Here is a 243793-nt window from a genome sequence, read left to right as displayed (position 1 = left end):
GCCTTTCATTTCCTGCTGACTAACCAATCAATGAATCCATTGATCAGTTGAATTCAAGTACTGGGTGGTGTCTGGATGCTGGTAGTAGTGTATAAATGAACAACAAACATTTACTTTACTGTAACATTACTGCAGACATATCCCATCAGACATGTGTAAGCAGTTGCAGTGCAAACACTATCATGACTTGCTTTTCTATGCAGCTTAGCCTGAAAGAAAAAAAAAAACAGCTTGATGCAATGCACCACCACCCACTGTAACATGATTCGTGGTCTACGTAGCCAGACTGACTTCACAGTTTTACAGATAAAGCACATCAATGAATCAAACAGATCGGGTAAATGTGATTTTTAAAAGACTGAGCACAGTTATTACATGGTCCTTGTTGTGTTTGTTCAATATATAACCCCAGATTTTTACAAATAAGGCCCCACATGCCCAGACATCTCTGCTCTCTGTCTTCGCTGTAGGGCGACTTCCAGTAAAGCGACTCGTTTAAAATAGCTGATTAGGAATTGTCATCTGATATATACGACAAAAAAATGTAATACATCTTCTTGGGTGTTTCTGGACACCAGCTGGTAAAATTCTGGTCAATCTCTGTATCTAATTTCCCCTCCCTGGTCTGCAGCAGCGCCCCTCCTCCTCCCGGATCCCCGTGAACCCCCTCAGCCAATCCCCGTCTGCAGCAGCTGGATCTGGGGTCTGACCACGCCCGTTCCCTGGTCTCATCCTCGAGCTGGAAACCCTCCAACATTATAAATCCATTGTCCGGCATAAAAGTCTGCGGTCGGCTCCTCGTGTTAACAAAGTAACGTTTCAGCTCGTCGTTGGAAAACTTTCGCATCCACAATGAGGGAAATCGTGCACATCCAGGCCGGCCAGTGCGGTAACCAGATTGGTGCCAAGGTAAGAAAAGGACATTTGTATTATTTGTGTTTGTTCATTCCCAAAATAATACGGTTTCTGTGACACATTATGGAGAACATACTCATTATTATTTAAAAAAAGGATGCATGTAGGTGGAGATGTTTAATATGTGTGGAGACAAAGGACTCCCTTTGTTTAATTGTGCATAAATAAAAAACACCCCTTTCATGCATAATATACCCTTTGTGCATTTGAACAGACCATCAATCTGAAAATATCATTGATAAATAGTAAAAACCAACTGTTGGTGTTTGTTTTTTTGTGCTTTTCTGTCTGAGTCCATTGCACTGCGGTAACTGGTGGGTGTGGAGCAGCGGACCGTGCTCGCACTGAAATAACGGTTTAACGGGGCTCTTTTTGTGAACACAACACCGGGCGTGTCTGCGTCTCGACACTGTGGATCCAGCTGACCTCAAGACATTGTCTGGAGCAAAGAAAGGAGAGAAAAAATCAGCCTATTCTTCTCTTGTCAGAGCCCTTCAGTCAGTGTATTCCGCACTCCTCTGGTTTCTTTGTCTCGCACAGGCAGATATGACTGGTATTTTAGACAATGAGTGGGGATAGGAGGCCTAGGTTTTTCCCCTCAAATGACTGATGAATCAATATCCCATATTGATTATATTTTTTTCCTGTGGGGAATAGATGCAGACTGCTGTTTCAGCTGGTGAGAGAGCAGGGGAGGTGTAGTAAGGGTGTGGCCTGACTGTCTAGTAAAGAAAGGAAGCCTCTTCTGAGAGACACTATTTCTGCATTTAGCAAGAATGCAGTGATTTTCTCTCTTTTGTCAATTCATACATTGACTACTTTAGATGCATTTGACACTAAAGTCTTCACAATAGGACCCCACAGTCTGCCTCACTAGTACAATGCATCAGTACATCATCAGCCCAGTAACAGCAACAGCAGTCTGCAACAGTTCATGTCTCCTTGGCCCATTATTATCCCTGTCTTATTATCTCCCTTTGTTTCACAACGGATATTTTGCTACAGGCAGCATATGTTTAACTAGGACTTTTTAAATGCAGTTAGGAGTCTTGCCCTGATATTCAAATATAGTCCAGAGACCACATTAACAATGGCCCATATTTTACAGCATACCTCATTAGCATGATGATGCTGTGATGATGGAGATTTTAATGTCCTAGCAGGGCCTGTCTTTGTAATCAATGTCTTTCCTCCCCTAACCAAATTAGGAGTAGGGTGGGGGAGGAATGGAGGAAACAGCTGATGCACAGTGGGTGAAGTCACTGGGCTCTCAATTGACTTAATGTGCAAATGCTGGCAATGGCATGTATAAATGTCTATAGGAAATAAACCCCACATATAGCATTAAATAAATACTTATTGACACATTTGTTGAATTTAAATCAGACCACAGAATGGCAATTGCAGTAAATATGTATACATAAAATGGTGTAATTTAATCTATCAATTCATATCAATCTCGCCTTTTTAAAACACGGAGGATCATTTTAACATTATAGCGTTAAAATCACGATTGGCTCGAAGGACGACCATTTATTTCCACTCCCCCAGGACCCATTGACTTAGATGTCCAGTGGATATGATTGACAGAACTGCTGAAGGGTTGCATTGTGGTGAATTAGGTCAGGGTGTGGCAGTGCTTTTCCTGCCTATTGTCCTCATTCTTTTACCATTATTATTTTCAGGCTTTTCTGATAGCTTTTATCACCTCGCTGTCAATTGTCAAAATCATTTTCTCAGTCTTTTAGCTGCTCCCTCTCAGCTCTTTGTTCTTCTCTTTGTCCAGCTGCGCTGTGGTCACCCACATATTAAGGTCACTTGGTCATTTACACGGTCTTACTTAAATGTCAGTCCACAGCTGACTCCCGGTCTCTTAAGTACTGAGCTGCAATACAGCCTGCTTATGCAGATTATTCTAAATCCTCCTATTGCTGCTGTTAGCAGAAAATCATAGGCTGTATGAGAAAAAAAATGCTAGAGTTGGACGATATCAGAAAAATATGTGCATGCAAATGGTTGCCTGCGTGTGCAACAGCTGCACCCGCTTATGGGATTTAACGCTTACACACAAATCTGAGTGTGGTCTTTAAAGAGTGAACAAGACATGAATACAGATTTGAAGACAATCAGTGTCTTCAGTGAACTGTGACTGCCTGCAAATGAAGTTTATTTTCGCCTGTGGAGTTAACTGTAGCCCCTCTGTGCTCCCTCCTTTGCATTTTGCATCTCAAATAATTGCTTTCTGCCAAGTCATCAGTCGACAACTGTGGAAATATTAACAGCTGGGTTTGATGAAATCAGTTCAGATACGGTTTGGTGAAAGGAGGAAAAATCCTGTCACTTCTGAAAAATGTGAACCCACTGCTGTTTTTGTCATTTAAAGCCCCTGTTCTCATAAACCACATTACTAATGGATAGATGTGTACTCTCTTTGCAATAACTGTCATGTGATATCTTCCATTTTGTGTCCACAGTTCTGGGAAGTGATCAGCGATGAGCATGGCATTGATCCTACAGGGACTTACCACGGAGACAGCGACCTGCAGCTGGACAGGATCAGTGTTTATTATAATGAGGCCACAGGTTAGTTTCCATTCTAATAGCTAATATGTATATACACACATTATTTTCTCATATCTCCTGCTTATTATATGTCCTATGTAACAAGACTGTTCCTTCCATGCATTAAGAGTTGGTATGATTTCTCTCCCATACTCTCTCTGTCCTGTGGAGGAGGTAAATACGTACCTCGTGCCATCCTCGTGGACTTGGAGCCTGGCACCATGGATTCTGTGAGGTCTGGACCCTTTGGGCAAATCTTCAGACCTGACAATTTTGTATTTGGTGGGTATAATAGAGGCATTTCTTATGTTACTAAATGAGTGATGCCTTTTATGAAAAGGAGAAAACAATAGTTCACCTATATGTCACTTCTATCCCTCCAGGTCAGAGCGGTGCTGGAAACAACTGGGCCAAGGGTCACTACACAGAGGGAGCTGAGCTGGTGGACTCAGTCCTGGATGTGGTCCGCAAAGAGTCAGAGAGCTGCGACTGCCTGCAGGGCTTCCAGCTCACCCACTCTCTTGGTGGTGGAACTGGATCTGGTATGGGAACCCTGCTCATCAGCAAGATCCGTGAGGAGTACCCTGACCGTATCATGAACACCTTCAGTGTGGTGCCTTCCCCCAAGGTAACATATCCTTGTGATGCAGCATGAAATGTTTTAGTTTTTAATTTTAGTTTCTTTTGCCTTAGGTTTTCTCCTTAGATCATGAGATTTAAGAGATGTGTGTTTCTGTCCTCAGGTGTCAGATACAGTGGTTGAGCCTTACAATGCCACTCTGTCAGTGCACCAGCTTGTAGAGAACACAGACGAGACCTACTGCATTGACAACGAGGCCCTGTATGACATCTGCTTCCGCACTCTTAAACTGACCACACCCACCTACGGAGACCTTAACCACCTCGTGTCAGCCACCATGAGTGGTGTCACCACTTGCCTGCGCTTCCCTGGTCAGCTCAATGCTGATCTCCGCAAACTGGCTGTCAACATGGTGCCTTTCCCTCGTTTGCACTTCTTCATGCCAGGCTTTGCCCCCCTGACCAGCAGGGGCAGCCAGCAGTATCGTGCGCTCACAGTTCCCGAGCTCACTCAGCAGGTGTTTGATGCCAAGAACATGATGGCTGCTTGCGACCCACGTCACGGCCGCTACCTGACCGTGGCCGCTGTGTTCCGTGGCCGCATGTCCATGAAGGAGGTCGACGAGCAGATGCTCAACGTGCAGAACAAAAACAGCAGTTACTTTGTCGAATGGATCCCCAACAATGTGAAGACCGCAGTCTGTGACATTCCACCTCGTGGCCTCAAGATGGCCGTCACTTTCATTGGCAACAGCACAGCCATCCAGGAGCTGTTCAAGCGCATCTCTGAGCAGTTCACAGCTATGTTCCGTCGTAAGGCCTTCTTGCACTGGTACACAGGTGAAGGTATGGATGAGATGGAGTTCACCGAAGCAGAGAGCAACATGAATGATCTGGTGTCTGAGTACCAGCAGTACCAGGATGCCACTGCTGAGGAAGAAGGTGAATTTGAGGAGGAGGCTGAAGAAGATGCTTGAAGATAAAGATGTGAAGGTCATGATGTGAAGTTCTACCAATCAATTCCAAAATGAAAAATAATGAACAAGGATCAACCACAACAGTAACCGAGAAACTAACCTAGTGTCGAGCTCTGCTAGTATCAAACTTTAGTGTACGTTAGATATCCTGTCATTTACTTCAAATAAAGTTGTCAAATCAAAACTTGTCTTCTTCTCATTAATGCATGCATGCAAGTATTCGTTATTTTCAGTAGTTGTTGGCTGATAAATCATTAACTACAAGTGAGCCATTATATTTCAAGCACATTCCAAAACTGTGATCGTCAAGGATCGGATATCAAGGGGGATTTCCAGCGGTGGCTGAAATGATACATGAATCTGTTGTCCTGCATAAAGATAGCTGTGCCATTTAATTTTGAGAGCAGACATGCAGTAAGATACATATGATTACCAGACATTGCACTAACTAATAATAAATAACAACTGCTCCACAAGCTTTATTATAATAGTTATGACCACATGACCAGTTGCAACATGATATACTCTTAGTTTTTTTTCTTATAAGAACATATGCATTGCCCCTTGGCAGCAATCTGATGAGCTAAATATACTGTACAACTTGAAAAAGTAGGAGGGTATTTGTGGGTTGAGTAAATTACCATTGCACATTGTCTAGCTACCTTGCAATACTTACTTTGGAATTCTTCATTTTAAGAACTCAACAATTTCCTGCCTTCACATGATAGTTTCCTACACGATAGAGTTTTAATATATGAGCTAGCACTAACTGGATGGCATAAACAGAATGAGAAGCTCATTAGTGAATACATACATATATAATTGCTCTGCAGATTGTATCTAGTGCCCAAATCAAGACTGGCTTAACCCAACCGGTAAGATTGTGGTAATTAAACTTCCAGCTACTGTTTTAAAGAAGGACCCTCAAGACCACAATGGCTGATTGTTGCATGAAAGTCTGGATCAAGGTCAGGTAAGGTAGGCAGCTTCCATGTAAAGACTCTTGTTTATCCTATTAGAGGATAAATGAGCAAAAACCTGTGCTTGTGGGTCCCTGGGGTTTTGTAGGAGAGATACATACAACAAGAAAAAGGGAATTCATAAATTAGGCAAAAACAGGGAAAAGGGACTGCACCAGAAATCCCAAGGACACATGATCACAACACAAATACACAAAAATATAAAATGAAATATATTGAAAGCACTGTCTTTGTCCAAGTGTAGATACATCACTAATCAGTAGCCGTGTTGATGATGATGTAATGCCTGGCGTTGAGGATACTAATTGTTAAGCTTTTACTAACTACAGTGTCATTCGGTGTATAACCGTATGGACGGTATTGAAACAGCTGAACCAGTTTAGAGAACGGTTTAATCCAGGGTGTAAAAATATGAATAAAATCATTAATCATTTATATTAACATCCACGATAGTGATCCATTCATAGTAGTATGTGTCTCACTGGGTGTGCACGGCGCGAACATGAATGTCTGAACAGGGACGGGTCGGGGATTTTTTGGTCCAATCAGACGCATTTTAAGTAAGATTGACGTTTAATTGTCCAATGATAAAAGACTTTCACATGAGTCCGGTTATTTTGTCCAATCGTTTGCGGCTGAACCGCCTCTTGTGGGCGTTGTCTATTCTTTCCAGGATGTGCATGAACATTTCTGTTTATCTCTTCTGAGGACCACTCGGTGTGTGAAGGTTTGTATTAAAGTACAACCCTTTACTTAATATTGGATTTTAAAATACGCGAAGACAACATATAATGCGTCTCTATTGCACATATTTTATGCGTTCATTCGAGCAGTGCTGCCAACCAGCTGGTGAATAGCAGTTAAGCTAGTTAGCGTTAACGCTACTACTTAATGTAATCGCTTAAAGTTCTTTCATAGTTTTCAAGGTAATTGCCCACATAGTTATTTAGGTTTGTCGTTTTCTTAAGTATTAATTAAGTAATGTTTAATATTAGAAGATATGCTTCATAAATAAAGATTTTGTTTAAGGTTTGTTATGACATGAAATTGTGATATTGATGTTTGAATGTCCAAAATCAGAAGTTCAGCGTCTTTAAGTTTTGTGGTTTTATACTGACCGGAGGTGTGTTTGCTCTAAAAACACATGCTTTAGACATAAATGCTTAAATTATTAAAATAGCAGTTAAGTTATGTCAGCGGTACTGAGATTATCGTTGCAGACTTAGGTTAGGTTAGCAAAACCTACCAGGTAAATTTGCAGCTGAAAGTCGTGGGTGAACTTACATTTCAACCTCGCTAGAGATCATCATTTAGCTGGTTGTTTAAGCTAACGTTAGCTTCATGGAGTTGTCTGGCAATAATTTCACAGCTCGCTGTAAAGCTAACGCTGAGTTGTTATAAGTTAGCATTATATCCCAATGGCAATTAACGGTGTATGTATGCATAGTTGTTATACAGTTTTTCTCCTGTCTGAAGAATGGATGCTACTCAGATGATCAGTGACTCAATCTTAGAGTCGGATGAGGAAGGATATGAAGAGAAGAATGACAATAATAGGGGGGATCCACTGGCTAAACTTTGCATCTTAAAAAATGAACACATCCCAGAGACAGGTGAGTGGCTTACTGCTGCTGTTATTTTCGTATGGTTGGTTAATTTAGGCCACAGTATGCCTGACTTTTGTGAACAGGCCTTGTCCATGCATTTCTTTAAATGGATGCTCTCTGTCACCCAGAGTTGCCCCTCTTTTTGGGAGATAATGTGTTGGGCCGCGACCCCAACACCTGCACCCTGCCCTTATCAGCACCCTCAATATCCAAGCAGCACGCTACCATCTACATCTCTGTCTACCGAAAAAGAGATTCTCACCGTGAAATGGACATAGAAGCTTTGGTTTGGGACCTAGGGAGCATGAATGGGACCCGAAAAGGCCGCTTAAAGCTGACTCCTGAAGTACGGTACGCTCTAAGTGACGGTGACAGTTTGGTGGTGGCGGACATCCCATGCCAGTATGTGAGCTGTGCTGTAAACACGGTCTCTTCTCAAGGGAACATGAGGACTCCTGTGAGCAGAAAGTCATCAGTAAAGGCCAGGTTGCCAGATACCTCAGAACAAAAGGGAAGTGACACAGGGAGCAAAAAATGTGTCAATGGAGGTACAAAGGCTAGGCTATCACAAACCAAGACTCCTCTCAAAACCAGTTGCCTATCTTTTGAGCAAACTCCAACCCAGCCACAAGGGACCTTGGTCCCAGAATCTGACTCTGAGTCAGAAGATGAAAGACAGGGAGGAGGACCCAGAATGCGCAAAACTCTAGGTATGTACATTTTGTAAATAATTCCTGATTTTCTTTGCATTTGATTTCTTACAAACTCATCTTTATCATCCTTTACAGTATCTGACTCTGACTCACACAAATCCAGTCCAACGTGCTCAACATTTTTGAGTCCCATAAACAAAATTGTCCCTGAAAGGTATACTAGCAATATCTAATTTTGGACATAAATAATCTAATAATAAATTTTAAACAAATTATTATTAGTCTATTCCTAAATTATAATGCCATGTTTTTTTGCTGTTTAACAGTGAGGATGAAAGCCCCATCACACCGTCGTCCTCCACTAAAAATAGACCCTATAGAGATGTCAGTTTAAGTAAGGAGGAGACAGAAGTAGATATGGGGCGACAGGAGCTGATGCAAAAACAGGCACTTGCAATCTTGGACAACAGTGAAGAAGAGCAAGGCACGGAGGAAGAAAGATTAAAATCTGATGGGATAGAGTCTGTCGAAAATGGTCAACATGTACCAACAAAATACGCACCTGTAATACCTACATTTAACATGGACAGTGACACTGATGTAGATGGAGATGAGGAAGGAGTGGCATCTGCTGGTCCTGTGACCTTAAACACAAACCAAGTCAAGGAGCCACCACACACAGGCCAGTTTCACGTGGACAGTGACACTGATGTGGAGGAAGATGAGGAAGGAGTGGCATCTGCTGGTCCTGTGACCTTAAACACAAACCAAGTCAAGGAGCCACCACACACAGGCCAGTTTCACATGGACAGTGACACTGATGTGGAGGAAGATGAGGAAGGAGTGGCATCTGCAGGTCCTGTGACCCTAAACACAAACCAAGTTAAGGAGCCACCAAACACAGGCCGGTTTCACATGGACAGTGATACCGATGTTGATGAAGATGCTCCTAAAACTGTGCCTTCCTCTGATGACATCATAAAACCTTCTCATGTTATTTCAGTTATTCAGCCTGAGGCAATGAATGTAGACAGTGACACTTATGTGGAGAACGATGCTGCTGGGTCAGATGCTGCCAAAAGTGCCTACACTGCTGACTCTGTTCATTTAGTGCAACCAAATGATTTCTGCCTAGACAGTGATACAGATGCTGATGATGAAGAAGAGATGGAATGTGTAAAAACTAAATCAAGCTCTAAAATGGATGCATCACATGCTGGATTAGATGTAAAGTCAATTGGGCCTGATTCAACCCCTGCTGCTTCACATAGCCTGCACAGAGACAGTGACACAGATGATGAAGCAATACCTCCCCCTGCCCTCAGTGAACCCATGGTGATGTTTGCTGCCACAGAATCATGCACTACTGCAGACAAAGACGCTAATTTGGATATTCTGCCTGACAGTGACACAGATGAGGAAGACGATTCTCCCCTGGTTATACCGATTGCTCTCTCAACCTTGTCAGTCTCTCCTACTAACATGCCAGAAACTCTTCAATCAGATTCGGATGCCGACACCGATATGGATGAATTCAGTGTGCCCCCTGCTGGGGGCATTAGCAATCCTGCTAGCCTTAGAGTGGACAGTGGTACAGATCTGGCAAATAAAGAGTCAGACATACAGGATGTGGGTGCGGATCAAATCCCTGACCTATGTAGAGAACAAACACCTGGGTTGCTGCTTCCTTTACTGCAGAACTGCTCCACTCCTGTACAAGTTTCAGGTAATTAGTCAGTCCATTTTTAAATGACAACCTAATGGAATGAATGTAGGATATTACTAATGGCTATTTTCATTACCTATGAACCTGGCAAACAAAAGAGAAGCATAGTCAGCTTATAAATAACTAGCTCTAAATATATGTTTCAGATTCTTCAGATAACCACTGAAAAGAAACCAGATGGTTTTAGAATTCAATTTTTAACACATTTCTAACTGCTCTTTTTACTTTGGGAATGTTTTAGAGGGAGAAGTGGAAAATATGGAAACACAGGCTTTCCTGAGTCCTTCTGTTCCTGTTAGACGTGAGTAAATTACTATAATAAGTTTCACAACTATTTATAATATTTATTTTAATCCTGCACAGACTGCTTTGTTTTGTCCACTAACCATGCAGGTCTAGCAGCCCCTGCTATAGCATTGTCCTCCTGCTCAGAGGAGGAGGACTTTGTTGTGGCAGAGACACAGTCTTTTGTTCTTCAGACCAGAGACTGTCCGGGTAACCCTGCAGGTGACCACATCATGGACCACAATGCCTTTGGCCTTGAACCTTCTGATGATGAAAAGGATGAACAGTCTAGCAACGGAAGGTCCTTCCAGTTGGGATTGTCTGACAGCAGCCACCTGCAGTGTCAGGCCCAAGCTCTGGCCTTTGAGAGTACCCAGGCTTTTGACCTTGTGGATAGGAATGTGAAACTGGAAGATACCCAAGCATATGCAGACAGTGCCACTGGAGAAAATGCTCCAATTCTGGAGGCGACACAGGCCTATGGAGTGAACGAGGAGCCTGCTGGATGTTCAGTAATGTCAGAAAAAGAAGGCCAGGTGGATTTGGCTCTAGAAGCAACACAGGCATATTTGTCAGAGACCTACAGTGACTCAGAGAATGAAACGGATATAAAAAACTCTAGTGCTGAGGCCCAGCCTTTATACTTTCCCACTTCATCTACTCTTGCCATGGCTGAAACTCAACCAGTGTCTGTCTTTAAGGAAGAGGAAAGTTTGGCAACAGACAAGCCTAGCTCGTCTTCACAACAAGTTAAGTCCAGAAATCAGAATGAAAAAGAAGAAGGGGGAAAAGATGAGGAAGTAGCTCAACTTCAGGAGAGATTATCTAGTGAAGCTTTATCCATAGCTGAAACTCAGCCTTTGCAAACATGTCAAGATGAAGAAAGTAATAATGAGCACTCAGTTCCACAAATGATCACAAATGCAGAACTCTCTGCTGTTGAAACTCAGCCAATGGTTGCAGTAGAAGATGGAGAAAGTGATGAGGACTTAATTCCAGATAAACGAAAAAGAAAAGCAAAGCCACTGCAACTTGAAGAGGAGCAGACTCAGGCCCTTACTGATTCTGAGTTATCAGTTATGGAAACCCAGCCAGTGCATATTGGTGTTCCTGAAATTCTGCTGAGTGGAAAAGAGGAAAGTGGAAAAAAGGAAAGTGATTTTGAACCTGATGAGGAGAAGACACCAACGATCATAAACTCTGACCTCTCTATTGTTGAAACTCAGCCAATGAATAATGTTGAAGAAAGTGAGGAGGAAGTCACAATTGCAGTTTCCCGAAAAAGAAGAGCAAAGCCACTGCTGCTTGAAGAAACACAACCCCTCAGTAATTCTGAGAGAATGTCTTCTCTTGAAACTCAGCCGATGGGTGCATATGAAGATGAGGAAAGTAGTGATGAGGACTTATTTCCAGGTCCCCGTAAAACAAAAGCAAAACCTCTGAAATCTGAGGATGAGCAAACGCAACCCCTCACTAATTCTGTTGTGGAAACCCAGCCTACAGTCATGTGTGAAGACAAGGAAATTAGTAATGAGGAGTTAATTCCAGGTTCTCATAAAAGAAAAGCAAATGCACTGCAAATGAAAGAAGAGGAGACTCGGTCGTTCACAAATCCTGAGGTCTCTAATGTTGAAGCTAGTGTACAGCCTGAGAAAGTAACGGAGGGACAATCTGAACCTGGACCCAGTGGGGACACTGTTAGAGTTAAAAGGGGAACACAGAAAAAAATAAAAGAAGAGGATAAGCAAGCAAAGTGTTCTGGGCCTCTAAAGATACAGATAAGAGGGAAGGGTAAAGCTTTGTCAAATAGCAGAGGAAGGAGGGGAAAATCCAGGCTTGATGAGGATGAGAGTGAAGTAGCGAAGGAGGTAGAGCAGTCTAAAAGGACTACAGGGAAAAAATATGTAAACCAACAGAAAGATAAGGAACAGGAAGAAAGAAATGAACATTTTGAAAGTAAAAGCCTAATAAGGGAAAAACATGAAGGGAGAGTGGCTGAGGAGAACAATGTTGCCGCTCTCAGACAAGAAGAGAGTGAAAAAATGGAGAAGGAGCAAAGGGAAGCTATGGAAGAACAAGAGAGATTGCGTGCTGAAAATGCAGAGAAGATTAGACTTGAAGAGGAGAAAGCAGAGAAAGAAAGAAAAGAACAGGAAGAAAAGTCGAGATATGAGCAGATAAAGAAGGAAAAAGAAGAGCAACTGGAGAGAGAAAGAAGGGAGAATGAAGAAAAAGAAAAGAGAGGACATGAGAAGGCAGAAAGAGAAGAGAAGGAGAAAATGATGAGAAAGGAACAGGAAGAAAAGGAAAGACTGGACACAGAGAAGAGGGAACTAGAAAAGCGTCTTGAGAGGGAGAGGGAGGAACAGGAACACAAAGAAAAACTGGAGAGGGAAGAAAGAGAAAGACTGGAGAAAGAAACTGATGCCAAAGAAAAACAAGTAGAAGAGAAACAAGAAAACAAAGAAGAAGGAAATATGCTCAAAGTGCCTACAAGAGCTCAACGAGCAGCCAGGAGAACAGTTGCCACACAGCCTGAACAATTCTCAACCATATCAACCAGTGATGATGTCCCAGCAAGGAGAACCAGATCTCGTTCCAATTCTTCTAACTCTGTCAGCTCTGAGAGATCTGCTTCAAGCATAAATACCCAGGAGAGCAGGGGGAGAGGTCGAGGTCGAGGTCGAGGAGTAAAGAGAACTAGTGAGCCACAGACAGCCAGTGCCAGAAGCAGGAGGAGGACAGTGGCTGCAGAGACATCACAACAGGACTGTAATGATAATTCTCCTCAGGAACGCCGCTCAAGGTCTAACTCCTCCAGTTCCCTCAACACTGATATTTCCAGCTGCAGTGCAGTGTCTCAGACCAGAGGAAGAGGAGGCAGGCAGCGAGGAAGGGGGAAGAAAACCGAACCAGACTCCATCTCTCCTGTCAATAGTAAGAGTGATCAGAATTCAGCTTCCAAACCTTCAGCCAGAGGCCGAAAGAGCAGAAAAGCAGAGGAATTATCTAATGAAGACTGTCAGCAGGCTACTACCACAAGGGAGCGTCAGCGAGCCAGCGCCCATGGCTCTAAGTCTGCAGCTCCAGATGAGGAAGAGCAGTCAAATCAGGAGGGATGTTATGCTAGTGAGGAATCACCCCTAATTAAAAGAAACGTCAGGGGCAGGGGCCAAATCGCAGCAGAGAGTGGCACTTTAGAGACACCAGGAGTTCCTGTAGTCAGTGAAGAAACTGAGGCTAAAGACAAAAGAATCGGAAGAAAGAGAGAGTTGGTGCAAAATACAACAAGCAGTAGCTCCAAAATTTCCGGAGGGAAAGAGAAAGCCCAAACAACAAAAGATGAAACAAAAGATGAAAATCCTGTCCAAGCTAAGAGAAGAGCTAGAGTATCCAGTGCCCAAGCAAAGAAGAACACAAAGGAGTCTCCCCCTAAAGTGGAGGTTAAAGAGGAGAGTGAGAACATGGAGTTGCAGACTGTTGGGAAGAGAGCAAGAGGCCGACCATCGGCAGCCCAGAAAAAGCAAAAGGTGGAGCAGGAAGACAGCAGTGGAACATCTGTCAGCTCTATGAGCCAGGATGCAGGATCACAGGTAACTTAAACATATTTTAAAATATGCATTTGAAAACATTCAATGGTGTTACAAGGATCAGAAAAAATGGAAATCAGAGTAGTGGGTAATTAGTGTCCAGGAAGTTGTCCTTGTGATCTAAAGGCTTTTACCTTCACCAAAGGCCCAAGGTGAATTTCTGCCTGAGTCAGCTTTTCTCACCATCATAATTTACTGCAAACAACATTAGACTACCTAGGTCTCTCTCTCGGTCTCTAGCAGCGAGAGTAGCCTGACCATTATTACATTAATATAATAAGTGGTTTCGTGGTCGAACAATTACATCCTACTATAATGTTGTAATGTTCTTCCTTTCTTTACAAACACTTTTTAGTTATAAGTAAGTATTTCATGTTTTACCCTTGTCTGTCTTTGTACTTTCACTCTTTTGGTTCTTCTAATTACTTCTTCCCTCTTCTCTCCTCTCTCTTTATTTAACAGCCTCACACTCCAACCAGTAGTGTATCCCGGAAGAGACAGACCTCTGTGGACTCCTGTCCTGTGGCAAAGACTCCTCGCTCCTCCTCTGCCTCCCCTGCAGGCAGTGGTCGACTACGAATGGCCAGCCAGGGCTACAAGGTCTGCGTGTTTGTTAACCCATAGGTGATTTTATTGGGGATACTTACATTTTAGAGAAATAAAAACTGGAAAATGCACTGTTTACATTCTTGCAGAGAATTAGAAAAATATACTGTTTCAGAAGAGGAGATTTTGCTGGTTGGTGTATTTTTTTAACTTTGCATAGAGCCAGTCCAGCTGTGCAAGTTTGTTAGGCCAAGTGAGGGTCCTAAATCCATCAATCAACCTTGGCAAGAAAGTGAGGACATATATATTGAAATTGTCACATTCACACTAAATGTCTAATCTTTAAAATGAAAAAAAAAAAAATTGTTTTGGTTCAGTGTCAAAAGAAAACCTGTTACTTTGCAGCTCTAGTGGCACCAAATAATAATAACAATCTGCTCTATTATACTAAATCACAAAGAAGCTAAAGTTTTTACATGAGACTATCTAAAAAACCCAGCGTGTCTCGTGTTTCCTCAGGTGCTGTTCACAGGCGTGGTGGATGAAGCAGGCGAAAGAGTGCTGACTCGTTTAGGAGGCAGCATTGCCAAAGGTGTAGCAGACATGAACTGTTTGGTGACTGATAAAGTGCGGAGGACCGTCAAGTTCCTGTGTGCGCTGGCTAAAGGAATCCCCATTGTCACTACACACTGGCTGGAAAAGGTTGGTTTTCTCTTTGATAAATTTGTGTGTATATATATAAGGATAAATACTATACACACGTAGACACTCTTCTCTTCCTTTCTCTTTTTTCAGAGTGGTAAAGCTGGTTACTTCCTGCCTCCTAATGCCTTTGTTGTAAAAGATCCAGAGCAGGAAAAGAAGTTCAGTTTTTCCCTGGAGGAGTCTCTAAGGACTGCCAGCAGTCAGCCTCTCTTACAGGTACTGTAAATCAGTCATCTCATTTATATCTATGCGTGTATATTCTTTTATACTGTGTCATTGTGGTATTTCCCTTAGCAGATGGTACAAAGCTAGTGGGTAATATTGATGCTGAGCAATTGCGGGTTATGGTGGAAATCCAGAAATTATTTTGTTAGAATCATCTTCCTTGCTTTTACCTCAGCCTGCCTGTTCCTAAGTGTCTGTTGTTTACCATTTCACTGTGGCCTGTGGAAAGTAATTTGACATTTACTGTTATCGTAGTGGTTCTATTTTATGAGCACTTTACATAAGGAAGCAGACAGAAAGTTTCCACTTCCGTTACATAGTTATTCTTTCCTCAAAGCTGCAGAGGGATAGTTTGAAACTATGTTATGCTAATATGTCTACACTGAGGAAACAGTATACACATGTAAAACCAAAATCCATTCCCAAGAGATGTGTATTGATTTTCTGAAGTATTCTTGCAGAGATTAAACAAAAGCAGGCAGAAATCCTACTTGTTTGCATGTTTTGTACTAGACAGTATGTTTTCTTTCTCTCTTAGGGATATGAAATCCACTTTACGAAATCAGTGAAACCAGAGCCAGTTCACATGAAAGATATAATCTCATGCAGTGGAGCTACCTTCCTACCCAGGATGCCCTCCTCTCACAAGGTACCAATTCCAATTAGTGCCATACATTAACATTAAGTTGTGGTACTCTCTAACTAGTATCTGAATCTAAATTGTAGTCATTTTATTTTCTGTCGCCCTGATCTTTTAGCCGCAGACTGTAGTGATTTCCTGTGAAGAGGATTGGCTTCTGTGCGGCCCAGCTGTCTCTGCATTTGTCCCAGTTGTCACCGCAGAATTCATTCTCACGGGGATCCTTCAGCAGAAACTGGATTTTCAGACGCACACTCTGTCTGCTCCTGCAACCAACCCACAACCTGCAGGAGGGAGAGGAAGAGGCAGGAAGAAGACATAAAATAAACAGGTTATACTGTAACTAACATTTGTAGATAGCCTGTAAAATCAAAGACTAATAGTAGAACTAGTGAGTCGGATAGGAAAGATTGAAGAATGTATTTTCTATATGCATTTTTTATGTACATCGTCAGTATTGGAAGCACCTATGCCATTTTACCATTAGCTGTAAAATGTTCGAGAACCAGTTTTATATGTATAACGCCCTGTTTTGGAAAAGAGGGTGATTACTAAAAAGACAAGTTTCTCTAATTTTTATGATTAGCAGAACTGTTCTTGCTAATTTTCTTACAGTCTTGTAAACATTTAGTTTTTAAAATGACTTAAACTAAAAGCAATGTTGCTGCTAAGATAATTACACATTAACCTCTCTTGTCACTCTATCCTCTCCCACTATGCTTCACCCCTCCCTGTACAACAGCAACAACAAGCAAAGCAGAAATTAACAGCTAAATTGTTGCTCCTCTCTGTTGTGTGCTAAGTGCTTCGGCTCAATCAGCCATTTTGGCAGGTAACCAACCATGAACGGGGAGTTGTTTAAATCATGTTTGGGTGGTGGAATAGTGGAACTGATGGGGTTTGTTTGAAATCCATCAGCTGCAGTGACAACTACATGGGAAAAAAAGGCTTGTTTCCTGTCCTGATAATAAGTGCATAGTGCCTTTTATAATGAGGTAATCATGAATCTACCAGTGAGTCTGTTCCTCTGTCTCCATTAGCCACAATCACCTACTCCATTAACGCTTCAACCAATCCTATTACCTCCAGGGATGAGACACAATATAGGCACCTGAATGCTGATGCTGCTTCTATGTCAATGTTTTCTTTGTCTCTGTCTTATGCATTTGTCCTCGCCATACATTTATACATTGTCTGTCAACTTTTTGTATATGGACTTAAAGCTGTGTTAAAGTGGTGTACAGAACACGTTTGATTTTCCTATATGCTTTATTCTGTATCATTGGTGTTTTGAAGTCTAAAGATTCATCAAGCTTGTCACTTTTAGAACTGTTAACTAGCTAATGTCTTAACACCAAGTTTGTATGTGCACCAAATCATGAAATCTGTCTGTATTGCCAATGAAAAAACACTCAGTCTTTTCTAATGATCTTTGATTACATGTGTGTTTCCTATTGCAACGGTACTTTTAGATGTTTCATTACCAGCAGTCCTATGTTTAAGGAGTCAGTGGGTTATTCTCCCTATAATTAAATAAATTGTTGAGCTCTAGTTTAATGTAAAAATGTTTATGTTTCGGCCATGTCGGTTTCCCATGAGTTCTCAGCTAGGTCTCACTGCCTTCACTCTTCTTTGACTTGTGGAAGGCCAGAAGAAGAGAATCATGGAAAACAACCTATAAAGTGAACCTTGTGCTGAGTTGAAATCTGATGTGTCCAAGGTAAAGAATATAGATTTATGCTCAAAACCTGTTTCACTGTAAGGTTCAAGACTTTAATTTTATAGTTTCTGTCTCTTGATATCTGAGGTACATCAATGAAGATTCTTTTATTATTTAACTTTTCAAAAGGTCTCAGTGAGAGTTTGGGTTGTTTTGAAAAGCCAAATGTCTTCCAGCACATCTGTTTGTGTTATGAGACTACGGCTGAACAAGTAGCAGTTTGGTTTGTTTAAAGAAGCTATAATTAGATTTACAGTTTTGCACTAGACAAGTGATAATAAAATAGGGAGCAAAGCGTCAAGGTAGCTTTGTAATGTAAACACACGCATTATCATCCACCTCAGACTCGTTGTCTGGACATTTTTTTTTTTTTGGACTCCTGTGCTGCATCAGCATCCTTTGTAGACTGTCTCGTTCAAACGTCGTAAACAAATCCCCCCCACCTCACTCAGAGGATCCTAGCTGTCTTTTGAAGGGTGGTCGGTGTTTCCCGACATTAGTCGAGTGGTTCCGAGTGTGAGCAGAGCCCGACATATTCTGAACATCTTCCAAATGTTGAGCCCGAGTCGTGAAGTGCAGCTCTTGAGGGGGGCGAGGTTGAAAGAGAGGGAGACGTCGAGGGAGAAAACGGGCAGCATTCACGCAGATTTTCACCTCTGAGCGCATCCTGACATCTCCGCAGCCTGCACCGCAGCTCCAGGCAGCCCGGCACAGGTAGGTGAGATGCTGAGCGGCGATTATTTTTGCTGTCGGAACATACATGTGCGGATGTGTCCTAAATTTAGTCTGGTACATGACGGGTTAAATTCTGCAGTTTTTTGGTTGATGCGCTTATCTGCCATCCCGGCCCCGCAGGTGACTGGTCAGACTCTGAGCTGTGAGGCTTCACCGGACATTTTACTGAGGAGGTGAGGCAAGGTGTGGAAATATGTTGATCCAGTTTACTGACAGACCTGATCAACAATAGTCTTCATTGGGAAGCTCAGCATAATTTGATTTATTTCTTAGCCTCCTTGTGAAATTCAAGTGACAATATCATGTAAATTCATTTTGTAAGCTACAAGTTGGTGTTAATTGTTTATTACAACCTATATACTGATGTAAACAGCTTAAAATAAAACAGGTGCGTTCAGTCCAAACTGGTCCACCTGAAATACAAACATGATAAACTATTATTAGTAGTAAATTGAATGGCTTCGTGTCATATAGACTCTCCATACCTTAAGGGAGTTAACATTGTCCAGTGTGCTTTATGTTCAGTACACTCAACACTTAAATCTTAATAGCTTCCATTATCTGGGAGGATGCTTCAGCCTCGGGGTTCTCACGTTGTGTCGCCTCCGCCTGCAGTGTGCTGCTCATGGAGTGTGGCCATAGCTGCATGGAGATTAAAACGCATGAGAGCAGAGTCACATATCAGCTGCTCCAGCCCTGTCTGTGTAATTATCTCGTCATTACTGTAAACAAAATCCTCATCCGTGCTCTTATCAACTCTTCTGGTGTGTTTGTCAATTCTGCATGTAGCCTCCCTCCCAACTCCTCCCTCATGTCCATTGATTTTAATGAATCTGACAGGTGCAAGCAATATGGTGGAAACCTGTCTTATCCTTTAGTTCAGTGGAGCCGGCTTTGGAGGAAAATGGGTTGTCAGCTGCTGTTAACTTTCTCTCAAAGATAAACTTTAGGAAATTGTTTTGATTTTGTTTAGATATGGCTTTTTTTGGTTTTGAGTCTCTTTCCCTGCATCCTCTTATTTCTGCTGTGCTGGTCTGAAATCAGTAACGATGGTTACCAGGTGGGATCATTATAGTGGAAAACGTGTCTTTGAGTGTGGTTGTGAGTTTTATATGAACAATATGTTAGAACGGGGAAACCATGTATTAGTCTAAGTGCTGCATCTGATCTAGGAAACATCTGAACACTTTTACGTGCATCTCTTGGTGCAGAAGTCCATTATCTGTATTGATGTCTTATTTTCTAAATGTTGGCAGTGTGAGAACAGTAAGTGCATTTGTATGTGTTTGCACTCACACCAAGCATGTCTCCTCATCATCAGGGGGGACTTGACTCCATGTTCTCATCAGTTGTGGAAAGAAAACGAGTCAAGTGAAAATCAAAGAGAAATGATGATGGGTGAAGACACAGAGGTTGCTTTGTAGGGTCCCCACATCTGCAGTCACCACAGGCTTTTCCGCCTCTTTAGAGCCTGGAGACAAAAACTTGTCTGTCCTTCAAGTAAGCAGGGAGTTTGAAGGGACACAGACACAGGCTTTGATTTCAGAGTGGGATGCACTGGCTTGGATTATATAAGATAAGGAGGAGGAGAGGAAAAAGGAGACCTGATAAAAAGAGAGAGAGAGAGAGAGATGCAAAGAAAATGGGGAATGAGAGAGATGCCCTTAGATAGAGGGTGGGGGATTCGGGTTGAGAGGAGTCATGCCAAATGTGATGGAAAGAAAGAGAGAGATGATGTGAAGCTGTCAGACAGGGACACAGAAAGTTGAAGAGGGCAGAAGAAGAGGACAGGAAGACTTGACTCTCCCTGTTGTGGTGGTGGTAGAAGGTAACACTTGGAGATGTGAGACTGGTGACAGAAGAAGGAGAGAATCCAGTGAGGAAGAATAAATACTGAGTGAAGCTAAGTGAAGGGAGAGAAAGTCAGGGAAGGATGGCAGATGGCAAAATCATCTGTGTCCATGGTTTACAGCCCAAAGGACAGTGTAGGAATAAGCTTATAATATAGCTGATTATACGCATGTTTGTGCTTAGTGAGGCAGACATTTCAGAGTTCATTCTGGACTCAAATGCTTCAAATCAAACAAAACAAAGGAGTTTTTGCTAAAAACACCAGATTGGCCACAGTTACTCTGTGAGGCCTACTGTTGTGATGAACAGATGGGCCTGGTTCACTTCTCCCTTTCTTCAGAGTCTACTAATCCTACATTTCAGATTGCTGTGTTAATTAAATGCAGACAGCTACAGGGGTCAACTCCCTTTTTTGATTGATGTGTTTGTTTATTTTTGTTGTTGCTGTTTTGCTTTCAATGAGAGAAGAAGAATTCCTAAAACAGAGATCTGGACTGCAGTAAAATTTGAGTCATATCGATGACTGTGGCAAAGGACAGTAAAGGCTTGTTTGCTAAGAGACACTGTTCTGTGTGACGCAGCCTTGCTCCATATTTTGTTTCAGACACAATAAAATCAGTGGGCTTTCAGGCTTTCTGCCCAGAGTGTGGTGCGAGGATGTGGCACACACAGAGCAGATGATTGTATGAGGCCTTCTGTGAAACAGCAGGTCTGATTGTCAGGTTATGAGACCGCGAAATGTTAATTATTCTCATGCAAGCATGAGGAACAGTAAGGACTTTTCTGCTGTTGCTCTTGAAAAGATATGTTCATGTCGCAAGCGTATGTGAACAGGTGGCAGATGCACAGAAAGTAAACATATAGACGATGACTTTGCATGAATGGGATGTATTATAGTCTGCTGTATTACAATGAGACAGTTGACTATGTGTTAATTCGCTGCTGCAAAGTGTAACTTGGAGCACTGCAGGTGTTCTCTCTGAGTCCCCTCCTGGGTGTTATAAACGAAAACTGCAGCAAAATCTCTTCTGCACACATTCTCTTGTGTTGCCTCAAATGCCTCGTTGTGCCAAGAGGCACCGCACATCGTCAGAATCCCCACAGTGTTGCAGTTAATCACAGTTCCTCTCTGAAAATGTCATAGGTCTTGAGGAAATGATGTTTAACTTGAAGCATTTCTCATGCTGGAATGTTCTGTTGGAAACTCAGCCAAGTCATTGACTCGGATCATTTGAATTAGATTGAGATTCATAAATTTATCTGTGCTTAAATTTAGGCACATAATCAATAGTCAATCCTGGACAGTGATCCAAAGTCAGGAGGACTTTGAAGAAACGCACACACACTTAGAATGTTTTTAACTGAGAGCAGTTATGCTATTAACTATTATTATTATGGCACTGTCATAGGCTTTCTTGTTACAGTTCCTCCCTCTGCCCCTGTCTGCAGCTTTGGTTTTGTTTTGTTCTGGTCTCAACCTCCTGTCTCACACCATATATGGACTTCCTCTTCCCCCACTCTCCACACTCTGGACTAATTGACTCATTCAGTTCACCTGTGCATCCCTCCACCTTATAAGCTCCCGTCCGTACTCTGCTCATTGCTGGTTTGTTGACTTTCATGCTCTCACACTACTCCTCCAAGAATCTGGTTAGTCTGTCTGTTTGTTCGTCCGTCAGGAACCTCCATTTTGTTTGTACGTTTGGTTTCTTTGGTCTGCGCTCATGCAGTGTTTTTTTGTTGATACTTTGTCCTGTTAGTTTTGTATGTTTTGTTCTCGTTTTCCTGCCCTCGGCAGTGATTTTCGTTTGTCACTTTGTATTTCTTTTAGTGAGTTGTAGTTTGTATTTTTGTCTAGTCCGTTCTTAGTTGGTACTTTGTAAGTTTTGTTGTTTTATTAGTTTGTCTTTTGCCTGCGCCGCTGCAGTGTTTTGTTTGTCACTTTGTACTTACCACCGTGTGTTCGGGTCTCTTTCGTTTGGTACTTTGTTAGTGTTGGTTAGTTCCCTGTGTCCCCTGCCCTTTTTGTTAATAAATGTATCTTTTTGTTCTCACTCGTTGGTCCCGTTAGTCTGTTCGTAACAGAACAAACCAGCCATTATTGCGACCATGGAATCGCCACATTCCCCCACTGGTCGCTTCACACTTCCCCCCCGTACAAGTTTTGAGTGCTATGGGGGCCTGGCGGATATCCTGGAGGTGGAATATTTGGACCTGCGTGGTAGTGCTGAGCAATTGCTCAAGTGGCTGTACTCAGACGCAGGTCTAGAGTTCTTTGAGGCACTTCGCAGGGCAGCGATCAAGACCTTTGTGAAGAAGGGATACTTGATGACATATCCAGAGTTTCAGCGTCTTAAAGACGCTGTCATGGCTGCTCTGAGTTCCTTCGAGCGAAGGTTTTGCTTGACTGCCCTGCCTAGCCAGCACCATTTGCTCTCCTCCTCCAGTACTCCCCGGTCCCCAGCGTTTGTTAGTCCTGCAGCTAGAGCTGCTTTTGTTGGTTCTGCAGCCGATGCTGCTTTTGTTAGTCCCGCAGCCCCTGCTGCTTTTGTTAGTCCTGCAGCCCCTGCTGCTTTTGTTAGTCCTGCAGCCGCAGCTGCTTTTGTTAGTCCTGCAGCCCCTGCTGCTTTTGTTAGTCCTGCAGCCGCAGCTGCTTTTGTTGGTCCTGCAGCTACTGCTGCTTTTGTTGGTCCTGCAGCTACTGCTGCTTATGTTGGTCCTGCAGCTACTGCTGCTTTTGTTGGTCCTGCAGCTACTGCTGCTTTTGTTGGTCCTGCAGCTACTGCTGCTTTTGTTGGTCCTGCAGCTACTGCTGCTTTTGTTGGTCCTGCAGCTACTGCTGCTTTAGTTAGCCCAGCAGCCCATGCTGCTTTAGTTAGCCCAGCAGCCCATGCTGCTTTAGTTAGCCCAGCAGCCCATGCTGCTTTAGTTAGCCCAGCAGCCCATGCTGCTTTAGTTAGCCCAGCAGCCCATGCTGCTTTAGTTAGCCCAGCAGCCCATGCTGCTTTAGTTAGCCCAGCAGCCCATGCTGCTTTAGTTAGCCCAGCAGCCCATGCTGCTTTAGTTAGCCCAGCAGCCCATGCTGCTTTAGTTAGCCCAGCAGCCCATGCTGCTTTTGTTAGCCCAGCAGCCCATGCTGCTTTTGTTAGTCCCGTTTTAGTTAGCCCCCCAGCAGCCGATGCCGTTTTTGTCAGTCCAGCAGCTCCCGCTGCTTTTGTTGGTCCTGCAGCCCAGGCTGCTTTGGTCTCGGCTCCTGTTCCTGTCACGGATCCGGCTCCTGTTCCTGTCACGGATCCGGCTCCTGTTCCTGTCACGGATCCGGCTCCTGTTCCTGTCACGGATCTGGCTTCTGTTCCTGGTCCTTCAGCTGTCGCCGCAGTTGCAGCCACCTTTATTGCTGCAGTCACCGCTGCTCTGGTGTCAGCTGCTGCTCCGGTCCCTGCAGCCGCCGGGTTCCCAGGCGGGTCGACGCACAGGCCGCCGTCGTCGCCGTCTCTTCAGTCTCCGGACGGGTCGACGCAGAGGTCGCCGTCGTCGCCGTCTCTTCAGTCTTCGGACGGGTCGACGCAGAGGCCGTCGCCGCCGTCTCTTCAGTCTTCGGACGGGTCGACGCAGAGGCCGTCGCCGCCGTCTCTTCAGTCTTCGGACGGGTCGACGCAGAGGCCGGCGCCGCCGTCTCTTCAGGCTTCGGACGGGTCGACGCAGAGGCCGGCGCCGCCGTCTCTTCAGTCTTCGGACGGGTCGACGCAGAGGCCGTCGCCGCCGTCTCTTAACTTTGAACTTTGTTTGTCACCCCAGGAAATGTGGTGGGATGACAATGAGGACACCACCACCCTGCTCCTGTCTCCTTGGGGGGCCCCTGAGAACTGTGCTCCTGTCCTGGCCCCTCAGCTCCAGCTGGCTCAAAGTTCGTCGCCGCCGGGCAGTCCGCCCGGGGCTCTCCAGCCTTGTTCGTTGCCGCCGGGCAGTCCGCCCGGGGCTCTCCAGCCTTATTCGTCGCCGCCGGGCAGTCCGCCTGGGAGTCCTCAGCCGTCTTGCTGCTCCCCGGCTCTCTGCTCGCCATCCGGCAGTCCGCCTGGGGGTCTCCTGCCTCGTGGGTCGTATCCTGGCCCCCGGCCTGGGGTCCTCGGCCTGCTCTCCGGCTGGCTTTCCGGTCCCTGGTTCTCCAGCCGGCTCAAGGGTCTCGGGTTCTGTCTTCTGGTTCGTCGCCTCCCGGCCGTCCGCCCGAGGCTCTGTCTTCTGGTTCGTCGCCTCCCGGCCGTCCGCCCGAGGCTCTGTCTTCTGGTTCGTCGCCTCCCGGCCGTCCGCCCGAGGCTCTGTCTTCTGGTTCGTCGCCTCCCGGCCGTCCGCCCGAGGCTCTGTCTTCTGGTTCGTCGCCTCCCGGCCGTCCGCCCGAGGCTCTGTCTTCTGGTTCGTCGTCTCTCCGGTCCTGTTTGCTGCCTCCTGGCCGTCCGCCGGAGGCACTCCTGGTCCGTTTGCCGCCTCCTGGCCGTCCGCCGGAGGCACTCCTGGTCCGTTTGCCGCCTCCGGGCCGTCCGCCGGAGGCACTCCTGGTCCGTTTGCCGCCTCCGGGCCGTCCGCCGGAGGCACTCCTGGTCCGTTTGCCGCCTCCTGGCCGTCCGCCGGAGGCACTCCTGGTCTGCTGCGCCCGGTCCCTCCTCCGGGCCTCCCTCCGCCCGCCCGGTCTGGTGTTTCGGGCCCTCCTCCGGGCCTCCCTCCCCCCGCCCGTCCTTGTTTGTTTGGGGCTGTCTGGGATCCGCCCCTTGCCGGGGGGGTTCTGTTACAGTTCCTCCCTCTGCCCCTGTCTGCAGCTTTGGTTTTGTTTTGTTCTGGTCCCCCTGGCTCCCGTCCGTACTCTGCTCATTGCTGGTTTGTTGACTTTCATGCGCACATTGACTTTCATGCTCTCACACTACTCCTCCAAGAATCTGGTTAGTCTGTCTGTTTGTTCGTCCGTCAGGAACCTCCATTTTGTTTGTACGTTTGGTTTCTTTGGTCTGCGCTCATGCAGTGTTTTTTTGTTGATACTTTGTCCTGTTAGTTTTGTATGTTTTGTTCTCGTTTTCCTGCCCTCGGCAGTGATTTTCGTTTGTCACTTTGTATTTCTTTTAGTGAGTTGTAGTTTGTATTTTTGTCTAGTCCGTTCTTAGTTGGTACTTTGTAAGTTTTGTTGTTTTATTAGTTTGTCTTTTGCCTGCGCCGCTGCAGTGTTTTGTTTGTCACTTTGTACTTACCACCGTGTGTTCGGGTCTCTTTCGTTTGGTACTTTGTTAGTGTTGGTTAGTTCCCTGTGTCCCCTGCCCTTTTTGTTAATAAATGTATCTTTTTGTTCTCACTCGTTGGTCCCGTTAGTCTGTTCGTAACATTTCTCAAGAGAAGTTGCACCACAGGCTGTTTTATTTTTTACAGCTGAGGTCCAATAATAATCCCCAGGCAATGGAAGAGAAATTGAATTTACAGAGACTGCAGATAATCTCTACAGGGCAGTTTTTAAGATTTTGTGTATGATTAGATAGCCTAATTGAATTCTCAGTGTACCTTAAAGAATATATAAAGGCTACAATAAAAGGCAGAAGGGAAGCCAACGCTCTTAAAGACAATGTTAGTACGATAGATTCATGAAATTATTATGAGACTGATGTATGTAACCTTGGCAGCCTGATATTAGATGCTGCCTTGTCTGACCGTGGGTTTTACACACGTTTCCTCCTTGTCTCCTCTCGGGCTTAAAAAAAAAAACACATAGAAAAGTTTCTCTTTCTTTTCAAGCACCTTGATTTGTGGCTGTCTCTGATGTCTGATCACAAATCCTCAGTGTTGCCTCAGTACTGTAATTAACCAAGATTGTTCTCACAAACCTTCACAGATTCTTGTGAAAATGATGTTCGCCCTGTTCCATTTCCTGTTCTGGATGCTTCGTGTTCAAATGCACTTTTTTCAGCAACAGGGTACTTTCCTGCTGCTCCATCATAGACATCAGTCATTTCAGCTAAAGTGATAAGATTCTACCCTGATCGTAACAAAGAAGGAATTCGATTGAAGAGATTCCTGTACTTCTTATTTTTTTGTAGATTGAGGATTGTACAGTATGCAACATTGTACTATTTAGTAAAATAGACATGCACCTAATGTGTCGATTAATTATCTATTGGGTGCTGACACTTTTCTATTAGTACATTTTCATTTTTTATTAGAGATTCTCTGTGGTACACAAACAATACTGTACTAACTTGATCTTACCTCTGTTGGGTCAGCAGTAGATCAATAGATGTTCATGTTGCATTCGTTTTAGGGGGTTCAAGATATGAGGGACGTGTTCAGCACTGTCACCTCACAGCAGAAGGTTTCTGTGTGGATTTTGGACAATGGGTCAAAAGACACATTGGTTGGGTTGACTGATAGCTCCAAATCCAGCTGCCTGTAGGTGTAAATGTGAGTGCGAGTGTTTGTCTTGTGATAGACTGAGCTGTAAAGGATGGAACACACCTACCCAGTGTTAATGGGTAGGTAATGGATGGACAGGTGGGTGACTAGTTCTCAGTAGTCACTGGACTCCAGATCTCAATGGTGAAGATGTTTTAAATGTATGAATACAGAGTAGATGTGCAATAAATTAATGCATATATTCTTTCTTTTTTCTTTTTAGACCCAAAAGAATCAGGGAAGATGGTGTCGGTCAGTGTGATCGCACTCAGCTTTCTGCTCGCCATAGGTATGTTAAGAAAAATAATCAGGCTGTTTTATCTGATAGTGATCTACAAATATAAAAATGATACCAGTGTCACCCACATATTAAACTGTATTTTTGAATTATAAAATACTAACTCATTTAATAGTTTAGGATAATTTTAGTGATGGTGGACTACTTAGAATACTACTAAGAATATTTTACACTTCCATATATTATATTATATTATATTACATATATTTTTTGTGTTTTCTTTTATCTTTGTTAACAGTTACTTCTGCCCATGCAAAAGGTAAGACTTCTGTAAACCAGTGTGTAATACTGAAATAGAGTTTATTACTTATTCATTTAAAATTTTCTTCCTCTATTCTCTAATTTTGTCAATGCTTCCCCTTTCTTTTATCCATCATATAATCCAGTCAATGAGTCCATAACCTTGTTCCATGGGGAGGATTTTCACATCCTGCTGACCTCACCCGGGTTGGAGGTCACATTTAGGAACCGCTCTCATTCCCGGCCATCTGATGTGATCCTGATGAGTAATGGCAATGTGGTCCCCAGTCGAGCCAAACTCAACGAACGCCTCAGCCACATCGTAATAGAAGCTGTGGAGGAGGGAGACGAGGGCATTTACTCTGTGAAGAATCCCAAGAACCCAGAAGACAATCGAAATATTACGCTTATAGTCCGAGGTACTTGCTAACTGGAATGGTAATGAAGCGTGGCTGCCTCTAACATGTTACACTCTCACAGGCAGATGAGGACCAATTTTCACTTGACTTCACTTAAATTGCGTTTTTATCCAGTAATATAGCTATGTAAACAACCAGTGATGAGTTACACACAGGCTGCTACTAACACTTATTTTCAGCACTGTATAATAGAATATTTTCACGTTGTGATATTGTTCCTTTTCCTTGAGTTAAAGATCTGAATTGTGCCTCCACCACAGCCATGGTCTGGTGTGATATCGCCTGCTTTAATCGGGCAGTCAGCAGCCAAATAAACCTCACAGTTACACATCCTGTTTGTTCTGTGAACGTTACACTAGCTGCAGTGTTGACTCTGATGAAAGTAGACACACACAAACACACACACACCCACGCACACAAATGTGAAAGAATTAGGAATGGATTTAACACAAAGGGAGGAGTGGGCTCAAACCAACACAGATAAAGGGGACTGTAGCGTACCAATATGTATAGGACGTTCCATATGAAGGAGGCATTGTGTGGTGAGGTGGTTAAAAGGTGTGTGTGTGTGTGTGTGTGTGTATGCACATGTGTGTGTGTGTAAGCTTGCCAGAGCTGCCAGGTAGTAATTATGCAGCTCTTTAACCGCCAACCTACTCCTCTTTTCATCCCTCCCTGCTGTTTTCCTGTTGTTATCTAGTCTGTACTGTGATTTCCTCTGTTTGGTTTGCATCTCTACCCTTTCATTCCAGAAATCCTGATATTTCTGGATCAGCGCTCTTTAATTCCCGTGCAATCGGCCCCCTTTTCACCACATGGGTCATTCCTTCTTCCTCTCTCTTTCTTACTCCTTCTCCTCAACCATCCTTTCACACAAACATTTCTATCATTTCTTCCTTCACTAATTTCTCTCCACTATTTCCTGTCCACGATAATTAACCTTGTTACTTCCTTTCACTCAGTTGACCTTACTGCTTTTACTTTCTAGACTGCTCAAATGAGCAGATCATAAAATATGGAGACGACTACCATATTTCGCTGTTGGGGACCAATCCTCCCATCACCTTGGAGTACAAGTCGAGCGCTGTGGAGGCAAACCAGACATATAGGTAGAGTCAACAAAATGACACGCAATAGAGAATCTCTCGGTTTCCTGTTATTATGTGCACGTGGTCGTATGTTGCTGTAAAAGATTGAGGAAATTTCATTCTGTCTGATTTTCCCTGATGCAGACCAGCTCTGGTGTTGCTAACCCGTTCAGGGACATCCAGAGAGGGCTACGAGGGTCGCATCAGTGTCACAGAGCGATATGTCACCCTCAGTGCTGTCATGGGTGCAGATGAGGGAAGCTATACTGTCAGGGATGACTCAGGTGTTATTCGAAGAAAAGTGTGTCTCAATGTTAAAGGTGAGAGCACAAGTTATAACAGATCAGATATTTTCTCTTATCCCATGCTTGACCTGTTTTAAATGACCAGCTCCATCCATCAGGATGTTGTTGTTTCCTTTCTAGTTATTAAGTTCCCCCTTTCCTCCTCTCTGCCTTAATGGCTTTTTGAAGACCCAAATGTTAATGGGCTCTAACAAGCTAATGTATTTTAGATGATCCATGGCCCTGTAAACAGAATTGTGATGTATTTGTCATCTGTCCTCACTTTCTCTCTGTCTGTCTGCGTCTCAGACCACCAAATCTTTCAGACCCTGCTGGACGGTAAAAGGCTGAAGATCAACCTGATACTCAACAGCTCTCTGATTAAACTCTACTACACCCCAGACAATGATCCAACAGAACACCTTTTGATGGACAAAGGACAGTTTACACGTGTAACTAGAGCTTTTCATTCCTTTTCAATCAACACCGCTGTGTGACTTTTTTCTATTTTACAGCGATAAAAAAACTATGTATAAAATGCAATGTAAGTTTTGAATCACTACTACTACACTATACTATCAGTGTTTATACATATATCTGATTGGACTGACTGTTTGCAGGATGCACAGCATAGTCTGTTATAAATAGGCGTCCAATTTCTTGCAAGGCGAAATACACAAGCACACAGCAGTGCACTATTTTCAACCTCTTTTCTAAACAAAAGCTGATAATGGGCATTCAATCCACTGTAACTAAGTGTTGTTACATTACTTTAGAGTCAAAGCCTTTTCTCAGCAGTTTTGTCTGGTCATATACGGTGCTATGTTCTTTAATGTAATCTATGTTTTCCCCGCTAGGCTCAAGAGGATCTAGGTTTCGGAGATCGTCTTTCTATGGAAGGTTCATTGGTTTTTCTGGATCAAGTCAAGCATAAAGATGCAGGCGTGTTCAAAATTACCGACATACTGGGATTCACTGTGGCCACCATCCACCTGCAAATACAACGTAAGAAGTGGAGAAATGGTAGAAGAACACAGTATATAAAGTGATGTCAAAACTTACTAAGGCCAAAGTATTTTTGTCTGCTGTATTTCCCCTTTTGGAATTCAACATGTCAGCAAACGGTCAGTTGAATTATTTTCTCTCCCACACTTGTCCTTCTCTCTCCTTTTTCCCACAATGCCTCCATGCAGCCTACAAGCTGGAGTCACTGTATGTGGCCTTAATCGCCCTTTTGGGTGTGGTGGTTTTCCTCCTGCTGGTTTGTCTGCTGTCCTGCCTGATCAAAGTGAAGAAGAGGGCAAAGAGGGCTGCAGCCCTGGAGAAGCTTGCCCAGAATGCTGGCAAAGATGCTGAGGGAGAAGCCTTTAGACAGGTTTGAGGACAATTACCTGTCTGACAAAGTGATGATGAGGCCTGATACAAGTGCCAATTGTTTCTTTCTGTATCTTCACAGGTGGTGAAGAACATCACCAAACTCAGTGAGGAATCCAAGCATTCCCAGGCGGATAACACAGAAAAATCTCAGAGCACTGAGGTGGACATTAAAGTAAGGACACGTGACATCTTTGTCTGATAACTCCATCTATGATAGGTTTTAACAGTGTCTCCATTTTTATGCTGTTTTCTGCGTTCAGACAGCTGCAGCTTGTTCAGAATGCTGCTGCTAAGGCTGCACTAAGATCAAGAAAGTGGATCACATCAGTACAGGTCTCAGATCTCTGCAGTGGCTTCCTGTGTGACAATGAACTGATTTATTATTATTATTATTGGTTTAATATGCCTTACATTATTTCGGGCTAAATTAAGTCCCTCGTGTGCTACTATGTTATAACTATCCAGAAATCTCAGGTCTTCTGGGACAAGTCCACATACTGTCTACAGTGTTTAAATTAAATGAGGAAAAGCAGCCAGTCAGTTTTTATGCATCACATAACTGGAACATACTCCCAGAAAACCTGAAGTCTACTCCAACTCTCAGTTCTTTTGAATCAAGGCTGACAACTTCCTGTATGCCGCTGCTCTTTATTAAATTAAGATTGGGTCTATTCATTCATATCTTGCACTGCATTTAAGCTGCACTGTGATGTTTTTTTCCCCTGTTTAATTCAATTTCACCTGATTATCAACCTTTTCTTCCTTATAAGTTCCTTTTATATTGCGTTGTATGTCTGCTGTGTGTTACTGTTCTATGCCTCTCTTGGATTGCACACATTAATTTGCCTTGTTGTCTGTTTGAACCCAGGGTCTAGAGGTTTCTTCTAAAGAGGTTGGGGTTGGGAACCTAGAGACCAGTGACTCTGGCGTTGGCTTTAATACTGCTCTCCCACTGGATACTGACATTGATGCCTCTGATCAAATGCCCGACTCTGAGGCTGTAAGCATCTCCATTGCTCCTGAAACCAAACCAAGTCCACCATCTGCTGCTGAGACCAAGCCAAGCTCTTCGCCAGTGGGAATTAAACCCAGTCCAGAAGCTGAAACTAAAGCCAGCCCAGTACCTGAGAGCAAGAAAACCTCTGATCAGCCTGTGGAAGTAAAATTGGATGTGCCCGAACCAGAAACTGTTAAACTTAGCCCAGCCCCAAGCCCTGAGCCCAAGACTGCTCCCAGTCCAGCTGATCCAAAGCCTGCACCCAGCCCAAGCCCAGAGCCAAAGCCCTCTGCTCCTAAAGCCACCACCCCAACACCTGAAAGCATGAGTGCCCTGAGTCCCGCACCTGAACCCGCCAAACCAACAACACCAGAACCTATTACCAATGGTACACCTGAGCCAGGCCCAGACTCCAAACCAAGTCCAGATCACGCTGATATCATTGGAGGCTCAACTGCAAAAGCGGTAAACGCTAAAACCCCTGAAATGGAGCTGAAATCTAGTGGTGCCATACTAGAAGCTAGCAAAGATGGCACTGCAGCTGAGGATTCAACCACTACCACCTGAGATGTGCTGTTGCAAAAACACAGGGGAACCCACAGATCCTCTCCAACTTCCACCACTGTAGACAATCGACACCCACAACCTAATAACGAAGAAACCACAGAAACTGGACTAATGTCTGTCTGACACGTCTAATGCCTGAAAATAGAATTATCTTGATAATGGTATCTCACTTGTCTCTAACTAATGTCGAATCTTTGGGACATTCTGATTTGGAAACGCTTCACATGACAGATGCAACTTTGGGGTTGTTAGGCATTTAGTTTAGTACATGCAGCCTCTTTTTTGGTAACTTCACAGTATAACTGCCAGACTGCAAATGAAATCCTTTGCAGAGTTTACAACTAAAATCTTAACTGCAAATAAGGTCTTTTCTTACTTAATGAGGTAGCCAAGAAGGTTTACAAGAGTTCATTTAAACAAGAACATAACAGATAATTTGACCTTAACTGACATCAAAACAATGTTGTTTGTCAGTATGTGAGAAATGTCCTGCCTCTGTCAGTAAAATGTGTGGTGACATTCTTTTGATTGGACATAATCAGAACGGAATTGAAAGCCTCTTTGATCATACTTTTGGGGCTTTGCACACAGCTGCGTGTGGATGAATCAATGCATTGCATGCAGAAAAAATAGCAATAGTTTAACCAACAATACTAACACAGCTAATTATAGTCTCTGATATTGAGATTAAGACTCCCAGTGGACATCTCAGATGATTAAAATGCGTTTTGCAGACTGATTCTTCAACTCTGTATCAACCACTGTCTTTGATCTGGGTTTCCCCACGGCGCTAAAAAATTCTCAGTACCCTTACAGTTTAACACAAAGCTCATAGCTGCACTTAAGGAATACCGTAGTTAAAATGTGCTTGCATGTTTGTGGGCAGCCCCTCTACTAACTGCTGCCCCCACATTGTTGAAATTACATACTTCCTCTAAAATATTTAGTTATGTTGATAATGAGAGTAGTTCCAATGTTTTTGCCCCACTAAAATCTGGAAAGCAAACATTTGTCGTATGAGGCCTTTATCATCGTCGCCATTTTTCTGTCTTGAGCTGTTCTATTTGACTCTGAAGGTATGTGGATGATCAGTTGACCCAAATTAATTTTAGTTGAAACTTATGTATGGTAAAGAGGAGGTGTGCAGATATATGTTTCATTTGACAAAATGCATGTCTCTACCTCATGTTTTAACTGACCGCTGACAACAACAAAAAAACAATGACAGTCCAGGTTTGACGCACTGAAGATTCTCAGATAAGCACAATAAGACAGTCATGACACTTCAATCAAACTAAAAGTCAAATGTAGTGAAATTGTAATAAGTAGATCTGTTGACAACCAACTGGCCTTTCTTGGTAGCATTCCTTACTGATAGGCTTTTCTTACAAGTAAATTAGTAACAGGCATTATGTCACCAATTTAACAAGCCATAAAACAAGATAGGTTTGATGTCAGATTTGATACCAAGATCAGTATAGAAAAATGAAAACTATTAAAAATCAAAGTGAAGAAAATCAAGGTGCCTCAATGTTTAATGGACAAACAGCATCAGAATTCCTGGTCACATGTATTAAAAGTAAAAAAAAATCTCACGATTAAATGATGGAAATGCCTAATTTTCAGTCTGGATCTGTGAAGGGACCTCAAATTTTGGCAATACTGAAAAAGGTCTTTATCCAGATATACTGTATATACACACACAGACACACAAACAAGACACACACTCAGTTCTTGTAAATATTGCATGTGTACACTAGTTTAACCCCGTTAAGGCTGAATGTTTTTAGCGTATAGAGCAGTTGTTGCATTATACTAAATAATAAAAAAGTTAACAAATTTAAATTTATCACCAACCTTAAATCCAGAATATAGAATATATACATATACTATATAGTATTTACACTAATGTTCACTAACGCCTTGAACTAATTTAAGAACCAAATATTGTAAAAATACATCCAGACTATATTAGATCTTTATAGATCCATTATCTGCTATTATTACCATTCCAACCTGATGATTCTCACTGTGTACAGTATCCCTCACAGTATTTACATGTTGTATAAAAACGTTTAACCTCTCTCACTTAAAGCATTGATTGCAGCATGCCCACGACATGTCCTGAACAACAGGCTTTTACCGTCCTCTGTGACCAGACGTGAGATGTTTTAATGTTGCCATCATTGTGTGCACACTGGGCAGTTCTTTGTGCATGCAGATGATGCAAACATGATGAATGTGATTTTTCATTTATGATCGAGTGCGTGTATGTGCCGAATCTATGCATAGCCAGTTTGTACACAGTGGAACTACTCTATGTGAGCTTTTCTGTCTGCTGTGAGTAAGATATCCATGTGCCTGCTTAAGTCGTCTTGCAATATGAAGAAAACAAGTGCTGTGTTGAAGTCATGTGTGTGAATGTGTTTAGAACTACAAAAATTGGTAAAAGATATTGTAACTTTGAGATATTTTAGTGACTCTTGTCTTTGTTGTAGTACCTAAGAGGTATACGTATTGGATAGTTGGCCTGTAATGCGTCATTAGCATAATCTTCTAATGGCACTTTTTTTGCTATAAGTATGATATTCCGAAATGTAGAATGATTGTTTGTGCATCCGACTGGCCTATGATATGTCAACATGTGGGAAATGTGTGACATGATGTATAAATATGATAAGAGTAGTGACTTTTGGGTTTCATAAGGACTGCTGAGTTTACTTTATTTGTAAGTGAACATGTTTTTCATTTCATTAATCATGTCTGTGGCACAGTTCGGAGAACGTGAGCAGCAGATCCAGAGCCCGGGGGTAACGTTGTAGTGAGCATTTACATGTATGGCCACTGCTGTGCATTGTGAGTGACTGTAATGCCGAAAGAGATGTGAAAGAGGCAGATAGGGTGGTTTGAACATGGCGAGCCTTTGGTTAACACATTACCAGCACCTCAAAGAAGGCTCAGTTATTACATCTAATTGGTGCCAGACGGATACTGGTCTCATCTCCTCTGATAAACTGCTAATAGAAACCACTACTGTTAATACCACTGGCACTTGTTGAACTATGTAATTTGTCTCTGATCCTATCTGTTTCCTCTTGCTGTTCTGGCTTAAGAGTGGTGTGATGTGCACATGTTCTCTCTGTACTCCCTTTTTGCACAACACTTCACACAGATGTTTTGTAAAGAATTTTTTTCTTTATTTCATGTCTAAAGGAATACTAATAATAAACAAAAGCTTATGACATTTGCTGTCCTCTTATCTTTGTTTTCCTGCTCTCTCAGCAAGAAACTTGCGGCACAGTTTAGTCTCAGAGCTGTCCATTCCATCTCGGTCAGTTATCTCACTCAGTGTCAGCTTTCATTTGTTGAGTGTCATGTGCCACTTTGTCACCTCGGGTCCCACTAATAACTACCATAACCTTGCCAGGGCATATCATATCAGAGCAGGCACAACTACGATATTTAAAAACAGAACAAAGGTAACATTAATGCAGTTAACACCTGGATGCAACTTACAATCGTGCCCTTGTTTAATCTTTCCCAACCTAATTTTTATAAATGCAATTCAATTTAAGATTAATTTGAAGCATTGTATTCCACAACATTTGTTATGCTGAATCCTAAAAAATAACAAAGTCACAGTAAAATTAGAATATGCACAGGAATAATATACAGGAAATCATTTGTGTAACAGTAACAGCCACATTTTGTGTATTTACAATATGGAGTGTCCATTTTTCCAACTCTCTTTAAGCAACACACACGTAATATGATTAAGGCTGCAATTAACAATAATTTTCATTACCGCTCAATCTTTTAGTTCCATCCTTGATTAACCAATTCATTATTTAGTCTACAAGATGTAATTTTCCAAAATTAAGTTAATTTATATCTTCAAATTGTTTCTTTTGTCTCACAAGTAAGAGAGTGTGTAATTTTGTACATTTTTAATTTAGTTTAATTTAACTAGTCAATTAACAGACTAAAACAATCTCTAAAAATGAAAATACCAGTATAAAATTAATATTGTGTAATCTCTTCCATTTTGACCATCAGTGTTCAAACTGGTGAGAACGAATTGTATCATAGTGAAGGATTAAAGATTTTAATTGGTGCTGTGTTCTTTCCATCATCTGTGTCACATGGGTTATAAAAGGGAAACAGAGGAACTAGGACTGTTCCCATGGTAAAGGTGTAGATTGGTGCCATGGTAACAGCATTATAGAAGGACACCTCCTCCTTTTCACAGTCTAAGAACACGCCGATGCGGACAAGATGAACAGACAAGTTGACCTTGGTGGGTTTAGGGGTGGTGCAGGCTAGGACAGATCTGCCCTTTAGCGCCAAGGTCCAGAGGCCGCTGGAGGTGTCTGTAACAGCCATCTCACCTCTTGAGACATCTTCTCTTGCCACGCCCAACCTCCATGCTGTCTTATGGCCCACTTCCACCTCCCAGTAGTGTCTCCCTGTGGTGAAGCCCTGATGACTCAACACACAGTAGTAGTGGTGGAACCGTTTTGGGTTAGCCTGGCACTCCCTTGTATCTTTATCCTCCTCATACCATACTGAGGTGCAGGACTGAGACAGGGACAGGTTAGGGTGGGCTGTCTCAGGATCAAAGGTCAATGATGTAATATCTGTAAGCAGACAGACATTAAGTGAGATTAGTTTTGTCATTGTTTAGCATGTGTTGTTTTAAATGACATGTATGAACATACTTGGGTAGAGGCAACTTTTCATATGCTTCCATATCCTGTACTGGATTGGCCCCACAAAGTAGCCAGAGCGAACCTCAGTGTCCACCTCTGCTGGAAGGATGAAGCTGATCTGAGACCTGGTTGGACAACATTGGAAAAGGGGGGGGGCTGAGTGATGGATGACATACTGTCGACACTGGGAGGAACGTCACACTGAGGATCATGGTGATGTATTGATTTTGAGGAAATGCCAAGCATGCATAACACATGAGATTAATGAGATGGGGGAAGTGGCGTAGACAATTTAAAAAAACAGATGGGTGATATTTTGAGAAAACCTGCCTTTTGATGAGATCTTGAATTTCCTGCAATGAGAGAAAAAGTTTAGGAAAGTTGGTTGTAACAAGCAAAAACAATAATATAAAGTGAATTGCGAAACCATCAAAAAACATTTAATCAACACAATTTTTGTTCCAGTCTTTGTTTAATTTTCTGTTGTCAGCAGTCACCTCAGCCTTGCAGCAAGCCTTCTGCTGTCCATTTCTATTTGCTGACTAATGTGTTGACTGCCTTCTGTCCTTTCCGCTTTTAAATGAGAAATTGATTTTGACTTGCAAAACCAGAGAAGTCAACTGTTTAGACAATCAATATCTATAATTGATCAAATGAGTGCCAGTGAAGAGCCTCAGAACAGTCAACAGGGTTACTTTGCAGTTCTTGGGTCCCTTTTAGGTATACTTGCAGAGTCATGTTGTTTCCCAGCATCACTAAGCTCAAAACAAGAGAGACGATCACAGGCAGTTCCACAGGTCACCGGTAAGGTGATTCAATTCTTGTGCTAGTCCCAGGGGAATGCTTTACCCTGGATAAACCCATGCACTGCTGCTATGCTGCTGAGCACAACGTGTTTTTAAAGTACTAATTAATCTATTCTATACCTGCTCCTCTAAAGTCCAAATTTACATCATCAATCACACTAGATCATAGGTACATCATACTGAAGTCAATAATATGTCTCGACATTAATTTCTTCTGCGAGTGAAAACACTTTCTCACTTTGAGCAGTTTAGGGCTGTCCTCCTCAGCCAGTTTGCTATTGAGCACTGTGATTGCTCTCTCCAGGTCTTTTCCTTGCTCTGCTATTTTCTTCTCTTGCTCCTTCAGCTGCTTCAGTTGTTTCTGTCTTGCTCTCCTCAGTCGCTCCATGTCCTTGCACTCCTCCTCATCCAGGAAATGATGGAGGTTTTGAAATTCGGCTCTGATTTCTTGTTCCAGGTCATCAAACCTGCTCTGAAAATTGAGGAGAAAGCTAAACAGTTGTTATATCAGCCGAGGTGTGTATGGAATTGTTATGGGTGCATATGGTGAACTGGTATCACCCTGTAAAACAGTGTATTTGTGATTAATAAGGCAGCAACAGTACCTCTACTTCCACTGACTCTATGTATGTTTCTCTCTCTGCTTCTCTGCACTCATCTACCTCATGCTTGATTCTTTTAATAGCCTGGATAAGCCTTTCCTGTAACACACACAAGGGAGAGAAAAAAATGTAGAACAAGAATGTCACCGATTTAATATTCTACTAACTAAGTTTCTTTGCCTACAAAATATGAACTTTCAAATCATCATGGGAGAAAATGCATCTTATGTCAGCTGTTTAAAACAGCAGCAGGTAAAAGCTGTAAAACATGAAGCTTACCTTGTGACCACATAAAAGGCTTTTGTTGCAGTTGTTGTTGGTGTCTTTGGCGTCATTTTGGTACATTCCAGTTTCTGCAAATAGGACAGAAAATAAGAGGACTATTCAGAAAGTGCAATAAAAGCGATGGAGAAAATAAGAGGGAGGGACAAAGACAGGAAGAATGAAAGAGAAGGTGAGATGGAAAAACACATGACAGCACAATGACTATCAGTCAAATAAATAGAACAACAAGGACATACCATACATCCAAGCAGAAAATTAAGGAGAGAACAGGTATTGGCAAGCACGGATCAGTATCCACGACCTGATGTGAGAATATATGGATCCATTAAAAGTAAATGGGAGAAAGAGAGGGATAGGAGGAAGGCAGATGCCTGTAGCTGCCAGGAGGGTTTGCTGGCTGGCAGCACCGATTTATAGTAGCAGACACAGAAGAGTCTATTTCTGTCTGCCAGTGTCTCTAGAAACAAAGAGGGCTCTGGCCAGGGATAGAGGCAGCCAGTCAGTCAAATATTGTCTTTCATATCTGCAGTTGTTTTGCCTGGAAGGGAGACAATCCGTGTTTATTTCTGGGGTGTGAGATGATCCAGTGCAGCGGCCACAGTATGAGTTATTACATTGCTTGCTTTGAGAGTTGCATTGCAGAGAATGTTGTTTAGTCATCTGCATCCTGCTGGGTTTCATTTTGTCTGAAAGGTGGGGGCTGTCTCTAAATGAACAGTCTACATTTCTGTTCTCTTTTCTTCCAGGTTTTTCTGCATCCCACTGCCCTTTTTAAGCTGCCCTGGTTTTGTCCACTTATCTAAACTTTTTATTTCTCTGCCACTTTCTTTGTCTCTGCCCGTCTCCACCCATCATGCCCGTACACAGAGACACTTGGGGGATCTGGCTATATACGCGCACTGAAGCAGCATTTCTGCAAATGTTCACATCTATTATTCATGGTAGTAGATCCTGGCAAGCGACTTTGCTGAGCTAAGGTTGAGCTGCAAACTCGGTGCACTACAGTATGCGGCAGGTGGAGGGCACACCGACAGAAGGATTCAATAAATCACAAAGGCCCACTGCATGAAATTATGGAAACATGTGTAGCACTCCCCGACAGAGAGTCAAAGCAGCTGTGAATCATTATTGTCTTTTACATATTAACTTTGAGAATTGTGTTTATTTATTTTTGTCTTCAAATCTTATCAAGTCACCAAATGTGAATATAGCTTATTTATAAATCATTGGCTTACCAAAAAAAGCCTACACACACACACATACAATTTAATTTAAAATGTTTACTTTGGATTTTTTGAGTTTTTTATTTTTGTCAAATAAAAAGGGCTCCGCCCATTGTGGCGCATGAAAATGACGTCACGGAAGTAAACAAGAGAATGTCGCATAGACAGACGAGTCAGTCAAGAGGTAGAAATGTTTATCGTGGATTAAAATTGCTTTTTATTAACCTTAAACATATTTACACATTTTATAGCAATCTCGATGTGTATTTTCCGGAGCTTGTGAGACTAGCCGCTTTGTAGTACTTGCTAGATAGCTGTGTAAACTAATGTTTCCAGCTAGCTTAACGTTAACTAGTTAGCATACGCTTCTTTTATATTACTACGATTATGGGTTATGTTATTTATATATATATATATATATATATTATATCGATATATAACTGCAACTGTTTGCTGACTGTACACTTCATTGTGTCATCATATGTGTGCTGTGTTTCAGAAATGAACGGTCAAACGGACGTCGAAGTTGACTATAAGCGTAAATACAAAAATCTGAAGAGAAAATTAAAATTTCTTGTTTACGTGAGTACAGTCATTAGTTTGATTTGGATGGTGGATATATGGTTTTGAGTTTTTGTTTTTGTTGTTGTTGTTGTTGTAGTAAATGCCCTGCGCGTATTTTGTGTGTTTCCATCTTTTCAGGAGCAAGAGTGTTTTCAGGAGGAGCTGAGGAGAGCACAGAGAAAACTTCTCAAAGTTTCCAGAGACAAAAGGTGGAACTGAATTATATCTACAATAGTTTTAATGTTAAACGGTATCATTTTGAGTGCAGCCAATAACACATTCACACGTTTTGCAGTTTTCTTCTGGACAGACTGCTACAGTATGAGAGGATAGATGAAGACTCATCAGGTAGTTATTGAGTCATGTCACTCTGTAGGCTCTGGTATTTATGAAGTGTTCACTGTGTGCTTCCATCTAGTGTTGTAACAAACTCTGGTGCTCGATCTGATTTTCTTTTATGTCTTCTGTTCCAGATTCGGAAGCAACAGTTTCTTCAGAAAACAGTGAAGGGGAAGGACCCAGGGAGAGGGAAAGAGAGAGAGATGGAGCAAAGAAGTAAGTTGAACAAACCCCTTTAGTAATCAGAATCCTGGTACGTGGATAGCAGACAATGCATATGAAGACTTAAAAGGCCACAAAACAAAGTCAATAATTTGTTTTAACTCTTGAATGGCAACCTATGATGTAAATGGGCTAGTGTGTACAAACATTTAATGTTCTGAATGCTTGCTTTACTTCAGACCTGGCTTTCTTACAGTTTCTCATGTACTCTTTATAGGCGGAGAAGTAGTCCTGGGGCATGTCTTCCTTCATCATCATCACCTCATCTCTCCCTGCTGTCTCGCCCGGGGGTAAATCCCTTACAGTCTTCAAGCTCTGGACCCTACCTTAACACTGTGAGTTTCCATATGTTTTTTTATTTTTTAATGTGGCCAACATCAGTAACATTGCTACCACTGTCATCTCATCATCAGTAAACATAATTCCTATGTTGATTTAGCATTATTTATATAAGTTAATTATTTTGTCATTTTATTCATAAGTCTGTTGTATCTCTTTCTTTGTTTTTAGTTTGACATTTATAATACCTTCACTCTTCTTGCATTGTTCATTCTTCTGTGTATGTTGTTGTTGTTGTTGTGTGTGTGTGTGTGTGTGTGTGTGTGTGTCTCTCTCTCTCTTAAATTGCCTGTATACATGTGTTTGTGTGGTCATTTGGCAAACTGGGGCCTGTATGTGTGTTGGGCAGATGCCCTTCCCACCAGAGTATTTGGCTCCCCCAGCTGAACGCATGAAGAGAGAGAGAAAAACAAAGACCCCAAAAAACAAGAAAGAGACAACAGGGAAGGTGAGAGAGGAAAGGGGTCAACTAAGATGTTCAGAAGTGATATAAATCATACAGATATGGATATGGTTACTTGATCCTGCATATGAATAACTGGCATTGTAAGGCAATTTCATTTGGGTATGCTTTGGTCACTACATATATGAAAAAGTACAACAAAGCGAAAAATGTCTTATTTTTTGTATCGTGTCCAAAAACTATATTCTAATTAATTAGTAACTGTAACTAGTAATTGGGGACACTACTTTTTGGAGAAAATTCTGTCCTCTAAGCCATTTTACATTGGGTACTACTGAAATTACTCTGTGATCATTATGTGTACACGCTCATATACATATTTCGTCCTGATTTATTCTGTGATGAAACCCTCCATCTATATTGTTTTTCTTCATCATATATCCTTCCTGCTCTGTGTAATTCTGTATGTGTGTAATAACATATTTGCTTCTTTCGGACCTGCTTTAGGTTGTTGGTTCAATGGCAGCTAATTATGCATCAACTCCTGCGACCCCTCCAGCAGCCAGCGGCCCCTTCAGCTGGGTTCCCAAACAAATGCTAAGTGGAGATGCAGCTGAGGAGGAGGGTGAGAGTGATGGAGACAGCGACAGAGGAGATGAGGATCGTGGGGAGGGAGATGAGGCAGAACTTGTCATTGACATCCCTAATGAGTGAGCCTGAGTGTGTGTTTAGATGTATTTATAGGTGGGGTGTAAAGGGGTTGAACATCTGTGTGTCAGAGCAAAACACAGGAGGGGACTGAATTTATTTCTGTACTCTGCTCCTAACAACACATTTTCAAAAGGGAGCCAAGCTCCCCCATGTGGACTTTTGCATAACTGCAGTACCAGTGTCACAAACCTCTCCCACAGAATTGTGGTTTTCAAACATTATGTGAAAGAATTGAATTTGTGACAAAAGTACAGTTTGTAAGCTTTCAAGAAAAAGGTTTTGCCAAGTGTATGACTGGATACTTTCTCACAGTTTCAAACTGCGGATTTCGTTTTAGTCTAATCAGTCTTAACAATGTACAACTGTTAGTAAAACAAGGTGTACTCTTCAAAGTAACAATTTTAATTTGTTTTGCATTGTCTTACCTACATCTCAGATTTTGTATTACTTAATTACTGTAATCTATTAAAGATCTTTTAATATGATAGAGCTATTGGAAGAGTTGTCTTTGCTTGTTAAGATGTTTCTTAACAAGATTGTCAAAAGGCACTGCTATCTATATATTGTTTTTGTAACCAACAAAGTGTACGTGTCAGAAAATGAAATGCAAACTATAATTTCAGATGAGTTAGATTGTATGTCAGGTTTCATTCACAAACAATACTGACAACATGCTACAAGGACATTTCATATAAAACATTTGGTTTGTGCTGTTGCATGTTAGTCTAAAATCTTCATGCATTATTTTAGATATTAAGTAGTGCTGTACAGAATGCCCCACCCAAAAATCACATTGGGAACTTTCACTCCATTCAGTCATTGAGGTATTCTGTTATCTGTGTGACTGCTTACTGTATGCGGGACTTGTGTACTGACAACATTCAGGAAAACCCATGCAAAATCATGTTGGTTAGTGGACCATACTTTCTTTGCTTGCCTGACCTCTGTGCAGAGGATTCCTGATGAGAAGCCCAAGGGTACAGTTGGCTCATGTTAATCATAACTCTTAAGCAACATGAACGCTGCCTGGCTGAATTCCATCTTTCCCTGCTGTCAAAGGAGTATTAGGTATATTTCTGTTTACTCTTGAACATGCACAGGGCCAGTTTATGGGAATATATCCCAGTTGCTGTTTTTGCTACATAAGTACAGTCTGACCCAACATGTCTGAACAGGCATGTTTCTAATGTTCAGGAAGGAGAGCTGCAATTCACAAGCCTGTGTTTTGTCGGGGAAGTTAGATTTCGCTGCACTCTGGGTGAGATAATGACCCGTGACTGTGACACTGTCAGGATTAAGTTTTAATGAGGATTTCATGAAGAGACATTGTTAAATTTGGAGCTCAGTTGCTCACATTTATACCTAGGCTCTGAAGTGAAACTTTGCTTTCCAGAAATAACAGACAACAAGAAAATGTCAATCAAATGACAAACCCTATACAATGACCATTGCTTGGGAATGCAGATTTACCTGTAATTGAAAGCTTTTAATGGGTGTGGATTTGGCTCGTGTACCTTAAAGCAGTGGGAGTTAAAGGTGTAACCATAGAGAGTAGAGGGAGCGTCAAAGAGGGTGGAACTGACAGAGGGGGGCGAGGTTTTCAGGGGAGGGAAATGAAAGAGTAAGCAAAGATTGTGCCTCCAACACAGATTCACTGCCTCAGAGTACAGCTGACATTAAAAGAAGACAGACATGGTGGGAGACACACTGGAGGAGAGGACAAGGAGAAGAACAACAAACGATTAGCAGCCAATCTTGGGCTCCTTATCTTTTTTCATCTATATACGGAAACCACTGGATAATTTATAAGCCTCTCCCTCTTGCTCTGTGTGAGTGTGTGTCAGAGAGAGGGGAGGATTTGCTGATCTCAACACCACCATGCTGTGTCCTGCTGCTGTCAGTGCAGCTGCTGCGGCTGTCTTGCTGCTGGCAGTGCTGGGCTCGGGCCTGTCTCTTGCAGCTGAGGACAACTCAGATCCAGGCTTTAACCTCTGCAGCCACTGCTTCTACAGACAGATGCCTCCCCGGGGAGCCTCTGCAGGGCCGCTGCTACACCCACTTTGTCACAGTTTGCCAGGGGGGCAGACGTTTGCCACTCTGTCCAAACCGACCTGTGACACAGCTGTCTACTCCGCCTTCCATCTCCGCCATGGATCGACAGAAAGAGAGGGAGAGCAGGGGGAAGAGCTAGTGGTGAGAACACATTTGTCATGTTTAAAGTAGCACCACCTGTTTTTGAATGATGGAATTTGGAAAATGAGGTGCAGTATAAGAACACAGATTGGTACAAACACACCAATTAACATACCATGTTGGAAAGTAAGTACATTTACTATAGGATTTCAGTTAAGTTTTGAAGTTTTTACATAACAACCATGAGAAACTAATCTAATAAAAAGTGTTTTTACTTACGTAACATTTCAATGCAGCCCTTCTAATGAGGCATATAGTTGTATACAGTAGTTATGATCTGAATACCTCTTCCACTATTGTATAAAACATTGTAAACAGTCAGCTTTGGTAAATACCTGCATTTGAAAACACAATATGTAGAGATTAAAACAGATAAGAGCATTTAGAAATGGCTAACAAACCATCCAAAAGACGATGACAGTACAGTACAGGTCTTGCCTGAGGACCCCTAGTGGTGGTAGGCCATAGCTGGGATTCAAACCTCAGTCTCCTGCATGGAGGGTGGCGATGTTACCACTACACTATCCATCAAAATATTTGAAAATACCAACTTAGAAGGAAAGTATAATATGTATGCACTAGGTACTAGGCTGTTGATCTCATATCCTAACAGTTGGTTTTGATTATTCTTTTTGTTTTTTTCAGACAGAACACAACATTAAAGTAGCAGTACCTGCTCTCCTCAGAGGAGGCAGGCATACCTCCCATCCTATCTCACCCACAGACTCCCCTCTTCAGCATTGGGATTCAACAGTCACAACACTGGTTCAGTCAAACATTGCTCCCCAGTGCAGCGCTTTAGGAGGTGATCTCTACATCCTGACTGGGGCAGGAGGTCTCAGGGTTGCTGAAGATGGAGATCAGAAGTGTCAGACGAAGCCACTTTGGTCTGCAGTGTGCTGTGCTGTCCCAGGGGGGGAGAGTGGCTTCAGTGTGGGATTAATCCGGGAGGCAGGAAAAGGGGAGAAGCAAGTGAGCGTGAAGGAGCTAGCAGAGCTGCTGGAATTGCAAGAGCTGTTCTCTGGAGGCTGTGGAGCAACGGATGAGACTGTTGGTGTTGTTGTAGATCTCCACAATGAGGGACAGAGAAAAAACCAGGATGCTTCTGGTGAAAAGACGAGTGATAACAATTTGTATTCAGAAACTGTCGCTACTGAGGAGGAAGAATATGTTGATGAAGTCACACAGGAAACTTCAGCAGGTACAGTGGAATCAGCAGGAAGCAGTGAAGAGCAGCGTGATGTGAGACGTTCAGGAGCTGTCAGCTCAGACTCTCCAGAGTCTCCAGCTGACTATGAGACTGTAGATGAGGAGGAGACAGACACAAACTCCAGCAGCATTGTGGTCTGCATCCTCTCCACCACCTTTTCTATCATTACAGCTCCTCTCAGGCCTGTGGTCTCTACAGTAACACAATTACCTGGACAGGTGAGTGTTGTCAGTTTATCTACTACAGGGACTGGAATGAGGTCATTTGCCAGTAGAAGGTTTTAACTCTAAATTCATTACATTCCCAGATCTTGTTGTCATTTTTTCTTATGTTAAAAATATCTTTTGTTTTCAGGTGACCTATGTTCTTCAGGAAGACCTTGGAGTTCTCTGTGCCCTGCCTGGAGATATTTTTTCTGTCTTCCACCTCTTGGCTTCTGACCTCCTCTCCGGAATGGGCTCAGCTGCAGAAATGCTGCTAGGTATCGGGGACACCATTGTCTCCAGCAGCTATTTCTGCACTTCCTCCATAGTAGAAGCGCTGTTGACCAGCTGCCACACTGGGGTCACAGGCATAGGGACCCTTGCTGGTGACACTGTGGGGATATTTGGTGATGCGGTGGATAATGTTTGGTGGGTGACCAAATACTTTGGAGGGAGGCTGTGGGAGCAAAGTGAGGATTATGTAGAGACAGTGGTGTCAGAGATGGGGGGTCAAGTCAAAGCTGTGGGTGGAGGGTTGCATAAACTGGTGTGGAGAAGTGGAAATGGAGTGGGCAATGTGTTCAAGCTGGGAGGGGGTTTGGTAACAGGGATGATGGATATGGTCACTGGAGGAGTGAAAGAGGCATTTGGGAACGAGTCAGAGTGAAGGACCTGACTCTAGATGAAGCCAACAGCATCAAACTTTCTTTGGTTTTAGGAATGTGCAAAAATGAAAAACACACTGATGTCATTCGATATACCTTAGTCCTTAAAGAAATGATTGGCATGTTTTTGAATCAAAGTAGTAAATTTTAAATGTGTTATACTGTACACTGTACTGCTACTTACACATCACTGTAAAAAGCTGGCTGTCCAAACAATCTGCTGTATTTGAGAGCTGATTCAACTGTGACACTGTCCACACTGTGCTTTTGGATGTAATATGATAATTGATAATATGATAATTGTTGCGTCTGTATATTTGAATAAAAAAAGCTGGATACCATTGTAACATGCACCATTTTCTTCTTTTGATATGTTAACCACATTAAGTGGTGGATTTATACTTACTACACAACATTTCAGAGGAAAATAAAGTATTTTAGTCCACAGCATTAATATGATAACTATTAGTGCTAGTTACTGTGCCTTGTTCATTTTTACACTAACAAATTACAAACTGTGACACAGAGTTACAGGTTACCCAAGTACATAAAATTACCTCTACCTCAACTACATGAAAATGAATGCAATAGTTATAATTATCCAGTAAAATAATATTAAACAATTTAACATTCACAGGGCTGTTTGCCTACCTAACATTTACTTTTGTGGCTTTAATTTAATTTAATTTCACACTGTGATTTGTTATTGTTTGACAACAGTTTGCTAAACAAACAAAGCCCTAAAAGTACTACATCTAAAAATAATTCAGTTGTACCTTTATCATAGTATTTTCACTATTATAATTTTTTACTTTGATAATACTTTTACTTCTGTATGCTTACTTTCATTTGTACATGAGTAGTTTTCATTATAAAAGTAGAATCCATTATTTTACTTATGTAGGCTTGAATCTTTAAAATAATAATAATAAAACTAGTGGAAAAGTAAATAATATTTACTCTAAGAATATATATGTATATAATATATAATATGTATTTCATCCTTCAATCAGGAATTTCCGTTTTCGGATAAATCTTTCAGCTTCTTTTACTTCACTTTTTGGATTAAAATACTGTACTTTTTACTTCATTACATATATATGACTATAATATACATACATAAATGCTTGGTAGTAACATTTTAGTGCAAATAATAGCATTATCTCATGATATTTCACTATAAAACTGAGTCAATGAGTAACAACATTAAAATGCTGCTTGTGTGCTAATGCAGTATTAATAATGATCAAATCAAATGCTAAACTATGGGATATATATTATAATATAAAGCTCTGACAGAAGGCAGTCTACAGAATTAATACTTTTCCTTTTACATATATTTTAATAAATGTGATGTCGACACTACAGTACCTGTTTTTATGTTTTATTGTTATTGTTGTGTTTACTCATGACTGGAAAGAGAATCTGGTAACTTTTTCTAACACATATTGCTGTTGATGATATTATTTTAGTTCTTAAATACATAATAAAAAATAAAAAATAAATTAAAAAGTTTAATGTTTTACACACATCCGGTTTGTGGCGGAAGCGGCGGATCAAACCCGGAAGACGTTGGTTGCATCAGCTCGCTGAGAGGCGGAGAGGGCTCATGTGGCTCTGCTGTACATGCTAACTTAAGCTGACGCCTCTTTCAGGTTCATTCAAAGGTATGAATAACTTATTACACAATTTGCCAACAACAAATCGTAGTTTGTTTAAACATTATATTTAGTACAGGAGGGATTACGTACGTAGAGAGTCATAAAGCGCAGCATGTTGGTACAAAAACCTGAAGTTTAGGTTGTCACATTAGCTAAAGCTAACTAGCCTGTAACGTTATTGCTTGACTTTTCATCAGCCTTTGGCAGGTGGTAGATACCCGCTTTGCAGGAAGTGATACAGACTAGAAACCAGACTAACAGACTAGCTAACCATCTAAGATAGTAATAGCCATTAACTGACACGCAGAGACGATGAACCAGGCCAGTATGAGATGCTTGAATTGTTTTCTTAAATACATTTAAACATGTTCAGTTTGTTTTCTCAATGTAGTTCCTAAATATACATGGATACAGATAAATAAAAAAGTGCCTACTACTTGTACTACTGCTCCCAAAAAACAGTAACAGTGGATTGATTTAACAAACATGACGTGCTAATCAATAATGAAATTAATCTGCCTAGTGGAAATAAAATACTTTTACAGAGAGATTGTGAATTTGCATAACCTGAGAAAAGAACATTTGTAGGACTTAAGGTTTTTAAGTCTCAGTGTGTTTGTTCTTGTTTATTCACACTTAAAAAGTGTTATTTTCTAAACCGTATGTTTGGAAGAAAAATGTATGTATTATATGAAATATATATTTTTCATACACAGTAAACAGTATGTTGCAACAACAGCTGTTTAATGGCAAAGCTTTGTTAAAGTTACCCTTAATGCTATATTCAGACTCTTAATGACCTAATTTGCATGCCAGGCATCATTGTTTTGCAGGATTGACAGCATAAAAGGGAAAAACATGCACAAGTTAGAACCACTTCAGTGTTCTGCATTTCTCTCTCCAACAGAGATGGCCAATCTCTATGTGTCCGCTCACCCCGATGACTTCAGGAGTCTTCTGGCTCTCATAGCTGCAGAGTTCAGTCCATCCTGTCGCCCTCGGATCATCACAGAGGACCCTCCTGCATCTCTAAATGCCCGCTCCCGACCGATCCTTGTGCTGGGTGCTGGGGAAGGTGACTCTGTTCTAAATGGGTCCAATGCTGTGTCCTGGTACCTGGCTGGTCAGGGGAAAAGGGCTGGTGTAGATACAAAGCAGCAGAGCCAAGTGTGGCAGTGGCTGAGCTTTGCAGACAATGAGCTCACGCCAGTGTCTTGTGCTGTGGTCTTCCCATTGATGGGGGTGATGGGAGTGGATAAGAAGGTGAGAGGAGTATCCATATTCTTACCTGGACGTATGTATGTTATTTATTTTTGTGAGATGACCTTATGACTTGTTATGCATTCTCAGCTCCAGCAGAGTTCTCGTGCAGAGTTGATGCGTGTTCTAAAGGTTCTAAATCAGGCGTTGGAACCAAAAACCTTCTTGGTGGGAGAGAACATCACCCTGGCTGATATAGCTGTAGCTACAGCTGTTCTTCTGCCTTTCAAATATGTATGTATGTTGTGCAATACTTTAGCCTGTTAAAGATGTTTCCAATTAGTTGACTGTTGTCTGTCTAGTTTGAAAAAGTATGTGAAGTCTTGGCAGCTTGCAAGGATGAGCTGTAGCTAAAGGATCAATGGATGAATCACAAACATGTTTTCTGCCTATCAAGATTTGACTATGCTATAAACCAGCCAATCACATTTTCATTATATTGTTGGTTATAATTTTTATTTTTAGGCATTGGAGCCATCAGACAGGAAGGTCTTGACCAATGTTACCAGGTGGTTTACAACCTGCATTAATCAGCCACAGTTCCAAAAGGTGCTGGGGAAGATCGCTCTGTGTGAAAAAATGGTCCCAGTTACACCGAAGACAAATGCTGCTACAAATGCTCAAGCTGCAAATGGCACTCCTACCACTGACTCCGTCAGTGTTACAGCTAATGGTCAGGCAGCTCATTTCCACAGTTCACAAATATTTCTTTTTTTGTGTAAACCATGTTCTGATTTTGTGATATGTTTCCTCCTTCAGGTCCTCCAAAGACAGAAGCTCAGCTGAAGAAGGAAGCTAAGAAGAAAGAAAAGCTGGAAAAGTTCCAACAGAAGAAGGATATGGAGGCAAAGAAAAAGACGCAGCCTCCAGCAGAGGTAAAGATCCTTAACTTCTACAAACAGAAGTTATTAAAAGGAATAATTGACTTTAACAGTGAGTTTAAATGGTTCTTTAGAAATTCTATTCAATTTTTTAACAGAAAAAAGCCAAACCTGAGAAGAAGGAGTTGGGAGTGATCACATACAACATCGCTACACCTGCCGGGGAGAAAAAAGGTGATTTATCATGCGCATAACATCTCTATGTAGGCAAGCTAACACGGTGATTCCATCCAAACTGGAAAACACAAAGAGTCATCCTCTGCCGTCAGCTGATAGCTCTACAATTTATTGCACACATAGATGTAAATAGTAAAATAACCTGGAGGTTAAAACTTCAAGGCTAAAGAGAGAGAAGCATCATTCTATGGAACTGCATAATGTGAACTTAGCCCACTGTTTTCTTAATGAAGCAAATATTAAAATTAAACACCACAATAATATTTTATAAGTAGAGAAATTGTACATGAAAATAGCGTCAGGATTTAGGCTTCTCCACTAAAATTTTACTTTCATAGACTACTTGCTGTATCTGTATCTTGAATGGATTATTTTAGTTTTCATAATCTACAGTGGCAAGAAAAGGTATGTGAACCTTTTGAAATGACATGGATTTCTGCATTAATTTGTCATAAAATGTGATCTGATCTTCATCTAAGTCAGGATTATTGACAAATATAATGTGCCTAAAATAATACAAAAATAATTCTTATCTTTCATGGTTTATTGAAAACAACCATAATAACCTCACAGTGCTAGTTCCAGGGTTTTAGTTTCATAGTTTCAGCTGACGTACAGACATTCTCACATTATTCTGAAGAATATTTTGATACACTTAGGAATTCATCTTCCTTTCATCAAGCTGGCCAGGCCCTGATGCAACAAAACAGGCCCAAATCATGTTTCCTCCACCATGCTTTATGATTGGGATGACGTTTACATGATGATATGCTGTACACTTTCTACACCAGATGTAGTGCTGTGTGTTCTTTTCTAATAGTTCAATCTTAGTTTCATTATACTGCTGTGGAGTGTCAGTGTGCGCTTTCCAATGAAGCCTTTAGATCTTTGGCTTGGGGTCATTTTGACTGGCCGCCCACTTCTTCGTAGAGTAGCCACAGTCCCAAAGTGTCTCAATTTGTAGATTGTTTGTCTAACTGTAGACTGGTGAAGTCTCTGACATCACCCTTTCCAGCTTTATGTAAATGAACAATCTTTGACTGTAGATCCTCTTAAAGCTCTTTTTAGCGAAGCATGGCTCACATAAGCACATTCTTCTGAAAAGGTTTGAGTGGTTTTCATCAGTCAAAGTAGCTTGAAGTAACTTTTTCAGATCTCAATGTTTTGTGGTATTACTTTAGGTACATTATATTTGTTAATACTCTTGACTTAGATGAAGATCAGATCACATTTTATGACAAATTAATGCAGAAAACCACAAAATTGTACACTCTTTGTTCCTCTGAGTGCAGGTTTGTTTTGTCACTTGGTGTTGGTAAGGGTATTACATGGATGGTTTTACCATGTTTGGTTGTGATTGAGGTGCATATCATCATGGTTTCTCTTTATCTTGACAGATGTCATTAGTCCTATTCCTGACTCTTACAGTCCTCAGTATGTTGAGGCTGCCTGGTATCCATGGTGGGAAAAGCAAGGATTCTTCAAGCCTGAGTATGGGGTAAGGTAATTCTTCTCCTCGTACATAGGGGAAAATGTCATATTTTATTGATAATTTTAATTTGCAGTATCATTTCTCTTTTTCATCCACTCTGCAGAGGAAGAGCATTAGTGAGCAGAACTCTCGTGGCATCTTCATGATGTGTATCCCACCACCTAACGTGACTGGATCACTTCACCTAGGTCATGCCCTCACCAATGCCATTCAGGACTGTCTGACCAGATGGTAACCATAGTTACTGTTAAAAATAGCCTAAATTTAAGGTCACACATTCAGTCTTGTATTCATGCATGTTGTGGTCTAAAAGCCATGTGTTTGAGTCACATGTGTTTTGAGTGTGCATTAATGTGGCCATCTAGGCACAGGATGCGTGGTGAGACCACCCTGTGGAACCCAGGCTGTGATCACGCTGGCATCGCTACTCAAGTGGTGGTGGAAAAGAAGCTGATGAGGGAGAGGGGCATGAGTCGCCATGATCTGGGCAGGGAAAACTTCATCCAGGAAGTCTGGAAGTGGAAGAATGAGTGAGTGGAAGAAACTGGAAATGTAGATGTGATAGATTTGAGTGAAACCTGAAGAAAAGGCACAATAAAAACTTTTCCATTTCGTGTCTGTAGGAAAGGAGATCGAATCTACCACCAGCTGAAGAAGCTTGGCTCCTCTCTGGACTGGGACAGAGCCTGCTTCACTATGGACCCAGTGAGTTTTCTGACACCCCTGCACTCAGTTTAAATGTATTCAGTTGATGTCTGAAGACGTATTCTTTATCCTCATGTCTGTACAATGTTTTGCTGTCCAGAAACTTTCCTATGCAGTTCAAGAGGCCTTTATCCGCATGCATGACGAGGGAGTGATCTACAGGAGCAAGAGGCTGGTCAACTGGTCCTGCACACTGAACTCTGCCATCTCTGACATAGAGGCAAGTCAATGCAAGTCAAACTGTGTTTAAACAGTTTTATTAGATATTTGTTTGATCATTAGTTAGAATATAAGATTCTTAGCCATTTGCAGTACAACAAGGAGTGCTTTTTTTTGCTTTATAATTTGCACTCTTTGTATTGTTTGATTGACATGATAACATGATAACCTTTAGAATAAACACAACACTGTGTCTGAAGCACAGAGTATTTAAAATTTGATTCCTGAAATTCCTATTCTTTTTTCAATCAGAGATTTCCTACTTAGTACATCCAGGCTTGGTTCTTCTGATGTTGTTTACTTTAAAAGAACATTAAAACCACACATTGACTAAATATGATTATCTTGTTATTTAAGATAATACATTTGTGGATTCAGTACAGTGGCTTGGCTGTTGTTTACTGTTTTGTCTTCCCGCATTGCCTGTATGCTTCTCAACTACATGTCCCTATTAGAGCTAAATGCTCAAAAATAATCTTTAAAAAAAATGCAATTTATTTTGTGATTATGCTCCAGAAATGAAACTGTAATTTGGTATTCCTAGCTAATAATATCAAACAGGACCCAAGCCCTGCTTCATTAACCATGTTATAAGGCTGTGATGGCAACAGATTCATACTGTTTTTCAGTACTGTTCATGCTGTGCTCTCTTGATTAATTCTGCTGGTTAATTTGCAGGTGGATAAGAAGGAGCTCACTGGCAGGACTTTGTTGCCTGTGCCTGGTTACAAGGAGAAAGTGGAGTTTGGGGTCTTAGTGTCTTTTTCCTACAAGATTGATGGATCAGGTAAATTAATTCACTAAAGCCAGAATATTCTTAGCAAATAATAGCAAATAATGTGTTCTTCACATTTAGTTTTCCTTCTGTTTCTTAGATGAGGAAGTCATTGTGGCCACAACTCGTATAGAGACTATGCTGGGAGACACTGCAGTAGCTGTCCACCCTGACGACCCCAGGTATCAACATCTGAAGGGAAAAATGGTGCTGCATCCCTTCTGTGACCGCAAGATGCCGATTGTTTTCGATAACTTTGTGGACATGAGCTTTGGAACAGGTATGAATAGTTACAGGACGAGACACGCTGCCTGTGGGTCTGCAGTGTGCTGTGAATAAGTAATCATAACAAGTCGTTAAGTCAGGCCACTGTCCTCATTACGCCTGAATGCTTTTTTTTTTTTCCACTCCTCTCTTCCTCTTGTGTCCTCTGCACCTTTTTTTTTGTTCAGGCGCTGTCAAAATCACCCCAGCCCATGACCATAATGACTACGAGGTTGGAGAGAGACACAATCTGGCCTTCATCAACATCTTGGATGAGAATGGCCTGCTCATTAACGTTCCGCCTCCCTTCCTGGTATATGTCTCATTATCATCCCTACCCCTGCAGTGGGCACATTTCCTGCGGTGACACTAAAAGTCAGCTTGCTTCGTAGTTTGGTGCAGCAGTTTCATTTCTTAATTTCTCACTTTTAGCTGTTCTATCTGTCCCCTAGGGCATGAAGCGTTTCGAGGCAAGGAAGGCAGTGCTGCAGGCTCTTAAGGAGAGAGGCCAGTTTAAGGAAATTAAAGACAACCCTATGGTAGTTCCAGTCTGCAGGTAGAGTTAGATTCATGTGTGCACAATTAGTTATTTGTCTTTTAGGTGTATTCCTGTTTTTATATTTTACATCCCATTGTTTTCTATCCTATCAGCCGTTCCAAAGACATTGTGGAGCCCCTGCTAAAGCCACAGTGGTATGTGAACTGCACAGACATGGGCAAACAGGCTGCAGATGCTGTCAGAGAGGGACGGCTCAAAATCATCCCTGATCACCACCTCAAGACGTGGTTCAACTGGATGGACAACATCAGGTAATTATCACAGGTTACATCCAGTATGCTCTTTTTTCATTTTAACACTGAATATTGAAGTGTAGGTAGTTTTCTTTTGTTTTTAAAATCTCATCGTAAGGTCTGACTAACTGATTACCCTGCTGATTTTCTGGATTATTGGATTCATCTTGCATCTTTTATAAAATAATAGAAAGTAGTGGAAAACACCCATAACAATTAATCTAAATATATAGTGAGGTTTTTAAAATACTTTAATCTAACAAAGATATTAAAAGCATAACAAAGCTGCAAATTCTTCAAGTGAGAAGCTAGAACTAGAGCACGTTTCGCATATTTGGTAGAAAAATTACAAGTAATTAATAGATCAAAATAGTTTCCAGGTATTCTTTGTTGATTGAGAAATTATTAATAGTTTCAGCATTGAACATTAAATAATTATGAATAATCAAGTGTGTAGCGAGTCCTGTTTCAGAATCACCACATCCATCTTCCCCTCAGGGACTGGTGTATCTCGCGGCAGCTGTGGTGGGGTCACCGTATTCCTGCTTACTTCATTACTATCAATGATCCCTCCGTGAAACCAGGAGAGGTAAAATGACAGCTGTTTGTGTTATTCTACATTTCGTTGTCTGTTTCCTTTATTTATCTCCTCTCTTCTTGTTTGTTTTATTTCCCTCCAGGATGTAGATGGGCACTACTGGGTGAGTGGGCGATCAGCGGAAGAAGCCAAAGAGAAGGCAGCAAAACGCTTCAATGTGTCTGCTGACAAAATTACCCTCAGACAGGGTAAGATTTAACAGGTTTATCATCGTAAAGGTTATGTGATCAGTTCATGTTATCCTGCTACACAAATACATGCAATTGAATAAATTCTACTCCATATTCATTCGGATCAAATAACTTTTGTTCCTGCATTTCAGATGAGGATGTTCTGGACACTTGGTTCTCATCTGGCATTTTTCCCTTTTCTATCTTCGGATGGCCTAATGAGGTAAAAGACTGATGTTAGCCACTTTCCTACTAAGAGATTTTTAGTATAGATAGCAGAACCACTGCCCTTAAACTGTAAATTATGTGATTAAAAAAACCCAAAGTACAATTTAATGGTCCAACATATGACGTTTGTGATAATATCAGTGTTCGTGGTTTTTTTAGAACCAGGACCTGAATGTCTTCTACCCTGGCACCTTGCTTGAGACAGGCCACGACATCCTGTTCTTCTGGGTTGCTCGTATGGTGATGATGGGTCTCAAACTGACGGGCAAGCTGCCCTTCAAAGAGGTGAGACCAATTAAAACACCCGAGACTACAGTGTAGCACAAAAAGGACAAGATATTGACATTGGTAGCCAGACATGACTAAGTAATTACAGTGGGTCTTTTTTACAGGTTTATCTGCATGCCGTTGTGAGGGATGCCCATGGAAGGAAGATGAGCAAATCTCTGGGCAATGTCATTGACCCTCTGGATGTCATTACAGGAATCTCCCTGGAGGTAAAGCCTAATAGCATCTTGATGCACACTAAGATATGCTCACACATTTTTTTTTTCCTTTTCATCCATTAGCTTTAGCTTTGTCTTTTACATGGTCACCACATGCTCATTGGTCCCCTGGGGCCTATTTTCTTATGTAAGCTTTATTAAGCACCTTTCTGTTTCCAACTAGCTTTTATTGAGGCCATAAATCTCCAGCAGCTTGAGGAAACTGCTCAGTCAGACAGAGCAGCCCTGTCCTCTAGAGGGCACTGAAAGACCTGTATAAAACTGCACCTTCACCTTTAATGTTTTCCTTCAAGGGTCCTTTCACTGCTGCCTGTCAGATTAAGACATCATAAAACAGCTGAATGTGGTTTTGATTTAAACATGAAATATTGTCTTATTTTTTATTTTTTCTGTCCCTCTATTCTCCAGGGTCTACATGCTCAGCTGATGGACAGCAACTTGGATCCACTGGAGGTGGAGAAGGCAAAGCAGGGCCAGAAGTCAGACTACCCAAATGGTATCCCAGAGTGTGGCACAGATGCTCTCCGGTTTGCCCTGTGTGCTTACACTAGCCAAGGTAAATACATTTGTCTTTTTTGTTTTGTTACTTTCTCTCTTGTTGTGCATCCATTGGCCAACAACCTACATCTTAACCTTGAATTCATATCAAAACACAGGAAAAACAGGATTACTATCCCATCAGTAAAAGCTCAGTTGTTACAAAATCCATTTATATTAATATCTATACTGACAATTGAATTTCTTCCTGTTGTGTCATGAAGGTAGGGATATCAACCTGGATGTCAACCGCATCCTGGGTTATCGTCACTTCTGCAACAAGCTGTGGAACGCTGTGAAGTTTGCAATGAAGACTCTGGGAGACAACTTTATACCATCAGAGAAAGCCCAGGTGAGACCAGGGTAAAAGATGAAATGCACAGAGCATTGACAATGACTGTTCACACTTATTTATATTCATCCAGTGAAATATGGCGTATCACATTCTGACCAAACAATGTTAGCTAAAACAGGTTTTTTGTTACCGATATTTGTCTGGGGGGTTTTGTTTGCCCAGATGCTGCCCTGCTTTGTATTCATGAACTTACATTCATTTACATCTGGGAGCTACCCAGTACAGGAAATGTGTTAACTACATCTGAACATTTCTTCTTTTGATCCTGTCAGATGTGTGGAGAGGAGAGTGTGTCAGACAGGTGGATACTGTCTAGACTGTCTGCAGCTGTTGGTTTGTGCAATGCTGGCTTTAGGGCTTATGACTTCCCAGGAATCACCACCGCCATCTACAACTTCTGGTTGTATGAGCTCTGTGATGTCTACTTGGTAAGAAAGAGAGAGACCACTGAGCAGCCTGAGTGTATTCATTTGTTTTTGCAAACCGTGCCAGACAAATTGCACTACTTTTCCCTCATCTGTTCCCTCCCACACGTCGTCTTATCCAGGAAAGCGTGAAACCAGTGTTTAGCAAAGCAGAAGAAGACAACACCAGTCAGAGACAGGCCCAGGTGTGCAGACAGACTCTTTACACGTGTCTGGAGGTTGGTCTGCGTCTCCTGTCTCCCTTGATGCCTTTTGTCACTGAGGAACTCTACCAGAGGTTACCAAGAAGACAACCTCAGTGTGACCCTCCGAGCATTTGTGTCACACCCTACCCTGATGTTGAGGAGGTGAGTTAAGGAAAAAGGATTGTGTTAAAACTAACTGATGAACCGGTGATGTGCAATAGCAGGTCACATCATTTATTTTTAATAATCGTCACAAGCTAATGTTTTGGCGTGTTCCTTCTCTCTTTGTGAGCACCATGTTTTATATCATTTGTTGTAGTTCTGCTGGCACAGTGAGGAGGTCGATTGTGAAATGGAGTTCGTAATGACTGTGGTCAAGACGATCCGGTCACTCAGGGCAGACTACAACCTGACCAAGACCCGAGCTGACTGTAAGTTGACACACAAACTCATATACTTTACATCATATTGGTTATAAAGGGGGAATCAAGTCTGTCTATGTGGGTGTTTTTGTACATTGTTGCTATTATCCAATAGAACATTTCACCTCTTCTATTGAAATGTTGTAGGAAGCTCCTTTATGAAAATAGCACCCAGACTGACAAAGAACATGAATTCTTTTGCATTTCATGTCAATGTACATAGAGATAGACCAACCAGGGTGTATTGAATCTTTATCTTATCTTGGCATTAAAGGGCGTTTTATATTTGCTCACCTTCAGTTTCACATTCTCTCACAGGTTACCTCCAGTGCATCGACTCTGCAACTGTGTCCATTGTGCAGAAATACAGTCTGCAGATTCAGACCTTGTCATACTCTCAGGCCATCATCCCTCTGGCAGCCAACCAGCCTGTCCCAGAGGGCTGTGCTGTGGCTATTGCATCTGACAGATGTACTGTCAACCTTATGCTCAAGGTGAGTGTCGGTAATCTGCTCAATTTTGTTTGTCCTCTCCCGTCACTGATGTGAAAATATATTAGCTTTTGCTTTATACAAAGTGGTGGTACAGTGAACCCATAGTCAAATGCATAAATGCTCATCACCTACTTGTTAATCAAGGCAGTCAAATATTGCCATCTATGCTACTTACACTGACATGACAAAATAAGACTATCATTTACAACTGTTGTCTTTACCACTTATTTCCTCAGGGTCTCATTGATGTGGAGAAGGAAGTAGCTAAGCTGATGACGAAGAAATGTGACTTGGAGAAACAGATGGAGAAGCTGAGAGAAAAGATGGCAAAGAATGACTACAAGCAGAAGGTGCCAGTGAAGGTGCAGGAGCAGGATGCTGAGAAGGTGGGAAAAATAGATTGATTCTCAGGGTTTTTCCGAGTGCAAGTGTAAATTTCTTGTTAAAAAAAAAAAAAACATCCTTCTCTCCACAGCTACGACAGAGTCAAACTGAACTTGAAAAAGTAAAAGAAGCCATGGACAACTTCAGGAAAATGATGTAACCTTCCCCTTAGCATTATGTAAATGTGAATTTATTTCCATTCATCATGTCAGTATGTTAATTTTCATAAATCTTTCAAGTTGACTAGTTTGCAGGGAATTCAATAAACTGCTTATGACATAATTGACTTTAGGAATGTATTATTCTCAAGCCTCTTGTGTATCTGCAATTTGTTTAACACTTATCAAGAAATGAGAAATTAATCCAGGCCCTTATGTTAAATGATGTTTTCAGAATATTTAATAGAATATTTAAGAGCATCATTATAGGATACAGCTTTGTTCGTTAAGACAGTGTCCACAGCAAAGGGGGAAAAATGACATAGCTCAACAGTTTGGCTGCATTTTTAAAGACCCTCAAGAATAGTTATTGATTTAACTGTAGCAATGAATTTTTAAATACAGGTACCTCCTTATTAATACAGCCAAAGAGGGAACAATGGAAGGAGTGAGTGATGGCTTCTGCATTCATTTAAAATGCATCCTTTTTTTCCATGTTTAATGAGGAACACATTTAGAAGTGACTAAACACTAACCTTAAAAGGTTACAGGTTTCTGGGTGGGGTGTGTGATAGTAGACCAGATCATTCCTGGTGCTACCACAGCAACACTATACATGACAAAATCTGGAACCAAATACATCTGCACCATGCTAAGAACACGTTCTGACCACAGGCCATCCAGATCTGCCATTGCTCATTTCCTCTCAGCCATCTCTTTCTTTACAATCTCCAGGGTGAGTGGAACTCGGAGGCGGGAAGAGGAGTGCAGTGTGTTGTTTCAAAGTTTCGCATGTACTTCCGTGCCTTAGAGAGCGAGAGAGGGGAAAAAAAACAGCAGCAATGGAGGAGGAATGGAGAATTAGAGGTGTGGGAGGGCAATGAACAGAAAGTGCGAGACTTGATTATATTAGGTTCGGTCTGTCTGGCTCAATGCCTTACAAATCTCTCTCGTCTCTTAAGGGTTTACATGGGAGGTGAATAAAGCCCAATTCAAAAGGCATTACCAAGGGAGGGAAAGCATAGCATTAGCTGTAATTGATGGCACTCCTTGTTTGATGTTAAATGACTTCAATAAGCTGAGCGCGGTGAAATATATTACACCAGTCAACCTGAGAGCACAGGTGAGGTGGTTACTATGGCAACCAGAGATGTGTTCTTCAGTGGTAATGATGTCTGTTTGATGTGTGTGTCTTTTTTGGGGGGGAGGGGGGGGGGATAAGCCAACCTTTAACAAGAAAATGTGGCTTATTGGAGAGAAGGAAATTACTCATTTTGGATGATTGTAAGAACCAGAATACATAATAACCTGACAGAGTGATAAGATAATGACAACAGGTGGCTGCCCTTTAAACCAGACAGGAGAAAAAACTACATACTGAGATTGAGAATAGATTATTTCCTTACCAAGAAAAGAGCCAGCTGCCGTCTTCCTTCTAGTGTCATATCTTCACCTGTCAACATTGAGCGTGTCAGACTACATGCAAACACTGTGGTGATATATGTAGGTATAAGGGTAGTATTGTGTGCAGTTTATTTGCCTGGTAAATGTGAAAGGAGAGTGTGCTTACCAACACTCCATGGAAATAAAACATCTCTTTCAGCCTGATACGACTGCAGCACAGACGCACACCAGTCATCGTCCACTTCATAGCCACTGTACACAGATGCTACAAAGCAAGAGTAAGCTGGCATTACACAGGGCTGTGAAAATACAAACTGTTGCAGTTCAAAACAAACACTTTGCTTTAATTGACTAGATTTCAGTTGCAGGCAATGTGAAGTGTCCAACACAGTTACATGGTGAAGTGAGCATGTGGGCACACTCACCTTCTTCTAAGTGATTGGAGGCTCCCAGCCATTGTCTGACAACTCTGATCCCTTCATCCGTCATTATTTTGGGGTACCTGGGCAGGAAAATGACATCACTTACAGCACTTAACCACTGTTAGGGGAAGCTACTCTGAAAGGCCACCACATGCCACCAGAATACCTTTAGTGCAACTCTCCTTTATTCTATAAAACTCTGGAAACCATGCCACTGGATCCCACACACTGGAAATCTGCAGCAAACTACACTATTTAAACTCAATTGAGTTCATTACAAAAAGTGCCCATTTGTAACAGATCATAAATAAACCAAAAAAAGTTAACTGCCCCATTGTTCATGGGTAAGTGCAGGACTGTCAGCTTTGGTTTTGTATATTATGTCCATTAGTCAGACACCAATACTCCCACGAGTCCAGGCAGGGGCACTGAACCAGGATTAGCTGAAACAGTGCGAAATAACATCTATGAGGATCTAAGAAATAATATTTATGACTTGATACTTAATATATTAAGGTTTCATTTTGCAAAATTAGATTCAAAAACACTAGAGCCAAATATTTCTCAGGTGAGCTGTGAGTGCAGCTTCCTAGAATCCCTGTGAGACCTAAACCTGCCTTAACATCTCCCACCCAGGCTTTTCAATATGGTAGAGTAGCAACAGAAAAAACGCTTCTTTTAAAAAAATCTTTTTATGGCCCAGAAATGTGTGTAGTTTCACTTAACCACACCAAAATGGCACAAAGTAATTCCACTACTTAAATCACTATGCAAATATGAATAAACAACCAGCAAACTACTGCAAGATGCAGTTCACTACTCATTAACCTTGCACTCAACAACTGTAAACATACTGAGCATATCCAGAATGACAATTCAATGAGATGTTTGAAAATGACGAGACCAACCTGAATTGTAGCAGTTTGAGCAGAAGGTTGTTGCCTCTGTTGGACATGATGTCCTCTGGACCCCTGTAACACAGGATACAACGTACTGTTAATGTGGTACCATATTTTTGCTTTAGTACAGTGGAGATGAATGGAGCCGAATTTTTAGTAAGAAAATAGCACAATATCTTATTGGAAACTGTTCACAGTCCTTGCTGGGAACCTTTTTTTTCTACATCATTGGAAACATGGAAACACTCAATTTCATTTTCCTGCGAGACCATAATCAAATTTCCATCCACCTTTTTTATACAATGTGACAAGACAAACTCAACTGTATGACAATAAGCTCACGTTCACAGAAGACGTCAGTTCACAGAAGAGACAAGTGTACAGTACGTATCTTTACATTCATGTTTATTTGTGTGATGACAGATATAGATAACTACGGGCCATTGTTATGTTTTGACTTTATCCTCAACTTCTTAATAAACAGTCTCCGTTTTGCCAATAACAGGAGACTAACTATGTGCCTAAGATGCAACTATAATGTTTAGTAGATTGTCAGAAAAGAAACACGAGCTCACTGAACCATCTTAGGTAAAAAATGCACCCTGCATCTGTAACATTAATGCACAACTGTGGACAAATATAGAACATCACATAAAGTTGGAATTGTAAGCTAGGGTGTCTTACTACTTGTAAAATGTTATGAGAATATATGAGATCACTTTGTTATCATGTTAGTGGAGTGTAATTAAATATTCCAACCAATGACGCAGTCTCTGGTTTCTGTCTATACTTTTGTGTGTGGAAACTTACGTTGTTGTGATGATCTCATCTCTGGTTCTCCTGATCAGCAGGACTGGTCCCTGGAATCTGGAGGAAGAGGAAGAGAGGGAGTTAATGTGTGTTAATCATCTGCAAGATCACTCTAAGCTATGCTAACAAAAACAATCTAGTTTCACTATTACATGCCAATATATTGCATAATGTTTAATTATGCAGACTTTGACTTTTATGATAATCATCAGGATAAAAATAATTGTCCCACTCACTTAATGAGCTGTTCAGCATTGTTGAGGTTCATGTACTGCCTAACTGTGTGCTGTACCAATGGGCCTAAAAGAGAACAAAACATTTCAACTGTTAAAACTACCAGCTGCAACACAAACAATAAAGTTTATGACCTTTAATGTGTAGGACTCACTCCAGCTGTCGGGCATGACCTTGAGGGCCAGAGGCAAGAGGTCATCAAAGGAAGCATCTAACACTAATGACTGGATCTCTGGGTATGACATCGCTGCCCAACTGGCTGAGAAAGGAAATGAAAAAGTAGTGATAAGCAGAACCATTAAAGATGTAATTGACTCCATTTCAGTTTCATTTTTATTTATCTCTGCAACAGCAAATTGCAAAAAAACAAAAAAGCACTTTACAAAGTAAGGTCGAGAAAAAAAGAAGAACCCAACAAATCTCCCTTGAGCACGCACTAGGTGACAGTGTGGAGTGGAGAGAAAACCAGAAAAAAGAAGAGAACAGAACTAGGCTCAGTGTGGGCAGACATCTGCCTCAACCAGTTAGGATGAAATAACATGAGTCACATTCACCGCATATAACAATTGCCGAGAATTTATTGTTCTTGTGTACCTGTGAATCCTCCTATGGACCAGGCATACACAACAATGTCGCTGAGGTGGAAGCCCAGTTTATGTATTGCAAACTGGATCACAACATCCATGGCATTAGCCTCATTCTGGGGGAAGGGTACTCCCTGGTAGAAAGATTCAAGAAACAATAGTCATGCAACATTAAAATGATTGTAATGAAATAATGAAATTAGCCAACAGCTTTATAGTCTTTCAATAATGGGAGTGTGCACTCTTATGCAACACTGCCCAACAGAAACCAGAATTTCAACATACTATACTGTTTGTTTGGACTAGGTGAAGCACAGAAACACATACAAACACTGCGTGCTGCAGGTGTAGCCATTCATGTAGTCCAAAATTTGAGTAAAGCACTTACCGTACTGCCTTCAAAGCCAGGGTGGTTCCAACCCAGTACAGAGTAGCCACCTACGGCACACATCAACACACAATTGAGCTTCAATTGAAAATACAACTCTCTCAGCTCATTTCCTCAAAATGTAACTGGCATAACATTTCTGTAAAGCAGAAGCCTCCTCACCCTCCAGTGGAGTGTTCATGCAGCCCACCTCATAGAAGCCTGCATTCCCCTCACAGCAGATGACCTGTGGCATAATTTATAAGTTTGAAGTACCATCAGTGATGTGAGTGATGTGACAGGAGTTTAGTTGGATGTCAGAAAACGCCCAAGGCACAAAAACATCAACTCATTGCAAACATTTACCAGAGTCTTGCCGCTTTGTCCCCCATCTCTCCTGCGATCGACAAACATTGTGTCAATTTCATTACCGTCACACGCAACAAGCTTGTTCCTTTGGCCATCAAACTGTAATGCAGTGGAAAGGGATTTTTGATCAGTTTTTATTATAGTGAGTATAGACTATTAGAGTATGTTTGTGTTTCTTTACCTCTTCTATTAACCTAGCCTGGCCTTGCTGGAGCATGGGCCTCATAGCTTTCTGCAGTAACCCTACAGAGCCAGGGTACAGCATCCTTCTCCCAAATGAGTGGGCAATTAGAAAACTGGTGAGGAAAGAAAAGAAAGGTGATGACAGTGCAGTAACATTGGACAAATGCACTGTCCAATAGAAAAATACAACGCAAAGTCACCATTAAGTTTAATAACACAGTGTGTTGTATCGATCCACCCTGTGATAGCAATAAGCAATCTGACGTGTTGTCCTGCAGTCACATGGTGACTGCTTTACGGTCGTGCTAAATAAACTGCATCTACCTGATGATGTGACATGGTAGAGTGCGAACAGAGTTGAGCACACTGTCTGCTGCTCCCCTTAATCTGGGCTCTGGTTTCAGCAGGGAAACACCAGCCTTGGACAGTTTCCTGTTACACACAAAGGCTTATGATGAATTTCATGTAATTCCCAGTGTTTTGAATGCATGCATTTTTAATGAAATAAAATGCAAAGAATGCATGTCCATTTCAAATGACAATGGAATATAAGTGAAACTCACGGATTGCTGACTTCTGTCCAGCTGAAATCTGAAGGCCAGGACGAGAAGTCAAAGTTGTAGCACCTCAGTTTTTTCTGCATGGGGAACACACAAAAGTTGTTTGCCTTGACTGAAGTTCAGATGTTTTTTTGCCATAAATACTTAACTGAGTACAGGTCAGGTGTGCTCAGCAAGAAAACCAATAAAAAGTAAAACATTATTTTATTCATTTTTATTTTTTGCCAAACCAGTGTGACCACTAATGGTGGCACTGAATAGTGGTGGCTCATGTCAACTGAACCCCCCCCCCCCCCCCCCCCAAAAAAAAAAAAAATGATATCAAATCAAGCTAGTGACAAATAAAATAATAAACTGAACCACAACTCAACAAAATAAATCATATACTGAAGACAAACATCCATAGTGTTTGTTTACACAAATAATAAATTTTCACAAATAACATACATTAAATCAGACAATTCAACTCATTTGAAAACATTTTATCAGCAAACATCAAGCTGTAAACCATCACATCAAATGCAGGACATATAAAGAGATTCAGAGGCTTGTAATTAGGGTGATACCCAGTTCAATCTATACATCTACTTTGCTTAAAGTTTTAAAAAAAAATGCACTGCCTATACCCCCCACCCTCCCAGTTTCTTGGCTGTATGGTATGAATACTAAGACACCTTCAATCTTTTCTGTGGTTCATTTCCATAAAATGTATTAAACATATCACTATGTACAGCATGCTTATATTAAGCATATGACTTATTTTGTTTAACTGTTGTTCAATGTGTTGCCTTCTATTTTTCATTGACTTGATTTGGCCCTTGTTTTTTTGTTTGTTCAACTGACATGAGTCACCACTAATCAGTGCCACCTGCACTGGTCACACTGGTTCGGCAGAACATGGGAGATTAAATGTGCTTTGTGCACATGAGCTTTTTTTTTACTATTAATTTTAGTGCCAATAGTAAATGGCTATCGGCTTGTCCCTATAGAGGTCACCACAGCGGAACATGTTCCACAGGTTGATCTGGCATGTGTTTTTACACTAGTTGCCCTTCCTGCCGCAACCCTCCCATTTTTAGTCATTAGCATGCGGAGACGTGAACCTGCTGCCTTCTGCATCCAAACCCAATGCGCTACCACTGAGCCACCAGCCCACTCTGGAAAATTGTACTAATATACATGGTCTTGATGCTGAATACTTGTCTTATGTTGCCATGATTTTACCTTGTTTTCTGGTGTGTGATTCTTCTTGGTTTCTTCAAGAATAGACATAAACTGAAGGTACTCAGAGTTCTTCCATCTCCCCCACCCTTGGGGAGAAAGAAGAAGGAGGAAAGGAGATGTAGGGAGATGGAAGTGGAGTGCACATGAGACAAAAACATTTTACTGCAAAGCCTCAAGGGTGTGTTTAGTATGCATTGAGGGTGTAGACCTTGTGCAACTGTCTCAGTGATAATAAAAAGTGATAATAAAAGCTTATTGGCATGCACAGGCATATATAAAATATGGAGTAACATCTGAAGATGAATGAAGTTAATTACTCAATATCTGTAGCCTCACCTCTAAGACAGGCCACTCCTAGAAGACACACCAGCACGGTTCCCACATACTGACTCACTGGAACCAATTTACTGCTGCAGATGTAGCCTACAAATACACAAAACAACAGTGACATCTATCCACATAACACCCCAATCTCTGCCAGGCTTGAGTCTAATTAAAAAGTACCAATACAAAGATTTAGTCTGACAATGACCCTAAACCATGTGCCTAAATCAATATGAGAAGCTTAATTACACAATAAGAAGGAGCACACATCCTCAGGCAATTAATTTCTACTCATATGCAGTGTTGGTGGATGATTTAGATGATAAACCTTAAATTAATCTCATTTGTAAGAGAAATAAAAATTCCTAAGAACATCCTTCAGTTTCTCTCCCATAATGGAAAGAGAAATTTCATCTAGAAAAATATGTAGATGACAGACATACTACAAGAATACTAATGAAACATGTTATGCTTATGTATTAATAGTAAAGGGCACATTCAACAGTGATAAATAAATGCCTCTGCATGTTTCTGGGATTTTCTAACCCTAACCCTTGATTTGGATGATAGTAGGAACGGATATCACGATATTAATCTGGATATTTACACATTTGCACAAATACAATAAACTGTTGATCAAAGATACTTAATTCAATTCAATTTAATTTATATAGCCCCCAATCACAACCAAATCATCTCAAGGAATTTAACATAATATCTGACTACTAATGTAATGTGTTGCATGAAATCAAATTCTTCATATGTTCAAAATACATTTTAAACTACACCTTGCTCACTCAAATTTACTACAGAATCTGATCACAATTTTACTATAATGAAATTTAATAAATAATACAGAATTCTCACCCACTCCTTTTGTAAATCTGTCCCTCTTTGAACTCGTATAATCAAATGTCACATTCATTCATTTAAAAACTACTTTAATTTTCTATTACTGTGATGATTAATTCCTTAATAAGCCAAATACTGAAATTTGTTATTGCACATCAGAAAATACTGACACGTCTGTCACAGTTTCCCAGTGCCCAAGGTGGCATTAGTACACATCTCCTTCACTCCAGTAAATCCTCACATTGGAGGAGCTGGAGCCAGAGAATATTTGCTGGTGTTTGCTGTTAAAATGTTTGTGTTCAAATCAAAACTAGTGGAAATATTATATTAACAGTAATATAAAAGTGATACTGCACATATTCAAGTAATTTATAATAAAGAATTATGAAACTAATCCATGCAACTTACCTTTCCTGTAGAGATAACAGAGGAGAAGAGGAGAACTGTAGTAGGACAATGACCACAGTACTGAAGCCTGGAGGGAGAAAACACACATCAACTCACTGAACAAAACGACTTGTTTGGGTCAAATTATCAATCATACAGCCATACCGACCCAACCAAGGATGCTGTCAGTGTGCTTCTCCAGACTCCCGGGTTTATAGTTCCATCCCTGCTCACAGAGAGAAATTGTTGTTTATATCATGACCAGCGATGCTAACTGCCTTTTTGCTAGCTAACGTTAGCTTAGCTAGTAGCACTCAGAGTAGCTAAAGATTTGAAAATAATGTTACACGGTGATAAATAATCCAACATGCACACAGCCTCTTTTTAGTTCCTTAGACTTGATACAGCAGTAATACGTTTATTCTTATCATTCGTTGTCTTCACGGCATCTTTCTGTCTCCTTCCGTTTTGGCAATTTCACCTCACCTGGTATCAAGCTAGCATTAGCATAACAAGGTTAATGTCACCGAAGAATACAATTTACAATTGGACTGTGGGGCACTGTGGAGATGAAACAGAGAGCAACTGCAAGTGGCAAGAGTCGTATTTAACGCTATATAAGTGTGTGCCTGTGGTTTCATTCATTTACAAACTGTGACCCTCACTGTACAGCGCGTTAAAGGGGGTTCAATCATAAATTCAATAATAAACACCTGACACTTCCGGGCCGCAGGCGGAGCGTTTCTGTTGCTATGACATTAAATATCGCTCAGTTTTCGCTGGTGGGTGTTATCAGACAAACAAAAAGTATTGCAAATAACCTTACCCTCCTCCCTGCTCTACCCTCAGGTTGAGAATGATCCGGTGAACGGTGAATTCGTTGCAAATGCGGCCCTAAAACACAGCGAAGCCACATCCAGCCGGCCATTCTTCCACTACAGCGACTACGGAAGCCCGCACTAACCAGAAGTCTCAAAGTCGAAGGCGCTGGATTTCATTTAAAAATGAAATAATTGTTGCAGACAAAATACTTGACACGACAGCTTTTATTTAGAACTATATGTACTTAAATACAGTAGTGGAAAGTTTGTGAGCCTATTTTCCATTACCTGTTACATGTACTCCATTACAGTGGGATTATTGTCCCACTGAATGAATATTTGAATATTACTTGTACCTTCTAGTTATTTGGGATGTCAGAATTTATCTTTCAAATTATATGAACAGCTTTTAACCATTTTACTAGTAGAAATATGCTCTAATAGTTATTTAACATAGTGAAGTACTGTCACGTGACTTAGAAACAGCCTGGCAGCAGTGCAAAGATATCTCCTGCTAAAAGTTTTGCATATTTAGAAAAATGTTTAATACTTTATGTATATTATGTACTTACAACTACTACAATACCAAAACATTTAATTACCTTAAAAAAATAAAACCAAAATCAGGGACAGAAAACACAACATTCAATTACACACATGTATGATAAATCCTTACATCAATTTCATAGACTTACAAGTTTTTTTTTGTTTGCCTATTCGTCTAAGTACAGCCTCAAATTTTAAACAACTTGAAAAGAGCAAAAGCTTAGAACACAAAAAACATTTGACAAACAAATGAGTAGCATTTCCCTGAAGCGCTGAAGTTTCCTTTAAGTTCCATCTATGACATTCAGTTGTTACTTTTGTTTATAAAGTCCTTCTGCGGCAGATGGGAACTGAGTGAATGTGACAGTTGGATGAGGATTAGATGTGGGTAGGTGATCAGTTCTGACATTGCTCGTATCTGAAAACAGAGCACAAAGACAAAGTCGCACAAAAAAAAATCTCCCTTCCCCCAGTCTCTGTTATTCTTCCTTAAAAACAAACACAGACAACCCACGCAACAACAACACACGGGCGAAGGAGCGCTGCCTGTCAGCGCATGGCGTGATATTATGCCACAGTGTCAGAGTGATGTTCAGGCCAGCATGATTGGTGAGTGTGAGAAGAATGTGAGGGACAGATGAGTGACAGTACAAATACACACACACACACACACATGGTTCAACATACAAGGCACACATAGGTGATGCAAGGCTTTTTGCTTACCGCTCGAGTTCCTTATAGACATCGTCTTCTCCTCTTGGCTTCAAATCCTGGCATGGAGAAGTAAAGGGGGAAGGAAGGCAGGGAAAGAGTGGGACAGTGAAGAGGAGGATAAAAAGAGAGATGTATGGCACCAAGGCCAGATTTATGTCCCTCTAGTGTGTAATGAGATTGATTTGCTAATACCAACAATGCAAGGATGACAGCTGATAGGGAATGGGTTTATCTGAGAGAGGGCTGACAGTGTGAGTGTAAAAGAAGACATACAGTATCTGCTGACAGTGTAGGGGGTGTGCAATGAGAGCCTGTATATATTGGTGAATGTGTGTATCACAACTCCTACCACACAAACATGCATATGCACATGTGTCTGTGTGTGCTCAGGGGATGGCACAATAACTCACCATGTAGACTGAACCCTGGGGAGGAGCCTTTTGGGAAGGGAGGAGAGCATAGAAAACAGGTTTAATGAACAACAAGTGACAGAAAGGCAGTGATAGTGTAAATCAGAGGAAAACAGAAACACTGGAGGAAAGCAAAAAGTAACAAGAGGCCAACTGAGACAGAAATGGAAAGATAAGAAAAAAGAAAAGAAAAAGAGAGAGTGCTAAATATCTGAAGGGAGGAGTGGGAGAGGGGAAGATGAGAGCGAAATGAGAGGGAAGATTCATCAGAGGACATTCAGTTGTTGAACATGTATGAATTCATTACCTGTCTGAAATCCACTGGATTCTCATAAATGTTCTCTGCTTCACCCGAGTGGACAGACAGAGACTGCTCAATACCTGAGTACAGAGAGACAGTTACCAATCTCTGTCACACACATGCACACACATATTCAAGAGTATGAGGAAGGAAGGAGGAGGTGGGGGGAGATTCATTACAACAACCCCAGAGGATGTCACGGGCCACATCACTCAGTGGCAGCCGATGGGGGTCCAAGATGGACCAAACACGGAAAGCTGTCAAAAAAAGAAAAAGGAAAAAAAAAAAAAGACTCACCGTGATCAGAAATGTGTTTCTGTCTCCATAGCAACACGCCGACAGATACAGCAACCAGGGGCACCAGGAGTAATAAAGCAGAGAGAGAAGGGAACAGGGAGGAGGTGGTGGCGCTGACACTCTCTACAAAAGGAAAAAAGTGAGAGAGAAAGAAGCATGAATATTTTCAAGAACAGTGCTAATAAAAAACTTGTAAAGCCATGGGTGTGTGTGTGTGTGTGTGTGTGGTTTGTCCAGGGAAGTTCCTGCTGCTCGTTCTCTATTTTGCTCTATTGTACAAGTCAAGAGGGGGCAACCTCTGCTTTACATGAACACCTTCCAGCCATATTTCAAAACAAGTTACAGTGAAGATTTCATCAATTTATTACATGCATTTGCATCATGCTACTGTCAGTCACAGACAATGGGTGCAGTGAAAGAAAGCAAGGAAATCCAGGCTCTGTCAGATAGAGTGAATAGTCTGCACGACAGCTCAGTAGACATCGATCTGACAGACCCTCAGTCTCGACACTAAATGCTGTCAATTTGATACGTGGACGAGAGGAAGGAAAGCATCAGTATCAAAGAGACCAGATGCTGTCAGATCATTACACAACGTCTCAGCAAATACCACTTCCATACAGAATAGTTTGATCCAAGTTTCTTCATTTAAAATTTTCTCTATCTCATCTAAATATGCATGTGCGTTTCTTTAGGTAAAGTCACTCCTGTGACATCTGATCCTATCAAGTGCCTCTTGGTAAACTGGCAGTGTAAGTAGCAGCCAAACTCCGTCAATGCAACATCGAAAAACAGGTGGATGGAAAGCGTGGGCGTGATTATCACAAACATTACATAAGCGAACCATTAGCTCACTGCAGCGCTAGTCAAATTTTGTAGGAAGAGCACATGCGTATGATCAAACTTGTCAGATTTGTTTGCATAATGAGCATGACATCAGTCTTGCAAAACAGCGCCACAGGATGACACGGGAAGCAGGAGGGAGGTGCTTGTTTCCACAGAGACTGCTGTAATTTAGTGTACCTGAACAAGTGTTGTGTCACTCTCTCATTCTTGATGGAACACAAAGCAATTATATTTGTTGAACGTCTTTGGATTACAAAAGCAAAAGGAAAGCCTAACAAACCCTAAAGGCTACTGACAAAACCGACTAATATTTTCAATTCACAATTCCCACTGCATCTTTCTGTGCCATTTCATTTGTGATGGACAAAAGCATTTTGAGAAGTAAAGTCCACTCATCCTCCTCATTAACTTTCCTCGTGTTTTCTTTTCTTTTTCATAAGCTGATTGGCCCTCGAACTTCACCTTAGCCCCGGTGTCACAGCTTTTAGTGAGCTTCAAAATAATCAATCATTATGTGCTGTGTGAGGTGTAATTGATTGGTGAAAATGTGTAGTGGTTGCTAATGGAATAATGTGGTGAGTGTTGACCCCAAGACTGACCCCACTGTTCTCTATGCCAGTTTTAGTGCATGAATTATGGTGATTGAGTCCAGGAAAGTAAGGGCATAAATGCTTCTGGCTTCTCACTACCACATCTCCTTCTGTCTACACCTTTCTCTCATTTTCTTCTATCTCACCTTTCCTGTTCCTCTTTCGGCACTTCCTCCCCACCTCGACTATTTCATCTTAAATGAGGCAGGGGGTGATTTATATCGCGCGATTGTAGAGGAGGGTGGCTGACAGGAGGCACGGGAAAAAACTGCCTGAATGCTTGGCAAATGATGGGACAACTCAGGATAGCAAATGATTGCAGTACATCCCTGACATTTGAAGTATTTTGTGTGCAGCAAAACACAATCATTGCTTCAATTTTGCATTATCTGAACTATGCCACCAGTGAAAAGAATGTTATTATGCAGTGTTGTTTTAACCACCTTAGCTGGTACTATACTTTGAGATCTGGCCTACAGCATATTTGATATTGCAAAATTATATATATATATATATATTAGGCATGAATTAAAAAGTTTCTTCTTAGTGCTACCCTGTGCAACATTTCCACCCTCTTTGGATGCCTCCACTCAGAACAACTATTTATAAACGGTAAACTGTCACTGCTTATCGTCAAACTATTTATTATTAACTGAGAATTTTTGAGCTATCTTGCACTATTGCAATGTATGTGCAACCTGTCACTTTTCAACAGTGAAAATGTAGGTCATCCACAGCTTCTCACTCTGCTCAGTATAAATTCCCTATGACACCCTGGACACTCACTACACCCTTTTTTTTTTTATTCAACTTTTCCAATCAGACAAAAATCTTGCTTCCTGTCTTCCTCTCTATGTCTTTATCACCCACTTTCCCCTTCCTCCATTACTCTTATAATAATACCATCAGCATGCATCATGATGAGCTCTGAGCCCCTCTGCACAAGTGATGTATTTGGGTACGGGGAGTGAACTCATCTCTGCTAAGAGATACATTCAGCTGTCACATCCTCCTGTGCTCCCCCACAGCCACCAATAGAATAAGGCTGAATAATTTAGTTTTTGTGGGGAGAGATGTCCTAAGGTCCTGTCTGTGTGATGAGAAAAACGATAGCCTTTATATGTTTCATATTTTATAGACGTAGAAGCTAAGCAGAGTATTTTTATGAATAATGAGAATGTAAATGGACTGAGTTATTATATCTTCTTATTTCTTGGTCTTGGCCTGTGACCTCTTTAACTACATTAAAAAAGCATAACATAAGGTGTCTGTCAGGACCTTACTCCTCTTCTAACCATGGGCTCTCCGGCAGATGAATTGACCTGGGTTTGGCATGAAAGCACTGTAGGATGCTTCAATGAGCATCCTACAGTGTATATATACTGTATACAAGAGTCATCCACATTCATGATTCATTATCTCCACCAAGTTGACAGGAAGTCTGCCAAGACTCCAGTGCTTGTAATATAATATCATTGTGATGGAGTTAATCAGAAAACACACCCATCTTTGTGATACCGTGCCATCTTACGCACCTTCAGAGGGCACTGTCACCACATATGTTGCCCAGATGGTCTGCCCATTTTTCAACTTTAGGGTGCAGGTGTAGTTCCCAGCTGTGTCGTCGGTGATGGGCAAGGGCACGGTAGTTGTGATGCTACCAGGACTGTTCGTCATGTGTAGCTGGCGACTCTTATTCTGGTATTCCCAACTGGCACTTTTGACTTGGCCCAGCTCTGAGTACTTGCACAACAATTCCAGCTTCGAGGAGAAATGCCTGGTTTTAACTGTGGATGTAGCAAAGGAGAGTGGAGAGGAGAGAAGGGAAAGAAAATGTTAAAGAGGAGCAAAACAAATGAAGGATGACTGAGTGAAAAAGACAGGCAGAGGGAGTGAGGGTGAGAAAGTGAGTTAAAGGGTAGTGTGTGAATACAGAAAAGGCCAAGGACAGACAGAGAGTAATTGGGTCAAGGAAAAGTGATATGAAAGACAAAGAACAATTCACAGAGAGGTCAAAATAATATATATTCATTAATGTGATTTGCAGCTAATGCATTGGTTGACTGTGACTGATGCTTAGTGTCTCATCAAAGTGAAATGAGAATCCATCTGGGTGTAATCAAGTTCCACAGACCCACACACACACGCATAAAAAACACACACATTTCAACCTTGATTAGTGTGATCAGTGTGGGCCACCTACAGCCTTGGTGGGAGGGCAGCAGGTATAATCATACATAATGATACTTATAATGAGGTGGGGTAAAAATATATGCGTCACATGATTGGAGTGTGGGTGGATGTGTATGTGTGTGTGTGAGGGATGCAGATTTGTGAAGCAGGATGACTGTGACAGTGACGGATCGACTGGTCATGACTGGGCAGCTATGATGGATGCCAGCGGGATGGTGATTAGTAAACCCTTTCAAGGCTGCCATGACAAGGCATTGTATGTGCATGTGTGTGTGTGTGTGTGTGTGTTGGGTTTTGCGTGTGTGGGTGAAAATGTCTTCTGCGTGTTTCTGCAAAAGGTGAAACCTCCCCAAGGCTCGCCCATAAAAATCAACAGGTGCTCTCCTCAATTTTTTTTCTCTTTAAAACGATGGATCAAACAAATGTTCCTTTTCATGAGCAATGCCATAAATGTGTTCATTTAATAATGTGACATTTTACCAATGGCTGCAGGAAATTCTCTTTTTGCTTATGTTGCATAAGTCAGAGTGGATGATCTGTGTGAGCAGCGCACTGGGAGCTGGTATGAATTAAGTGTCTTCCTCAAGGACACATCAACACGGCAATGATTGCTCTCTAGAAACATGGGTCCTCTGGGTACAGGGAAGTCTCTCTTTTCACTCCACAGTCCTCTGCCCTTGTATAGAGTAGGAAATGTCAGATTCTTTTCCCTTGCATAAGTAAGATGGGAAGATCAATACAGCTCGTATATCTGTGTGTTTTGTTTTGATTTGAAGACAGTGAGTTTAGCTTAAAGCAGGGGGAAACAGATTGATTATCTGTAATGTAAAATTATCTAAAGGTTACTTGTTAAATCATGAGTCATAAACATACATATAAAATGTCAAACTGTGGTGTTAAGGATAACATTGCTCATTTTTTATTAGGTAACTTTGGTTCTTAGTTTGAAGATTAATTTTCTGATTATTAAAATTATCTTATTGAAGTTATCTTTTGTTTTTGCCTTAAAAACGCCAAATGATTGGACAGTTGAAATAGTTTGATTGGTTTAGTGTTGAAACCATCCCAGCATTCACTGGGGCAATAGATTATCACTGCTATCATTGTTATTTGTTTTGCATTGTATTAAATCATGTTCAGACTGCTGCTACTTTCATTATTGTTAAATTAGATATCTACAGTGAGTGGTATCAGTCCACAGGTTAATTATAAGTGCAGTGACTCAGCTGCGAATTAAAATGTGACTAAAATATTTTCTCAATGTTGCAGTATTAATTACATATACAGTTTTAATCACAGTGAGTTCTGCACTCATCATTTTTGTAAGTGTTGGGCTTAAAATTAGAAAGTTTAGTATGTTAAATTTATGTTCTGGATCCACAGATTGTTTTACAGTCAGAATCATTTAGTTGTTTTTCTTTTCCTCGCAGTATTTTAAAGATATTGTTTCATTCTTTTGAATATGTAAAGTTTTATTCTATTTTAGGATGAATATTTTTAAATGTGATAGTTGACAGATTTGGATATGCTCGTAACAAAGTGAGCCATTTGTTTCTAAATATGAGATCCTAGTACTGCACATCTTCCTTCTAATCCAGCCAAATGTAAACAGACCTGCCTTTTTGCAGGATTGGGTTTAGGGATTTGTTGCTATGACAACAGCTCCCAATGCATTTTAAACCAGCTTCAAAATCCCCAAAAATCCAGATTTATGTGAAAACAGTCTTATCTGTACAATCTTATCTTATCGTGTATGAAGAACAAAGCTGAGATTTTCAGTCTTCATACTGGGTTCATACTTAAAGTACAGACTTGAAGGTGATCTACTGAAGATGAAAGCGAATGAGAGAATGATTTCCCTAAACATCAAACTATTACTTTCAATATAATGTACTACAGACAGAGGACAGCTAGGATAAATGTGTTTAACATGTAGATGCCTTCAAGCAGCTGTTTAGGGGTCAATGAAATATTCTGCAGGATTTGAAAATGCGTGAGTCACACGTTTTAATCTTTGCCAGATGTCAACCCAGTTAAACGCAGGTCTGTGAAATATTTCGTGATCCAAACACCAAATGAAAGAGTATCTTTGGAAGGATGATAGTCCTTCCAGCATAGCTTAAAATGGATAATCTGCTGTATGCCAAGTAGCATACGGTGCTTCTGATACCCTATCACCTTACTTTGAGATTATTTTATGCTGTTTTTCCTTTAATTTGTAATCCATTTGTTTACTTACCCCATTTATTATGGGTATTATGTAAAACACCATCCACAAACTGACATGTTATATATACTGATTCTTATAAAACTAACAGTAACAGTTTGTCTCATTGATTAATTCAGTTTCTTTGTTTAATTCATCTTAGTCCACCCCCTCTTCCTTTCCTGTCTCCTTCTACTCATATCTACCTTTCAATACGCTGAGCAGGGTCCTCTGGCTGAAGACAACGTCATTGAGGTACACATCACAGATGTAGAGTCCGGCATCCCTGATCTCTGGTGTGAGAAGAAAGGAGAAGCTCCCCGCTTCTGCATTATAAGGTGGGCCAGCCAGCTGGAGTCTCTTACTTTGCTCGGTCAACAAGGTGGAACCCCTCCAGCGATCATACTCGTACACAATTTTCATATTTTTATTATTGTTAATGTTTGGGGGTCGCCAGTACAGCAGGAGGTGGTCCCCCTGGACAGCAGGACAAGTCAGATGGAAAGATGTCTGAGCCTGCGTGGCAGAGGAGATCTGAGTTGCTGCAGGGAAGAAGGAAAGTAAACCAGAAAAAAAAAGAATATATGAGACACAGCATAAGTAAGGAAGACATAACAGAGACAAATATGAAGACATAACAATGCCAGAAGACTTATATTGACAGGGAATTCAGTATAAAAAGCGAGTGAATGAAGAGAGAGGTGAAGACAGAGAGAGTAAACAGAATAGTAAGAGAGCCAGGAAATACTGATAGGGGGAAAAATTCCTTCAACAATAGGGATTACGTTCTTATATGCTGAGAGTTACTTCTTCAGTTGGTTTCGCATTCTGCTCTGCCTGATTAGCAAGCTGCTGACACAGGACTTTCAGAGTGCTTGCGTTACAGAGTCACTCACCATGTGTTATATTGGTGAATGAGGCCACTTTGTGAGCTGCAGAGAGAGAAGGGAAGCAAGAAAACACACACACATACACACACACAAAAAAAAAGCAAATAATGAATAATACATAAATGTAGCAACCATATTCACAGGATGACTGGTGGAATTTTAGTGCAGATCTACAGTATACTTTAGAATCTGGAAACTGGTCTATAAAAGTAAACACTTTGAAGAACTGTAGCTACAGGATGCTTAAATAAGTAATGCTGCTGCTGGAGTTTCTGGCACTGATGCCCACTCTCACCAGCAACAAAAGCAACAACAAGTATTCTGCTCCTCACTTCTTCTACGTTTCTCTTCCCTTCTCAGTCTCACCATCAATAGTCACGTCCACATTGAAGGTGACAAAAGAGCTGCTGCTGTTACCCCAGAGGTGGAGCGTACAGACGTAGACCCCATTGTCATTGTTCTGGACCTTTGGCAGTTTAGCCACTGTGCCGGTGTTTGGCATTTTCTCGCTTTTCATGTAAATGCCACCGGGTGCCGTCCAGGTGATTTTAGTGATAGCATAGTCAGGATTAACACTGGCAATCAGACGCAGGGTGCTGTGCTGAGGAATGGGTGCAGTGGGGATGACAGTGACTGGAGACGAGGGAGAACACAGGAGATCAGTGGCAGAGGAAGTATTTAAATCTTTTTATAAAGTAAAAGGAAAATACTGAACTTCAACTTTAATGCACTACAAGTGTGACATTTAAAATTGTACTAATGTACAAGCACAGAGACGACATAATATACTGTCAATCATAAAGGTACTAATTATGAAAAATATCTCCTTCAAGAGTGTCATATTAACACGTTTCTTACTGGGTTGTTACTGTTAATCGAATACATTGTCAAAGGCGTTTTGATTGAGGAGATTGTGTTTGTAAAGCATTGTATGTGATGGGTAGCTAAAGAAATAAGTCCAATGGCAGCATCTGATTTTTTCACCTGTAAGGATAGCTAAGAGGATTTTCCTTTCCTTTAGCGGCTTGTCTCGTTGAATCATCAAGCATGAGTAGAGACCACTGTCCTCCAGTTTGGGAAGAAGGAATAGAGAGAAAACCCCTGTGTCATGAAAGTTAGGGTCAGTCAATCGCATGGATGGCTTTAAAGCACCACCAGAGAACCTTTCCGTTTCTTTGGCTGAGAGAATCAGTTTCCATTCATCCGCACGAAGTGACTTTATCCTCCAGTTAATAGCAACGACACCGTTGCCTGGTGTATCAGTACACACCATGGTGGTAGGCATGTCCTCCCTAGCCACCACAACATCGTCCCAGTCTGATGGAGAGAGGACAAAAGGTTGATATTTACAAAAGTTGAATTATTCAGGTGAGGTTTTGGGAAGTTTTGCTCCAGTGATTCTGTTTCTTTATCTTGTTCCAACGCTACTGGATAAATATAGGATCATGTTTCCGACCATCCTCGCCACAAAAAGAAGGCTGACACTAATATGAGGCTACAACAGTTTGTTTCAGTCAGATCTAATGGGTATCTTTTTAACCACAAATGCCTGTTTCTATTTCCTCTCATGGTATTTGCTGAATCATGCTGGATAGGTAGTTACACATAACTTTGGAAGATAACCGTTTGACTATTACTAACAATATGTAATATTTGCCATATGCACTATGCATTGTAAGGATCTCTCTGCAGTCACAATCGCAAACAGTAACAGTAAATTTACAAATGTGCATGAGGATTGTTTTAGGGTTTGGTTAAAGGTAATACATTTCACTGGACGACACAAGGAAAACAAAAATTGCAAGAAAAGTCATTTAAATGTTTTAATATCGACCATGTTGTGACATAAACAGGGAAATGTAGTAGCCTTTATCCAGCCACAACAGGAACAATGTATTTCTAAAAATCACAAAGTATTTCGTACCTGGGATGCCACACCGACAGCAATATACCACAAAGGAAGAAATAATAATTATGGTGAGAAAACAGGACTCCATCACACAAATAAAGGAAAAAAAATAAAAATAAAACAACACATTCACTGCACCAGCTGTCGCTCCAACGCTCTGACCTTTCCGAGTACCCTCCAGAACACCAAGTATTGTATTCTTTCCTCCAAATTTCTGGTGTCTCTGACTGATTAAAGTTTTTTTCTGTGCGTCTTTTGGCCCAACAGGATACAGCACGACCACAGCACAACAACACTGGGATAATCAACAGGAAACGACTGTCACTGCTTGTGTATTTGCATCAGGTCGATAAACTACATGCACTATTATTACTGTAACTCTGACACCATGGTGTTTTATAACACACTGAAGCTGAACTTACGCAATTACTTACAGAACTTCTGACCCTAACATTTAGTCCGACAAAGGGAATGTGCACGTACTTGTGTGTATCACAATGTATGTGTGAAACAGAGAAAATGATAAGGATGGCAGAAAAAGAGGGATTTGGGGAGATGAAAAAGCAAGAAATAAAGTTTGGGTTTGTGTGGGTGAACAGTAACCCCTAGGCTACATGTCTTTACATCCCATAAATGTCTTTAATTAAGCTAAAGGTATTATCAGCTCCTCTGAGCACTATTACAGATTTTTCCATAATTACCATTGGGTGAATGGGGGCGGTGAAGAGAGATAGAGAAAGGGAGAGAGCGAAAGAAGAGAAAGAGAAGGCAGATATGTATTGTGGGTGTCTAATGACAGGGAAAGAGAAAAAAGGGAAAGCAGTAAGAGAGAAAATGTGGAGGGAGAAGTGCTGAGACAGAACGAGAAAACCCAGGGAGAGGAGAAGTGTGAGAGTGTTGCAGGGGAGCAGACACAGTGTGACTTCAAAGAAGCCTGTGGCTGGTGACACAGAGCGTGGTACTGATCCTGTGGCCCCTCCTCTCTGGGTAAATAATCACCATAAGCCTTGGCTCTTTCTAATGAATCCACTGCCAATGAGCTAATATCTGTTAAGTATGCGCTTCATTATCATTGCCACAGACCCCCGGAGAGCACGAGGATGGAGGACGGGATGAATAGCAGAGACGAGTAAAGGACGAGTGGACAAAGGAAATAAAATGACGCGGGGAAGAGGGAGGGAGGAAGGGAAGAAGGGAGGAATGAGAAAGGAGAGGAAAGTGAAGTGTAAACGAAGGGAAAGTGTAAGGGGTGTGAGATGGTGAGAGAAAAATAAGTGAAGAACTGTATAAGTAAAGTGGTTGGGAGCTGGAAAGTGGTAGGTGTGAAGGTCGATTTGGTATGGGTATGAAAAATTGATGACTATGAGAAGGAAAAGGAAAGAAATCCTCCATTTGGTAGCCACTTTTTAAAGCTCCTTATTCTACCATGAATGCATATGATTTAGTGGTAGCGGTGATAGTATGGGTGGTCTCTGCGCACTTTCTCCAACTGTGTCACTGCTCAAACATTCATCTACCGGGCCAAAAAGATTGCTGCAAATTTAAATACGGCTGTGCAAGTACTGTTGGCATTTCAAACCCACAGCTGTTTTCACTGCAAGGCAGATGCTTTCAGTCTTTGGAGTCACAGAGCGCAAGGAGTGGCAAGAAAATAAAACCCTCATGTCTCTTTGAAGACACATTTCAGCGGTTAATTTGTTCTACTGGTGTGCAGAACATTATTTGACCCCTGATTATTATTTCTATCTTCAGAAATAAGGTCTGCAAATGAGAAGGTGTATTGGAGAGACATTTGTAATGAAGAACAGAACGGACCGATCCGGCAGCACGATTTAAGCTGTGTGACTTATGAAGATTTAATTACAATGTCTGTAAAATGCTTGGGCATAGGAACCTAAACCAGATAATGCCTTCCCTTTTGCAAGTATGCATCCTGCTTCAGAGGAGGAAAATAGGGCAAAATGAATTGGACGTTACTCACATAGTCTGCTGGAGTCTACAAATAGATACATGAGAAGCTGTTTCCTCTTGATTTCATTCTGCTGACTGTCACTGGATTTGTATTTTGTGGTTCATTAATGAATGGTTATTGATTTTGGCATGTGCTGTGGTGGATGTTACATGAGCTAATTGCGATCATGTGCGCAGGAGCCAACAGCAGAGGGCGTAAGAATCATCTGCTTCCACGTACTTCACCACTTCACCAAAGCTGTCTCGAGTTGGACAAACAACTTCATGCTATTTATTTCTAGAATGAATCCCGCTTCTCTGTGAATAATATTTAATAATACATTTAATGGATTTGTTTTAATTATTGGAGCAGTGGCTGCAATTTAACCAGGTTGACCTTTAGGCAACACTGGGTATTAATTGAGTGCTGCACTTCTTAACCACCGGATCTTAAACATCTAATCAGGTTTTATAGGTGTTTTCCAAAACGTGATTGATGCTTTTAAATCATTTGTGCTTTCGTGGCTCGACGTTGAATCTTCTAAAATTCCCACCAAAGTGAAACCCCGCTTTTAGATGTTCTACGTGCAGGCTGTGTTATCCGAGGATAAATATGTTTGGACTATTCCAACAAGTCGCTCGTCTTAATGGGTTTTCGGGAAGCGGGGCTGTGACGCCTCTCTGCCTGATGACATCATCAGTCGGACCGCGGTGCGCTGAGTGGAACTAGTTGTTGGAGCTGAGTGAGCGCAGCAGCACTTCATTACATCCACCAGCACCAGCTCGGGGGAAATATTCACCTGTGCGCTGCCAGGAGGAATTCACACGGATTTGGAAAGGCGGTAGTGGCTTTCACACTAGAAACAAGAATCAGTTTCAGCCTATCCTGCTTCCAGATAAGTTTTTTTTTTTTTTGCCTTGAATGAGTGAGATTTTTACACAGAAACTGATCCGCATCTGAAGGTTTGGTTTCGATTGTACTTCGGAGACACTGTGTGCCTGGTTTCGTAAAGAGGATCGTAATCAACCATGGCGAGACATGACGCCCGAAATTGGCATGACTGCACAAAAATGATCGGACTCCTCTGCTTGATCGCGTCGGTCCTACAACACGGTAAGAAATGATCACTGATTAAAATAACTTCCCTCTCTCTGCCATTTTCTTTAATTGTTCAGTGGAGCTTTAATAATTTAACAAGAGGCGCACTTAAAGCAGACTACCACCTGTCAGCGCGGTGACAGGAGCTGGAAATCAGGTGATTCCCTCGCTCCCCGGACGGCTGGGGATTTTCAGATCTAACCCTCAAAAGCACTTGTGGGTGTCAAACGGGATAGTTTAAAGTTTACACTGTTGTCTGTCTTGTTAGAAATTCCTTCCGCGTCCCAGGAACCAGCTGTATCGATCTCTGACCCGAGTTTCAGGGCGGTGACGCCATCTTTAGTTTCACAAGGTGTGGCTCTGTGGAGCAAGGTGTTTTTTCCCACAGGTGACTAGAACCAGCCTGTTACACTGGTGTCGTTTTCTTTTTAAACTCAATCACTGTTCCCTCAGTTCTTGATAGCTACTTTTAATCTAAAACCACATCCTCCTTTTCTTTCCTCTGTCTGCACATCATTCTGCAAACTGCTGGTGATGCACACAGACAGTTACAGAGAAGGAAGCAACTAAACTTAACCTTTCTTACTGAAGATACATTATTGAACCTGTGCCTTCCTTCATGCTTACTGACTTTTGCACAGTTTTCTTTCTGTGAACCTCTCCCATGTTGGCATTGACCGTACACTAGTTGCACTTACTTTAAACAAAGTAAGATGGCACTCCTGCCTCTTTAGATTAATCATTAAGGTGTTTTCCAGCACACAGGTAGGCTACTTCAGCCACAGTGAGTAAGTCCGAAAATGATAGAAAACATTCCTGGGGCGTGTAGTTAACCTATTAACATATGAATGTGTGAGACATAAAACCAGTTCAACATTTTTTTCTGCTTCCCTGCTAGGCCAGCTATTTGTTTTGTGTTGTAATTGGGGCAGGAATGTAGGACTGCCAGAGCTACAGTATACAATTTCAGTAGTGTACAGTAATGTAGTCGATTGTGGCATGTTTTTAATCATAAGCACACTCACTCTTTTGACTTATTCATGCAGTGGACCTTTTTTTTGTCCAATTTCATTTTACAGAACATGAAGTGCTCTTAAGGGAGGGAGAAAAGTGGGGAAAACAAACAAAAGATTTTACATATTTATGAGGACGGAAAATTCAAGTCTTAACCAGTACAGGCAAAAACACGGCTTTCAGTTATTGCATTTAAGTCATTTTATCCAAAGAAAACCTCTGACCTCCTCTTGGGTAAAACTTAAGTTATGCAACATAAGCTGCATCTGCTGCAGGAATGAAACTTTTCGCTTGTCTACTTTGCATTTTTAGTTTCCAGGTTTCCACTCAAGTGTGACAGCAACCACTTACCTCCACGTTCCACCCTGTGCATGAGACTGAGAGACGTGATTTAATTCTCTGCAAAGTTTTCAGTTTAATGTGGAATAGCATTAATGTAAAAACGCAACATTGAGGTTGATGGATTTTTAATTAAAGCATTTGTCTGTACTTAAATGTAAGGTTGCGCAGGTGGGGGTCTAATTTAAGCTCTAAAATGACACGATAATACCACCCCTTTACCCCCAAGTGAGGGGCCGCGGATGTGGGTCAGAAAGGCTTGGCCTATTACCATGGAGACGTTTTTATTGGAAGGGTGGGCTTATGGAAGGGGGAGTTTTGGGTGGGGGTCTGAGGCTATAGCAGCATTGTCTTTATGGCTGAGTAAGCTGCATGCGTGCAGGGGGTGGCTGGCTGGCTGGCTGCCTGAGAAACTGGTGGGCATGCAGGGTCAGGGCCGGGGGAGGAGACCGCTTCCTTCTCTGCTCAAAAATAAGCCAGTGGTTTTCTTTTGCATACCGGAAAGCATCCAGCGCAGCTACATCAGATGCAAAGCAGCTCCTCATGGCGCTCCTCAGCATCGACAAAACAGGTGGCTTCTCGGGAGCCTGCTACATTGTTGAGTTGTGGCAGAGTTTCAGGATTGTCTGGTAAACTAAGCAGGCAGATAGTGATTAAGACAGTCGACGACCCACCTCCCATCCTTCCCACCCGCCACTTGAAATCTCCCTCTCTCCCGCCAACCATCAACCCCTCCCCCAGCACTGCTGTTGAGTACATACAGAGGCCTTTTTCTGGTGCCTTTTTATTTTGAGCTATTTTTCATTCTCTCCCGTCCAGTGCTTTTGTTTGAGTGATTGTAGTCAATGGGTAATTTGAATGGCTTCCCTCCCCCGTCTCCCAGCCTGTCCCAGTCTCAAGGCCATGCTGTTTATGACAAGAACAACATGCAGATAGACAGGAAAATAAACCACATGTGACCTTACCGTGTCTCCTTGGCTGTAAGATTTGAGCTGCATGAAATGGTGTTTTTTTTTTTTCATCCTACATAATTATTCATTTTCATGACTTGTGAAAATGCTGGACATTTTCTCACACACACACTACATTTACACACTTTGTGACTCTGATGTAGTGATGTTTCTTTTGGCAGTCCCACTTGTGCAATAGCTCAGGCTGTTAGCTCTAACTATTTCCCTCCACATGGAGATATCGTGTGTGAACAGTGTAGTCCTGCCAAGCCTGGGACCATTCATCATTACAACAGAGAAAGAGCATTACTCTCTGTCCATTAGGAAGAATGTAACTGATGGATCATGAGAGGACTTTATTTTTTCTTCGGTAATAAAAGAACGAAAAAGTAAGTCCTTAGTATCTCATTAGTCTCTGTGGAGCAATGGGCTTCACTCTTGGTTTGGTTTTTGTATTAATGGCTGTCGCACTCAGGTCCTATCATTATGTAAATGAGCTGTTCTCGCCCCTTCGCACTGGCCTTGTAAATGTCAGAAGGATTTTGAAAAGGTCAGGTGTGTGTGACTATATGTGAGTAAAACAAAAATAAAAAATTAAATGAAATCTCGTTGTAGCTGTGATATGCACTAGTACACGCACACTCGTACTACGGGGTCTTCCTGCTTAAATGACACATCAATAACCTCCTCCTACTCCCCTTATAACCACTATTAACAGTTCATTGATTCAGAAATAAAAATGTGCTTGAATTCATGGGTTAATGGAGATGTGACAGCGATACCAGCCGGTGTGTATGTGTGTCTACACGGACGCTGTGTGGCAAATGTGGCCCCATTAATTTTGAATAACTAAATTTTAGAATGACTGAAGCAAATATTTGGCATTTCACCAAATGAGCCCAATCATTTAGACAGCTTTCTATTATTATTATTATTATTATTTCACCAGGTATGCAATTGGGGGAAAAAAAAGGATTTCAGCTCAGTGGCAACAGTTAATGGCTGCCTAGAAATGAAGTGCCTCTTATCCAACAATAAAGAAGCAATGGATGGAAAGCCTTTTAATAGATGTAATGAAAACATTTTAGCAGAAGGCACTTCTCATTTTAAAGGCAAAACCTTTTTTTATTGAAGCTAAATTGGCCAACTAGCCAACGTTATTGGAGTTTTAGACATAGATATTTTAAATGAGTTTAGGTGAAATTACTTTGCTCTGTAGACCTTTCATTACCAATGACCAGAAACACTGCGGATCTATAGGGTTTATTGTTGACGTGGCAAATATTATTAGACAGGATGGGTGACTCTGAAGAGAGGCAGGTCGATGAGCACGAGTCACTGCATCTTGTTGAATTTTAGGACCATGAACACAATTGAGTGCACACGCCCACGCACATGTACACATACAGCTGGTGATGAATAAGGGCAGTAACCTGAAGCTGTGCCTGTAAGTCAGATGACAATTCAATAATTGGGAGGAGCCGTCACATCACTGGGTGAGTGCATGTGTGCGTTAACTTTTCCTTAAGGAAGTAGTGTGTATCGTCCTCATCAGCAACCCTATTATCTTCCAGAGACATCAATGACGTTCCTGTTTATAAAAGAGCCGCAGCCAGCAGCCCTGTAATGGATCCATCATGTTGGAAATGCAGGGTGGATGGCAGCCCATGTTGAGGTCACACTGAGAGCCCCCCATAGTGATGTTTGTGTTTTGCTCCCAGGTTGCCAGACTGCTGGAGACGGTCCCATCTGAGTAAAATAAGCAGAAATCCTCCTCTGTAAAAGGAATGCCATATGTCATAGGGCAAATGAGGGGTTTCCAAAAACACAGCCATGCTGGGGTTGATATTTTTGGCCGAGGTGTTGGGTTAAACTGTTATCCACATCAAATCTCCTAACATTTTTATACACAATGAGTGTGTCAGGCCATTCTATAATGTATTTTCACCACCCACATATTTCTACATAATGGAGTTTTAAGACTGTAATATTTGCTGGAGTGGCATGCCAGCAGCTTATCTTGTATAAAAATGCTATAAGGCATGTGGCTTTCTTTACTTTTGAGTCGCACACACATTTCCACACAATTAGTCAAGATACCTTCTGCCAAATCTTTATTTCCCTGTGTCTGACAAACCCCAGATGGAATTTAGGGAGATACAGGTCAAACCCTTTCCAGCTCAACCAACGTGGAGAATGAGCAGTAATTCCAATTGAAGATCCATTGAAAGACAGCCAACCTCTTTAAAAGAAAATCTCCTTAATTAACTAGACTTGAGATATGGGTGTTTCTGTGACCTCAGTATAGTAAAATCACAGAGGAGGCACAGCAAAGGAGGAGCAGAGGGGTAAACGGGGGTAGAGGATGTCAAAGTTTTCAAATTCCACAACGCAGCATTTTGGAGGGGGGGATGAAGGAGGATTTTTAAAAAAACTAAGTGAGGGAGTGAACCAGGGAGGCCAAGAATTATCAGCTCATTTGTAATCTTGTTGCACATCCCTCCCTTTTCCTGCTTTTAAACGCATAAGACAAAGCCAAAGAGCCTACCATTGTAGACAGGAAAGAACTGCTTGCACTAACCTTTCTCTTTGTATTATAGTTACCTGACTTGTATGCCGTTTCTGTCATCTTTCTTCTCTTTCATCTGTCTTTGTCATGTTCTTTTACTTCTGAAATCCTCCCCACGCTGCACTCACCAGATCTCTATGCAACAGTGCACTGAGGCCCTTGACTGTGTCCTCCTCAGCGCGTCCCTACATACACACATGCAGACAGCCGCTCATTAGCAGTCACCTTAATGTGCCTAAATGTAGTTTGCGAGGTGGTTTTCTTTATTGATCCGGTATTGAATGGTAGATAATGCAGTGCCCTTATGTGATATTTAAAACATTTAAAGCTTGCTCTTGCTCTGCACCAAAGCACCATGAAACATTATTTTCTACCATCCTCTTCTGATAATCCCTCTATGTGTCCTCTTTTTCCCACAGTGGGTGAAGAGTTAAGCCAGTTTTTTATGTTACTTCCTTTTTTCTTCTTCGCACTTTGTTCCTTTAGTCATGTGTTAAAACTAACACTGTAGACATTTTGCCCTCTTTGTTACCTATCTGCACACCTTGGCTCATTTATGAATACACGCAGACACAGACATACTGCGTCTTCATCACATCTGACTTTGACAAGGTCATGTCAAATTCACACTTATCAGAGGCAGCGGACAGGCTGGCTACAGGCGGAAATTGAATTTGGTGTGACGAGGTCTTGTCAGGACTCCGGGTGCTGGATAAAGAGTTGTGCCCCCCCCCCCCCCCCCCCCCCCCCCACAAAACCTTCTGTACACTAAATGCTTTCAATTCAGTCAGCTTCCACATGATCCCAGGAGACTTATCTTAGAAGCAGGATAAAATTACAGACTTTAATAAAAAGAAAATGTAGTATTCCTCCACAGATATCATCTCAGAAATATGAGATAAGAAACCCGAAACTGCCTTTGCTTAGATAATGCACAACAGGTTTGTTTTTCATGAAAGTGTGTGAAAGAGGGTTCTTGTGTTTCAGCAGACAAGATGTGGTACAACTCTATCTTTCCGCTGACATCAACGATATCTATAGTTTCACTTGTTGGTTTGAAAATGTGCCGCCATGCTACACTGATAAACAAACGGCACAGTCGTCATTCGTCCCCAGAGCCTTGAAATGGCAGGAGCATTTAAAATCCTCCCCTGAGGCTAACAGCACATTAAGGTCAAATAGAGGCAGCAGGTTTATTCAGTTATCAGCCCTGTTTTTTGTCAACAGTGTGCCAGGTTTGTTTGGCACGACTCCTTAGGGAGAGCAGGTCCTCCTTCATTGAAGCGACTTCTCATTCATCTCAGCTGATTGCCTGCTTTCTAATCGGCCACTTGCTCCCCTCTGCCACTCTCCCGACCTTCACTTCTCCATCTTGATTCGTTCTTCCTCTTTTGTCTTTCTATATTTATGTCCCATCTTAATGCTCCAACTTCCTCTTCTCTGTAATTTGGTCAGCATAATTGATCCATCTGCTAAACAAACTGCTTTCTCATACTGTATCTCTTCCTCCTCTCATTCTGGGCTTTGTTCGCCCTTCTCTCCCTTCTTACTCATCCCTCCCTCGTTTCTGCTTCTGTAATTGGAATGTCTGCTCCCTTCCTCTATCCTCTTACTCTTTCTCCTTAATCTCTCTTCTTCTCTTCTTCCCTAGCCTTCTTCCTCCCACTGTCCCACTGTTCAATTCCCCAGTTGTCTCTTCCACCTATGTCAGCCCCAGCCTAACTCTTTAAGCCAATCCAAACTGCCTTTGCTACTTTCGCTCTCCTACTCTCATTTGCTCCCCATGTCTCTTGCTCTACTTTTCCTCTCATACCACCTTAACAGCCCCCGCCCTCCCTACAGACATTTGTATTTGTACTTTCCTGCATCTGCTAACGAGGTCCTCTGTTTCTTTTTTCTTCCACACATCAATCATTGTCTCTCTCTCTTGTACACTTGGTCTTCCTCTTTCCCCCTTTTTCCTTTCTAATGGCCAAGAACACCTCCTCCCACTCAACCCTGGTGGGCATTTTTTGAAGGTTAACTTGCTGTGACACTTTTCTAGTGTTTCACCGTCCCCACCCTACCCTATTATCGCCTCACCCTCCTCTCCCTCTATCTCCCTGCAGAATGACACTCATCATCACTATCAAATCCTTACAGGCAACCACAAACATACACACACATACATAGCATAAACAGCAGAGAAGTTGCAGACATGCACACAGTTCTCGGGAATGGCGGAGTGATTTGATGGTTGAATCACTTGATTGCTGTACTGAGCACAGGAAAGGGGAAGTGACAAAAAACAAAGTCTGCGAGTGAGCTAAACAGGGAGTGAGGATGAGGGAAATGGAATCAGATGCTGGTTTGTATTTCATTTCACGGGAGCTAACCTGTCGTGCAGTGCTGGGATGAAGCTGACAGTGTCCACTCCCCTGCTGCTACATGCTGTCACACACTCATCTCCCCCGCAGGCAGTGACTAGGCTGGTAATACGGCTTGACTCATCTAACAAAAATCTCACACTAAACTTGAAACGGGGATTATTTTTGAAGAGTTAATTCCCAGTGTGTGACGTAATACAGTACTGTGATCGAAACTAGCTTTGTGAAACTTGTTGTTCAGTGTTGATGTGTGCAATGCATGGCATCCCTATATTGTAAACTAGTTTTTCTGATCTGTTTTGATTACTAATCATCACACTGTGAAGAGCTCTGTAACATTTAAAAAATGCTCCCCCACATGTATTGGTAGTCCTTCTATAATGCAGCCTGTAGAGTCTATTAATTCACCCAGCGTCTAACAACATTTTTCTGCTTTAACCTTTACATATTTTGATGATGGACTGATGGTTTGAGTTACCTTTCAAGCTAAATTGTCAAACATTTGTGGGTACTAGTTTCCTAAATACTGTAATTTTCTCTCTCGTCATGTTGTTAAACATTGCAGATTGAATGTTTTGGGGGTTTTACAGGCAAAATTATTCACTTTGAAGACATCGCCGTCAACTGTGGGAAATTGTAATTTACTTTTTTTTAATAAATTGAGACCTTTTCTAAACAGAACCAAGCAATTAATTAAGGTAATAGTTGTCAGCTGAATAAATAACAAAAACAAGCATTAGATGTAGTTGTAAAATGTACCATAAGGATATTTGCTTTCAGTTTTGTGCTACTGTTAAGATTGCAGAAGTATATGTTCTTTGTTTTAAAGTAGTGGCATCTTTTTTTAGTTTAGTAAAATCTCTGTGAATTAAGTCATATTAGATTCTTTTCATTTAGATTTGACAAACATTAGTGCAGGAAGAATTGAGTGTTCAACAGAAGCAACCTTGAGATGTTGTTTTGAGTCCAGGCAGTGAGCTGGCTGCTGCTTGACAAAGTGATGCTCTTGGTTTTACAGCAAACAGAGACACTATTGTTCTCAGCTCACACGTAGAGACCCTCCTCCTCCTTCCTTCCCTCAGACTCTTTTCCCTTCCTTTCCCCATAATCCAGGTGAGCTGAGGGAGACCATTGAAAAGGCCATCTATTGTACTCCCTTTCCTCCCATAGCACCACACCTGTATGAGCGGACAGACTCACATTTGACTAGTCCCTAGAGGAAAAGTGGCTCTGTAACAAGAGATTATTGTTTAGTTTCTAGTGAAATCACAGCTAATGCATGGACTTATGCTATTATGTGGTTTTTTTTTTTTGGTAAATAAGGCTTTGATACACTCCTGAAAAGGCGTTTGTGCACAAAAAATGAAATAATTTCCAGCTCCTATGCGATGCACATTTTTACGCCGTGCATGTGTCATACACTTGCTTGTTCCTTGGCTGCTTGCTGTTCTGGCTTTCTTTCTTGGCCTCTTTAGGAAGAGCTAGGAGGGAGGGGAGGGTAAAAGAGATGAGAGGGAAAGAGACAAAGAGCAAGAGAGAGTATCTCCTCTGCTGACTCGAACTTGTCACTGTGGCCCTCTGGGTGTGTGCTCACTCCCTCAGGTTGCTGGAAACCATCTCCTGAATCCTTCTCCTTTTTAAAAGCTTTTAAAGGAAACTCTTGAACTGCTTAGTTCTGTCCTTTTCCTCTTTTCCCACTTGCCACTTCTCGCAATAAGCTTGCGGCTGATTCGTGCACCAGTGATTCATGAATTTATCTCTGGCATGGCACAGTCATGCTGGGTGCACGCATGAGAGTGCGTGTTTGTCGAGTGTGTGCAGGGCCTGAGCGACAGAAGAAGGCTGCATGCTAGGGGGGGAAAGGTGGGGAAGGAGAAGGAGAAGAGGAAATGTGCTGTGATGCCAGCCATGATTAGAGCAGTAGCACTCGCCGTTTAAATACACATTTAAATAGACACAGCCTGAGGAAGATGGGGGGGTGAGGTGAGAAAGGAGATGTAGCTTCTCTGCTTGTGTAAACTAACACACGCATTCCTAATTTTCCTGGTTTTAAATAGAAGTCCCTCAGGCTCCACCTACCAACTTTCCCTTGTTCATTTGTTTATTTCCTTCCCCTTTTCCTCCACTGTTTTGCTCTCCATTTCGTTGTTTAACATTTGACACAGAATTGCTTTATGTGGCATAGATTATTGATGCTCTCCGTAGACCGTTTTCTCCTCTGCCGTCCTCCTCTGCATTCTTTTACTCCCTCGTGTGTCCACTCATTTGGCTGTCATCCCTGTGCCATTCAGTTCCCCAGTTTATCTCTTTCTCTCATTCCTTCCAGATGACTGTCTTTCTCCTGTTTCTCCTCTCATCACTTCAGTCCATTGTGAGTTTGGTTCCTGTCTCTGTCCCCCTTCCTCTTTTTTTTTTCCCACCTCCCCCTTTTCCTCTCTAAACCTGACTCTGCCTTTTTGTCTCAGGTTTCACTGTCCTACTTTGATTTCTTCTCTCTCCAGCCTGTGCTCTTTGCTCCTTCTCGCCTCTTTCTGTTTATTTACATAGAGATAAATTGCAGTAAGGCTGTCGGGTTGGATTGATGGATGGTGCAGAGGCCACGGGTGAAAGGATTTGGGCGTTTGATGGACACTCCTGTCAGTCAGCAAACTACTTAAAGAATAGGTTGGTTCGTTATTGTGAAAGGTCTTTTATAGAAAGACTTGCCAGCTATATAAAGATACTCGGAGTGCTCATTTTTCTAACCCATGGTATCCGTAGCCCTGACACTATTTCCCTAATGTGGTCATAAAGGTCCTAAAGTAGTAAAAGTAAACCATTCTTTAGGTATATATTGACATTTTAGAACATACAACCTACAACCTTCGACAGAGATACTCTACTTCACAGCATGTCTACCCTTTTAAGAAGCCCGTCCCTTGTAGATGACATAATTATGCAGTGTCAACGTGTGACAAGCTGAGCTTAGCTGCATTAGAAAAATTAATATGCACAACGTAGGAGGGAGCTTTTCCATGATCTTCTAATGCTTATAGCCACTCAGTCCCCTCTACCCATCTTGGTAAGCCATCACACTCTGGAGCAAGTTATCTCAGAAGCCATCAAGGCTAATGTTCGACTGTCTTTTTCCCCCAGTAGTTGGGTTTAAAAGTCTCATAATCTACATCAGATCTGCATTGCATTCATTTGTCAGGAATAATGAATGCACTTGAGTTTTTACTTCCCATTTAATGCTGACACTGGGGTTAATTGTCCTTAAAAGAATAAGATACTAGCTATCATGTTATAGTTAGCATAGCCCATTTACATATTTAAACCTCAATGAAATGTTACTGTTTTTTTGTGAACAATTTGTAATTTTGTAATTTGGACATGAACTTAAATTCATGTCCAAATTAGTTAGAATTTTAATTTGTTTGCTTAAAATATATATATGATGTATATTCATTAATATTACTTAATACAATATTACTTGTTAAGCATTTATTTAAAAGTGTTTTCAGAGACTGCTAAGAACTGCTGATAGAAAATGAATATGCTTCATTGGAAACTTTGATATGAAATAGAAAAAAAGACATAGTAGACTTGCTGTGACAGACAGCACCTGAATGTAAGAGATCTTAAATGGACAATAATTATACAGAGTGAGACTGTTAAAGCTTTTCATTTGTGTTTAAGATTCATTTGACGGGTTGAACTATTATGATACATGTATTAGTTACAGTAATGAGAGTGGAGCAGTGCAGCTGCCTTCTCTGCCATATATCAGGACATCAAGTCAGGTCAGCACAGTGAGTCTATAGCTGAAGAATTCACAGAACATACAGCTTGAAATATTATAGCAGAGCTCTGGCTGAAGTGATAAATTGTCCAAAGAAGTGAACTTTAACTTAAGTGCTGTTTGACTTGCTCCTACATTTTTCAACATGGCTATCTCAATTTGAGCCAAGAAATAATATATTCTTTCATATTTTTTATCAAAGCAGGGGCTGTCACCACAGTGGAGAAATAAAACCAGTCATGCACTAAGCTGTATAATAACTATGCCGTATTGTGTATATAGTATCCTTCAGAAATATTTAAAGCTGAAATGCTTAGTTGATTTTAACTAAGCATTTCCAAACATAGCCGAGCTCCAACTTCTCAGTTGTGAGGCTTTGTTGTGATACTATGATCGAGAATGTAATAGGCAAGTTAATTTATAATGAAGGTAATCATTAGTTGCATTTGTTTTCATAATGAAAGTATGGCAGTTGCATAAATGCACATAATGAAATTATAGTAGTTGCATGAAGTGATATTGACTGTGCATATGTACTTGAAAGGCTGCTTGAAAGAATGATAAATTGGAAACCAAAGGCTCATAAAAAGGCTGCAGAGATCAGGTGAATGGCATGCAGTAGGATGAGCAAAGAGAAGAGCAGAGCGCTGGCTGTGGCGTTAGAGGTAAATGTATGTTGGCAGTAGCTAAAGGGAGGAAGAGAGTGAGAGCACGATGAGAGGAGGGAGAGGCCTGTTACTGAACCATCAGTGGCAGTAATGAGACACAGGTGCAACCCATGGAACCATATCCCCTATCAGAGAGAAGGACTGCAAGGATGAAAAGTCCTCAAAGATACCGTAGAACTACAAGACTGAAAACTCAATGCAGCATTTCACTTTGATAGAACATTATTACTTATTAGCATGCACACCCCCACAGGAGTACATGAACAATCACCCGAAAACAGTGAGCACCCTGGGGATGCGTTGTTACCCCGGGTGCCCAGGCTTTTTCTAACTCTCCACTCATTTGCATCTATTTCAGTGCCTAATTTAAAAAGAAAATCAAGTGCAGCACATTTAAAAACAAGCATGACATGCAGCCAAAATTCAGGGTCTTTGTGTGTAGTTCATCATCTCTGATCATTTCATTTAGACTCTGGTTTTCAAGCATATGCAAATGAATGAGCCAGGAAAAGCCACAGCTTTGCAAAACTGCAGCTGATTTCAGCCCTTGATTGTTAATGAACTTATATTTGGATTTGCTTGCTAAAAACAGAAACTGTTGGATTAGTTAGAAAGCTGCTTCGAAAATTAGTTAGCAAAAAGGATGCAATGAGAAAAAGATTAAGGAGGACCGTGGGGAGAATGTAAGGTGACAAACAGAGATAGGAGGCAGAGAGAAGAAGGCAAAAGACGAAAGAAGGGTACAAGCTGCACAGGAAAATGTGTTAAGACAGTGTCAGGGGTATTGAATCAGAGGGGTGTGTGTGTGTGTGAGGATGTGAGCTGCACATACACACTCCGTGCCACAGGCAAGGTGGGGCGACTACTCTTGCTGCTGCTGCTGTACCAACTTTGAGATCAGTCAAAAGCATGAACCAGATGGTAGGGTTTCGAATGGAGGAATCCCCGCAGCACACAAGTGTGCACGGGGCCACGCATGATGTATGGAGGAAAGCGTGAGCACGTGAAGGTGCGGCGAGCAAGTGCATGTGGGAATGGTTTGTTTGAATTTTATCATCAGAGAGAGCAGGAGAATGGCCTTTGTGTTGTGCCAATAGTGAGCGAGTAAATATTTTTGTATTTCGTGCTGTGTTAGTAGATTGTTCTTTAACACTGTGGGGGTGACAAGAGGAAGGAGAGATAACAGGAAAGGAGACAGCAAGCTAAAGGAAACTGTGAAGCGGCAGCTATGTTTATTCCACCATGCAGAGAAGTGAACACAAACTGTGCTTTGTCCTGTGCCTAGGCTAACTTAATGTTAGAGCTAGCTGTGAGACCTCGAATAGACGCTGGCATAAACTGCTTTGCTCTTTCCCCTTCATTTGCTGCCAAATGACATCGCTTACTCTGGTACGAGGTTGCCCTCATTGCCAGTGGCTGCTATCATGAATGAACAATGTGTACTTCTCAGGGTCCCTACCTCTCCTCGGGGTGCTTCTCCACAGGCTGAAGGTGTACACTGCAGGACATGAAAGGAGGTATAGGATGATACTCGTGCTGAGGCAGCCGTGTTAGAACAATGTTTGATGTGTCTCGTTTTCTATGCTGGGGACATGCTGCGAGTTACAATAAACCCACGAACAATGCGTACAGGCATGTCACTGTACGACCTGTGGTGTTGAGTGCATGTTTTTTTACTATTTTAGTATAGCAGGATGGCTCCAGCGGGCGATCGGGAATAAGAGGGGTCATTCATTCATCTTACACACACACACACACACACACACGCGCCACACACACATGCACACCTCCCTCACAGGCCTTTCATCTTTACTCTCACAGTCTTCTCTTGTTCTGTCTGTCTCACTGCAAGAGAACGGAGAGATGGAGGGACGATGGGGGGGGGGGGGGGTGGGGACAACAAGTGATTTGAGCGCCCAGCTGCCTGCAAAACTATCTACCACCTGCCCCACCTTAGGCCCTCACCTCCGTTTGGGGAAACAACAGGTTGCAGGAGCTCGCTGCTTCTCCTGAGCTTCTATGCTGCACTGCCGTCTCCTTTTAATCTTTTTCCACCCTCCATTTCTTTAATTGTATCCTTCTCATCTCATCTATTCTTTGCCGTGCCTTTATCCCCCCCATCACTTCCACTCTTCCTCTGTCCATCCCTCAGTCCCCCTGGGGCTTGCCTCAGTGGGTCGGTTCCAGTCTGTCTGTTTGCTGATGACTCCACTTGGAGCAGATGTGATGCTCAGCAGCTGTTGCTCTGCTCTGCAGCACCCCCCACCCCCCATCCCATATCACTCTTCCTCTCCCTGCCTCTCCTCCAGTGTTCTTATTTATTTACATCTTTTTGTTCTGTGCTACATCATTGCTCAACTGTAAATTGTCATTTTATTCTCACTTCTCTTGTTTTCTCTGACCAGACTCATCAATTTGTTTCACTTTGCAGCCTCCTTGATGCAGCAGTTAATGTTCAAAGCATATTAGTTTTTTTTTTTTGTTTTTTGTTTTTTTTTTGTTATAACAATAAGTCTGGGAACCACATGAATACCAACTGTCACACTATAATCATGTGAAACCAATTCTGGCCATTGATGACAGTTTTGCAGGGGGAGGGAATTATTCAGCCACAAATGTGGCGAAATGAGGGAAATGTGAATGACTGACTGTGTGTTTGTCTGTGTGAGTGTGTGTTTGTGTTGTTGTTTGTCCTCCCAGTGTCACAGTGCTCTTCAAAGCCAGGCCCAGAGCTAGATTTAGAATAGCTATGTTTGGCTTGATGTTGAGGCATACAGTATGGAGACCCTTGAAGAATGATGAAGTGGGTTTTATTTAGGCTAGCTCCCATCAGTGGCCCGTGCTTGTTCAGATGGACTTATTAGAATCTTTATTGGCTCTCTCTGTGTTCATTTGTTCGCTCTCTGTCTCTCTGCTTCCATCTCTGCAAGAGTTGGCTGGTGAACTGAGCATCGTCTGACAGGTGCCCTCTCGTCTGAGATTAGAAGAGATGAGGGAGAGGAGTTGGGCTAAAAGGAGGGGGTTCACGTCACTTTGATGACTTCAACCTGGAGAAATCTGGACAGGCGTGTTGTTGTGTCTGTGTGGTAGGGTGCATACGCGTGTGTATGTGTGCGCATAAGCGTGCGTGCGTGTGTCACATCTGTAATTGGTTGGCACAGCCGCAATACTCACAGCGAGGCCTCTGATCTTGTGGAAATCTGGGATCAGCGTGGCAGATCCGCCTGCTAATAAGCACGTGTCTGTGCACAGGAACGTCAACCTGTGCTCTGCTCGAGAGACTGGAATATCATAGCTCCCAGGATTTAATCTCTTCAGAAATCCCTTAATGGGAAACGTTACATGCAGTCTAATTTGAGGTTGTTGAGTTAACTCAGTTGTTGAGATAACTAACATAACTTTGTGGTGAGTATATGTGTATGTTACTTTGTGACAGTGAGTGTTTGTGTGTGCTCTGTGCACATGACTGAAACGCAGATAAGAGATATTGAGCGCCACTTTGACCCTCAGATGATAAGATTACAACAAGGTTGGATCTCTGGTGGCGCTCTTTGCACTTTCTGTTCTCCCCTTTCTGTGACCGGTGAGCGTTCATGGTGGCATACGGCGAAGCATCATTGGGGAAATTCATAAGGGGGAATCATCACTCATTCCTGGTTCCTCTTTGAGGACTGCGCTAATTAGCCGGCGTCTGTGATTAGTTGGCTTGTGTTTGATCTGCATCACTCCTCTCCCTCTCTGTCGAAAAGGCTGCCTGCCTGTGCCGCAATTTGGCTGTGAGGTGCACCAAACACACAGACAGACACACAAAGGCTCAAAGCAGACACACAAAGATGTACTCAGCGGCAGATTTTTTCCTGCCTTTTGGAGACACTGCAGGTGGCCTCAGAGACACGGTATCATACACCAACATACAGCCACGCACACACATACACGCACGCACACACACACGTGAGCTGCACCGCTCCAAAGCATGAAGCACTTCAGTAGAAAGAGTACAGCTGTTAATATTTTACTACAAGAACTGTATACCAAGAACTATGTTTACTTTCACTTAGAGTTTCAGCCTGTCAATGAAATTCCCCTGGAAAACTCATCGTTACACGGCTTACAACACAGGGTGTGGGTGGCTAGCTGAGAAATGGATTTACTTAACTTAACCCCGAGTGATTACAGCAAAAGATGGGCGAATTATGAATGTAATTAAATTTGTACAAATCCCCCTTTGCTCCCCTTTTGCATTAGCTCTCAATGGCAAAGCACAGTAGGGGATATCCATGCTGCGTTTAATATGACACAAATACGCGCCATTCTCTGGAGCGTGGAAGAGCACTGTCTAATTACACAGAGGCTGTGATATTGAAGAGGCTGTCTGTCCTTGAAGCTGGGCAGTAGAGCATGGCAGGACCATAGCCCCATCTATCTATCCCTCACTTCCCAATCCTCTATCTGTCACTCTGGGGCAGATGGTAAAAAAGACGGCTCCAATATAATGCCGACCTGAACCGGGGACGACTCCAGCAGCTTGTGTGTTTGTTGTTGTGCTGCTCCTTGTGATTTCTGGGCTTCTGTGTTATGAGAGTTAGATCAATTGTACTATCATTGTGACTACTGAGCCATTACAAGCTAAAACTAGGATTCAGACTACACCACTGAAGGGAAGCTTAATCTACTGGCTTCCGTAGATAAAGGTGTTTATCCTCAGTACAAACATACAAACATACTCTTCTATACTTGGTTACTAATCCCAGATCGTTTCCTTTGCTCTTTATGTGTAAGTGTACCTTTAAATAGATAAATGGATCTGTTCTTTCATTAAAAAATTAAACTAATTTCCAAAATGTACTTATTTTGACTCACAGAATGGGTTAGGTTTCCTAATAGGTTTCCTTTGAATGACACTGGATTGGCTCACCTACTTTTCTTTTCAACATGTATACCGATAATAGAAACTGTGATGTTGTAATTTGTTTTTGGTCAACATTGCACTATCAGGGCACAGAGCAGGGCTGAGTTTTTTTTTTTTCTTTTTGATAGCTTCTTGCTATTATTTGTAGAGATACAAAAGTGACATTTTTCAAATTACATTTTCTAACAGCGAAACCATTCAAAGGACAGATTCAGTTTTTTAAGAATATTAAACAGAGATGCAGCAAATAACAAAAAAATCACATTTTAAAAGCTATAACCTGCAGATGTGGCACTTGTGCATGACAAATAAACAAAGAGTTACCTATAATACAAAAAAAGTAATTAATATATTTTGTCAATTTATTAATCGATAAATTGTTTCAGTCCTACTGTCCCCATTATACAGGTTAGAACATCAGCCCAGTGAAGTGCTTGACAATCAAGATGCAAACACAGCAGTGATTAAATGCTGCCAATAAAGAGTGTCTTCAAAGAAAATGAGTCGGCTTAGTTATTTTTAGTCACTTTTAGCAGCCCTTTATGGAGTCCTTTAACCTTCTCCTTGATCTGCTGGTTTCATCATTTATTGCTTTAGGACAGAAAAGGCCTGAGCAGAATGTTTCACACCTTTTTTTTTTTTTTTGTGGTTTCCTTTGGTAACTTCCCTCCCTTGCTCCCTTGCAAAAAGAAAGATAACCACACTTTGTCATTTTACTGCTCTCTGTTGTCTTTTCTAGATATTTAGTAGTATAGTATTTTTGCTTTACTTGCTGTATATATCGTATAGCTTCTTATGACTTGTTTGTTTTTACACATAGCTTTTCTGCACAGCTGCCTTTTCTTAAATAATTCCATATTCATTGTCATTGTCACATATTTTTAAAGTGTTTTGTTTTGACTTTGCTCAACTGATTGGCTTGAGAGGAAATATCAATTTATGTTCCCCTTCCTCTTTGTTTGTCTGTTTATTAGTCATCCATCCATCTGCCCGCCTCAGAACAATACACCATCTTCCCGTGGCAAGTTGTCATAGTGACTGTCCTTCAGAGAACAATCAACGTTGATCTTAACATTCAACACAAAGGGAAGAAATAAAGGGAGGGCCAGAGAACAACCCCGAGCATGATTTACTCATATGTCCCTTCGGTTTGTTACTCTTCTGCTCCATTGTGATAGAAACTACAGTCCACACCTCCCTCCTCAGTATCACCTTTCCGCTCCTCCTTTTAAGGAATAATTGATGGGTACTATGCATTGAAGTGAGCCGTTTCATCTTACCTGGCTCCTATTGAAGACAATGGGCCATTCACCTCCACCCTCACAGCTCACTGCCGACCTGCAGGAAGGGAACTCTGATCCATACAGTGCGGCTGTTCTAATACACCATGCATGGTTTCTTTCTGCCATTTTTAATTGCTTCAGTTCTCTGTTGTCCTTTTGTTACTTTTTGCCACATCCTACCTGCCTGATGTTTACTAATTACCTTCACATGTCACTGTGGCTCTCACTTGTCTTTATGTACAGAAAGATCTCATTTAAAAGCTGTTGTGCGTCTTCATTGTGATGTCAAAATGCAGGTGGTCTAACTAATCAGTGTTCTAGTAATGAGTCATAATCATAACTTCGACTCATGTTAGCAATACTTTTGCTACTTTTGCAAGAATAGACACGCTCAACTTTTTTTTTTTTTTTTTTTTTTTTAATGTGGGTGTTGTATTTTGGTACATAATTCGCCTGTCCTCTCAAATCATTCCCTGCAGACTTCTTTTCAGTGCTCCTACACAGGCTTGCCATCAGTAATTCAATCCAGCTGGTTGTTGCTGTGTGTTGTGATGGACACAGTCATCAGTTTATCATAATTTTCATACGCTCCTCCTTGTTTGTTTGCTTGTGGTGCCTGACCTTCTGTCTTCCATATGGCTGGCATTGATTTGGTAACATGTGTGATCCTCCTGACAGATTGACTGTGCTAATAGCCGCCTCTCTCATATCACAGTACTGCATTTTAATCCTTTAATATGTGGTATAAATTGGATTGGTCTCTCACCCCCTCAGCTATAAATGAGCTGTGTGTTGACAGAGTTGTTGACCAGTGGGCTCGTCAGTAGCTGAGCGACACTGTGGGAAGTGCAGCTGGGAAATAAAGCCTCTCCACGCCCAAGGTGAAGTAAAGGTGAGCGCCGGCGATGGAAAACCTGGAAACACAGCTGTGTTTGCGTCTGGAGGCGGGGTTGTCATGGAATTCCTCTCACTCCAGCAGGCGGCTCGGCTTTTAATTCAGGGAACGGATCACACCCAGCCCAAAATATCCTCTTTGACACCTTGGTAGACTCTCACCTCCAAGTGTTGTTAGAGAGGCAGAAATAGGACACATAATCACATTATGTTAACAACTGACACAGTGAGGGATGGACGTATACACACACACATACATAAATGTGAAATGATAGATGAGGAGAGAGACTTGCACGCATACAGGCTGCCTCGGCCATTTGTAGAAGTATCTGGCAGTTTTCTTCAGCTGTGCACTTCTGACTTTGCCTGATCCTTTAATTCATGGTTATTTCCAAAGTGAGATGCTGCCAGACTCTTTGTGTGTGTCTACATATGCACGCACGCACACACACAGTTCCAAAGTCATTCAGAGAGTGATGTCTGAAGGATTATTTGGCTCAGCTTTACTGCTACACCTGATAAAGAGATGCAAGGCCTCAGCATGTATAATAGGGAATAGATAAAGATATTTTCTAGACGCTGACCCTAGACCTGTCTGAAAATGTTTTCCTAAAGCCTCCAATTTGCATTTTATACTCTGATACTGACTGCAGAACTGTCACTATGGTCACTCAGCAGAGGAAACCCAAAAATACATGCAGAGCTAAAATAACATGCCTGGTACAATTACCATGAGGAGTGATGGCACACAGGGATAGAATGAAGAAGTCAGACAGAGAAAGAAGTAGCTGAGTAAAAAATAAAGTAGTCAAGGAAGAACAGAATGAGCCAGAGGGATGAAAAGGATTTATTCCAAAATGAAAAGACAGGACAAGGCTATGGCACAGAGGGGGAAAAAAAAGGAAAATGAGCGATGCAGAAAAAAGGCAAGAGCAGTGGAGGTAGAATGATGCGCAGGGCCTGAGAAGACAAAGCAGAGCCAGGAGCCGCAGGGGAGCTGGGTGTCTGTCAGCCATCCAGTCAGTAAGTTATTCAGTCACTTATTCAGTGGGTTGAAGCGATAGCGGTAGCAAGGCAGCATAGAAGCAGCAGTTATTTGTTTGGCTCAGGAGAACAGTGTCCTTTCTGTCCACAGTAAACTGCCTGTTACGAGCAAGACTTTACTGACCCTAAACGGGCCCAGTGGAAGAGAAAAACACGCAGTACCATAAAACTGTGCTCGTACCTTATGGCCTTGGTCATTTTCGTTTTTGTTTTATGCTTTATATAGAGCTACTTCACACAGCTGCTGGAGTTCTTCATGCCCTAGATTCTTTACTGCTGACTTTTTGTATCTACAGTGTTTGACCAGCTCTCTCCCCTTTGCTCAGTCCCCCCCTTTTTTTTATTTTTCCTTCCTTTCTCCTGGGTCAGGTACAGTGTAGATGTTGGTGGTTATCAATAATGAAGAGATGAGAAGAGGAGGAGGAGAAAGCACGCTGCTTTCGTTCCTACCCAGGGATGAATTATTCACCCAGCAGAGAGGAATGCCTCTCCACCCTGTATGTGTGTACGCTCTTGTGCGTTTCTGTGACCACCTGTCTAAATGCAGTTACGCTTTACCTAGCAGTTAGCGTTTTTATCTCTTACGCAGAGTTTTCCCTTAGCTTGGCAGATGCTAAATGATTAATCGTGTTGTGTATGGTGTTTGGTTGTAAGGTTTCTCCTGTTGCGAGGTGTGATACGCAGCAGTAAAACAAAAGAAACCACCATGAATGTTTCACGCATCGCGCTCATTCTTCCAATTCAATTCAGACAAACGCGATACTTATTTTAGACCTGTTTGACCAGCAGAGCTTGCTAAACCTGAAATATTCTTTTAGTAGTATGTACATAACAGAAAGCAAAACTGATCATGAGAGATTTTTCCACAGAGAGATGCACACATGAGCTATTGTGAGTGTAACTTTGTGTTGGGGCCCCTGTAGTTAAATGGCTTGGAGACCCTATTGTGAGTTTTTATACTTTGCTAGTGTCCTCTCACTGTCTAACTCATGCATAATGTAGAGGCCTGGTCTCACAGCAAGGCTAAGGTCATGGTCCACTTTTGGATGCAGGAGGTTTTGACATTTCAAGTGGACGTGTACGCAGTTTCGGGAAAATGAAGTGGTATTTTCTAGTTTTTAAACTTCCCTGTTGGGTTTTTTTTCATTAAGATGATACACTTTAATTGAATTGGCAAATGCTTATTTTTGCAAATGATATTCGCTGGAGTCCTAAGGCATATTTGTTATAAACAAGCAGCTAAATAGGAATATGCAGCAGTATACATTTGGATGTGTGTGTACACACACACTAAACACACACCCCTCCCTGTGCAGATTTCTCCTCCAGCTGTTCATTTCTCCTTGCCACTTTGAAGCCTGTTCATGTCTCCCTGTGTCCCACCCTCCAAACTCCTATTTCTCCTTCGCTCCCCTTCTGTTGCATTTCATGCGTTTGTGCCTTCCTTCCTCATTTCTGCCTGTGTCTGATTCCCGTCTCTTTCCACTCTCTGTGTTCGTGTGTTCTGAGTCGGTTATCAAATATTTCATCATGTCACTGTGAACAAAGTGAAATGTAGCACTCCCTTCTTCTTGCACTTTTTTTCCTCTGCTCCTGTTGCATCACAGTAGTTGGTTTCTACCTCCTGTCTCCTGCATGCAACCTCACTGTAACACCAAACTCTTTTTACAATTGTTTTTCTTTGTTACATTTCCAAGTCGATTGAACACCTGGGGTGATTTTTAAGTGTAGCTCTCATGCTTCTTTATCAAACCAAGAGCTTTTGGCTCTGTTGCTTCCACTCGTAAAATATACAGCATGAATGGATTCTAATAGAATGTCATCGGAGAAGTCCATAATGCAGATTGGCTATTTCTAAATGTAGCTTTCCCATGTCCTATCGATTGGCCCCTTATAGAGAGCCCAGTGGAAAGGTCAATAAGAAGATGAGACACATCTCAAGTCTTCATTTCCTAGTTTTATTCTTGGCTTGTCAAACCGCCTCGCCTGTCAAAGCTAAGCTGCATTCTCACTGCGCCTCCTGCATACCAAAGTAGCCACGTCCAAATGTGTATGTGCACGTTCATTGTAGGTTTGTGCGGCTGAATCATGCTCACATATGTGTGTGTATGTGAAGGTCAGTCAGAGTAGTGCAGCAACAGTGTCGGGTAGCAGCAGCAGACAACAGGTTCAGAATGGGGCTGGCTAGTAGTACAGACCAGCAGCGGTGCTGACACGACACGCTGCCACAGCAGTGTCACTGTTTTGTTTGGACACAACACTGGCAACATCACACCGATTTTAAAGGGCAGCTTTACAGATGGATCATTTTTTAGAAATTCAGAAAGCACAAGTCGGCTTTAATACACATCTAATCATCACGGCTTATGAGTTTTTAAACCTACTAATAGAATACCAAAGATGATAAACAGTCAGCAGCTAAATTACAGATGCATCAGTCAGAAAATCAGCAATATTACAGAAACTAAAATGATAAAGGGAAGAATATTAAATACTTAATGAGAAGAAACAAAGTGTTGCCTCCCAACAGGGATACAGAGGTTAGGTATGAAACATTTGGATGTTCAAATATGTTATGTTGGCTCTGTATACCAGCCCAATGGATTCTAAATGATTAAGTCCTGACTTTTAGCCTGTGTGGAATTGTTAATATCCATGTAAGCTGAGCAGCACAGGCTTTGCAACTTCTCAGGTATTGGCTGACTATGTATAAAAATATAGATTTGTGTGAAACTCTGAACAGCATGTGACCAAATGTCCTCAAACACCCTTATAACTCAAAGTCAGCACTTTAAACTCTGTTATTGTTTCATTTCAAGTCAATTTGCTGGAGTACGGAGCCACAACAACAGAAAATGTGTCACTGTTGCAATCCTTTCAAGCTGTACTACAGAAAAAACTACAGCTCCAGTAATAATTGTGGAATTGAATCTCCGACTCTGTGCCAGTGTCTTAAAAAAAAAAAAACCCAAAAAAAAACTAAATTGCACATCGGGAGTCTCACAAAGCCGGTATTTGGCAGAGATTTCCTTTAGAAACCACTTGTATCCAAGGCCAGTGCACAAGCACGCAGACATTGTTTTGCTGCAAATAAAACACAGACCTTTGAACAAGAAAAGGCAACATGCAATTGATCATCCTCTTTCCTTTAACACTCGCAGCCTGTTTAGAAGATGTTCAAGGATACCTTCAACCCACAGTATTTCTTGTTAGTGTTAAACGATGTGGTGAACATGATATAATATGGACACCCGTGACATCTTGCAATTCAAGGTGCTGGAACTGGTTTCAAGGAATTTCACACAAACATGATGAAGTAGCTTTTCAACTTTTAATGGACACCCCAACATCATTTTTGCTTGTGCGTCAACCTAAAGAGGATTTGAACCTGTTTGTAAATGCAGGTGGTGTAATGCTTGATGCTACAATACTGCAGTTGTGGTAATATATTTTACACTCACTGTGAAATCTGACCATATGGGCTTTGCAGTATCAGAAAAAGTCAGTTCTACTGTTGGGTCTACAACTCAGCATGTCAACAAGTGTGAAAGGTGGACTGGGAATGATTCTATTCCTCTGTAAGAAAAAGATTATGTTTGAAGACGAAAAGTCAAAGAAAGAGCAGTCAGAGACAGATTCCATCAAGGCAGAATAGTAATGCTCCACCCTGCACTCCATACTGCCTCTATCAAAGCTATTATTCTTCAAGAGTGGAGAGGGTGGGCACAACAATAACAACCAGAGGAGAATAATGGAAATGGAGAAATTCGCACAGACCTGAAAGAATAATGAAAGTGCAGAATGCTTACTGAGACAGCAGTGTGCTAGAAAGGCCAAAGGAAACGCACCCACATTCACTCACTCAGACACATGCGTACACACACGTGCACGTACACAATGGACTGTTAGGAAGCAATCTTCAAGAACATGGTGAATGGGGAAGCTTCATTCTTACCCACCTGACAGTGCATAGCCACTACCCTGATGAAATAGCAGAGTCAGTGAGCTCTGAAGGCCATTAGATATTTTAGGTGATGGCCTGCACTCCCTGTCCTCCTGACGTTGTGCTTTTCTCCAGTATAGTGAGGATCAGGCAGAGGACATGAATGCCATTAGGAGTCAGCCAGCCAGGCAACGAGGCAGGCAGACGCGGGCTGATAAGCGTATGTCTGTTTTATAAGCCACGGCTGCTGCAAATGGGCTGCAGAGAAAATTCAGATTTTTAGTTTTTTAATATTTTTATATTTTTGAACTCGCTCTATTGCTTCCTCTCACTCATTCATGCTGTTTCACTGTGTTTCTATTTGCTCTCACTCTCTATTCACAGCCACAGTGTTGCTCACAAGGTCAGGTGTGGAGTCTACCCTGCCTCTTGCTGCTGCACTCCTCCCGCACTTCTCCCCTCATGTGCTTCTTTTCGCTCTGTTTCTCTCTACCTGGACCACCCTCCTACCTCCATTTTTAGTTTTTCCCACTGCATCTCTCGTGGTCTCTTTTTCTTTTTCCCCACCTACTTCCTCTCTCACTCCTTATTTCCATCTTCCAAATCGCTGTCTTTTGTCTCTCAGCTGTCTCCTATTAACCTTGTTTATAGCTTACACGGTCTCCCCTTTGAGAGCCTCCTCCTCTCTTCTCTTCTCTCACCACTTTCTCTTTTCGCTCCCTCTTTCATTCTCTATTCCTGGCACAGCGTTCTTGTCACACCCTTTCATCCCCACTTTCTTTACACCCCCCCTCTCCTCGCATCCTCCATCGCTTTGACATTCCCAGCCTGTCTCTCATCTCCTCTTTTCATCCGTCCATCCTCCTAGGACACTTACTCTCCTTCTTCCTTCCTGATTCATTTTCCTCTTCACAGGCGAATGGTGGGAAATATGGAATAGGTCAGGATGACCAGGCAGGAGATCAGAGAGGACCGTGTTAATATGGCAGGGCTGTCGCAGCACATTATCAGCATAATGCGCGTGTGCATTCGCATCATGTGGATGTTAAAGATGTAATCATAGGCGACAGTACGGTGATGAGTTGATGAGGGCAGTTTGTATGTGCATGCATTTGTTTGTTCACGTGCTTTAAGTTTAGTGGCGTTTCTTGTACGTCACCTGCAGGCAGCAGAGCTACTGTAAAGTAGAGCAGCGGTGACACAAGGCTTCTGTTCTCACTCTCCTCCCCTCCAACTCTCTTTCTCTCCCTCTATGACGCTCCTCCTTTATTCTCACTCTTACCCTTGAACTGCCTTTTATTCTCTAATTCCCTTAGTTCCTGTCTCTCCCCACCTCGTGTGTCTCTCTCTCTCTCTCTCTCTCTCTCTCTCTCTCTCTCTCTCTCTCTCTCTACTGTTTCATATGACCAGTGCTCTCTAAATATTTATACTAACAATTCAAATGCTGCCTAACCTCAGCATGTCCAAAGGTCTAATGTGGCCATGTATGTGTATACATACACACATGCAGGCGCTGCCTTTCTAATGGCACACAGTCTCTGAGTTTTCAGGATTGGGGTTTGGGGACTAGCATGTAGGTGAGGCTGTGCAAGTCACTGGATGTCTTTTGTGTAATATTTATTTCCTCGGGGCTGTATAGAGCCTCATAAGGCCAGCCTGTCTCTCATCTGAGCTCTGGCAGGAGTTGACCTGTGTTGGCTCTCCTCTTATTGCATCCAAATGACAGAGCGCCTCGGCTCTGCCCCCACATTATGTGTGGACACAACAGCTGTGCATGTATTTATGTGTTTGTGTGTGAATTTGTGCGTGTGAATACACAAATGAAATCTGAAGCAGACTAACCTGTCTTTAGTGACACATTGTGTAATGATTTCTGTCAAGCCGTCTCTGTCCATATGCCCCGATTGAGACAAGTAATCAAGAGTTTCAATAACCCTCTATCCCTTTCTCTCTGCCTCTGCATCTTTTTATAACCGGAGTACGGGTCCCATTCCCAAAGCTAATTTGTAATTAGTCAAACTAGTTAGGCTAGATTGACAGAGGGTTGTAGCTTGATCTTTACTAAATGTTGCAGGCGTTTGAAAGCTTGCAGGCCAAAAGCACCACAATAAAGCTGTCATGAGATGTATATATGTGCACATACTTTTGTGTCTCTACTTGCACAGATGCACTTGTTTTTGTGTGTCCAAGAAGTTAAAAAAAGAGTGAGATGTTCCTCTTTGTAGCCCAATAAGGCTCCATGCAGCTCCCATGGGCTGCTTAGTGGTTGTCCAAAGGTTCCTCTGTGGCTACAAGGGGGTTGTTTTGTGGTTGTAAATTGGGCTGGCCCTGGGAGAGCTGGTGTTATTCTAGGAAAGGCTTGTTTTCCTCCACATTTCCACTCCGTCTTTTGCTCATTCCTCCCTCTGTATTGATATCTCAGATCTCCCTAGAGAAGAGAAGGTGTGGTGTTTATTGCTCGTCAAAAGAGAAAGACAGCACTGCCCTTTCCTCTCATCTCCAAGCCCTATGGGTTTTGTGTGTACGGGTGTGCGTCTGAATGTGTACAGTGGCAAGATGGTTGTCATGGTTTTCTGCATTAATTTGTCATAAAATGTGATCTGACCTTAATCTAAGTCAAGAAAATTAACAAATATAATGTGCCTAAAGTAACACAAAAGATTGTTGATTTACATACATCTGGAAAGGGTTACGAAGTGATGTCAAAGACTTTAGAAATTCACCAATCTACAGTTAGACAAACAATCTACAAATGGAGACACGTGGGGACCCCAAGAGCACAACAAACACTCATTAACGAGGTAAAGAAACAACCCTGAGTGACAGCCAAAGATTTGAAGGCATCACTGGAACGGACTAACACCTGTGTTCATGAGTCTACAGTAGGTAAAACATTGAACAAGCACCACGAAGGCCGGCATGTCTGAAGTTTGCCAAAGAGCACATTGACCCTCAACAGCCGTATTGGCAAAACGTTTTGTAGATTGATAAAACCATATTGAACTATTTTGAAAGAACACACAGCACTACATTTGACGTATAAATACTCTTGACTTAGATGAAGATCAGATCACATTTGATGACATATTAATGCAGAAAACCATGAAACTCCAAAAGGTTCACATACTTTTTCTTGCCACTGTATGTGTTCCACTGGCCCTCCAGATCATATTAGTTTCAGCACAACGGCTTTGACTCAGCACAAACTGGTGGAACTAGTTCTGCAAGTAATTGTTAGTCTTTAGGGGAAATTGTGTTTCATTTGTGCTGTTGCACGAGTGTAGCTTGCCGGTAAACACTGCGCACACGCACATCCTCACATGTAGCTCTGGCTGCAGACATTTGAAGTTGTGTATCTTCAGGTAATCCACTCTTACTTAAAACAGGTGCCATCTTGCTGACATACACTAATGCGCGCTTACTCATACAAGTAATTACATTTTCACTGAGACCTGGATTACACATACACACACACACACACAAACACAGAGAGATTGTCTTTCTAAAGCTCCCTTGCTCTTTCTGTTGCTCACACACCCACTGACACAACACACCAAAAAAGCATATTTATTTTGACTCTTTGCTGTTACACAGGAATGTGTCAGTACAGAAAATGGCAGGCTATAGAAAAGCGTAACCCATACAGATGATTTACGACCTATGTGGAAGAGAGAACTGGTTTTCGTCTTTTTTTTTTTTTCCCAGCAATATCCCGTTTTTTCTGGCCTCTCCATCTACACATGCACAGTCATGGAGCGACACCAGACTCTTGGCCTACTTGCCCGGGTTCACTAATGCTGTCCTCTGTTTTACCAGCCACTTGTATGCTGTCCTCATTTATCATCAGGAAGCTTTGTACAGATCATATCTGTTCCCTTTTTCTCCTGTGCTAGTTTGAGAATGAAGGAAACAAATATTGATGTTTCTCTTTCTCTTTCTCTGTTTATTCTAGGTGTGTCAGGCCAGCGAGTGAAGGTGGAGCCAGAGGTGTCGTCATATCCTGGCCAGACAGTAAACCTGCGCTGTGCCTTCACTGATGCCACTGGGATTCAGCTCACAATGGTCAGATACACACAGCCATAATGCAGTTGTTCGTTCTTTTTTCACTTAAGATTTGATTATGTCTCTATACCACCACACTGATATCAACTTTAAACTGATTTTGTGGTATGAAATTCTAATAAAAATGTCTGTTTGATCATAAAATTGCAGTCATCTTGCTTTAACACAATATAATTTGTTCAAATTACTCAGGGCTATAGTTTGATTTTAGGTTTGAAATAAGCTGACATTGGCCATTAAGTAAATACACTATTTAGTATTTGACTAAACGTGGCGATATACATCTAAATTAAAGCATTTGTGTTTATGCATTGAGCTGGTTCTGCTGTTGTGGGAAACCTGTGAAATGGGTAAATAAGAGCAATTCATTGCAGTCAAAATAAATATAAAATGATAATACAGGTCCATGTGCTTTGTTTATTTGGCACATTAAACCTTAATCTAACCAATTGTAGCCCAAAGAAATGATCCTGAGGCTGGTAATAAGTTTTTATCACATTTAGGCTTAATGTTTTATTACTCCAAACAAACAATACTAAGCTTCATTTTTCTTCAGGGGATTGAATATAGTAATGGCCACAGTTCTTAGTCGCATCTCAATGAACTCGGCTGGTTCCGCTAACAGCAGCTCGGAGAGAGAGAGAGAGGGTGTACTGCCTCATGGAAAAACTCACATCCATATTCATACATGCTCCGCTTATTTGATTGTGATGCTGGCTGTGCTCCCCTGTGGAGTTTACAGCAAAATGCAGATGTCCTAAAATGCTCTCCAGCGTTCCTTATCAGTGCCATGATAGATGAGGCCAGTTGCTTTTTTTTTTTTCCCCCCCAGTCACTGTATGAATCCTAACCACTGACCCTGCACCTGCTTCACCACAGGTCACATGGATCTATGAGCCAAAGGACGGAGACAGGATCAACATTGCTGTGTTTCATCCCAACTATGATCCCAACTACCCCGACTCGCCTGTGAAGGGCAGGGTCAGCTTTACTCCCAGTCCCCCTAATCTGGACAGCCCCTCCATCCAGATAAGCGACGTTAAAATGACAGATGAGGGGAAGTACATCTGCGAATATGCTACCTACCCGCGTGGCAACGAACAAGGCATCACCTACTTGGTCATGTTGGGTACGTTACTAAGTTAATCTAAATATGGTGTAGATGGGTTACAAATTAAAGGCAAAACCTGAATATCTCTAATAATATGGTTTCAAAGTAATTCAAATTTCTTTTTAGCCACAGTTCCTTCTGGCACCACAGTACTTACCTATGTATGTATTAAATATCTGCAACACCAGCTCTACTCTGGATGGCCGTGACTTCACCCTCACATCCTACAAATATCAGATACTCAGGAGCTTGTTTTGAAAATTGTGCACGGACACTAAGTTGTGGTTTTATGACTCTATAATTCAAGGCTAACTATTCTGTTGAAGTTGTCTCTTAGGTTCAAATCCTTCCTAGCTTCTTGCCTCCCAAGGACTTAAAAACATTGTTAAAGTAACATTTCTATTTTATTACAAGCTAAGAAATCTACCATGTTTCACTCTGAATCTCTATCTTCACTGGGAGCAAATCCTGGCTAACCTGAAGTATGTGTAGTTTGTTTTTTATTTCAAACACTGAATGGAGTGAGTAGTTATGAATTAAATGAGCTTTTCTAGCCAAAAGCCCTCTCTGGAGTCTCTAGCCATGTAGATATCTACATTACTCACTATATTTAGGTATATATGTATATCGAAATGTGGAGTACTCTCCTCCTACCTCCCTCTGCCTGTTGTTGTTGTAGCTCTCTCCCTCCCCCAAAGGTAGCATACAGGTTAAAAGCATGTCCAGCTCTGCTTAATTGCTATTATAAGTGGTATTGTCAGATCAATTGTGTTCTTGTTAATGCAATGGAACCACAGGTCTGACCTTGGCCCGGCACCAGTGTGCTCCGCTCTCTTCACTCTCCAACGCATCATGGCTGCCTGCCTCCCTGTAGGCATTTTATTGATCTAGCTGCTTGTCATGCCTGCTGTCAGCTTTTGTCCTGCGTGCTCTCCTCTGGTCCCACACTAGTATCAGAGAAGGCAACTGAAGAATGAAGTGCGAGGTGATGTAGAGGGGGTGGAGGCAGACAAGCATCTTGCAGTGATTTCGAATTTGTGTATGGAAATGCAGTGCACCAGTCAGGGAAATAGTTTATCAATGGCGGGTGATATGGATAAAGAGGGAATAGATTAAAGAAATGGAGGGAAAGAAGATTTAGGGTTTGGATTTGTTTGCACTGGTGCTTGTAATTGTTTATCAATGCAGGCTCTGGAGAGAAAAATGACGAGAGAGCGAGGGGCAGGGGGGGGGAATCTGGGACAGAGGATGTTTGGAGATTGAGCTTTTGGATTTGCTTTTGCCAGACTGGTGACTCAAATTGTTTATCAATAATGGTGCACATTATCTTTTTCTTCAGCTGTCTTATTTCCATTTTATCTATCTCTACATCCCTTAATCTTCTCTCTGCCATTGTCTCTCTTCCTCTCTACAACCAACCTCCATCTTTGCATCAATCCATCCATCCATCAGCTAAGCCTCAGAACTCGGCCTCCATCGTCACAGTGGTAGAAGGCACTAATCCAGTCGCTGTGGCACGCTGTGAGTCTGTGGACGGCCGCCCCGCGGCCCAGATCACCTGGGAGACCTCAGCCAATGGCAATGCGACAACAGTGTCTAAACCAGGGGCCAACAACACAGTAACGGTGACCAGTGAGTATCGTATGGTTCCCACACCAGAGGACAATGGGAAAGACATCACTTGCGTGGTGTCTCACAGGACCCAGGTCAGAGCAGAGAGATTCCCATTGAAGCTAGAAGTTCAATGTAAGTATGTTTGACACACAAACGCAGCACTTATTCTTCCATGAATCACTGTTCACGCTCTAACATGATTTTGCCCTCCGTCCATTTCAGTCCCTGGATTGATTAATTGAGCTCTATTCTCCTTTTTTTTTTTTTTTTCCTCCTCTCTTCTGCCATTCATCTGTCCTTTCCCTAGACGCCCCTCAGGTGACCATAGCAGGTTATGATGATAATTGGTATATAGGTCGTACAAATGCAGTGCTCACCTGCCAGGCTACTGGAAACCCTGTTCCAGTCTCCGTCCAGTGGAAGACGTAAGTATCAGCACATGCTGGAGTCTCGTTATCACACGGTCTTTTCCCTCAATTCTTTTCCTTTTCCTTTCTTACCCTTCGTCCCCAAGTCTACAATCCACACAGAGCTGCAATCAGCGCTTTTATTATTTCCACTACAGCCGTGTGCTCTGATTGTGGAGATAGCCGTATAATTTCTCATAATAGACTCTGTGACTCTAGATTTAACCCTCGCATAATGAGAAACACAATATGACTCGTTCTTTCCCCTTTTCTGTATTATCAGCTATTAACATAACTGTGACAAAATTTTCCAAAAAAAACAAAACAAACAAAACTGGAGTCTGGAACTTTAAAATGGGAGAGATGAGATTTGGGGCCTGTATCCAGCAGATTTGATTTTCCCTCTATCCCCATCGCATTTTCCTCCACTGTGTGATAATGAATTTCTTTTTGAGAAAGGGGGAAACTGATTGGTATTGCTCTCCTGATCAAGATTAGTAGAATTTGATTGCACAATACAACACATTTTTGTAAACGTACATCTGTCTAAATTCTTATTGTGCCCATAGTCAAACAAATAACAATTCTAATTTCTTTCCATTTGTCCTTCTCCCTGTTCTCCTGTCTCTCTAATACGCTCATGCCCCTGCAGCGTGTCAGGAGACATACCAGACACAGTGCAGATCTCAGGCAACGAGCTGAGAGTACTGAAGGTGGATGATAATGTCAACACCACCTTCGTCTGTGAGGTCAAGAACAGCATAGGCATCAGCAGGGATCAGGTCACAGCTACGATCAGAGGTGAGTTAAAGGACACACGCCAGAAACATGTGCACATTTAAAAACCACATACCATGTGCATAAGTGGTCCTCACATACAGTGTCTCTCTTTGTGCACTTCTGTGACAGCATGAATTTGCATAAGAATTGACCCTGTCGTTATAAATCCACAAATCTGAACAGAGAAACACACTTGGTGCTCACTTGAGTCTCCTTCACCATCTAAACCTTCCCCTGGCTTGTGTATGGAAACATTTTTATCCTCTGAACTGATGAACTGGAACCAATTGCACTTTCACACTTTCATCACACATGCTACATACTGTATTTCCTCCTGTCTGATGTCTTCCTCTGGGATTTAATTTACCTTGTTCCACTTCACATGCCATATGAACACACACACACACACACACACACACACAAACTTTTTTTTCCGGTGCTGAGGACTCCCTGGGGTGTGTAGTGTAGGGCTAGAGGGTCCAACTGCTCTGTCCGTGGTGTATATGTATTACTGCTGTATAGAGTGTTTGAGTGTGTGAGAGTGACGGTGTGTATTTGTGTCCTTTGGGGTTCTCTCATTCAGCTTTTTATCTTTCTCCCTCCTTTTTCCTCTGTGTCCTATTAACAATGCATGTCACTTTTCTATGTCTCTCTGCATGCACTAAATAGCACTGTATTATCAAAGTTTCTTTTCCTCTGCGGTACCCAAGGTCTGTCTATTCCCTTTTGTACATCAGATGGCATTTTGCAGAGGGTTTTTTTTTGCAAGGTTTTTAGAGGTAGTTCACATTATGTGTTGCGCACATAAAGCATATTTGTGCTTCTCTTCTATTTTTCTAGCAGGAGAGAACAGTTCTTTCCCCTAAAGTCATGATCATAAAAGCTACTGAGTAGCTTCTTAGTAGTACCTTTGGCCATCAGTAATGACAGGAGAGACTAAAGCAAGTGAGCAGTGCTCATTAGAGTCAGTGTATTGAATATTTGGCTGCAAACAGCAGAAGTGATAGATTTGGCTCACATTTGGACTCAGCTGGGATTAGATTTGTGCTGATACGCTGTGTGTGTTTACAATTTAATATTTGTGATGCGTATCTGTCTGAGTGCTGTATGGCTTGTTGTACCACCTAAGTTCTTGGAGTTGAACCGGGCACGGTGGCACCAGGTAAAATGGAAAACATTCTGCTGCACACCTCAACAGAGTTCACGACTGCATTTCACCTCATACAAAATACATTCCCTTCCACTCTTCTGCTTCAAGTCTGCACTTAACTGGAAGTAATTTTTTGCTGACATGGGGGTAAACCTTGCCCATATTGCAGAAAAAGTGCATTTCTCTGGTGGCTACATCTTTTGAGCCACCCAGATCCTTCATGCCCTCATTTTCTTTATTATTATTTTTCATGTCTTCTTGCGCAGCCTCTCCTTATTACACTATATATTTCTCTCTTTCTTTCTCTTCCAACCCCATCTTTCCAAGTCCCTTGGCTCCTCACAGAGCCACAGCATGCGTCACCGTTCCTCTGGGGCCACTCTGTACTGCTGCATAGTAGTTACTGTCTTCTGTAGCGCTAAGGATGTCACCATCTCCTGCTGTGTATTACAAGGAACACGCAAAGAAGTTACAAAGTTCCAGGGAGCAGAGGGAGGAAGATGGAGGGTGCTGCTTTTAGACTAAAAAGCCAGGGAACGTGCACCAGGATGCACCAGCAGTTCTCATACTCAAAGAAGGGAGAGTGCAACAGCATGAGCGATGGAGGGAGAGAGTGGATGCTGATGGCACTTAAAACTCCCATGGGAATCTTGTGCCACTGCATTCTATCTTCACTGCTATTGGTCTCCACTATCTCTCAGCATAACGCGCGTATGTGTGTGTGTGTCTGTTTCCAAGCCTCTCAGAGCGGATCAGTCACCCTTTGCTGCTTCAGCTTCTGGCTCCTTCCACCATCCGTTCCTCTCTCACTCGGTGTCTTTTATCCCACATCTCCTCTCCTCTACCACTCTTCAACCCACTTTCTCCCTTTTTCTCTCATCTCTCTGGTCTCGTCTCTCTGGTCGCTTCCCGTGTTGGACTTCCCACAGTTTCCTTGTCCTGTCATCTCCCTCCTCCATTTCGTCTTGTTCTCTCGCGGCCGACCACCTCTTCCCTCCTTCCCACTCCTCTCTTACTCACTGGTAGAGGAGGAGGATAAGATGTGAGCTAAATTTGCTGGCAGTTAAGAGGTGACTGAGGGAACCAGCGAGTGTCGGAGTGAAGGAAGTTTGCAGAAGACGGAGAGATTGAGAGAAGTATTCAGAAAGAAAAATTGAGTCAGTATTAGTTGAATTGAATAGATGAAACGGAGCATTAGAAAGATGTATAATGACTCCAGATGGGGGGGTGATACAGACCTGTAGAGGCTAATGTGAATGCGTGTGTACAAACAGGGCTAAGAGGGGCCGACAGGCGTGAAATGGCCAGCACCTGCTTGATAGCAGGTCCCCTACTCTCCCCAAAGCTGCATGACACACACACACAAATCTACACACTTGTGTGCATTTGTGTGGTTGTTTGCCCATGTCCTCTGCCCTCAGTCTTGTCCTGTGCACATGGAGGCCGAAAGAGGGATGGATGTCCTCTCTTCTCCTTGCCTCTCCTACTCTCATCTTCGATCCGGCAGCTTAGTCACAGCCTGCTCTCCCCTCATCTTTCTTTCCATTTATCTCTCCCTCACTATCTCTTTTGCTGCAGTTTGCTCTTTTCATTGCATCTCTCATCCTCTCAGTTAGCATATGCTCTCTCATCATCCTCCTTATCTCTCTCAGGTTGTCTTTCAGCCTCCGCAAGTCTGGTGCTGATCTCCGTGCCCAGAGAAGAGACACCTGCCCCCAGCATTCTCTCCCTCTCCTTCTCATGCCCATGCTATCTCCTTCTCTCTAAGCTTTAACTCTTAAATACCAGTAGCTCTTTCTTAATCACAGCTTTATAGTCTCCATCCCTCCCTTCCAGTCTCCTCTTGGGGGTTTCTTGCGTGGCTAAACCAGATTCCCTCCATCTTCTGTCTCATTTCCCCCTCCATCCTCAGCCGAACCTCAAAATGCTAAATGCCCGCGAATGAATCTCACAACATGGTCTGAGGGGTCTCAGTTCAACAGAAATAAGATTTCCTCTCAATTCACTGCATTCTCTCCCATTTTCAGACTCATCTAAGGAGACAGTTCAAGGGCAAGGGGCTTGGCCATTTTCCTCTGCTGGGTTTGGGTGTATGCGTGTGTGTCTGCTTGCATCTGCCTGTGTTTCTCGGTGTGTGTCTCCGGCCATGCGAAAATTGCCAGAGAACAGGTCTGATCGAGCCAAGTCTCCCTCCAGCCTGCAACTGGACCCCTGCCCACCCCTCATTAGCACACACTCTCTCTCTCTCTCTCACACACACTCTCACACACACACACACACACACACACACACACACACACACACACACTTGTGCACATGTACACACAACTCTGCTCAACAATTTTACATGCTGACAGAGAATACTACTAAGCTATGCTCTAGGTGCAGCCCAACCCAGCATTGGACCACTGATGACCATAATGGGTTGTGTGTGTGTGTGTGTTTGTGTGTGTGTGTGTGTGTGTGTGAGAGAGAGAGAGAGAGAGACCATGCATGATTTTTGAAGGCTGCAGTAGATTTTACTTCCGCTCCATCTCTCTCATTACTTGCGGTCACTTGGAGCTTACGGTTGTGCTGGATGTGACTTCATAAGAAACATGCTGATTTTTGGCTTCCACAGTATGGTGTGTGTGTGTGTGCGTGTGAGTGTGTGTTTGGTAGGGGAGGGGAGGGGAACGGTGGGAGGTGCAGTTACTGTACTTATGCATGTTTGTTTTTCTACTTTAAAACTCGCCCTCTCTTATCCACACAGCATGCATATTGCAGTTGTTCAGTCTCCTCATCCAGCAGAATGTGTTTATACGATGTCCTCTCCTCACCCACTTAAATCAATTCCACTGGTGCTTTGTTAGGATGCGTCTGAGTTTGTAGTGGGCCTGTACTGGGAGCCAGGGGTGGCTCCTTTACATCTCTCTTAAATCTTTCAAGTGTTGTCTCCAGAAGGGTAAAATAAAATATGAATTTGCATCCATGAAAAGATTTTCCACTATACACTTTGAAAGAGACACTTAGGCAGTGACTTGAGCAAAGCATTAAAAATAATTTGATGAGTGGAATTTAGGAAGAATTTGCATTTAAATTTGAGTGTAATTCCTTTTGATGTGAAACAATGTGTGGCAGCATCTGGCCCTAAGTTGGCATAGAGATTGTTGCCATGTTGCATCTGCCAGAGCTTCACAGAGCCTGAGGTGAAAATGCATTTCTTGTGTTCCTGTTAGAAGTGGACACTGAGGGCTGGCTCTCATGCTCATGTGTGTGAACAGAACTCTTTAGCACTGCACAAGGGAGAACAGGAGGGGAGACAGCCAGTGTGCTTGGAGAGCCTGGTGAGAAAAAAGGATAGAAAGAAAAAGATATGTAGCCACATGAAATTATTAATTTTGTCCCTAGACATATGTTGCAAGTGAAGCACAGAACAGGAGAGCAGAGAGAGAAGCAACATACGACAGAAATACTCATGTTAAATTGGAAAGATGGAAAGCAAAATGAATTTAGAGGAGATGGAAAGTGTCTGTGCAGGAGACAGCTGGTGAAGTGGAGGCAGAGATGGAGAAATGGGTAGTGGAGGCAGAAATAAAGAGGAGAGAAGCACAGGTGTAGACAGCAGTAGACTACCATTTTCTCTTCTGACAAGAAACTGTGTTACAAGAGTAATTCTGTCAGCTCTCTGTAAACTTAACAAGAGGGCTGGCTTCTGATTTTATTTGAAATAGGGATGACAATAAGAATTGGGCTGATTCACTACTTTCAAATTTAGAAAGGGGATTTCAACGACGGCTACCACTGGTTAATCCTCTGCAGCGGCTGGTTAAAGTGCAGAGAGTGGAAAGGAAAGCAAGAGCAGCAGAGAGGATGTTCAGCTTAGCTAAGGGTTCTTGATCACTTTCAACCAGGGACTAAAATTAAAAATTCATTTGCTAACCATGACGTATTGGGTTTTATTGTGGAGTTCATGCATTCCAACCTGAAGGGAGCAGGGACACTTTAGAATAATAAATTATACATAGACTTTATATCATAAGATGGTGTTTCTGTAACAGTGTGCCTCCTTCAGGGATTAAAAGAGTAAAATGAGAACATTTAATCTCTTGTTTCTGGGGCTTCCAGATGTGCAAAACTAGCCAGACTAAATAAATTAGCATATTAAATAAAAATCAAAAAATACATTTACCATTACATGATATACCTTTGAGCCCTGTAAATGTGGGAATAATATACATTTAGACATTATTTTCTCTTCTACTAAAAGTAGGCTCACTCTTTAAATCTTGGAAGAAGACACATTGTTGCAGAAACAGCTTATGGAATAAAGTCTGATGTGTATATCCATCAGTCTAATGTGCTCCCTCCTTCTTGTTGAAGTCACTTTGCTTGTTATGTTGTATATATTACCTTGTTAAATAACCTATGTTGTTTCAAGGACATCTTTATTCAAAGTGCTTCACAGTGCAGTGAATGCAAACAGTATGACTGGAGCAGACCGTAACTAACATTATCAGGCAGTGTTAGTGCCATAAGCCCTCCCATGGGAGGGGAAGCGGTCATAGGGCCTGTATTTGGGGAGCTGGAGAGCACTTAAGGCCATGAACTTCTGTCCCCAGTAAGCGTATGCATAGCAGTAAAACTGTGTTTGTGTTTTCTGGTGTTGTCTTAAGTGGGCCTGGTGTCAAACTGCAGTACTGGCTAAGATGTGTCCATGATAGCAAGTGACTGGACATATGCTGATTTTAATGATAACTTAGCTTATTTTTGGCTGTATTTTACTTAAGCAATGACCAGTATGGCTGCAGACATGCATTTAAAGGTAAACAAGGAACAAGATGCTTATATTCTTAAACCTAAGTCACCAAGAATACCTACAGTGAGCTATGTTATTGCCACTATAAATCAGAAAAATCTAAAGAGTACCCATCCTTTACTTCAAACAAATTCCTCTTTTGCTGCTCAAATAGCTGCTTTAAAATACTACTGTAATATCACTGCCTAGGCATATCGAGGGAGTGGGAAGTGTGAGTTCAGAGAAAGCACACTGTATAGATGAGAAGTCATGTGGGATATTTTAACAACCCTAATATACACCAGTGTCGCCAGTGTTTATTTTTATTTTTTTCACAGAGACACCAACATAAACAGTGTGCATTGGATGATGGAGCTCATCTTTACTTATGTGCTCTCTTTGCCACTTTGCATGCTAAAAAGCAATTTGAACTCAACTTAAAATGGCTTCTTTTTATGTATGTGTGCATGCAACATGGCAGTCTGACTTATTCAGTAGAGCAAAAATGAACACACATACAGGACTGACGTGCATTCAAGCAGTGCCTGTGGTTTACAGAAGCGGAGAGGAGTGCCAATCTGTCTCCCTGCTCTTCGTCCACGGCTGCCAGGAGGAGTTGTCATTCTGCTGTGTCACTTTGTCACTCACTCAATCCACCGCCTCCTCCTCCTCTTCTGCCACCTCCTCCTACTCTTCTTCATCCAATTTCTACCCTCTCCCCCCCTCCATCCATCATTATTCTCCTCCTCTGCATGGCCTCCACCTGCTCTGCCCTGCACACGCCATTCGTAGCGCCTTCAAAAGTGTGTGTGCGGCCTGCCCTTTTTTGCCTCCCCTCACCTTGCGTTGTGATTTGTGGCGAGCTTTGGAACAATACCTGGTGTTTGAAGGACGACAAGGAGGAAATGTGGATGAGATGTTGGTGTGACATGAGTGTGGGAATGGGGACAGGAGCAGCTCTGAGGTAGAGGAGGAAATGTTAGTGTCGCAGGAAGCTCAGCACATACAGATACACACTTGACTGTACCAACACCTCAGCACTCTTACACACTTGACTGAATACGGTTCAAACCAGCAACACTGACACCATTCAACCCTTACTTTCTTTCTGTCTTCCCCTTTTTTCTTGTGGTTTTTCCATGGTGTTACCCTTTCCTGCTTCTGCTTTTTATGCTGTCTGTTTTCCCCCCTGCCCTCTATCCCTATTTTACACTGTTCTCTTTTTTCCCCCCTTTTTCAACCATGTTCCTATTCTTCCTTTTTCTCCCTCCCTGCCTATCCTCCCTCCTACAGAGCCCTCAGTGAACCCATCCAATGCTGGCGTGGTGGCGGGAGCTGTGATTGGCTCCCTGCTGGCTCTCCTTTTGGTCGCTGCTCTCATCGCTGTGCTCGTGACCCGTAGCCGCAGGCAACAGCAGGGTTACCGTGCCAATGGTGGAAGTGACATGAAGACACGCATATTTGGTGGCGGCAAGAAGGCCAGCAAGAACGGCACAGGAGGAGGTGCAGGCAGCGGTGGAGTTGGAGGCGGTAACAACAATGGCCCGATTTACGTTTACAATGATGGCTCATCCCACCAGGGCCTCGGAGAGAAAAACAACCACCACCAACCACTCACCATGGGAGGCCGGCCTGAAGTTGTTGCCTCTACACCCACTGCCCAAGACATCCTGCTAAGCAACGAATTAGATGATGCAGAGAGGAGGAAGTTTGACGAGCTGGAGGAGGAGGGGTATGATCACTTTCCTGGAGGGGCCCCGATCCTCCAGCTTCGCCCTCCACACGATGAGGATGATATGATGGGAGATTACCTGGATGATGGCATGGAGTCCCAGCGGGATGGCTCTGTCATCTCTCGGACTGCAGTTTACGTATAAGCAGAAGGGAGAACAAGGTGGAATGGAGGCTTCCTCCTTAGGATTTTGTGGCTCTAGGGTCTCGTCCCTGTCTGAAAGAGGAGAGAAAATAATACCACTTTTATTTTTGAAAATTGATTTTAAATATAATCTATTATTAATCAAAGTGCAGTCCCTGAATGAACTGAATGAACAGGAGGGTGTGGTGGGGATATTCTGAAAGAGTTCTCGCTGTTATCTGGTCCCTCAGAACTGAAAATCAAACAGAAAAGAAACAACATTTCTCCCACTGCATCTGCTCATGCTATCCCTATCACTGGGACCTTGACAAGGACTCTTGACAGACAGACTAAAAGAGAGAAACTATGTAGTGTGGGAGTAGTATAATGGAATCATGATACAAGCTTGGCTATAGAGGAGGCATCGCACTTGCATATTCACTCTTATCTTCACCAAAACAGTAGAAGTGGAAGGGGTTGTCAAGCAGTTATGTTTTGCCTGCTATTCTCAGTCCTCCTGTGGGAAACCTTTTGTTTGGGTAATGCGTTGTGCTGTGACAGCTTGTGGGTAGTTAGTAGCTAGTGATGGGTTGGGAGGAAAACCTTTTGAAGGTATAGACAGCAAGCATCAGGTGATTTAGAGAAGAGAACAATGTATTTGTTCCTGTTTGCTGGCGAGTTCTCCTTTCCGCTCTCTCTGCCTTCTTCTCAAACTTAAAAAAAAAAAAAAAAAAAAAAAAACATCTTTGCAGACTATCATCCGCAGTAGGCACTCCTGAATTTACAAAAAATTTAAAAAGAACAATTGTTTGTTCCTCATGTGCGGCACAAATACAAGAGCACCTGAATTTAACAAAGGAAGTTTGCAGAGAGTCTAAACCAAGTTCTTAACAAGGTATTCGCATTCAAACTTTTTGTACTGTGCCTGGAGGAGAGAGACGTTAAACAAGAGATGAAAGAATGAGGTGTAGCCGATCTGACAGGGTCAAGAGATGGAGCGAGGGATGCAGGACTAGAGAGGAGCATGTCTCTTCTTTTTCTTTTGTTTTCTTTTGCTCCTCATCCCCATCTCTTCAGAGTGCTCCTGACAGGAGGAGCTTGACTGGTAATGAGCCGTGAAGTCGCTCGCTTAGCCAGGACCAACAGATTGCTGCCACTGATCGTTTATGATGTGGCGAAATCCTCTCCCTCCCACCTCTATCTCTCTATCATCCCTGTGTCTCTCCCTTTCTTTCTTTACCCCTCTCCTGAGTGTTTATGGGAAGTTTATGATTTATCCAGGGCAGTGTTGAGGTCAGTGCCACAGAGAGCAGAGGGGGGTATTTTACTGCTCCCAATGTGTCAAACGCACCACTTACTCTGTTTCAGCGCGGCCTGCTCTGGCATACCAGGACTCAATAATCCACCTGGAGTGGCCGTGTTCACTCTACCGCACAGACACTTCCACCTTCCCCCTTACTTAATGGCTGGATGCAACAGAATCCCACCCCCCCCCAAAGTCCGTCCACATTAGGACAGATAGCTTTTCAATAACATCATGTGAGATTTCTTTCCATTAACGGATGTTGTTAAATATAGTGAATTGATCGGGACACATGAAAGGCTGCATCCACGGCGAAGCTATGGGAGTCATATTGACTAACAGGGAACAAGCAGCGAAATTGCCCCTTCTAAATCAGCATCAGGACAGATTGTCTCCTGGCTGTTAATTTATCCTTCTAATGAGCTGCTGGAGGCTCTGTCTGGCAAATATTACTCCATAGCTACTGTAGACTGCTCTCTTTGAGGGTCAGTGTGTACATATGCATGTATCAGCATAGCTGCTTGATGACTGTAATGGACAATCTTGAAGAGGATGAGCTATGATTGTGTTTTGGCCTTCTAATCAGCTCCCCTTGACACCCACAGGGAGTCTGGCGGGTGTAGTTTTAATGGAAGCATTGCTGACCTCCTTAAGGCCCAGCTTAGATCGAGGATTGTGGTTAGCTGCAGGTCATAATGTCAAAAACAGGGTGATCCAGTGTCAAGGGCAAAGATGACTGTGGCTGTTTTTAACCTTGAAATGCAGATGTGAGACACAGTTCCACTGTGCAGGTATGTGTGTTGAGATAGACCGTCCTTGTTTGCCACTGTGATGGTTGTTAACCTTGAAGATAGACTGAGAGAGACACAGAAGACAGATGACAAAAATAGAGTCAGCGTTTAGTGTTTGAGCACCGTCTGGCATTTTGTAAGCCACTGTGTTCAATAGGATTATTGTCTAATGGCCTTAGCTTATACATACATGCAGCTACTGTCAACCTGGAGTGCAGTAAATTTACTGAACACAGCTGATTTGTCACAGCAGCTCAAAATGAAAATGTATTACTTATTTTTGCACTTGTGCGTGTCACCACTACAAAGAGAAATATGACTGTAACACTTGCTTCTTGGGGAAAAAATACCAACAAGGGACAAAACTGTATGTACATTTTGGTGTATCTGTGTACTATATATGTAAGCATCTTTATTTTTCTTGTGAAAATGTGGATATTTATGAAAATGTAAATATCAGATTGATTGATCCCGTGTTGCCAGTGTTGTGGAAGTAAAGATTAAGGATTTCTGATTTGGGTAAACCTGAAGTTCAATTGTCTCAGATGGCATTGAGAATGTAATTTTTAATCTAATGAATACCTCAGTAGTTTGTGTGTTTCAACATACTGAACTCACTGAGCTTAGTTTACCTAAACCTAAACCATAGGACTTCATTTGTACTGGGGTATATGAATTTTGTTTATTCTGTTTTTTTGGTTAAGTTAGAATTGTCTGGATTTCCACATAATAAGCACACACTTTTTTTTTTTTTTTTGCACAATTGGCTTCTCTTTGACTGACACCTTGCACAATGCAAAAATACACACAGCACACAGCAGAATTTAACAGGTAGGCTGTAACCACACAAGCAATGGTCTGTGTTGTGTCTTAGTCAGCTCCATCCGGGTATACAGTGGTGCGTGTCTTGTTGTGATGCTGCTTTGGGACATCTGTTGCTGCCATTGGGGCTGTAACCTGAGTAGCCACCTTTGTCATCATAAAAAAAAAAAAAAAAACGAACAGAACAAAAACTGGCAAACTGAAAATATTGTGCATTTAGCGTGCACACACACACACACACACACACACACACACACACACACACACACACACACACACACGCTGTACGTATACATACGCAGAATGTAGAGAAACATTCGCCCACACGCAAATACCCCTCAGTCACTCTCATTATGCTCACTCCCACAGCCAAACTGTGCAGAAGGCACCTCATACCTGACAACTCTGCCATCTCCTGACATAAGCCCACACAAATGCGCTCACATAGCTGCGCAGAAAAACACACATATACGAAAACACATTTTCTTTTTCCTCTTCTTGCTCAGTGACTCTGTCAGGACAAATACTGTGTCCTGTTAGTGTGGAAAGAGCCAGAGCATGATGTGTCCACTGCTTTCTCTACACCAAATAATCCCAGCCCGTTCCCAAATCGATTTCCATCTAGAGACGGCGACACGTTCAGGGACGCACACTTTTCACCCAGTGTCAGAAAAACACACTTTTTAGGAAACAGTTTGTCCGTCTTGCTTTTATTCTACACGGGAAATATAGCTTTCATGAAAATGCCACCACATCGACCTCCTCCACCTCCTGGATCCCTTTGAATGCTTTTACGCAGTCTCAACTTCCTACTCATCTCCAAAATGCTGTTTTCGACTTCTCTCACTCAACAACCACGACTGCCTCCGCAGAAACACACACACACACACACACACACCATTGCCATCCACCTCAGCACCCAAGTAAGGCTTGTCAGACAAAATGCTTTCAGAGAAATTCACAGTCCTGGCCCAGGTCTAGCACAAGGTTAGATACCAAATACCCCTTTTTTTTTTCCAGGAAGTCGCATGCTGTTGGTGTGCTTTCAGTTCAAAACATGTGATGACTGATCAAAGCCTTAACATCTCCCATCTTACTTGCATAAAAAGAAAAAAAAGAGATCAAACCTTCCTGTGTACATAGTATAAATATATAAATATGTAGCAGAGAAAAGAATTACTAATTTATGGTGTCACGTTTGTGTATTCCTCAGTGACAGCAAGCATGAAGGATTTATTTTCTCCTATTACAGTTTCTCCTATTTTCTGTTATTTTGCAGTGCTTTATAATTTATGTTTTCTGAGTGCTTTATTCTTGACTGCTGCGCTGTGATTGCTGCCAAATCTGGCAAATGTGCTTCTTCTATACAAACGAACTGTACACACAACAAAACAGTCTCACCCCAAATGTGCTTTTTATTATTGACTCTGTGTAAAAGTTGTATTTCTTTCTTATTTGTATTTTTTAATTTTAAATTTATTTTGATCTTTTAAAAGAAAAGGACAAAAAAAAAAAACAAAACAAATTAGAATTGTTGTCGCCATTTTGTCATGTCATGCCTCTTTTTGTATTTTGTTGCTATTAAAGATTTCTTGATTTTTGAAATGTTCCAGTCTTGCTGCGTGTGATATCTGTTTCTCCTTTTCCATGCTCTCTCTTCATCACTTGAGGTTAGTGTGGAAGGCTGAAGAGCCAGATTGATTAGAAGTGCCAGTCATTGATTCTCACTGATTAGATTTATAGATTAATTGATCAGGATATGAAGTGGTCTTTCTGTCCGTTGTCGTCCATCCTTCACACTGCAAACACACCACCTCCCTGACTTTTTTTTTTTTTTCCACTCTCATTTCCTTGTCTGTCTCTCTCGTTTCAGTTTTGATAAATCTGTGTGCGTGTGTGTCAACAGAGGTGTGATAACAAGCTTATGGGGAAACTGAGCACAGCAATGAGAAGCCATTTTGTGGATTATAATTGTGTTGTAATGTAACTCCACCTCCTCCTAGTCTCTCTGATTTGTACATGTGTCCTGGTTGGCTGAAGTAAACTTGCTGCCTTGGTAACAGGTATGTAAGAGATGCTTTCGTTCTTTAAAGGGCACATTTTTTCTGTTGGGTTTTCACCTGAGCATGCGGATAATGAAGACTGACTGTTCAAAGTGCACGCACACTCTTATTTCAAGATGCGGATGTATAATCATTATATTCACTAGAGCTCTAATACCTTCTGGGCAAATACTGTTCACGCAGAGAAGAAGATAGAGTTTAGGAATGTAGTGTTGGGGCTTTAGTGGTTTTCCTGGAGGGAGGCAGTTTGTGTTTTCAGTAGGGAATGTGCAGGCCAAGCTGAAACTCGGTGAATGGAGTGCCTCTCAAAGGCTGCATTGTTTGAACTCGGACTAAAGCAAACTGGTTTGGTCAAATTTTAACAGAAGGACACATAGAGGGTTGTCTGTGTCTGTGTGTGAACAGGTTTCTGTATAATGTTCTGGCGTGTGAGTGCATGCGTGTGTTCATGCGTGCCTGTGCACCTGCCTCATTTGGTTTACATACAAAACTGCCCTCCGTGTCCCCTCCAAAACAATACAGTTAAGTTCCCCACGATGGTGACAGTTGGTTTATGGCAGTTATGGCAGCGTGTCCCCAATGTTTGCCTGGTGCTTTGATGCCGTCATGTATCTGTGTGTCATCCTGGCTCCTTGTCACAGTTCATTTTTGTTGCAGGCTTCTTCTGTCAATGCACAGCTATTTACTGTGAGTCCAGCCCACCATCTGGCCTCTCTAATTGCTTTGGATTTGAGTCTAGTGAGATGGAGAGCACTTACACACAGACACACTCTGACTCTTTTCGGTTTTGTAGCTGAATGTAAAAGACTGGAGCGCAACAGAAAGGCTTTTAAGCTTTAGATAGGAGTAAAAGCTTGTGCAACACTTGCAGTTTTGTCTACATTTGTCACAAAAAAAAGGTATGCACCTATGTGAACATGGGTGACCCCATAAAGCAGAACCTGGCCTATTTGAGCTGAGAGCAAATAAGCTGGATCTGAAGCCAAAGTGACAGCAGCTATGCCAAGTGCTACCACCGTGTTCAACATTAGCTTACAGTGACAAGACATGGTGTGGTGCCCCCGGGCAATCAGCTAGCTGGTAGAGGCCCTGCTTGTACCACCGTATTTGTGTGTGTGTGTGTGTGTGTGCACAGGCATGTATTAGACAGAGAGTGAGCAGCACGATGTGCTGAAAGAAGTATGAGAGTTTTGCTGGATTACTGACAGATCAGAAAGTGTTTTTAGACTTGATTATTATCAGAAGGTTCCACGTATGAGAGGACAAACGTGATGAGTGTGTGTGTATTGTTTCACACGTGCATCTCTGTGCCTGCATGTACTTGTCTATTTAACTTCCAGCACTGGCAGCTACAGCCACTGTTGATTTAACATCTGATTGTGTGTGTGTGTGTGTGTGTGTGTGTGTGTTTGGGTATTTGGATTAGCATGCAGCCCCAATTTGGGCTCTCTTTGCTGATAACCGCTTACACAATGCCCCCTATTTAACCTTTCACCCTCTGGCTCCAGACTTCACTAATAAATCCCAGAGTGATTGATAAATGGCCAGGCACTTTGCATGGATGCCTGAATGAAGGATGTGGTGACCTGCCTTGACAGGGATTATCTGCCTCTGACCTTAATTATGAAAGTAGGTTCCTGCATATTTTTATTGGCTTTAAAGCAAATGATTGTTCTCGTTCTCTCCTGTGATGAATCGTTAAAGTTCCAACTGTGTAAGTAACAGGAAGATTTGTGTCAACTGGCAGTGATACACTATGTTTTTCATTATTTTGGTTCTGTGCTCCAGCACACTGGATTTGATTCATAGCCAAACATACCCCTCCAGTTTCAGGACCATGATCCCAAAGATGGAGACAAGGTGATCACTGACCTCAGTCTAAGCATGTGTTTCATTTCCTGAAGACTGGGCTGAAGAATAAAAGCAAGACATGAATATGACTGCAGTCCTGATGAGGTAGGAAATCAGTTGATGTCTGAGAGTGTAGATGACTTTTTCAACTTGTCCAGTTGTTTGCTTTCTTTCTTTCTTGTATTTGTAGCAAGACAAAGACGACAAGGCTGCAGTTTGTGAGGCTGTATTAACACGCTGAGGTTTCGCAGGTTTAATGTCGCTCTTGTTCACAATCTTAGTTTACATTTACATTTAGATGTAGTCATTTACCAGACACTTTTGTCCAAGGCCACTTACAAGTAAGGTAAAAAGCAGTATCAAAACGTTTTTTTTTTTTAGCAAAGTGCCTTTAGAAGATGGGTTTGTTTAGGAGATATAAGAGAGTGAAGATAGTTAGATAGCTTGTTTCCCCATTGTACGCAGTGGATGACGGTGATTACAGGACCATTAATGTACGTGCCAAATTGAATGGCAATCGATCTAGTAGTAAATGTTGGGTCGTATTACTCACCACCAAATGTGAACCACACGATGGCACTAGAAGAAAACTTGGAGGATCACCAAGGTCATAGGAATGATACTATGTAATAGTAATTGCTATGGTTCAGTCTGGACCAAATTAGTGGATCAATTGATCCACACTGCTACTGTATCCATGCAGACCTAGAATCTGATGTAGATATGAAAAGTACTTATCTCACAGTTACTAGTCTAGTCTAAACAAGTGTAAACCTATATGATACAGAATGTCAGAATGTACAATTTACTTTCATGCACCCTTGTTTAATTAAAATTAATTTGTCTTGTTGATCTTTTATGAGTCCATATGACACTAATTCGTTTTGACCATGGTGGTTTGTGAATACTAAATAGGGAACTTCTCATTGCAACAGATTATAGTACATTAACATTTTTAATGGTTTTGTGGCAAGGACTGGATATTTACATATGTTTTGATCTGCTATCTGATATCCTCTCTTCTTTTCGTTACTTTCATGGAGTTTTGTTTTGGCTGAATGCAATGATTGCGGCAGCCTCAGGCAACAACTATATCCACTGTTTACTTATTAAACAGGCACTTGCATATTACCTGAGATGTTAATGAAATGCAGATGAAAGTAATGGCTCTTCCATGCCTTCCTTTCTACCAAAAATGCAGTGTCAAAGAACTTCATTGATTGACAACATCAGTTTTAACAAAGATGTCCCTAGGCAATTATTTCCTGTCAAAGTTAATAACTTTTTTTTTTTAACCAGAGCTTTAACATTATCTGACTGGAGATGCTATTGTTCTAAAAATGTATTGTTATCATGTAGAGCAAGGTGAAATCAGAGGGCAGATGAAGTTACATCGTAAATAATCACAGGAAATTGGAAATTGTATCATTTGTCTTCCTCAAGCAGTAAACAGTAACATCTGATCTTCTGGCTTCTGGTCATTCAGTTTTGTTCAGATATGTGTTCACTGCACACACACGTGTGGAGGGAAGTGGATACTCCTGTTTCCCCTAGAGGCCCTTGGGCATTTATGCTTCCTGTCCTGTGCTGACAGGGCTGGAGGTAGCAGGGTGGATGCAAAGTATTGTTGGGTGGATGAGGCACGTCTCCCCTGGGGAGCACATGCTCAGCTTACTGCTGGGAGGACAGAGAAATGCAGGGAGAGAGGGATAGGGCAAAGAGGGCGTGTTGGTGTGTAGAGAATGAAGAGGAGGTGAAGGGATGAGATCTGAGGCCTTGTAGAAGACGCTACAGAGAGTTAACTGATATTTACATTTAACAGTGACTAATGCAAGATTGAATAAAAGGGGAAAAGAGAAGAAAGAAGAGGAGGAGTCGGGAAGGATGGAGAGAGCAAAAGGGCATAAAGCAGAACAGAGGCAGCTGACTGAAGGGAGGAGGATGATGAAGGCTGAGTTGCTGCAGCTGTGTTGATTTAGCTTCTCACAGATCTGATTTTGTGTGTGTGTGTGTGTGTGTGTGTGTGTGTGTGTGTGTGTGTGTGTGTGTGTGTGTGTGTGTGTGTGTGTGTGTGTGTGTGTGTGTGTGCGCATGTGTGTGTGATGGAGAGTGGGAAAGAAGCTTTGACGTTTTCAGAATGCCGCTGACCTCGACACACCTGCACAAACACCCACCACCACCACCGCCAGATGAAAGATGTAGCGTGTGTGTGCGTGTTTGTGAGTTAAATAAGCCCCAAAAAGTCTTCGTGCGGTGACTTACCTGGAACAAATCCTGTTCTAGAAAATTAAAAACAAAGAACATTATGTGAATGCAGTATGACCACCAGGGAGTGTAGCTTTGGGCAAAGTGTGCATTTGTATGTTTGTGTGTGTGCCTGTGCGTATGAATAAAAGAGATTTATATCAGGGAAAGAATGGTTTGTTGCTGCTCCTAAGAATAGATTCTGTGACGGAAATGATTTTGATGCTGTATGCAAGCCTGTGTGTGTGTGTACTTGTGTTTGTGTGTGTCTCATTTTGTGTGTATTTGCCCTGGAGTGCTTTGCAGATCAAATGCACTTGCTGTTTAATTCACCATCTCAACAGGCAGCTCTTACAAAGTACATGCACACTCTGGCACATGCACGTCTGCGTATGCACTCGGATATAAACATACAGAATAAAAGATGAATATGGAGATAAAAATGAAATAAGTCTGCAAATATTTGGTCTTAAGGACTTGAGATATTCTTCTGGGGACTGCCAAATTTGTAGTAAATGGTAGATGATTGTGTTCGTGTTCATTTGTGCATGTAACTGCTGTGCAGATGTTTGTCTGCCCGACAGTACAGAATGTGCATGCAAATGTATGTTGCCTTTTTTTCCTTCCTTGTGTGGGAGTTCATCACAAATGTTTCCTGAGTGCTGCTGAACAACTAATGTTTGTTATGTTGTGTGTGTTGTTCCTCATAAGATGTTTTGAATTTGCACCAGAACTGAATAGAAACATTATTGCCAGCACTTTTACAAGTAAATTAGCATATGTGCCGCTGTCTGTGCATTTAGTGTGAAATGGCTGAAATTACTGCTGTGATAAAACATAATATAAAATAAAAGTATATATAAGTGTGTACGTTTAAAAGTAGAATTAAAGGACCAGTAAAACTCAGTATATTGTCACATCTTGGTTTTGCTCATTTCTGAAAACACAACTCCGATCCAGATGTTGATACATATTCTTGAATTCAACCCAACTCGAAATGCATTTATGGGTTTCCTGTGCAAGTCTCTGGTTTGTACAGTGCAGTGAAGTGATGGAGGCGACTGGACTGTGAGCCTTCATCAGCACTGTATTATTATGTGATGTTATCTACACTGGCTGGTTCCCTGTAGGGCCTAAGTCTTCGCTTCCTTCCTTGTTTGACATTAAACAACAGCCATAGTGAAGAGAGGACTGTCAGAACTTCACAAAATTGTGTGTGAGAGTGTGTCTTTGTCTCATGTGCATTTGTCAGCGCCCCCTTTATATCCACAGACTGCCTCCCCATTCATATGTCTGTCATCTTATCTAGACATCTTTTTTCCTGTAATCACTCCTTCTGCCCCGTCCTCTTCTCTGCCGCTCCTATCTTCTGATCGTCTGCTGCAGACTAAATGTTGGAGCATTGCAAATCTGTTAAAGAATTGTGTGTGTCTGTAGCTATGGATGTGTGTCTTTGATTTACTGCAGCCAACACTATCCAAACAATCCTGGGATGTAAAATCCTCTCTAATCACTCTGCTTCCTCTATTCTATTCTCATTTCACCAACACTTCCCCAGTGACTTGCTATTGAACCCACAGGCATCTTTTGTTTAGTTTTTTTAAGGAAATACCTTATTGATTTAACCCATTAATTATTGCTCCAAGCAAAAGACATCTGTATGCATGCTGTCAAACTGCTCCAAGCTGCTAAATCTTTGATATCGACGTCTTTCGTTGTCCTTTATACTTATACCCACTTGTTTTACACATGTGTTTGTCACATATATAACTGCTGTGGGTCTCCTGTATGTTGGCATACTATTAACTCCTCCTCTCCTCTGTGGTCCTCAGCGACTTCAGCTATGCTGCCTGTCAGTCAACCCCACAGCTAAGGCATCATGGGTAACGGCTCCAACTCACTGTTGAAGTGCACTTCAGTGTTAAATGTGTGAAAGGGAGAGATAGAGAGAGCGAGCAAGTTTGGAGTTTAGGAAATAGCTCAGCATTGCCATGCGAATCACAGCCAAGCTGCAACATCCCCTCTGTTTAACTGTCAGCTTAGGGAAGTGAAATAATAATGTAGCATTGAACGGACAAAAGGTCTTATCTTAGAGAAGGAAATTAAATGTTATTTGAATTTAGCTTTTGGCATCACGGGGGATCTACGTGAAATGTTTATAAATTTGAGTTGATTATCGCTCTCGCAAATGTAGATGTGATCTTTGCCACCTTGACAGTAATAAGTGGTTCGTCCCAGCCGATCTGACCGACGCGCCTTCAGCAGGAGCGACGAGCGGACACGTTTCTTCTTTTCACCATGTGTAATAGCTGAATCTTCTTTGTTGTGAGATAACAACAGCGTATAGACAGCACAGTGCACTCGTAGGATGTATGAATGCAGGGCTCATATTTTGATTAATTTATGTTCCAGTACATTTCAGTTTTCCTAAGTCATTACCCTCCCAAATGACCAGTCTTTCCCGGGGGATTCAGACAAACAAATCTCCTATAAACAAGTGCATTCTCTGGCCTGTTCCTCGTGTTTCTGGTCTGTTTATCATCATGTGTTAGTGCGGCAGGTTGCGTGCTCTCTTCGGGAGCCTGTGTGTCGTCATATGGCTCCCAGTTCCCAGTTATTTATCTGTGTATTACACACACTGTCGAAGTATTGCTTGCAAGTCATTTATCCACACCATCATGATACATGGAGCTGTTACACTTTTATTTCACAACACACAGCCTGCAGAGCAAACACTTGCATACTGTACTTTCTAGCACCTGGTTTGTCGTGGTGTGTGTCTAGGAGTGTTAAAGGGCAAGTGTGTGCATTGCATTTAGTTTTTCTTGGTCATTTATCCTATTTTAAGGCACTGTACTCTGCTGTCCTCCTCTTAATACAACTTTTACTCCAGTGCTTCAGGGATTTCTGTTCCCCAATTGCTATTCATTAGTGTGGATAGGTGGGAGAGGTACTGCAGAAGTCCACTGTGGCAGTGTGTGTTTTTCCAGTTTCACACTGACTTTACTATTGCATCAATATGAAGAATCTTAAATATATATCGTAATGACTCCAAACGAGAGTTCAGTTGCATGTATCGTTTTCCTTGCAGATTGACATTTGATCATCACAAGAAATTCAATTTAAGTTCTGATAATTTTTAGTGTAATAAAAAAAACTGGAGAAAACATTCTAAATATAGATATACAGCCAGATGTCTTTTGATGCATAGTGGAGTGAGTTTCATGTCGATAAAGAATATATATGGAAATCTTCTAAGCACTTTATGAGCTTATATTCATGTGTGTGTCAGTAGTAGCCCTCTCCTCTGTGCTTGAGTCCCCCTCTCACTGAGTAGGCAGCGTATTACTTGTCTTGGTGCAATGAGGCCTTGTATTAGGCAGGTTGAGCTTCAGGGGGAATTTTGTAACACTTGACCTGTTTCACTGAGTCATTTGTGTGGATGGAGAAAGAGAGGGAAAGACGAGGAAGGAGAGAGCAAGCGAGGGAGCAGGGGGCAGGGCAGTTGAGGAGGAGGGCCGCGCAAGCGGTTAGGGGTGATTGGAGGGATGAGTGACAATGAAAAGTGATTGAGAGAGGGAGCGAGAAGAACAGCTGGGGGAGCCGGAGGGAGAAGAAACGAGATGACAGCGCCTTCATATTTCTTCTTTCTTGCTTTCTCTCTCTCCGTCTCTTTCTCCCACCCATCTCTCCATCCCTGTCCTTCATTCCTCCGCCTCCCAGGCAGACCCGGCTGAGTCGCTGCACTCCTCATTACTCACCCCTTCAACCTTAAAGGTCATAAGCACAAACTTAGTGCTTCAAAATGCAGGAATATCAAACTTCTTCGTGTAGCTGTTGTGGCTTTTTATTGGTTGACTGCATCCCTTTTTGTGCATGTTAGTGCATGTGTTGTTAAGAAACTATGATAACCGCTTTCCACATACATATTTATAGTGTAATTTTTTTTTTCTTCTATTTGGTGAGCTCAGCTGGTGGTCTCCCTTGGAGGATGAGTCTACGTTGAATATCTGCATCACTGGTTACTTATTTTCTCTCCATCCTTTCTTCATTACGCCTTCACATTCTGTGTGTGTGTGTGTGTGTGTGTGTGTGTTGTCCCCTTGGGCATGAAGCAGCAGTAAGGACAATGAAAGACTTATTAGAAAATGTTAAAGGGTCACTTCACCCCAACAAACAGAACGTGTGTCGGCATGCTTGCTTCTCCGTGTAGATCATTTTGGATTTGGTTATGTGTATCTATAGGTTGATCTGGTGAAAAACATAATGGAGTCAAAGCCACAAGAGTGGATAAATACAAGTTTGGTGCAGAAAGCACTAAAATTAAAAGTTAATTTTAGATTTTGTCCAGGCTGTGGTGACATGCCCATTTAGAGACTCCAAAATGGCCATTTAGTAACCAAACATGATGAGATAATTTCTCATAAAGCAATTCGTGAAATAAGCCTGAAAACACAGTGTTTGGTGTATTTCTGAGTTTTCGGTGTTTATTGAGCAACTGTTCTAAACCAGCGGCCTCTAAAAACTGTAGCTGATATCTGCAGCTCATTCAGGCTTTAAATGTCATTTGTCAGACACAATTTACACCTCACGTCAACAATGAGTGATGTCTTATCTGGGTTACGAAAAATGCGTTAATACTGCAGAGATGCTGATGGAGATAACTAGAACATTTATTAATGTAAGGTGTAAACACAACGGCATGGGAGCAGCATCGAGTGCCACTTGTTATTACCAGGAGTAAATGGGGCCTCAGCACTGTTTTCTTTTTCCGTTCACTTCTGTTGTGTTGGTGTGGCAGAGGAAATCTGAGATAAATAAAACTAAATTTATCTTCTTGTTTAGACAGCACCACAAGTGAAAGGAAAATACTGTTTATTTTACTTGGCTAACCCAAACCCTTAATACTTGATGCACATAGTGCAGCCAAACATTAGTTAAACTCTCAGAGGTTTATTTTCAAAGGAAGTGAAGATCCCAAAGTTGCCAAAAATACCAATTATTATTTCATGTTTAATTTTCTTTATATAGAAATCCATCATACTGCTTCACTTCAGAGCTACATCAGTATATAATACAGATTGAGAGGAATAAGAGATTTCTTTTAGCCTTGGAGCTACTAGAGGTGAAATAAAGCGGTAAAATTAAGAATCCAAATTGCTTCTGTGTAGCGGAAAAGTAAACGGAAATCCTTTCTTCTTCAACTCTCCCTTCATTACCCTCCTTGTCGCCTAGTCTCCGTTGTCGCCTACTCTGCCACTTCTGCCACAGTTGTGTACAGTACAGTTGTAGCCTTTCACTTCTGGTGTGACGACCGGCGTGGTGACTGCTGGCTGCCAGCACGTCCTCTGGTGATACAAGTGTCAAAGTCAGTCGAAAAAGAGCCTGGTGTTTGGTGACATTTAGCATTTTACACCAAAAATTGCACATCAGTGTTGCCATTCAGCCTTAATGTATGTGGCACTTCCTGCAGGCGCTGCAGCAGAGACAGAACCAAGGAGTATGTCACAGCTGAGACGTAGCACCACCAGACGAAGCATCCACAAACATATAGAGCTTATACACAATAGATCCATTGTGTGTGTGTGAGTGTGTGTGTCTAATAAAACTAAATCTCCACACACATGCTAATGAATCTGGATCATCAAACTTAATGAATACATTTGAATAGTGTGTTTCATGTTTCTCTTCATTCTTGTGTCTTCATTATGGATTCTAAAACTACTATACACACACACACACACACACACACACACACACACACACACCTCTCCCCACGGTACTTCACTTTATTCATTCTTCGTAGATTAATTCCGGGACGACACTTTTTATGATCCCCAATTTATGTCAGCAGTCAGGCAGGCCTCCCCACTCTGCTGCCTCTCCCCTTATCTCCTCTGCCTCATGTCTCTGTCTCACTCTACATGTGCGCTCGGTGAAACAATGGTACTTTCTAGTAACAAGCAATGAGTTTGTCAGGTTTTAAAAGGAGAGGAAGACAAATGGAGGGAGGGAACGAGAGGATGTGAAGATAATAGGTTTCTGTGGTGATTAACATTCCAGAGTGGTGTGTCAAAGAAAGTCTCACTGTCCTATTGTGTCTTTACTGACAGCCAAATGAACGGAGGTCTTGGGAATGGTTTCATCTGTGGCACAGAGGGTAATAAACATACCATGTCTAATCTACATCATGGGTGCCGGGGTGTCTCGGTGTGTCTGAACATCTCCACATGTGCAAACTGAGAGTGACACATTCAGCCTTTTCTTTTTTTCTTTTTTTTTTTTTTTTTTTGAGACCAGACCCACGTTTACACAATGCAGCTTTTGTGATGGTGACTGAGCTCTTATCCTCTCTGTCAGTGAGTCAGAGAGGTAGCTGACTTAACCGGTCATTCAGGCTTTCCTGCCAAGCTGCTGTGACATACCTGTCACCTGGAGCAAGAGGGACAGATCCTGTAGGTGTGTGTGTGTGTGTTAGAACAACGCAGGAAATCGTGTTGGGCAAGCCACTGCTCCATTATGCTGAGAATGACATCATTACTGCTAAGTGAACTGTTGACATACAGACTTCACTGAAATGGAGTCTGGCGGTGCACCTGTGTGTTTCCCTAACATGTGCACTGTGTTGTTTGCATCATGAAATAGTTAATTAAGTTCATAAATGTGTAGGGAAGCATAGTTTCTGCTATTTAAAAGCATTGAAGTGCGCTTGTTATGATTAGTGGTTAGGTTAAGTAAGGTAATTAGAAAATTCAAGTCAACCATTTTTCAAATAAGAATGGAAAAACAATCAAATTTTTTGGTTTGGGGTCGTTGGTCTCATAAAATCATCAACTTTATGGCTTTGAAACAATCCTTTTTAATAATTTTCTGAACATTTCATTAATTATTTTATAGACCATAGATAAATTGTGAAATTACTGGGGAGATTCATACGTAATGAAAATAATAGACGCGCTCCTAATTTCAACTGTTAAAGATTTAAATGAAATGGGGTATAAATGATAAACTTAAGGATCCATAGCTTCATCTAGACTGACAAGAAAAACATATTACTTCATTTCACCAGTCAAATGAAATGAAATGAAATGGAATGAAATCCCAATTCTTACAGTAGGAATATGGACTTTCTCATTAACAAAATAAATATATATTTCTCTTTTGTATCAAAAGATCTAACAAATATTTGATGAAAGCATGTATTAAACTCACTGCAGAAGCATAGGTGACCTCGATCCGAAGTCAAACCCCTTAACTTGACATTAGTTTGTGCCATTTTGATGTTTAAGAAGACCTAGATACAATACTGCCTCAGGCTTTATCATCAGGATTCCCTTCACTTTCCATGCGGGATATAGGCCAGAAATGCCAAGCTAATCAGGTAGGCTGTCTGCAGGTTGCTCATGGATTCGGAGCTAAGATCAGTTGATTCTCCCCAGTCCCTGACTTTGATCCTAATGTCTCATCCATCCTAAGATCAAAATGTACATCCGACTTTTCCCTGCTGTTCCACTGGGCTGGACATGCACCCGCACACAGTCAGGTGTGCTTTGAAAGCTGAGCAGAGCAGACAGGTTTTTGAGCTAAGTTAAGCCAGGGATTAAGGAGAAATTTACTGCCCATCTAGGTGTGTGTAATAGTATCTATTTTAGACTGTGCCTTCAGAGAGAAATGCCTGGTTTTCCTCAGAAAAGCATCAAAACTCTTTGCATCATCGCCAGATTTCCCTCGCTTCACACAGGTGCTTTTGTAATCGACACAAACTCACAGACACTGGCGTGCACGCCGTATGTATGAGCATTTCCATGTGAGTGTGTGTATGTTGTCTGCACATGCGTTGGTGTGTGTGTGTACATGCATGTGTATTCCCTCTCTTCTTGCGTGCCTAACTGGCTCTGACACATCTGTGGCTTTTCCAGGCGAATCAGGGCCGGTGCCAAACTGCCAAGAAATCAATGCAACAGACTCTGCTCTCCTCCTTTCCCCTCGTATTCCTCCCTCTCCCTGCTCCTCTGTCTGCCCCCTCTGTCTCTCCTCCTTTCTTTTTTCTCCCTCTGTCTTGCTTAGAGCCCTTATTAAAAATGGAGTGAGTGTGTGCTGCATATTTAAAATGGTCATGGATGGATTTAAACGGCTGATGGTATTTAGTGTCTCCTCAGGGAGCTGCTATGAGCCCTTAAGCTGACTCCTCTGACTGGAGCCTGACTGACTGGTGAGCACACACTAAACCTCTAATAATGACTTGTGTACACACAGTCAGCGCACACAGACACCGTCATAGGCAGGCACATACACACACTCTCATTATAGCACATACTGCTTTATCGTGGTAAGGACGCTGGTCACGTCCTTTGTGTTTGAAATGGATGCATTGCAATGTGCTCTGTGTGTGTGTGTGTGTGTAGGCTCATTGGTCAATAACTCATTAGTTTGCCTGCTTTGATGTAGCAGTGTGTAAATGTTTTTAACTGTATTTGAAGACATTCTTATGGGTTCACAGGCGTATCTAAGTGTGTGTGCGTGTGCTTCTGCACTCCCGACAACAGTCAGGGTAGATGTCACACTGAGCCCCATCAGGTCGAGCAGCGAGTGTTCCTGTCATGTTGTCTTTCATGCTGGCTTGGATTTGGGCTTCAATCTGCTTCCAAGTGTCATTCGGTGAAACACTATTGATTACCCCACACACTCTTAAACACGGAACATAAATACTGCTGCTGTGAAAAAAAAACTTACAGACATATAATAATATACAGATTCCACCGCACAGAAAGCAGTGCAGAAATATTTGAACTGGCAAAACCAAGAAGAGAAGAAGATTAGGGAGTTTGGTAACATCTGAATATTTAGATGAGCAGTTAATAAAAGAACATTTCCAATAACTAACCTGTGTCTGCAACCAACTTTGTTTTGGAACAATGAGATCAGTCGAATTGGCATCTGAGTATTCAATACACGGTGGCGGATGAGAGTGTACATATATTTATTATTCATGCTGCAAGGGTTTTTAACAGCGGCTACTTGGTGTAATGTCGTTTGATGTATGTACAGCAGTTTGATATCTTTCATCCATGACATGAGGAGTAAAGCGTGTCGGTAAATGTTAATTTCTGTATCTGTACACATGTTAGAAAGTAGTTAGGATGTTTTTATCTTAGTGCACTTTTCTGCACTTTGCTTTTTCAGTCCTTGAAACATATGTGCCTGCCAGCATGCATGCTCAGATTTATATATTTGTATTTGCACTTTAAAGATGCTGGGCAGAGAGTTACAGCAGCGCTGGTGTGTGATGTGTTGTTGACAGAACTGTACAACAGGCACGATGAAGACCTTTGAGAATTCTGACACATGCACAGTTGCAGAAATCAAAGCAAGTACACATTTCTGTTTTCCAGCAACAGTTTTTTTTTTTTTTTTTTACACAGATTTATATACAGGAGCACAGATTTGGTGTGTAGACAGTGTGTGTACAGCTTGTGCCAGAATATAGGTAGCATCCTTTTTGCCAATGCATAAATCACCAACACTCCATGCCAAGTGGCCAATCAGCCGTATTTAAATACTAATGAAACCATTCTTTATTCCCATACAGATAAATTGAACTCTGAACGCTTTCTTCTCCTTCTCCTCTGTATTCTATTGTTCCTGTCCGCCGGTTCCCAGTCGCATTGCATAACTGAATGGCAATAGAGGAAACGTCTTTCTTAATGAGCCTCTGAATTTAAGTTCGGCAGCAGCGTAGTTTTTGGGTGTCTCGACGGCTCGCATTGTTGTGGTTTCTCTCCAGGGGCATTGGATGAAGAAGAGAGTGAATGAATGTGGAGAGAGCGCAGGGCCATTATGGCTCTGTGTGTCATTAATCACTAGCTGATGAGAGGCAGTTTGAGGGAGAGATGGGGCCTATTACAGCTATGGTACTCTCAGGACTCCCTCATGAGGCTCTTTTAGACTGCCTGCTTTGCGGTCAACAATACAGCAGGTACAAACACAGTAAACAACACATGAAAGGAAATCATTATCCCAGAAAAAAACACAAAAAATTCTGCACGGGGATCATTAGTTTTATATGACATCAAGCTGAAAGAGTGGAGCATTGTCAACTTTTCGTGAGCCGCGCGTTTTCTCTTTTTCTTTGATTCCTTTTCCTCCTGCACATCCTCAATGTCTACTTCTCCACCTCCACCCTCCAGCTTGAATCTTCTATTCACTCAGTTCAACTCTGTGTTCTTCCCTATATGTTGTACTCTCGCTTTCTCTGTACGTTGTTTCCTTTCCGGCAGTCTGTCTGAGGAACTTGGTAGGAGGGCGACATGAAGAGCGCTCTCATGTGAGTCAGCAAGAGTTGAGAGGAAAGAACGAACTGACTCTGCTCGCTTTGGAGAAACTGTGAGGAACAGAGCAGTAGCCAAGTCCTAGACGTTATTTTTTTCCCCATTTCTCATTATATCTAATATTTTTGCACAGCAGGCAGCTGAGTAGATAGCAGTGCACGGAGTGTAGCATCCTAGCTGTAGGGAAGAAATCTAAGAAGATAGCAGGGTTTGTGGTATGTGTGGCTTAGTGGTGGGTAATGAGGTGAGAGTTCCTTCTAGCCAGAGGTTAGCAGTGGTTAGGAGGGCAAGTAAACATACCAGCTGCTCCTGACTGCCTGGCCTCAAGGCCGCAGTGACACAGGTTGAGGAGGAGAGAGTGGTGTGATGGTGCAGTCAGGAGAGCAGAAAAAGAAGGGCGAGAAGATGGATACTAAGCCTAAAGGCACGATGAGGTAAAATAGGTGCCTGGATATTTTCATACTGCAACACTTATTGTAAGTTACACCATTTACTACTGTAAGGTAGGTTACCGTTCTGTTGCAGCTGACAGTTACCTCATTTTCTATTATAATCTGTAAATGAGATCTAAAAGATGACCATAACACTTACTTTCAAATTTACATACATTTTTTTTTTGTGTGTGTCACATATAATAAAAATAAATGACACATTTGAACTTCTCATTTTCACTCTGGATTTCAACTCTGTGCCCTAAGTAGGAACTGTAGAGGCAGGATGTGCTTTTCTGAGCACAGAGAAGCAGAGGAAGCAACTGTTATTGCTTCATGAGGCTCAATAATTAACACATTATATTTTGTTAGTTTAATCTGTACAAAAGCACAAATAGTTGTGGTCTAACATTGAGTTATCTGCTGTAGCGATTTTATAGCTGGTTGCAATTTCTGCTTTTTGCACAGATTAAACAAATGTGATTTAGCATGTAATTAGTGAGCTCCAGAGCCAGGGCAACTGTTTCACGGCTTGCAGCCTTTGCTCTAAGTTATAGTGAGCTTACAGAAAACCTGCTGTAGCTCCATACTTAACACACACACACACACGAGTGGTATGAACCTTGTCATCCAACTCCCAGCATGAAAGCAAATAAGTGTTTTCAAAGATGTGTGTTTGTTTAAATGTTTTTAAAGCTGTTATGATTTAATAACTTTCAGTGGAATGGTAATGATTTTGTGTTATTGTTTTTTTTAAAATGGGTCTAGAGGATTCATTTGCTCCCACAGATGTGATGATAATCTGACCTGTGCTTGTTGAGCACCGTTCTGTGAAGCATCTGCTTGTCGATTCCAGCTCTACCTGTTACCTCCTACCTGTGTGTATGTGTGAGATAGAGGGTGAGAGGAGAAGAGAAAGAAAGAAACGGAGTGCTTGTAATACAGCAGATCATTCATGTCCTGAGTGGACAGATACATTTGGCTAATGCAACCCTGCTTTCTCTGCTGGCTGCAGCCGGCCACCTCAGTGCCAGTGTAAAGTGGACTGTAAATATTGACAGGGAGACAGCAAGAGGCAAACAGCGACCTTGTCAGAGAGGGAAAGAAATGGAGGGAGATGGAGGGGAGGGGATGGTGGATGTATTGAGAGAGAGAGAGGGAGAGAGGGAGAGAGAGGGAGAGAGGGTTCCTGCCTTCTCCCAAGGCAACTGAGTGTGCTTTGATGCACTGTGGCAGGGAACACACTGTCTCCCCAGAGAGGGAGAGCATCACACACACACACACACACACTATACAGAGTTTTCACATTACCACCACACAGCTTGTTAAAATGTCACAACGCACACACTGGCGTACACTCACAGTATGTACACCAAGTCGCAGTGTCAGTGACATGAATTTAATCCTCAGACAGTTGAAATGAACGAGGCCGGGCTCTGGAATCACAGAAGATTAGAAATGACCAGCATTGCTGATCTGCCCAAACCAAAAACCCCTGGCAACAGCACGCATAAACAAACAAACACACACAAAAAAAAAAAAGTCGGTCGGCGTTTCCTTCAGTCACATCGGTAGAGTCTGTTCTCATGTAGCTGTTCAGCCGCTCGTGTTGTCTAAATGACTACAATAAATTTGATCTGATGTGTTTTGCGCTGAAATGAATTGTAATGGCATCACAAGTGCAGTGAATAGTAAATGACAGCCATGCTGATGATGATTGTGCTTGTGGGTGTAGAAGGTCTTCAACTGCCGTAACGTTATGTCAGAGGTAGCTGTAGCACTCAACACTGTAGCACTTGCATTGATTGTGAATAATTTAAGTCCGTGTGTGTAGGTGTGTGTGTGTGTGTGTGTGTTGAGGCCTGCAGCTCATGTATGTTCTCTGTCAAATGTAGCCACAAGCTTTTATTTGTTCAGTTTTCTCGCTCCCTCTCTTTTTCTACCTGTTTTTACTCGCTCGTTCTCCCCTCCTCTCCCTTTTCTCTTCTCTCCTCACTCCATCCTGTGCAGTTATCTATGCTGTTGATTATTGGGTTACCGTATTGCCAGGAGTACACACAGCTCCACCTGAATGGACACATCAATAGATGTGTAGCGTGTGTGTTTTACCAAGTTAACCTCAGAATCTAAAGGCTAGATTTTCTCTTTTCTCTTAGTGAGCAATGAGATTACATGTACTGTTCTTTATCTTAATCTCTTTCAGAGGCCATCAATTCATTCGGTCCTAATCTCATCTCCAGGCACTCTGCTGTGTCAGTGGTAGCCCTGTGTTTTTCTGTGCCGGGCAGTACTATACCCTGCGTCTCAGCTGAATTCAAAACACTCAAATTTCAGCTGAAACCGGTTTGTCTCATTACATTCAAACATTGCATTAAGGGCAAACCTTTGCTGAGACTTAAATTTCCACTGACATCCTCAAAACAACAGAGACAAACTCACCAATATTAAAAGGGAATTCTAAATAAGAACATGTTTGCTCCTTCAAAGACATTAATGGTGGTGGGGTGATCAAACGGTGTGGACTTATATAATTAAATAGGCATTTCTCACTTTACTGAAAAGCACACTGGAGGGTTACTCAGAAGATGTGTGTGGGAGGGGGAGTGACACACCGAGAAAATACAGAAGTGGGACAATCCCATGTTGCTGCCACCACATGGCCAGCACACGGTCCGCTGAGCCAACAGGATGCCTCAGGCTTTGGATATTTTAGTCAACTCTCCCTTTTAAAAAGTCAAGCTAATCCATTAGCAATGAATTTGATCATCAGCTACAGTTGGATTGTTTTTTTCCTAGTGACCATGGCCTGCTAATCTCTTAAGCCAAGACCAACCACACGTATAGCTGAACCTTTTCTCTAATGAATCTAGGAGAGATGAAGAATTTGGGATTTGAGGTTTGGTTAGTGGACATTCAGTGTAGTAAAACCTGTGTGTGTGTGTGTGTGTGCGCGCGCGTGTGCACGCCGATTTGTTGAACAGGTCAGGGAGGGTAATAAAAACAGGCTTATCTCTACTCGTTAGGCACAGGAGATAAGAGATGCAGAGGGAGACGCTCCAGATTTGTGCTGCCGTATTACCGAGCCAAACAAGCAAATCCCAAATTGCACCTGCGACGGAGCGGGATGACAGGAGAGAGGGATGATGGGAGTGAAGGAGAGCTGGATGGAAGGAAAGTGGAGGAGGCAGAGATAAATGCAGCGAATGCGGGGCTTGCGCTGGGAAGCTGAGGATAGGCCAACATGTTAACCTTAATCCCTTCGGGGAGAGGCGTAAACACACAAGAAGAGAGAACAGGGGATTGAGTGGAGAAGAGAGAGATGTGAGATCTTTGTCTTTGCGCTCTCTCCTTCATCCCCTCAGTGTGTGATCAGCCAGTTGCAGGCAGCAGCTGGGAAATCCCTCTGTACTTATCTGAAGCCAGCCTCTTAATCACAGCCTTCATCTGGCTTGGCTCTTCCTGTTGCTTCACCCTCTTTTCCACTTTTGATTTCTTTTTTCTCACCTCTCCACTCCTCAATGACATTCTCCCGAACTCTGCTGTTTGGACCCCGTCGATTCATCTGTCAGTGAATCCTCTTTCCAGAGTACTCACTTCTCATTTCAGCTTTCCTTTTGGTGACTCATAGGCACCAAGTTCTTAAGGAATCCTCGTCTGTCTCCTGAAATACATTTTATTCCTTGTAAATTATTAAGTGAATACAAGCTAAACTGAATGAGTGTAGCCACTGGCTGCAGAGCTGTGGCCAGGATTCGGCCATACATTTTAAACCTCCAGAGATTGTGTTGGTATTTTCAACTTGCTGAAGTGGTTCTGTGGTAATTTCAGACAGTTTCAGTCAACCATCCAGCCTCATCTCCTCTTTCTTCACTCCTACTGCATCCTTCCTTTTCTCCTGTGTCCCCTGGGAGAGTGGTGGTCTATGGTTGACTGGCCGACCAGGCAGGCAAGGGTGAGCGATGGAGGGCTCGCATATAGGAAAGGATAGATATGTATCTGGCTTTATGGTCCCTGCATTGATCTGTTTACAAGAAAGAAGACTGACCTTTAGCTGAGTTTGAACTGTGGACCATCTTGTCATTCACAGTAAAGAAAAAAATCTTCCGCACAGTCAGATTGAAAACGGAGAACTGCTCTTTGCCTGATGGCTCCTCTTGCCTGAAATACATTTTGTGGATGTGCTCTTGATTCTGTGTCTATTTTTATATTCATATATGTATGTAGAAATGTCTTTGTGCATGTACATAATGTTTGTCAGGAAAGGAAAGCCAGCAGGGCAAAGGGCACGCTGCAGACCAGTGTGTTTGTGTAAATATGTCAGACTGAGTGACGAGGTACAGCACAGGATGTCAGCTGCTTCTTATTACAATGGCAAGTGAGTGTGTGTGTGTGTGTGTGTGTGTGTGTGTGTGTGTGTGTGCATACATGGGTGTGTATTTTTGTGTTTGCATGGGTTTATGGTGTTATTGTACTCTATTTGGAATTGGATGAGTGTGTGTCTGATTGTATGTCCTTGGCAAAAAGCTGCAGGAATTTAAACAGGCCCAACAGACGTGTAGAGAACACACAATCACACACACAGACACACACACACACACACAGTCTCTTTCTTTCTCTCTCTCTCTCTCCCCGTCTGGGATATTTCATTAGTGCAAGATGGCCGATGTCCAGGGCCAACATAGAGGGCATGCTCTCAAGTCAAGTCATTCACACACAAGCACTGCACCTCAATCCTTAAAATTGGCTCATTTTCCTGCAGCTATCCCTTCTCGATCAGAGGTTATCTGAGAGGAAGGAACAGCTTTCTACTTGAAACCCGCTGAGTGAAAATGACAGTGGATAATGACGCCTGTGAGATAAATGTAAGGCAAAGCTAAAGGGAGGCACCTCAGTAGTTTAAAAAAAAAAAAAGAACGTCTCAGAAAATCCTGGAAGCCAAAATGGCAGAAGGTGGTGTCATGATAAACAGACATGGCACTGGAATGAAGAAGGAGGAAGACTCACTCAAAAAACAAGGCAGGTTATCAGGTTTATAAGTAAGTGCTCACTACCTTGATATTAAAGAGACACAGCACCACCATGTGGCAAATTGCTCACCCTACTGAACATGAAGGGTTCTGGTGATTAAAGGTTATGTGTGTAAAGTCAGTGTGTAACTTCAGTTTCAACAGCTGGACATCTAATAAAAGCCTGAATGCCAGCTAGGAAGTCGTATCCACTCTGCCTCTATTGTTTGAGAATTTATGAGGACACTCTGGTCTTCTATCAATTTTTTTTTCAGTGCAAATCCCATTAACAAAACATTTCAATGTCCTTCATGACTGGCTAATTATTTAGCATTGTTCATTATAGAGATAATCTTTTTTGTATTTTTATAACCCAAAGTCTGTGTTTTATGGGAGAACTGAAACAAAAGTATGTTTTACAAGCTCCCAGTTAAACTTTTAAGACTTATGATTCAGACTGTTGCATGAATAATTAGTTTGAATTTCTTTCAGCTCAGACTGAACTTCCTCTACAGCATATTAAGTGGTTGTCCTTATGTGTTGTAAATCTAGTGTTGCGCAGTATTGTCAAAATAAATATATTTTGACCAAATAAAATATTGCCATTTGATATTTTGGAGATTATTGCTGATCATTAATAAAGCAAACTCAGTTAGGTGACTTATATCTCATTATAACAGCATGAATTATATCTTGGTCACGTACACTTTTTGCAATACACCAAACTTTATGAAAATGTATTTAGTGCATGAAATCCTTCAAAATAAGTTCCTAAAGTACCCAAGGACACTAAAAGTTCATGTTTGACTTGAACTATAAACGAAAATGTAAAACACGCATTTTAAACCATATGTGACCGCCATCTATAAGTTTAGTATAAAGGGTTACCACAGCAGAAAACGTATTTATACACCACAGAATAAATCCAAACAACATAATTAACTTAGTTCATGCCATCAAAAGAAAATGCCCCATTTATTGTATCGAGGGAACCCTCGTGTTTCATCTAGAAAGCGTTGCAAAGTGCGCTGATTGTTGTTGTGACTCTACAGATTAAGGTGCATATTGTGCTTTTGATATTTAATGTTCAGATCCACTTTAATTTTGTTAAAATTATTTTTAAAAAGATGTCATGTCTTTCAATTTCTCATTTGCATGTTTTATTTCAGTAATAACAGCACGACACAAAAGGAATGTTTATGAAGTCCGTTGTGTAGATGGCTCACAGAAACTTGCCAATACATAAATTAATTAGCATTAGCATAAAAAAAGGAGACCCACAACTGTTGTAAAAGGGAGAGCATGTAGGGTCAGCAGTAAGAGATGATGTACTGGGTGGTAATGCGTAGTTAGAAAAGATATGATCATTAGAACACACTTGTATGTGCAAAATAAGGAAAATTATTTTAGGAGGTATTCAAAGGAGTCTATTGTTAGAGGAGAATTGTAATTAGGGGACTAACAACATTCAATCATGACCTCTCCAATTACTAGAACCAGGGTTTGTTCTCATCAAATGAATTTCAGATCCTCTCTGCCCTTTACCGCCTCCTCATTAGCATAATCCCCTGGGAATACGGAGGATAATGAGCCAGGTTGCACCTTCAGTAAACACACAGTGTGCACTGTGTGTGTGTGTGTGCGTGTGTGTGCGTGTGTGTGCGTGTGTGTGTGTGTGTGTGTGTGTGTGTGTGTGTGTGTGTGTGTCGAGGTTCATGTGCAGTGTGGTCATGGTTCATTAGTGGAACCTGTGCATGATTCCTCTGGTTCATCTTAATCACCCATGTGACTTTAGACTCTAATCAAGACCATGTCTGCACTTCATCAGCACAGTGTTACACACAGACACTCACACACTGTATATACTCATCATCATCATTGCAGTTCAGTTTTTTTTCTTTTTTCATTATAAGCCCACCCTGAGTTGTGGGTCTTGGAATAACTTCAATTATCTGACCTACAGTTTTGCACTATGTGACTTTGCTAAATCAGAGGTTCCCAGCCTGGAAGGTGGGAGTTGTTAGGGGGGGACACAAAATAAATCTAAGAGGTTATAAGATCATTAACACAAAAGGAAAGAAGACAAAATGTTATGCTGCTTCAAATCTCTTTTGTCCTGACTTTTCCTTCATCTGAGCCTGGGGGCTCAATCTTAACCTTTACAGTCTTAATATTAGTGTGAAAGAAACTCTAAACTCAAAGTTCACTCCCTCTGCCTTTTCTCAGGCGATACTTCCCACAGCGTCCTCGTCCTTCTTTGAAAGGCAAATCAAAAAGATCAATATGACTCTCATATCTGTTTATTGGATCCGAGTTGGAAGATAAACAATAAAGAGTCTAGGAAACAACTGGTCCAAGTCAAGAAAGAGTCTGGCACCGAACCCTCTGTCAAACTGGGAATTGTTGATTTTTCAAGTCCATATTTGTATAAATGAAACTAACAAGATATGACATGGTAATTATTTAACTGTAAAGGTTGTGGTAGGCTGATCATGCTACTGCTACAAAGAGCCAAGCTTACCGCTTCCCGTTATGTGCCAAGCTAAGCTAACCAAATGCTGGCTGTATCTTCATCACTTTAACTTACATTTAGTTTTGACAGATGCTTTTATCCAAAGCGATTTACATGTGAGGTACGAAGCAAGCAAAATATCTAAACCAAGGAGACGAACGTTAGAGTAAAGTGCTCAAGAAAGAGCTGTTTTAGTTTCATGACGTATAAGTGCAATAAATTATTTTTTATATATATTGTTTTATGTTTTAAGTGCAAAGATTGAGTGAAAGATTCAGGAGAGTTCTGTCTTGAGCAAGTTTTTGAAATTTGAGTGAGGCAGCTGTGCGGTGTGTAGATCAAACCACCATCATGGAACCACACACCTGTAATGTTTAGCCCCTTGACATGTGTCCTTTTTGGCTGATCATAAATGACACATGCTGCTTTTTGGATCATCTGGAAACGTTTGATGGTGCAGCATGTAACCCCGTCAGTAAGACATTGCAGTATTCAAGCAGAGATATGACCAGAGCCTGCACAATGTGCTGTGTTGTCGGAGAGGTAGGGTCTGATCTCTCTGACATTGGAAAGGGCAACTCTGCCTTGAGACAATTATACAAATATGATCCATCTTCTGCCGTATTTTTTCTACAATATTGAATCTGTCTCTTCTCCAATTGTGGCATCATCTTGTAAAATCATCTAACTTTTATGTCTTTTGAAAGTTAAATGCCTTCCTTTCATTTTTGCAGATGAGCCCCTTCCACGCAGAGGTCCTCCTACAGAACACATCGTTGGTGGCATCATCGGAGCGCTTGTATTCTTGATTATCATAGGAACTGTCATTGCCCTGTACTACAAGTGTGCTAACAAAAAGTAAGAAAGGCTAAGTATCTGTGTTGGGTTGGATGAGTGTGGACAACAAATGGATTGTTTTTCATGCCTGCATGTTCATTCTGTGTCTCATTTGCAAATTTACCCATTAGATGAAATACCATGCAGCATGTCTCACATTTTTGTGACTCATTAAATATGACAACTTTCTGTTTTTTGTATTTCAGTGCTCCACCCAAGTACAAGCCCCCTGCCCCAGTCAAGACGAACGGCTCCACTAACCAGGTGAGCCACCTTTGACAAATATGTGCAATAATATCACTAAACAAACAATCATGTCAGGTTACATAACTGCACAAAGGAAAACTGTCAGCAAAATAATCAGATTTGATTTTATTTCCAGGAAGTTTACTAACTAATGTGTGTGTATTCAGCAGGTGAACGCAATTCATTTCACACAACCTGGAGAGACACTTCTGCAGAACGAGTACTACTCTACCCAGAGTGCTGAGCCAGTCACGGTGAGGGCATACTGGTTACCACTGTCACATAATCAATGGCTTGTGATACATCTATAACGGAGTGTCTAAAGAACAGCTGTTTTTGTTTGTTTTAAAATAAATGTGTTATTTAAAATCACAGGCCTCTGCTAATATATAGTATTTTATTAAGATTCTGTTTTTTTTGTGGTGTTTGGATTAATCGGTAATTTAGTGTTAAACGTTTTAGGAAAGTTGTGGTTCATGGTTATACGGGGTTAAAATATTCGACTTGTTAATTAATGGATGAATTAGAATGCGTGGCTTGTATTTGTTTGATTCTACCATTTTGATATCTGACCTCAGCTATCTGAGATTAGCCTGATATTCAAACTGAATAGCTGCTGTTACCACTGTGATCTCAGATTCCTCTGATGTGATCGTAACAAACTGCCTCACTAAAGTACTGCTAGAAACACAGAAGGACCAAACAATAAGTCATTACTTGTGAGATTGTACCGCAAATATGTGGTAATGATGCAGATCATCACTTGGTTTTGTCATCAAACCAAGAAGGGATATAACACTATTTAAACTGTAAACTGCTTCCCTAACAGTGTGTTCTTCCTCTTACTATAATCTTAAGCTAACCTTCACCCTAACACTCACAATGTCATCATACATGACTAATAACATTTTCATTGTTGCATTTTAGGATCTGGATGCTTTTGATGCTAACTTTGAAGATAAGAAGGAGCATTATTTCTCCACTGAACACTCTGGTTGGGATGATCCTGAAAATGGTCAAGACGACAGTGAGGTCCTGCCTCCCTACATGCAGACAGGGAATGACTACCACGGCGCCAATGTCGACCGCGGGGACAGCTTCGTATCATCTGCTGTGTTTGTTTGATAAAAAGAGTACGAGCAGCCGAGGAAGACATTGATGCGTGTAAATATGTGTATGTATGAGAGTATGACTGGGCTCATTTCTGCTTAAAGAAACTGAGCTCTGTCTTGAACAGTGATATCGTGTGAATGTCAGCATTTGATGCTTTGTATGAATTTTCATATTAATCTTTTGCAAAGATATATAGTTCTGATTGTTATTTTTTAAGGAATATCTGTGATCAGGGTAGCAGATCTATGCAATAATCTGGGAAAGTCGCGTGCAGCTCTTTTGAAGGGAATTTTAACTTGAGCCAGCAAGACAACATGTTGCTAATGCATCATATGCACGACTGCAGCATACAACAACAGAAATATAATGAAGTGATTATTTTAAACTGTAAATAAATCAAATACAATGTTTTAGATAGAAAAGGCTGTTGAATGTGGAATCATAGTCGGGACATGAGCACATTTGATGAACATTGCTGCATAAAACAGATGTTTCTACAGTGAACTGCCTTGCATTATTGAATGTGAAGCTGTCAGGCACTATGGTTACTGACATGCTTTGGTTAGAAGAAGCACAACATGTGGGTATTGAATGTTACCTCTGTCTAGTCGTATCTGTCTGCCGTTGGTTTCCAAACCCAGCTGGCGTGAAGTCGATGTAAAACAGGCTCCCTGTGGAGAAGCTATTAGCTGCAGTTAATCAGGCAGCACAGAGACGAGACTCTCAGACTGTAAAAACATCATGGTGTAAAGTGCAGTGAGGGGGATTAACTGCTGAAGCAATACTTTGTGTTAATGTTTGTGCTTCATATATATAATATTTTTGTGTTCCGCCTTCCTCCTGCAAATTCAGTGACATTAAGCTCAGGTGGCAGCCAGACAAAGGAACTAGCAAGGGATTGAACTGATATGTAGCCTTCTAGTTGTAACATTAGATTTGTTTTTACTTGCATCTGTTCATTCATCTATGAAGCCATATTAAACAGCACTGCGCTGTATATCTGGAGATATCTGTTACTAAAAACTATTAACTTTTGTGCCTATTTCCTCTTTTTCCTTTGCCTATCATTCACTTTGTATACCACCATGCTTAGATGGATTAGAATAAATCTGGATTACGTTCATGAAATCTGTTGCAGTTCATCTCTCTAGTTAAGGATTAAATAGTTCTTTATGGCAAAACGGGGGTTGACACAGAGCCTGTTAGTACACTGATATGACCGTCCATTATTAGGGTCAAGGGTTATTCATGCCAATAAGACTTACTCTATAGTTCATTTATGAAATTTAAGCTCTGTCATGATCTGAAGGGAGTCTTGACACGTATCCGTGCCAACCAGGTGTTTATTTTATTGAGTTTTATTTTAAGAAACATTATCTCTTCTCTCTTTTAATGAATTATGTTGGCTGTAATCTGTTTAAATCTTTAAGACTTGTATTTTTCAATAAACATTTAAATTGTTGTCCTGATTTAATTCATTACTCTGAGTTTGACATTTCTTTATTCATTACGACAACTGATGCTCTCCTATGTTGTAACTCTCCCATTTTACCATGTGGGAGCAGTATGGACTGACAATGGGTTTAGCACAGAAGAAATTTCCAGCCCTTAACCAACGTTGTATAATGCAGAAAATACATCATATTGTGGGTGGAGGAAGTGCTTTTGTTATGAATGAATATTTATCACGTTTATCTAAAAATGGTAGGGGAGTATGGCGGCATTAAATTGCACATTCAGACGGCAGAGCTGCAGTACCCACACATACCCATGTGAGGGCTCTAGATTTTAATGGCTGAACCTGCAGGAGGCTTTAGCACACCTGGTACACTGACAGGCACTCTGCTTCCTCTCCTCATGTCTGACTCATCTCTTTCTATCTTAAGCCGCATTTCCTCCAATCCCGTACTCGCAGTCCATGGAAAGTGTACTGGCACAAGAAGAAGATCATTTTTAGATCGGCATGATTCATTTCCAGCATTGAGACTGCACCAAAGGAGCCTAAATGTGTAGTCTGCTAGATGCAGATAAAGATTACATACATCATCATGCTGCACCACTGACTCACATGTATAAACCACTTGTGTCTTGCAGCTTATCCATTTTCACTGGTACATAGTGCTGCGGTGTCCTGAATGAGCCCGAGCCAGTACAGATTAGCCTGTGGTACTGCAGATGAAGGTGATTCCTGACTAGCAGTCCACCATGACTCTGCAGTCTGTTCTGTCTATTCTGATCACACAGGTACACTGGGATTTTAAACGGGTACTAAAACTGTAAGTGACATGTATTTTGTAGCTGTAAGACCAACATGGCATCTTTGATTTGTCATGAACATTTAGAAAACATGGCTAATGTGAATGTGAGTTTCTGTTAATGTATTCCTCTAATTTTAGTTGAGCTGCAATACTGCACAGTATGTTGACATTGCAGTGTACATTATGATGCTTAATAAATAAACATACGGATCATTACATGTGATCTGGTGGGAAGTGAGCCGTAGTTGTAGTTCTCTTGTCTTGAATGGTTCAGGAGTGATACAGTGGTTTAGTAGAAAGCAAAGTATCAAAAAGGATACAGACAAAGAGGGAAAATCGAGGTTCTTTAAGAAACAGAATATAAATATATAGAATAAAGGAAAAATGAAGACAACAAGGTAAACTGTTCTGCTGTGTTTCTATCCTGTAGAATTGATCTGTACAGTTGCAGTATTATGAGATTAGCAGACTTTGTGAATCGGCAGCCAGGTAATGAGTGAGGGAGAAGGCAGAAAATAAACCTCTCATGCCTTCAATGTTGCTAAGCTGGTTAAAAATAGAGACAGAAGAGAGGGATTGAGAGAACCGGGGTGGACAGACAAGCTGGGGGATGGAGGAAACGACTGATTTGACTCGCTGGAAAGTAGGCGAGAGAGATTTACCAGGTGACCTTGACAGCAAGTAGAACAAAAGTGTTGCAACATGTATTAAGGAATACAAAGACACACTGATCATGCATCTTTGGTGATCCTGGGTGCTGCTTGAGCAACCTGACCTGATGGACAACTCCACTCAAGCTCATCATGTGTATGACAATGATGAGCATGCTTGGCTGTATGCTGTTGACTTGGTTGGTGAGTAGATACACACACAGACATTTATAAATACAGGCCTGTTTTAGCCTGACACGCCTGAGGAAACCATGAATGACCTTGCATAGCAATTTTAAATAGCTGAAGAGAAATACAGATTAAAGCCATTCTAATTCTCCCAAAAGAGAATAAAGAGATTAGGTCAGTGCTGCAGTAGTCTTTATTGTACATGTACCTTCAACAGCCAATAACAGAGTGAAATGAACTGGACCCACAAGGAGACAGCAGGCTGATAGGGAACAAAATAATGGTTGTGTAAGCAAATTATTCAGACTATAACTACCTATAGGTATCCACCGTTGTAGAAGTAAATAGTATAAGAAAGCAAACAGCTCCTAGAAGCTCATCACTTAGCTTAATTTCTTATCATCACCCCCATGTATGGTTTGTTTCTTTCTGGCATCATCTGTCTGCTTCTCTAAACACCAGGTCAGAAGGACACAGTGCGTGAGAGAAGTTCAAGAGGACGACGCAGCCATAAACACTGGCACCATGGTGAGTAACACTGTTGAGATGCCCTCGCAATAGGAAAGGTATGTAAGTCTGGAGAGGAATGGAAAGGGGGCGATACTGATAGAGTGGTAGGAGTAGATAAGGGGCACAGACTGTGAAAGTGGAAGAGAGAAAGAAGCTTTGGGGATTAGACGAGGCCTGTGGACAGCTGGGAGAGGCCTGGCTCAGTGCAGATTGGTACTACTACCTGTCTCCCAGTGTTTCCCCTTTAAAAACATACACATTGGGTCACTGGCAGTTAAATGCTACATTATTAAAGCAGAAACTAATAAAAGTTGTCATAATAAGTATAAAGTATGTTGTAATCATTGTTTTTACAATTGTATGCAAAAGGAAATCTTGGTATATAATAAAACTGTTAATGTAGTTTGACTGAAGCAAACAGCCAGAACATACAATGTCATCCAACAAACAAACTGATGTGATAATGGTGTTACAGATGAATTCAATATCACAGCACTTTGCTCTCTATGTGGCCTCAGGGAGGACTCATCCTCACAAACAGTGTTTTGTATTGTGCTGCATGGTGATGTAATTCATGATTCATCTGTAATTCAGGAGTATGTTTCCCATTTTTGTTGTTTCCCAAGTCTTTTAATCAAGTTTAAATATTTGTGTGGAGTATAATCTAAAACTTGCTGAAAATAGACACAGTATGCAACTGGTCATACCAGACCAGGTCCAGCTGTAGCAGGAAAGCCCATATGGTGTATTTAATTGAGCACAGATGTGTTTAATGTCTTTATTCTTCATGTTTTTAATAATTTACATGAAACAGATGAAACAGAATAAAACAACATAGCAAATGATATAAGTATACTCACCAAAATGTTGATTTGATGCCTTAAAATAAATGTATGATGTCCGTTGTTCTTAACAAATGTAGGTATCAGTGCTGAGAGACAGACATATGTGGAACTGTGTGTGGTTGTGTGTACCATTTGTAGCTTGTTTCCCTGCAGCAGTTGTTATGCCAGATGGTTTAAAATGGTGGTTAATATTTAAATCTGTTAATTCAGATTGCATCATCCTCTGTGACTGCTGAGTGATTAAGCGTCTCCTTGTATTCTCATCTAAGCACCTTCCTTGCAAATGTCTATGTGATCAGAATTTGTGTTTACCCACAAGTTATGTTATCTGCAATTGAAACTGCACATTACAAATGTAAGTATGATAGAGAAAGAAAGCGACAGATGTGGCTTCTATACATATATATACATATATAAATGTCCTGTACTTTCTTATAATATCCCTCAGTTTATTTCTCACTTTGCTCCCTCTCGTCATTTTATATGCTTGTGTTAACTTCATTGACATCAAGCCCAGCAACATGAGAGTCCTCTTACTACAGTCATGTTGTGCTAAGTCTCAGCTTTTGCGCAGTCAGACAGGGGTGTCTTCTTTCTCCTCCAATCACGTGCATTAGTCTTACACAGAAAATGCAAGCTGTTGGATGGGGAGCACAGATGTTAATCTTCCTGATACCGTATCCAAGCAGGTGGTTCAACCTGGAGAGGATGAGATGGAGAGACAGAAAGGGAAGAGAGGAAACAGGCTTTTATGACCCTCAATCATCATAAAGTATAGTTGCTTATAATATATAAATATAGTTATAGCAGAGAGGAATATGCTTCAATCAGCAGAATGGGATGACAAATAATGGGGTCGTAAAACCTGGCCTTAGGGATTCAAATACTTGTAAGATGATGATCGGTCATATGAGACAAAAACTATTAGAAATTAGTGCTATAGATAGCTATAGAACTAATTAAAAAAGATAAAGCATGCACCATTTTGGATGATAATATAAACCACTCATTAAAGGTGCTACACTAGCATGAGCGCAAGTACGCCTCACTGTCCGCATGGAAACATCTGCATCTACTTTGTTTCCATCCTTGTTTATTCATCATTTAATCTGTTGCATGTCTGAAGCTACGGTAAACAAATAATCAAAAGAAGAATCAGACCAAAGTCAAGTTTTACACCACCTCTTCATCATGTCCATGAAAAGAGCAGTTGATTCAAAATAAATTTGCTTTAAATAGTTTAACTTTTTCTTTTTAATCATGCCTATTTACTTGAGCTTCCTCTGCTCTAAGACTTCCCAATCAGCCCGGGTTTACTCTCTGTTTGATTATGTGTGTTTAAGAGTGAGTAAATGAGTAAAAACCAGTCAAGGCCAAAACACCACCACAGAGCCAGATGTTTCATTCCCCCAGTGATAACACAACATTTGAACGACTGAGTGCCTCTTGGGTACTCATCCAAATTCCCTCCCCTTCATCATCCCTCATTTCACTCAATCTGAAGTCACGTCTCCCAGGCACACGTGCAACCTTGGCGTCTCATAAACAGATACTGACACAGACGCACCAGTACATGAAACTGGCTGCCAGGGAAACACTTGAATAATGATGTGTTTTCACAGAGTTATGAATGACCCAACTGATCAGTGTAAACAGCCTCAATTTAGTCGCACAACATGTTAGCATGTGCTGGGGAACATGGCATAATCTATTGAACCATGCCTAAGGTGTAGGTTACAGCTACTCAGGTTAATGGGATGTGTATGTGCATGTGTGTCCTTGTGTCCCTGTCTGTTAGCATCCCAGGATGTGTCCAGATGTTCGTTTTCATCAAGCTTGCAGCCACAACCGCAATTCTCCATAATCCTCAGGGTAACAGATAGCCAAGATCTGAAATTATCAATGACACAGTCGGCAGACGTCAAGGGCACACAAAGAGATCTGTTCCAATCATTGCATCTGTCTGTTCATCAGGTCTATCATCAAGCAGGTTGAGTTTAACCTTTTAACATCAATGCTCCTCTGTAGGTCTATGTATGGCAGAACTTGATCCTAATTGACCTCTGCCACTGCCAGTGTGCACATGCTGGATAATGTGGCTAATACATCCGCATTAGTGAAACAGCTGGACACAGCTGACATGTAGGCGATTGACGTATGCATGGGGCTATTGTTGAACATATCGTGATGTCTCAGCTTACTAGATCCTCCTAGAACTCATGGAGTTGATTTCAGTTGTTATGTGACATGTTTTCTTCAGGACAGCTGAGCAGATTTCATTAGCTGATGCACATCATAATGTTTGACTGAAAGTCCAGGAAAAATACTAGGTGAAGCTTGAGCTAAGATTTTTATTTGTCCAACTTCGATTTGCGCCTTTAACACTGAATATATACAGTGTCATTTGTGCATAATGAAAGTTGACAGCTTTGAAATTGTATTTCAGAGCAAAGAAAAAAATGTGAGATAATGTTATGCACTTAGTTTGCAATTGTTAAGAGCTCAAATCAGATAATTAATCTGTCAATTTGATAAAGAAAATAATTTTAAAAAAGGCGCAATTTATGTTTAGGCACTGGTTTTATAGTGGAAAATAAGTAGACAAAAAGCTATTCCTGTGTTTATAGCTTAGCCACACTGTCTGTGTTTCACCTTGCTCCTCTCAGGATGTGAATGACCTGTGATTTACTACTGTGCTATGTCTGTGGCAGTTCATATGGAAATATGACAACCTCTAAGGATTGGTCAAGGAGAAGGTCCACTTGTCTCTGCATGTGTGAAATGACTGCACACTGTACACTCCCCAGGGTTTTGGCATGGATGACCTTGAAGAGCTATCCTTCCTCTAAGCATTGTGGGAAGGCTCAGAGGACAGGGAATTAGCCAATCAGCTGTTAGGGTGACCCCAGTCAAATGACCCTGGAGTCTGTTTCCCATCCCTCTTTTTTTTTTTTACTCACTCGTCATCACGTTACTTGTCTGTTCTGAGATTCTGTACAAACACACATCTTCACAAGATGTGAAATGTGAAAATGCATATGTAAGATGCGAATATCTAGGCCACAGAAGTCAGGTTTAGCTGATGTGTTGTAACTAAAAATAGAGCCACCATGAGTCCACTTGCGAGGGAGAAAGAGAAAAAGAAAGAGAAGGAAGAACGGAGAGAGGAAAGTGTGGGAGAGAGGTGAGGAAGGAGAAGTAGTGTAGAGGTCTGTAGAGGACGTAAGACGGGGTGGCACACAGAAGTGCACAGCTGCAACATACTTTTACAAAGGATATTTTTATCACTGGCAGGTTTCTGCCCAGTTGACATTTTTACTGCCTCTGTGACTTAATTTAAAAGATAAAGTGCTACTTTTAGTAAAAAAATAAATAATTAAAATGTGCTGCAGAGCAAAACAGACACTGAAGCATATTTTTTATTAGAAAAAAATAGATTCAAGGTGAATTAAACATTGTGAACAGTCTAAACATAAATAAATGTCCTTCTAAAGATACAGTCATGAGGCCCACTTTCTTTTTGTAGATATGGGAAACTGTATTTCAGGAGGGTGGAAGGCAGCTTAATACGAGGTGTGATTTGACCTAGAGGTTAATCAAGCCGGTGTTGAGTGTCGTGAATTAGACAAGAGGCTGGAAAATCAACCCTCTCTCACAAAAATAGCATATTTAGTGCAAATTACTAGTATCTAATGTTCATAGGCAAAAGGTGCTTCTCTGCAGAGTCAGTACACTGATTGGTCAAATGATGAATTACAAACTCCTCTCCTAAAGGAGACAGGTAACCAGTGTAATTTGTGAAGACAATTAGTGGTGTGACCACAGTCATATTAGTATCCCAGCAGCAGATTGGAGGCTCCTGGCAAGAACCCAGTGGTATAGTACACTGCAGTAGTACAGGCTTGGAACAGCTTCTCTGCACGAGTGACGGATTAATTGAGATGTAGCTTGACTAATGTTATTTAGATGATAGAAGAAGGTTTAGCAGAAATGTTTCTGGTTCTGTTTGTGGTTTGCGACCTTCCCCTTCGTTCTCACTTTCAAATGGATGTTTAGTAAGTCTGATTTTAGCTCTAATACAGCAAGAATTGCAGCAATAGCACTTTTAATTACATATTTCTATAGGTTCTTAAACTGGGCGTCGTGTCCAGATGTGTACGTGCAGCATATGTGACAGATGAGTAATGACATGAGCAGTGAAACAAAAGTGTGAGGGAGGAGGGTTGGCACACTCTTCCAGTCTTCAGAGTCATTAGATGGGGGTGACCCTGACAGGCAGTGTTCTCCTTACACTTCACTACTGCCCTTGCTGTATCTGTTCATGTCTCAGTTATGATTGATGTCATACTGTACGTACAGTACCTAAGATGCACACAACATTGCTTTCGCAGGCCATCAGCTTGGGCTGCAGCCTGTAACTGTACGTGTGAGTGCACACAGCAGTGGCCAGTGAAGAGCCAATTACCCAGTCACTTACACACACACTCATACTCCCACTGAGGGAACAATGTTGGTGAGAGTCTTTTACAGTAACAAGCACACAGCAGCCTCTTTCTGTCAGAACTCAGGATAAGGGCACAAATACACATCCAGCAGATAAACCTAGGGAGACGGAAGATACGAAAACACACACATGGACACACACACACACAAAGCTACAATACACGTACTTTACACACACAGCTGACACACCGAAGACAAATGAACTAGCAAAATTAGTAAGCAAAGTAGAGGAGTATTTCTTTTTCTGCCATTTTGACTGAATGGCACATAAAGGTGGACTTTGGCAAGCAGCTTAAACATCAAGGCCGTGGAAACAAGCTTGCGTCCAGACATTGTCTTGTTCTCAGAAACACCCAAGAGAGTGATTATGATGGAGCTGACAGTTCCCAGGGAAGAGAGGACTGAAGAGGCCAAGGAGAGGAACAGAGCCAAATATGCTGACTTGTTGGATGAGTGCCGCTGAAGGAGATGGCAAGCTCATTGTGTACCAGCAGAAACAGGCTGTAGAGGCCTTGTCGGATGTTGAATAACCACTGTGAAAAGCTTGTGGCCTCCAAGACGGCTGGTGATAAAGAGAGTTAATCCAAGGTACATGCTGCTTGGGCCTTTGCTGGGGCTTGATAAACCCCAGATGGGCCACCTGGGTGAAAACACCTGAGTTCATTAGAATATATATGAATCTACTGTAAAGCGTTTCACTAGAGAAGAACATTGGTTCAGTGACATGGGTGGGGCAATAAAGAAAACACCGCTGAGGTCATCTAGCTAACATAGTAGAGTTTCAGTTCATCACACTGACCCATTTAACCCAGCAGCAGGCCTTCAGTCACTCTACTACTAGTCCGACCTTCCTCCACTACAGAATACATACATAGTATAGATATGCTGATGAACACAGGTAAGCAATGTATGTGAAGACACACTCTAGGGTGTTAGTTTCTTCAGGATCATCTTTATCTACACTAAAACAGACACAAAAGCACACAAACATATTCTCAGTCCATCATCTGGAACAGAATGGGGCCACGTACAAGGTAACGCATCTGGTGGGGCCACAGCACTGCTGTTCCTGCTGCTGACACCACATATGGAGGAAACCTTCCTTGGCAATCTGCAAGTGAACATATTGTGGGGCTATTGTCGAGATTATCTAGATTACACATCTACGTCTCCCATTAGTTTATAAAGTGCTGTGACTTTTAATTTGGTAGGGAGAGTTAGACATTTTGTAAACAGGAAGAGACTTGATCTCTTTAAAGCCAACTAAATCAGACATTTTATAGGGGTTGTGTGCTGGTCTATTTCTTCCTTATTGTGACCTTCTGACTCCTCAAACTCTCTGCAGGGCAGTTAGCAGGCACACTTAAGTTTTACTGTTGTTTTATTTACAAAGGAGTCTCAGGACATGTGACTCTTTGGCTACAGACTTACACACACCATAAAATCAGAGCCCTATTCTCATTCCTCTTTTTATTTCTTTCAGAGAAAATCTTACGCAAGTGTGGCATGCTGTCAATTTAATTTAGACTGGATGACGTCTGCATGTCTGTCACCGAGCGAGAGAAAAAGGGACAGAGATATGGAGTGAGGCAAAACCAGTGAACTTTTAATCCTCTTAGTGTCCTTAACTATCTATCTCTCATTCATCTGTCTGCTATCTGTCTGCACATCTATTTATTTTACCCCACCTTCTGTATCATGCAGTAGCAAATTCTCTTTGTGGAAGAGGTGAATACATTTTTGCATCTTTTGCTTTTTCTCTTGCTCTCTGCCTCATCCATCCCCTAGACTCCTCCATCCTCCCTGTACACTCTGTACCAACCCCTCTTCTCCCCCCCCTTTATCTACCCCTTCTATGTGCTCTTCCCTACCCTCTCCATTCCTCGGCCCCCCTGCAAGGTCGTTCCCAAGGACAGCCTGCTCCCAGCATCCCCTGTCTGATTGGTTGATAAGTATTAAAGGGCCGGTTTCCCCACTGAGCACATGGCTCAACTCCAGCTTTGCTACAACACTGTCATCATTCCTATCACTCCCAAGGCTGCTTACTGTACTTGCTACACACATACACACACACACACTCACGTTCTGGCTCACATGCAACAATGAATCCAAAGAGACACCCACATAACACAAGATGCTGACAAAATATCTGACACACTCACATTCATAGACTGTCCTCTATCTTATATCAGGTTGGAGCTGCTTGCTGTAGTGGACTGTACATGACAGGTCACTCATCAGAGTGACTAAATATATTTGCCTGAAAATGCACAAACGCACGGTATGAAAAAAAAAATACTTGACCCGTGTTTGCAGACAACCAGCACCACCTGAACTAAGCAAAGCTTTTCCTTTACAATAAGTGAGCATGACACACTACAAGCTCAGCAGACCTCAGCAAAAACACAAAGCAAACAGCTTCAAAGCAGCTAGAGCAGCTAGACAGTCAGCAAAATGGCCACCACTGTGAACAAATGCAACCAAATGTGCTGTCTAGACCTGAAAGAGGATTTAAGGTTGATTTCAAAAATCCTAAAAATTGAGTTTACTACATAATAGGATTTACAGAATCCATCAGTCATCATCTTAGGTGAAAAGCTCATGTGCTAATCTGCCAAATAATCATAGCACTCAAAAGCCATTTTACTCATCTTAGTGATCTCATTTATAGAGCAATTTGACATCCAAGTATACTTTGTTAAGTACTTCAAGAATTTGATCTCAATATGAACAATACTGTTGTATGAGAACAAAATGTACAACCATGATATACAATGAACCTCTGGAGCCTCCTGGAGCAGCACCACTGTTATTAAATTCCACTCTGAGTTATGATCTGTTTGGACAATTTGTTTGAAAAGGAAAAAAGTTTAATTCATGCTAATGTACCACTGGAGGAGCCTCAGAATGTGAGTTTGCCTGTTGGAAGCAGTTTGACGTTTGCTTTATTTTAGAGCGTTAGGTGAGAAGGTGAACACTGCTTTCATGTCTGCGCCGTAAATCTGAAGCCACAGCCTGGAGCCAGTAAGGTTTGCCAAGTGCATCGACTGGAAACAGAGCTGCTGGGCCAAGAACAATTAAAAAAAAATACATTTACAGATTCACACACCAGAAATGTTTCCCTTTTTTTTGTCCTCGTTCTTAGTTAAGCTATCTGGCTGCTGGCTGTGGTCTTCATATTTACATTACAGATTATTCTTATTTAATTTATGGCAAGAAAAGTACATGTCCATGAATAGTGTGGTTGACTGGTGTGAAATATTTATTTATGTTGCTTAATTAGATATCTTGGCTATGTACAGTACAAAGAGTGCTTTATTGACATCTTCATTTTCCTGTTAGTCATGCTGCAGGCATCAGATTTAGCAGTTACAACTTAGCTATTTGTATTAATGCACATAAGAAATTGGTGACCTCTCGTTAGGACCCAACATCAATCTGAGCAGATGCCTGGTCTGCAGGACCTTCAATGAAGAAATGTGAGATTCAACATGATGAAAAAGCAGAGATTAGTATATAGTATGTCAAGTAAAAGCAAGTATAATCTTTCATAATTTTTTTTTTAAATGAATGAGCAACTAACTCACTAAGTCGGAAGAACTTGTTTTTTAAAAGTTTTAACATCACCAAGGGGAATTCCACAAATCTATCCTGAAGGAAGCTTGCAGCTCATTTAACTTCAGCTACAGTTTAGTACAGCTACTAAAAGCTACAGTAGAGACCAGAAACTAGGTTTACTGAGATGATTTTTCAACATAAAAAATATTTAAAGTTAATTTTGAATTGAAATGATAGAAGAGATGAGAAGTACAGTTGTTTGAAATGTGTCACTGATGATAAAGCATAATTCACAGGGTTTAGCTGCTGACGTGATGATTGGATAGAGTGCCAAAACAGAATATGTCTGTAATTACTAAGTTGACAGAACAATAGCTTCAGGGTTTGAAAGAACAGACTGTTAGCCTGCGTTTGACTTATTTTCAGTCACGTGTTAAATATGAATCTTGAATGACTCGGAAATAATGATATCAGTAACGTTCAAAGTTTTAATGGAAGCTTAGCGCATTAGTTATTTATGAAGTCTTAATGGAAGTTAAAGTGTTTCAAGTGCACACTGGGTGTAAATACCCACAAAAAGGCAAATAGATAAAATGGAAAACAAGCGGATGCATGTTTTCCTTTCAATGGCCTTGCACGATTACAGACTTCATCAAATGCTCTTTAGTTTAGTTTAAAGTCTTTCAACTAGCACTGCGGGTTTATAAAAAGATGCTACATTGAAACTACAGACTGAACAAATTACTAGCTGATGATCTTTCCGGGAAACGCATTAGTAAAACCACCTGAAAGAAATACATTTTCAAACAATCAAATCCATTAAAATCATAAAACATTAAGAAGAGTGCAGATTAACTGCAGCTTCACATCAAAAGCAGAACATGTTAAAAAAAAAGTGAGAGAAAGAAAACAGTGTCGAAGGGAGAGCGGAGCAGGGTTTTACCGCAGTGGCAGTGGTGCTGAAAGGACAGCTACCAGAGGAGGGGGTCAGGGAGGAGAGGAAATACTTTAGAACCAGATGTACTGATGGAACGGGAGAGGAGGTGACTTCAGCTGTTTACAATAGAGTCAGGCTAAAGTCATTTGTACATGCAGTACATACATGGTCTGTGTCCTGAATTGGTTGTTCTCCCTCCTCCATGTATTCATGGCAGACATTTTGACATGACACAGCAGGAAAAGTACAGGTGTAATTAATAACATGATAAATGACATTCAGTGTCCCAGGCCCAGAGTCATTGTATTGTGCACGCAGGTTTACTGCCATGGATTAAAGGGACGCTCAAATGGCATGCAGCCATTGTTAATATTATTAGAAACACCTGTGCTCATGCTGCTGTGGCACAAGTTCAAATGCAAAAAGTCGGCAACTGTTTCCACGATTTTAAAACACTTAAGTTGCTTCATGTATTCCACAATGAAAATTAATTCCCCACATTTGTTTATTTATGGACTCATTTTCATATTTTATTCAGCCCATTAAGTGTGCAATTATCATTTAGTGAATTATATTATGCAACATGAATATCTAATTGCTGTATCCAAGCCAGAAATACCACTCTGGGGAAGAAACACTAAATCCTCAAAGATTCTGTATACCCAAGGTACCCAAGCAGGTGATTTCAATTATTTTTGGTTAATTAGATGTCAATATCAGCACTAAATGGGTATGTACATACAGCAGTTCATTAAAACCTATCTCATGCTCTGTTTTTTTATTTTTTATGTTGGCTTGAAACCCAAATCTGGATATGAGTCTAAACTAAGGGAATCATTACAGTATGAAACCAGATTATATCTGTAGAATATTAAATCCCATGTTTATGTTTGTTGTCTGATCTTTCTGCAAGTAAATATTCGTGACCCCTAGTAAATTAATTAACTATCTGACCGTATTTTCACCTATTCTGCACACATGAATGGATTGGGATTTCTAACTAACTCCATTTTATCTTCACAGAGTCCTGTTTTTTCTTTTTTTGCAGTCAATTCAATTCTTCTTAAGCTCGTGAACCGTGAGGAGTCCATAGAATAAGCACAGACAAACAAATTCCTTATCATACTTTCTGCGTAGAGTCTGTTCTGTTATCACAAAGAACAGGACAGATTCCTTCTTCTCTCTTGCCCTTTACCACACATCTGCCATCCCATGTTAGCTGAGCCTTCATTTGTACTCTGGTACAATCCTAGAGGAATGTTCCACTACGCACCTGGCTCTTTCTTCCTTCATCTTTGTCTTACTTATTACTTGTCCCCCTCATCCCCTCCCCTCCCTCGCTCCTTCTCACGCTTCATTTCTGTCATCCTCCTTAACCCCATCTGTCTTTCCATGATTTATCCACTGCAGTCTCAGCCCTCTCTTCTTTTTGTTCCTGTCTCTCTCTCCTCCCCCTCTTCTCTCTGTCTATTTTCCCCTGTTCTCCCTGTTCTGGACACTGTGAGTGGAACACAGATTATGTCAGACATTTATAAAACCGGATTAGCTGGGATCACCTTTACACACACACACACACACACACACACACACACACGGATACCGATTACACACACTTACAAATGAGTATTTCCGCATGTGACAGCACACACCCCCATACGGACCCTAATTTTAACTGTCCAAAGATACGCTGCTAGTACATGGCCAAAAGTATGTGAACATCCTTGTTTAGAGCTGTTTTTCATCACCATAAAGTTCCAGTAAAGATCTTTATACCGTTTATGCAATCAGATACAAAGCAAAGAAGCTGTTTCTTGAGGTTTGGAGGAACAACTTGGCTCTAAACCCATTTGAGAACTATGGGAGCATCTGTCTGATGTTTAGTCAGATATTATTGCCAGAGCTCACAAGTGCTTTTGTGGCTAAATGGGAGAAAATCCCTGAAGCCAGGTTGCAAAATCTTGTGGACAACCTTCCCAGAATCAGATCAGGATCTCAAATTGTAATCTTGATTCCTATTCCATTGTTTTTAAATATTTGGTTGTCTTGAAATGATCTGTTAGATTTAAACTTGTTGGTTTAAATATTTTCTGACTGGAAGAGACTATGACTCCATGTCTCTTAATAGACAACTCACTTGTGGGCTCTATTCTTGGTCGAGCTGTTTTTAATGTTTATGTGCTACCTTTGGACAGTCTTATTATTAAATATATGATATTCATTTTTATTGTATGGTGATTGAAGTTATAATTTTTCTTTTCAACAGATTGTAATAGTCAAATCAAAATCAATAATCAAGGATCTATGTCTTGATCAGGAAAATGACTTGAAACGCATGTTTCTTTCAAAAAAACACACAAAAAGGCTTAATTATGCCTCTTTTTCTAGTAAGACATATTACAGTAATACAGTGTACACTGTACAGTACAGTGTTTTTCTGCCTATAAAAAAATAGTTAAGGACGTTTCAATTCAAAATGTGGCCACTCGACTCCTTACTAAAACTAAAGAAGGAGGTCAAGGTAGCAGGTTATGTTTTTATTATCATTGCTATTATTTAGAGTAGAGGTTGTCATAGCAGTTCATTAATATGACTATGGCCATGGTTTTGAAATTACATGTCCAGTAATCACATATGAATAAAAGGTTCACATACTTTTGGCTATGGTGCATATTAATAAATAGATGCACATGCTGCACACAGACACACGTTATTTTAGTTTCACTCACATATATTTAAACCCTCCACACGCAGCCTCATGACATATGATCTTCTTCTGCAGCTCTGACTCATGCAGAACACCTTAATGTCATACTTTCCCAGCTCCCTGACTGTCTGAGTCCTGCGTAGACAGTTACTCTCCAGGACACACATATCAGCTTCATGTATATTAGAATGACATAGCAAAATGAAAAATATCCACAGAGGAAGAATCTGTTAGAATAACAGTAAGAGCCAGCATGTTCTCTGTATGTCATCTCTTTTCCTCTCTCTTTCTTCCCTCCCTGCATCCCCCTCACCCATCCCTCAATTTCTGACTCAGCAGAACAAGTCGGAGACAAGGTCATCTGACTGCTGTTGCTGTGGAGACCGAGAATTGGGGATTTTTTTCCCCTCCCCCCCTTTTCTTGTGCTGTAAGGCGCAGAGGCATCGGGTGGTGGGGGGCAGAACAGGGTGAGAAACATGAAGTTATGACAGAGGTTAAGAAAGGATACTGATGGCAGCCATTTTGGTTTAAATGCAATGCAAAAAACTTTATTAGCAGCACCGGAGTGACAAAGTCACTGTCATGTGCACTACTGTGGGCTAATGAATCACATTCAAGCTTTAAATTGAAACTGTCGATGGCTTATAACATATCTCAATGATACTGGAATTTATACTTTTACAAGAAGAAATTCTTTTTGAAAATAACCACAAGGACTATAGGCAAAAAGATCTTCTGATTCATTCATTTTACTTAGACGTATATTAATAATAGCTGAACCACTGTTAAAGAGTATCTCTGACGCCTGACTGTCCAGTCATGGAGATTGTAGTGTATCAGTGTCGGAGATATGCTTATGGTAAACTGTTTTTACTGGAATTTGTTTTCCAGAGACAAAGCTGACCTTGTCCTTGTTGCACATTTGTATACTATACTAGTAGGAAGACATGTCACTTCGTTACGTTCATAGTATCTACGATAAAATGTCTACATAGTGCTAGCCCAACAGAGTAATGATTCATTAAGGATTAACACCCAATGTTCATTTAAACACTTGCAGTAGCTTGCCAATTATATAAGCTGTACAAATGTTCTTTAGCAACCAGACGTGAGTCAAAGAGCAATGTAAATAAAGATCAACGCTTGCTTTACTATCCTGCAAATGCTGTATGGGTGGGATTTCCCACCCTGGCAACAGAATGTGTATTTAAACCTTCAACCCACCCATCTGGCTACTTAATAAGGTCCCAAAAACAAGATGACACACTGCAAAATCTCTTATATTTCACATTTAGCTTAAATAATAAAACCAACAGTTTCATAACAGCCTGTTTGATGTGTTGTATGTGACTGTCCTGTAACCCTGAGCTAACCCTCTTCTGATGCTCTGGGCTTTCATGGTACTGCATGGTCATCGTCTGAGCCCATAGCAAGGAAATCAGTGAGGCATGGCCACAATCTGCTGCAGGGACAGCAGCCGTAACTCCCAGCTTCCGTTTGCAAATCAGGCACAGCTCTAATATACATGCATGTATTTGTGCAACTCAGAGACTGTTTGTGCTGTCACTGTGAAAAGCACAGAGGAAAAATGTGCTCAAGGGCCTGCAATGGCAACTCAGTGCTGAATATGGGAAAGCTTTGTCTCACTCTGGCATGTCCTCTGTTTCTCTTTCATGCTCTGTCTTTAAATCTCATTGGCACTGTTGCAGAAAAATGCATGATCTATCCATCACCAGTTTTCCTTATGTCTATACGTCTTTATGTATTTGGTTCTCTCTATCCACGAAGTCCAAAGAGGTATGTTGGCATATCTGTCTCTATTTTCAGTCATTTTTGTCTTCACAGTATGCAGTTGTGTGTGTTAAACTAGTTTATTCCTCTCAGTGTGGAAACTTGCAGCAGTGTTTTACAACTGTCCTCATAAATGTCATACACATTTACAGCTTCAAAGGCCATGGAGCTTACAATGAAAAAAAAATTATAAAAAAAAATTCATCCTTATTTAATTTTATCTGAGATACACATACTTCCACCTTTGTCTCTGTCTGCATGTCTTTCAGATAAACTGCTTAATCTGCATTGACAAAATTGTACACAGCACAGGCTGATATAAGCAGTCAGTCTGCAGGTAGGTAGACACAGACCTCACACACATACACACAATATGACTGTATTGCTGTCTCCTCTGTCTGCTGCGCGCAGGCCCACTACTGAAGTGACATATGGAGGTGCATAACATGCTCATGACGGGACCAACACGACCGATAAGGAGTGCTTATCACATGCAACAATGCACAAAAATCCACTATTTTATGTTACAGAAATACATTACATGATGAACAGACACAATCACGACAACTAGAATCTAACCTTGTGCGTCCATTTATACAAAATTTCAGCCTAGAGACTCGCGATGCTGCTGGCTGCAAGCCTCGGCACTCTGCAGTAAAGCAGGAGGGGCAGAATGGGCTTTCCATTGGCTAGCGTGAAGACTGAGCTTGACCTGATTGGTCGGCGATCCCATCACCGATGAGACGCTCGTATTTGTGATTGGTCAGTTCAGTGAGCGGTGGGCGGGTGCGATTGGCCCCTCGGTTTCACTCATTTGCTTGAGGCGGCGCTTCTTCCACCGGCGGAGTGGTGTTAGTGAGTGGAGTGGAGTACTGCGGCAGCCGGCACAGCCGCGGAGGAAGATCAAGTCCTCAAAAAAGGTAGCTCTGCGGCTGGTTAGTTTCGCCGGTCTTTCACCGCAAGTGTCAGAGAGCAAAGGAAGGAACCGCATCCCTGCGTGATGCTCCGCTTGAGACCGCAACATTTCATTTGAAAGACGTCTCACCGGGAAGAAAGACTGCAGCCTAACCTCTTTAAAGGTTTATTTAAGCCCAAGAAAGGTACTTTGTCAGACCTCTAGTCTAGATAACTTCACTGACGTCCCCCTTTTTTTTTTCCTGCTCGTTTTTCTTTTAAGCAACCCCCGTAATCTGAGCAAATCCCCCTCGTCCCCCCCCCCCAAGGCGAGACATTCAGATATAATTCAACGTGAGGCTCTGACACCTCTCAAGCCGTGCATCACCTGAGAAGAGAAGAGTGACTGCGCCAACATGGGGGTAAGATTGACGATTCCAACTTTTTAACTGCGTTGTTGTAGCCCACCTGAAGTGGCCTGAGAAGTGACATGTAGCCCGACGCCTCTCTTATCACCCTTTGATGCTCATAAAATGAGTCGTGATGTAAATTTTCCTTTATGGAAATCCCATTCGGATGTGTGACATTGACTGTAATGCGGAACTGTTTCACCCTGGTCTCCTAGACTGCGACAAACTGATGAAGCCGGTAGCCTCTGACTAACGCAGCTATTGAAAGCATCGCGATTGAGCGGCTCCCTTTGGTTTGACTTTGGCCTGGTTCGGACATGAATAGATGACTAATGGCTCATATAATTTACTCAATCAACTTAAATACGAGCCCCGACAAAATATTAATGAAAACTGATGTCAAAGTCTCACAGTGGACTGTATGTGTGTGTGTGTGTTTTAAAAGTTGTCAGTGTGTCGTGTGTATTTCAGGGTCCTGATAAGCCTCACTTCGACTATAACCTTGCCAGCCGTGGTTAGGCCTAATCGGTTTATTCTTCAGGAAGCTCTCGTGTGAGGGAGAAGATAGAGGGAGGGTGAGGACTAGATGTTAAAGCCTATTCTGTTCACCTATCATTAGCCTGTAGTCCACAGAATGAATTCTGTTACATCTGGAGGGAACAAATGCGCACAGTTGCGCTTCATGACTTTCTCGGTGGTGAATGAACACAGTGTACTGTGACCTCCCTCATGCCCTCGATGCCCCCCCCCCCCCCCCCGTCCCCCCTGCTGTCCTCTCCTGCGTTAAACCCCGCTGGCACTGCCCCTCTCTCCGGTCTGATGCCACACGGGCGAAGCATCTGGCGGTGAACAGGGAAGATGCTGAGCACATCGCGTCCTCGCTGTGGACGCTATCAGCGGAGGAGTCTCATCCTCGGCACCCTCGATGACCCATGCGTCATAATGCGGTTATCGGGAATAAGCGCTTCACCAGCTTATTTCCCCTTTAATTTGTGACATAACAGGGACTCGATAATCGCCATCGGTGAAGATATTTACACACAGCACAGATTAAAGAAACGAGCACTCCACGAGCAAGTGTGTCCTTATGACTTGAGAGAGTTCTCAGCGTTAAACCACTGGAAACAAAAGATATGTTTCCGGTTCTCTGGACAAACTTATTAGCTGTGCAAATGAATCAGCGGATGTGGTGGAACAAACACCACACTAGTGGAAAATCCTGAGGTGGTGACGCGACTGTCGGTGTGAGCTATTGCGCAATTTCTGCTCCATCACCATCCTGCGGAAGGAGATATGATTTTTAATCTCTGGCCCCGTTCTGTCTTGTGAATTATGCGGTGGCATGACACTGCAGACAGCGAACCATGCGGTGCTGAGAGATATCCACCGCTGTACAGCAGTGACACCAGCTGATGTGGCACCTGCCGCATCTGACATTTCTCTGCTGAGAGAATTGTTCAAGGTGTAGAATAGCGGAGGAAGAGAGGCTCCGGTCCACGGTATTCATGTGGATGTGAAAGCCGAATCTGCAGCATTAATGGGCACTGCGTCAAAAGGGATGAGAGTGCAAAAAGTGCTTACGCATGTACTGCTGCTAGGTGGAAGTTTGGTTAAGGAAAAGAAAGGGAGTGTGCCAGAGTTTTCCACAGATTGGCATTATTAAAATAAAATAATATGAGACATGACAATGGTGTGTCCTTGCCTATGAACTGACCCTGAAAGGGAAAAGGGGGGGGGGTGCATAAAAGAACAGAGAGAGGGATGGATGAGTGTTCCGGGTATCTTGTTATCCTGCGCTGCAGTCGACTACACTTCCCAATCTCTCTTTAAGTCTTTCTTCCGCGAATTTCGCACTGGCGCACTGTGCGATGGCACTACCAGCTGTCCTTTCCCAAGGCCGCAGGGGGCACCGACGGAGACGTGTTTCTGCGTCAAACAGGGGGCGGGGCCTCCGCTGTGGAAATTCCCAGTAAAGAGCTGTGATAGGCTGAGTCGATCAGCCACGCTGACGGACTGGGTTAGAAGGCAGCAGCTGATGCTATAGTGCAGAGTCTGGGCATGTGTCAGGAATACTAGAAAGACATCCGACACATTCTGTCCACAGAGACAGGTGACAGAGCATCCATCTCTGCTTTATGTGCTATTCGGCTCAGTGGCTGATGCTGACGAGACTGTAGAAAGGACAGATGCTTAAGGGCTGCACACATGCATAAAGTGCTCGTTTTCACCTTCAGACATGTGATACCAACTGGGGAGGGTGCCACTGCTGAGAGAGCAAGAGGAACAGAGAGAGAGAGAGAGAGTGAGGGAGGGCACATAAGTAGTGACTGGTCTGCAGGTGTAGAGAGAAGGATTTAAAGTGAGGGAGGAGGGATGTGGAGGAGGAGGAGGTAGAGGACTGCCTGACTGTATATCCTGTTACAGGATAATGACCTGAGGCTCACATTACCTTGGCTTCTGTTTCCTCTTGCTGTGCTTTGTGGGATTGGTTATCAGGGGGACAAGAGACAAATGGGATAGGGAGAGGAGGAAAAGGTTTTAGGGGATCATCATAAAAGGATACTGACTGAAGGATTCATATACTTGTGAAGAGGTTGGAGAGGTATGATGGAGGTTAGCTGACAGCCCAGCAGAGATTGGGCATTAATGAGACGCGAAGGTCTAGTAGTGCTGAGGCTTTGTCAGAAGGTCATGGACACTGGTGATTGCGAGGGGTGTGGTTTAGCAGCTTGGCTGAGGAGAAGCTCTCGTCAAGTTCTCTGAAAGATTTTGATTAGTCCTACTAATTACCTCATGTCCTGATGCAAAGGTTTTAGAACAGGGTGTACTTTCACGTTGGAACAAGTGAAGTACAGTGAAAGAGAGAAAGTTTGAAGGTGGTAGTGGGAGGTAGTTGTGTGTGGCCTCTGCAGAGGCCCAGCCCTCAATTTGGTGCAGAGTGCTGCACATCCCTCCTCACTGCACCTGCTGCCTGATGCTGATAGGCTGCACTGTACCACTGTACCAAGAACCAATAGAAAAGCATTTCCTCACCGATCTGGTCAACCACAGTCTTTCTGACCGCACAGCTAGGTGCGATCTTTTGGCCTTGCAGCATAGAGGTCACTTAAGGTCAGTGTGGTGACCCGAACAGGAATGCTTCTCCTTTATCGCCTCGAAGCCATCTCTGATCAATACATATTCACAGTAACGAGGACAATGCTCTTCGTGACAGCTTTGCTGAAGAATAGAGTCCAGATATCTCTAGCAAAATATCTGCAGTTATCTTCCTCAGGAGTGTGACACTAACAGAACAAAGACTAAACTGTGAGCTATAATACTAATAAAATGTAAAGGTCAGTTCTGCCTCCTTCATATATTACTTTGAAACAAGATTACAGTAGCCACAGTTATTAATTGTTTCTCCAAAATTAACATTTTGATGGACTCCCATAATGAGAACAGTTCAGAAGGTTTAGGTTGCCTGACTACGACGACATGACTAATTCAGGGTGTTGTCCTGGAGATGTGTGTATGTTTGTGGTGTGTCTGTGTGTGTGGGTGAGTGAGTGTGTCCATATGTGAATACTCCAAAGCACAAGGTACAGCCACAATGGACAAAGTCTTATTTTCAAAGCCTAATTTGAAAGTAAAATATTCAGACAGTTTTATTATTAACAGTAATTATTTTGCTGAATAATGAGGAATTATCCGATTTGCAGATATGAACATACAGATTTTCTGACTAAGCAGCTACTCAAACAGTAGAATTTTAAGTGCATGTGTCACTATATGACTTCCAACCAGGATCTGTTTTGTTCAGTGAAGCTGACAAATGTCGTTTTGACCAGCTGCCTGCTGAGCAGTCCTGATGCTCACTCCCACACCACGGCAAGATGCTGTGTCCTCTTCAAGAGCCAAAGAACTAAGATTTACAATGCTAATTTCGACATTCACAAACAGCAGGGCACAGAAGCTACAGTACAAGAATGTCTCCCGGGGGCTGGGCACTGTTGTACACATTGTACAGTGTCAGTATACAGTGGTATGAACAGATGAAGGTGATGACATCACAGACATGGACAGGACAGGAAACAGTGGAGCGATGCAGGAATGGGTACAAGTTAGTGGTGGAAACTTTAAGTTGCATTCTCTTTTTTCCAAAAAGTTTAATGCCATAATTTCCCTCTGTTCTTCTTGTTTGATATATTAAATTCTCTCCTTTTGATGTCTGTTCACTTTGAGAATAGCAAGAATAGACAGTTTCACTTTCAAGGCTGATACAGATAATTGTAATAAATATCTTGTCTCTTTTACACGGTGTTGAAATCCTAGACATAACCATATGATCCTTTCCTGTACTCAGTACTATTAGAAGCCATTCACCCAATTATTTGGCCTGAGGACCTAATGATAAATGTGAAGATTGAATTTATGTATTTGATCTTCCTGAGAGATAGAGAGATGTAGAGACAAAGAGATAGCGAGACACAGTGGGCTAATCCAGTGTAATAATCAGACCAGCTAATCCAAACAGCCATATCCCTTGGTCCTCAGCCTGAGCCCCCTATGGTGGCCCAGAGCCCTGCCACCGTGCTGCAAGAAACAGCAGATGGCCCAGTGACCCTGCAAGGTCAAACACACACATGCATGTTTGCAACAACACATATACACACACAAAAATACACTGGTGCTTATATACATGTGCAACATTTCAAGTTCAAATTTAAAAATACAATTAGTACAAAAATAAACTTACACAGGATAATGCAATGTTGGATAGGGAGGGGCCACTCAGTGTGGTGGGCCTGGAGGATACTTCACTAAACAAAACAATATATGAAAACCTGTGGTACATTTATGTATTATGTTTGATAGACAGAACTATAGATATTCACAATGCAAATGTTCTACATGCCCATATAGAACAAAATATACATATAATTTAGCAGCCTTCCAGCTGGCACCACATAGCAAAGCAGTGGGCAGGTTTAAAACCAAAGGCCTTTACATTTACTGCAAGAGATGATAACAAGGCTGCAGTATATCCCCATATCTGCCTATTGTACATGTAAAGACATTTCAGAAGACACAGGAAACATGTATATTTTATCCAGTTTAGCACCTGTGCCCTTGCTTTGAATACAGACATTATACATGCAAAATAGTTTCCATGGGGCAAGAGCACAAGTGACATCTACATGCAAAAGACACAAAACCATACAATATTAACTTATATATAAAACTCATATATTTATGCATTTTTTGTGTTTTTTTTTCTGTCAGTCTGATTTACATCATCTTATTTCTCTTTTTCCCCTTAAAATGTGCAGCAGCTTCTACATTCATACAGTCGTCGTCATGATGGAAAACAGAACAATGTCATGATGTGGGTCTCATGTGTCAGTGCAGCAGTAGAGGAAGTAATTCCTCGTGTATGTTTAACAAATGCTGCACTGGTTATGATGTTCTATGTGGTAGAATGAAATGAGAAGTAAACGACAAAGGATGGCATTTTTTTCTATTTCTGGCCATTTCCTCTTGTGACGTCCATTTAAAGAGGAACAAATGACTTACAACAGCATTCTTGCTTCTTCATTTCTGCATATGTGGACACTTCCTTTAGCTTAAAACTCAGAACTTAGTTGGTTCATGTGCATATATGACGAAGTAGATTTCACTCTGACAAACAAAATTAGAACTGTGTTTGTACATGATGAGTCTAAATAGGCCTTAAACACGGTCAATTTAGTTAGAAATTACACTGTATTTTGTAACTATCACTCTTGGATTTTAGCATGTCGCTGTGTCTATAAGTTTTAAGTTGTGCTCAATCATATTTCACATCCCCTAGGTCACTCTCACTCATCCAGTGTAAATCTCTCTGCCGTCTTTCTGCCGCATTGCGTGTAGATGCTGCACATACGGACTGTAGTCTACACAGTGATTCACACACAAGCACACAAAAACCCACACTAATACCTTGAGCCGATAGCCTGCCTGTATTATACAGCAGTGAATACAGTGTGCAGTTACAGATGCATCAATTATTACTCGTTCCAGATCACATCAGGAGATCCTTGGAGTACTAGACCACTGTTTAGCTGCGTCACCATGCCAGTGGCCATGCCTGTCACCATGGTTACTGCCCTCCAAACACACTCATCAGTATTGTTCACAGGAGGACAAAATACAACATTTGGTTTGGTTAGCCAGACCAGGCTTGCTGAGCAATTCCTGATCAAATCAAACCCACAGCCAGATATGTGAACATTAGCTTAATTCAATTATTGCTACTTTATGCACATTTTAATAAGCCAATGTGATCAAACTATGTAATCCATAGATGCAATTCTTTAATTTCCTGATGATGTCATAGATGTATCTGTCCATCAGTCTGTTCATTTGTGTGCTTGTGGGAGAACGATTGTCTGTAATTCCAGCCACGAGTCTCTGTTTCCTTCCTCAGGACAGAGGGGGCTCATTACATTACCAAGATCTGTGTGAGACAGCTGGACACCCACACAGACACACACAGGCAGCACACTTTGATGTTTTCTCCACATTAAAAGACACTTGGATTCTGAATTAACAAAATGCAGGCATCGTCTTTCTATGCTGAATAATTTCAAAATGAAGATTGATGGAACAGTGACAGACTTAGAAAGTCTGTCTTCAGTATTAATGGACAATCATGTAGTATAAAGACCCTGAATCATATAATTTAAACATTTTTAAACATTTTAAACTGTGAAAAAATGTTAGCTGCAATTAGGACGCATTTTATCAGGTGTATGAAGAGGAGAAAGGAAAGACTTTGCAGGCTATCCCTTCTGTCATTAATGATTGAGTAGTGAGCACACGGATCCAAACACAGAGCCAAATCAGGTCTGCTTTTAACAGAGTCAATGTACTGTACACACAGACAAAAGACAAATCAGCAACCACTCTTTTCTGTGTGAGTCATGCTGATAACTACTCATTCACAAGTGTACATACACTTAAGAACAGATTCTCAGAGTGAGAAAATAATCTATTAGCATATGGGAAAGTGACACACACACGCTCACACATAGTGAGGTTGTGCAATTTATTAGAGTGGGGTCACTGCTGGTCAAAGACTGATGCAGAGCAACAGACAAAGACTAGTGGTCAATATCTAATTAGAAGCTTGAGAGATGGGTGATAACAGCTCCTCTCTCACTCGTTCCTGATGCCTTTCTCCACCTGCCTCTCTTGCTCTTTATCTGTCCTTGCTTCTCACCTCCCACTGATGTCTCCCTTTCCAGGTGCCCAATTGTGTCTGTCATCCACCCCCTTCACAACCACCTCTATGCCTTTAGTTTTCACCACATACTGCTTTGTTTGGCACTGCTCTCCACCTCCCTACCAGCCTCTTCTGTTATCTGGGTATACGGTATGTGTGTGTGTGTGTGTGTGTGTGTGTGTGTGTGTGTGTGTGTGTGTGTGTGTGTGTGGGGGGGGGGGGTGTGCATGTGTGAGACGCTAAGATAAAGAAGAGTGTGCGCATATTTGTATTATCAATTTAAGCGTGCACATGCTGAAAAGAGCAGGTGCGCTGTTGTGCTGACAATGTTCGCTAAATATGTTTTCAGAGTATTCATTCACTGTAGAAAAACTAGCCACAACAACATTAGGCCTACAGATTCATCTGAACACACCTGCCTGTCTGACGTCTTTGAGGTTACATTAAAAGATTCATTCTCGAATAGAAGGTATTCTATGTAACTTTGAGTACCACCTTTGGTTTTTAAACAAATATATGGAGCCATACGTTATTCACTTTATCACCAGTGAACAATAATTATATATACCAGTGATAGAAGTATTTAGGTCATTTACTTGTGTAAATGCAGCAATACCACAGTGTAGCAGCACTATAAACTACACTACGTATATGCTGTCTTAATGGCCATATGAATTGATAAAATACAACATAAACATAGTCTTATGTGTACACTGTATTTTTAATTTGATGCTGCAAAGTAGCTATAGTTTTCACAGGGGTAAGTAAGTAAAATATTTGCCACTGAAATGTAGTGAAGTTGATGAAGCAGTAGAGAATGGAAATTCACATTCATACATATACGTATGTGACACATACCCCAACACTCCCTCTTTCTCAATAGCGCACATCCAAGTTGTCATCATGCCTGCCTGGTCTTGCTGCAGCATAATATTTTCTCACCTGTCATGACATGATTTCACCAGATCTCTACACAGGAGCAGTTCAATTTCTACTCAGGAGAGCAATGCAGGGGCGGCTTGATCTCTTTTAGTCACATGTTGTCCCTCTGCAGGTGTGTGTACTTTGGTGTGGCTTGGGTGTGTGTTTGACATCAGTGGAGGATAAGGGAAATGTAATTCATACATAAATACAAAAGATGGATGAGTGATTTTGGACAAAAGACTTGAAAGTAAACATACTTATAATCGTTATGTTAAAGTTCAAATCCGTTTTTGTGGTCTTTATAGTTATAGTCTGTGTTATAATATGAGATGCTATCAAAGCTTTAGTTACTTGAACATTTTGAACATTTTAATACTTAGTTGTATCACTAGACGGTGTTTACTTTATTTTAATCCCAGAGGTTTTTGACTTCCTGTTAAGAACATAGTGCCAGTAACCATTTTAGCCTTATCCTCTAACCTTTTGATTAGGTATTGATAGATATTTACCTAATCCAGAGTAAATTAGCTCAACACTGCAAGTTAGTCAGTACTCTGAAAACCCTTGCATTGAGTCTTGTGTCAATGACACACCCGAGTGTCCACTCACTGACTCACTCTCATTCATGCATATCCATGTCGCCTCTGATATTTGGGGGATATTTATATTAACGTGGTCCAGTGGTCAGGCTACTCTCCTTTCGTAGAACAGGCTTGAGTTACAGTTACACGGCTTAAAAGGACTAGAATGTGCAGTGCTGGAAGAAAATACGGGTTATTAATGGGCTACTCATGATTACTTTAACAACATAAGCCAATTTCTGAAGGGAAAATTACAGGAAGGAGCATACTAGGAACAACAGGCAGTGCAATAAAGCAGAAAGCAAGAAAGGACGTGCACATTTGATGTGTTCATGTGTGCATGCATGTGTGTACTTTTTTCTGTAATCTCGACATCAAATAGTCTCTGATGTAGCTGGTCTAATCATGTAGAACATTACTAGACTCACTAGAATCTAATCAGAAAGCCTTTGATGAGTCTATAACTCAGTTTGTCTGCTCTCTCCCTCTCTCATGTCCTCAATGCTTGCTGTGAGATAAGTAAATGAAATGGTGCAGAAAGTGGTTAGTTAAAACCTACAGGTTAATCCATTTGCACTTGATTATGTTTTGATGTGTCCACCAGCCTATTGTGAACATCAGAGGTATTTGATCAGTGGAGATCAAATGGATACGGCTGAGCAGGCTGTAGGCGCAGTCTTTAATTTGTGGTGCACTCAAGCAGGGTAATGCATTTTCCTTTCACATCACAGTGATTCTTATGATAATAGATTTTTTATGTTAACATCTTTCTTATAAACTGGGAATAATTGACATCATTATCTTCTGAGAAATGGAGGCTACTTCACAAGGCCACTTCACAGGGACACAACTGTTACGCTGTTTACAATACGTGGAAAGAAAAAAATCTCAAGGGCAATTCAATGAAGCCCACTGGCTTTATATTTTGTTACAGTAACTGGTAAATACTGTTAAAATACCAGTAAAGACAGCCTTCTGAACAAAGACGGCATATAACACATTCACAGAGACAGCTTGTAGTTGATACAGTGAACATGCACAAGCTCCTAGAACAGTTTAGATTAATACATACACAAAGGCACTATCCCTACCATCTCCTTAGTCTCCTCTAGTCCGAAGGCATGTATAAAACATGTGTGTGTGTCTGTAGTATGGGCGGTCAGACAGTTACCGAGTTGCCACCACACAGGACAAAGATGACCGATCCCCCAAGAAGAAGAAGGGGGCAACCAAGGACATGGATGACCTGAAGAAGGAAGTGCCCATAGTGAGTAAAAACTTCTCATCACACTCTTATGTGTTAAACATACAGTATGTTTAAGGTCAATTCACTTTCGAGCCTATTAGACAAAAGCTGAAAAAAAATTTCACATACAATTTACTGTATGAATTTGAATTCTTTATACCATCCAAGCATTTAAAATTGTGAGGAAATTCTTCAAAAAATTGGAAGAGCATCCTACTACAGGATCATGTAAATGAAAATTTAGTGCCACCAACATGTTGGAGAGAAAGGAAATATTGACCATATCAGCCAAAATAATGTATTTATACTGGTAAGAGGGGGGACGTGTTATCAGGAGGTCGTCCCTTTGATCCCACATCTCAGCGCAAGAAAACAGACACCAGGGTCACCATACCTGACTGCCCTGATACTCTCAGGTGAACTGCATGCATGGAGTAAATTTTTTATTACCTTGTATGCAATTAAGTTACTGGATATTCTAAAAATGCTACACTACTCAAATGGTAGCATAACATTTAATCTGGAATACTTTCTTTATTTTTTTTACGGCATGCAAAAATGTAGCTTCCAAACACTCCTGTAGTCCACCAAGTACTGATTATCCCTGTATCTTTTTTTTCTCAGACAGAACATAAGATGTCCGTAGAGGAAGTATGCAGGAAATATCAGACTGACATTGTCCAGGTGAGTTGATGATGTTCCCTCAGATCTGCGTTATAAGATGCAAACACTTCGGTCCACTACCTGGTAGTACCACTAGAGGGTGCTTGTTTTCTTTCAGAGGTCCAGCACCCGGTTGGTTTTGATTTCCTGTAAACAATAGGCTGCTAATACCTCTTCTATAATTTAAGTTAAAATGACAACGCAACCATTTTAAATTCACCTTCTGAATTTTTGACACATACACCTAAATGTAAAATTAAGATTATTATTGTCAACCTGTGTTGGTTTATTATAGCACACAAGCTACCAGAGTCATATATGACAGTATTAACAAACTCAAACAGATTGTGTTTTTCTTGGCTTTGCATCAGCGCTTTTCTCCACATCCCACCTGCTCTCTGTTTCATCTAGGGACTGACCAATGCCAAGGCAGCAGAGGTTCTGTTAAGGGACGGTCCCAATGCTCTCACCCCTCCTCCCACCACCCCAGAGTGGGTCAAGTTCTGTCGCCAGTTGTTCGGTGGATTCTCCATCCTGCTGTGGACTGGTGCCATCCTCTGCTTTCTGGCCTATGCTATCCAGGCAGCCACTGAGGAAGAGCCTGCAGGAGACAATGTGAGCACCGTACACACACACACACACACACACACACACAAGCAGACTCACTGATTTTGCATGTACATCATCACACCTGGACCATTGATACCTCATTAACACATTCGCCACACTGCAAAGCACAGACAGACACAGAGTAAATAACACCTCTAAAACATGACTCATCCTGCACTCAGTTCTCACAACAGCCACACCTGATAAATATTATGTCCCTGTCTCTCTTTCCCCCCAGTTGTATCTAGGTATAGTGCTCACAGCTGTCGTCGTCATCACTGGTTGCTTTTCATATTTCCAAGAAGCCAAGAGCTCCAAAATCATGGAGTCATTCAAGAACATGGTGCCTCAGGTAAAAATGTGTTTGCTGTGTAAAGGTTTGTTTGAATTTTTGTATTTATATTTCACCTTAATATTTGACAGTGTTGGAGGTTAATATTTTTAAGATTAACCTTAAGATTTATATAAACACTCTCAAAAGAGTGAACACATCTTAGCCTTTACAGGGTAAGGATTGGTCTTTTCTTTTTTAGTTATTCCTATTTTTTATATTAGACAAATACAAGCTTATGGTAAAATATTGTGCAAAAAAAAGAAACTACAAGAAAAAAACTACTTTTTGCATTGTATCCGTTTGCTCCATCCTCTTAATATATTTAACATTACACTATATTGACCTTCAAAATGTTATTTCTCTCACAGCATTTATACTTTCATGGGTGTATATTGTGTGTTTTGATTGGAAAGGCATTGAATGTAATGAATTATATATGGCCTGTATAGCCAAACATCCATGTATGGAGATTTATTTACATCAAGGAGCAGACAATATTTCCCATTAGTGTTCAGTGTTTGTGTGTTTCTGTGCTGTGAATGAATGTGTATTTCTTAACCATCATTCCTATCTTCCCTTGCAGCAAGCATTGGTGATCCGTGAGGGTGAGAAGGTACAGATCAATGCTGAAGAAGTGGTGGCCGGGGATCTGATTGAAGTGAAGGGAGGAGACAGGATCCCTGCTGATGTCAGGGTGGTTTCTGCTCATGGCTGCAAGGTATGCACACACACACACACACACACACACACACACACACACACACACACACACACACACACACACACACACACACACACACAATCTAATTCTGCTTTCTCGCTCTTTGTAACTGCATGCTTTGTTGTTTTTTTATGTTTCCTAATAGGTGGATAACTCCTCCCTGACAGGAGAGTCAGAACCTCAGAACAGGTCACCTGATTGTACCCATGACAACCCCTTGGAGACTCGAAACATTGCTTTCTTCTCCACCAACTGTGTGGAAGGTATTGTCACCATGGCAATAGTATTACATGCTATTATTAACTTGTGCGGCAGTGGTTGGATTTGAAAGACTTGTACTACTTAAAGTCTTGCATTAAATGTAATAGATAAATACTGATGCTACTAATTATATTTTACATTATAATGTTGTTATTGTCACAAACCAGGCACAGCACGTGGCATCGTTATCTGCACTGGAGACCGCACAGTCATGGGACGAATTGCTACTCTGACCTCTGGCCTGGAGACTGGTAAAACCCCCATTGCCAAGGAGATCGAGCACTTCATCCACATCATCACAGGTGTGGCGGTCTTCCTGGGCGTGACATTTTTCATCCTGGCCATCATCCTGGGTTACAGCTGGCTGGAGGCTGTCATCTTCCTCATTGGCATCATTGTTGCTAACGTGCCTGAAGGGCTGCTGGCTACTGTCACTGTAAGTGGACGAATAAATACACATTTTGGTATCATATTGTATAATATTTTAAATGTCTTTTCATAAATACCTACTCTTTGTTTGCAGGTATGTCTGACCCTGACTGCCAAACGTATGGCTAAGAAGAACTGCCTGGTGAAGAACTTGGAGGCTGTGGAAACCCTGGGCTCCACCTCCACCATCTGCTCTGACAAGACAGGCACCCTGACCCAGAACAGGATGACTGTGGCCCACATGTGGTTTGACAACCAGATCCATGAGGCTGACACCACGGAGGACCAGTCTGGTCAGTAAGGAGAGGGCATGGACAAACACTACTACTGTGTGAAAATAGTGTCCACTGTAAAAGGGGAACTGCACTAAACATTTGTGTTTCATGTCCAGGTGCCTCTTTTGACAAGAGTTCAGTTACATGGCTGTCTCTGGCCCGTATCGCCGCTCTGTGTAACCGTGCTCAGTTTAAAGCTGGACAAGACTCGATTGCCATCCTGAAGCGTGATGTTGCGGGCGATGCCTCAGAGTCAGCCCTCCTGAAGTGTATCGAGCTATCGTGTGGCTCTGTCAGGATGATGAGGGATAAGAACAAGAAGGTGGCTGAAATTCCCTTTAACTCCACCAACAAATATCAAGTAAGTCATGACTATATATAACTGCATATACTGTTTCAAAAAATAACTACAAACACTGTTAATAATAGTGCACAATAGACTAATATGTGAGGATTTATTCAAACTGTCGATCATTTCGATTCTCCTTCTCTAGCTTTCAATACATGAGACAGAGGATCCCAATGACAATCGCTACCTGCTGGTAATGAAGGGAGCTCCTGAGAGGATCCTAGACCGTTGCTCCACCATCATGCTACAGGGCAAAGAGCAGCCTATGGACGAGGAGATGAAAGAAGCTTTCCAGAATGCCTACATGGAGCTGGGAGGACTGGGAGAGCGAGTACTAGGTAAGGAATCATTACCTCTCTATAACATGGATGGTACAGAGGGAGACAGTATGAAAGAAAGTGTGAATAGGTAAAATAAGAATGTCATAGTGGTATATATAATATACATCAGCATCTATTTTCTAACTGATGAAGGCAGAGGGTGGGTTGATTCTTAGACATTCCTATAAATCACACATTAAGTCAGACATTTGTGTTCTCTCCAGGTTTCTGCCACTTGCTGCTTCCTGAAGACCAGTACCCCAAGGGCTTTGCCTTTGACACAGATGATGTCAACTTCCAGACAGACAACCTTTGCTTTGTTGGTCTCATGTCCATGATTGATCCCCCACGAGCCGCTGTACCTGATGCTGTCGGCAAATGCAGATCAGCTGGTATAAAGGTAGACTTTTATTCATTTATTTTATTTATATACATTTATTTCTTACAGCATTTTGTTACACAGGTTTCAAAATGTATTTTGAAATTTCGCACCAAATGGTGAAATGTCATGTTTGTTGTTATAGGTCATTATGGTCACTGGAGATCATCCAATCACAGCCAAAGCCATTGCCAAGGGTGTAGGCATCATCTCAGAAGGCAACGAGACAGTGGAGGACATTGCAGCTCGTCTCAATATACCTGTGAGCCAGGTCAACCCCAGGTAAAGAATGATTACAGAAAAATGCATAGTCATAGAAAAAGGAATTATTATTATTTTATTTATTATTACAAATTATTATTAGACCAACATCAGCATTTCATTGTCTGTGTTCAGGGATGCCAAGGCTTGTGTGATTCACGGTACAGACCTAAAAGATCTATCTCAGGATCAGATGGACGACATCCTGAGGAATCACACAGAGATCGTGTTTGCCAGGACCTCCCCACAGCAGAAACTCATCATTGTAGAGGGTTGCCAGAGACAGGTTGGAACATTTTAGATATTACCACTGCATGTTTTTGACTTTTTCGTGGGTAAAATCTGTCACTAGGGTTTTAATGCTGTTACACGTTCACACCAGGAGATGGCACTATTTAACTGCTGAATGAGGAGTCACTGGCTGATGCACAAGACTTTTTTTATTTATTTGTTTTTGTTGTTTTTTTTTTTATTAATTTAAATGCGACAGTTTCATTTAAAATAATCTAAATAATTTTATCATTCATTTATTCAATTTATGGTTACTATTTATTATACTATATATATTTATTCCTTTTATTTTTTATAAAAGCAAAATCAATATATTCTTAGTACCTAAGGGATAAAAGCATACTTTTTTTCTATATTCTTATTCTGTAAAACATAATGGTTTCCATGTGCCTCCTTTGACTCTCCTAGGGTGCCATTGTGGCTGTGACAGGTGATGGTGTGAATGACTCACCTGCACTGAAAAAGGCCGACATTGGTGTTGCCATGGGAATCTCAGGCTCTGACGTGTCCAAACAGGCTGCAGACATGATCTTGTTGGATGACAATTTTGCCTCTATTGTCACAGGAGTAGAAGAAGGTGAGAAAAAGATAGAACTGGAAGACAGAAAGCATTTAAATCAATAAATAGTTCATAATGAGAAAATATTTAGAAAGAAGGAGGATGGAGTAAAATATAAGTGTTAGAAGTGATTGTACATCAGAAATGTAATTTCTTGCCTTCATCTTTCAGGTCGTTTGATCTTTGACAACCTTAAAAAGTCCATTGCCTACACTTTGACCAGCAACATCCCAGAGATCACCCCTTTCTTGTTGTTCATCATTGTCAACATTCCCCTGCCCCTGGGAACCATCACCATCCTCTGCATTGACCTTGGAACCGACATGGTAAGACAAATACAGATTTATACTCACACACAGGCACCTGCGAATACATCTCCTTTTCATATTAAACATCTTACAGTAGTAACATTTCACATTTCTTTCTCCTTCAGGTGCCAGCTATCTCTCTGGCTTATGAAGCAGCTGAGAGCGACATCATGAAGCGTCAGCCCAGGAACCCATTCAGGGACAAGCTGGTGAATGAGAGGCTTATCAGCATTGCCTATGGACAAATTGGTAGGTGAATTGAAGATAGGGACCTCTGATCCAGGTTGTGAATAGTTTTTTAACTGTACAGAAGTTTGATTTTAGTTTTATTAAGGTAATATTGTGTTGAACAGTTCAATTGGCCCTATCTTCAGTGTTTTTGGAAAAAACTACACAAACAAAGTTAGAAAACGGTCACTTCATCTTTCTGTATGTATGTCTTTCTTTAGGTATGATCCAAGCTCTGGGCGGCTTCTTCTCCTACTTTGTCATCTTGGCTGAAAATGGTTTCCTGCCCAGTCGACTAGTGGGCATTAGGCTGAGCTGGGACAACCGCGGTGTCAACGACCTGGAAGACAGCTATGGACAGCAGTGGGTAAGTGTATAGTTTCTGTCAGAGTGTAGGTGACACTGTGTGTGAATTTTCTGATATTATTACTGAACCTTATTGCCTCTCTGTCCTCGCCTTCCTCCAGACATACGAACAAAGGAAGATAGTGGAGTTTACATGCCACACAGCCTTTTTTGTCAGTATTGTGGTAGTGCAGTGGGCTGATGTCATCATCTGCAAGACCAGACGTAACTCTGTGTTCCAGCAGGGAATGAAGTGAGTCCAGCAACACCACTGTGATACCAACATGCTTACTTGTGTCTTTCATCGCTAAATGTTTCTTTTTGCCAACAATTATAGCATAATTTGATCTTAATAGGGCTGACAGGTATCCCTATGTTTCCATCATCATGTCTCCTCTTCAATATTTGTTGTTTTCTTTTTCAATCCAGGAACAAGATTTTGATCTTTGGCTTGTTTGAAGAGACAGCCCTGGCCGCCTTTCTGTCCTACTGCCCAGGCATGGATGTGGCACTCAGGATGTATCCTCTAAAGTGAGCAACATTACCATGTTGAACGTGGATGCACATGCAGCCTCTTTACATATGATATAATGTTATGTGTTCACTGTTGGTAATAATAGTAATCATCTAATCGGGTTCTCTTGTCTTGTCCACAGGCCCACATGGTGGTTTTGTGCATTCCCCTATAGTTTTCTCATCTTTGTATACGATGAAGTTCGAAAACTTCTTCTCCGCCGAAACCCTGGAGGTGAGTGTTCTCAAAAACACTCTGTATAAAGGAATAGCCTGACAACAACATATTGAGCTTTAGTGGTGTTGGTCTTCAAATTACAATTACTACAGCTCATAAAATGTTAAGAGTTACACATTGTTACTAACTGGAGGCTCCTCCTCTGTGTTTTTCTCTCATTTACACTCCAGGTTGGGTGGAAAAGGAGACATACTATTGATCAAGAGTGGATTGGCTCAAACCCTCTACATTTTCCACTTATTTCTCCCTCCTGTCACTCCATCCCTGGCAAGACACACCTCCAGATGCCCTGCCCCCTTAAAGACAAAAACCGCTTTGAAGCAATTTTCATCACAACTTCCCCAAAGATTAAAAACAGCAAAAGCACCTTTACGACTTTCAACATTGACCCGCCCCTCCTTTCTCCTTTTCTCCTATGATACTCTTTGCATGTGTTCTCTCACTGCTGTGTACATAAACCAATATATCTACCAAACGGCAGCTGCATATTGTGTATGTAGATTTGAATGAACTAAGGATACAAGGGGAGAGTCTATGCTCTGCACAAAAGGGCCATTCAGCTCCTTCCCAACCTGCTGTCCCCTCCTCGTCTTTCTCTGTACTTCGTTCCTCTCTCTTTTCCCTCATTTCCCTCCCTTTGCTTGTCCTCCAATAACACACAGATACAAAGATCACACAGTGAGATCCCACCGCCGACACCACGTCAACTGCCACCTCTTGCCTCTGTTTCATGTCTGTGGGGGACCAGTGGAGTGGTCATCTCCCTGTCGTCCTGACTACGTCCATTTTCCTTCTCTTCTGTTCTCAATGGCCACAGTGTTGTTGTTTTTTTGATATGTGGGTCGGGGGTGGTCTCTACTTGGGAGTGGGGGTATTTTATTTGTCTTTTTTTATTTCTACGATGGGAAGGGGGGAATGTGAGAGCTGCTTTTCCTCATTTAGGCCTAATAAAGCAAACCCCATAACGTCCCGTGCCCCCCTTCTCCCTCTCTATCTCTCACACTCCTCCTCTCTCCTCCCTCCAACCCTGTTTGTCTCTGTTTGTGTGCACTGTGTGAACCATTGTCCTTGTTATAAACTATTACAGTACACCGCCCAAGTTCGTAAATACAAATCAATCTTTCTGTGTGCTCTAGGAAATCTATATAATTCAATACGGAATTTAAATGAAACAATAAAAAACACATGTTGAAAAACACCTAAAGAGAGACTTTCGTGAAGAAAAATATTGGTGAGATAAGAAAAAGTGAGAGGTGTTTGTCTCTCGTTTTGCTTTTATTTGTTTGGTTTCAGTTATTTTTGCTGTTTTTTTCAGGAGGCTATCCTAAAAATGTAACAGCAAAGCAGGGTTTAAGGTCTTGTTTTTACCAAAAGGCACAAGACACCAATCAATGCTTTCAGGTTTCTGTCACTGCAGGTGTGCTGTTATGATGTGGTGCAGTGTGCTGTGATGTGGTGAGTGGTGAGTTGAGGTACCTGGGCACTTTTGCTGGATCGGGACCAGTTCTGGTTTACTTCAGGTCCTGATATATTCTGGTCTGGCCCAGGTCTGTGTGAATGTATGTGTTGGAGACCAGTGAAGGGCAGCGCTCTCAGGCTGGGTCTATCTCAGATGGCTGAAAGGATTGAAAGTAAAGAAAAAAAAATACACAACTAGTAGAACATGTGTGTCAAATAAATGAAACCAACACCAATAAAATATCTAGATCATTTAATACAACCTAGATCTGTCTGTGTGGTTTTCTCTCTGATTCTGACTTTTGAAGCTGAGATTTTAAACTGATTAAACCCTTACCTCACTGGAAAGTGCTTTAAAATGTGCACTTATAACATAGGTTGTACATTCTAGTGGTGCACAAGGTAATGAATCAAATGTAATCTATTGCTGTAGCCACAACACGTTTTTGAAGCAATGTTCTATTTACACCCTGAACTTCCTCCCCACAATATAAACTGAGACGTGTACCTAAATAGCTTCTGTAAGTGATACTAAGACCAGTCCTTTATATCTGCTTTGCTATTATCCTGGTACATGTATTCAAATAGAAATTCACACTTGAAATGTACCCATAAGCACAATAACAAACTACTTGCAACTTAGTTGATATCAGTTCATTTATATTGTATAGAACACCAGAAATTAGGAATTAGAAATATAGAAACATGAGGATGGGATGCCACCTAGTGTTATGAGTGTAAGTGCACTTCAATCCGCAAACTGCATGACATTTAACAGCCATAGCAGAAAGAGTTGGCAGCAGCCCAGGTTAATGCACCAAACCACTCTGTAAATGTGTCAGCTCAACATAGATCAGCTACAAGATGAGAGTCACTGTCAGCAGAAGAGTCTCACTATTTCCCAAAACCCATTTTTCAAAACTATCACAAATCAGACCATTGTGTAAAACACTTGTCATTGATAAAAGTTATTACTAGAAGATTATAATCCTGCAAATGGAGCAGGGCAATACATCTTTTATCTTTAGGGGAACAGGCTGTAATTGTGCTACCTCTCTTTGCCACAGGGGTCATTTATTTGAAATGAACGTCTTACTGGCCAACTAGCACACAAATCAAATAAATTATACACAACATACTTTTGTGTAATGTGAAATATAAGGAGGTCACTTTGCAACATCTGGTGAAAATTTAGGACGTGTCCATTTGACTGAGAAACTTGGAAACTTTGTGGCATCACTCTAACACAGTCCAATGACAAATACATTGCCTCTTGCTCATACATGCACACACTGACACACATGCACACCCACTTTATGTCACTCTGGCTGACAAACACGCTCACACTTTCACCCTCGCTCTAATTTCCCCTGTGTCTCTGCAGTGAGCTCACTGCAGTGCGACTCTCTCCCCCCCTCCTCACCACCCTCGCCATATAATAGAATATCGATCGCTCGCCTTTGCCGCAGTGTGTAAGCGAGTGCATGTCTGACTGGGGCCCTCCAAGGTCATCGCCATGGCAACCTGAGCATGGGGTCCTCTCGTTGTGCTGTCACGGAGCACAGGTCACAGGGGTCACATGAAAAGGGGGACAAGAGGGGGTTGGCGAGTGGTGTACTAGAGACAGAAGAGGAGCCACGAGGGTTGAGACTGTCCTATTCCACTGTGTATTCAGACCGGACCAGAATAAGAAGAAATGTACAAACTCAGTGCTGAGGGCCATTGAGTTCGCTGCAACTCCTGACTTGCATGCACAAACATGAGTCAAATGTAGTTTTGAGTGAATGGAACAAACTGTCTGAATATATAAAAAGCAAAATAACAACGTAGACATCAAAGCCCTTGAAAAAAATCAGTAAGAGGTTCTATTTACATCAGCAGTTTATTGCATGTCATAAATGTTATTTAAATACAAAACACCCAACTTACGTCAATATGTAATAACAGATTAATTCCAAAAAAAGACATTGTGATTTTAGAATGACCTTCATATCTGAATGTTGTAAGCAGAGCTGATAAATATGCACACAGACACCAAAGTACCATATTATGCCCCAATCAAAAACATCATTACCAAGTACTGACCTTTTCAAATGTCTTCTCGTGAACCTATGTAGTAAGTATGTACTAGTCAACTAGCCCATCTAAAATAATACATTTATCTCCTGAATAAAACATTTTCTTTTACTTCTGCATGATCACTGTCAGAGAAACATTTTAAAGCTTTAAATGGCACATTGCACGTTTAACATAATACTTACAGCTAAAATAAAGAAAACCTGCATTATTCACAAATAGAGGTTATTTCCTTAAAAGGATCTACTACAGGGTACAGCAAAGATGGCCCTTTAAGAGACTGACAAGAATAATATGTCATAGGGGACATTTTGGGAAGCGAGAAGCTATTTGACACATACAGGAGGCAATCAAGGTTCAAAATATGTAAAAAAAAAAGGCATATAGGTTGTATGATCCTGTTCTTGAATACATTAACAAATGATTCACTTGTGCGTACAGAAGGGAATATGTATCAATTCTGATTATGAGTTCGAAAAAAACTTTGTAGTGTGTAACAACAACTATTTAACAGCCAAGAAAAGTTGTATTCTTGATACATTGGCATAGATAAAACACAGGATGCAATTGCAGCTAAGGAACAGATCTAAGAGGTCCAGGTCCATGTGAAGACTGATCGTCGACCAGCACCTGCCAAGAGCTCAACCTGCTCTTCACACTGGCTCCATAAGAAGTTCTTCTATGTCAGAACCCTCCAGCTCACGGAACGCAGCATGAGAACCAATCACAAACAACGTCGCTCCTGAGAGGTTACGTAAAGTGCATGAATGCAATTACAATTTGTATTATAAGCAACAGTAGAATATGCTTTAATATATCAATATCACAAAAACAAGCACAAGTTAAAAAGCCCTGGTTAACTTTGAAACAAATGTTGCTGCATTATTACAATAATAATGTATAATAAATGTAGTTTGGCTTACCCAGAACCCAGAAGACTGCCGCTCCAGCTCCAGCCAACCAGAACACAGGTAGAGAGACGGCTCCAGCCAAACTCATCTGGTGAGGCACAGTCAGCTCTTTGCCTGGTTTACAGTGAAAATTACAGATACAACAACAAGTATAGTCAGACTGAACGGTAAAAATGAGATGGATGTATTTGATTTTCTTATAGAAGATTTATTTGAAATAATTCAATGAGACATTTAACTGTTCCGACCCAAAGATGTAACATACAATAATTTTCATCCTTAATAGCTTTGAAAAAGAATTGAAAGCTGCCAAGCTGATCACAATCCCAACATTATCTGTTAACATATATAGTGTAGTATAGTATATATAGTTTTAAATATTTTACACAAAAAACGTTATTTAGAATACCATTCAAAGGTCCCTGGTGACTTTTTTTTTTTTTTTTTAAATAAGTTCACATTTAAAAGAGTGTGAGACATATATACCAGCTTAACTCACCAAGGACAACCAGTTTGGACTCCAGAGACTTGAGGTGTATTATGTAGAAGGCACCAGCGAATACAGCCAAGGCAATCAGTAGCATGGGAGAGCTGATGCTAAGGAGAGAGACATCAACACTAATCAGTTTGGTGGCAATTACAGCAGCTTTTTTAGATTCTGTTTAGCCTGAGTTGAGTTTTACTTCTTTAAAATCACTTTTCCCACTATTTTCTGTTTTGTCTCTTTTTTATAATACACACAGAGGCCAAAATGGACCAAGCAAAACCTTCCAAATGGTTTCCAGAAGGTTCCTGTACAAGTGTGACTGATTGTGTGACTAAGATCTGGACAGCGTTAGGTGAAGATATTCCCAGTGCCAACAATTTAACGGATTGACTCTTTGATGGCCTTACATGCAGTAGAGGATGAGACCCAGGAAGATGAAGGTATAGTTGCTGTTGTAAGTTTCCACGTTTTTCACCACCCTCTGACACAATTCTCCAAAGTTGCGTGGTTTTGAAAACTTGCGTTGGTCTACAAAGCTGGCCCATGGTCTAATGGACAATCGACGTTTGTCGAACCACTCCTTAGCCATACTGGCTGAGATGCCTTTAGGGAGCCAGAGCCTAAGAAACAGTAAAGCATTTAGAAATTAACTCATGGAAATATAAGGAATTCATAGATTGACATCGCAAACAAACTTACAGACACTAATCTTTCTGTTAATATACTAGCTGTAAATCATCAGGACCTTATACATTCATTGGCCACATAATTAGGTACACCTGTAAACTAATACAATCCAATACAGCAGCGCTGCCATGGATTCTGGATTCTGCTTGTACAAGGTTATAATTTCTCAGTTTATGTTGAAACTTTGTTGAAAAAGGTGATAATCTTCTACATGTTTTTATTGAGGTCTTAGTGGGTAGTGGAGTCCTATTGAGGTGCATTATAAAAAAAATTTTTTTTTGTTTTGTTTTGTTTGGGCCACCCAATCTACATAAATGAGGGGCATTAAATTGTACCTAATAAATTGCCCAGTGAGTGTTTATCTGTTGGACTATAGATTGTTTAATATGACTTGTAGACCTGCAAACAATAGTAGCAGATTGTTCCGTTTATTTCTGACTCTGAATGATAATAGCATTATTATTGCTCCCACACAAATTCACAGATAAATATCTTACTTTGCCAAGACTCCACCTCCGCCTGTGCCAGTTGGATGAGCATCCTCCGCACTGAACAGATCCCCAGCCTTGCTGTCCATATCGACAAGGCAGTTCTCTCCTTTTGGAGCTCCAGATGGCATCTACAGACTGGCTTCAGCAAGGCAGTAATAAGTACAGAAAATTAATACTATTTGAATACCACTTTCATTACAAACACTATTCCCATTTAGCTCTTCATTATTTTGCCAAACGGCAGGCGTGGAGCAGCTGTTTTTTTTTCCAAGCTCAGTGGTGTTTGGTATCAACAAATGTTTTTGTTATTGCACAAAAACTCATACTGGCTGCAAAAAATAATAATAATAATAATATGATTAATAATAATAATAATAATAATAATAATAATAATAATAAGCCCAATAAATATTTCATAGTCTGCATGTACAAAACGCAGCATTTTATAGCTTAACAAGAACTGAAAAGTTGCTTGCTTTACAAATTGTTTTCGTTCCTGCTTCTTGCATTATTTTATATTATGTTATTATATTCTATCCCCTTAATGCCCCGTCATGAAGTTGAAATCTGTAATAACAGTGAAAGACATTTTTGATATTTGTGGAGTGGGGCCTAAATCAATAAGCAGGTTTTCATTTAAATGTCTACGCTTTGCATTCATGATCACATAACTAACTTAGCTAAGGTGGAGTCTTTGAGATGTGGAAAAAGTTAGTCAACAAATGAAGGGCTTGGCATCGCCACATCACTGAGCACACAGGATATTCAGGGAACTGTTGTCAATGTCCGACTATGTAAGAAGACATTTATAAAACAACGTAGACAGCGTGTGAAACTAAAGTGAAAAGATCATGTAACGTTATGTCATAGCCAAATCAACTTGCTAGTTGTTAAAAGGTTAGCATATCTGGTTAGCTTCTCTGCTAACATCCCGCATGCCAGACACACCGGTAAATTTCTTTACTAAGCCGGCGGCTGGTTGTTTCAAACGACAACAAAATAAGATAAAAGCTGTTCTAGCCGTCACATTTGTAATCTTTTATTCAAATGTACTCACATACGAAGTTGGGTTGGAGTCCCTCAGCCTCCCTGTTGTTGCTGTTGTTCTTCACGGATGTGATGTGGATGTTATTTAACTTCCTGCTGCCCAAACGCTAAACACCGCCCCCCACTGGCAGCACCGGGGACGTCCTCCAAGTTTTCATTATCGTTGTGACAAAACAAACTCTAGTTTCACGATTATTTATAGACCAAACTTTCAATCAATTAATCTCCACATTTAGCAGGAGCTTAAGCATATAGAAAACAAGCATTAGTCTTATATTAAACAAATAACTGCACCTCAACCAGCTACAACATTAAAAAGCTGCCAACATATTAATGGACTTAATAATAGACTAAATGTAGTTCTGTACAGTACAGTACTACACAGTTGTTCTGTGTTAACATTGCCTGACTTTCCACACTATACTTTAAAGTGTGAGTACTTTTACTTAAGCAAACTACTGTACTATAGTTTACATAAGTTAAATGCAGGGGTGAAAAGTAAAAAAATACATTTATTTAAGTTAGTATACATAATATATATGACGGTAAAAGTATTATTTTTGTACCTACATTTGTGAACATTTCTTAATGCAGGAATTTTACTTGAGACACAGTATTTCAACATTATGATGTTGCTACTGATGTTTAGATAAAGGATCTGAGCATTACTTCACCGTAAATGTGTCCATATGTGATTGTGTCTTTTCATGTAGCCTGGACGTTCTTGCGATATTTAAAAAAAAATGTTTCTATTAACATCATGTTTTGCTCTAATCACACTATGGACACATTTATAAAACATCACATATATTTCTGTGTAGGCTCTATTCTGAATGTTTTATTTTTAGATATCTGTCTTTTTTAATATATACATTTATCATGGGTAGTAAATGCTAGAATGGAAACCACTATATCACAGAAAGAAAACAGTTAATGCAGTTTTTTTTAGCGATTATAGCTGATACAATTAAACCGCAGAAGCCGATGTCTTTACCAGCTGCGCGTTCCCGACGACTGGCCCGACTTCGGAGCCGTGGCCGTGCGTTGCCTGACGTCATCGGTCAGTAGGAGCGCTGTGATTGGACAGTTTCGCTGCGTTATTGTTCCGTTGTCGCCGTCGCTCAGTGCTGTGGAAGTTGCTAGATTGTCCAACGGTGTCAACCAGGAAGGTGAGCTGTGTGGTGCTTGGCGTTTTCAGATATGTCAGCTCTAACACGTTTATTTTGCTCGTCCTTTTGAGTTAACACTAATGTGACCCTGGGCTTCGATCAAGGAGTGTGTATAGCTAGCGCTAAATTAGCTAATGCAAGATAACGCTAAGAGTGTTAGCTGTTAGCTTAACGAGCTGATTTCACGTCATACCCGTTAATGCAAATTAAAGATTCATCTCCTCTCATTCTCTAAACTCAGTATCATTGTCAAAATACACCTAAGGTGGCACCAGGTGTTAAATTGACTCTATGTTATTCTTGTGTGTTTTCCTCCCCCCAGATAAACGTGACTGGTTACGTAACCTTCCCGTGTAGTACTTTGCTCCCCCGGTTGCTGCAGCTGTTGTTGGGCGTCTGAAACAAAACAGTGCCTTTGCCTTAAAGCTACTTTTGTTAATATTCTTTAGAAACGACGAAACGTATCACATTCCCAGCGGACTGCTTTTGTCGCATGTTTCAAGACAACGTCGAGCGAAGGGTGAAAATAGGTAAGATTCCCGAGCTTGTTGGAAAAAAGGCCTTTTTAACATTTGCACAAGAAAATGGGCGTTTAGGATACGACGTTGTTTCTGTCAGCCCCATGTTGTGAGATGATATTTGGTGTTTAAGGACATTCCCTCACTATTTCATTCTCATAAAAGTCAGCTATTACATAAAGGAAATGATTGAGTATAATATCACATATTAAATGAAAATAGAAAAAGCTATTTCAGTGGACGTGCTTGCATTGTTTATATGGTGGTTGTAATCTTCATAAGGTTAGTATTCTGGACATTTGACTCATTTGCATTTATTTTTAGCTTGACTGTTGGATAGTTACTGCTTTGTGTTAAATCTAATGTTTCTTTGTGTATGTTGGATATTCTAAACAGTGTTGGGAGAAAGGTAGACAGGGGCTATAGACTGACCCTGATCATGGCGGCAGTGGATTTCCCGTGGAACCCTGTCAGGGACTCGCTTTACTGGGATGAAACAGAGTGCCTAACCTACTATGGCATGCTGTCTCTCCATGAGGTCTTTGAAATAGTTGGCTCTCAGCTGACAGAGACTGATATTGAAGTGCTGTCATTCCTTCTGGATGAAACCTATTCTGCACCACATCCTCTTGATCCAGCACGCTGGACAGTAGAGCCCCGTGAGGGTGATCCAGATGACTCTGGAGTGCCCCCAAGTCCTGCACTGCTAAAGAACTGGAGGCGTTCAAAGCCTCAGGGTTCCCAGCATCCTTTAGTGTCTTCAAATAAACCCAAAAGTGGTCTTGAGCTGTTGCTAGAGCTGGAGAGGCGGGGATATCTCAGTGATGGCAACTTGGAACCACTATTGCAACTACTGAGAGTCCTCACACGTCACGATCTGCTACCTTTAGTGTCCCGCAAGAGAAGAAGGGCAGGTTAGGATCCTCAAAATTCTTATCAGATTTGCAAATTCCTTGCTGTGTAGTTCTCTGGTAGATGAAGTTAGTCAGTTATTATATTCTCTTAATAATAAACCTAGCCTAACAAAAACTAATCTATGTTTTCATGCTTTTCAGTGTCCCCAGAGAGAGTTGGACAGAGGTATGAGGTGGGGGACAGAGAGTTGGTATGCACTTCTGTGCGACACAACTGTAGACAGACTGAAATACCTCTTCCGTCATTCACACAGCAATTGAGAACTGGTGAGTGCACTTTAGTGTAATATCTAGTAGTAATAATATTGTAGGTTAGTGTTGTGCAGAAATAGACAATGCTATAGAAATTACAGCAATCCTACATAAAGATACCTAGCTCATGTCTTGCCATCTTACATCCACAAACTGAAACCGTACTTTTCTTTAAGGTATTTATCCTCCGATGCCTGTGCCATCTGCTCGGAGGAGGAGGAAGAAGAGGGGGAATGGCTGGAGCCGAAGGTCCAAGAAAACAAGCGGACAGGCCCAGTCACAATCTACATCATCACCACCACCACAACCACAAAAAGTGTCATGCGGTAAGTGCCAGCTGAGCAACTTTTTTTTTATTTCGCATATCATCTCTTGCCTAGAATACTTCCTTTATTCCCTTATTTTCTACTACAGATGATTTTCCTTTTTTTCACTAACCCCATTAGCTTCAATTTCATTTTAAATGTGTTAATGTCATCCAGCATTACCATAAACCCTGTCTTGTCTCATTAATTCTCACGTTGCCTATGCTGAACCTCAGCTTGAGTGAAGGAGTTTGCATACCAAACCAAATGTTTTTGTTTGTTTACCAAATGGTCATCCTCAAACAACACAAACCTTAACCCTACTCTGTCCAAAGGGAAAAAAAATGTTTAAAAACAATTTGCTCTTTATTTGTGCAGATAAAAAAGTATGAAAAGCAGGGAGAATATTTTGCACATTGATACACTTCAGAAGAACCAGATGAATTACTGTAATAAAGTTGATCCTAAACCACACCTGGCAATACACCAGGCAAGCAAAAATGGGAGTTTGCATACCTTGATGGACAGGACCTTTAACTGCACAGAATTATATTGAAAGACATTTTTGACAACTATTTCCTGGATTTCTTTATTTATTTATCTAAAATCCAATAATCAAATCAGTCAGGGGTTGTGATGATATGCCCTTGGCATCAAATCTCTCTCTGCTGCATATATAATTGTATAACAATTTGTATATAAAGGTTTTGTGCAAGTACCAAAGCTTATTTGTAAGTGATGCTAGAACTGTGTTTTGGTTTCACAACTAACTTCAGTGTCTTATGGAAACAAAAAGTAAAAACCTTATTCACAGTCTGTGCAGTAAAGGCTGACTTCACATCTCAAATGCATCAAACATTAAATGTCTAATCTACAACATCAGAAAAAATGGATTTGACTGGATTTAAAAACAAAGAAATTACACATGAAGACAACAGTTGCTTGTTTCCTTTCAGTTGACTGGCATCTTCCTTATTACTCAAGCTGTTCACATGGTATATTTGTTATCACATGATGCTATGTTTACACTTGCAGTGTCTCCTTAACTGTAGCGTCAACATCAGGGAAATGTTTACCAACTGATTAGTTTTTCCATCTGGCCGTTCTTTCCTTTCCTTACCCCTCATTTCACCTTTTTCCTAACCTGTTGGGCTATGTTCAGCTGCTGCTGCTTCTGAAAAAAGCGCAGTCTGGTAGATTGTCTCCTGTTCTTTTGTCTTCTATATATTGAAAGATGTTATCCAGTCACCACTACATGCAGTCTTTGTTCTGCTTATTGTCACAAGGCACAACTGTCAAACCTTGCATGTCTTCCAGGAAGATTATTTTAATTTCAAAACAACCTAGCTCCTCCGGAAAGTTGCACTATGTAATCCACTTTCAGTGTCCTGTTCACATGCCAGAAGTTGCTTGTCTAATAATCAGTGCTAGTTTCTCTGAACACAAAAAGATTCAGATAACAAAAACCTCAGTTGCTCTTTTTGTGGTGTCTGCTTAGTCATCCATGCAGACCTTTGGATACATTTTTGAAGGTCCATCATTGCCTTTTGATCAGAAACACTTCAGACCACAAATGCCTGATGATTTTTAAATTGATTGTAAGAAATCCTCTCACATTGAAGACAGCTCTTCTTAGCTATTCAGGATGAGTAATGTACCTGTGCCTATAAACATGTTGCTGTCTTGACTCCACATTTGATTCCACCAGGTTGACTCAGGATTGTGACTCAGTTCGAGTAACCTAAGACACAGTGGATCATGGAGACAGAGAGGGAGACTGAGGAACAAAACAAAAAAGTCCCTCCACTCTGTCCATACATACTGCAGTGTGCGTGATCAACTCAGTCATGCGCTCTCTCACAAGTCTGTGCCGATGCCTAAGGTAAAAGCGGCTCTTCCCCTTGTTACAACAGGGGTTAGTGCTGCCACTTTGCTCTGTATTTGATGCTTATATATAATAATACAGATGCCCCCTGCCCCATGACCTTCAGGAAACATTACCATCAGAAAAATCATCCTTTTATGTTCTTTAGTGTTGTACACTGTGGATGAGAAAATATTCTTAGATTTCCTATTTGTCCATGTCAGACAACGTTGTTGGTGTCAGTGTTTCACAGAACTGACAGAGTCCTCAGCAGTAAGCCTCAAATATTTAAAAGAAATCTTAAGCTGAAGGCAAATGTGTCAAAACAGAAATCTTTGGAAACTCAGTAATTATATCAGTATTCTCTTCAGATACAAAAAACTTTTTACAAATATGGCCAACGTTCTGCTTCTATGTTTTGGCAGGACTGTGTAATTGCTTGTGTTGTACAACTAAGTCATTTGATAAAACCCCAACAGTTCATTAGCCACTTAACATTTGACACTTCACATCACACCTTGAAGTGGTGCAACCATATGACCCTAGAAAATACGTAAGTTAATTAGATATTTAGTATTGTTTTCAACACTTACTGCCAACTTATATTTGAGCACAGTTTCGACTGTTGGGTACTAATACACAAGGTCCTGATAACATTTACAGCACAAAAACAGAAAATTGGCAATGTGTTTGTCCTGCAAGTGAAATAGATGATAGTCTTTTAGGAATTGGCTTCACAGTTAGGATTAGGGACTTGGTCAAGGACAGTCTGTGTGTGTGACCCAGTGTATAACCTGCAAAGACAGAGCAGAAAGAAATTGGTCATGTTTGTGAAAGTGTGAGTTATTACTATATGTGAGGTCTGTCTGTCCCCTCACACTATCTTCGTTACAAAGGCTTGTGAACATTTGCTTTAAGTTCTTACTGGCTAAATGGAACTTCATGTGAGCCAGGTCTCGAGTGCCAGCTTTAAAAATGTTAATTTGGCACACATACATGTCTTTTCGTAAGGACTGGCCCCACAGTCTATTTTAGAGAATATAAAATGGCTGCCAACAGACAGCTATAAGAAGTTCCATGTAGGCTTTACTCAAGCAGTTCTGAGGAAATAACCCAACATTGCTCTGCTGAAGGAAGCTCCTGCTATATCTGTCTGTGCCTGTGTGAGCTCTGGATGTGCATTTGTCAAGAGGAATCAGAAATAGATAGGGTGGTTCAGTCCAATGCTAGCCCCTAGCATTTAAACAGGCTTCAAATAGTCTGACATGATTCATCTCTCATATTTTAGTGAAGTCTCTCAATTACATTCTGACAATGACAACTACCATTACAGATGCCTACAAGGTGTTTGTACCTTCAGCTCAGTAGTGGTTTAGTGTTATCTAAATGGGGTGCTTGGGAAAGTCATTACTTTTTTTTAATGGACATTGTAATTAAATGATACAATTGGTGCCTAAATGTTGGGTTGGTCAAGGTAAGAGTAGTACCAAGCATCCCACTTAGATGCTACCATGTTATATTGTAGAGCTACAGTTAAGGCATTTCTGAGCTGATTAACTTGTCAATAGCAGCTATTTCCCTGACTTCATTACAACTAAGAGGAGTGAGTGCTGTGCCTGCTTGATGTTGAAAAAACAACCCAGTCGACAGATATCCAACCCAATGTGCTTGTCTCTTTCTCTCCTTTCTGTGTTCACAGTTCTAAACAGACCAACCTGTGTGTCAGGAAAACGGTAACCTCACACACAATGAGAGCGAGAGAATGAACACTAAATGCTCAAACTACGCAAAATGGTACAGTGATTTTCTTTGTCTATGGGGAAAAGAGAGTTCTGTCTGCCTGTCTCTCAATACGCCCCTAACTCTTCACTCTCTTGTTGAGTCGTTCAGCAGAAAAACGGATCGATAAAGAGTTGAAGCTCTCCATGCCAAGTGACTCCTCATAAATGGGTACTTAAACTTTTTTTTTTGGCTTGGGTGAGATGGAAGAAGCCAAACGGGTTTGGTGTTTAAAGTGAGAAAATGAAAGCTGTGCTTCCTAATGTCCTGTCTAAGTGGATGTCTCTGTGTCTGATGAAGCGTGAAGTGCTCTGTAACCCTAACAAAATGACTATCACTGTGTTCCTGTGGTTTTAAATGGCCTTCTCCTCAGTGCCACTATCTCTACCTCCATCCTGCTCTGTATGAAATGGGAAGGCAGAAATAGAGACCATCCATAAAAACAGTAATTGCATGAAGGGCATGTTTTCATCATAGCCACAGCCCTCACACACTGTAATGATCCTAGAGGTCAAACTGTTAACTGTACTTTAACCTAAATTTTCACTGAGCCCATATTGAATATTGTAAACAGTGTAAAACTACTAGCAAAGTACAAAAATTGATAGAATTGCAAGAAAAAGTATGTTCAAATAACGAATCTTACGTATTATTATATTAAAATTATCACCAGACTGATTTGATTGATCACTCATTCAGACATTAACTGTATGTGTTGGAAAAAGTGTGTGAATCCACAACTGCCTTCCTGGTTTTATTGCTCCCAAAGGACATTTGACCAGATACATATTTCCATTAGCACTATGAAAGTTTACTGGAGCATTCACAACTGACACAAAAAGCTCATGCTGTGCCTGTGAAACTATGATGAATAGTTTCCTGTAAACCTCTGACTATGATGAATCATAATTTCTGATCAATTAATGCAGAAATATCATGTAATTCCAAAAGGTTCACACACTTTTTCTTGCTACCGTCCTATAGAAAATATTTGATAATCTGTGATAATGCTTCACTCAGAATATTAAAACACTTCACTAGACATGTTTGTTTTATTCATTTTGAATATTAAATCACAATGAATGCATTTTTGACAGATAAATATAAGGAATTGTAATCAAAGTGAAAATCATCAACATCTCTAGGTGTCAATGCATTTTTAGTGGGCATGGTGCAGTTCCTTTAGTGTATTATGCCAAATGTAGGGGGCGAATTCAGTTTTTTATTTTATCATACCATACTACCTCTTCACTTTGATTTAGAAATGTATTGTCATTGTTAATTCTATCCATAAATCTCTGCACCTGTACAATGACTGTGTGCACAGTGACTCATGTCTGAGCCATCTGAACCTACAGTGTTTCCATAGGCCTCCTGGTCGCCTTTTTGTGGTACCAGCATAGTAGGGCCTGTTCAAAGCAAATCAGTAATATATTGATTTATTTATGGTTTTATTTTGGTCTCAGTTGTGTTGCAGTGAGTGGTATCGCTGCTTGGTAACTTAATTTTTGTACATCTTCTTTGACTCATACTTTTGAGTAACAAGACAGTAACATTTGCACAAAGCTTTCGTGACGCAGATTTTAAAATGAAAATGACTTATTGAATGTTGGCAGTCCACTGTTGTACAGTTGATATTTTGAAAACAATAAAACATGATACTTAGGATAGGAACTTTAAGTTCTTAACCTGTTAAACCTGAGCTCCCCTGTTATCGGGGGCACTGCACTTCCGGCAACAAAGACCATTTAAAAGATTCAGCAACTCGTATGATATGCCGTTTGTTCCAGTAACTCAGGCTTGCAAAATTGCTAGTGCCAATTTTGCGGGCATGCTGCATTAGCACATTTTGGCACTTACTAATTTCCTTGCTTGGTGTTGGAATTTCTTTTTTTTTTTTTTTTTTTAAATAGGTCGAAATTGTTGTTTGGGCTTATGGTTGAGTGTCTTAGCTTAATGAGGGCATGCAACATGTCAAGTTTAGTAGGCTTTTAAATGGTCTTTGTTGCCAGAATCGAAGCTGTCCCCAATAGTGGAGGCGTTAGGGTTTAACAGGTTAAGGATCTTTGTAGTCTGTGATATCACAAGGGTTACCTAACATAATGTATCAATGAAATGTAGATAGATTGACTTAAAGAAACATTTACACATTTATGTTTTATTTCATACACTGTCATAGAAAATAACAGTAATAATTGATCAAATAATTATCACGTCTTATAATGCCTGTAAAATGTGTTTTATCTTCCTGTACCATACAATTTGTCTACAACTGAAGTTTCAATTGAAAGTGAGTTTTAATTTGGACCCCGTTTCCTGTTTATTGATCAAGCGTCTCCTTTGATCCAGTCCTCTGTTTTCATAGTAATCTAATTACAGCCTTATGAACCATGAATGCAAAAGCTGATGTTTGGTTATAGCTCTCCTACAAATGTTAAGAGATGCAAAATCAATGGCTTAATTCAACATTTGCATTTCTAATGTTGGCATTTACCAAACGTTATCCCTCTTGAGTCTTGCACCATTCCTCAAAGCCTGAGACCAAAATATGAATGGCAGAAAGAATAGATGCGACTTGAGTTTTAAGTGTTAAAGCTTTGCCCTTGGTGCTCTCTTGAAATAAGGCACTTCTGCACCATAACCTGAACTCAAAAAAAAAATAAGTGTTTCAGTTTTTTTCTACATTTCAACATTTTACTGACACATTATTTCAATATTTATTTGACCACGTTAGTGTGATGGAGAGCACCAAATGAATCTTTGCTGGGTTTTCTTTGCATACAGAGAGATTTAAAAAGGTTTCTGTACAGCTTTTAGTTAGAAATTCATGAGAATGTTTCTAGAGATGTGGATGTCACAGGCAGTAAATACTGTTTACCTCAACTACTTTGAGTGGGAGATGGATTTTTGTTGCAGCAAAAGTCGTCCGCAGCTGGTTTCCACTCGAAGCTCTGGAATAATGACATGGGAGACGATCTCAGCGGTGCTCTTGCTCAGTACAGTATGTATCCTCTGATCTTTCTCGCTGTGCTGTTGCATGACCACCAATCCTGTTACTGCGGAGCTCTGGAAGCTATTTTCAGCATTATACATGTTGATCAGAATGAATCTGGCGTATTTAAACATGGGCTGGAACACAAAAAAGGCACTCAAGGGCTTGACACTGCTAAGTTGCTTTCATTACTCCCACCAGAACATTTGCTAAGGGAGTCAAGTTAATTTGATCATGTTCATTCCATAATCTATCCTGACCATCCTGGGTGTTGCTCTGAAAATTTCTCTTTTCTCTTTCCTGTTAAAAACTGGTTTATACCTGTCATAAATATTTAAAATAATAGCATTTCCTGGGATGAAAAGGGGCTACATCACTGGTTCAATTGCAGAGAATTTCTCATTGCTTCAAAATGTCAATGAGAGCAAAAATAATTCTGAAGGACTTGAAGCAGTATTGAGCACAAAAATTCACACGTAGCCTTCTGGGTTTGTATAGTTTCAGTGTCCGGCGTAATTGACTTTGCTCTGCCCTTTTGTGAGTCTTTCATCCAAACAAATATGCTCAGGTATTTCACTGTGAAAGTCCCATTCACTAGCCAGCCTACTTGGTATTTTTTTTATTTCATGGGAAATAATACTCTAACACAGTTAAGTCAAATGAACTGTATTTTAACAGTTTTCTCTTTGTTTTCTCTTCCCTTTGTTTTGACTTCAAAACCCTTTCCTATCTTTTTTTTTTGGGTCTATCAAATTTGATTTGCACTGTTTTACCAAACATTTCCTCCCTTTTATCATATTTCTGTCTTTTTCCTTTTTCCTTACTCACTCTTTCCTCCTTCCTTACCATTATTACGCATTCTCATTCTCGCCCCCACCCTCTCCCCTTTTTTCTACCTCTGCTTTCCTTCTTCCTCTTCCGTTATCAGATATCCGCCTGCGTGTCCGGGCTGAATACCTTGAGCATGAGTCTGCACTACGTAATGGTGTCTCCTCGGACAAGAGGCAGCCCCTGGAGCGGCAGTTTGAGTTGTTCAGCCAAGCCAACTCACTACTGCGATCCAGGGACTTGGGTTCCATCGTCTGCGACATCAAATTTACAGAACTGGACAACCTAGAGGCCTTTTGGAGTGACTACCTGAGTGGAGCTCTGCTCGAGGCCCTGAAAGGAGTCTTCATCACTGACTCCCTGAGGACGGCAGCAGGCTCAGAGGGTGTTCGCCTCCTGATCAGTGTGGACCAAGATGACTATGAGGAGGGTCGAAGGCTGCTGCGAGCCAAAAGAATGCTGTCATCCAGTAATGGTGGGCGCACAGAGACCCACTGGGCTGCATAGACTAATGCAGCTCTCTGGGTGTGTTGTGTTGGCTATGAAGGATGGGATATTAAGCAATGCTTTTGAACATTGTGGCTCAAAATTGGAAGCATTTTTCCTTTTTCTAGTTGTAATACATGTAATCACCACTAGATGGCAGGACTTACCATTGGTTGTTTGTGTTTAAATCATGCCTTACATTTTTTTGTTAAAACATTATGTATAAAAAAGACTAATAATATTAATGGATATATGTGCTTTCCTTTTGGATTCATGCACAGGTGCTACTTTGTAAGATGCCAGGATCATACAGGATGTATCAAGACTTTCCTTCTTAGTCTGAATCAGAACAGGAGCCAGCAAGATCAAGTGGTAAGCCCCTCATAACACCTAAGTGAAGTTAGTAGTAGCTGGGCTACCACAAATGACACCAAAAACTAAATATTTTTTCTAGAGTTGAACAAATTCACATTCTCATGGTCTAGGTTGGCAGTACACACACGCCACTATCATACAAGACTTCTAACTTAGACCTATTCTAAACTTATTGAGTATTTAGTCCGTATTTGTTACAGAATTATGGATAATCTGCGGGTATTTAAATTCCAACATGGCTCTTGACATTTTAAAATACAAAATGTTATAGCCAACAAATTATGTTTTAACAAACTTTGGGCTTGAAAAATAGCAGTGACTTAAACTGCCACTTGCTCTAGTTAAAAGTAATATTAAAGTAACCTGCAAAGAAAAGTTTCTGTTCTTTGAAAAATGAGTGTGAGAAGTGAGCACAAATGGAAAAGTGAGCTGCTCTTGGTACAGACTGACCTTTGGTCTAACTTTGGAAAGCCTAGTCCACACATATACACAGAGATAACAAACACTAGGATTCTCAGCCCTGCGTATCACGATAACCCAACTTGTGATTGCCGTGGCCAGTGGATACGGTAGTTGCCAGTAGATGACAGCAGTGATTAGGACTAGGCCTCAGCAGACCATGGAAGATTCATCATCACAAGCTTGTCAACAGCAGCCCGGATAATGCAATGGTGGCTTGTGTCCGGGCTTCCAGCTAGGCCACAGCAAGTGCTTCACTCAGCAAGTAAAGCACAGGACAGTGCGTCGGTCAATAGAAGTGATGTTGGGGAGATCAAAATCAAACGTGCACACCCCAGCTCCACTCAGCCCAGCTATGTAGGCCCAGTAGAGTGGCTCATGGACAGCGGTCTACTCACCCTGCTGGAACTAATGCCTGGACTTCACTCATAGAAGACGATCAATAAGACCCCTCAGTCTGAAGTCCCTTCATACAGGCACCACATAAGCGGGCTGACTTGCTACTGCCAGGCTTGGTAGGGGGAGTGATAATGGACATATTTTCAGGATTACTTTGATGTGTTCTTGGTAAAATTATTTGTTAATGTATATGTTTGTATTGTTCATAAGTGGAAGAATTCACTCATTCAGGGGAACATTTATGTTAAGAAATTTTGTTTTTGTCAATCTTTATATATTCCAAATTAATGATGATGAATAATAAAGATTTGATGGCTTAAACTGTATATGCAACTTGTTATTAGTCTGTTTTATTATTTGGAAAAGAGCCATAATTGTAGTTTAGCGTCTTTTCATACCTAGCACCGGGTGTCAAGTTTTGAAATCCCACTGTCTTATTTTGAATGCCTTTGACATTTTTTTAGTCCTTGTCTCTTTTTTTTGAACAGCTTTCTGAATTGCCATTATTCCTGGTCTTCACCCTCCATACCTGTATTAGTGGGGTTGTTGCCCTCTTCCTGCCCTCAAACGGTGTGAAGAGGTCCCTCAATCGCAGGTCACCATGGATCAAATCCTTAATTATTTCTCCTTGCTCTAAGCTGTCAGCACGATGAAACCAAAGAATGGTGTGTGCTTGGAAGAGCTTATTAACTTACCCACCCTTATTCCTTTTTTTCCCCCTCTCCTACCATTCACTTACTTGAAGGTGTAATTACTGTGGACATAACACTTCTAGCTTTTCAAATCAATTTCAATTTTCCGTTGAGATCTAGAGATGTTATTTTATTCCTATATATAAAATATAGTTAAAAAACATGGATGGACAAATATTTAACAATTTTAACATTTGGCTGCTATTCTTATGAAATACATATGAAATAATGAAACAACTTAGACTTTAAGTTTATTCCTTTACATGTGTTTTGAGGATGCAAAATAAATGCTTATTAATATAAGTAATCAAAGTGATGAGTCACTTGGTCTGTAGTTAGTTTAAAGTTTTGGTTATGTTGGTAAATAAGCTGTAATTGCTCGGCCACCTCGGACATAACTAAGTCCTCTGATGTAGACCAACGTGGTCGTCAAACGCATTAATAAATAATGTAAATGTCGGCTAAAGGGCACTCTGAAAAGCCACTTCATTCCTCATGTACGTTAGGAAGCACTGTGTACAGGACTGCGATGTTGAAAGTAACGGAAATGGCAGAGACGGCTGAATATATGATGAGCTTTTTAAATTAAGATTTTCTTTTCATTTTTGACCTAATTGATGTCTGTTTTTTAAATATGTATTTATGATAGACTATTCATTTACTTCATTCTGCACTTCAAACTGCAGCTGTCACTACTAAACAACAAAGGCAGTTTCATTGTCGTTTTTGGAGCCATTCTTGTTAATTCAGCTCTTCTGTCTTGAAGACGCCGCCATTATTAAGTTGGCTATGGGCACTCTGATCACAGCCACCCTTTAAAAAAATGCTGCTGAGTGTGAAATGAAATGAAGTTTTATTCTTCACTTGCTATCATGGGGAACAGTAAGCGGTACCAACCCTCTGGGAAAAAAACCTGATAGGGCCGTTTCTACCCTGTTCAGAGTATGCCTTGTTTGATGGCCAGCTAACTGCCCCAGGCCTGCCGTGGGGAAAACTGAGATTTTTTTGAAACCCCAGTTCTCACCACACCCAGCCTTGAAGGTAGACCAGCGATGTGATGCCCACAGGGAGACCTGGGAACTCTTTCTGAGAAGTCTGCAAAACTATAGAGGTCCAAGTCAAAGGATTCTGCCATGTTCCTCCTCTGAACACTGACTAACTCTGGAATGACCCTTCCACAATGAGAGAGTTGTTTGTCAAAGAAAAGGGGGCACATATCATGAGCACTCAGGAATATTGTGCTCACAAATATCCAAGGACACAGGCAGAGCCTCAACAACAAGTCCCACCCTTCTTTCCGTCAGACTGTGCTCTCCTAATGGAATCGGATATGTGAAGGTCTTCAGTGAGTTATCTCCATCAGGCGAGAGCTTAAACAACCTGAACCTCTTCTACATCTACTAACATTTCTCCCACCCTCTTATTTGATCTTTTTGGAAAACTTGGAAATCTGAGGCTACCACAGCAATTGGTGTGGCTGTCACTGAAGAACCTCCTTCCTTCCCAAGAGGTCTTGCAGCATGTTCTCTGCAAACCTCAAGTCTGGATGTTAAAAGGAATATTTTAAAGATATTTTGGAAACTATGCTTATTCACTGTCTTCCTGAGAGTTCAGAAGATGGACACTATCCTCATATACAGCATAAATACATACATGGTTTTACATGCAGTTACTTTTGCTATTAATTGTTGGTATTGTTCTGACCTTAAGATGTTATTAATCCAGGAGGAAACTCTAAGTGGTGCTGCTACAGGTGCTGTAAAAGCACCATGCTAGCCGTGTCCTCCATTTTCAGTCTTTATGCTGAACTAACCAGCTCTGTCGTCCAGCTTCATGTTTCAAAGGCAAACACGAGGGTGATACCAATTTCCCTCTAACTTTGAGCAAGGATGTGAATTAACGTGTTTCTTAAAATGTCAAATTGTGAGCTACTTTGATTTAGATACAACAAGCCACCGCTGAGGGATTGTTTTGAGCCTGTCTGCTGTAGTGAACCCCGGGATCCCGCCGTCGTCTTGGCCTCCTGCTGTCCCTCAGAGCCCACACCCAATCACCACCACCACAGCCACCCCTCCTCTGCACAGCAGCAGCTTTCAGCCAGTAGGCTCTTTTGATGCCTGACCGATCTACATCCAGGTCAAGGTTTCTAGAGGCAGGGTCAAAGATCCTGTTGCTATGGTGACGGAGCCGGGCCAAGACAGCGGCAGTCTAGTGATGCAATAGGGTAGGGACCAAAACACCAAAGGAAACCATGGCAATAGGAAACCAATTATGGAGCCAATGTTGAAAATAATAAAACCGTATTACTTTTTTAAATGAATCGATCAGTTTCAACATGTGTTTTCACTTTCTATTACGTGCGGTATAGAATAACGTGGAATCAAATATCTAAAGAAACTTTTTTTTTTTTAAAGTACAACACACTGTGAACATTTTGTGCGGTGACTGTTCAGTTTATTGCCTAAAACACTTCATAGAGACATCGTAGGTTTTGTGTTATGTGGTGCAAATTGTATTGGGGTGGGTTGTGTAGCAAGACAGTGGTCATCATCTTCCCGAAGACTTTATTCCGCTGTCCGCAGGTGTTCTTTGCACCTGCTTGATTGGATGGAGACTCAAGTCATCTTGTGGTAGCTCAGGCCTAAATCAGTCTCCTATCGAAACGTGTCATCTAAAGCTGATAGACACTAGAGCCTTGTGCTGGCCCACTGGGGCTGCCATTATTATATGTATACCCCACAGCATATGGTACATCCCGCTGATGGGGAAAATTCTACAGCTTTTATTGAGGGGAGAAAATTAGATAAGGGGATCTTCTCGAAAGCCTCCTTTACGTCTTCACTGTGTGTGGTTGAAAGGTGGTAGTCAGTCAGAGATTTCAAACACGATTTATAGAATAAAACTGGGGGCAAAAACATGAATTTGATATTGAGGCAACTTAATAATGATAAAGTCTGTATGTGTACATATTCCTTGAACAGTTATTTAAAAAATGTAATACATATTTTCCATTGCACAAAATCTCATGTAATTTGCATAATTAAGTAAAAATACAACATGCAATCGATGCTTATGAAGGATGATCAGTCAGTGAGTGTGTGAGAGGAAGAACTGCAGGTTGCTCCGCTCACGCTGAGCAGGAAGCTCTGGGCTTTCTGTGGCCTGCAGGTGGCAGCATATAGATGAATCACCAATTTAGGGCCTTATATTCAAAACAGCAGAGCTCCTGCTGAATATCCACTGTGTCACGTCAGACATAATCTGTCATGTCATGAAGTTGCAGAGTAAAATCTTCCAGGACTCAGTCGGATTTAAAATGTACGCTTGAACAACTTTGTGCTTTGTTAATAGATCTTTAATGATATTATTATGCAGGACACTCGGCCACATGTCTCACACTCGGCCTTTTGCTCATTTTGCACCTGCAGAGTAAATCAGCACCATAAACATCACACGAATAAAACGATAACTTAATAAGAGGTTTATGCAGCCACAGTCAATGCTCACGATGCTTGTGATTTGCTAATTACCTCAGATGTATCATGATCCCGTCTCGGGGCTCATTTCATCGGTCGTCTTGCCTTCCTCCCTCTTCCGCTCCTCTCCTCTCACGCACGCGCTTCTTTCTCCTCAGCAGCAGCACCACCACCACAGCCACCGGGTCGCCATGGAAACCGCTGAGAGACACACGTCGAGGGTGAGGGATGGAGAGAGAAAGAGGGACAACGAGGGACACGGAGAGAGAGAAAAGGGGAGACATGAAAGGTTAGGGTGTTACCATATGGCCCCCAAACATCCCCACCCACCCCTCAGTTTAATGCTGAGCCCCCAACCCAGATCATCCGCCCCACACACACACTGGCCCCCCTTACACGCACCTCTGCCTCCCCCGTACCCTCGCCCCCATCTTTTTGCTCTCCATCCCTCTCTTGTCCAGACAGGCTGCTCGCATGGCGGGGATGGAGACGTTCACCGATGGAAGCACTGGTAAATTTTCACATCCACAAAAGAACCAAACCAGAAGAAGGGTGGGGATGGTTCAGATATGCATCCTGCAGACTTAACTTCTTTTCCTCCATGTGTCTTTTCACCTTTCCTCTTATCAGCTGTACTATACACTCCCCTTTCCCCCCTTCTCAAATCACAACCTTTCCGTTCTCTGTCATTTTCAAAAAGGCAAAAGATTTGAGCCACTTGCAGGAGAGTCCGACTTTCCTCATGGCAGCGTCCTGGGGAAAAGGCAGTGCAGAGAGGGGCAGAGAAATATCGGTCCTAATGATTTTGTGCGGGGCTGGGCTTTTTCTTTTTTATTGATTAGAAAGAAATGAATTCACGGGGGCAACCCTCGTGTTCTGACTCTCTCACTCTCTCTCCTACTCTCTCCTGTCCTCCCTTGCTCCTTTGCTCCGTGGACGAATAGCGTTGTGTCTTGTTGCCTGCTCTGCATGTTGTATTATCGCGGGAATGTTTGATTCGGAATATGCTCTGTGTTATATGCAAAGCCTGTGCGCCCAGTCTCGCTGCAGTCCTTGCACCTGTATTGCTTTCTCATCTGCCAATGTCAAGCACATTATTTGTTAATACTCACACAAACGACGTGAGTGAATGGGTGGCTGTTGTGGTTGTTAATGAAGTAATTGCCTTGCTGCGCATGTGACGGCTCAGATCTGAATTCATGCACATCTGGAAACGTTGGGGTTTGGATTAAAGAAAGAAATGATGGTGAAACAGAGACAGCTACAGCGATTTACACTTAGACTCTATTGTCCTACCGACTCCTCTTCTGCCTTTATTCCCTTTGTTGTTTGACTTCTAATTGTGAAAGGCCATGGATGATTTGAGAGCTGTTTACGCACAGGTGTGCGCGCAGGCCCGTGTGTTAATAGGCAAACTGTGTCTTAATATGTGCATAATGTAACCTGTAACACAACAGTTTACATAACACTATTTCACCGTGAGGTTTTTCATCAACGTGGTCGATATTTGCGCGTCGGTATCCCGATGCCCACAGATAGCACAATAACACCTCAGCACGGCCAGGGCTGATCTGCCGCCGAAGGGAAATCGATGGACAGACTGAGTTAATTATGAGAAAATCAATTAAAAGGAGGGGATCCGTGGGCTTTATAAGCCCGAACAAGGAGCTCTCGCCCGCAGAGGAGAAGGTGAGAGCGGCCAGTGGACACTTCCCAGGCGAGACTCGCGTCTCTCCCCGGCCGCTGCGCTCCTGCTGTCCGCTCGCTGCCTTCACGCTGCCGGAGCCGTGTAACATTGCAACACTGAAGAAACTGTGGCACCAACATTTTTGCTTAAATATATCTTGCTTAATATTAGAAGATATCATCTCGTTAGTGTACATACATACACCGATCTGATGTCCATGTGTGCTTGACCTCTAGTCTTTATTAATTAAACACTACAAGGTCATTTAGGTTCTTCAGTGACTCGTCCCCTAACAAAGTTACACCCAAACAAAGTGTGCAAATGGGAGACGATGTTATTTCCTGATACCCAGTTATAAGTCTCCCATGTGTGTATGTGTTGTGTTTGTATGATTGAAGGAGTTTAGTAATGCAAAGGACGATTTTAGGGCAGGATTGTTGCACAGCACCAGATGAGCTCCTCTACGTTTCTGTGATGATTTGAAGCTGCAGCCTGTGTGACATGGCGACTTTAGGTTTCCTCTCGTGGTTGTGCAGATTTAGGAGTACTCTTGCAAATCAAAACAAAACAAAACGCGTAGTCATGTTTGATATTAAACAGCAGTCAGATCTGTAAGGTGTGAGCTGCAGTTCACATGACTTTAAAACCCATGAGACCAGGGCACACGTTTTGGTCAGCAGTCAGTCCTTCAGCCTGCAGCGCCATAGAAAGAAAAGGAGACTTTTTTTATTTACCTTTGACGCATTCATTTCCCCCAGTTTGCAGTTATTGCACGACTTTTATTAACTAAATTATATCTCATTAAAAGTTCCTACTTTTAGAAAGGCATTACGCTGCTTATCAGGTTATGAAGCCGTAAACTCTAATGTCATAGTGAGGTTAATAATAGAAAGAACACCTCCATTTTATTTGTTTTGTTTTGTGTGTCCAAATATTCATTAATGTGTGAAAATGTTTGGGTATTCTCTATTTGCGGTTTGCACCCTGCAATAAATAATTATGATTGGACTCTTTAATAGTTGGTGTTTCGAGCTGTAACCACCGTCTTTATTCTAAACTCTGTCTTTCTAACTTTTAACCATCAATATAATTTTAAAATCAATCTGCCAACTGTTTGGTTTAAAAAGATATCCTAAATCATCTGCGTAATTCAACACTTGAACAAATATAGTTCATATGTTTTACGTATATGTGCATCTAGGTTTTTATATTTCTTGAAATTAAATGAAATGGAAACCAGCTGAGTTTGAATTGTGTCCACGTTGCTGCTTTGAATCGCTGCGTTATTGGTTGTTGGATGGAAACATCCTCAGTTAAATTCAGTTAAATCCACAGTGTGCCCCTGATTATGTTTACGTTTTCTTAGGCAATATGTAAATCATAAATCAGATTTTGTTTGCATATTAACGCCACAAATACCCGCAGTTCATTTCACGATCGTTTTCCACATTGTTGCGCTTCCTGCGGTTCTTATGCAAAAATGTAGATTTATAGTTTCCATATGCATATTAGCCTACAATTTAAATCCGAGCAACTATTGTTATATTTACATTATTTTACATTATTTTACATTAATTTAATTGCAGCCCACACTTTAAGTGTGTTAGTTATTCAGATGCTTTGCTTGAAAGTTAAGGATTTAACTCTCATATTTTAATAGCAGGCCTCATATTTTCATCTGTATTTTGATGTGTATGCGTGCCTCATATTTTCTTAGTATTAGGCTACAAATTGTCAGGATATTATTAATAGGAATTAATGTTTAAAAAATCCTCTTCATGCAAACATAAAACATCTGGAAAAGCAGAGAGGAATGAAACTGCAGTTGATTTGCTTAAAACATCCGAAACTCGTGTGGATATGTGCATTTCAGAAAGTAGATTGTATTTAAACGTATTTACCATAAATGTTTGCTAAGCTTTTCTTTTTCTTTCTGTTTTGTCTAAACATGCAAGAAATTGAGAGGAAGAATGTAAAATCTAGGGAAATACAAATTTAGTCGCTCACTAAGCAATAGAATAAACCTAGTTTTATAGCCAAGTTTTATAAAGTTTTATATATATATATATATATATATATATATATATATATATATATATATATATATATATATATATATAATAATGAGGAAGTCAAATCAAATACACAATATTTTAAACAGCAGTTCATGTAGTGATGACACCTGCCTGTTTAAAAATATCCTACAGAAAACTGAAAGCTGAGAACCTATTCCGGGATTTTTAGAAATTTGTCCTCCGCGGATTTTAAAAGCGAAATTTATTGGCAATATTTTATCGGTTCTTCCAAATTGGATTGAGACGAGTGTTACAATCAGAAGTCTGCAGATGACCTGCGACTATTTTTGCAGAAGTGCCAACCGGACACCCTGTCCTGCACCTTATCAACTTGAAACAGACCCTCACAGCCGATACATTCAATTTTACGGTTTATGTTAAAGTCTATGCAGCTCGTCCGAAAGCTCATTCCATAAACGGTTTATTGGCTCAGTTCGGGTGTTATGCAGCCTGATCGCTCCTGTTCTCTTTGATGTAGGTGTTTCTATACATTTTTGTGACTGGCCACTTCCAGTCGGTATCAAGCACCACAGGCCATACAAAATTAATCCATTTTCTGCGCACGACTCCCCTCCCAAATGGTGTGGCAGCTCTCCGCGGCCCGGTGCACAATGCGGTAATGACCTGCAGGTCAAAGGTCGCTTGGCCAGTTCCTCAATTAAGCCGGAAAGATTGCGGTTGCACGATGCATCGTTTTTGTGACAAGAGGAGACCAGCAGTGACCGCTACAGCCCATACGGAATATATTAATACAGGATTTGCCTGAATGGAAAACTTTTAGCCCCAGATAATAAACAGATGGCCTCTAAACTTCACAGAAGAAGAACATTATTTTAAAAGAGACTAGTGAATTATTATTTTACACATTCAACGTTTTTTTTTAGCCCAATGTGTTTTTAGTATTTTATAGTTTGTGCATCTGTGAATCACGTTTCATACTAATTTAGCCTAAAAATACAATTTCACACACATATTACCACAGAGAAAATATGAAGAATAATCAAGGTGTCAGACATATTGTCACTGTGGTCCATGATGATTAAATCCAGTAAATACATGTATGTCCATGCAGGTTAGTCTGTTAGAGGGAAGTTGTTAAAATCCATAATTTAGATAGTGTTGTTTGTTTTATTATTATTTTTGTGAACCTTCAATCTACTCTTCTTTCCTCTCTGTCCCATGGAATACGTGTTTGTTTTCTCCACATAGTCATGTATCAATTGTGGTTGTTGAATGTAATCAATGGGCAATTCACAATCATCGCTGCATCGATTAGCTGATAAATGGTGGTTGTATTAATCATCCTCAAAGATCCTGTTGTCGATGGCGTTTCTTGTCCTGACCGCTCAGCCAGTGCAGCCGCTGCTCAGACCGAGGCTTCAGCAGCACAGACAGGACTTCAATAAATGACAAAGGAGAAGTGATAAATTGATCAAAAATGACCACAATGAAACAAGCCTCTTGTGAGGCTTCACATGTCCATTATGTGACCGTGTCTGTGGGTTTGTGGTTGGAATACATCAAGGGCTCTGGGTCAAAGTTCAGCTTCATCCCAGACTGATGGCCCCGCAGACGGACTGACCTTTGGGGGGGTCTAACAGCTGAGGGATGAGGCAGTGTTCTGGAGGACCAGCCAGGGAGAGGACAGAGGATGGGGAAAGATGGAATTAGAGGAGGTGAATTTTGCAGCACAAAGGAGGGAAGGTACAAGCAAACAGGAATCCTAAGAGGAAATCGGCAGGAGGAGACACAGGTTACCACCGCAGACCTTGAATATATCCTTGTGGTTTTCATGGCTCTGTTCTCCTGCAGTCTCCCCTGGTTTTGGTGCTCGGCTCTGGTTTGAAGCAGTGAATTAACACCTGACCCCAGCTCCTGACCCTACTCCCTTCCTCCTGCGACCCACTCCAGATTAGCAAATATGTGCTTTCTAGCCTGGACACACACACACACACACACACACACACACATGGCAACACAGACTCACAGTCACACCTATACACACGAAGCTACTGAATGTACAGAGAGTAAAAAAAAAAAGAAAAGCGCAGCTCAGTGTTCAATGTCCACACAACGTTTGCACATCCCATCGTCTGTCCACCATCTAATTCCCTCGAGTGAAGCATCATTGTGTCAGTGCTTGTCACCATAACGGTCAGTTGGTAATGGCTACCTCCCCCCATACATGACCAGGGAGGCAGACTCTCCCCCAGACACTGACCCTCATCCATTTCACCTGCAGGACATAGCCCAGCATCAGATCAGCTACCACGGTTTTGGAGCCAAGACATGCTCCCACCCTGGAACTCTCCCACACCCATGACCCGGCATTTTTCTGGACCAGTTTACACCTTAGCTCCTTAAAATAAGAACATACTACAAGTGAGCCGAGTGCTGGGGGCACAAGTTAAAATATGTTTTATTTAGTGAAGGGTTAGGCGAAATTTAGCAATGCACCAGTTCACGTTAAGTAATATAATACATTTAATTTAATATTCACTGCAAGATCAGTTTTTGTTCTTGCACAGTGCATTTGTGTGATAAATTGCACTTCCAACACAAGTGCACTTATTCTGCACTGCACCTGCAAATTAATTTCTCTGTATTTTATTTTTGCAAATTTGCTTCTAGTGTTTGATATTTTTTTTACAAATAGGTCTCATCTTTAAAGGTCAGAAATAACGACAAATACATCACACATTGATTCTGACACAATCAGTTTAATTTGACTTTTTCACATTTAAAGAAGTAGAGGTGCAACCAGCAAGTGTTTGTTACAGCTTTAACAATTGTATTGATAAACAAGTCAAGAGTTAATGGTTATTTATATTATGAATCCTGTTCTTTTTTTATCTGTATTACCAGAGTTTAAGGGATTAAGGCACCTACAGAACCTCATCCTTTTCCTCTCATGCCCAGCACGAATCAAACTCCTAATTCCTGCCAGTGTTAGTGGCAAGCTTTTCCCGTTGAGCATCGCAGGGGGACACATCCCCTTACCTCTCATCCCATCTCCCCCAGCCTCCTCCAGGCTATTGTGCCGGATTGATGGCTGCTCCGGCCGATAGGTGAGGGAGGTCTCGGCTGGGCTGGTCAGCAGAATTTGTAGTGCCCACCCTCCGCCTGTGAGTGTCAGCAGAGAGCAGTCGGTGTGTCTGGCTCGATTAGGTTTCCTACCTATCTTCCCACTGTGTCAGACAGAGGAGGAAGGCAGCAGAGAGGGGGAGAGCAGCGGGAAGTTGCCCAGAGGAGAGGGAGGACAACAGAGGAAGCAGGAAAAATACATCTTTTTATCCCTGCTCTCACCGTCAAAAGCCCTGTACAGTTTCTCTTTCTGTGTCTCTCCCTCTCCTGTTTCTCCTCCTCTATCCCACCCGCCTCTCACTTTGTCCTTCTCCCACCCAAACCCCTAATCCTCCTCCTTTTACCCCACACTCGTTCCTTAATCCTAAATCTCTTCTTCCCTCTCTATCAGCCCTTTTCAATTGTTCTCCATGTACCTCTCTGTTACCCACCTCCTCCCTTTTCTCCTCTCTGTCTATCGCATCTGAACATGCCACCTCTCACCATAACCCTTTCACACACTCTAGATGACTGCAGCACACCTTATTTTCTCTCCTTCATCTCTTCACCCTTTTTTCTGTTTTGTTCCCCTGTTGTTCTCCTTGTTATCATCCACACATCCTCTTTTTTTTCCTCCACATCTCCACCCGGCATGTCTTTTCATCGTGGCGCTCACTGTCCAATCTAGTGCCTGATTTAAATGTCACTTTTGTCACCATCACAACTAATGTCAGCAAAAAATTAATTCGAGCTTTTAGCAATTTTATTTTTTTCTGTGCAGGAAAAATTTACAGTGCTGTTGTCGTCGTGCTTGTGCTAGAGATCTTTTTGTCAGTCCCGAGCAAGCTCAAGCTCTCACCAATTTTAGCCACTGCGGCCATTTTGTCGGATGTGATCAATTTTCTGTGATTTGGCCTCTGTGATTTCCAGCCTGTCACTTTCTCTGTTGTGTGAAGGTTCAGGGGTGTTGCTATGTGCAGCTCAGCGTTTCCATCCTTTCCTGATGGCTAAACAAGAAATGTAAAGTTCAGGTTGTACGCACAGGAGCATAACCATGCAGTGATTTTAAATGATAAAATAAATGAGTGTAATATACTCATTACATTCATAATAAATGAAAAGTAAAAAACAGCCAAATTGATGTTACGACAGCAGTGAACGACTACTTTTACTCCCACAGTTCGACTTTTTCCTTGTGAGAGCAGACTGTAATTTCACCCCTGAGTTTAACCACACAATGTTTCACAAATAGTGTTTCCATGCCACCTCAGCACCGCTCATATTATTCAGACAACAAGAGAGCCTCTGTCATGTCCTACAAAATAGGATATGTTTTCTTAATCTGTCAATGGCTCCGGCCTTGAAAGACTTCATTTTGGCTGAGCAATGAAAGGCTCAAAAACATCAATATGGCTGAGGAGGATAAGAAGAATGAGCCATATTCCAAGTCTGTATCTCATTCCCTCCATATCCTCCTATTTGTATGGTGCAGATATTGGGTCTGAAGCGAGAAATCAGGATTGCGTTCTCTGAGAATGGCAGCATCCGTCTGTTGAGGTGGAATAGGAATGTTATACGGAACCAATGCATCTGGACTTGCTTGGACAACTCAACAATATCCTCGCACACTTCCTCCCTCTCCCCTTCTATTCCTCTATGTCTCTCTCTCTCTCCATAAGTTTCTCGCTTTCTATTTCAATCATAACCACGACAGTGTAGAGGAAGAGGTGTAGATTCGGTCCAAATGTATAATCATGTCGGCCAAGCCATGACTGCCTGCCTCTTGTGTTGGGTCCACCATGGAAATAAAGTCTGTGAAGAGAAAGAAAAGAAGAAGAAGAAAAAAAAACACAAAACAAAATCCACTCTACTTCATCCGCCTCTCACTTCCATTCTCTTTGTGCGTTTAATGTGTGAAAAAGGATTGCTGAAAGGATGTCAAGAAGCAAGAAAAAAGAGATAGGAAAGGACAGAAGCAAAAAGAAAGAGATAGGAAAGGACAGACAGTTATCCTTGTTTTGCCTCGCCTGTCACAGCACAATGTGCTTGGCTGATAACTAATTCAAAAAACATGCATGAGCTGGTTTTAGTTTTTCAAATAACTTGTGAATACAATTTAAAGGGTGTTTTTATGCAGCCGGCTGTGGGCTGATCAATGCTGTTCCTCTTGCCATGCTGTAAGGATGTCGCATTGGTATACAGTAATTCAGCAATAGGCAGTGGGAACGTTTTCATTTGTCTATGGATAAGGCTTAGTTTGCAGAGTGTGATGTATATGGATGGGGTTTGGAGCTGTGTTTTAGTCTGGAGTAAGTGTAGAGAACAGCCTGAGCACTGCAGACAGTGATTTCACTGGTGTACAGTTGCTGCTTTTGCCTCCTGTCTTTCTTCCCCTCACTCATCCTATTTTCAGCCTTTCATTTTTTACACAAGGGGAAAATGAGGAAGAACAAAACCAACATATGAAAACTAAAACATGACAGAGAGGGGAGGGGAGGGGGAGAGGTAGGGAAGGAGGAACAGAGGAAGGAGAGGCAATCTCAGAAAACAAGAGGGTTTTCAAAAGTAAGGGATGAAAGCTAGTCAGGCTGTTATTTTTGAAAAATGATCCTTGTGTAGTGCTCCTCTTAAGAGCCAGGTACATATTATTTTATCTCACTGCCTATCCTACTAAGCGCGGTGTTTTGGCACCAAAAAAAAAAAAAAAAACAACTCAGCAATGGGTTCTTTTAAGTTGCACAGTTTGCAGCTTTTAATGTGATTTTGAAATGTGTATCTTAAATCACTCTAAATTGTTTCTTTAATCAGATGTTTAGATTATCTTGAAAAGTAAACCATGAAATCCTGAAATTTCAGCAGCTGCACCTGCTGTTTAACATTATCACAATATTTTGACAACAAGTTACTAAAAAATGCTCTTTTAAATGTCAAATCTATTTTCTTGTCTGGACCGTGTCACTGTATTGCATGCTAGCACACGCTGTCCCTCTCTAACACATGCTCTCCTTCTCTTTAATGGGCGCTGGCTGCCCAATGGCTGAAACCTGAATTAGAGTGAAGCTGGTGTCCATACAGAGCCATTTTGATGTCCCCCTTTCACCCTTAAAGTCAGGTGTCCCACAGAAAATATGAGACACGTGATGCGATGTCAGACACGAGAGGAAAGAGAGGCTGAAAAAAATCTAGGCTGCAACTATATCGGAGGAAATTGGTCCTAATTGTTAAACCCTTTGCTGCTGCTGTTTCGCTGCTGCTGCTCAGGGGGATGCTTTCTTAATCACACCCTTGTGTAATATGTGAATAGGAGAAGCACAAAGAGAATACTGTTTTATGAATGAACAATTTTACGAGACATGTTTTTTAAGATTTACAATTAATCTCAGGGAATGTTCTTCATCATTACATCAGTACAGATGTTTGTATTGGAATGTGCTTCTGTAATGTGTGTGTGTGTGTGTGTGTGTGTGTGTGTGTGTGTGTGTGTGTTCAACATGTGTCTCCTGTATCAATAGGTTAATAGCTAAGATGTCAGTTTCAGTGACTGGCTGATTAGTTGTGTGTCCACTAATCCACACTGGGGCGAGGAACTATTGGCTTTCCCATTGATTTTAGCGTGGGGAGCAGCCAGAAGATAGAGAGAGGAGATCTATTGATTGACCCCAAATTAGCCCACCACCACCACCACCACCACCACCACCACCACCAGCACCACAAACTCTTACTGCCATTCCCGCACTCAGCCGTGGTTTCTTCATTGGGTTCCTGGGTTGACAAACATTCACTAGGATTGGATGCGTTGGGCAGGAAGCGAAACATCTCCTTTTTGATGTTGTTGATTTGAAAGTGTTGGTTATTTGAGATTTGGTTGATTGACTATTTTGTGAGGACGTGTGCCACTGTAGCATGTGTGAACATAGGGAGCAGCTTGGGTGCCTTTGATGAACCAAATAGCACCACCACCAGGGATAGAGTATTACTTTGGGGTTTCTGATCACAAACCGTAACCTTATTTGTAACCCTCAGCCCCGATATCCTGGACCAAATGCCAGAATATTCATAGAAAAACAGATGATAAATCTGGCTATGTCCTGCCTTCCAAATGCTTCAACTTTCTCTTTTTTCCTCAGTTGTCCTTCATGACTGTCACCCCAGTGCATCATATTCTTCCTTTTCACTGTCCTTTATCTCCATTCCTGCCTTTCTCCACCCCTCCCTCCAGTCCCTCTTTCCTTGAGTCAAAGCTTTGAGCTTTTTTTCTCCTGAGCCCTTCCTTCCCATATATCACTCCATCTCATCCCTCTCTGTCTGCCTCTGATATTCCTCTTTAGGCCTGCTTTCCTCTGTCACTCTCTCCCCTCTCTCCCCTGTGTCTGTGTAAGCAAGAGAGAGGCGGTTGTTAAACATTTTTCTTCCCTCTTAATTGTTTTGACTGGGCCGATTGGCATCCCGATTAGGCCCATTGATTTCCTGGCGCTAAGTGCATTGATTTTTAAATTTCTTATTGATCCCCACTCTAAATCTCCTGCACACTCACTCACACAGTCGCACCGTTCGTTCGCAGGGGCAGAGATGGAGAAAAGGACTGAGAGGAGAAGAAGAAAGGAAGAGGGAAACAGAGAGAGATTGTTGTTAGGTAAATACACTGACCGTTGACAGTGTAGTGAATTAACAGAGTGAGAGAGGAAAAAGAAGAGCAGGGGGTGAGGGAGGAACAGAGTTATGAGCTTTGAGAAAAGGCTGGCTGAAAAAGCATCACCACAGTGCGCAGGCAGAGAGAGGCAGAGAAGAAGCGCAAACGCCACGGATTCAATCACTATTTTAGAGCGAAACACCCAATCTACTGAAGATTGTCACCGTCTGTGTGGCTGTAGGTGCTGCCAAAATGTAAAGAGAACCCTTAATTTTGTAATTATAACAGCATCAGGAGGGACGGTTAGTGAGCTGCTGCTCTGGCAGTCGGCCGGTTGAAACATGTTCATCTTTGAAGAATGACTCACTTTATGGGTGAACAGAGGTTTATGAGGGATAGACAGATATTGGAAATGTCAGAGATAGATTGGAGTGTTTTGTCTTTGCTTTGCTATTTCACATGGTCTGCAGAGCCTACTGGAGACACGTGTGTGTGTGTGTGTGTGTGTGTGTGTGTGTGTGTGTGTTATTTCTGGCTTACGACTATGTTAGGCTTTAGAGGCCCACTGGACTCTGAATCTTACATACCCACCAGTGTTTCTCTCTAAAGGGGTGTGTGTTAGTGCACTTGACTGTGTGTGTCTGTGTGAGCAAAGCAAAACTTTCCCTCTTCCAAGTGTGTAGACAGGGACATATGTCTTTTTACATCTGTTTCTATATTTGTGTGTGTGTGTGTGTTTGACCTTTTCTTGGCTTAAGTGTTGCGGCTTAAATTCAGTTGATAGTGTTTTTTTTACTGCATCTGTACTTGACCAAATTGTGCTAACCTTTTCTAAAGTCATTTGCTGCTTTTCTGTCTCAGCGTGCAGCTGAGTGCCGTGCCCAACACATAATATGTGGACCATATGTAGCATTACTGTGTTGCAATTACAATTTACTCTCTGTAGATCCACTTAAGATAAGTGCTTTCAAATGGCTCACAAAGAAAAGCAACTATTGTCAGAGGAAAAACTTCAATATCGCTACCATCGTCAGAGATGATGTAATGCTGCTCTGCAGTGACATTAAGTGTATGATGTTTTAAGGAGTGCTCTTTAATAGCTTCATCATTATGATGATAGTGGAGCTGGCACTAACAGGGGTGATGATGACACTCACAGAGAACACTGTTTTGCTTAAGCTCTCCGTGTTTACATTTTCTGCTAACATTTTGCATCCACAGAAAATGTAAAATAACATATTATTTTATAGGAAGCTGTGTGTTGGCTTGACGATGAGAGATAACATGTTTAAAATGCATACTCTGGGCCAAGCTGCTGTTTGCCTTCTAGTGATGGGCTCTGTGTTTGCTCTGATGATAGGGATTGCCTTACAACACACACTTTCGCTCTCTCTCATACACACACACATGCATACATAGAGGCTGGTTTGTAAACTTATGGATAATATCTGTGTTTAGTCATGTGGGATTTTCATATGTACAAACACACACATGCAGATCATAAGGCTCAAACTGCGTGATGGTAACTTGTACTCACTGCTTCTTAGATAAGAAGTAGAAACATGCAGACTCAGCACACACACACACAACCACATTGCACATGTCCTTCTCAGCTCATTGACACATATGATCAAGAAACACATACAACAGCATGCACTGACACACACACACGTTGTCCTTGGACTCACAAACACCCCTCACACACAGAGACAGACACCTTTCGTCCAGTGCAGACTCAAAACATAACCTTCACCTGTCGTACTCCCGGCCTGCAGTCTCTTACTTGTTCTCTTCACTCTGGGATAATACAAACACTTTTGACCACATAATAATCGCATGCACATTGAAGAATTCAAATTTATTTGCATATGAGTTTGCATGGGGCAAATTGAAGAAAAATCTCAAATATATAAATGAATGATAGAATCATTTGGACTCCAACCAAGTTATTTTCATTATATATTAAGCTTTATTCTAAATATAAAATCTGAATTTCTGAAGGTCACACATATTGTTTTGTCCACTTCTCAAGCTCAAATATATTCATTGATAAAAAGATACAAAAAGTAGAAAATATTCTCAGTGTAGAAACTGGATTCAGAATTTGAAGTTCAAAATTACTGCAAATTAATTTTCATCTTTGCAGCTCTAACAGTGAATTTCAGATTTTCTTCTCACAAAATGGAACTGTGGCTCCTTCACCCAAATGTGTCTACAAAATTAGAGCAAATACAGGGCCTACTCAGTGATGAATTTCACTGTCAAAGACAAATTCGAAATAAATCTCTGGCTATGGACTTCCAGCGTGTGTCGCACTCAGATAATTTCCACAATATCCTCTGCAACCCCCAGGGGCAGATTTTTTTCCTGTTATTTCTCCCTCCATCCTGTCCTGTTTCTTTCTATTCTTGTAAAATGCTGGTTGCTTTGCTGAAATACTGCAGTGCTTTATCTGCCCTCTTTTTCCTCCCTTTAGTCCCCCTCTCACTCTTTTTCCTCCCCTCTCTGTCGTTCTCTCCCCTGGATGGGTTGGGTGTACAACCTCCACTCCCACTCCCCCTCTTCTTTTAGTTGTTGTTGTTGTTGAAGATGGTGTGTGTGTGTATGTATGTGTGTGTGTGTGTGTGTGTGTGTGTGTTTGTAGGGGGTGGGGGTGTATGGGTGGATGGATGGGTAAGGCAGAGCAGGGAGGGGGTGCTAGCAGAAGCAGCCGGGACCCAATGACGTGGGTGCGACATGTAACCGTGGCGCAGGAGAGGAAATCAATACATGAAAGGATGAGGAGCACTGGGGTGGATTACCGTCTGGGGCCCTGGCTACTGGAGGGATGGAGGGAGATGGAGGGGGTGTAGATGAGGCCTGGGGGGGTTGGACAGTGTGTGTGTGTGTGTGTGTGCGTGTGTGTGGAGGAGGAGGCGGAGGGGTGCGGAGGGGTGCGGAGGGTGAGAGGCCAGATTGTCCAGTCCCCTCTCTCCTGCATCCCCTCCCCTGATCAAGCGCTGTTTGAATCTTGACCCCCCCCCCATCAACCCTTGCTTGGCTTCTAAACACTGCTCAGTGCCGGTACGCTGCCATAGGTGAACCTATACACACTCTCACACACAGGTGCAGCGGACTTTATAATGTTGGAGCGAATACATAGATGGTTGCGGCAACTGTGTGCTAACACTGCTGATAACCCTACACTATCTGTGTGGGGAATAATCGCCTGATATTACCAGTGTAAATTAAAGACCCCCAGAGAGACTGTGTGAATGTGTGTGCTCCTGTGTGTGTATGTATTTATGTGTCTGCGCTGCGAGTTTGCCGGTAAGTCTTCTGCAGGCTCCGTCCGCAGCACTGCCACAAACCTAGATAATAAATATCTATAATAAATATCATTATTATTGGGCCAATCTTCCCCAATAACAGAGCCTCAGTGAAAGATGGCACGAGGGACCGAGCTGGATATTGGCAATATATCAGCATTGATTATTGAGAGTGCTGACAGAGAGAGGGAGCAAAGTTAATAAAAACTAATAAAAAAAGACAAGGAATAAGGAAAGAACAAGGGCTTTAGCTGGATCAGCTGCTTGTTCGCTAAAGGAAAAAGAGAAGGGAAAGCAGAGGGATGCAGGGAGTGTAAGGAAGGAGATAGCAGTGTACAGTCACCAAGAGTGTGTGTGTGTTTCTTGTTTTGTCTCAGTATGCACTGACTGTGTATCTGAATTTAAGTTTTATCACTCTCGGGGTGAATGTTGGACTTTTTTGTGTGACTGTGAACTGACACTGGGATCTACATACACACACACACACTCACTCACAGGTGTATACAGACACATACACACAGCAAACTTTTTCTTCCTCCTGCGTGTGTGTCTTCGTGGATTGATTGAATCTTGGTTGGATCTGAACTCTGCGGTTGGGATCCAAAGACTGCACAACCTTGTACCTTCCCACACGTTGGCACTAAGCAAGATGCAGTAACAATACTTACAAATACAATACAGTCACCCACACACACACTCACACACAAACTCTCACATACCAACAAAAAAAACCTCATAAACCCCCATGCATCATATCCATATTATCTTGACAAATCTATACATCATGTCAGAGCATGGCTTTATGTGAATATTGCATTTTGCTGTTTGTCATTGGTGTGTGTGTGTGCAGAGAGGATATGAGAGGAGTGCGTTGGCGCTTCATGCTGCTGGGTTGAGACGGGACGGGGCCACACTGAGAGACTGTTGTCCATTCTAATAGGGCCTTGTTAGGGCCACTGACAGAGCCAGTAACGCCACTGTTGGCTGCTATTGATTCCCGACCGACGCCGTTATTGATGAGTGAGAATTTAATTCAACCAGCTCGTTTGTCAACATGACATCACCATTTAACTACAACCATGACATAGATGTGAACACCCACGGATGAGCTGGGAACACACACACACACACATAAAAATCAAACACACAGAGGAAGGCACACAAGCCTACATACGAACACACACACACACACACACACCACCGCACGATAGTTGAACATTTCTGGTTGCCTTTCCTCCTTCTGCATCATTTTACAATAAGAATAATTTTGGTCAGTATTCAAACACCGTGTTTTTAACCAGCCAAATCAATCCTTCAAAATGAATAACAGGCAATTACCAAGAGTACAATAAACTATAATGCATGACCTATGTTATGACTAATGTATAGCCTAAGGATACCTCTGCCTTTTTTGATTGGATAAATATTTCATGCCACTTCCTGACCCACAGCACACTGGAAAACATGTTTCAGTGAGGAATTGAACAAATTGCTTTCTATGAATATGTTTGTGACGAGTTTAAAAGACAAACACATGTGACCAAACCACCAACTGCAAATAGAGTACTAAAGTACTTTTTAATTAGGAGGAAAAAAACAAAAGATGAAATTATGCATTGAAACTTTCCGATGCTAATTTAATGTAAATAAGGAAACCGAAGAAAGGTTGCATATTTTTGTTTGTCATATCATAATCTGCTGAAAGAAGAGAAGGGTAACGCCTGCTTATCTACAGGATTTCAATAAATAAACAAATAGAACTGGATAAAAGTACATTTTTATTTTATAGATTTGTGAAAAATATCTAAAACATATATTGATAACTGACCTGTTTATCATTTTTAGTAAAAGACAGTACATAGATCTATTAACAATGCAGCGTAGACATAATGTAGAATAAGCTACAAATACAGCATACAGTATTGTCATAATTACATCTTTATTAATTTAATAATAATTTTTATAAATTAAACACTTACGATTCTTGTGCAAACTGAAAATACAAATCATGAAAAGATACTCCCATAGAAATATTTATATTTAGTTTTATTTAGGGATGATTAAAAGCAAACATAGTGAAAATAATATACAGTAATCGTCATTAATCCCAGAACTTTGCTGCTACTTTCACCATTACAGCATTTCTCTGTCTGAAAAAATAAAGTCTAAGAAACTATTTTGGAAAATTATTTGTTTATACAGCAAGGGGAAGATATAGCCTAGAAAACAATGCAACCACCTATATATCTCTGTATGGATTGGGAGGCTTGATAGGGAGGGAGGTGGGCTATCAGGACTGTGTGGGCCCCCGATGAGAGTGGTCCAGCAGGAGTTATTGGCTGGAACGGCCCCCCGGGGGGAGCTCTCTCTCTCTCTCTTACTCTCCGGACCCATGGATCTCTCTGGGTCCCAGGGGAGTGAAACTGTAGGGACCGACTCGCTGCAGGGGCCCTATAGGCACCAAGCTAAAAACACGCTAGGGGGGTCAGACTGCTGAATTTAGGTGGTTAGACAGACAGATGGACAAAGATAAATGAGATAGATGTCATCAGCAGATATCATAGAGCGTTCGAGAGAGTATTTTACTTGTCAAGACTGTGCAAACCTTTGTAGAAAATGATGAGGGAAACTATACTTAATTGGGCTAAAATCAAAATTCAGCACATGCCTACATATGTGCCAGAGAAACAAAGACAGTGAGAGAAAGAACAAGAGAGTTTGTTTCTACCTTCAAAGTTTCTAGATCTAACACCTGCTGCAGGATAATGAGAGCCGAGCATCAGCTCCTGGATGTGTTTGTGAATACATCTGAATCCGCGTGCAGGTGTTTTGACAGTGCTCTGCTCTTAAACGTGTGAATGCCCAGTCGATAGCCAGTTTTCTGTCTTTATGTTGTCTTTGTGGTCGTGTCGGATGGAGGAAAAAGAAGAGTTTGGTCAGAGGAGTGCGTGGAGGACGAAGGGGTGGATGTTGTAGGTGTTAGCATCCCTCCTTCTCCTGCTCCTCACCTCCCCATCCTCTCTACCCCTCCAACACCATCTTATTTTCCCCTCCTTCAATCTCACACACCCTCCCTCTATCCCTCTCTTCCACAGACGCGCACAACCACACTACATTCTACAAGAAATAATTGCTTTTGTCTGGAAGGAGTATGGGGAGGAGGGAAAGGGGGCGCGCATGGCTCCCTCTGTGGAGAGAAGGGGGTCTTTGAAGGACAACTAGTCACTTCTCTTTCCTCCCTCTTTCTCCTCTCTCCTCTTCTTGCCTCACTTTCTTTCCTGTCTTTCTCTTGTTCCTCTCCCACCTCACACCTTTCTATCTGTTTTTCTCCTCTTCCTCCTCTTTTCTGTACTCTCCATCTTTCTCCTCTGTCTACTCTTGTTCTTTTTCCTCTCTTTCTTTTGCTCCCTTCCCCTGCTCTCCCTTGTTGGACCTGAGGATGTCATCTGTCATACATGAAGCGGAGGGAGAAGGACAATAAAATCTGGTTGTCTGCTACAGGGGATGACACATATTTCATAATTAAGAACAAACCCGTTTGGTGTGCACACACATTTCTTGACAATGTGCTTGTCTGTTGATGACTGAGAAAAGACAAGTGTGGTGATGATAAGAAAATCGTTTATTTTGTGTGCAGTTTCCATTAAAACAGGTCGAATTAAGTGAGCAAACAGTCCTGCGGGATGGGGCTTTCAGGCCCTACAGGAGCAAGAGCTCGCTCATTCCTATTGATTTGCCCGTATTGACTGTGATGTTTAAGGTATAGATTTTTCTATTTAAAAATCTATATCGACAATAATCTGGTGTGTAAGCGCCCGGCGTTGACTGATGCTGGTCTGTAATTGACAGCGTGTAACATGTTGGTGCCGGGGAGGGAGAGGGCAGAAGGCGAACAGAGGCATGCTGAGGAGGCCGGCATGCGTGGCCGGGACGGAGAGAACAAGATCCGGGAGCAGCAGGAGGAGAGGGGGGGAGGAGGAGGAGGGTGGTGCTCACTTTAGTCGCGGAGGAGCTCATCTCCCGACAAACAGGCTCCCCTAAGAAGTTGTATTTGTAAAATGTGAGCAAATTAAAACACATAATTGGAGGAACAACACTTCATTCATGCTCATGCGCGCAGGTTAAAAATGAACCCAAAACGCATTTGGAGCTGGTGGCCGCGCACAGACGTCTCATGCTTGGAACAGCAGCGGTCGCTCTTGTCTTCCTGTATCTGAATAATCTAATGATGCACCCTCGTCCGCTCAGGAGGGTTTATTGAAAGCAGCAGTGATGAGATAACTTAATAGTGTGCATGCTGGGTATCCTGCTAGGTATTAACCTTAAGCATCTATAGGTATCCATGGATTTTCTTATTGTGGCTTCATCCCTTCCTAAGCAGGCCGGCAGTAATGCACTGATCACCATTGCCATCATTATAGCCGGTATTATTAAGAGGGGGGAAAAATCCAGAAATCAATACAGGATACCTTTTGCAGCGGTAGTGAAAACGAGGGAGATGGGGGTGGGTGGGAGGAAGGAGGGGAGGGAGGGAGGGAGGGAGGTGCGGGGGTGGGGTGGTGATGTGTGAGTAGTAGCGGGTCCTCTCTCGCTTCAATGTTGCGGCCAGCCTAGTGGCAGATCGCTACAATCCTGGAGGGAGCCGGGTCGAATGAGCTATTGGGGTTCCCAAATAATAACGGGGACAAACAGACAGACAAAAAAGACACACAGACGGATGGACGGAGATAGGCAAGTGTTCCGATAAACCGCGACACCACTACCGGAGTCTACGCGCTTTCTTCTTTCCGCTGTTGGGTGTTTCAGCATTTTTTTTTTTATTATTTATTTATTCGCTGTATTTATTTATTTATTTACCTATCGATTGATTGCGTTTTAATTACTGCCTTGTGACAGAGAGCGAGGGAGGAGGAGCGTCAGGGCCAAGCGCGCGTTGGGTCCTGTGTGTGTGTGTGTGTGTGCGTGCGTGTGTGTGTGTATGCGTGTGTGTTTGTGTGTGTCAGTGCAGCCTTTTCCTCACTTGTTTATTTATTTGTTGGTGGTAGCCTTTAACGAAGCTGTTTTAAATGCGCTGGCGACGAGATCCGCTGCTTTGCGCGAGTGGATGAATGTTCTTCTATGTAGCCTTCATGCAAAGGAGAGAGGAGACGGCGTGCAGCTAGAGACCAAATACAACAGATCAAACCAAATACTACAAATCCAAATAAGACTTTAGAACTCCGCTGGCCTTTTTACACTGTCTTGTCTGTTTGTAGGCTATGTATCATCATTTACTGTGGTGTTTTTAAATTGCAAAGCGAATACCAAAGCAAAAAAAACCCCGGCCGGTGATGCTACAGGAGAAGGCTAGCGACTGTTTTTTCACACCTATAGGACATTTTAGTGGCGAAGAGTGGGAGGATAAAATAAGCTCCTCTATGTTTACTCAAGGAGAAAGCTTTAGCAGTGCAAAGGTAACAGAGAGACGCAGGTGCATCAACGACAGACAGGTGACACACAGCCTTTTATTCTAAAGCTACTACAGCAGACCTGCAATTGTAACACAACTTTTCTTGTAGCCTGTAGAAAGTGAGGTCGCATCTCCTCTCTATCCGTCTGTGTGTGGGTCTGGACTGTTACTGCTGCACTCAAGGGACCATCCAATATATATATATATATATATATATACTTACATATATATATGAATATATATATGTTCTATGCACATTTACACCAAAACTAATGCCGGCCACCAGTCGACATCATCACATGTAAATAAAAGTGTGCAGCTGGGCTACATGTGTACACACCTAACGGCGAATGTTGTGAGCTCTCCATACCAAATATTTCCCCAAAGCTGTCTACCAGAGAAACGGACGAAAAAACTGAAGCTCCAGAAGAGGACAGAGCTCGTTACAGTACTTCTGTCACATTATTCTGGTCAAAACAAGAAGCCTGAGGAAGATCATGTTTGTTCCCTTGCCGGTGCCGTTCGTGTTTCAGAGAACTGCCCCTGACCTCAACGCCTGGCGTCTCAAGTCCCCTCTGGCTCTCCGCTCCAACTCCGGTAAGACATTTTTCTCTTCTCCCCTCTTCACCTCCTCCATGTCGCTCAGCCATGCAGACCCGCCCCGCCTTGCTCGGTGCCGATGCGCTGGCAGCGGGGAGAGCTGTCGGCGCACACACCCACACACGCACACACACTCCTCCGGCTCCCCTTTTTTTAAAGGCTCTGGACGGGGTCCTTTACACCTGCGGGGCTGTTGAGAAAATCAAAGACGCTTTCCTGAACGCACCGCGGTGTCCACGCTGATTGAAAGTGCACTGTGTAAAATGTCCGTTTCTGGCTGTCCATTCTGTGGGACGATGCGTCACTGTTCCACCCATGTGTTTGTTCATTTCCACGCCGCTTATCTGCTCCTTTCTCCGAGTGTTTTTCTCTCCAGTCTCCGTCCCCATCCTTCCCCTCTTCTCCACTGCCTGCGCCTGAGCCTCAGCCTCCGTCTCTCCCCAACTAGACTCTCGGCAGGCAGGGAATATTCATGCCAACTTATCGATCCTGCGGAGATCGATTCCTGGGCCGGTGGAAGCAGGGAGAGAGGGGGAGATAGAAGGAGAGAGTAGGTGCATGGAGGAGTATGTACGCAGGAAAGCTCAAGGAGAAACACCGTTACTCTGTTTGTTATTATTTACTGTTTTATGTTTGCGCTTTATTCGTGTAAATAATTTGTTAGTGACTCGGCTTTCAGCCTGCACAGCATCTCTGAATCGCCTGAAAACTGCTTGGGTTCTTGCTTACATGCTGCTTATGGTGCATGGCTCGCGTACTTGTAAACACCTCTAGCAATAGACTTCTATTTACTACATCTCTCTGTCCCGTTGCAGCCTGGTTGCTGCACGGTTGAAAGCAGAGGAGCAGAGGGGGAGGGTGTAGGCTGGGGCTGAGGCGCCGTCTGCGTTTCATCTGCGCTGAAGCGGAATAAAAGGACCCATGGTGGGAGCAGCCAGGCCGGCTTCAGTGTGTCACTGACTGCCGATGTGAGAGAGTTCCTGCTCCGTCCAGCTTTAACTGTTTCTCAGACATGCAACAGCTGCTCAGTTATTTGGAGAGGGAAGGATGCGCTGGCTCTGATGCGTTCTGTGTCCTGTATGTCTGCCCTCAAGACCTGCAGAGTGTAGGGAGGTAATGGAAAATACCACATGAGGTCATTTTTCACCAGCAGCATTAACTCACTCGCTGCTTAATATGTACAGCAGAAGTATTAGTGCGTATTTGGTGCGTAAACGTGGTTGGTGTGCATCTTAAAGGCCCCTTCATGCACTTAAAGGGCCAGGTAACCCCCTCTACCCCCAGTGCACAGCTACCCTCTCATTTCCAGATCAGTTCAAGCCCATTTGATTTCAGAGATGCCAGACTTCACCCTTACTCCACATACTCAGTCAACAGTGCACTGCATTTGACAGTCAAGGGATAGGTGATGGAGGGGGTGAGCAAAATACTGTAGAGGGATGAGAGGGAGCTGTTACTTGCCATTTCTCTAGAGATATATACACTGAAGAGAGGGGTTGGAGGGGGGGAAGATGAGAAGAAACGGGGTCCAGGGAGGTGGAGCTTTCGCGCTGCGCACGTTGAAGAATGGCGAATGTCAGAAGGAGATAAAAAAAAAAAAGTGGAAAGAGAGAGCAAGAGAGAGAGAGAGAGAGAGAGAGACAGAGGCGGGTGAAAGTAAGAGTAGATGACAGTGTGAAAAACGAGGAGGGAGAGGAAAACCCAGTTTGAGTTTGAGAGGTGAGAGTAAACCACGGATGAGCTATTATGTTGCAGTGTTCTGGGCCCGGGCCAGCATCTGAATAAGCAGGCAAACTGATGGGATGTGTACACAGGCTGCTGATTTCCTTAGATGGCGGGATAACAGTGATTCACAATGTTATGCTGATTTTATTCCTTTTTGATAACACGGTACAAGGTGCTGTCCTTTTCAGACTCAGAGGGTTTTGTTGCTAAAAGGGTGCAGAGTCGGTTCAACATGTGAGGAAAGGAGTGAGAGGAGGCCGCAGCGATTGGGCTCAGGCAAACAGCAAGAGAGAGCATCACGTTAAAAGTTTTGTTAACAGGAACATTGAGGTAAGGTTGATACACTACAGAGGTGTTACTTGTTGTCTAGCTCAGACATTGTGCCCATGAGCTCTAGTCTGTGCTTTCCCAGCCTCCACCAGACGTCTTGATACCCACACAAACAGAGTTGTAGGGCTCTTGACTTGAGCTGTCAGTTAACTTGTCTCTTTGGCTGATGGCAGATCCTTGACACCTTGGAGTTGGAGCTCTGTGTAGGGTTCAGAGGTCACAGCAGCAGTGTTTGACTTAGCCCCACCTGACCCTTCTCTGCCCCCCTGTGTTTTTATTCTCTTTTATGTTACAACAGGCCTCGAGCACTCGTGCACAACCCCTGTGGGGGCTCACACACACACACACACATTGTAATAAAACAGATGGACCATCATACAGCATAAAACAAGCATGTTAGGTCATTTTCCACCCGGATAGCGAAGTGCTCTAACAGATCCAGGTTTTGTTCTATTTTTAATGGCATTGTGTCTGTGAAGGTACAGGTCAGGGCCACTGTTATCTGAACTCTGTGTGTATGTGTAGTAAAGTGGTTTGTGATGCCATCAGCATTAACTGGTGTATGAAAGTTTAATGGGACAGAGAAGAGAAACCGCAGGTTTCCCACACAGCACAGGGCTTCATATGATATGATGGGACATCAAGGAGACCGCTTCTCTCTCTCTCTCTCTCACTCACTCACTCACTTACACACACATACCCAGCTTCAGTTCATCTCAGCTATGCTCTTTCTATCACACACCATTAACCCCTATCTCCTACAGTATAGTGTCTAATTCTTTGTCACACACACACACCTCAGACTTTCATAGCGCCTTATTTCTGTTTCTGTATTTCAAACAGTGGTCCATTTGACAATACAGTTATTGATATTACTCATCACATTTCCTAATCACAAAGAGCAAATCTGATGTGTTTGTTTCATGCTGTGTATCTCAATAAAATGTCCAGTCTCGTGTCTGGAGTTCTGTGTCTGTACTTCCTGGCTACTTTTTGAAAACATTTCTGCACCTGTACCGAGCACGGCCACATGTCTTCGATTGCTACATGATGTGAGGCCATGCATGTGTTTACCCATTTGCTCTGTGTGTGAGAGGAAGAAAGAAAAATAGTGCACGAGTGTGTGTGTGGACAAGTGTGAACACACATACAAACTAGTCTATGTAGGTATAGATCGGCTTGTGGAGGGGAGCGTGCAAGTCACAGTGTTAACATGATTGCAAATGACAAAATGTCAACCTGGGTTTGTTAGCAACATAATGGGGAATCAATAGACACGAGAAAGATGTCAATACTACATGCTTTATTGCATTAAGCTACCTCTCTCCTTCTCTGTAGCCCTCTCTCTCCTCTTCTTTTCCCTTTCCCTCCCACTTGCTCCTGCTCTCTGTCACAATACAGTTCTCTCTCCCTCCTCTTCGCTCCTCTCCCTGTGGTAGTAGAATTAGATTGCAGTATATGAGCCAGCCACAGGGCTCTGAATGCAGCAGGCTGATGCCAGAATGCTTTAGGACCTAATGGGCTATTGGTTCATCTATATACGTATATTAGGCTCACGTATATGCCCCCTGACACACTTCAACAATGTGACGAGACCCACAGGAGCCACAGTAGTGACGTCTTATGTGGAGCAGATGCATTTATGCAATACGACTTAAATCACATGAAAACCTGATCAAAATAAATGATGGTAGGTGATTATTAAAATCACCAGGCTACAAAAAACATGCTAATGAAAATATAGTATTTGTTAGCATGCAGCAGCACCTGCTTTTAGAATTTTATAGTTCAGCTCACAGTATCTTCTATAGCATTTGGGAATTAAGCCTGTTACACTGTATTGGATTAAAAACAAATCCAGTCTTTAAGCACGTAACGATTATGTGTTATTTGTGCTACAGCAGGGTTTGAAAATTCTCTTTAATCCTATTAACCGTTTACCTTTTTATGGATTTGTGCAGGTGTGCATATGGACCAGTATGTTGTATTTATATATAGTGTATGGATGTGTGTGTGTGTGTGTGTGTGTGTGCATTGGTGTGCGTGTTGGCTGAGACTAATGTAGTATTAATGCTGATGAGGTCCCACAGCTCATTAGCAGCAGTGAGTGGTATTGAGTTTCTCCTAGGGAACAGGGTACACACATATAAACAGTACATCCTCATCAACCATGGCCACACACTCACATACACACCTTTGCACCAAACAATGACCTTTTCACAAATGCTTTCAAATGTGCTTAAAGACACTCTGAGCATACTCCGCTGGACAAGACACAAAAACATATTCGTTTGCAGGCCGTCTGTTGTTCTTGAATGTGTTGGCTGCACACTATGTCATTGGATTGGCACACACACTTATACTCTGAGGAATAATTTTGTGCAGTTGTTCGCTATGTCCAGTGAAATACAGCCCAGCATTAGTCCTAATCAGAGGCTGGGTGAGCAGGCCACTTAATCAGACCTATCACCTGCAGAACACACACAGAGAGGGATAGATGGAGTGTGAGAGCATCTGTGGGTGTGTGTGTGCAGGCAGTTAATCAACACATCAGCAGGAATAAACAAACCACCTGACTCCATCCTGGCTATTGATTTATACCTCTTTCTGTGTTTCCCATTGCCCTTCTTCCTCACCCTCCATAACATACAGATGATGTACATACAGAGTATACTTCATCTCCACATGGGGGACATCCTGTTGTACTCTGAGTGGACGTGGACACTCGGTCTGTGGTGGCCTGGCTGTGATCAGGGTTTGAGTGGACTGCGCCACATGCCACCAATCACCCTCATCACACTAGGAAGCAAGCCTTTGAGCTCCTGCTGGCCATATTGAACACTTGATTTGCTAAGATTACCTAATTTATTCAAAGATCAATGCAATGGCTCAGTGCCAGATTCACTACATTCCCCTGGTCAGAGGGACCAAAGCTTCATACATTTCTCCTTAGGAAAAACATGCAAGGTCTGAAACGTCTATTTGCTGAGGTGACTGTGGTCTCATAAACAGACCAACGAGGTGCTCTCGCCAGCTGCTGTCTTTTTTGTTGTTGATTGCTGCAGGCTGTCACCTCTGCCACCCTCCTCATGTTCCAGTACATTTAGATAATAAAAAAGACCAATAAAATGCAGAGGTTTGATTGGGTGTCTCCCCTTAACCCGGCAGAGTGACGACTAAATCAGGGGTCCTTCTCTCCATTTCATTTAGCTGATAAGATTTATGGTAATGAAAGGGTCCTATTACCTCTGGGGTTCCACTGCTGTCCTTCAGGGTGAGGTTGTATGAGTGTGATCGTGTTTTGAGGTTGAGGCAGCGAACGTGTCTACCAGAAGCAATGTCACATCATCACAAATGCACCCACTGGAGTACACACACACACACACACACACATGCACACACACAACGGAGACTCTCCAAAAGCAGCTCAGCTCTTTGAGAGAGTTGAATGCATGTTTAATCTCCTCTCCTCTCTTTCTCTTCTTGGCATTTTCCTTTTTCTTTATCCCCTCTATCCTTCCTGCTCTCCATCCGTCTCTCGGCAGGAGTGCTGTTCTGAAATTAATCTGTTGTATGCCACCACCTCTTCTCCCCCTCCTTACCTACTGCCTTTCTTTTCTAAGTGTATTGTCCCACTCTTTTGCTCATTGCTTGTGAAAGCAAGTGCCAGGACGTTTAAAATACTCCAAAGCTCACAAAGAAATACATATTATTAATTTTAACATTAAACACATATTCTGAAAGATGTTTTCCGTTCCAAAGTCGCATTTTGAACAAGGCCATTAGCTGATACACCAACAGTGTGTTGCTAATTACTGTAGCTGGGCCTCCTTTCTACCTCCATTTATCCATACCCGTCATATTCACTGGTTGTCTGTAAATATTAGGGGGCAGATGTGGGGGTGTCAGGGGGAGGCGTAGACCCCTCCTTTTTTGTACGAGGGCTCCAACCCTCTGTCCCTTTGTCTGCTTGTAAAGAGGATGAAGGAGGAGGCGCACGGGTGGGTGCTGAAGGAGTGACTAAGTGACCTCTCTCCCCTTTCTTTTGACGCTCACATGTTCTGTCCATTTTGTCATGCACATCCCTCTCCCTCCCTCTTCTTTCATCCTCTTTCGTTCCCCCTTTTTTCAGCCTGGTTAAGTTGCTGTAACTGTTGCCCTCATATGTCCTGTTCTCCCCCCTACTCCCCCACACCCTCTCCTCGCATCTTCGGCTGCAGCAGCCTGCTTGCCAAAGTGTCTGTAGGACACATTAAGGCCCATAAAAGCCTGGTCTGCGCTCACACTCTTAACCACCAGTCAGAGGTAGTGTACAAAAGTGACTTTAAATGAGTCTGTGATTACCCTGGAACATGGAGAAACACTGAAGTGGCCAAGAGAATGCAAGTCAAGGCCAGAGCATCGGAAAAAGGGGAGAAAGAGTGGCTCTTGGGTGTATTTTGAGTCTCTTTAGGAAAACTGAACAGAAACAAATATTTGTTTCCCCCCTACGTAAGAGCTAAAAAGGCTACCTGAGTGGAACAAGCGGGGAGAAGTTGTAATCCAAATTTCCTGCCGCCTACCCCCTTCATCACAGCCCGCTAGCCCCTCCCCTCCCCTTCACCCCTCTTCCTAATTGGCCACATGCTGCCTTGAGTGACAAGTGTAATCATCAGTCAAATTATGATGGGGAGAGAAGGTGGAGGCCAGCGGAGGAGGACGAGAACAGCAGAAGGTGGTTGAAAGGAAGTGCTTTGATCAGAGATAGAGAGGGGGTGAGCAGGCAAACAGACAGAGCTACATGGAAACCTGCTGTCCACACACCTGCTGCTCCATAGATGAGCAACATTAGGCCCCTCAAACCTCAGTGTACTGTCAAACATCACTGATAAGTTTTTCAACAGCCCTCTGGAACCACAGTCAAAAGATATATTGATTATTGTTTCAATTCAAATGGTTTTGAACGTGCACTCATATATTTTCCTCTGATTTTCATTTAACCTAAACAGAAACAAACTACATTTGCTGGTATTACAATTGCAGTACTGCAGACTGGAACAATGAAACCACTGGGTGTGGTAGCAGCACAGTCTTTGATTTTTACTTGGACACAACAGGCCAGATCCATGGTATATTTGGATGGACTTTGTTAGCGAGAGCAGATGTTAGCTCTCCAGCCAGCTAACGAGGTTTACGGTAATTAGGAGTGCTGATGAAGCGCTTTGATTCCCCGGCTGTGGCGGCCCTCTCATTAGCGGCTAGCTGGCTAGCGCTGCAGCAGGCGCTCCAGTCACATCCTATTAGACGGCTCAATGTACACTCTGAATTAGAAGCAGGAGATTAAGTGGTGATGAAAACCGACTGGATACATGCACACACAACCACGCACATGCACACACAAACACACTGTTTTAAAAAAGACCAGCAAAGTCCACACATACTAGCCGTTATAATGAGGATAGTAGATGAAAATTCCTCCTTGGGCATTGACAAAACTTTTTCAAAAGACTCTAATTGGAGCTGGTGTTGCACTGAACATGAAGCCTCCCTCATCTGTATGCACGTGTCAACTAAATTTCATAAAGTTTTAATGAGACCAGGGCAAAAGAATCACAAATGTTTAAGACGTTATCAGTTTGTCTATGTGTGTTATTTTGCAGTGTTTCCAACAAATTAAGGAAAACAAAAGCACAGCCTTGAAAATGCTTCAACACCTTTTTCAGTCGCTGTTTTACTCCTCACAATTCGTCAATACTCTCTACATGCTCCTCTCCGCTCTCCTTCTCTCTCTCGTTGTCTTTTCTGTGATGGAGTGATTATTGAGGACGTGGCTCCTGTGTTTAACGCTGGTTGATGAAGTCTGCCTTTGTCTGCCTGTGCTAACCTGTCGCAACCGGGACACCGCTTATAGCAAAATCAATACACAGAGTAGAAGAGAGAGAGAGAGAGAGGCCGGGCAAGGGAGGTAAAGAAAAGAAAGAGAAAGGAGGGAGAGGGAGTGGGGTGTGTGTAAGGCTAGATAAATGCAACGAGGCAGAGGAGCAGGAGAGAGGATAAAGCAGGAAGTCATTAGGAAGAAGCAAGAAGAGAGTGAGATGGAAGAATTTTTAAATACTTGATTCTGCCGCTGTGATGGGGCCTGTGTGTGTTCATAGCTGTTTAAATCAGGGGATTTATATGCATATGTTTGTCTTGCCTGTATGTGGCCTTGACCAAGGGGCTTGTTGTATGACTCGTAGTGTTTGTGCATGTGATTGTTTAAGTGCGTGTGCAAAAGCAGAGTGCAAAGACCCCTATAGGTGTGTGACGGCTGACTCTGTTTGTGGGTGTGTGTGGTGTCGTTTGCTTCCGCTCCCCAGAGTCGAAGTCGGTGTGAAGCGGAGAGGGGTGCGACAGAGGGACGAGGAGAAGAACGGAGGACGAGAGAGGGATAGGATAGCGAGAAAGAGAGGTGTTGGGGGTGAGGAGGAGGAGGTGGGAGCAGTTGTGTGTGAGAGAGGCACAGCTGGGAAATGAGAAATGCAACCCCCCTCCCCGTACCACCACCTTACACTCACACATACGGCGCTCACACTCATACAGACACACGATCCCCATCTCTTTATCCTCCCCTCAGGAAAGAAAGGGTGGAGGTGGAGGTAGTGGTGGTGGTGGTGGTGGTGGTGGTGGAGGGGGGTAAAGGAAAGGGAGAGGTGGGGGGATAGGAAGAGATGGAGAAGGGGACAGATAGGGGCATTAAAATTCATGGCCTTTTTTTATTTTCCCTGCTGAAAATCAATAGTGTTTACTATGAATGAGTGGAACAGTGGACAACAGTGGTGCCGGAGGGACAGAGAGAGACAGAGAGGAGAAGGAGGAGGAGAAGGAAGAGATGGAGAGAGGGAGGGAGAGGTAAAGAGAAGGAGGGGTGGCTTTATTACGATAGGCAGAAGTACCACAGGCCAAGGTTAAAGACAAGCAGGGGCAAAGAGACAGAGAGAGATAGAAGCACTAAGTAAATTCACTTGTCTTCTAAAACAGACATACTACCCTGTAAATACATATTTACTATTGGCTATCATCATACTGCACTGTAATGTAAACCATAACCTACCCTGCTTTGATGTTCCCCGCAGTAATATCCACTGTTCGGACTTTGCTTTCCATTCCTCACTCTTTGCTTCGGCTGACTCCACCTTTCAAGATCTGTGTGTGTGTGTGTGTGTGTGTGTGTGTGTGTGTGTGTGTGTGTGTGTGTGTGTGTGTGTGTGTGTGTGTGTGTGTTAATTGGCAGTCCACAAACACTACGGACATGGTCTTTCACAAACAAACAGCCAACCCATACACATGCATGCACTAGCCATCACACGCTCGCACACATAAACACTCACCAACTCCAACACCAGTTCATGCTGAGTTGTTCTGCAACCCTGACCCTGTTTCCTGCTGAAAGCCTAGAAGTTCAGGATGGCTTACCAGTGTTTTGATTAAGCACTGCCTGTGTGCCTCACACCACTTCATCAAAGAAGAAAACTGTGTGTTTATCTGTCTTTTTTTTTTAGTTTTCACTGGATGTAGCCTCAACATTTTTTGTACAAATCAAAGTTATATCCTTTATGTCGCCAAAAGTCTGTCAGTAAACAGAAATTAGAACAGCAAAGGCAAGCAGTGCTTCTAAATTACAGCAAAGTTTTGCTTTCCTTTCTTTTTTTGTCTGACAAAATAAGCAGTTGTTGTTCTTGCTTTCTTGTTTTCTTTCTCTTCTATGTGTATGATATCAGATTCTCACCATGGAGTCTGTGTCTTCAGGTTGTTTTGTGTTCAACTGTGTTCAACTGTGCCAGCATGTAGGTGTGCATGGCAATATTGTGCATATGTGTCTGTATCGTTGTGCACACTTTTGTGTTTCTGCATTGTCATGCATGTGGAGTTGTGCATGTGTGTGTGTGTGAGTGAGCTGTGCAGGGGGTGATATATATTCAGCCAGCTCATGCATTATGGAGAGTGCAGGTGAGAGCGTCTAAATGTGAACTGCTGGTATGTGGCGAGTTCAGGGCCAATCTCGCCAAAGCCTTTTGTATTAGCATAGCATCTCCATTTCAAATCGGCCTGTCAAAAGCCAGCAACATGTTTTATTCAGCAACAGATATTGATCACATATTATGCACACATACCAAATCTATATTGCATAGTGAATCAGAGCCTTTGATATGTATATGATATATGTTACGTGCATAAACTCTGCAACACTTTGCTGATGTAAAATATATTTTTGTTTTTTTTGCAGTTAAAGTTATTTGGTGTGGTGATAATATGCAGTAGTGTTGGCCAGACTTTAGGTAGGAGCTAAGAATGGCTTGTTTACTGGTCAAAGGAGAAGATAGAGATGGTCAAAGTACTCCATTCAGCTGCTGCAGCTGTGTGTGCATGCGTGCGTGTGTGCGTGTGTTTGGACATTGCACTGTCTGCAGGGATGAGGGGAGTTTGCTGAGGTCGGAATGGCACAGCGGTTCTTTCCTGTGGGTGTGGGCTTGTGTGTTCGTTAGTCTGACGCCTCAAAAGACCAAAGTGGGTGTTGTGTGCTAACTTCACTTTCTCAATCCACTTACAGAGCTTCTAACTTCTTGGTCGAAATGACCTCCAAGCACCCATATACATTAACAGCCGGCGATTCAGCATACCAGCTCCCTTTTTGTCCATCAACATGTTTTTCCATCAATATTTCTCCATGTGTTAAACCGGAGACCTGAGGCCATCTCTGCCTCTCTATCATGTGCTGGATTTTACCATCATGCTGCATCGCGGCTGCACTAAATCTCCCTTCTCTAAATGACTGGAGTGGATGAGAGGTCACAGTATATGGGGGAGGAGGACAATGCAGGCTTTAGCTGTGATGGAGCTTGCTTTTTCACCCTTTATGAGCAGAGGTGGCCCATTTGCTGAATGGAACACGAGGAAGGCAAACACCAGTTTCTTGGGGAATGAACAGTTTTCCTCAACCACATGACTTGGAAACACATTTGGAGACGCATTTTCTTGGAAATGAGCTGAGGTTGAATTTCCTATGTCATTAACTGTCTTTCTTATCTTTTGAAAATGTTTCACTCATATTGTCCACCCCTCTCTCTCCCTCTCTCTCTCTCTCTCTCTTTCTCTCTCTCCCCCTCTCTTTCTCTGTTCCCTTAGCGACCGTTTCCAAGGTGCCCATTCCCAAGGGCTGGAGGAGGGGTCCAGTGATGTCATGCATGCATAACTCCACACCTGTAATTTATGTCCTGCTCCCCCATCCTCTCCGTCTTTGTCACATTTTTCTCTCCTTACTCCTTCCCACTCTTGTTTCCCCAACTATTTAACCCCATCTGTGATGC

The 243793-nt window shown here is 41.8% G+C and overlaps 13 protein-coding genes and 1 long non-coding RNA gene across 27 annotated transcripts; 10 read left to right on the top strand and 4 right to left on the bottom strand.

The window, feature by feature from the left end:
- The first annotated feature begins 722 nt into the window (after positions 1-722).
- tubb5 (tubulin, beta 5) lies at positions 723-5206 on the top strand. Its single transcript, XM_026370601.1, has 5 exons — positions 723-909; positions 3390-3498; positions 3649-3759; positions 3861-4105; positions 4221-5206. The coding sequence occupies exons 1-5, from the start codon at positions 853-855 to the stop codon at positions 5031-5033; spliced, it is 1335 nt and encodes a 444-aa protein (XP_026226386.1). The 5' UTR covers positions 723-852; the 3' UTR covers positions 5034-5206.
- A 1465-nt stretch (positions 5207-6671) lies between these two features.
- On the top strand, positions 6672-17419 carry mdc1 (mediator of DNA damage checkpoint 1). Of its 3 annotated transcripts, none has more exons than XM_026370488.1 (12): positions 6672-6740; positions 7490-7626; positions 7749-8330; positions 8409-8487; positions 8600-9999; positions 10241-10300; positions 10393-13877; positions 14337-14474; positions 14940-15122; positions 15216-15341; positions 15889-15999; positions 16109-17419. In XM_026370488.1, exons 2-12 carry the CDS (start codon positions 7491-7493, stop codon positions 16310-16312), a joined length of 6504 nt encoding a protein of 2167 aa, XP_026226273.1. In that variant the 5' UTR covers positions 6672-6740; position 7490; the 3' UTR covers positions 16313-17419. The 3 variants fall into 3 exon arrangements, with proteins under 3 accessions (XP_026226273.1, XP_026226274.1, XP_026226272.1); XM_026370489.1 differs by having other exon boundaries at positions 6683-6740; positions 7472-7626; XM_026370487.1 differs by having other exon boundaries at positions 6683-6740; positions 7461-7626.
- Positions 17420-18255: 836 nt separating this feature from the next.
- On the top strand, positions 18256-35226 carry si:dkeyp-77h1.4. Of its 4 annotated transcripts, none has more exons than XM_026370534.1 (11): positions 18256-18424; positions 26943-27008; positions 27256-27276; positions 27404-27676; positions 28665-28785; positions 28909-29084; positions 29358-29500; positions 29906-30053; positions 30242-30423; positions 30505-30597; positions 31294-35226. In XM_026370534.1, the coding sequence occupies exons 2-11, from the start codon at positions 26963-26965 to the stop codon at positions 31987-31989; spliced, it is 1899 nt and encodes a 632-aa protein (XP_026226319.1). In that variant the 5' UTR covers positions 18256-18424; positions 26943-26962; the 3' UTR covers positions 31990-35226. The 4 variants fall into 4 exon arrangements, with proteins under 4 accessions (XP_026226319.1, XP_026226321.1, XP_026226320.1 ...); XM_026370536.2 differs by lacking the exon at positions 18256-18424 and adding an exon at positions 21854-21902; XM_026370535.1 differs by lacking the exon at positions 18256-18424 and adding an exon at positions 21918-21946.
- A 58-nt stretch (positions 35227-35284) lies between these two features.
- Positions 35285-38721, bottom strand: si:ch73-54f23.4 (zinc-binding protein A33). Its single transcript, XM_026370216.1, has 7 exons — positions 38628-38721; positions 38386-38459; positions 38110-38205; positions 37743-37976; positions 37029-37051; positions 36708-36823; positions 35285-36626 (listed from the first exon to the last, which is right to left on the bottom strand). The coding sequence occupies exons 1-7, from the start codon at positions 38632-38634 to the stop codon at positions 36073-36075; spliced, it is 1104 nt and encodes a 367-aa protein (XP_026226001.1). The 5' UTR covers positions 38635-38721; the 3' UTR covers positions 35285-36072.
- Positions 38722-39752: 1031 nt separating this feature from the next.
- Positions 39753-42677, top strand: ino80e (INO80 complex subunit E). 2 transcript variants are annotated; one of them, XM_026370638.1, is made up of 8 exons: positions 39753-39798; positions 40114-40196; positions 40317-40387; positions 40474-40526; positions 40652-40733; positions 40957-41074; positions 41428-41526; positions 41989-42677. In XM_026370638.1, exons 1-8 carry the CDS (start codon positions 39768-39770, stop codon positions 42193-42195), a joined length of 744 nt encoding a protein of 247 aa, XP_026226423.1. In that variant the 5' UTR covers positions 39753-39767; the 3' UTR covers positions 42196-42677. The 2 variants fall into 2 exon arrangements, with proteins under 2 accessions (XP_026226423.1, XP_026226424.1); XM_026370639.1 differs by lacking the exon at positions 41428-41526.
- A 1121-nt stretch (positions 42678-43798) lies between these two features.
- On the top strand, positions 43799-46816 carry LOC113169278. The gene is made up of 3 exons (XM_026370568.1): positions 43799-44385; positions 45031-45813; positions 45950-46816. Exons 1-3 carry the CDS (start codon positions 44071-44073, stop codon positions 46463-46465), a joined length of 1614 nt encoding a protein of 537 aa, XP_026226353.1. The 5' UTR covers positions 43799-44070; the 3' UTR covers positions 46466-46816.
- Positions 46817-48009: 1193 nt separating this feature from the next.
- On the top strand, positions 48010-59272 carry vars1 (valyl-tRNA synthetase 1). Of its 2 annotated transcripts, XM_026370501.1 has the most exons (29): positions 48010-48130; positions 49032-49387; positions 49475-49618; positions 49850-50057; positions 50144-50259; positions 50364-50439; positions 51840-51940; positions 52038-52165; positions 52300-52464; positions 52558-52639; positions 52740-52859; positions 53537-53645; positions 53734-53913; positions 54086-54210; positions 54350-54453; positions 54549-54707; positions 55188-55278; positions 55370-55475; positions 55610-55680; positions 55845-55970; positions 56078-56182; positions 56600-56747; positions 56953-57080; positions 57356-57511; positions 57631-57855; positions 58013-58124; positions 58434-58609; positions 58846-58995; positions 59085-59153. In XM_026370501.1, the coding sequence occupies exons 2-29, from the start codon at positions 49034-49036 to the stop codon at positions 59151-59153; spliced, it is 3834 nt and encodes a 1277-aa protein (XP_026226286.1). In that variant the 5' UTR covers positions 48010-48130; positions 49032-49033. The 2 variants fall into 2 exon arrangements, with proteins under 2 accessions (XP_026226286.1, XP_026226285.1); XM_026370500.1 differs by lacking the exon at positions 48010-48130 and having other exon boundaries at positions 49034-49387; positions 59085-59272.
- Positions 59273-59377: 105 nt separating this feature from the next.
- Positions 59378-68731, bottom strand: abhd16a (abhydrolase domain containing 16A, phospholipase). The gene is made up of 20 exons (XM_026370612.1): positions 68597-68731; positions 67940-67996; positions 67792-67858; positions 66544-66630; positions 66208-66293; positions 64987-65060; positions 64748-64855; positions 64422-64536; positions 64238-64339; positions 64055-64118; positions 63893-63942; positions 63515-63638; positions 63075-63179; positions 62923-62986; positions 62687-62743; positions 61886-61948; positions 60981-61057; positions 60722-60820; positions 60558-60604; positions 59378-59957 (listed from the first exon to the last, which is right to left on the bottom strand). Exons 1-20 carry the CDS (start codon positions 68696-68698, stop codon positions 59874-59876), a joined length of 1632 nt encoding a protein of 543 aa, XP_026226397.1. The 5' UTR covers positions 68699-68731; the 3' UTR covers positions 59378-59873.
- An 82-nt stretch (positions 68732-68813) lies between these two features.
- g6fl (g6f-like) lies at positions 68814-79703 on the bottom strand. Its single transcript, XM_026370572.1, has 11 exons — positions 79509-79703; positions 78569-78901; positions 77951-78217; positions 77591-77626; positions 76901-77236; positions 73831-74082; positions 70860-70982; positions 70569-70642; positions 70262-70288; positions 69861-69907; positions 68814-69555 (listed from the first exon to the last, which is right to left on the bottom strand). Exons 1-11 carry the CDS (start codon positions 79579-79581, stop codon positions 69534-69536), a joined length of 1590 nt encoding a protein of 529 aa, XP_026226357.1. The 5' UTR covers positions 79582-79703; the 3' UTR covers positions 68814-69533.
- Positions 79704-82138: 2435 nt separating this feature from the next.
- si:ch73-22o12.1 (nectin-2) lies at positions 82139-153074 on the top strand. Of its 3 annotated transcripts, none has more exons than XM_026370571.1 (10): positions 82151-82557; positions 110255-110364; positions 111244-111493; positions 112928-113221; positions 113397-113514; positions 114149-114297; positions 150144-150267; positions 150453-150510; positions 150663-150746; positions 151420-153074. In XM_026370571.1, the coding sequence occupies exons 1-10, from the start codon at positions 82473-82475 to the stop codon at positions 151615-151617; spliced, it is 1470 nt and encodes a 489-aa protein (XP_026226356.1). In that variant the 5' UTR covers positions 82151-82472; the 3' UTR covers positions 151618-153074. The 3 variants fall into 3 exon arrangements, with proteins under 3 accessions (XP_026226354.1, XP_026226356.1, XP_026226355.1); XM_026370570.1 differs by having other exon boundaries at positions 82152-82557; positions 150660-150746; XM_026370569.1 differs by lacking the exons at positions 150144-150267; positions 150453-150510; positions 150663-150746; positions 151420-153074 and adding an exon at positions 121497-125154 and having other exon boundaries at positions 82139-82557.
- Positions 153075-170420: 17346 nt separating this feature from the next.
- On the top strand, positions 170421-189655 carry atp1a3b (ATPase Na+/K+ transporting subunit alpha 3b). Of its 2 annotated transcripts, XM_026370505.1 has the most exons (23): positions 170421-170630; positions 170729-170867; positions 180757-180873; positions 181477-181536; positions 181927-182130; positions 182363-182476; positions 183042-183176; positions 183325-183442; positions 183608-183876; positions 183964-184162; positions 184261-184505; positions 184639-184831; positions 185038-185213; positions 185338-185474; positions 185589-185739; positions 186153-186321; positions 186475-186629; positions 186737-186860; positions 187061-187206; positions 187307-187437; positions 187614-187715; positions 187841-187932; positions 188106-189655. In XM_026370505.1, the coding sequence occupies exons 2-23, from the start codon at positions 170862-170864 to the stop codon at positions 188132-188134; spliced, it is 3072 nt and encodes a 1023-aa protein (XP_026226290.1). In that variant the 5' UTR covers positions 170421-170630; positions 170729-170861; the 3' UTR covers positions 188135-189655. The 2 variants fall into 2 exon arrangements, with proteins under 2 accessions (XP_026226290.1, XP_026226291.1); XM_026370506.1 differs by having other exon boundaries at positions 170421-170867; positions 180796-180873.
- A 1601-nt stretch (positions 189656-191256) lies between these two features.
- Positions 191257-195227, bottom strand: rabac1 (Rab acceptor 1 (prenylated)). Of its 2 annotated transcripts, none has more exons than XM_026370648.1 (6): positions 195103-195227; positions 194052-194180; positions 193275-193487; positions 192880-192977; positions 192393-192494; positions 191257-192211 (listed from the first exon to the last, which is right to left on the bottom strand). In XM_026370648.1, exons 2-6 carry the CDS (start codon positions 194171-194173, stop codon positions 192123-192125), a joined length of 624 nt encoding a protein of 207 aa, XP_026226433.1. In that variant the 5' UTR covers positions 194174-194180; positions 195103-195227; the 3' UTR covers positions 191257-192122. The 2 variants fall into 2 exon arrangements, with proteins under 2 accessions (XP_026226433.1, XP_026226435.1); XM_026370650.1 differs by having other exon boundaries at positions 194052-194184; positions 195103-195205.
- A 926-nt stretch (positions 195228-196153) lies between these two features.
- Positions 196154-207755, top strand: dedd1 (death effector domain-containing 1). 3 transcript variants are annotated; one of them, XM_026370610.1, is made up of 7 exons: positions 196154-196261; positions 196584-196791; positions 197176-197693; positions 197835-197960; positions 198122-198271; positions 205814-206188; positions 206481-207755. In XM_026370610.1, exons 3-7 carry the CDS (start codon positions 197219-197221, stop codon positions 206492-206494), a joined length of 1140 nt encoding a protein of 379 aa, XP_026226395.1. In that variant the 5' UTR covers positions 196154-196261; positions 196584-196791; positions 197176-197218; the 3' UTR covers positions 206495-207755. The 3 variants fall into 3 exon arrangements, with proteins under 3 accessions (XP_026226395.1, XP_026226393.1, XP_026226394.1); XM_026370608.1 differs by lacking the exon at positions 206481-207755 and having other exon boundaries at positions 205814-206353; XM_026370609.1 differs by lacking the exon at positions 206481-207755 and having other exon boundaries at positions 196163-196261; positions 196711-196791; positions 205814-206353.
- Positions 198375-204553, top strand: LOC113169333. The gene is made up of 2 exons (XR_003299553.1): positions 198375-200132; positions 201814-204553. It is a non-coding gene; the product is annotated as an uncharacterized LOC113169333 (long non-coding RNA).
- Positions 207756-243793: the final 36038 nt, after the last annotated feature.

This window comes from Anabas testudineus, chromosome 16, assembly GCF_900324465.2.
Source record: "Anabas testudineus chromosome 16, fAnaTes1.2, whole genome shotgun sequence".
Classification (NCBI taxonomy): domain Eukaryota; kingdom Metazoa; phylum Chordata; class Actinopteri; order Anabantiformes; family Anabantidae; genus Anabas; species Anabas testudineus.
This window is presented reverse-complemented; position numbering and strand designations above follow the sequence as displayed.

Bases quoted from the DNA above. Each gene is read 5' to 3' on its own strand.
- mdc1 (XM_026370488.1), top strand. From the start codon at position 7,491: ATGGATGCTACTCAGATGATCAGTGACTCAATCTTAGAGTCGGATGAG. The intron at 13,878-14,336 runs GTAACTTAAACA...TTTATTTAACAG, and splicing joins GCCAGGATGCAGGATCACAG to CCTCACACTCCAACCAGTAG. The intron at 14,475-14,939 runs GTCTGCGTGTTT...GTGTTTCCTCAG, and splicing joins TGGCCAGCCAGGGCTACAAG to GTGCTGTTCACAGGCGTGGT.
- abhd16a (XM_026370612.1), bottom strand. From the start codon at position 68,698: ATGGCCGGCTGGATGTGGCTTCGCTGTGTTTTAGGGCCGCATTTGCAA. The intron at 64,340-64,421 runs GTAAAGAAACAC...ACTGCATTACAG, and splicing joins AGGCTAGGTTAATAGAAGAG to TTTGATGGCCAAAGGAACAA. The intron at 64,119-64,237 runs GTAAATGTTTGC...ATTATGCCACAG, and splicing joins GACAAAGCGGCAAGACTCTG to GTCATCTGCTGTGAGGGGAA.
- dedd1 (XM_026370608.1), top strand. From the start codon at position 197,219: ATGGCGGCAGTGGATTTCCCGTGGAACCCTGTCAGGGACTCGCTTTAC. The intron at 197,694-197,834 runs GTTAGGATCCTC...CATGCTTTTCAG, and splicing joins CCGCAAGAGAAGAAGGGCAG to TGTCCCCAGAGAGAGTTGGA. The intron at 197,961-198,121 runs GTGAGTGCACTT...CTTTTCTTTAAG, and splicing joins CACACAGCAATTGAGAACTG to GTATTTATCCTCCGATGCCT.
- si:ch73-54f23.4 (XM_026370216.1), bottom strand. The intron at 38,206-38,385 runs GTAAGCTTCATG...TGTGTGTTACAG, and splicing joins GCCTTTTATGTGGTCACAAG to GAAAGGCTTATCCAGGCTAT. The intron at 36,824-37,028 runs GCAGGTTTTCTC...TTGTCCAACCAG, and splicing joins ATTCAAGATCTCATCAAAAG to GTCTCAGATCAGCTTCATCC.
- atp1a3b (XM_026370505.1), top strand. The intron at 182,131-182,362 runs GTGAGCACCGTA...CTTTCCCCCCAG, and splicing joins AAGAGCCTGCAGGAGACAAT to TTGTATCTAGGTATAGTGCT. The intron at 187,438-187,613 runs GTGAGTCCAGCA...TTTTCAATCCAG, and splicing joins GTGTTCCAGCAGGGAATGAA to GAACAAGATTTTGATCTTTG.
- si:ch73-22o12.1 (XM_026370569.1), top strand. From the start codon at position 82,473: ATGGCGAGACATGACGCCCGAAATTGGCATGACTGCACAAAAATGATC. The intron at 113,515-114,148 runs GTAAGTATCAGC...ATGCCCCTGCAG, and splicing joins GTCTCCGTCCAGTGGAAGAC to CGTGTCAGGAGACATACCAG. The intron at 114,298-121,496 runs GTGAGTTAAAGG...TCCCTCCTACAG, and splicing joins GGTCACAGCTACGATCAGAG to AGCCCTCAGTGAACCCATCC.
- g6fl (XM_026370572.1), bottom strand. From the start codon at position 79,581: ATGGAGTCCTGTTTTCTCACCATAATTATTATTTCTTCCTTTGTGGTA. The intron at 70,983-73,830 runs GTGCGTAAGATG...TTCCTTTTGTAG, and splicing joins GGTGACAGTGCCCTCTGAAG to AGAGTGTCAGCGCCACCACC. The intron at 69,908-70,261 runs GTGAGTTATTGT...TCTCCATGCCAG, and splicing joins CCCAGGGTTCAGTCTACATG to GATTTGAAGCCAAGAGGAGA.
- ino80e (XM_026370638.1), top strand. From the start codon at position 39,768: ATGTCGCATAGACAGACGAGTCAGTCAAGAG. The intron at 39,799-40,113 runs GTAGAAATGTTT...GCTGTGTTTCAG, and splicing joins ACAGACGAGTCAGTCAAGAG to AAATGAACGGTCAAACGGAC. The intron at 40,388-40,473 runs GTGGAACTGAAT...CACGTTTTGCAG, and splicing joins AAAGTTTCCAGAGACAAAAG to TTTTCTTCTGGACAGACTGC.
- tubb5 (XM_026370601.1), top strand. From the start codon at position 853: ATGAGGGAAATCGTGCACATCCAGGCCGGCCAGTGCGGTAACCAGATT. The intron at 3,760-3,860 runs GTGGGTATAATA...CTATCCCTCCAG, and splicing joins ACCTGACAATTTTGTATTTG to GTCAGAGCGGTGCTGGAAAC. The intron at 4,106-4,220 runs GTAACATATCCT...TTCTGTCCTCAG, and splicing joins GTGTGGTGCCTTCCCCCAAG to GTGTCAGATACAGTGGTTGA.
- rabac1 (XM_026370648.1), bottom strand. From the start codon at position 194,173: ATGCCATCTGGAGCTCCAAAAGGAGAGAACTGCCTTGTCGATATGGAC. The intron at 193,488-194,051 runs GTAAGATATTTA...ACTGTTTCTTAG, and splicing joins GGAGGTGGAGTCTTGGCAAA to GCTCTGGCTCCCTAAAGGCA. The intron at 192,212-192,392 runs GTAAGCCAAACT...GTAACCTCTCAG, and splicing joins GGCAGTCTTCTGGGTTCTGG to GAGCGACGTTGTTTGTGATT.
- LOC113169278 (XM_026370568.1), top strand. From the start codon at position 44,071: ATGCTGTGTCCTGCTGCTGTCAGTGCAGCTGCTGCGGCTGTCTTGCTG. The intron at 44,386-45,030 runs GTGAGAACACAT...TGTTTTTTTCAG, and splicing joins AGCAGGGGGAAGAGCTAGTG to ACAGAACACAACATTAAAGT. The intron at 45,814-45,949 runs GTGAGTGTTGTC...TTTTGTTTTCAG, and splicing joins TAACACAATTACCTGGACAG to GTGACCTATGTTCTTCAGGA.
- vars1 (XM_026370500.1), top strand. From the start codon at position 49,034: ATGGCCAATCTCTATGTGTCCGCTCACCCCGATGACTTCAGGAGTCTT. The intron at 54,454-54,548 runs GTAGAGTTAGAT...CTATCCTATCAG, and splicing joins ATGGTAGTTCCAGTCTGCAG to CCGTTCCAAAGACATTGTGG. The intron at 56,748-56,952 runs GTAAATACATTT...TGTGTCATGAAG, and splicing joins GTGTGCTTACACTAGCCAAG to GTAGGGATATCAACCTGGAT.
- si:dkeyp-77h1.4 (XM_026370534.1), top strand. From the start codon at position 26,963: ATGGTGTCGGTCAGTGTGATCGCACTCAGCTTTCTGCTCGCCATAG. The intron at 27,009-27,255 runs GTATGTTAAGAA...CTTTGTTAACAG, and splicing joins CAGCTTTCTGCTCGCCATAG to TTACTTCTGCCCATGCAAAA. The intron at 30,424-30,504 runs GTTTGAGGACAA...GTATCTTCACAG, and splicing joins AGGGAGAAGCCTTTAGACAG to GTGGTGAAGAACATCACCAA.